The sequence below is a fragment of the Mytilus galloprovincialis genome, chromosome 2, assembly GCF_965363235.1.
Source record: "Mytilus galloprovincialis chromosome 2, xbMytGall1.hap1.1, whole genome shotgun sequence".
Taxonomy (NCBI): domain Eukaryota; kingdom Metazoa; phylum Mollusca; class Bivalvia; order Mytilida; family Mytilidae; genus Mytilus; species Mytilus galloprovincialis.
This window is the reverse complement of record NC_134839.1, coordinates 28,538,410-28,815,768: the sequence shown is the minus strand read 5'-3', so window position 1 is coordinate 28,815,768 and position 277,359 is coordinate 28,538,410. Positions and strand designations below refer to the sequence as shown.

At 32.0% G+C, this 277,359-nt stretch overlaps 4 protein-coding genes across 10 annotated transcripts; 1 reads left to right on the top strand and 3 right to left on the bottom strand.

Moving 5' to 3' along the window:
• Nucleotides 1–6,060: 6,060 nt before the first annotated feature.
• On the bottom strand, nucleotides 6,061–47,032 carry LOC143063315 (ETS translocation variant 1-like). 2 transcript variants are annotated; one of them, XM_076235383.1, is made up of 10 exons: nucleotides 46,905–47,030; nucleotides 40,923–41,038; nucleotides 37,984–38,095; nucleotides 37,486–37,533; nucleotides 34,494–34,562; nucleotides 22,189–22,471; nucleotides 19,943–20,163; nucleotides 19,016–19,120; nucleotides 9,862–10,061; nucleotides 6,061–9,248 (listed from the first exon to the last, which is right to left on the bottom strand). In XM_076235383.1, the coding sequence occupies exons 2-10, from the start codon at nucleotides 40,983–40,985 to the stop codon at nucleotides 8,802–8,804; spliced, it is 1,548 nt and encodes a 515-aa protein (XP_076091498.1). In that variant the 5' UTR covers nucleotides 40,986–41,038; nucleotides 46,905–47,030; the 3' UTR covers nucleotides 6,061–8,801. The 2 variants fall into 2 exon arrangements, with proteins under 2 accessions (XP_076091498.1, XP_076091499.1); XM_076235384.1 differs by lacking the exon at nucleotides 19,016–19,120 and having other exon boundaries at nucleotides 46,905–47,032.
• Nucleotides 47,033–81,508: 34,476 nt separating this feature from the next.
• LOC143063313 (diacylglycerol kinase beta-like) lies at nucleotides 81,509–237,439 on the bottom strand. Of its 5 annotated transcripts, none has more exons than XM_076235377.1 (27): nucleotides 237,346–237,439; nucleotides 206,724–206,907; nucleotides 202,610–202,702; nucleotides 201,136–201,191; nucleotides 197,402–197,759; nucleotides 191,891–192,049; nucleotides 175,992–176,186; nucleotides 171,597–171,646; nucleotides 167,733–167,807; nucleotides 162,610–162,729; nucleotides 161,389–161,506; nucleotides 158,523–158,626; nucleotides 156,593–156,709; nucleotides 154,117–154,215; nucleotides 142,843–142,920; nucleotides 140,940–141,025; nucleotides 135,931–136,005; nucleotides 134,110–134,195; nucleotides 132,965–133,054; nucleotides 132,174–132,340; nucleotides 122,439–122,503; nucleotides 121,519–121,609; nucleotides 119,056–119,269; nucleotides 91,133–91,253; nucleotides 90,208–90,268; nucleotides 88,738–88,835; nucleotides 81,509–87,020 (listed from the first exon to the last, which is right to left on the bottom strand). In XM_076235377.1, exons 3-26 carry the CDS (start codon nucleotides 202,671–202,673, stop codon nucleotides 88,746–88,748), a joined length of 2,739 nt encoding a protein of 912 aa, XP_076091492.1. In that variant the 5' UTR covers nucleotides 202,674–202,702; nucleotides 206,724–206,907; nucleotides 237,346–237,439; the 3' UTR covers nucleotides 81,509–87,020; nucleotides 88,738–88,745. The 5 variants fall into 5 exon arrangements, with proteins under 5 accessions (XP_076091492.1, XP_076091490.1, XP_076091494.1 ...); XM_076235375.1 differs by lacking the exon at nucleotides 237,346–237,439 and adding an exon at nucleotides 237,133–237,280; XM_076235379.1 differs by lacking the exon at nucleotides 237,346–237,439 and adding an exon at nucleotides 237,133–237,280 and having other exon boundaries at nucleotides 158,538–158,626.
• On the top strand, nucleotides 209,508–223,488 carry LOC143063314 (uncharacterized). 2 transcript variants are annotated; one of them, XM_076235381.1, is made up of 4 exons: nucleotides 209,508–209,601; nucleotides 218,572–218,985; nucleotides 219,692–219,901; nucleotides 221,147–223,488. In XM_076235381.1, the coding sequence occupies exons 2-4, from the start codon at nucleotides 218,572–218,574 to the stop codon at nucleotides 221,390–221,392; spliced, it is 870 nt and encodes a 289-aa protein (XP_076091496.1). In that variant the 5' UTR covers nucleotides 209,508–209,601; the 3' UTR covers nucleotides 221,393–223,488. The 2 variants fall into 2 exon arrangements, with proteins under 2 accessions (XP_076091496.1, XP_076091497.1); XM_076235382.1 differs by lacking the exon at nucleotides 209,508–209,601 and adding an exon at nucleotides 209,993–210,071.
• A 23,787-nt stretch (nucleotides 237,440–261,226) lies between the features above and the next one.
• On the bottom strand, nucleotides 261,227–272,368 carry LOC143063312 (sodium- and chloride-dependent glycine transporter 1-like). Its single transcript, XM_076235374.1, has 13 exons — nucleotides 272,048–272,368; nucleotides 269,471–269,684; nucleotides 268,728–268,859; nucleotides 268,120–268,299; nucleotides 267,456–267,543; nucleotides 266,870–267,002; nucleotides 266,027–266,390; nucleotides 265,511–265,623; nucleotides 264,835–264,972; nucleotides 264,079–264,178; nucleotides 263,323–263,423; nucleotides 262,661–262,822; nucleotides 261,227–262,355 (listed from the first exon to the last, which is right to left on the bottom strand). Exons 1-13 carry the CDS (start codon nucleotides 272,165–272,167, stop codon nucleotides 262,137–262,139), a joined length of 2,064 nt encoding a protein of 687 aa, XP_076091489.1. The 5' UTR covers nucleotides 272,168–272,368; the 3' UTR covers nucleotides 261,227–262,136.
• Between the last annotated feature and the right edge of the window lie 4,991 nt (nucleotides 272,369–277,359).

The following is a 277,359-nucleotide window of genomic DNA, read 5'->3' as shown; positions in this document are numbered from 1 at the left end:
AACCAAGATGGCCGCCACGGCTAAAATAGAACGAAGGGGTAAAATGCAGTTTTTGGCTTATAACTCAAAAACCAAAGCATTTAGAGCAAATCTGACATGGGGTAAAATTGTTAATCAGGTCAAGATCTATCTGCCCTGAAATTTACAGACCAATCGGACAACCCTTTGTTGGGTTGCTGCCCCTGAATTGGTAATTTTAAGGACATTTTGCTGTTTTTGAATATTATCTTGAATATTATTATAGATAGAGATAAACTGTAAACAGCAATAATGTTCAGCAAAGTAAGACCTGAAAAGAAGTCAACATGACCAAAATGGTCAATTGACCCCCTAAGGAGTTATTGCCCTTTATATAGTCATTTTTTAACAATTTTCACAAAATTTGTAAAATTTTACTAACATTTTCCACTGTAACTACTGGGCCAAGTTCATTATAGATAGAGATAATTGTAAGAAGCAAGAATGTTCAGTAAAGTAAGATCTACAAACACATCATCATCACCAAACCACAATTTTGTCTTGAATCCATCTGACAGTGTGTCCTTTGTTTAATATTCACATAGACCAAGGTGAGCGACACAGGCTCTTTAGAGCCTCTAGTTTCTGATGTTAGACAGTTAGAGGTCAACACTGAATCAGAGATGTCTACATAAGATACAAAATATAAAAAAAAGTCATCAACATGTAACAATATACCACACTATACTTACCTAGTTTATCAGTTTTTAGTTCCCAATTTTTTTTGAAACGGTATACATTCAAATTAAAAAGATTAACCACACCAAATCAACTGCTGCAGCTTTACCTAAGGAAACAACTATTTCTGATAGGGATAAGGTGTGCACTGAAAAGTAATTATTTGCTAAAACAGTTAATAAAAAAATCTGTACAAAAACAGCACTAATAAGATTGTTACACTAACAGTTCTGTCGAAATCAGTACAGAATTTATAGAATTAGTAACTGTACAGTTGCTGTTTCATTAAGAAATAATTGATGCAAGTTATACTTTATTGTAGTTTTAACATGGGTAGGAATTAAATCAATTATTTCTATTCTGATTAGGACAATTAAGGTAATTTCTTTGTCCGATGTGTATAAGTGTAGATCGTTTGTATAGGCTCTTCCATGAACCTCCCTTTTTTGATTGTAAAGAATCAAATGACTGACACTGTGATTTTTCAGAGGGAGGAGTTTGAACAGCCAACATGAACGGTTGTCATTTCTAGGTCAAATATGTCAATTTCGGAATGCAACACATTACAGTCATAATAAATGAATTAGTAACAACATGTGCATCATTTATGAGTTTGGAAGTGTTTTAAGTTAATGAAATATATTACAAATGTAAATGCATACCAATTTGATAAAATTCATTATTCTGCAGTAGTCAATATATGCATGTGCAAACAAATTTTATTGGATTTAGAACATGGGTTTGTTCACAAAGTGAAAGAAGCACGTCATATTAGAATACAGTACTGAATAAATAGAAAGTATAAAATTATAAGTTTTTAGTCTTGCCAACCGTACTGATATGTAAGAGGGCAGAAATGTCTAAAAAAATCAGATTTGATTCCAAAGTTTAAAGAGACTTTAACCACCAGATTTAAGACATTTATTTTCATGCCCATCACGTCATGTCATGTCAGAAACTGACTACCATTCTAAGGCACCCCCAGTATTGGGTGATATTCTAGTTGCTCATTCTTTAGTTTTCTATGTACTGGTTTGATGAGGTTTGTTTTGCCTCCTACATTTATTCTCCCTCTCTTTTAAAAAGTTTTGGATGAGGTAGTTAACCAGGAAGTTGTGGACTATAAATAGCAGATAATTATTATCACCAATTTCACTGTTACTGTAACTTTGAGATGAAGAACAGCAATTAATTAAGTAAAGTCCTTTTAAGTTTTTTATGTAAGAGAACCATTTTCCCAATTGAGATAATAAGTACCATAAATGGTTTGTATAACTGATCCTTACTAAGTATTGATTGTTTTTATAATTAGTATAAATCATAATGAGATTTATATATAGCATTTGTGATGCCACTGAATTCTAAAAGCATACCAGAATCAATATGTATAACCCTTTGGTGACATATGACAAACTTTAAGTAGGTTATATGCACTCATCTAGTTCAAAGACATGATCTACAAGACCATTACAAACAGTTCTGAAAACATTCTCTTGAAACAAAATACTTGGCCAATTGTGAAATTATAATTCAGGAATTGTTACATAGGGGCACTGCTTCATTGTAATTATTTTGACATTGAGGGTATGGGTAATACTACAGCTTTAGGAAAGTTGCACATAATTGGTTAGATCTGAAGTTTATCATGTGATGCCTTAACTTTTCATCTTCTTTAAACTACTTGATTACTTTTTATCAATCTGTCTGAAATAAAGTATGGAAGATCCTGTAATTCCTATCATGATTATGAAAGGTCAGAGAGAAAAGTCAAAAACAAATATGTCCAGATGGTGACAAATACTGTCTTTGTTATCCATCCTGCAACCCTCTATGGGGCCATAGATACCTTTGTATCCTTTTGTCCAGTTTTGTAAGCGGCCTCATGTTTACAAGTCAGCAATGTCTCTGAAGTAACAACTATAGATCACTGTACAGCATTGAGAAAAGCCCATACCACATAGCAACAACAATTCTAATGCAATTTGGATGTAACAATTTTTTTCATTGGCTAAAAGTTGCCGTCAAATCCACAGTTGACCAGGCGTAACTAAGGAGGGACCCGCCATCTTAAATTGATGAATCAACAAATGTTCGATTACTAACTATATAATCGAAAATAAAACAACACCTACCTCGAATTCGCCATTTTAATGTAATTTTATCCGAATTTGAAGCGTACAGGTAACGTAATAACCTCCAGTTTGTAAGTTTTCATTTGTATGACGTCACGTTTAGCCATGACGTCTTTGTGCCAAAATCATTCATGAAGTTTCGCGGATTTTTTTTTTTATTTGACAAATTTAGACATTTTTTCAAGTTTTATCGGATTTTTTCTTTTTGTAATGCATTAGAATCGGAATAACAGTACTGTAGTTGAAGAGTTGCCACCGTCAATTTTGATTTGACGGTCGCAAATCTCTGTTTTACTGTCTCCGCTACGCGTCGCCAGTAAAACTGCATTTGCGACCATCAAATCTACAATTGACGGTGGCAACTCTTCAACTACAGTACTGTTATTCCTTAAATGTAAAACAATTCACACAGGACAACAAACAGCCTGATTTACATACAAAACAAAGTACTAAAAACATATATGAAATACAGTAGCAAACAACAACCACTGAATTAGAGGCATACAGAATGAAGCAGGATAAACATGTTTGTGTTTTATGTTTAACATTGAATTAGAGGCATACAGAATGGAGTAGGATAAACATGTTTGTGTTTTATGTTTAACATTGAATTAGAGGCATTATATACAGTAACAGAATGGAGTAGGATAAACATGTTTGTGTTTTATGTTTAACATTGAATTAGAGGCATTATATACAGTAACAGAATTGAGTAGGATAAACATGTTTGTGTTTTATGTTGTACATTGAATTAGAGGCATTATATACAGTAACAGAATGGAGTAGGATAAACATGTTTGTGTTTTATGTTTAACATTGAATTAGAGGCATTATATACAGTAACAGAATTGAGTAGGATAAACATGTTTGTGTTTTATGTTGTACATTGAATTAGAGGCATTATATACAGTAACAGAATGGAGTAGGATAAACATGTTTGTGTTTTATGTTGTACATTGAATTAGAGGCATTATATACAGTAACAGAATTGAGTAGGATAAACATGTTTGTGTTTTATGTTGTACATTGAATTAGAGGCATTATATACAGTAACAGAATGGAGTAGGATAAACATGTTTGTGTTTTATGTTTAACATTGAATTAGAGGCATTATATACAGTAACAGAATTGAGTAGGATAAACATGTTTGTGTTTTATGTTGTACATTGAATTAGAGGCATTATATACAGTAACAGAATGGAGTAGGATAAACATGTTTGTGTTTTATGTTTAACATTGAATTAGAGGCATTATATACAGTAACAGAATTGAGTAGGATAAACATGTTTGTGTTTTATGTTGTACATTGAATTAGAGGCATTATATACAGTAACAGAATGGAGTAGGATAAACATGTTTGTGTTTTATGTTGTACATTGAATTAGAGGCATTATATACAGTAACAGAATGGAGTAGGATAAACATGTTTGTGTTTTATGTTGTACATTGAATTAGAGGCATTATATACAGTAACAGAATTGAGTAGGATAAACATGTTTGTGTTTTATGTTGTACATTGAATTAGAGGCATTATATACAGTAACAGAATGGAGTAGGATAAACATGTTTGTGTTTTATGTTTAACATTGAATTAGAGGCATTATATACAGTAACAGAATTGAGTAGGATAAACATGTTTGTGTTTTATGTTGTACATTGAATTAGAGGCATTATATACAGTAACAGAATGGAGTAGGATAAACATGTTTGTGTTTTATGTTGTACATTGAATTAGAGGCATTATATACAGTAACAGAATGGAGTAGGATAAACATGTTTGTGTTTTATGTTGTACATTGAATTAGAGGCATTATATACAGTAACAGAATGGAGTAGGATAAACATGTTTGTGTTTTATGTTGTACATTGCACAGTAAGCACTTTCTCAACTACATTTTTGTTGTATGTTTTATCAAATATATATTTGAGGTTTTTTATCACAAAGGTCTTGGAAGAGTAACCACCAAAGTATTTTACAGGAGTTATACCCCTTAGAAAAAAGCAAATGACATTTTTACTGATATCATGCCTAGATTTCTTGTGAGATATTTATAAAAAGTTTAAAAGGACCCCAACATATTTTAAAAATTATTGCCCTTTTATTGACATTAAAAATAAGGAAATGTGATATAATTGCCAATGAGACAACTGTCCAGCTGAGTTAAAATGAAGTTGATGGAAACAGAAATAGGAAACTGTTCCTCCTTGGAAGACCTGGATGCTTCATACTATGTTGACAAATTAGTTTTTTGTGTTTTGGTCTGTTTTTCTTAAACTTTAAGCAATAGGTCAACTATATATCTTATATATGTCAGCCTTGCATGGTTCATCTGACCTTGACCTTACAATCATTCAATAACAATACAAATATACAAAACTCAAAATCCTTAACTTTGACCATTGAACCCTGAAAATGAGGTCAAGATCAGATGACAGCTGCCAGCTTAACATGTACACCTTACAATCATTCCATATACCAAATATAGTAGACCTATTGCATACAGTAGAAGAGAAACAGACCAAAACACAAAAACTTAACAATCACCACTGAACCATGAAAATGAGGTCAAGGTCAGATTACACCTGCAAGTTGGACATGTACACCTTACACTTCTTCCGTACACCAAATCTACTAGACCTATTGCTTATAGTATTTGAGATATGGACTTGACCACCAAAATGTAACCTTGTTCACTTATCCATAAAATGAGGTCAAGGTCAAGTGAAAACTGTCTGACGGGCATGTGGACCTTGCAAGATATACACATATTAAATATACTTGTCCTATTACTCATAATAAGAGAGAAATTAACATTACAAAAACTCAACTTTGTTTTCAAGAAGTCACTGAACCATGAAAATGAGGTCAAGGACAATGGGCATGTGACAGACGGAAACTTCATAACACGAGGCATCTATATACAAAGTATGAAGCATCCAGGTTTTCTAACCTTCTAAAATATAAAGCTTTTAAGTAGTAAACTAACTCAGCCCCCGGATCACTATCCCTATGTGGACCTTTCTGCAACAAAAGTTTTGTATTTTGTGATATTATTTCAACCAGAAAAAATATTACAGCTTGATGGTATAATGAGTGTATAATGTTTTGCCCTTCAGAACAGTTTTTTTTTTCACTGTACAGACAACTGACAATATTTCTTGTGTAAGGAAAATGAAGCTTTGAATGTATGCTTGCATTACCACATTTGGCTCTCAACAAAATAAAACAATATCATATGTATTTTTATTGTCATGGCAACATGATCACAATTTTTACATATAAATATACAACAATCTGACTAGAAATGGAATTATTAACAAATAAAATATCATTTCCTTAAAAATATAACATTTTGTAAATAATATATGAACAAAATTAGATCTTTTGTCACTAAATGTCATTATGTGTCCTAAGGATAAAGTAATTATTGATTAACAGTAAACTTTTAGTAAGTAACTACATGTATATGTATGGGCAAGTTTAGATCTGATCCTTTTGTCCTAAAATTATTTACACAAGAACAAAATTCACCTATTGAAACTGAAAAATTGTGTTTGAAAGTACTTGTTGATTGCAGACAGTTTTATGTCATCAAAATGATCAGATATGTACAATGGGATGAAAGCTGCAGGTACAGTACAATGCTTCCCTAGTATGGTTGTTGTCGATACATAATTTTCTTCTTTTCTTCTTTTTTTTTTTATATCTCCAAGTAATAGTTTTTGTTTTCGGAAAAAAATGCAAAAAAAAGAGGATTTCTTTTAAAGTTTAACAGGGTAATTTTTCCTAAGTGCTTGTAGGTACCTTTTAATAAATGAAGTATACAACAGTACAAGTAACAGAATAACCTTCAACTGTTGTTAACAAAGAGAAAAAGCACATCAAATTAAAAATAAGTTTATTTAATTCCTAAGTCTGAGACAAAACTTTTACAAAAAGGAAGATTTGAATGACACTTGAATCAAATTTTGTTAAATATTTGAATGAAATTAATAATTATAACATCACTGGTTTACTGTTCACTTTCAATACAACTTCAAAAGATCGGAATTATCTCCCTTGCTATGGTAATTTCACAGCTATCATTTTCAGTGATTTGTATTACAACTAGATAATCAAAAACTACCACTGATCAGGTAGCTATATAACTAAGTATTGTAGTTTTATGCTTACATTACAAACCACAAGAGTGTTTCAATAAAGTACACATTGCTAAAGCCTTGTTAAAACCTACATAACAATATTGTGGGTCTCTTTAGGGTGTAAGTGTGACGCAGGGTTGTCAATTTTTTGTAAGCATGACACGTGAAAGTCAAATTATTGTGCTGTGAAAACGGGGAAATGAAGTCTAGCAGGACACAGGAAATTACAAAAAATGAGAATTGCTTACACACATAGTGTAAGCATGATACAGGAATCTGACAAAAAAGTAAGCGGCAAACGGATCAGAACCCCCCCCCAATATTGGTAAGATCAAAGCTATTGATAAAAAAAAGCTTTATAAAATGATTCAATTTTTTTTTACATCATCAGATAACGGCAAAAATAAACAACAACACTTTAGTTTTGGCAATGAAACTTTTACAAAATGAAAACCAAAATATTTTGTACCAATAATGGGACTAATTTTGACTTTGAAACTATAAAACAACTACAGTAGTTCAGGACTTCAAAAATTAAATAACAAATACAGACTTTCAACAATGGTAAATGTAATCTAAGTATAGAATTATAGGAAATATTTCAAGATTTTATCTTTCAGGGTAAAAAGTATAAAATATCAGAAAGCAAACTAAATCTTATTGCATATAAAGATGACTAGCAAACATTTTTTTTATACTATATACTAACAATATGTTAAGTCAAGAAGGTTAACAGTACATTCAAATGCAGGAAACTTTCAAAAATAAAATGGTCAAATTAACATCTTAAATTAATATAATCATGATAATAAATGATCTAACATGGTGACAATGTCCTTATCATTAATAATGGTTTTGCAGGACATGTGTCCAGTAACTGTCAGTTTAACAAAGCAAAGAAAGCTGAAGCAAGACTACAGTTGCTGGAGGTTGTCAATTTAAAATTACAGTACACATTATTTACCGGAAAAACTGACAAAGCTCAGTTGGTGTTATAAATTTTCAAAGAATCATCAAAAATCATAGTATAAATCAACATACATGTACAAGTTCCAGGCCAATCACAATCATCCCTGGAGTACATGTAATATTTTTAAATGATTGTTACAGTTGCAAATTGTAATTTAGATCACCATCTACTCCAGTTGAAATATATTATATATTATTACATGGTATGACATTGTCATGGAACACTCCAATAAAAACAAACAGTTATGGCATTTTGCTTTGTAAAAGCTGAGGAACAATTGAGATTAATATTTTCTAACCTGACCAAGTTATAAATAAGATGTAAACTTTAATGTAGTCTTAATAATACACTTACTGAAAATTTTTGACCTCTAAGTTTTATATATGTCAGATTAAAACTACAGAGTGCCACTTACACCATTATAAACAGATCAGATTATATACTTTCAGTGTTCTACTTAGGGCATTTTTATTAACAACTTTGACACTGTCTTAAATGAACTTCTCTTAGTTCTCTATAAAGAAAAAACTGTTATGCTATAAACATAAGCAGCAAGATAGTATATGAAGTTTTCCTATCTCAGAATAGCTGTTGAATGTAAGATCATTTAAGGCGAGAACATGATTTCCATAACATATTCTTTTTTTAATTTGGTTCTAAGTATTGGTCCAAGTAGGTAACATGAAAACATAAAAGAATTGTTTTGGTCTATAAATTAATTTCAACTGAATAAATCATCTTGTTGACTTTGAACTAATTTATACAAAAGAACAGATAACTGTTGTCCAATCAGTTTCACAGAGACAAATAGTCTATATCCAGTATAATCTGAATTGTTAAGTTCCCTGTTTGAGCCAGTTTCAATACACACAATTTTCCATATAAGGTCCTGAGCTGTATACTCTTTGCATATCCTGCATGTAATGGTACCGCTGCTCCATATTTGATGGTGCCATATTGGACGTGGATGTAGGTGGGGGCATCATATGTACAGGTGTCATGTGACTTGGAGGCAAATGTCCTTGAGAAATGTGTCCTGAATGTAAACTGATAGACTGATTTTCAAACCCGTGGTTTGGTTCACGAAAATATTCGTCTCTTGAGCACTCAGTTTTCAGAATGGGTCGATGATTGTCCGGAAATGCCATTGAAAACAAAGCTTCAGGATCACAAACAAATTTATATACATAGCGTTCTCCTGCAACTTTTTGCATTATACCTTTTTCATAATAATATCTCAATGATCGACTTAATTTATCATAATTCATGGCTGGACGATTCTTCTGTATTCCCCATCTACGTGCAACCTGAAATGAACATTCAGTCTGAATTACAAAAATTGTAACTCTACAATGCAGATCTACTCATTGAATAACTGGTACATTTGGGACAACTATTTATAAAATATTCTGGATATCAGATTATTTATTCTGCTTCACATGAGCTCTGAGTTCTAAATAAGGGATGTTACTTTGTAACAGGTCGTTTTAAATAATTGATGGTTTCAAAGAGTTATTTCCCCTTAATAGCCTTAGTGGAGTTTCCCTTTACTTCTCTAAGTACAGAATATGTTTTTTACATGATATACAGCATGATTAGATTTTCACTGCTATTGTACTTATTGTCCTTATTAGTTTTCTGTGGAAATCCATAAATCATTGATAGTTCAACAAACCTACAGACAAAAGTATTTATTTATGCCTATGTTTCTAAAATATAATTTAAGCCATATTATTTAACTTTTGTTGTTTCAAGGCCTTTTATAACTGACTGCTGTATGGGCTTTGCTCATTGTTGAAGGCTTTGTGTTGACTTTAATAGTTGTTAATTTCAGAGTCATTTTGTCACTTGTGGAGAGTTGTCTCATTGGCAATCATACCACATCTTCTTATTTTAATAGGTATTGCCTAAATTCTTTACCTCTTCTGGTTCAATAAGTTTGAATTCTAGTCCTCGACCAGTCCATGCAATAAATGCAGAATTTGCTGGATCATCCAATAAGGCCACTAAGAACTGCCACAACTGTAATGACCCTCGTCTCTGATAGGTTGGATGTGGTCCATCTCTATGGTAACGATCAAAATAGAAGTCTCGATAAAAATCAGCTTTCATTTCAATACCTGTTAATATATATTGAAAATTACGATATTTAAAATTCAGTTTCTGGCTATATGAAACAAATAACAACACAATAAAAACTTTTTACATGCTTGTCAAACCCCAACAATAGGATGTCTGACAGATAAGTGATAACATGATACTAATCATCATTGTAAAACTGTCGACTAAACGTAAAATAATTCTGTAGTCGTAATGAAGAAAGGTGTGACAATAATTTTTTTTTACCATATTCAAAAAGCTAAAGTACATGTACATTTATCTGCAAACAGGAAGAATATGTCTGACAAATCGTTAAATGTTCACATATTAAAACTTATCACAGTCAATTCTCTACACAAATACTGTACTTGGACAATGAGTGACAAAAATGTTCATTTTATATAAAAAAAAAAATTAAAAAAGTTATGGACAAACAGGAAGTGTCTGACATATCTGAGGAACATACATGTTACTACTCATTACTGTCATACTGCTATCTGAGGAACATACATGTTACTACTCATTACTGTCATACTGCTTATCAATGGTGAGGTAATTCTGTTTATTTGTACTTGAGAAAAGTCAAACAAATGTAAGACAGAAATTGTTGAACAGACTTATGGTCAGATGGACAAGGTGAATACAATATGACCCTACTTAAAAGGGAAATATCAATAAATGTTTCCTTCGATTACCATTCAACAAGGAGTTTATTTTTTTTTGTGAAGAAAAATCATGACCACAAAGTTCAAGAATTTATAAAATGCATCTATACCACTCATATTTTAAAAGCTTTATTTTGTTACTTTTTTTAAAGCTACAAAATTAAAATTACAAATAATCAAAAAATATATAACAGTATCTTCAAACATAAATAAATATCCAAATGAACTTTCCCATTCAAAAATTAGCTATGCTTGTTATGTATATCTCTAGTTCGCTTTAAAATTAAAGGTTAGCTTTTCATCTAAACAATTATACACAAAACTTTTTTATTTCATTTCCAATATTTGAAACAAATTTTTTTTATCTATGTAATCAAATTTCTTTTCAATTGTTAAGATAGAATTGAAATAATTTTTGATTTGTAGATAACAATCTTTTCAAAATCAATCCTTCATAAAAAACACCACCAATAATATACCTGTATCACATTATCTTATTAAAGGTTAATGATAACATCACTTTTAACAGGCCCGTAGCCAGAAATTTCCAAAGGGGGGTTCGTTGGACTAACAAACTCGACTTTAACAGTCACAATTCGAACAGAACATCGACTTTAACAGTGCTTATTTGTTTTCAAGGGGGGGTTCGTCCGAACCCCCCGAACCCCCCCTGGCTACGGGTATGCTTTTAATATGGAGGATGTTTAAATCTCAAAGTCTTTTTTTTCCTTAATACAAATGTATTATGTAACACCATTTAGCTTTTTCCAAGGCGAAGCATCAAGATTTTTGGCTTTTTAAATAACACTTATTTTTCTTACTGTATAGTTTATTTATATATATTGAAAGTATATCTCCAATAAAATTTGGGGGAAATCTTTTTCATTCTTGTAATTTATAATTGTATTTTCATATATATAGTTTAATTAATACCTTTTTGCCCCATTCTTAGGATAAGCAAAATCTACACACATCATATTAACTCATCAAAATCCTCATTTTTTTCAAATAAAGGCAAATGGACCTTTCTTTATTTTTCCATATATATTTCTATTGAAAGCGATGTCACTGATCAAAATGTTGTTATTTCTAGAAATGATGAGTAAACATCTTCCATCTTGTGATATTATCGTAGAGATTGATTAGACATCAAAATGGTTTTCAGATTACAGTGTCCTATTCCACTGAACAAAGGGATTAAAATTCTACTCATTTTTACAATACAAATTTTGTAATGTAGGACAGACAATTCATTAACGCACTTTACACTGCTCATACAGTCTAATTTCAAAGCCCAAACATGGGATAAAACCAGAATGCGCTAATTACCCCTTATATCATTACAAAAGAGTCAATTAGCTAAATCTCCTATTAAGAGTCATATTTCTAAAATGTTCTACCAACCCTTGCCATGGACAGAACATCAAATGATGATTAAATTGTGTTGTTTCTATTTTCATTTGAATGGTTTCAAATGATTAGAACAGAGTAAACCATCAACTTGATACATCTAATCAAACACACCCTGAACCATCAATGGAAGCCTATGTGGTGTCGTATCACTTTTTATTGTCATACTGTATCTTTTAATCATTCGTTACAATCTTTACTTGGTCATTCTTTATGTTTTTGGCTTCTATAATGATCTTATATTTAATATCACGACAGTGGACATGAATAATAAAACAAAATGAAATTACCTTTTGAATCCTTACAAATATAAACATAATAAAATTGAGAAGATATATACAATTATCTTATGATAGTTAGTATCTTATCATTGTCAAAGTCATCATTCTAAATATCTCCTTTTATTTATAGTCTCTTAAGTACACGTGCTATGCAACATTCATCAAATTCAAGATAACTTTTTTTCTATACTTATTTTATATCAGATTCCAAGACATTTTTTGATAAAGATTTTTTGTAACATTTAGGGAGTTCTATATACATGGTAAAAACATAAATTCTAGACTGTGATTTAAAGCATGTTATACTGTATAGAGTATAGACACTGACTATTGTTGATGATTCTATTTTCAACTCTTGAGTCTTTTTGTTTTCAATGGACTTAAAGCAAACAACAATTAATCAATCCAATTTTTTGGTTAATTGTTTTGTTGGGCCTCTACACATCCAATTCACCTTACATTGTCCTTTAAGATTTAAAAATTATTAAAAAGTACTCTCTAAATATCTTAATGTATTCATATGAAGCTTTCTTTATCCTTATCCTACTATTACACTATAGTTAATTTCCATGTACATTTTCCAGCGCTTTTATTTCAAAACAACTGCTTCATTGAGCATTCAAAGCAAGATTTTCACCTCAAATAGACGAATTACCAACTAATATAATAAACGGAGAGAAAACTTTTGATTAACAACTAATAATTTTATTCAATTAAGTTGTGAATTGGATTAAGCTAATAGATCAACAATAATCCCTTATCAAACATACGTTTGATCAACAAACTAATTGACTCTCAATCATAGAACCAGCCCTCGGGACCTAAACTGTTTGCTCTTTGGCATTTTAAAATGCAATTTTCCACACTTTACGATGCTCAATTAATAAAGAGGTTGATCCCTAGTCCTAATGAAATAAGAAATATTGAATATGTTCTCCGTGGGGAGTTTGCTTGTTAAATGTGACAAATATAGTCGTCAATACTAGAATAAAGCATGTTGGAGTTGTGTTTGTCTTATTGTTGATAGAACAAATTATACCAACTACAAATTTGTATGTGCAATTGAAAAAGTTGAACATTTTTTTTGGATTACTGACGCAAAAGAAATTCATGCAATAAAAAAAATAGCATTAAATTAACATTTTCCAAAATTAATTTAAACCAAAAAATCTTCTTCTTGAAGGGGGGGTTATCTAGGGTCGCCACAAAAGCTCTGACTTAGATACTAAAAACTTCAATCTCTAGCTAGACTATTGAAGTCTTTATTTACTTTTTTTTGTTGTTGATAAAGGGGGGGGGGGGGGGTCAACTAAAGCCTACCAAATAATAGCATCTGGCTACAGGCTGCAATATAATCTCATTTTCCATTTGCGTTTTAATTTTCTACCCTTTATTATAATACCCCTTTTTTCAGGACTTACATAATGTACAGATTCTCAATTTGTTCTCGTTCAGAACATGCATGAAACATTTGCCACTGGACATTAAGCAACAATCTATCAATCATTCAATATATATATATATGAGTGATATAACAAGGAAGAACTTGATATAAACACTGATGACACATGAAATTTTAATTTGTGGTTTTTATAACCATTACGGCTTTTGTAATTTGAATAGTATAAAATACAATATATTCTTGATCACTTTCATATGAACAATTCAGATTTAACGTGGGAAAAAGACAAATTATCTTCTAATGTAAACATTAAATCTATGATTTAAAAAAAAAAAAAAATCATTGAGTATTTTGTATAATTATAGAAAATTTAGAAGCAAGCTAGAAGAAAAATTGCAACATAATAGATGTATTGTAATAACCTTTATTCTGTTTTCCTAGTAAATTCCAACCATTACGAAATCTAACGACCATTTTAGAAGAATAGAAATTCAAATTCCAGTGATTTAGAATATATGATTTTGTCAAAATTATACAAAATGATGGTAATTATTTTGTAAATAGTCGATCCTGAACAGAATTGTAGGCTAATTTAAGAAAATGAACAATGGTTAACTGTTTATGCGGTGAAAGCCCCGACTGCATTAATAAGACTATTAACTCAGATAATCAAAAATTAATTACACTAACTAACACGGCGTTATTACAACCAAGCACAATAGAACGAAAGTACAACGGAAGTCTCTTTGATCAAGGACGATGCTACAGATTGAATGGTGAAAATGGCTATCAACCTAGGATCTTATAATAATAAAAGATTCAATCTATTGTGAAAAAATTTAACATTATATAGGGATGATTTGGTCAAAATGAATAAAAATTCTGACAATCAAATGAATAGCAAGGTAGAATACACAAATTGTTAATTCAAATCCTGATGTTCAAAATGAATAACAGGGTAGATTTTACAGCAAATAATTATCAATTTAGAATTAACTGTAAAAAAAACAATTAAGTATTTTAGCAATTATAAAGCTGTAATACAGTGATAATATGTTTTTTTCCATGACTTACTTAAAGTAGAACCTGATTTACAAATCAATTTGCCAAACATTTTAAACTATTTAATATATATATTATTGGGGAAATTTAATTATATTTTTGCGTCAAAAGTTTAAATGCATTCTTTTTAAAAACTAGAAAAAGCCAGAGGTCTACACAAGGTTAAGAAAAAGATAATGCTTATATAAACTTTATCATTTTTATCTGTGTTTACACACTAACTTTGTAGACCTTACACTATAGAGTTCTGGTGGATAGTTGTCTCATTGTCACATTTCATTGTTTATATACTAAACTTAAGTTGTGTTACTTACATTTATATATTCGAATAAGTCTCACATAAAAATACAGTAAGGGCCTGAATTTTATACATGAGTGTATAGTAAATAATAAAAAAAAATTACATTAAGGTATCTTGCAATGTTTAATAATTCCATAACCGTTAAAAACAGCAATATAAGAGCTCTTTTAATGATATATGGTCTCTTCAAAATGAACCTTTCCAAAATGTTTCATAAACATTAACATTAACAAATGTCTAGGGTTTTTTTTAATTGGTATATGAGAATAGAAAAATAATCAGGATACAAAATCAAAATTTAAAAAGATATGTAAAAAAGTTTAGAAGTTTAAACATATGATTTAAAGCTGTTATTTGACCCAAACAATACTCAATTAGTAAAACTTCAGACAAAACCAGCTTTCGTTTTGTTGCTGTAACATAAATATTAAAGAAATATATTTTATGAGCCAAACCATATCCGGTGTAGACGGTACATGTTTGTAAAATTACTTTGCGACATGTTTTTGATGAATTGTAGTAGTAAAACTTAATATCAATTTGCCCATCATGATAATAATCCAACTACCACTAAGTGAATACAAAAATAATTATAAAGTTTGTACATCATTTTTCTGTGTGCTACCGATGACATTTTCATTATCAAAAGAAAAATTATCGCTAATTCTACGTCAATATGGGCTTTATTCAAACAAGAAAAGATAAAGTAACGACTAACAAAAATCAACTCCTGATCACCTATTGTAAAATTTCATGAATAATTCATGCTCTATTGATTTTTTGTAGAATATCTTTTGGTACAGAAATAAAAACTCATTTCCAAATTTTCTTTTTTTTTTTAAAGAAAACTTGCAATTTCTAGTATAAATGTTGTTTGCTCCCAAAAAATCCTAATTACAGAGATTTTTTTTAAATCAACTGTGTAAAAAAAAAGTATTCAAAACAGGTAATATTTAAATTTAGCTTAGCGCTGAAACTTCTTTTGAAATCTAATGAAGTATAGCAACTGTATTAAGAACCAATAAACCCCCTCCTTTATCATATCCACAAGCATATATATTAACATGTGTATACCGGTACTTCTTGATAAATTATAGGTCATTAAAACTTTAAACTGCTTGCCCTTCCAGAGCACCCGAGATCATCCTTAGTTTTCAGTGTGATAATCACCAATCTGACTCGATCTGAAGATTTCTGTGTAGTGCTTGAAATACTGTTTTTTTTACTTTGCCCATGTTGATGGCTTTATTTACGTTTTGGTTTTTAATTAATCTCTTGGTATCTTTCTCCCCCTTTTTGAAATTCCCACCTAATGACTTTTAACTTTTACAGAAATTTTGGGATTATTTGTTTTATAATTTCATCCTTCTCACCTTTTCTTCATATTTGTTAACTTCTGTCATCTTTATTTTTTTTACATTTTGAAATTGATAGAATAATTGGACCAAAGAAGTTTTTAAAGTCTGATAACTATTAACATATTACAACAATTGAACATCCAAATATATTTTCTTTACAAGAATCGTCTCATGTCTTTATCTGTCAAATCTTCTTAACCTTTTCACATAGGTAAAAAAGTCAGACAAAAACTGACCTTTCTCTATCAGATAATACCCATCCACTAACGAGATGTCAACCATTCCAGCACATCGATAGCTTCCCGAGATTTTTTCATCAAACAGGATTAAGGTCTCATTATTCTTAAAAGATCAACTCAAAATTCTTCCAGTGGTCAACTTAATTACAAATTGGATTTACGTACAGTGTTGCCGAAGAGTTTTTGATCCCAAACGTAAAAGGATGGTGTTAATTCTAATTGAATTTGATCAGCCGCAGCTTTTCACTTGGGAGTTAATTAGAGTTGATTTTTCTGGTAGGGATGCCTGTGATTAGGAAACTATTACTAGATAAAGTCTCCTGACTCTGTTTAAATAAGACACCAAACTGGATCTTGATTGTGTTTTATTTTATTCTTATTTAAATTAGCTAATCAAACTCCTTTTTTGTCACCAGAAACATTTGTTACTGATGCGAACAGCATACAAATTCACTATGATGTTATTTATTATGAGCCTTTGGGATATAGAAACTATTCAACAGCTGATTACAGTTTCAGATAGGAAACAATAAAAAATTTACAAGCATTTTTACAAAAGTCAAGAAAATTATGAATTAAAATGTCTATCATAATGATGTTATTTTCATTTTGGGGTACAGAAAAATGAAATTTCTGATAGTCCTTTTGATTCTGAAATGGTGAATTTGTCCAGAACACAATATAAAATTGGAATTTCCCTAGACTATCTGTTTGAATGAAAATGTATTACTTTTATTCCATTATTTCCATTTCAATCCCTGTTACCTCAATTATTTTTCTTATTTAATAAAATTGAGAATGGAAATGGGGAATGTGCCAAAGAGACAACAACCCGACCATAGAAAAAAAAACAACAGCAGAAGGTCACCAACAGGTCTTCAATGTAGCGAGAAATTCCCGCACCCAGAGGCGTCCTTCAGCTGGCCCCTAAACAAATATATACTAGTTCAGTGATAATGAACGCCATACTAATTTCCAAATTGTACACAAGAAACTAAAATTAAAATAATACAAGACTAACAAAGGCCAGAGGCTCCTGACTTGGGACAGGCGCAAAAATGCGGTGGGGTTAAACATGTTTATGAGATCTCAACCCTCCCCCTATACCTCTAGCCAATGTAGAAAAGTAAACGCATAACAATACGCACATTAAAATTCAGTTCAAGAGAAGTCCGAGTCTGATGTCAGAAGATGTAACCAAAGAAAATAAACAAAATGACAATAATACATAAATAACAACAGACTCCTAGCAGTTAACTGACATGCCAGCTCCAGACTTCAATTAAACTGACTGAAAGATTATGATTTCATCATATGAACATCAGGCACAATCCTTCCCGTTAGGGGTTTAGTATCATACCATCATAACATATATGAGAAGAAAATAACCCGTGTCATGCCAATAACTGGTTTTTGAATAAATGTGTTTAGTTCCGATGCAAAGACCCTATAAGTGAATCAATATTAACGCCAAAATATGCAATCTTTAATGACCTGACAACAGTATCGTAACTATATCCCTTCTTAATAAGTCTATTCAAAGGTTTTGTTAGTTTCTGAGGTGAATACTGACACCTTTGTGCTTTATAAAGAATATTTCCATAAAAAATTGGATGTGAAATACCTGAACGTATAAGAAGTCTGCATGTTGAGCTATATTTACGAATGATGTCCTTATACCGATGATAAAATTTAGTACATTTTTTGACTAGTTTGTGATATCGAAAACCCTGGTGTAATAATTTTTCAGTAATACATAAATTTCTCTCGTTAAAATCTAAAACATTATTACATACACGAGCGAATCGTACAAGTTGAGTTATATAAACACCGTAAGATGGTGACAAGGGAACGTCACCATCTAAAAATGGATAATTAACGATAGGAAATGAAAAATCTCTTTTATCATAAATTTTAGTATTCAGCAAGCATGACCTTCAAAAATGAAAAAAGGTCACTATCTCATCCCAAGTTTGATGAAGTTCGGTTCAGTCTTTATTTTTAAACTGGTCTCAACATTTCTTGATCTATGACCACTGACTTCGAAAATAAAAAAAAACATCAATTTATTATAATAGTGAATATGAATGATAAATAAATGATGTTGGCTAAAGGAGGTTTATTTTGATGTTGTTGACTTTGATGTAAGGGGGATATATAAGTAACCAACAGTAAGAAATTTTCTGATTCAGTAGAAAATCTGCATTATAATGTTCAGTTTTTTATATTTCTTTTCTTAAACAAAAATCAACAAACCTTCAAATCTCTCCCTGTGTTTTTCTCTAAACCTTTCTAAATATGACGAGTCAGCTGACTCGTGACAGAAAAATCTCATTGGATTGTCGTAGGGACAAGGAAAACCTACAATTTCATAAAAAGTTATAATACATATACATATATTGACAGACAATTCTATGGTTGACCTTTTCGTTTGTCTCCCTTTAACAGATTTTATTGTCTACTACAACTTGAACAATGTTTTGGTATTATATACATGTGTAGGTTTGGTTTTTGTAATGAGAAATAAAATAGATGAAATTCAAAATTTAAATTTATTCTATTACACCAATTTTTCAAAAAAATCAAAAAAAGTCAACTGTTGAATAGACATGACATCTATATCCTTATGCCACTACTAATTTATTGGATAGAGTGAGAGTAAGAAAATCTGAGGGAGCAACAAAAATAATTAGTCAAATTGATCATAAAAATTTGGCAAAAATGGAACATGTGAGTGCGCAAACAAGACCAAGCGGTCAGAATCACAGACAAACAGACAGACAAAAAGGAGAAACACCCTTTTTTTCTATGTTCCCCACAATGTGTTTCGCAGGGGACATTTAAATTAAAGGTACTGAATAAACAGGACATACAGATTCAAGTACAGACATTAAACTTAACACCTTTGTTTACCACATGGCTGGTCATGAAATTACCTCTAATTATAAGAAATCTTTTGAAACCTTGTATGACTAAAAATTGTTGTAAATTCATGCGCTGAACTGCAGATATTCATTTTATATCACTGACAAAATTGGCATAATTAGGATACAGCTTTGGGAAAGATTTTTTTTACAATATTTTTTTTTAACGAAAGTCTGTACAAAAATAAACTCCAAGTTACCAAGTTGTCAATCAAAAGAAAATTTTGCTGAGCAATCATCTCCTAAAGAATGAACCTACCGTTGTCAAATGTAAATTCCCTCGGCTCCTGTTTAATTGTGGGTGTTTGTGTAGAAGGCAACTGTGAATAGCCATGATTCCTAGAAATATCATAGCTTCTGTCGTACAACTCTTGCTTGAAGAAATGATGAGCGTAAGTTGTGGACATAAGACGACAATAGTTGGTCTGTGGGTCAGGTGAGAAATAACCCTTCTGTGGTGCTGAGCTGGGTCTTGGAACTCTGGAGAGAAAGAAAAAGTTATAATTAAAGTTCAAAAAAGAAAAATTGTTTTATATACTTGATGGCTAAGTAAGTAGTACTATAAAACAAGTGTAGTAAGTAGTACTATAAAACAAATGTAAAGAAAACCTTTATTTCAACCAAATCTTCATAATTGTACTTTTGTTGAAGTATTGTCTTCCCCTTTTCTAATCTGCTTTCCATGCACAATGACCTTAACCACTTTTTCGTTAGAAATTACTCCCTGTTATATTACAAGAAATTATAATTTTCTATCGGACCATCTAAGTGACCTTTAAGAACTCTAGAAAAAAAGATACTTGTTTTTTTTTTTTCACTCAAAGTAGCAAAAGATGATACAAAGGATTGTCTTATAAAAACATAACAATTATCTGTGTAAATAAAAAATATTGTAAAACCCTTTTCATAATCTAACTCTTTTTATAGAAATCTTATGCTCTGACATTAATGAACTAAGGCAAATGGATAAAATAATGATTTTATAGTTCTGGGAAACTGGTATTTATTGCAGCCAAATTTACATTTTATGACTCAATTGTTTAGAAAGTTCTAAAATATTGTTTCCTTTCAATTTATAAATGAGTCGCCTGACTCCTTTTATCAACATTCATCAAGGTATATTGTTTTCTATTAGTATAAACATTTTTAAGGTAAATTTTCTATTGCTAATCATGTTTTGATTTATATATTTTTAAAGACAATTGCTTCTCTTTAGGGAAAATCATTACAATCATAGAAGAAAGTGAAAATAGAGAAATATTCCCTACCACAAATTGTTTTATCAAATATTATTATAAAAATGCATGCAATATTTCACTAAGTTGTTTCCCACTTTTGTCCATTAACTTTTATTTTGTCACCAAAAGCTTGTAACCATTAAGTAAATACTAGGTCGTTAACTGTAAATACACATGCGAAATCCACATTCATTTCTCTCAGAAGCCAGGTATGTCAGTTTCACAATGAAATATGACATCCTCATAACAATGTGACATCAAATTTATTTCTGAAACTGACAACCTTTCATCCTCTTGTTGCCATGACAACAAAAAGCATAACTTGACAACGAAAATTATTAAAGGTAGATTGCATGTTAAGTTGAAAATAAGTTCCAATTTAAAGTCTTCAAACACAATGGATTTTGTATTGATCATAAATCAGTCAAGTTTCTTAAGTGTACAAGAGATAATACCATTTGCTTTGAATGCATTAACAGCCTCAGATAGTGACAATAATTATAACACAACACATATTAAGACATAACAAGATACCGTAGTTCAATCCTTTTTACACAAGTGATAACACATATTCAGACATAACAATATAGTTCTATTCTTATTTTTTTTCCAGAAAAATCTAACAAGAAGTCATATGTATCTAAATAGTATGTACATCCAGGGGAAGCTTGGGTTCACCTAAAACCAAACCCCCTTTCATTAGAAGAATTAAATGGCAAGGCTTCTCTGTCAACGTAATAATAACCAAATTTTGTCAAATCTCAAGCAAGAATAACAAAATGCAAATACACGGTGCACTATATACATAAATGTTTGTCTCAAATTCATGCAGTACGTTCAGTAAGCAATTGTTATCTTTTTTAGGTAGAAAAAAAATGAAAATTATGATAAGAGTATCCACTCAGCTCAAAAACATAACAGGTAATTATTTGTGAACTTTTTTACTGAACCAATCAGATATTTCATTTCAACCTTTTGATATAATTTATCAAATTAATCTTAACTTATCTCTTACCTTTCTGAAAGTTTAATTTTCATTTGATAATGAGTTGTCTTCCATTGCCAATAGTATTTTAATAGCAAGTGGATAAAACTTTTATAAAACATGGACAAAAATCTTATGAACTTTGAAAGAATAATTTTAAAAATATTAAATAATGTTTATTTTTCAATCATACCTGCTTGAGTTATGCCTGATTGTATGGGAGATAACTCTTGCTATTGCCAAGTGATATGGGAGGTAACTCTTGCAATTGTAAAAACATACCTTTCAGGTGATCTGTTCATGTAGGTACATGATGAATCTGTCCCATTAGAATATTGTGACACGTCTTTACTGCATGGTGACAGACTGGACGATTCCTTTCCCGATGATGATGAACACACAGACCCTGACGGAGAAGATGGCGTGTGGTCACTTCCTGTGAGATATCGTCTCTCTCCGTAGTCATACTTAGATGTACTGTTTACTTTCTGTAAGCTGTTAGGTATGGCAGGACCACAGCAGGTGCTTGTTTTAGGCTCAGTTTTAATCTTTAAGTATGGATTTACTGAAGAAAGAAAGAATAATTCAAAATAAGAAATTTTAAAAAATAAAGAAACATATACTGAGACTATTGTATAGATATAATATTGGTAGACATCATTTTCTCTTAATAATCAATTGTTATATTCAAATACATGTATTTCAAAGTATACAAAAAAGTCTCAATTACGGTATTTATACCTCATTCGGTATATTAAACATCTGTAAATATACTATGAGTGTGACATACAGTACATTACAAGTAGATACCTTTATTTTACCTGCATACTGCAGTCAATACAATAGTCTTTTGTTAGTTTGGTTGACTTTTAAAAAATTAAAATTCTGAGTGCTGAGACAGATTGTCTTTGGGTAAAGATAGCAAAGAACCAAAATGTTTCCTCAATGAATTTTAGAAAATTTCTGTAAATTCAAGTATTTGGGTTTAATTTGAATGACACTTGTGTTAATTATCCCTGGCGGAAAAGGCTTTTTCCTCTTTCTTATGTAAAATCATGGGGTTCCCTTGACCTATTGGTCTTGCAGGCGAACATTATTTGCCACACAACACGATTTGACTGCATATCCTTCAACTTTGCATTGATGCAGCAGAAATTTAAATCACTGCATTTCTTACAAACTGAAAGTAAATAACCATGTGCAATGTATTTCAATTTCTTCTGAAACTAAAGGGCTTTAAATTTCCAAATTTTATAAAGTCTTTTTCAAAGATGTAAATCAACGGTTGAACTGTTTTTAGTAATAAGTAAGGTACTTTTCATCTATACTTAAATGATGGAGCACCATATTCTGACAGCACAGATATTAAACTCTTTCTAATAGTCAAAGAAAAATAATTACTTTGTTTTTTAGACAGAAACTTGAATAAAAATTTTGTAAAAACAAAAAAATATGAAATACAAATTGAGAAGATGAACAAGACTGAAAATGAATTAAGATGCTGTCAACATCTTTTCTGACAAGACGATCATTAAATCTTAAATTTTAATAACATCTCATTTCTATCCCGTCAATAACGTGCTTGTCTAACATATACAAAAATGGCTGATCATTGACATAGTTAATTGGGATCTTACTGAAATTTTCTTGGATGTGCAGCGTAAATTATTCATAGAAAGACAAGATTGAGTGTCGCCGAGGTTAAAAGGCCCCAACATTCAGGAGTAATTGAGTCCTATGCACCACCTTAATTTGTTTTCATTCTCACAAAAAAATGGTTATTGAAAACGTTAGGGAATTGATTTTGTTACTATGGAGGTGTCCATTTCATCATTTTTAATAATTAAAGAGACATCTTTTGCGGTATAATAATCCGTTAAAATAACGGCAGTCCGTCTAGGCTATAACTTTTATAGAAATTCTGACAAATTGTCTGTTAGTTCAAAGAAATTTCAGACACTGTGAAAAACTGTGATTAACTCTAAATTATCTGTGAAGAATATGTGTACTGTTTTCTTTCCTTTTTTAATAGAATTTTTTTTCCTTTCATCATATTTATTGTCTAGAAAAATTGATTTAATATTAAATGATTATATCATAAATGGGTATTTGTTAAATGCAGGATAAAGTTATCTATTCGATGAAATAATTAAAGCCTGGAAAAGTGATAAATATTTTCTGGTATTGTATCATAATACCAAGTATAACTTTATTCTGATTTGGATTTTTATTTTATTTATTTTTGAAGAAAAATAAAGTAATGATTCATCTTTTACATCAATGAAATTGACTATTGTACACAAGAGTAGAATAAAGATGCCTTAATTTTTCTTTAGATTATGTAAGCAGGACTTAAAGATTCTATTTTCATAGTATTCAATTTATTTCAAATCCTCTATATATATTTTTTATTCAAATGCAGACCAATTTTATTCTGTAGTAGATTCAAAGAAAAATTCAAACAGTAAAATTATCTATAGACTATACCTTATGTACAATAGAAAAAAGTTTTGAAAAAACTTTGTAGAAATCGGTTTTGAAAAAAGCTGTTAAAAAATATAATACTTCTTTACTTCTGCAGTAAACAATATAAAATTTGTCATAAATAAGAAATTTCTACAAGAAATGAAGATAAAAATAAACAAAGACAGACATAATCTTATTTTCTAAGATAAAAGACACAATTCTACAAATTCTGTCATCGTGATTCCAATTAAAAGCAGCGTTGAATAGTAATTGTATAATATAGAATGGTTGATTAAGTAAGATCAATAGCTACACCTTTTTCTTGTTGATTCGTCAATGCAGTATAGCTATCGCTAGACCTTTAAATATGCTTATGACAAAAGTCAAATCTTAATCCCGTTAATCTTATCAAAGATTTGATCGTCAAAGTGTATCTTTATTGAGTTGTGAATTACACTATATCTTTATTGCTACGATCATTGTTCATTATTTTCCAGAATTTAGATAAAAAATCTATAAAGATCTTATTCACTGTATCTGTCACTACATAATGTGCATTGATTATAAATTCAATTGATGGCTCTCATTTTCAATATATCTTATTCATAAAAGAAAAGAAAAATGACTTGGTAGTTTATGAACAACATGCCACATAAGCATGTCTTAAGAAAGAAGCATTTTCAGGAGAGTCAGTAGGAGGGAGTGCCATCTTGAATTCGCTAAAAACAAATATTCTTTCCATATCTTGAAAATTTATTCATTAAATCCTGTGTCCAAATAAGAGAAAATCCAAACATTGCTGGAAAAACATAGGCCCAATCCCAACATTTTGAAAAAAGTAAATCTGCCACTCTTACAAAGGCTTTCCTATGCCATATCTAAATGGTTTGGTTGTTTGTAGAATTTAGTGTTAACGGCAGATATTTGATTGTTTATTTTAAGAATTTTATTTCTAACTTCCTAAATATTTGATTAAATGGTTTTGCCTTCAAATATACAGAGAATGTGTACTTTGTTGAATACTTAAAGATGGGGTATACATACACCCCCATATCCACAAAAAATCATCTAATACAAGAAATAATGAATCCACAGTAATTCTGATATTTTTTCCCCACTTTTAAAAACAATTATTTTCCAATGTTTAATTCTTTAAAAAAATAAGAAGATATGTACTATAACAGCCTACGAGACAACTTTATTCACCCAACACTAATGAATGAATATTCAACCAACTATAGGTCACTGAGTAGCCATCAACAATGATAAAACACATATATCGTAAACTACAAAAGGGCTCAACATGACAAAATGTGAAACAATTTAAATCCGAAAACCAACAGCCAAGTTCTTTATCAGCCATATCGTAGGTACTGTCCAACTCAAAGGCAAAACCAACAGCCAAGTTCTTTATCAGCCATATCGTAGGTACTGTCCAACTCAAAGGCAAAACCAACAGCCAAGTTCTTTATCAGCCATATCATAGGTACTATCCAACTCAAGGGCAAAACCAACAGCCAAGTTCTTTATCAGCCATATCGTAGGTACTGTCCAACTCAAAGGCAAAACCAACAGCCAAGTTCTTTATCAGCCATATCGTAGGTACTGTCCAACTCAAAGGCAAAACCAACAGCCAAGTTCTTTATCAGCCATATCGTAGGTACTGTCCAACTCAAAGGCAAAACCAACAGCCAAGTTCTTTATCAGCCATATCGTAGGTACTACCCAACTCAAGGGCAAACGTGGCCATTATTTGGGCTAAATCAAAAAGGCAAGTTAAGAAACTTCTTTGAATTTGAATTATATATAATCGTTAATTGGTTTCTAATGGGTTTTTTTTTACAGAAGTAGATTGTATTACAGGGTACTGTTGTGTCAAAAAAATAAAGGCACCTAGTGGTAAAAATTATTAAGCCTTTAAACTTAAAAGTGAGGTACCCTTCAAAATTATATTTGTTTACCTTTTTCAAGGGTACCTCACCTTTATATCTTAAGGCTTTATAATTTTCACCGCCATTTGCCTTTTATTTATGACACAACAGTTTTCATATCCCATGCAACCTACCTTAAATTTAAGTTACCCTTAAAATTGATGTTTCTCCTCATTGTATTTATAATAAGACGACATATTCCAAAAAGTTAATCAGGTCATAGGTTAAAAGGGCAGTGTATGAAGGTCACATTTCATATGACTCTACATATTTAAAAAAAATATTGGTTTGAACTCTTTGAATTAAAATAATCACAAAAAATACTACCGGTATCATACTAGGAGAAATTTTGCAATTGCTAAAAATAATGAAATAATCTATTTAATTTTCTTTGAATTTTAATTTTATTCAGAACCTGTTGACTTAATTTTCAATATGCCAAGATAGTCACCAACACAGGCACCATTTAATATTTCCTGTAAAACATGTCGACCATTTGAGACATTTACATAATTGAAAGAAGTTTTAGTTTTACCCACTGAGAAAAAGTCAATTTAAAATTAATTTAAGTTTCACTTAACAAAAGATTCGTCTTCAATAATTGGAAAATTTATTTGATAATTGTAATCCTATTCAATCGCTATTTTAACGCTGTGTCTTATCTGTTATGTAGATAGTATTCAGACTTATTATGATTGATCTGTAATAATACGACAATGATATTAAGAAATACCATGATAATTTTTATTCTACTGTAGGTGCATTTTATTCTATTTCTTTTTACTGTGAGCTACCTAGGGTTTGACTTAATGGAAAAATGACAATAAAAACAATAAGACGTTTGTTATGCCAGTCAAGACAATTATCATTAAACATAAAGCTGATCGTTATTAGTCAGTGTAGCAGAGATGCTTTACCTGCCAAATGAAAATAAAAATAAAATAGTGTAAGAAGAAATTATGGTCATGTTGATTTCTTAAGACATATGACAGGATAATATACCTTCTAATGTCTTCAAATTAAATGTAGCAAAAAGAAAACTAAATTAAAGATATTTTATCCAACTGGGGGTTGTTAACAATTCATGTGTTTTTGTCTTTGTCTTTGTAAATATATATATAGGCCACGCTGCGCGCGCAAACAGTAAATAATCTTCAGATCATTGAAGGACTACTGAAAACCTAAGGAAGAAGAAGAAGATGTAACTTAATAATTGACTCATAATATATAGTGAAAGAAATCACTTTGAAGGTTGTTTTATTGAAATCAAACATTCAGTTATTTTCAATTTTCTATAAAACCAGTTCTGTGAGTTATTTTTAAGTTGTGTCCTTTTCAGTTTTATGAAGCGAATCTGCTGGTTTGTTGTTTTTTTTTTTAAATAATTTCCAATTTTTTTGGGGTTTATTTTAAGAATGGTTTGATATTAAAATAATCACCATTGTTTATCTAAAAAAAATATTTCTGGAAATAACTTTAAACTCAATTACACCAAAAAGAACAAAAAATCAATTTCTGAAGTATATATGATCTCAAAATATCAAAACTTGAAGAGAACAATGAGTTAGATAATTTGTCAAAGTCTGTAATTCCATCAAATTGTCAGAGCAACGACTGCAGATTTTTATAATAACTGTCATACACCTGCCATCGGCTTCCAACTCAGCAGATAGTCTAAGTTCACAGTAATCTCCCCTGGGAAGACACTCTAATTGACGAATATCAGATTCTTGTAACATTTTGCCAAGGGCTTTGCTCCATCAGATGGTCTTATTCTTGTTTAGGCTTTTTATTTGTAGTCAACAATGTTTTGTATTGAATTATTTATTCGCTTGTTAGACAAGAAATCGGCCTAAGGAGAAATCAGTTGGTCAATTAAACTGGTACAAATAACATTCGGAAATAATTCATGTATGATGGCATTCTGTTTTGTAACAATTATAAGGAAATCACTTTTGAACTGTGCTTGAGCAGTTGGAATTGCATCTTATACTATCATGTATAAAAACTAGATACAATTGTTTTAGCTAATCACATGTTGTATATTTATGCCCAAAAAAAATCCTAAATTCACCCCTGGTCCCAGACAATTCTTTTATTTTTTTTATTTCTATACTTTTTTATATCATTTTGCTTCGAGTTTCTACAAAAAAAATAACAAAAAAATCTTTAAAAAAAGAATCAACACCCTTGCATCTCCAATTGTAAAAATAAAAGTTATATTCTTTATATTGGCATTACATTTCATAACATCATCAAATAAATCAAGAAATTTTGTACAAAATACCATCAACATACTCGGAATTAATTACAAATCATTTCTATATATGATCAAAGTAATAAAAGAATTGAAAAAAAATTAAATATATACGAATATGTATATAAGACATGCAAGAGGGCTAATATTCTATAAACTTTGACACAATCCTTAGATTAGTTCAGACATATGAAATTATACACCTTATATTGAAAGCATTTATGTTTTCTACGACTTCAAAAAGGCAAACCCTTAGTTCAAACAAATTATTTTGTCATCATGTCATTTACACTAAAATATGCATTTCAGCGGCAAAAATATCAGCTATTATTCAACCTCTTAATTAAGCTACAAGTTTACATAACTAATTAACGATGCATAGCCTTCAAAACAACGGAAGTTATAAAACCGGTCTACTTTGATATCCAAGCAATTTCTGCTTTGCAAGTGACTGGTTTTTTAAATTCTATATAGCATCTGATCAAAGACCACTATTAAGTGATAATATCATATTTATTTTTATTCAACCTTATGATATTGTGATCTTTAATAATTTTATTAACAGATTTTTATTTCACGACATCATTATGATCGTATAGATTCCTATAATAATTTCTGATATGAAATTAACATCTTCATTACGCCTTTCTGATAAAATGTAATTTTCGTGTTAACCACAGCCCATCATAATTAAACGGGCTAAATGCACAATTAAACGATATGACCTAAGCATGCAAACCTTACATTGATCAAGACGGGGTGAAAAAATTAGAAACAATTAAATTAGCCTTCATAAAGTAAATATTGATGTCTTTTAAAGTACTAGTTTTATGAACACCCTTTTTTGTCTTTATCATTATATGATTACAGACTTTGTTCAACTTCATTGAACTTTGTGTTGACAGAATTAAAAATAAAAAAGAAATTTAAAAAATAGACCTCAGTTTTAAACAACACACAAAATTTAAATATTCTGGGCTGAGTTAACATCTACCATTCATCACTTTTTGGAGGACAAATGGGCAAACCAAATATTTTTAGATCTAGGCCTCAAATTAAGAGACAAAACTTACATTTTGACCACTATGTTATTTTCAGTCATGTTGGTCATCTTAGTTGGCAGGCGGATTCATTTGACATATTTGCAACTAGATACTTCAATGATGCGTGCAAAGTTTAGTTTTATTTGGTCAAGTAGTTTAAGAGGTAAAGAATTTTATAATAGTTAACAGACAACAACCTAACTCTTGTGAGTGAAGCAGAAACCACTACCATTGCCATGACACTCAGACAGAGATAAAGAATATCCAACATACAAACAAGAACTTGCAAAGTGGTAAAGCAAATCAAAAACTTTCTTTCGTTTTAGTTTTCATACAATTTCACAATACATATTTATGAGTAAAGAAACTTAGAATTGCATGCCTGTTGTTCTACATTCTGACCTATATATTGAACATCTGTTTAAAAAAATACACACACCTGACTTCATTTCAAATAACAATCACTGTGGTCTGGTTAAATACCTATGTATGTTTTATAAAATGATATTGCATATGGTGTCTTAATTACATGATATTTTGGCTAAAACTGAATGGAAACCTGGTTTTACTGAGCATGTTTGCAACAAATTAGATACACTCAATTGGAAATTTCTAAAATTTATGAATGAAATATTTTCTCTCTAGTATTTTATGAGTATAACTACTTGTACAACGGAATCAACAAGAATACAAATGAATAAAAATTAAGACTAAACATCTATTAGACAGCAAACAAAGTAAAACACAAGATAACCAATATCTAAACATTACAGAAACTCATTTTCTTAGTGGTTGTTGCTCTGGTGTCATTAACATTTTTGGAATAATAATTTACCTGGGTTTCTTACATAGGCGGCAAGTACAGACTTAAATATTCATTGAATAAAATTGAGAATGAAAATAGGGAATGTTTCAAAGCGACAACAACCCGACCATAGAGCAGACAACAGTCAAAGGCCACCAAAGGGTATTGAAATACATATTTACCTACGGTAGGTCCTGAAATAAGATATTGACCATGATGGGAGATTTGTAATGCAACTAATAAATGAAATCTATCGCAGAGGGACAGAAATTTATTCTTGCAACAGACCACCTAGTGGCCATTAAAGAATTGTTGCAAGGGTTCTTATTCACTAGAAAGTAAATTAATGTTATTAAAACAACAACTCTTAAAACAATGGCCCTATTCTGCCCTGATGCTGGAAAGGCATCTAATGCAGAAATAATTTATACAGACAAATAACAAATATGCTATGTATACTTAGTCACCAAATTAAGGCTATAAAGTTCAAATTAAACATACTTTTTCTTCCATTTAAGTCTCATTAAATAAAGAAAATAGACTGTCATACCATTGTGCTCAGAGCAAACAATTTTGAATTTTCTATTTCATTCCTAAGAGGGGAGGTTACTCCATACATCAAAAGAAAGTGACATTTATTTCTATATCACTCAGCAAACAAATCAAGTTACACTAAAGTTATGTCGCAGGTATTTTAAAAACATTCTTCTTCAATGAAACTCAAACTTTACTTTATTTAATATTTACTCCATTCATTAAATAAAAGTTGAAATTATCAGTGAAAAGATAAAATCGTTAAAGAAATTCCACTAAGCCATCTTTATAACTGAGTATTTTTGTGTAGCTATGACCAGCGGCATTTGTGAGGACATCACACAACAATTAATTACACCCTTTGGAGATAGGCAGATGAAGTTGAGATAAGTCCGTTTTAGATTTCGCACTACACATGACAATTATCTTAGTTTGTGTCGTCATCCAATTAGTCAATGTTTGTCTGGCGAACAACATTAAAACTTCTGTTGTGTCCCTTTACCATTTAGAAAAGAAAAAAGAAAAACTTGCAATCTAACATTGTGATTAAATATGTGGTAGTTAGAATTCTAGTTCTTTTCAATCTGCTAACTGAAAATTTACAATTCTTAATTTCTAACTGTGATAAATCCTAATGTCTGCTTAAAGTTCTTACCTTATTAAAATTATATTTAATAATGAATAAGCCATATCTTACAAGTACTCACTAAACAGGTACTATTCATAGTACCAAATTATGAAATATTGAATGAAATAGACTCTATATATATATAACTTTAATTTTGAACTTTAATTTCAAATGATTTGAGAAATTGTGTATATATACATGTATAACGTGATTATGTTTAACCTTACTGATATTTTAAAAAGGTGACTTATAGGTCCAATGGGCCGGGTGTAACTTTGACTATAAACTTTGTAATTGTATTATATTTATGTTCACAAGTCACTATAATAAACAAATTACTTACTTACTACTTACTTATAAGTATTGCATTTTTTTAATTAAGAACTGTAACAATTATCAGGCGTTTAAAAGGCTATTTTAAATTTTTGCATTTATTTCTTCCTGTGTCCTGCGTCAGTGAGGGATCTTAAAAAAACATATATAAAATATTCTCAGCTGATTTTTTAATTATCTGGATCATCTTATGTTCAGAGGAGTTTAACAATAATTTGAAAAAAATAAGGGTCTTTCTAAAACCTCAACTGCCTTTCCTTATGATAATCTTTGACAATAAAGATTCATATTTAGGAGAGAAAAAACGTTTACACAGGGAAAAATGAAATTGCTCTGAAGAAAACTCTAATTTCTATAAAAAGCTATAGAGAAGGTCAAAAAGTTGGATAAATTCTTTATGGACAGTTACTAGATAAAGATGCAATATCACTTAAATAAATATTTTTTCTATCTTCAAATAGTAAGTTGTAACTTTATATGAACTATTGTAAACTTTTTCCACCCAGTGATATTAATTGTATCAACTAATGTGAATTTGTTGACTTAGATAGGAACCTTTTCACATCTCAGATATTACAAACTAATTATCGGTATAGTTTGTGGCGACACCTATCTGCATTTCCAAGTAGTCTAGGTGTCAACTGTCATCCAATTCAGTCCATTCCTATGGCATTGTCTTGTAACATATATATACACAATGTAAGTAATATAGAAATAAAATCTTCTTATGTGTATTTCCTGGGAACCAACCGTAATAAAAAAATGTATTTATACAATAAAGAATATTGAGTCCATATTTTGCTTGATTTCAGGCATTTATCATGCTATTATGCTATTGAATAAGATTAAAACTTAAGATATCAAAAGTGGGCACTTCATTTTTAAGAAATCATTATAAAATCCCACTGATTTTAAATATTTTCAAAGTTTAATAACAGGATAAAATGATTATTATTTCATTTTCAATTATCAATAAAATAATAAATCCCACACCATTGCAACAGATACCCTGCTCCAAACAGATAACTAAATTCAGCTAAACATATAACCTTCTGACTTAAAGGAATGACTTAAGTGACCCTCTTATTTAACCTATTTCAAATTTTTATAGCAGTGAAGGCTATAACTTCTGACATATCCTCAATTCAGAAGCTCAATGATAAAAAATTCAAATGATGTGACAATGATTATTTTAAGAAGTTAAAACATTGTAAAAAGAAATCTCAAATTGGATCCTTTTACCTGTAACAATGGGTATACAACTCTTACAGGGATAAAAAAAATGTCCAAATTAGCCTGTGTTTAAAGGTTTTAGTCACTATTTAAAATTATTTAGTCGATTGATTGGATATAAAGCTGAAGGGAGGACAAAGAAAGAGAAACCAGTTTAATATTCTGTTATCCATTTTGTTTTTTCCCTTAAGCTATGCATTTTATTTTTTACAAAGTAACCCTATATTTCTTAAACTTACATCTTTGAAACAATTATGGATAAATATTATGAAATTATTTTTATATCCAATACATTTTTCATACAGATAAATTTCAAATCTTCCAATACATTTAATTTGAAAAATCCAAAAATCTTTTTCCCGCCAATATTTCTTTAAAAATTTCACACCCTCATAAAAACAAGAACACAGATCAACCCAACTTCTTTATTCCAAAATATTGATGTAGTGTGCATAAATTTATCTGGACATGAAATAATATATAGTGAAATAAATTTGAATAATTTTCTTTGCAAGCATCAAACTTTATTTTTTTTTAAAGTTTGAAAGGGAAAATAAAATCATTTCAAAACTTAAATACTGTAATTTATGCAATTCATCATGGTCAACAGAATCAACAATTAACCATACTGTTCCATTAGTCCCTATTTATAGTTTACACAAAATATACACTTCTAATATCAAAAGTCAAATTTTCCCTTTAAAGTTTCCATATTTTTTGCAGGAATATATCTAAAATTTAATCTCTAAAGATTATATAAGTCAATTAAGATACCACAACTTCCAACAAATTTGTGATAAAACCAATACTATTAGTTGAGTTTGGGTAGATTTAAATGTATTTCACAATGTATGTGACAAGTTAATCCGTGTTAATAGATCTATATAACATAATTCACTGGGTGGAGTGTTAAATCTTCGTGTAAATCTGTTCAATTATACACTCTTGATAACAGGCCTAATGTCATACTTCAAACATAAACACATTGGTAAATTATCTCCCTATATCACTGTATTATTGAAGATGTAACCACCACTTCATTTTTATCAGTGAAAAATACCTTTATTGGAACAGGGAAGTCTTAGATTGGTTACCTGGTCCAATTTTTCATTTTTATCAGTTAAACTTTTCATGATAAATTTCTTGCAAATGCATTATTATACACATGTCAAGTTTCAATATATAAAAAAGAAATATGTTATGATTGCAAATGATATGTCCCCATTCAAATGCATTTGATTGTAAAAAAAAAATATGGGAGGTTCAAATCCTCCCTCCCGTGGATCCTCCTGGGCTACTGTCTCTGCTATAGTTTAAATAGAGATATTCAACATGTTAGATAGTATGATTGACTTACCATAGTTATTTCCCTTGATTCCATTATTGCATCCCGGAACATACTGTTCCCTCTCCTCTGTCTGACTCGCTAAAAATATACAAATAAAGATGATAAATTAAATGAATTCTTCAAACATTTTTTTTTTTTATTTATAATATATTTATTTTAAAACTAAATGTATTTGTGGAATATCCATTTTAATGTGATTCATAGGTAGCTATACATGTTTACTGTGAATTTCAATGTTCAATGTAGTAGACATTTTCAATAGAAAGATTGTATGTAGGATTTGACAATACAATGAAATCAAATATCCACAAAAAATGTTATTTGTTCTCAATGCAAGATAATAAATGAATCCACAATATGTTATTCTCAATTTTTTTTTTTTATAGAATTAGGTTTTTTTTATAAATACATAAAATATTCAAGATATAAAGTTGTTTTATACATTTAAAAATTATATTCTATGACTTTGCTTCGACCAAGCTGTCGTCTCAACAAAACTTTTTTTAGTTTTTTTTTTTTTTTTTGAAGATGGTTAAAATGCAAGTCAAGTAACAAGCTATGTGAATTTAGAAATAATTGGGTTTATTTATGATAGAAAGACAAATAAATGCAATTGTGTAAATCAGTCTTCACGACGAGTGGCAGCCCAGGCAGCCCAGGCCGGTAAAATTGCTCTCGGGCCTGTAAAAATCAGACCTACAGGCCAACAGAATCTAACTAAAAAATTTCAAAAATTGAGCTGCGGGCCTGTAGATTTAGCAGTTCAGCGTGAAGACTGGTAAATCCTACATTTAATTATAATATTAAAAATTCATGAGATAATTACTCCTCTCAAAATTTTCAATATTTAAAAATAAAATAAAAAATGTTTCTGGATTTAATGAAGATCTAATGAATTTTAAAATATGATGACATCATGAAATTTAAAAGATTCAAAATACTTAAAAGTGATAAAGAATAATGCTGTCTATGGGGATGTTAACATATCACAATCAATTGTTCACAATGTTTAAAGTGATTAAGACAGATAACAAAGAAATTGATCCATGTAGACAGACAGACAGACAGACCAACCCATTGCTATAGATCCCCAAACTTTACTTCAACAATAAAATGTCCTTTAACTAGTGCACACTAAATATATATGTATAACATTCCAAACAAATCTACATATCTTTTATTCTACGACATTAAGAAATTGTATGCAACATCATAAGCTTTTGTACATGTAATTTTTTGTATGTCTAAAGACCGAGTCAGGCTATGATGACACGAGTCAAAAGTAATCATACCGATAAACATAACATGTGTACCACCTCTTCTTTTGAAAAAGATCTGTACTACTAATCTCTTGTTAAACTTTCAATGATAAAAACCAATTCAAAGGATAGCAGTAATCCCAAGTCAAATCTATACGCAAACTTTTCTATTTAAATTCAACTAGTCATAAGAAAAGGGATTAAACAGCACGAGACAAATTTCTCTACTGCAAGGGAAGTCTTATACACTTCTTTTATTCAACTTTTCTTCTTACAGAAAATTGTCTCCATGTCAAGGTGTAGAAAATTAACACAATCTTTTTTAAAAACTTAGTTCAAAAAGTGAAAGTTGTAAATATATACATTATATATTTGTTCTTTATTTCTTTAATCTTTATACTTTTGAAATATGCTACATCATACATTATAAAAATTGACCAGACATTTGGGTAGCTGTTTATATACAGAACTGGACTATTGTTATTTCATTTGTAATTACTAGCCTTGGTATTGATCTATTTTCCATGATTTACATATTTGTGTCTTTTTTTTTTTTCTTTTTTTTTTTTGTTGCTGAACATTATATTTTTGTATATTTGCACGTATTTATGTCACAGGTTGCTGTTTTTATCTACCAGTTGATTTTTTTTTTAAATATAGTCTAATAATTAACTTTATTTAGACAAAATTTCCTTTTCTGGTTCTTATTTTGGTAATATTTCAATGGGACAATATTGGTGCTAGTAGATTCAATGGAAAACATGAATGTCACACTTTCGTCAAGTGTTTTTTCATTGTCGAGTGTGCCTCTGTGTAGGTTGGTCCCCTCCGTAATATACCCAGTATGCCTTCGGAATATACAAATATTAATATTGTCAAGAATTTCAATAACGGCCGGAAAACAGACTAGCCTCTGCAACTTCGGTCTTTGACACGTCTTCGCAGAGATTTGGCGCTAAAAATAAAATTGGTGTTTTCCAGTATTTCTAATTATTACCAAGACCGGACATTTATCCGGAAAATAATATGCCGACTTACTTTGAATAATATAGAACGCCAATTTTTTGTTAGAGTCAAATCTCGCTGACTATTTAAGCAAAGCTTTTTAAATAGATAAATGAAAGCTCCACTAACTGAAAACACAAATTTTCCTCCAAAACGAGACATCATGGTACTGTCTCAATCCAGGGACTTTCTATACTAACTTACGCTTTAGGAAAATTAACGGCATTGCTTTTGAAAGTTAATTGCTTCAAGATTTCGTATTTTATCAAAGAAATGAAATTGGATTTTGCCATTTTACTGTGTTGCTTTTAAATGTTCTTTTTTGTTTAAAGTGTATGTTAGAAACGACGAACCAAACTCATGACTGGCTAGTCCGACAGAGCTATACCGTCTGATTTCGATCATACAGAAATATTTAAAAAGATTTCCATTATCTGCTTGGACATCTTAATTTCAAATCAGCAACAATTTACAAATTAGCAATCGTTACCATACCACATTATCATGGCAAAAATGAAAATTGACAGAAAAAATACATATAATTCAGGTGCACCTCAGTTGCTATGTACTGTATTGTATTCGAGTCACTTCAATTGCTACTAATCTCTGGCTGATTTGATTACCATACATATTTGTATCTTTGTATCTTAAAAGGCCATATACAGTAATATGGGTGCGAAAAAAAAAATAACCAGTAGTCCATGCATTACCAAAAATGAATTAAAGTAGAGACATACCTTCTGTTAGCCACGTCTCTTGCATCTGGCTTAGGTCTTGGAAAAGCTCTGAAAAGTAAGAAATGTACCAGAGTTATATTCAATCGACTCAAAACATTAGAAGAGGAATGAGTTAAATTTAGAATCATTTACTATCACCATACATTATTAATAAAAACGCGTGTCATTGTTACGTTAATGCAATCAGAGAAAAGGAATATTTCCCATGAGCCATATTTCAGGCAATGTACAAGAATCAAAATCATATTAAAAAGTTTCTCGAAGATTTACTCCTATCGAAGATGAAGATCTACTGTAGTTACAGATATTTTTCATTTTTACCATCACTATTGCATGTCTCGCTCTTTCTCTTACATTGACTTTTATACCACATTCACCTTAAAACAAAGGGTAGCCCAAAAAATTAACAACTGTGTCTGAAATTTTATATATACCGGCAATGCTTTTGATTCGTTATGGGAAGTGAGTTTAACTTCATTAACAAACATAAGTATTTACCGTCTGAAACTTGAAGTAGTTCTGATCCCCGATTCCTTCTTTTTCTATTATCAATACTACGGTCTGCTAATTTGCCTTCTGTTGATTCTGGACTACGATCTTTCTTATCAATCTAAGGTAAAAACCAAAATCATAATATGGTACCACATGTTCTAATTTCAATGAAATAATATATAGTTAAAATAAACTCATCAAATATATCAGGGTTATAATTTGTGCATGGTTCGACTACTAAAGACTCACCAGTGACGTAGTTGAACAGTATCGAGGACCCCAAAATTACAAAAGGTTTTGACATATACTGATTAAGAAATCTAGTATTGGGAGTAAACATTCTTAGTTTTCAGAACAATTCAGATATGTCCTTACTAATGATATCTCATGTCAACACAAAAGTGCTGAGTATTGGGTTGGGGATACCCTCGGTGAGGAAACATCCACAAGCAGTGGCATCATCCAAGTGGTTGTAAAAATAAACTCATAAAATGTACCAGACTTGTAAATTTGTACACCTAGTAATACGCGCGTTTCTTTTACTAAAGACTCATAAGTGACGCTCGAATAAAAATGCGACATAACACACATCACAAATTTTGAAGATTTCCTTTTTTAAGAAGGTTTTCTCCAGAGTCATGCGTATTGAGAAGATATAAAAATTATCAGGAAATGATACTAGTGTAAAACTATATTTGTCTTTCGAGAAAAATAAAAAAAAAATAAAATAAAAGATTATATACAGAGCTCATCAACTCATATTCTGTTTTCTACGTTGTCCTTGATATGACAGAATACATGCTTACAATAGGAAATCCCATTTGTCAAACCACACCCAATCCGTGCAAACAGGGAGAGAACTGTCTGAAATGACATCTATGCACGTGCATAGAACCCCCTGTAATGAACAAGACCCACATTTTTTTAAATTTCTTTCTGTAATGGAATCAATAAAAATAGGGAGCTTGTCGGCTGTGATTAAGGAGGAGTTGCCGTAGCCGGATAGTGCAGAGGAACGAACCCATAACAATATATTGACAATATTTAAATCAAACAAAAATTAAAAGGCATATTTGAGGAATATTTTTGCCGAATTAACATAGAATACAATAAAACTTCACCAAAAACTTTATTTGGTAATCGATTACAAAATAACACAACATCCGTATTTCATATCTTTGCGGTGACAATATATCAATGTGCCTTGATTCTTATTTCAGTATTTACTTCAATTCTGATATAAAAATTCCACAAAATTCAGAAACCTATGTCTGGAAAAGAATAGGTAGATACTTTGAAACTATTTTTAGAACTAATGTTTTTTTCTGAAAGATATGCAAACTTTTAATGCAACATAAGAGAGAACTATTGCAATAACAATGTAACGTCACCTGGCCTCTTGAAGGCAAAAAAAACTGTTTAGAATGATCGGTTGTCTAATTGGAAATTACCTACGTCTTTTCTTACCCTTTTTCCTACTTTCAAAACAGTAAAAGTTATATGCGGGACAATCGCCCTTATTGTTTTATGAATATCAATTTGTGTCATAGCTGAATATATTCTTATCACAATTAGAGACAGATTATGGTGGAGACAGGGGGCCCGGTCTTGTCTTATGGATCTTCGTATAATATTAATGTATAGACTTTATCAAGTATCAACCTAAACAAAGGATTGCCAGCCCCCTTTTATTAAAACCTAGATCCACATCTGACCATCACGGTGATTTTCAATTACAGATAAATAAAATTCATTTTACATGATACCTAGTTTGCACTAAAGCTTCTTATCGACTAATAGACAATAACAATTCAAAAAGTATTATTGTAAAAAAAATGCTTTCCAAAACGACAATTAGATAAATACTGTGATTAATTATTTTTTTACCTTCCCGTTTCCACAATTGTATTATTGATTTTTTATACTTGCTAAACTAACACTCTTGAACCATATAAAGAACCATTCTGAAATAACACTTATGCACGTGCAGGGACCCCCTGTAATGCAAAAACTATTACACACACGACTGATAATAGCACTGAATAAAGATATTGTATCGAATCAATAATCGGAAAATTGCAAATGCTTTATGATATCACATTGGTAAAGGATTATTTAGTAACTTTTACATCCTTGGTTCAACCTGTATCTTAACACACCTATTCTAATAAATAACAAAATACTGAAAAAATAAACATATGGTATCTTTAAATTACAGTTACATTGTTTGAAATTTTCTCTACGAATCCAAAAATAATTTAAGAATAGTCCACTGCGATATTAGTTATTTTGCATTGCTTAAGTCCAGAAAAGTTCTACTCCTTTATAAAACAAATAATCATTCCAATAAAAAAGGACTTACCGTTTTGTAATGACTGTCTAACATCACGTAGATTAGAATAATCTTACCCTTCGTTAGTGCTCTGTGCCCGTAAATACATCAGGTACTTACCATTTACCAATATGTATATATTAGGAGACTTACCTATGGGTTGCTGCATGATTTATGCCCACATATAAACCATGAGAACTACTCTGTACCTATATCTTCACCTGGAGACTTACCCATTGGATGGTACCTTGTGCCTGTATGTGCACCTGGAGACTTACCCATTGGATGGTACCTTATGCCTGAATGTGCACCTGGATACCAAACCTGTTCCTAAATGTACACATAGAGACGTTCCTCCTATATGTTTTGTCTTGTACCTGTGTGTTCACCTGATGACTTGTCAATTGTTTCTTGACTTATACCCATGTGTAAACATTGGTTGTTGCCTTATAGCCGTATAACTGGATACTTTCCCAGTGGTTGGTGCTTCGTTCTCAACCCGTTCTCATGTGTGCACCTGGAAACTTACCGGTTAGTTGTTACCTTGTATCTGTGAGTACACCTTAAGACTTAAATCTCAACTGTTGTCTTAAGTTTACAAAAATCGACTCACCACTTTATTATTGTCTAGATAAGGAACTTCTTGATCTTGTTGTGTGCCAGTATCACTACTCATGGCCCGTCGATGAACTTTGAAGACACATTGGCAAATTCGTCTTCGTGTCAAATCTAAATGAATGAAAGAAAATAGAAAACAAGTAAATCCTTAAATCTCAGACGAATACACAGTGTATGTTTTTGTCACATGACATATTCATCAATTTGGCATCACTTCATAAATTAAAAAAGTTTTTCAAAAATGTTATAATTGTGAAATTTCAGTTACCCAAGAAAGAAAAAAAGGGTTTAAGTTATCCGGGGTGACACATGCAGGCAGTAAATGAAATGCAAAGAACATTTTGGAATGGACCATGCTTAACTTGGGATAGATGGCTTATTTGTTTATTTTGTTTTAGTCATTTTACGATTAAAAGTTTGTAACTTGTTGAAATACAAAAACAAATTGACTTTTCACGTGAGTTCTCGGAAAAAGTGAAAGACAAATTCCTCGTGTAGTGACAAAATATTTCCGTGATTAACCATTAAGCTAAACCATCTTGTATGTTTTAATAGTAGCACTGCAGCTGACACTGTAATCTGTTTCGCGGTATGGGGTTCCCGCCAAATTGCACGAGACTTCATCAATAGATCCAAATGTTAAACAATAATTACTCTATATTCGGTTAACTTTTCATAATCAATTTCAAAGAAGCCAGTCTGGATCACTGTTAGGGTTATGCGGGTTTTATGACTTTAGAGTTAATGAGAATCTGTACGTGTTTTAGGAAATATTTCCATTTTATTCCATTTCGTTTGCAGAAGTCTATTCCAATAGTTCTGCAATGGCACGTGATTATGTTCTCCGCAGTTCTTGTTGTTCAAAACTCTACCATTTTAAAATTCAAAACGTTTGGACCTTAGATTTTTATTTTTGTAAATAACTAATAATATAAGGCATAACAATCTGATTTGAAAATACCAATCACCACGAATCTAAAATCTTTATATTTTCTATTTTATACAAAATTTAAAGGAATAAATGTCAAAGATAGTAAAAATTGTTTGAGAAGACACGTGTATTTTGTCTTGCTGTATCGTGCTAATTGATTGAAGAGGTTGAGCCAACTTTACAACACAGTAAAGATGGTCCTATCGCTGACCAAAAATGTTTTTCAAAATCTTTGTATCTTTACCGCAAAGTTTGAGTTATTGACAGACTTCCCCTCCTTTTTTTCTTTTGAATATGCGTTATTCATTCAGTTATTCGTTAAAAAAAGAAGATAAATAATGCTGCCAGCTATCAATTTCACAATCTAAAATTTTAACTGGAACAGATTAATAGACAATTCAAAATAAACCTGTCAATGTAAAAATGTTTTGAGAATTATTTCAAAGATAACATGCTAATTTCTAAAACTACTTTACATTGATCTGTTGGTTGAAATAAATATATTTCGTTTTGAGATCTACTATGCCTATCTGTCAAAATACCTTAGCATAGACGAAAGTCTATGAAGATATATATTTTTGCAAAAATATAACAAATAAACCTCTTTTCTTCCGATATTAATTAATCCATTGTTTAAAATGACCCTGTATGACGCGTTCTTGCAGTTCCACATTTTATCGAACAAACTCTATTCTACTCGTCATCAAAATTATGTCTTATTTTATATCGATATTGTAAATTGATATCACCGACAAATTTGCCAAAAGCCATTATTTCTCAGATTTCTAACCGACTACTAACATGTCTTTTCAATGAATTATTCAAACGTCTATTACAGCCCTGTGCTGTCGTCCTTTTCTAACAATTGTGTCGCGTTTTAATTGAAGGGACAGGACGGTTAATGAAAATCAAATAATGTCATATTTTTATGAACAATTTCCTGACAAAAGATGAAACAAAGTATTACTGTTCAATTTGCACTAAATGATACTAAATTGTACAGACACCATGTTGCTTAATTTAAAATATGATTTAAAGTGCATTGACTGCTTGTACACCTTAAATGAATACAACATTTTGTTATATCCCAGGACCTACAAAGTATTATTGAAATCACTGATAAAAACACATTAAGACATAGTAAAGCAATGCTTTCCAAAGAAGTTCTGGAGCAATATTGACAAGAGAGTCAAGTTGTTACTTTAATTGTACTACAAAAATCAGAATAAATAACATTAAATACAAAAATACTAGTACCAAAATTTGTTGGCTCTGAGTAGCTCGATTGTTTTGTGAATAAACAATTTAAAATAAAATAACAAGTTTCATATAATGAAATCTTAGTCAGCTTTAAAAATTCAATATGGACCATTAAAGCATATACGCAAAAGAAAAAATTCAAAACGATATCAGTAAAACTCGTTTTCAATAAAATGATATATATATATATATATATATATATATATATATATAGATGTGTGGTCATGGAAATTATATTTAAATTCAATATAATACTTCCATGGTGTGGTTTACTTTATTCCGCATAATTGTGACAATGTTTCTATCCATGATGCAAATCCATTGTTTAATAAACGAGGTAAAAAGCATAACTTTATTTTTACATTTGAACTCTAGAATTCCGAATTTATAATATATTTCCTTTATGTTTCAAGTTGGCTAAAACAGCCCAACTTTTGAACAATTGTATCTTTCGTTCCGATATTTCTTGTGTCAATTAACCAATTGAGTGTGATAGGAAAGTAAGACAACTATTCATTTTTTTATATTGAAATGTAAAACATTTTTCATGTAGAAGTTCTCGCAATATGTTTGAAGCGATCAAAATGGCTTTCATCTGACGTATCTGATTATTGGCAGTAATGAATAGGTTTGTGAGTATTTTGGTGTTGTAATAATTGACTTCCAATACCCTAAATTGAGCGTTCATTGGCAAATTCACAGCATATTCACAGTCGCTTTATTAAGTGAAATAAATCCAGGACAATTGGTCTTCCTTCTAGTTGGGATAATAACATATCATTTTGTTTCTGGTGAATAATGTCTTTACCAATAATATCAGTATCATTTGGTTTGTAATTTAGTGAATAATGTCTACAACAATATTATCAGTATCATTTGTAAACAAAGAAAATCGTGGAGAAAATACTTTAAACAAACTCCTTTTGAAGGAAAATACACACAAAAGTAACAAAAAAAGAAACGTCTTTTAAAAAACACAAACTTAACAAAAAAAAAAAGAAACGTCTTTTAAAAAACACACAAACTTAACAAAAAAAGAAACGTCTTTTAAAAAACTATAAACCAGGTTCAATCCACAATATTCTACAAAGGAGAATGTCTATACCAAGTCAGGAATATGACAGTTGCTATCCATTCGTTTGATGGGTTTGAGCTTTTGATTTTGCGATTTGATTAAGGACTTTCTTCTTTAAATTTTACTCTAAGTTCAGTATTTTTTGTGATTTTACTTTTTACTGTGCATCTGCAAATCATACCCGTGGTACATACAGAAATAAAAAACAATTAAGATGTCTTCAAAATAGTAAGCCATACCAAACAGCCGTTTCACTATATATATGTTTTTATCTATCGTTTTCTCAATATGTCTTATCCAAATAAAATGCCGAATAAAAATTTGTCAAGAGTAAAGCTCACAGATGTTTAAATCACAAGTTTACCCTGAGATTAGTACTCCAAAAATAGAGACTTTTTTCGCTTGTTATCTTTAGATAAATTTTGTTTTCATGCTTGTTTTCTTAAATGGAATGCTTGACTTCTGTATTGGTTCTTAAAATGATGATTTCCTTTCTGACAAACAGTCTGTTTAAGTTGGATTTTATGTTTCTGACTTTTCTGCAGATACGATTTTTTCCTCCCGAACGATGCCTCTCATTGCTTGTTTTATTTGAAGCGATATTTTTTCTTCCAGTTAATGTTTGTCCCATTGGTTGGAGTCATTTGTTCCTGGATCGGACTTGAATCCTACCACTCTAGAGATAAATGATTATACTTTGTGATGAAACCGTTTGGTGTATTATACCTCGGGTGAATGTTTCTTTAATCTCCGATGGTTTCATCGCAGTTTGTTTTTTTTTATGTCTGAACTGGTTGGTGAGGGATTAAGGATTTTTCGTATGTCAAACCACGATTGTTTGATAATGTTTATTCGGTTATATCAAATCACAAATAACCAGGATATCTAGTAAATAAATGTAATGTCCCATTTTCATTATTTTGTGTGGTGTCAAAATTAATATAATATCACACTGAAGTAGAAGAAGCACCTTACCTCAGATTTTTTGGTGGTTATGATATTAATGAATTTTATTTCATCTGTTGAATGCACTTTAATCAATCATGATTTTAGATATATATTTAGGTAAAATTAAGATGAAATAAAAACCAAAAAATAAAGAATATAAAAAAATGAAAAATGAAAAACAAACACCTAACAACTAATAAGACAAATGGCAATTCGATGGTTTAACATTTTAACTATGCAAACACATTCAATTGAAATGTCAAGACATGGTTTCGTCATACCGCGAAATATGTACAATGAAAATAATATTTTCATTAGCAATGCTTACCCCAAACATTTGAAAGTCAAGGATATACTACCGATACATGCACAAAATCATAGTTTACCTTGAGTATGCTAAGATAAAGTATTAAGTTGAAGTTGACGATTTTGATTTGTAAAAATATGTTGCAGTTATTGTTCTCATGGACATGTTCGTTTATGCTCAAAATGTTATTGCCTTCCTTAAATCACTTTTGACAGAATAAGCAAGAAACCGTTCATTGCATTAGTGTATTCTTTTTATAACTTAAAACGGTAAAAAAGGTTTTTGTTCATATGCATAACACATAAAATAAATGAATCTAAAACAGGGAAAGAAATGAAGGACACAATGTAAAACAGAAGAAACCAGATTACAATCTTCTTCGTTGAATGAGATATTTAGAAACTTAAAACATAATGGTTTTGCGCGAACCTGGTGAAAATTATTCCAACAAACACGTGTTATGTGCATAAAAACCAGCATCATACCTTTACTTTAACAATTGATGGATAATTGACAAATTGATATGGTGTATTCCCAACTTAAAAATGTATCTGGTTTTTTTTTAAGTATTAAATATTTGTACACAATGTCACTTTCACAAAGTATGCCGATTCATTAATAAGTTTACTGTTTTCATTTTCCCTTTCTTTAAATTATAAATATTATTTCAGCTAGAAAACAGTTTATAACATTAAAAACATATTTTACAATTATTCTTAACATTTACTGAATATTTATTTTGAATATTAATTTTGAGTTATATTGAACATTCTATAATGGAAAATGATTTTGTGTATAGTTAATCATTGACGGAGAAATTTTATAAATAGGAAAGATCATAGATGTGAAGAATAATGAAATCCTATTTTCATAATGATTGTGATGAATGTTAATGACATTGAATTATATATCCTACTCCAGAAGGTACTAGCAATCAGTAAATTCACATTGAAGGATATGTTTCAGTTTATTTCACACATCTTTGATTATTTTAAAATAGAACCATGTTATACTCTACTATTTCATCTTCTGAATACACTTATAATTTTATTTTTTATCATTAATTACCTGTACAATATATACCAGTCACATAAACAATTGTGGCAACATAAAATATGTATTTCTAATGTTTAGAAAATCAGATTAAAAAATACAGATTTATTTAAAATAAAATAAAAGAAATACCTCAAATATACATTAAAAAAAAGTTAAAGAGATATTTTACGTGTCAATGAATTAATATCAATACTAATGTGAAATAAACAAGTAGTAACCATCAAGCTGTTCTAAAAAGTAAAAAAAAAATAGTAGTTATAATAATAATGACAATAATTATAATAATAAAAAAAAGATATTGATAATTATAATAATGATAAAAATAATACATTGAGAATAAAAAAAAAATCATTATTCTAATTATTATATCAATAAGATAATTTCTGAAAATGTTTCTTACCTTAGAATCTGTTTATTAGGTAATTGTGTCCGATTAATAATCCTCAGGATATCTGCAGTATAATCTTCTAGTAATGAAATACGTCAACTTATCAATAACTGATTCAAACTTTGAAAAACAAGGGCCTTACATCTCCATCTTAGAAGAGCTTCTTTTTGATTGGCTGTTTACATCTATGCACGTGGGGAAGATCCAGACGACAAATCTCTGGCAAGAAAATCTGGTATTGAAGAAAAATATGCTTAAATCACTAATTAAACATTATGGTTTAGAACAGATATGATCTACATGCTTCAGTTGAAGCAAGGTAGCAGTTTCTTGAATTTTGATCTTAATTTTAAAACGTATAAATAACTTCTGATATTTTACAAATGTTATCAAATGTTATCAAATCTCTTCATACCATTACTGTGAAGCAGTGTCCCATTATAACTGCATTTCTCTTTTTCAGTTGAATCGAAGCTTTTGTTTTTATTTTACTTAAACAGAATAGCCTGTCATTTTGATTGATTTTGTTCGTTTTTATATTTATTTAACTTTATTTTTGAACATTATTACAGTGTAATTGTCACGTTTCAAAATATCTGAATAGATAAATAAAATGTAAAATTTTGAAACTATTCCTCCCTTTTTGAATGCGTTTTACGCCTTTTTTGCAGAATTATATGAATTATAATACTAACAGACAATTGTCTTTTTATTTTACTCTGTTTTAAATTCGTATTGCCTTTTTAAACATATTTTTTTCTACAAAGAAAAGAGAATAAATAAAAAGGTATTAAAACCTCACAATAAATGCACACATTTTGCATTGTCTATTGTCAATATGAGAATGCATTCAATTTTACCGGACAACAGTTGCAAATACAATCATCATTTTCTGTAATGATAATCAATAAACAACAAAATGAAGCGTGACAAGTGGGATAATATAGTAATATTTAGAAGTTTGACAGATTTGTCTTAACCATTTAAAGGTAAGATGACCGGGTTTCTTCCAGAAAAACTACTTTTAATTATACTTTTTACTATGAATACAGACAATATTATCTGATAAGAGAATAAGAAAAAAAATGTAAAAAAGTATAATTTCAAAGTATATGAATAATAATGTTCTTAATGAACGTGTGTTGCATCAAATAAATCTTGCCAAAACCATGGAGGAGTGTTACTCAAACTGCCACGAGTCAGAATTATATTTTACGCCTTAATTCATTGAGGCTGCAATAAAAACAACACAATTTAAAATTGAATTATAAGATATTTAAAAAAAAATAGGAAAATCATCTACATATTTCTAAAGCTTTTTATTATAAATATTAATATACAATTTTACAACAACTCAGTTTGATTGAAGGTTTTACGTTCTTAAAGATCCTAACTGGGCAACACGATGGGTAGCAAATATGAAGCAGGATCTGATTACTCTAACGGAGCACATGAGATCACTCGTATTTAGGTTGGGTAATAACAAGACTTCAGTTTTTTTATTGAGTGTTATGTAGACTGTTATATGTATTTTCATTTTTTTTTTTAATTTTTAAGCCATGGCTATGTATGTCTTTCTTCAAATCCTGAGCTTCACAAGACAAAAATATCAAATCATACTATAAAATACTACGAAATGTTGATTATTTATTAAAAAACATGAATAATTTTACAAACTTTGCTAAGATAGGTATAATATCACGAGGCTGATCAATATTCGTTCATGCCACTGCTGGTGGAGATTTATTTCCCCGAGGGTATCACAAGCCCAGTAGTCAGTAATTTTGTGCTGACATGAATTATCATTGATATTGTTATATTTATAAATTAACTGTTTACAAAATTTTGAATTTTTTGAAATACTAAGGCTTTTCTACCTTAGGCATAGATTACCTTAGCTGTATTTGGCAACACTTTTAGGAATTTTGGATCTCAATGCTCTTCAACTTCGTACTTTATTTGGCTTTTTTTAACGTCTTTTGTAAACGAAACGCGCGTCTGGCGTATATATAAAAAATATAAAATTTAGTCCTGGTATCTATGATGAATTTATGAGTTTACTTTTAGCTTTCATTAAAAAATATATTAAAAATTCTATTCTTGAAAATAAGCATTAACATCACTCCGATCATGTAAAGTCTCTAATTTGGAAGTGTATTCTTTTAAGTTTACGATCATCATGCACTGATACTTATGTCATTATTTGACTTTCATTTGAGCACACGTAACATTGACGAAGACAAGTAAAAGTTACTTTGTAAATGATCGTCTGCTAATTTCAATACCATTTAATTTTATCTGTAACTTCAGTGATGTTGTAAGTTTGTATATACAACTGAATTTAAACTCGACAAAAACTTCAATCATGTCTTTTGATGTACGATTAGTTTTGCTGTCGGGTGCCCCAAGTTTTTCATTAATCCGCCCTGAAGTCGCTTTGGCACTCGACATCAACACAATCATTTATTAGCCATAACTACATTGAAACTTTTAAACAGTGGAATTTTTACGAAGAAAATTGTTTTCTTTTCGTGATTTTAGTTTCAAAGTAAACAAGAAAATTAAATGTGTACAATAGAGTCGATGTTAGTTTGATAATATCCTGATTTGCAGCTCTAAACTTTTGGACGATGAAAATCTGCAGTATAAAAATTAACGGTGATGTGGCATGATTAAGTTTGGACTTGAGGCTCGAGCTCATGTTAATCCCTATGCATTTTTGTGTATATTTAAGATGGAATTTACTAGATTTAAGGCTCCCAGTAAATACTATTGATTCTCATAAATCAATGCATTCCATGCTCCATCACACATTAATTTTGTTCTTTTTAGAAAAAAAAACAATAATAACAAAAACTGTTTGATTAGTACATCTAAAGAAGTCACATGGTCCTTCAAATTTAACAAAATAAAGACGAATATGTTTTCTATACTTGAATGAAATTAGCTTTACTGAAAAAAAACCTATTGTAATAGACTTTCTTTCAAAAAGAATCTTAAATCTAATCCAATTGATGAGTAATCACTGTTAACCAACTTATTTTCGCGGATACTTTATTTCGCGTTTAGCCTTTTCCAGCCCAATTCGCGGCGATTTAATTTCGCATGTACTTGAAGTGATTAGACGAAGAAAGATCCAAGTTTTAAATTTTCGCAAAGATTTTTATTCGCGACATTTTTCTTCTCGCTAAAATAAATCGCTCGCAAAAATTAGTTGGTTTACAGTAACTGCTATTGAAAAATTGTCCTCCCGTACTTTGCCGATAGAATCGTTCAGATAATCAGTATTTTATGTCAAGTAAAATATTTAGAAAGTATAAAGCAGTAATTCTCTTATCTTCTACTTTTTTTTAACTTAAGAAACCGCTCGGAGGTACACCTATTTATATCGTGTTCTAAGAAGTTTTTATATATGTCATTTGAACTTTCATTCTAGACAGCAACTGAAAGTATACTCTTCAGTCGGTACCACTTAATAATTTTGTATTGTTTTTCTGTCATCATTCCAGTTTGTTCAATGTACAGGGATATGCAATCACATCGCATTTAAATGATAAGAGAGGTTTGCAAGTAAGAATGTGTTGCTCTTCAAATCTGTGCCAATTGTTTTAGTCGTCTTTTTTTTTAAATCCTCTTGGTTTGTTTCCTTATATGAGATAATTGGTTGTATACTCAGAAACATTATTTACATTTGCTTTAGCTTAACTGAGAATATGTATGTGTGCCCATTATTGTAAGGTAAACACACTTGCAGACACTTTCTTTCGTTTTCTTCCTTTCTTAAGGAACAGTCATTTCATTGGCAATCACGTTTTTTTTTTATTTATATCATGAGTACAATTTTTCAGGAGTAAAACGTCTTAATTAATTACAAAGAATTTTTATCTAAATGCAATGACAGATACATAAACTAGTTACATAAAAATGTTTGAAAGTGTCAGATATCCTCTTACCTTTAGCCGAATATTTAAGGTATTTTTTTAATACAATATCCGAATAATTGCCAACGTCACTTCGACCCCATATATCACCGGTCAGAAAAAGTTACTGAGTTCAAACAATCAACTAGCTATTTTTATTTATAAAATATTATCTAAGCTCTAACATAAAATACAAACAATTTACTAACTTATTAGTTTTCTTTGATATGGAATTAGTTCAGGATTTAAGTTGTCATCCTAATTTAAACAAACAAGACAGTCTATCCGATAAAAGGTTCCTGAATTAACGTCCACTCTGCCTTATTTGTCCGTTGTATAGAAGGATGAGACACATACTTACATATGTCAATTACACGGTTTGAGGTAGGTATTTTGTACACCAAAAATTCACAATGTAAACAAAAGAATTTCACAAACATAACAAGATAGTCATACTAATTGACTTATTCTAATAATGATTTTTTAACATATTTAGTGGACACTTTGATTTTATGAATTAAAGTACCTTCTTATTTGCTATGAATGACATTGGCGAATTTAAAAAAAGTCTGTAACGAACAACGCATAACATAAATATATCGGAGTTAAAATTGACAGTTTGCGAAATTCAAACACAGACGTACTCAGTTAAAAAAAATCACAGTTCTGCTCATATTTTCTAGTGAGTAAAAAAGAAAATAACAAAATCATCGCTCTCCAAGGTAATTTTAAAAAGAAAAAAAAAACAAATGGCAAAAGGGCTAACAAATCAATCAAATGGGAAACAACAGTCATTTGACTGTTTGTGACAGTCATTTGACTGTTGGTGCAGTCATTTCCTTATGTAGAATAAGGTTGATTAAACCTGGTTTATTGCTAGTTGAATCTTTCACTTGTATGAAAGTCGCTATATTGATTTGATATTGTAAACGGTATCAATTTTACTACACCAATTTAAAACATGTAAATTTACCAAAATGCTTATTATAGGAGGAATTATTATTGGTGTCAATGAGACTCATATCCACCATCATTTGTGTTATTTGTATCAAAAATGTGGAAGAAACAATCCTATACGAAGTCTAAGATGTATTGAAAACCAAAATATCCGAAGGTGTGGCAAATATGACGTATGTCATGAATATGGTAATTGTTATCAAATAGTTCTTTTCTGTCTTTGTTGGCGGTTTTCTGTGTTGCACTTCAGTGTTCCTGTTGTTCCTTTGTTAAACTCTCATAGTTGATGGGTTTCCCTCGGTTTCGGTTTGTGATCGAGATTAATTTTCTTTCAATCAATTAATGACTTTTGAACAGCAGTATACAACCGTTTCGTACTTTATTTGGCTTTTTAAAATTGTTTGATCCGAGCGTCACTAATGAGTCTTTTATAGACGTAACGGGCGTATGGCGTAAATATAAAATGTCAATCATGGTATCTATGATGAGTTTTATTATCTATTTATCATTTATGCATTGAGTTACAGAACATAAGTACTTCGAATTGTTGAACCTTTTATAGACAGCATACACAGAAAATTAAGATATCCACGATATATCTTGACATCACAGGAGTGCTGATTACTTAGGTGGTGGTACCATTGGGTAAAATAACCTTCCAACAGCAGTGGCGTCGATTCCATAAACTCTTAAAATATGACAGGTTTATAATTCGCAACATTAGACGCGTGTTTCATCTAAAAACAAACTCACCAGTTGCGCCTTATTCAAAGCTATATCATTAAAACGCATGAGTGCTGACTACCTGGCTGTTTATACCCTGGGTACCACACGTCAACCATCAGTTGCATCGTCACAATGAATAAACAACTCTGGTTTGCGTTTAAAAAAAGAAGAAGTTGGAGAGCACAGACATTAATGTAATGGATATGTTCCGAATCCATTGCAGTCATCAGCGTTAACACATATCTTGTTGGTCATTATATCTGGAGTCATTATTGCAAGTAAAACCATTGGAGTAATACATCTTTAAAAAATTCAGATAGTTCATGTACTGCATTGTACTTAATGACCTCATGGACTTATTAAACTTTAGAAGAAATTTCAAGGTTTGTAAAAAACATTATTAAAGTAAAACAATAGAAATAATAAAATTAATACACAACTTTGGATTTGCAATTTTTAAAATGTTATCTGCAATGATAGATTCGTCATTCTTTTATTTAAAAAACCCAATTTTAAATAAGTTGAAAAATAGATACTTAATAATTTACATTCAGGGACGAGAATAACACAACTTAAGCTTAAGTATATACCAAACACTCGAATTGAGAATAAGATGTAGATTTTGTTTAATGATGTTTATTACAGTTTGATGACTTGTAGATTTCACTTAAATTAGATGTTCTTTGATGTAATGCAAACAATGGTATTACACACTTAAAACATGCACCAATTTATTTTTTGAAAGTTAAACTTGGCGAGTAAAAAGTCATGTTGCCAGTATACTAGCTATATGAATGTTTTTGTGCATAGACAAATCAGAACGCCATTTATGTTACTTTTCGCAAGGTTTTAGTTATAATATATAAAATATTTTCCGTATTTACTTTATACGCCCAAAATCATCACTTGGTGTCTTCAGTTTTATTGCCTCTAGTGTCTGAAATTAGGGAAATTGAACGAAAATGGTACATGACTTGCACGAAGTTGGTTTATATTATAAAACCTTCAATAAAACATACATACAAACATACACAAATTAAGGAAAGCTTACATACATTTTGCCGCTTCATTCTGAAATTAAAGAGAGTGATAAAAAGCAGACATTGAGTCAAAATCTACGGCTAGCGTTTAATGTACTGTTATAACTCATTTGTCGTTTTGTCTTTTCAGAACATATTTGTTTGTCTTTTCGTTCCCCTCGTGTATTTTCTATAAATGTTTTTCCCAATTTGATATCATTTGAATTGTTTACGAACAAAACAGCACTAAGAATAAGCAATACGAACAGAAGAAGTCAATTGCTCTGGATTAGTCACGGGATTAGTAAACAATTCATGTCATACAAGTGACAATTTGCCGTGTTACTTGTATAAATAAGTTAGCACATGTACGCCGTGTAACCGTAGTACATTACCAAATATATATATATATATATGTGTGTATCATAGATATATAAACAAGTTATATATATATTTATATACTACGGTTACACGGTAAACATGTGCTAACTTATCTATACAAGTATACCATAGATATATATATACGTTTTAATATGCTGTTCAAACTATTGGTAAGCAGCTCATGCTCCACTAGTGTTGCTTTTTAATCCTCATTATAAAATATTATGCTAAGTTATGGTATGGAAAAGGTGGTCATAAATTTCAATATTATATAATTTTTGGCGTATTTTCTTTATTTTTAGAAATAATGACTAATCTGTAATTACTAGATAACTGTATTTTGGACATTTTGCACCCAATTATTTTCTGTTCTTTATAACCCATTTTCTATCCCCCCTAATCTCTTCACTTTAAACCTCATCCACACCTTTATAAGTGGTCATGTTAATTCTGATGACTGAAAAGGTTACGAGTATGTTATGATGAGGATATTGCTTACTTATCATCAAACTAAATATAGCATGTGATTGCTATTAAAGGATCATTGAATCTTATACTTCTGGTAAACAATGACTATTTATAAACCTATTTTCTATAGAAATGATTTTAAACGTTAGAAAAATAACAGTGTTGAATTTCTTGTACGCAATCTATATAAATAGCAAAATTCTACATGAATAATCATTTCATATTCTCAAATTATAAAGATTCAAGTTGATTGATCTTTGTTGATACATGAAACAAAATAAAATTTTCACTCGACGTAGATCGAATAATGAACAAAAATGAATTAGTTAATGTAAAACTTCCAATTGCAAAGATCTAACTCCATGAAATGATTTAGACTGTTTCAAATGACATCATAAATTAAACAGATAAAATTACAACACAATGTTAGAAATCAAAATCTAAATTTGTCATAACCTGACGTAAATGCAATTCGTTTTTTTGATTTTAAGTTTTTGATATGATATTCAATCAGTATTTATCTTAACCGTGTGTCATTTCAAAATTTAGAGTACAAATGTAGTTTCATTCATAACTTTCGCGTTTCAGTTTACTTTATTTTGACGTCAGTATTTGAATTTACGTATAACGACTTTAACGTTTTGGTTTTTACTGTTTGTCGATGATAATGCATTAAATACACCAATAATAACATTAAAACATTAACGACACCACAAGAGACAAACACATCTTAATTCAAAAATAAGTACTTTGAGATTTTAGGGATGACGCCAATAGATAAAAACAAAGAGAACACTTTCATTTCTGTATCTTGTAATTACCACATCATTCTAAATATATCATTATAATTAAGGTATGATGTCGATTTCTTTTATCAAGCTTAGATTAAAAAGTTGTTTGGACAAATTAATGAAACAAGTTATATAAACAAGCACATTAACATCTTAAGAAAGGTGAATTAAGATTAGAAGTTTGTTTTGATTGGTATCAATGTCCAGAGGAAAAGTGAAACTTTTATTTGATTCGTTAAGGTTGCTATATACAGTGGATGGTTGCTGGTAATTCAAAACATAAGCGTGACTGTTTTCGTTTCCTAGCTGACGAATTCGTCAGTAATATTTGAATATGAAAAAAGTTTTGAAAAGTCCCATTTACATATCTTTACTTATTAGTATATACATTTTCCTGGAATTGTTAATTGATTTGATTTACCAGTTGATATAAAATGAGGGGAGATGGGCGGTTTTTTAATAGTATCAATCATACATTCTACGGAATCGGACCATGTTCACGGTAGGTATAGTGTCCGGCTAGGATCGTGGTTTTTCGAGTGATTTGGTCCATTTTTTTCGAGTGTAGTTCCGACTTTGTCGAGTGATAAAACATGTGATAAGTTAAATTAACGGATATTTCGTAGTTATAACAGTTTTTAACATTACTACCCATCTTATATTGAATACTATATATGTCTTATTAACAAGGAAGCACATTTTCCTTGTATTTGATCAAAAACAATTAGTGCTTGTTATTGTGCGTGTTTTTTCGAGGCAACTGTGAAATCGTCCGGGTTTTTAGACAAATGTTTCGGTTTTTTTTACATGAAATTTGAATAAGAAAAAAAGGCATTCTAGACTTTAAAAAATTACTTTTTCAGTTTATAACTGTAATTAAGTGAAGGACAATATCATATATTCCCAATAAGTCATCAAAATGAATCATTTTTCAATTTAATGCAAAATTTCTGTTTGGAGAGCGTTATACTACTACTTTCCAGTATTTATTTAGACATAACTTAATCCTTAACAAAACGTTGTTCAGAAAATAATGCAGGGAACTCATATTCATTTTAACTTCATTTCATGCTACTTTTGATCTAACACTTAATAATCTTTCTTCTGGTGAACTCCGGAGATTTATAAAAGAAACCTATTTATAAAAAAAAACATAAAAAAACACACACACCTAATCCACCCTATTTTTGTTGCCATTGAACACAAAATTTGAATAAAATTCAGATAAAATCAACAATGAAATGAATAGTTCATTAGCCTAAATATGATCCTTTAGTAATGATAGACAATACAAAATGTGTATATTATATGCTATCACCAGCTAGATTGTCCAGTGCTTCGAACGACACCAGGAACAGCATGGTAATGTCTTGATTAGTATTCATAATTTCCACTTTTTAGACACTGTTCTTTTATTGAAAGGCAGTTCTAATGGTGTTTAGTTGCTGTATGATCAATTATTACAATTGCATAATCAGACTCCTCCTAACTATTGCAGCATTTTGCCATTTTCGGTTTCCATTTCTTAAACATTAAATTAAATAATACAACATACAAGACAAAAAGTTAATGAAATATCTAAGATGTATACTCTTTTAAAACCAAACACATATATCTCATCTTATACAATATATGTATGTACGACTCAATTCAAATTGTCTATGCTTATGTTCCGGACCATATAAATATTAGTATCATATGCGTATGGTCGCACCATATGATATATATAGGAAGATGTGGTATGAGTGCCAATAAGACAACTCTCCATCCAAATTACAATTTATAAAAGTAAACCATTATAGCTCAAGGTACGGCTTTCAACACGGGGCCTTGGCTCCCACCTAACAACAACCTATAAAAGCCATACAAAATAACTACTTTAACACCATTCAAACGAGAAAAATAACGGTCTAATCTATATAAACAACGAAAAACGAGAAACATCTACAGTAATATACTCATTTGGTTATTAACGAACCGTACCATATGAGTATTGAGACCATATAGGTAAACATTAGAAACAATTCATTAATACAATAAACTTATCTATAACAATGACGCAGTCAGGAGTCTACTTCGTCAAAATTATCTCCCCATTACGCCAGTTCATTTTCAAAATCGTAGAAATGGAAGCCATTGTAGGGATGACGCGCTACCAATATTGCTCTTGGAAACCGATAAATTTATCCACATTGCACCATTACGATCCTTATATGTCAGTTGTATTTTAAAAGACAAATGTATATACTAGCTAATGAGCATCAGTTAATAATCTTGTCTGCATTGATTCAACTTAAAACTATTGTCTGATCGGTTGTCAGGTGGAATTTTCGAAAATTCATAAACATTTAAAAAAATTCTTATTAAATATTTCGTGGAAGGGCAGACTAGATTTTTTTAGTGTATGAAGACTATAAATCCTAGTAATCACACACAAAAAATTAGAATTTTTCGAAGATATGCATTTTCATCATCCAACTTGAAAGACTGTCGTCAAGTACTTTCAGTAAAAAAATATCTATTCGAACACACCTTCTCTGTTTTTGTGACTCATTAGATAGGTATTTCACTTGACCCACATATTTCATCTTTTAGTACTGTGATTTTTTTGTGTTATAAAGTCAACCTGTAGCTTTAATATATAAAAATGATAGAATCTGAAGCGAGACGATGTATGAAATATTCTTATTTTGTACGATATCAAGACAAAATACTCAACTCAAACACGCCCTAACATAAAAAGGTGCACTCGATTTTCTCTTTTCGATACAATTGTTACCCATTTTTTGGATTTTTTTCTTCAGTCACATAATGGAAGGGCAGACACGAAAATTACTGAACTAATAGATTGATATGTTTTCCGTCCGTGGTAATTTTTTCATAAAAATCGGAGGTTATGCATTTTCTTCATCCAACTTGAAAGATACCCATGTCGTCGACTTGATATCTAATTGTTCTGCTTAACTATGTACTAGATAAATTGAAAACTTATGCAAATGGTGTTTTTAAAATATAACACCTCGTAATTGAGAAGAAAATTGCAATTTTGTTTGTTTCTATTAACTTTTTAAAATTTTGTCACTATAGTAAACAATACAGTAAACATTTATCGCCTTCTTTAACAAAGAGCTTCGATTCTTTTGTTCTATTTCAACCTGGTTCCCGACTGTCAGTTATATGAAATGTATTAATTTTATAGTTCAAAAGGCTACCTAAAACAGCACAAGTTACTGTACAAGTTGAAACCCATTGTCTTCCAATTAATTGTCTTAATCTGGGTGTATCTGATTTTTGTTCGTCTCAAGTATCAATTATTAGACTCTTAACCATATCGAGTTTTTTTAAGTTAGTAAAACAGTTGAACTCTTGTTTAACAGATAGATATAGGAAGATGTGGTATGGGTGCCAATGAGACAACTCTCCATCCAAATAACAATTTATAAAAGTAAACAGTAACATTTTTGGAAGTTATCTTCCAAATCGACATTTTGCTCTTCAGTAATAGTTATCCCATGAAGTCAAAATACTTATATGGTCCGGAACACTCACATCAGATTGTTGACATCACGGATATATACTGTACATGCAATTTATTAGATATGAGAAAAAGAATATATACAAATATGTATTTGTGCCTTGAAAGTAGTTAATTTGAACCTTTACTTTATAGTTCTTAAACGTAAACACATAAAAAATTTAGCTATAAGAAATGTGTATAGTCACTCGTTAAAAAAAGGACACACTCGAAAAATCCCGGACATGAAAAACTGAATTTGGTCTCAAAATGTCGTTTCTAATGCAATAACAATAGTTTTTGTAAAGTGTCTATATATCTACGGATATATAGATTCCATGTATGCATTTCCGTCGACATTTGCATTGATATGTGTAAGAAGATGGCTCTATTTGGTATTTTGGAATAAAAGCTTTTAAGGCTAAATTTAACCTTTTTAACGAAAAGAAATGTCAGAATGATACTATCTTTATATCTCAAATACTAACAAATCATGTATAACCTTGTATATCAAAGCCCGATCAAATCACTCGAAAAACAACGATTCTAACCGTGATGTTTGTGTGTCTTATTTATGATTGAATAATTGAAACTTAACGGTTGATTTATTATCATAGGCATTGAATCGAGACCGAAATGCAGTACTCACTTTTCAAGTCCGTATATCCGTCATTAATAAAAGCAACAGTAGTATACCACTGTTCAACAGTAATAATAATCTATAATATGGTTTTGTTTACAATGAATTTTGTACATTTGTTTACCATCTCCGAATTTTTTTATCTTCAAAATCTTTGCAAAATCGTCAATTTTTTTATCACATGTTCTCTACATTTTGTTTTGGAATACGATGAAATCTACGAAACATTTTTTGTGGTGATGGTCATATTTTTTTATCTAACCATTTTCGAGTTAGCCGTTCTATGGTTATTGGTTGAATATATATATGGACAATTTTGGACCATAATTTAAGTAAGCCTTATTCAATTCTTATTTTTTGCTAAAGTGGACATTAAGATTCTTTAAAGCAAGCTTTATTCACCAACAATTATATAACTGAAATGTTATCTAGTCGCTCTCACGACACTCTAGGATTTAAACAAAATTATTTGACCTTTATTGTACCAGTATCTAGTTATCAACAACTGCCCCATATAGTACAATTAAATGCAATACAATATTCTAAGAAATAATTGCGATCAAACTTATTCCAGAGACCGTCTCAATTTTTAAGTTAGATTTGCGCATCATTATGTTACCTGGGAATATAACCAGCCCAGTAGTCAACACTTATTTGTTAACAATAAATATTAATGATACATTCTTTTCTGTTTAAAATATTACAGTTATTCGAAGGACAAATGTTTTCTAGTTTCTGGCAAAGATGACCTAGCCGTGTTTGAAACAACGTTTCGGTATTTTTGGTATATTCAATGTTCATCATCTCCGTTTTAGATAAGACCTTCCAACTGTTTTTGATTGGAGCTCCATTGATGATTCTGGTTTAGACGAAATATGCATCTAGTGTACTTAATAATAAGTCTGGTATCTATGGCCATAAAGAAATATCACTCTTTAAATTGGAGAATGAGGAGTTCCGTCTTGATTTAAAGTTAAATTGAGCATTGGATTAATGTTGGATGCCTCTCTATGAAAAATAGGCGAATGATACCAAAGGGAAAATTTGAAACTATATATACATCTTTTGCTTACATATGCATTTGTTTGCGGGTGTTATTACGTACATATACATTTCTAGCGTTAAAATGCTTTTGTTTGAATGTGTGTTTTTACGTACATATAATACATATAAATTTCTTGCTTACATATGTTTTTGTTTGAGTGTGTGTTCTACGAATATCTATAATTCTTGCTTACAAATGCTTTTGTTTGAGGATGTGTTTCTGCGTATATATACATTTTTTTCTTACATATGCTATGCATATACCAGGATTATAATTTAGTACGCCAGACGCGCGTCTCGTCTACTTAAGACTCATCAGTGACGCTCATATCAAAATTTATAAAGCCAAACAAGTACAAAGATGAAGAGCATTGAGGATCCAAAATTCTTAAGTTTGAGTTGTTGTTTCTACGTATATATATATTTCTTATTTACTAATGCTTTTATTTGAATGTGTGTTTTTACGTATATTTACATTTCTTGCTTACATATGATTTTGTTTGAGTGTGTGTTTTTACGTATATATACATTTCTTGCTTACGTATGCCATTTTTAGTGTGTGTTTCTACGTATATATACATTTCTTGCTTACGTATGCTTTTTTTAGTGTGTGTCTTTTCGTTTATATACATTTCTTGCTTACATGTGGTTTGGTTATTTTATTTTAAACATATTTATTTATAGTGGATTGGGAAACAAGTTTTGCAACTTATATTAATCCCTTTCCACTTTGCGGGTGCGAGTGCTGCCTTGTAGCGGCATTAGCCTACTCTTTTTCGAAATCTACAAGGATGTCTTTAACGTGCAAGAGATATGGCTCTCCCTTAACACGGGTCAGTCATTTATCGTCCCCTTCCGACGGACTATCATCGTTTCCTCAAGACCATACTCGCAGATGGTGTCAAGGGAAAGCCGGAAACTGAGTTCCTGAAATTTTCATCCCAAACGGGAATCGAACCAGGAACCTTTGTGTTAGTAGTCCGAAGCACTAACCACTACACTGGTTTGGTTTGAGTTTGTGTTTCACGTATATATACATTTCTTTCTGACCAATGATATGATTTGTGTGTGTGTGTGTTCCTGATAAGACTAAATTAAGAATAGCAAGTCGAACGCACGAACTTATTTTCGTTTTACATATTTGTTTGCAGTCGTTTTAGGATCTGTTCTCTCATTTCTAGTAGATGTATTGTAAATGTTAGTACAAAAAAACTGATATTGATATTTGTTTTTTGTCCATAGATTTATTAGTTTTGAACAGCGGTATACTACTGTTGCCTTTATTGTTTATTTTGGTACATTGTCAAATACTTTTTGTGAAGATTTGCATGTAAGTGAGTATGTGTTCATACAGACCGATTTTTTTTTTACCAAAGTGTGTTGTATTTTATTGCTTAACAGACAGTTTTTGTTATATCATTCTGTAACAAAACTACAATATCGGTTTTTCAAACCCACGAAAAGATTGCCTAAACGGTTCTTCTACTTCCATTTTTTGTTTTTAATGCTCTTCAACTTTGTGTTTGATTTTGGCTTACCGCTATTTTAATAAAGGCGCCACTGACTAGTCTTAAGTGGACACGAAGCGCGTGTCTTGCGTATTAGATTATAAGCCTGGTATCTTTGATGATTTTTTTCTCATGTGCATGGAAGTTATTATTAAGTTATCAAAAACAGCACTACCAATAATTGTTTTGTAGTGAAAAAAACTTTTTATGGTTTATTATGACTTTTTTAGGTGTATAATTTGTATCATTATGTTCTATTGTATCCATACATGATCCCTGTTATATAGTTTGTATCATTATGTTCTATTGTATCCATACATGATCCCTGTTAATAAAAGATCAAGTGGACATTTGACTTTGTAGTTATACAGTTTACTAAAATAATCTAATTAAATACCAGTTGCTGAGATAACATTGTGTAATACAGGCATGTAACAAGATTAGAGGGATTACCAAAGGAAGGCAATCTAACCGAAATTGTTACAAATTCACATTTAATTATTATGTTGGCTCCACTCTCACCTCAGATATTGAATTCACAGTAAGAAATTCCAATTTGATTACAATATACGTATGCATTTTATTATTTCAATTCTTAAAACTGACATATTAACAAGAAAATAATTGATTCAAAAACTAGAGCGATGCTCTTAAAACAATCCATATTCTTACATACTTATTCATGGTACGAATATTACTTCTATTTGGCTATGTAATGGAATTCATTTTATTGACTAGACCTGGGACATACTTTTATTATTTGTATGCTGTTACGTCTGAAACGTAGTAGTAAAAGAAACGAGCTCTAAGTTAATCACATGCATAATAAGTGTCATATTCCTAAACTTGGTGCAGGCATTTTTACCATTTTTACAAAGCAAATGATTGGTGATGCGTGGGTGCATAGCTAGCTCAACCTACCACTTGTATGATAGCTAAGGCACCAAGAATGAGCTTAATTTTATTATTTATGCTTATTACTTCTTATATATGTATGAAGGTTATTGAATATCAAACCCGCTAGAGATTTTTCTGTTGTTTTGCAAAGCACGGTAATGTATGTAGATATATACGGGGCGCCGAATGGGACTAGTTTTGCACTTTTTGTAATGAAAATCATTTTTTGTAGACAAAATTCATTTTTTTTTAGACAAAATTCATTTTTATAGACAAAATTCAGTTTTGTAGACAAAATTCAGTTTTGTAGACAAAATTCATTTTTGTCATGACAAAAGTAAATTTTGTCAAAAAGGTATGCAAATATAAACTTATTTGCATACAAAATTGACTTTTGTTACCTGATATGGAAATGAAAACACAAAAGTCAATTGTGTGAGACAAAAATCAATTTTGTAAACCAAATTCAATTTTGTGAGACAAAATTACAACAAAATTCAATTTTGTGACAACTGAACTCATTTTTGTGGAACAAAATTCACTTTTGTCCGTACAAAATTGAATTTCGAGTACAAAACCACAAGAGTCCCGTTCGGCGCCCCGTAATATATGCATGGAGTTTTCGTATTAGTCTCCCAAAAAAAATATTTGACAAAATATTTGTCTAGCATTGACGTAATTAAATCGCATTCGTTCATAAATATTTAGTACATTAGGTGAAAGTAGGGATCTCAATGATTATTCGCGTACTCGATTGTCGCTCGGTACAAAAATGATACTCAGCTAATCGGTTTCGTGTTAGAATGATGTTGCTTTCTAAAGCATATCCGAACCGCTTCCCGGTAAATCATGGACACGGTGTCGTCTGATACGGCAGGTGTCCCCTCATCACCAGACATGACAAATATCACAAACATGACTCATTCAGATCATCGTCCTAGTGACAACAGCAATATTACACATATACAGCCATGTTCAGTTCTCCTTAGAGACATTTTGGTTTTTGATGACACAGTACAACACTGTCGCATTTCGAAATGTGAGACCAAAGGCTGCAAAACTTGTGCACTTTAAATTAAAGATGCTTAATTCACTAGCAATTTGACCAAGAAGTCATATTTTACCACAAGTTACGATGATCTCAATTGTAAATCGATAAATGTCGTCTACGGATTAGAGTGCAACCTTTGCGGATTGGTATACGTCGGTGAAACGAAAGGAAGGCTAAAAAAACGTAAGTGTGGTCATAGATCAGACATTAACCTCAATGCTAACGACATTCTATACCAGCATTTCAATCAGCCCGATCATTCCATCGTTTCCATGACAGTTCGCATTATCGAAAAGATATGCCATAGTTCTAACAATCCTAATCTTTCAACAACTCTCCGTAGACAAAAACAGGACTACTGGATGAGACAATTGGGAACTGCGACACCTTATGGTTGCAATGACAAAATTGATGGTATAGGTATTCTATCTAGTCCTTCGTGTAACTCGGTGAATGTGATGAATATTTTCAACTCGACTCCTCGACGTAGATGCAGTCATGGTCATCGTCATTATACATCACCTTCTCTGCATGATGTATATTAACGACTTGCTGTCATTTGTACAAAAACCGCTAGGTATTCATCACATTCGCACGAAACTTTATTCATTACCCCTTTCAAACCTTCATTCTCTATTCAATTTATGTTTGGAATCCACTGCAGATATTAACCCAAACAACATCGTTTTTGTATGTAAAACTCATTACATTAACTGCTTGATAAACGAATAAGGTATTGACAATTCACTTGGAAACTCAACATATACCCTCACGACATTTACCAAAGAGGAAATCCTGGATAATCATAGGTCTGTTCTGTGTTCCTTTGGAATTTCAACCAAAGATGAAGAACTGGATGTGCCATCACTGTATTGGATACCTAAACTACATAAGTGTCCTTACAAACAACGGTATATTGCTGGGTCTTCCTAGTGCTCCACGAAACCTCTTTCTAAATTATTAACATCTCTTGTATCAGCAATCAAAGACGGGCTTCAAAGTTATTGTGAAACTGCCTATTCTAGAGGGGGCGTGAATCAGATGTGGATACTTAAAAATTCCAAAGATCTTTTAGAGTACATACAATCTAACTCTCTTTCATCTTGTAACAGTATTAAAACATTTGAATTTTCTACTCTGTACACTAGTATTCCACATTCCAAACTAAAAGACAAATTGAAAGAGTTGGTCTTGCTTTGCTTCGTAAAAAAGAATGGCCAACGTAGATACAAGTATCTTGTCTTAGGGAGGGATAAATCCTACTTGGTAAAGGATCACTCTGATTCGAAGAAAAAATTCTCTGAAACTGACATTATCAAGATGCTTGATTTCTTGATTAACAACATATTTGTTACGTTCGGAGGACGTGTTTTTCAACAGACTGTCGGCATTCCAATGGGAACAAAATGTGCCCCACTACTTGCCGACTTGTTTCTTTATTATTATGAGGCTGACTTCATGCAGGAACTTCTTAGGAAGAAAGATAAGAAGTTAGCAATATCCTTTAACTCTACTTTTCGCTATATAGATGATGTTCTTTCACTAAATAATTCAAAATTTGGTGACTATGTGGAACGCATCTATCCCATCGAGCTAGAGATAAAGGATACTACAGATACAGTTAAGTCGGCCTCATATCTTGACTTACATCTAGAAATTGACAATGAGGGTCGGTTGAAAACAAACTTTACGACAAAAGGGATGATTTCAGCTTTCCAATTGTGAAATTTCCATTTCTAATTAGCAACATTCCAGCAGCACCTGCATACGGGGTATATATCTCCCAATTGATACGATATTCTCGTGCTTGTATTTCCTATCATGATTTTCTTGATAGTGGGTTGCTGCTCACAAGGAAGCTATTAAACCAAGAGTTCCAAATGGTGAAGTTGAAATCATCCCTTCGTTAATTTTACGGACGCCAACACGAGTTGGTTGACCGTTATGGAATAACCGTTTCACAAATGATATCGGATATGTTCATTACGTCGTAACTACAATCCCCTTCTCTTTCATAAATGTGACCTACCGAATTAGACTATTTACCGGATTTTTTATCACATAAGCAACACGACGGGTGCCGCATGTGGAGCAGGATCTGCTTACCCTTCCGGAGCACCTGAGATCACCCCTAGTTTTTTTGGTGGTTTCGTGTTGTTTATTCTTTAGTTTTCTATGTTGTGTCGTGTGTGCTGTTGTTTGTTTGTCTTTTTCATTTTTAGCCATGGCGTTGTCAGTTTGTTTTAGATTTATGAGTTTGACTGTCCCTTTGGTATCTTTCGTCCCCTTTCAAATATGAATCAAATTCATTACAAATTGAAGTAAGATTCAAATGTTTGCTTTTAACTGTCATAAAAATCCTCCAAACAGAGGAAGGCTATGAACAAGAGCACTATTCCAAATCATACACCTTTGCTAATCTTAGTGATTCCACCGACTCTGTACCGTCAGAGCATATATTTTCATTAGCAGACTGTTATTTCCCTAAGAAAAATTGAGAAATCATCCCGTCCAAAAAAAAGTTGACAAGACAATTTTTTTTTTTAAATTAGATCAAATTCTTTGCAGCCTGTGTCAACCCTAAGAAAACGATTAAAGACATAAGTAAATTCTAATCAACACCCCTTTGTTGGTTTTAAATGTGTGGTCTTTTTTACAGTTCCCAAATACTGGTGTTTGAGTAAACATTTCTCTATAGATATTGATTAATTATTTGATTAGATTATTGCCAGTTTGTATAATTAGTACATGTAGTATATGAGCTATTATTTATGGAATAAAATTTCTTGGACTTTTATCTAGATGACTTATACCAGATTCCATCCCTTAAAACTGTTAATGGAACACTTCGCCTAGGTTCATCATATTTTCATCACAATGGAATTATTCTTTCAATACACTGCAAAGAGTCCGGATGTTAGCAAAAGTTTTTTTTTTAAATAACACCCAAAATCCTAATTCTTGTCTACCCCGTTTATGTTTGTCCATACTTAAGTTCACATACTTTGTGTAAAAAAGTTGGGTTTTTTTTCGTCATACATAAATGCTCGTATACAAAAATGAAAACTATTTCCCAAATTGTGATTAGGAATCCAGAGCAGTGCTCCGATTCCCTTATGTTAAAATGGCTATATCAAAAAGCTTAAAAAAAAAGTCATTTTGAGTTATATGTGGTCTCTCACACTTGTGTTATAAAAAGAGTTGATTTTAAGCCCCAGAAAATATTTATTTATTTGTATATACATATACTATTTATTTATTCTATCTTTCGTTTATTCTTCGTTCTTTCATGTTCTTGGATGAAATGTGTTTTTATTCAATCATGATTATATTTCAGGTCAATCAATACTCAAATATAAAATGTTCTGATGAATTTAGATTTCTTATACGTGGACTTGGTAGTATTTTAATGTTTTAGGTGAAAAGTAAAAACAGGAAGACCTATGTAAAGTTAAAGTCAAATAGAATACGAAAAAAAAACGACTAATAAAATCAACTAATAGTAGAAACAAGAGAATACCAAAGATACAACTTGACAGCGAAAATTTAAAGGAACAATACATGAGAGTCTGAGTAGAGTTTGTATAATGATGGATAAAAAAACAAAGGAATAATGAGGGTGCTAGAACTCAAAGAAGATAACGTTAAACTAAAATTGCATAACTAAATTAACATAAAGATGGAAACACAATCCCACAGACCCCACAAAGGCCTTATATAAAGACGTGACAATCAATAAAGGTGCTAAAATATATAAAGAAATAGATAATGAGGGGCAAATATCCGAAAATGGTCTAAGGTAAAGGAAACGAAAATGAATTTTCTTCTGAGTTCAATATTTTTATGATTTTACTTTTACACAACCCCCATCGACCACACTAAGACCCTCATATACGGACGTGACAAACAAAATAATAGTCCATAAGACATTTAATTATTTTGTTGCCAATTATTTACTATTATTGAAAGGCAAGATGTTACTTCCCATAAATCATGCCCTGATACATATATCATTGGTTGACTGTACCTTTTAATGTGGATATTGTCCGTTTATTATTTCCCGTCACGTTCCTCAGTGACACCATGCTTTTGATCGATCCTGATGTGTACAACTGTTTTATTATTGTTGAAAATTTAGCTATTTGTCATTTACCTCTTCAATTTTCAGACAATGTTTATAATTTTTTTTAATATGTGAGTATAGTTAGAAAATGTATATTCCTTTGCATTTATTCCCTAACAGGTCTTTGAAGCTATAATAAAATGCATGACATCTCTTTCCTGTGTGATATATATGTACTCTAAATTTATGTATGACACATTGTTGTTTCAATTTATGATTCTTTAATGAATTTTGCACATTGAAATTTGCAATTGAATGGATTTGTTAAAAAAAATAACAAAGAAAGGCATTTCAAATGAGTACTCTAACAACGAGTACGTGTCAATTAATGTAAAGTTGTAAAAACCTTCATTAAAACTGTATCAATTAAATTTGTATTATAGTTCATATCCTTTAATGCACAGTTTTACAAATTATTTATAAGTAGCAGTATTCAATCTAGAAAAAAGGTCTTTAGTTACTTAATTGATTGATAGTTAAACTATATGTAAGCAAATTGTAAAAAAGTTTAAAAGACCGAATGACTTGTAGATTTTAGTGGGCCTTGTAACATCATCTAAGTTTGGATGTTACTGAACAGACAGTGATTTGTTCAGGAGTCTGTGTTAGTACTGTTTTACATATTGTTAAATAATCATCAGTTTTTAAATCAGAGTTACCGAACAATTTACATCGTGCTTGGCACGCGAAAAGTTTCCTGCGTAATACTAATGTAAACATTGTAATCTATAATGTCTTAATACTAATCTGTATGTAGTTAGAAGGAGTGGGTGCCGTTTCTACGGTAATGGACGTTTCTTAATTTACCACAAATAGGATAACTAAAAACGAATTGACGTTTAAAACTTAAAAATTACTGAGGTGTTCTCTCCATCTGTGTAAAAATTGTCAAGTCCCAGTGTCTATCCTTTCATGTCCTTCAATTAATTATATAGTCTACATTACCTTTACTCCTGCGAGTTGTTTTTAGTTGTCAGGCTTTAAAGGAAATCTAGCCTTACAATTCATTTAGAAGTTGACATGGTAAAAGTTAATTTGTGCACTAATTTGGGTATATGAAAATGCATTTTGCAGCCCAAAACACCTTCGTAAATAAATGATATATCACATTGTGCAGTATACACGAAAATTGACAAAAATAGTTTAATTAATTACAGTTTTTGAATAATTGGGGTTTTTTTTCTCTCCAAGCATAGTACGTCATGATATTGCTACACATTATTGAATCATTCATTGACCCTTCAAGTCATTCACAAATTCAAAAATCAATGCTGATCCCAAGCATTACTACAGAGACAGTTATTGTCGAAATGCATATCTCCTGCAGTAAAACTGAGTCTTCTTTAATCATCCCTTCGTAAATTTTACGGACGCCATCACGAGTTGGTTGACCGTTATGGATTTTTTTTTTATCACATAAGCAACACGACGGGTGCAACATGTGGAGCAGGATCTGCTTACCCTTCCGGAGCACCTGACATCACACCTAGTTTTTTGGTGGGATTCGTGTTGTTTATTCTTTAGTTTTCTATGTTGTGTCATGTGTGCTGTTGTTTGTTTGTCTTTTTCATTTTTAGCCATGGCGTTGTCAGTTTGTTTTAGATTTATGAGTTTGACTGTCCCTCTGGTATCTTTCGTCCCTCTTTTAAAGGTTGATATATCAGCTGGATGGCTGTTAGTCCTCGAATGTTCAAAACAAAACTGGAAAGATACTAAAAGGACATTCAAACTCGTAAGTCAAACACATATTGATAACGCAATGGAAAAAGAAAAAACGACCAGAGACAAACGACAGTCTGCATATCACAACTAAAACCACAAAAAGATACTGAGCTACAAAAACCTCACAGCAAACCGGGGATAATATCAGGTGCTCCGGAGATATATCCTGATCCACATGTGATACCTTGCGTATCCTCCTTTAATAAAAAAAAAATAAATACTGTGACAAGTCAGATTTGGTGATTTCATATTAGAGGAAAAGAAGACGACATTGTGGTTACGACAATTGGTTCATATCCGTAGTCATCTGCGAACACATATACAATTTCGATCAACATAGAATTGTTGTCAGCGTCCGTAAAATTTTCAGAGATGACTTCAGTTCAACCATTTGTAACTTTTACATTGCATTCAAATACAGATGTTGTTCTGTCAAAATTTGTTGATAAAAATTGTCTGACATCATATAAAATTAAGGATTGTATATTTATCATATATATCTCTGATAACTTACTTTTGGTTCTTTTAGGTTTTATCAGCTCTTCATTATGTTTTTAATTTCCAAAATTTTTGTCATCGAGAGCATCACCGAAGAGACATTTATTATCGAGATACACATCTGGTCAAGACAATGTGATCCCGTTAATGTAATCGCTTGCAGTGGGTCTATAATTCTACTGGAGAACTGTGGCCTGCACTTCGTACGAAATTTGTTTTATTGAATTTTTGTTTTAAAAAATATATTACAATCTAAAAAGAATCAACGAATGTATATCCTCGTGCATAAACGCTGATTGCTTTTCGTTTTTCTTTTTTTTTAAGTTTGGATTTGGATTTTCAAATATTTTGGCCTCGAGCATAATTTAAAAAACTGATCGTCGAAATGCACATTTGGTACGGTTTTCTTCCAGGTATTTACCTCTGCTGGTACATTGTTAAGTCGATGATATCACCAGCCTTTTAGCAAGTTATTCGACACTTGCATGGCTATACGGTTATTGTGTTATTGAAATTTGCTGTTGGAAATTTGGAAATCATTAAAAGGTAAGGAAAAGGTAAATTAACAAAAAAATGTCGAATTCTACGGGAAATTATCAAGGGAAAGTCTCTTATCAAATAGCAGAATCAAAAGCTCCAACACATCTATAGAATGTAAAAAATGTCATATTCTTAACTTGATACATGCTTGTCGTTATGACGAAATTGGTGGTTTAAACATGGTTTTATAGCTAGTTTGACCTCTCACGTTTATGACAGTACCAAAAATTCCAACATATTGCATACGATATGTGAGCAAAACAAAGAGAAGTTTTGTAACGTATCACCTTGTGGATTGGTTTGTTTTTTTTGTTTGCGTTTGTCTTTATATCTTCTCTTAGTTTTTCAAGTCTTCAACGTCTGTATAATGTTTTAGATAATCAAATATCTGGCCTCGAATAACCCTGAATAGACATTAACTGAGTAAATGCGCACCTAGTACTTCCAAAAACCTTGAGAAAAAAAATAACAAAACAACCGAACTCCAAGGTAAATTAAAAAAGGAGAAGTCCATAAAATCTGACAAAATCAAACGACATCCATATCATTAGGCAATATACGTATAGGTGTCATACCACCAATTACTCCCTCAAATTTAGAACGTAGGCCTACTCGGACAAAAAAAAGCGCATTTGATGTCATTGTTCACCTAAACTAACTAACAAATTTGCAGAAAAGAAAGTTTTGTTGAAAGAGAAATATATTAAGACCATTTTGAGCCAAAATTTACCTGTCTATGAGTTTGCATTCAAAATTGAGGATTAATGCGCTCCATAGTATACTAATTTAAGATTTCCAGAAAACCAGGGGTTATTTTTAGTGGTACCTCCTTTCGGAAGCTCTCTGCTTTCTTATATGATTATGAATGTATGTTGAAAATTGGCATGCAGAAAGGTGACACCTGTACAATTCAGGATATACCTAGTTTCTATGAAGTTAAACTTAAGGTAAAATATTTAGAAAGCTGTGAAAATTGCAATATTTGGTTGAACAGATAGGGACTTTTAATTGGTGGTATGACACCTATAGTGTCTTGAAATATGAAATTTATTTGTATGAGGCTTAGAAACGGGAAAATGCGAGGTTCTACCGAGCATTTTCCCGTTTCGTGCCGAATATAAATTAATTTTATATTTCAAGACACTATACGTATATTGTTTTTATACTGAAATCGATAAAAAAAATAAAAAAATAATAAAAATATGAAACAAATATTATTAAAAAAAAGTGTTAGGAATTTCCCCCTTGGGGTACCATTTTGGGGTATTTCCCTATGAGCGTAGTCTAGGCGGTAAACATTGACAATTTAAGGAATTAGAAAGGGAAAATGAATTTAATTAATAACATTTGATAAACATGGTATATAAATTACCAATTTGAAGACATAAAAGGTTTAAATTCATAAAAGTTTGACCATTGTTACTACACGTTGTCATGGTTGTGACGTGACGTTGTAAGTAGGCGGGGCTTATAGGTGAGTTGAGGTCATTGACATATAAAGCTAACGTTTATACGTATAGCTTTATCTGTACAGTAAAATAGCTTATTGCAGTAGATAACAGATATTATTGTATGCTATAAAGAAGGAGATGTGGGGTACCATCACAGAGACAGAGATTCAATCACCCTTCAACTATATAATCTAGAGGTCGTCACAAAGTCTATTACAGTAGACAGGGTTCTATATAATAGGTCTTTGTAAAGGTCTAGCAATGAATCTCTCAAAGTCTAGAAAAGTTTGAATTTTAAGGCGAGACTTTTGAAGATCAGCAATAGATTGCTAAAGTACATAAACATCGTCGTAAAATACAAGATGATGTTGAAGGAAATACCGCTCTTTCCTTTATATGGTTTGGATGAAGAGACGGGTTAGCTATTTATAAAGATACTGTTTGCATTAGGTAAATTACTGTCAAAACTATAAAAAAAAATTCAAAAAAAATTCAAAACAGCAATCAGAAAAAGAAAAAAACTAACGAGGATACCAGGGTTAAAATTTGTACGCCAGGCACACTCTTCGTCTACAAACCCTCATCAGGGACGCTCATATCAAAAAGTTAAAAAGCCATACAAAGAACAAAGTCCCAAATTTTCGAAAGGTTTTGCCAATTATAGAAAGTTTATAGTTTGTCATAATACTTAGTTCTTTAACTTTTTAACATAACGTTCTACTAGTATACCAATTTGATATCCATGATGAAATATTAGTTGTGATAATTATCATAAAATATTAAATTTTTTCACCATCAGGAAATATAACTTTCCTGGAAAAATTGAAATTTTTTATGTATCATTTATTCCTCACTTGGAACATTAACAAATCAACAAAACTATGCAGGGAAGCGATATTAATATTTTTTAAGAATATCACTGAAATCATGGCTTAACGTCTCGTGTTTACACTATTTACCGCTACTTATCATCATATTGGCAAGGTATAACAGTGTTTTGCTAGGACAAGCCATTCGAGATAAAAAAAAAAAATACCGTACCCTATGTACCCTTGTATGACTATGTGACCGTTAGAATTATTCTTTAGAAACATAATCAGTTGTTGATTTGGCTGTTTGGGGTTTTAGTTTGTTGTCTTATCTTCGATTACAAATATAGAAACAATCTGTCGCGTGTTTACCATTGAATCTTAACATGCAAGGTATTCATGGAAGAGTTTTATCACCTTAATCCGCAATTATGCACATTTCATTTCGTCATTTGACACGCACTGTCTTTTTGTTAAATTTAAAATGCCTCAAATCCAAATATTGTACTACGATTAAATGAAACTGATTGACCTCGTGTTGTTAATTTGCAGGATTAGGATAGTAATAAGATTTACGCACATTAATTCTTTTATTGACCGCAAATGAAATAAAGATTTTTTGGTGTATATAATTTGAAGAAAAAATATTCATTACTAGAAAATTACTGTTATGTTCTCTAAATATTTCGTGCGAAATCTGATCCTTTTCTTCTTTTACTCAAGTAAAAGCATGCCTTAGAACAACCTTAGAATGTCGAGCAGTAAATGCGTATTGCCGCTGAATATTTTATCGTGTGTGTAGAACAAAAATAATGAAGGAAGTTCAACAAAATGTGTGTTGTCTGTTAAGTTATCTAGATTATTCGTATCATTTTCCAAATCATAAAAAGGCGTCATTTTTCATATAATTTTCCTTTTTGGGGCATTATCAATATCAAAATACAGACATAGACATTAAATTCTAAGGTCGTTTAAATATCATAGTACTATAAAGGTTTTTATTTCACATTGGAGCTTCTGTCACCGGGGAAACAAGGTGACTTGTCGGGTGTGTAACAAGAGCCTGACTGAATGGCCTCTTGTTACTGAAACTGTGTGATGCACCTGATCACACAACGAACGATTGCTCTGAATAGCAATGAGAACTATGAATACTGGTGAAACCTAACTTTTGAGACTCTGGAACTAGCGATGAATAAACCAATAATTCAGCATGGAATACTAATACTTTTATTACAGGTGGACTGTGTTCAGTGTAAAGTCCTGAGTCCAAATCTTGCTTATTGAAATTATAAGCAAGTATTTATACACAATTGAAATGACAAGAATAGACATAACAAATAACAATTAATTTGAGTGATATTGTTCACTGACAAAGATTAAACTATTTTTAGAACTTGAAGAATAGATATTAAATGATAATCTGATTATGACAATTAAGAACATACATTATGAATAAGGTAAAATGTCACTAATTAGGTAACAGATTGAAACATGTCACTCAATGTCCAAACTAAGAATTAAAAAGCATGTTGATTTTAAGTCCTGGATACGAAATGTAAATAGAAACGAAATTATCAAATAAAATGAATTATAAAACACAGAGAATCAAAGTCTAAAATATCACAATTGAGAATTGTGTATTAAAGTCCAAAATAATAAACGAAGCTGCTGTTTCCACTGTCACACTAGCATCAGTGGTTAAAGTACAGTATTTATATGTTTTTCTTATTGAAAAATGGTCACAAGTAAACAATTGTTTTGCTCCATCTAAATTCTGAATATACAGTTATAAAAACTCTTCAAGGATACCAGCGAAACTTTACACAGAAACAATGACGATTAAAACACTCTTAGTTATTAAAACAAAAGAAGACGTGGAATGATTGCTAATGAAACAACTCTCCACAAGAGACAAAAATGACACAGAAATTAACAACTATAGGTCAACGTACGGCCTGTTAAGTCATGATCACTTCAGCATAATAAACGATCAATTTGAAAAGTAGGATTTTTTTCGAAAATTATCGCAGACTTATAATTTATGAACGGCAGACTGATTTTGTCTTCATAGTTTCACCAATGGTACTCTAAGCAATTGGAATTCCAAATAAACACGATGATTAAAAGAGCATTACAAACCAAACAATCTGAAAAATTGTGCCGAAAACGACTAAGATTACATATGCTTCGGTGAAGAAAAAAATATTTTCTTTTCTCACAAAATTGTCACATTCTATCAACAGTTAAGGTAGCAATACACAGTTAGGAGTTTAGTTTCGCATTTTGGCCCCGGTGGATTTTTCAAATAGGAAAGTTATTGTGTAATAAAATTCATTTTTAGACAGATGAGTGCTAATTTAGCCTTCAAAGATGGTTTATAAGTGCATCAAGATGATTTTTTACATGTTTTATGGGCTGTTTTCTGTTTGACAATCCGTATTTTCATAGCTAGACCGGCCATCGGTCCAGAAATTAATGTACTGTTTACAAACACTCTTTTTCTACACGAAGTTTTTGACGCAATTTTACAAAAAAATGAGACGAAAGACATATGATTTTCATTGGATTTGCTGAATGATATATGTACACAGTTTCAGAAAAGGTATTACTTCAAGCGATTGAAATTCTACTTTTAGCCAAATTTTGGGGAAATATGTGACATCTTTCCCCCCCCCCCTTTTTGCAATATTTTATAACAAATAAATGCAGATTGTTGCCATAGATACACCAAAGAGAAATTATATTTTACCATTTTATATACTGGATATAAAATCTATGGAAGATTCTGATTACATACATATGCCCATATATGACACAAACAGTAAGCTTGATATTGCAAGAAAGCAATGAAAAGGGGATGGTAAAATTCATAAGGGCAAACTTTAGTATTTTTTCCGAACTGTTTATTGCTACCTAACTCTCAGAAAATGATGTGAACACAAAAGGACAAGCTACTGGACCAGTAATAACTCCGGGAAACGAATGAGCTAGTGATACCCCGAAGGACGGAACGTCTACAGACGGAAAAAAGGAAAATCACTGTTTGAATTGAAACAGGTATTTTCAATGGGAAACGTAACAGTTGAATACCGTCCTTAAGCCGGAGTAACAAATTCAAGATATTACTGCCGTCCTTGATAGTACTATTCCAGATAAAAATTGCACGACTAAAATCAGAAATTGTCCAGGAAGCGTCTAAATTCAACAGTTTCGATCCGAATTTGTCCCAATTATCCCGTATTCAATCCGATTATCACTTGAGTTGTTTCTTTTGCATATCAAAAAAATGACCAAAAATGTCCCGACAATGTCCTTATTCTGCCGAATGCGATCCGACAGAGATCAAATATAATATGACAACAGTAGTATGACACCATTTAAAGGTAATAAATCGATTGAGAGAAAACAAATCCGGTTTCAAAAATAAATCCAGGAAACGACTTCAACTACAAGAAGAATACAAAGGAACAAGAGGAACAATAAAGTGCAACAAACGCCAACATACATAAAAGTACACTTTTTAATAACAACTGCCATATTCCTGACTGGGTACAGGACAAGAGAAAATTGTTGGTTGACCCTGGTTTTAATGCTAGACAAACCTCTTGCTTATATGACAATATTAAAAACTATAACAACACATGCACACACGAGAGTTTTCATCACAGAGAAATTCAAAAACAAATAATATAATAGTCGACACAACATGCAAACCGTAGAATAACAACGAAAATATTCCATCAACGACAGACATCACAAACAGTGACGTACTTGTGTAAAGACAGTGACCAGACAGTTAACCAATGATTACGGAAGATATCCGTTAGAAAACAGTTTAATGTGATAGTCCCGTCCTTAAAAAAAAGAATCGCCATATTCATGAATGACTAGGTAATTACGGAAAGCGATCCCATCTGAGTTTGCTGTACTGATTTGCAAACCGCTTGTCGGAACTCCGTCGTATCGTGTTCTGTAATTGTAGGGACTCTGAAACAAAAGTGGTTTGAATTCGGCAATATCTTGTAGATATCTGGATTCTATCGGTAAAAAAACAGCAATGACAAATTTCTCCAAATCATGCGCGTTCCCTATGACACCGTTAAAAAAAACCAGAACATTGTTACGATTTTGATCCGATACATACGAATATTTTGCAATATAGTGTAGATTGTAATCCGAAATCTGTTTCCCCGAATGTGACATGGACGCACCTTATTGCCGGGGTCCTTATCCGACCTCTCCGGACAATTCCCGATTTGTTACGAACATGTGCGACTGCGTTCAGACATTCCAGATCAATGACTTTTTCACTTTTCTTGTCATAGCGCTGTCCGATCACAAACTGGAACCATAATCAGCACTGTGTGAACATTGTATTAACGAAGTCGCAAGTTAAAATAAAATAGATAGTTTATACTTAATGTAAAAATCTGAATTTAGAGCAAAATTCAAAGCAGAAAGTCTTTAATAAAATTTGTAAGGGTTCCGCGGAACCCAGTGTCTTGCCTATTTTTGCTGTAAATCACAGGCTCAACAACAATGAGGAAAAAAATCAATAAAAATATTCCTCTTGTTACTATTTTATGATTGTAAGAAAATCTAAGTCCATTTGAAAGTAAATTACAGAAAAAAACAGAGTAATCTTTTTACAAACTTTACTTCTGGATACAATCTTATGATCATAAATAAGGTTATTTCCAAGTTTGGTACAAACCCAGGATAGTTTAAGAAAGTTATTTAAATTTTAAAAACTTTAACCACAGAGTGAATGTAATGGTTCCCTGCAGAAAAAACTAAGTCCATTTATAAGTAAAATACGGAAAAAATTGAATTTTATTTTTACAAAATTTTCTTCTGGATACTATCTTATGATCATAAACAAGCTTCTGTCCAAGTTTGGTACAAACCCAGGATAGTTAAAGAAAGTTATTAAAATTCTAAAAACTTTAACCACAGAGTGAATGTAATGTTTCCCCGCAGAAAAAACTAAGTCCATTTATAAGTAAAATACGGAAAAAATGGAATTTTATTTTTACAAAATTTACTTCTGGATATTATCTTATGATCATAAACAAGCTTCTGTCCAAGTTTGGTACAAACCCAGGATAGTTTGAGAAAGTTATTAAAATTCTAAAAACTTTAACCACAGAGTGAATGTTTTGTTTCCCCGCAGAAAAAACTAAGTCCATTTATAGTAAAATACGGAAAAAATGGAATTTTATTTTTACAAAATTTACTTCTGGATACTATCTTATGATCATAAACAAGCTTCTGTCAAAGTTTGGTAGAAATCCAGTATAGTTTAAGAAAGTTATTAAAATTTCAAAAACTTTAACCACAGAGTGAATATTTGTTGACGCCGCCGACGACGCCGACGACGACGGAATGTAGGATCGCTTAGTCTCGCTTTTTCGACTAAAGTCGAAGGCTCGACAAAAATGGCAAAATCAAAAGCTTTAACACATCAAACGAATGAACAACAACTGTCATATTCCTGACTTAGTACAGTCATTTTCTTAAGTAGAAAATGATTGATCAAAATTTGTTGACAGCTAGCTAAACATCTCCCTTTTATGGCAGTCGCATACAATTCCAGTATATTGACAACGATGTGTGAACATAGCAAACAGACATTAAAGGTGAAAATGTAGTGTTAATTTATTCTGAATGCCAAATTATGTATTACTTCTTCCGAATTATTCACTGTTCATTAAAATGTGAACCTATTCAAATTAAAATTCATTTGTTAAAAATAATATTTGGATCAGCATTTAATAATGGAGTTCGTATAATTAGTACCTGCAGTCCATCGAGTAATCAGACTTCTGATAGTACTCGTTGGCATATAAATAAGCGTTATTCTTTATATAGCATGACCCGACTATAATCTTTTACGACAACAACCAACATATCTATAATCTACGCAGGAATATTTCTAGATATTGTATTTTTAACAGTCATGAAAGTAATATAAATTAGTTTGGTCTCATTTAGTTCTTGATCAAATCAACAAAGCAGTAAACGCTGTTGTATTGAGAAAAGCTATAGCAAGAAACCGGTCACAAGGACAGATTTGGAAGATATCAAGAGGCTATATAAATATGCAAAAAACACTCTGGTATTGAAAATATAATAACGGAAGACAAAAATATAAAACAGAAAATCTACAGATCTATCAACACGAACACCATCAAAAATCGGATTGAAAGTGACATGAGAATTTATATCCGGGAATAAGTTATAAACGAGGAAACCAGAACGAGATCACGACAATGGAAAATGGAACATATACGTGATGATCTGTGGCATTATTTTCCGTAGTAGCCAACCAAATAATGGTGGCAAGAGTAAAACATTAATATAAAGGCAACAGTAGTATACATGTACCTCTGTTTAATTGTCATAAATCGATTGAGAGAAAACAAATTCGCATCACAAACACACATCAACTATAAAAAGAATACAATGGAACAACAGAAACACACTCAGGACTGCTACAAAAACAAACGCCAACATTCATGAAAACGGACTTTTTGATAACAACCACCTTATTCTTGACTTGTTTAACCTGGTTTTGTGGTTTCAAATTGAGCACACTTAACTTCGCGTTGAGACACCTTCTCTACTTTGGAAAAAAAACTGAAGCCATGAATTCATATAACATAAATACATTTTATAAGTGTCTGTTCGATCTAAGGAGATAAATAGCTCCATCAAAAAATATGCATGTCTACATGTATCTTGATAGGCGGATTCATTCCTTAGAATATAAATGCAAATATTAAGAACGTGTCACACCTTGAGATACATGTGTTAATACAAATTTAAAAAAAATATATTTAGGTCGTTTTCTCGTTTATGTCTTTTTATTCATTTGCATTATATTATTTTGTAAGATTGCGTTGATTTGAATATCTACGAAAGTTGGACTGTTAAAAGTGACAGTAAGCAACCATCAACAGATAGTGTCTCGTTTTTAAACACAATTTAGTTTATTCAAAAACAAAAACCAGGGAAGAGGGTAACTCACACTGATATGTTGTCCCAGGAAATACAATTCGGTAAAAATAGAGGTGAATTTTTATAATAATATAATTCTAAATTTTAAATATATGTTTATCAACACGATAGGATTTGTAGATTCGTTTTTTTCGTTCCCTCAGTTTTAGTTTGTTACCCCGATTTTGTTTTTTGTCCATGGATTTATGAGTTTTGAACATCGGTATACTACTGTTGCCTTTATTTATCTTCCATTTTTAGAGATCAAAATGCATTTACTGAAAGTCCTACTGGATATGTCAGCATGTTAGGGGTGTTCAAGACTTAGGGAGTGTATGTATGTACCTTTAAAATATACTCAATTGGCCGCATATGTTTCATTCTACAGCATAAAGTTGTCACATGCATATTTCTTCAAAACATTCAGATTGGCAGTCAAGTTGTGCATTTTTTCAGCCTTGAATTTCATGTGTGTGCCTTCAAAATACAAATTTGACGAGAATGCTTGTAATCTTAATTTTCTGAACAAAACTGAAGGTTGAAATTTTTGAACAATACAAAGCCATACATGAATCAAAATTGGAAAAGCACTGAGTGAGTAAAAATTGCTTCAATTTCAAATTTTGAACTTAATATTATTATATATAGGCAATATTTAAAAGTGGGTTACATCCCGTTGTCCATAATAAGTAGCATAGATGATTCATACGCAAAGCACTACTTTCTGCTACTTGATTTACATTTAACCAGAGGCCGATTTAGGGGGAGGGCAAGGGGCCCCAGCCCCCCCCCCCCCCTTTTTTGGAAAAAAATGGTTGATAATATAGGGAATACCTGGAGCATGACTGGAGCGGACCCCTTCTTGGATCTGTCACTGTTAAAATGGTTTTCTGGGCAAAAATTAAACGACTCCTTCTCGTCATTTTATGAATTAAATAGCAGGGTATATTCTTTTAATTCATTGATCAAACTATGCATGGATAGGATCTGAAGAATGACTTAATTTTCTTTGTCCATAATTTGTTTTACCCGATTTATTTCCCTTGACTGGGCGGAGTTTAACCAGTTCGCTCATAATAAACCAGTCCATCTATAGATAGGTGTTTTAGGAGTATATATTGTAAGTTTTATTACTTCATATGGGCATAAATAGGAGCCAAATCATGGTGATCTCACTAGGCTAAGATTCGTTTACATATTAACATTGACAGAGAAGACAAGACGGATGTACTATGTTAGGAATATAACAGTTATCAAATTGTTTGTTTCTATGTTTGTTAAATTGGTACTTCTTTTTGTTGAACTTCAGTGTTTCTGTTCTTCCAATGCTATCCTCTTATAGTTAAGGCTTTCCCTCTGTTTCAGTTTGTAACACAGAATTGTTTTCACTCACTTTTGAACAGCGATGTACTACTGTTGTCTTTATTCATATATCTATCCAGCTAGTGACTATTAGGATTCTATTTACCTTTTCGATTTTCCACAAGAATGACCCAAATTTAAAATTATATTTCTCTTTTGCATTTCTTACCACAAGAATGAACAAAAATAAAAATTGAGAAAACATTTTTATTATCATTTTAACAAAGAATATATTGTTAACATACAGAATGAAATAACATTATTTTCTATCACAAAAAAAAATGTTCTATATGGTATAGACAAGAACATTATATAAGTTACACACACGTAAATATATAAAATTGGTTGTACCATAATACACTTATACAGGATAAGTCACAAACATGGAAAACACAATATGTAAGTTCTGTCAGGATAATCGGAGCTCAATGGGATAAAATCTCTAAACAACAGGATCAAATATTTGCTGTTTGTTTACAATTCACTGAGCTATATGGTTAACTGTGTTAAAGTCAGGATTATCAGAGCTAAATGCTCAATGGGATAAAATTATAAAAAACAAGGATCAAATATGTTTTGTTTGTATAGATTCATTGAGCTATATGGTTAAATGTGTTAAATTCATATGTAAAATAAGAGAATTATTTTAGTTTGTAAATATTAACTGAGATATATTGCTCAATGTATTATTAATATATTCAAATTATCTAGGCAAACTTCCAGTCTTTTTGTAAAAAATCTAATGAGCTTTATTGCTCAAATGTTGAGAAATTACATATTTGAATAGGAACTGAAAATAAAACAAGTCTAGGCTGTTTTGTGATGCAAGTTTTTAAAATATAATAATTTAGTATACATTGTAATTTGTACAAGTTATGAGTATCTTATTAATCTTTCAATTCTAATAGAAGAAGCAGTAGAGTTTTTTTTCAGCCTAATAATGTCATACTTGCAAAACTACATTCAAGACTTTAACATAATATTCATACGAGTTTTTAATGACATTATAAGATGTTTTTATGAACTTTAAATCTAGTATAATAGAAAAAATTCTGAAATTTAATTTCATGATATGTAAAAGAACTTCCAGAATGGTTAAAATGCCCCATTTATTGATCAATTATTTATCTCCAAAATATATAAATGCCACCAAAATGAAAAAAAAAACATGATGGTGGGTTATTTTCTGTTGTGAAAGTTAGTCTTATGTTGTGAAATTAGTCTTTGGGTATGTTATGAATGAACAATTTAATGCTGTTAAAGTACAATTTGATGTTGTTAAAGTTCAATTTTGTTGTTGAAAAATATGAAATAATGATCTCATTGGTAAGGAGATGTGTCCCATACATTTCAATGTAGATTGAGGATTTACATAGTGACTGTGATCAGAAGTAGGAAGTTTCTCAATTGACATAAGTTATCTTTGGATTTCCAGATTCAACTTTTTTGCAATGCATACAATTGATAGCATAATATATTGTAAATTCAGAAATTATTGCAAGGTTTTTATAAATGCAAATAATGCAGCTTGATGAGTATGGTATTATTGCATTTTTAAATCTAATACATATATTTGTATACAGATTTTCCTCAAATCACATTAGTTATCTTATCTTTTTGTCCATTTTTTTAAATTGCAATAATAAATAAACACAATAGTTTTCTGAATTTACAGTAATAGAAAGCATCTATACATGTATACACATCAAAAATGTTGTCTTTAAGTGAAAATCTAAAATGTTCTCTAATTCAGTACAACTAACATATTAAGTATACAATATTTATTGTATTTGGGATCTTGTAAAACATTGCATTTATATTTCCAATCAAGGTAAAAGGTTAAAAGTAGCTAATAACTGTAGAACTCAAAAATACATTAAAAATAAAGTTTTTTTCTGACAAGAGGAAAGTTACAGAGGTCTGGGATTACGCACATAGTATAAAAGTGTTGAGCAATAATGACGTTTAATTTAACCACCATAATATTTAATTATACACTCCAGATATAAGTCACAATGTAATTCTTAATATTCTACATTCACTCCCATTTCAATACATGAAAAAATACACATAAGCTACACAATCTCTTTAAAATGAGCATGTGAACAAAATCTGAAAGAAACGTTTTATTGGCATGAGGAAATCATTTTTCATAATTCTATGGTGGTAAGAGTGTGAATAGCTGGAAACTAAATTGAATAGATTTCTTTCTCATTATACTGATATATAGAATTGTGGTTAATATGTCAATGAGACAGCAAGCCAACATCATAAATTATGTTCCCCAATTTTGAATATTTTTTGTCAACTGTATAAACCCGTTAACCTTTGAACACTGCTCCAGTACTGACTGTAAATAAAACAGGACTTTGATCAAGCAGTTTGCACTGTATCATGTTAGAACACACATTAAAGCACTGACAGGCTTAAACATATTCTCTATTTATAGTCCAATTGTTATTTTCCTTCAACATATTGGTTCCATATACTTAAATACAGCAAACTACAAGAGCATTCATGTGATACATTTTCAATAAATTATATTTTAGATGTAACAGTTCTTCTGATTGGCTAAAAGATGTTTTCTATCAGCTCAAAGACATATTTTTGTCATCTTACCAAATATTATGTCATTAACGTTTTTTTCCTTAAAACTTGAATTTAAAATTAAATAATAAGGAATCACTGTTATATTTTTTCGGTCTTTTTGTTTTATGTGTACCACGTTTTTGATTTTATTCATTCATAGACAAAACAAAATATTACAGTCATGCAATAATAATCTGAACTTTATGTGTCCGTCATAACCTGAGATACAGAAATTAAATATTTTTTTATTCATCAAAATATTCTTTTTAGTATGACGTCCATTATCACTTTACTATTATGCATATTTTAGGGGCCAGCTGAAGGACACCTACGGGTGCGGGAATCCTCGCTACATTGAAGACCCATTGGTTGCCTTCGGCTGTTGTTTGCTCTATGGTCGGGTGGTTGTCGCTTTGACATATTCACCATTTCCTTTCTCAATTTTATTTCAGTTGCTTAACACATCACCATTATCTATTTTGTATAATGTGACATATTTTATTGCACAATATGATTAAACTTATTTATATATAGTACAGTCAAAGTCCTGGTTACAAATAAAATCCTACGGAACACTAAGTCAACATTATTTTAAATTTGAATACATTTAAAATAAATACCTTTGACCAATCAAAACAATTCTATCTTGCCAAACCCCTTTTCCCATGATTCTCAAATTTTACTCAAAAGTTTTTTTGGTTTTTTTTTAGCACAATTGGGAAAACATTTCCACATTAAAGTGTGGTCTTACTTTCATTAATCCCCCCCCCGCAGCAAGTTCCAAGGTACACTAGTTTAATTGAAAATTATAACTTAATTATTAACCGAACTTTCCAAGTCAAATTTTTTGTATGTTTTGTTTCAGCTAAATGTTTTAACAGTAAGGCAGTAGAATGACTATTTTAACACATTGACAAAATTAAATCTAAACAATTTATTTATTTATAATACTCAAAACAAATAAAACTCAAATATTAACAAATATGCATCTATAAGTTTATTTTCAGTTCTAGACTCTTAACTTTCATGTGTTTTAAGTCATAACAAAATGAGACTTTTCTTAAGGATTTACCCACCCTTTTTGATATAAATAGTGCATTTTCTGCCATAAATATTTTTGAAACACCACTTTTATTAAATGTAAAATTAAATTTAGTTCATATATCTAACATTTCACTCAAATTAACTTAAACTTTATAAATTTAATACAAGATCTGTGCTGTATTGACCTCAACCAAGAATGCTTAAACCAGAACAACCAAAAGCTAAGAATGTTCAATATATTGAAACCAATGCAGAAGACATATGACAAAAGGCATAAACAATTGGTTTAATCCATCTAAAGTTGCAGAGCAAGTTATCATTTTAGTTTCTTCATATAATTTATAAAAGAATAGAATTTACAAGGGTATGTTGTACCAAAGCTCTGACTTTTGTGTTGATGATAGCATTAGCAGTTCATATACAACAGTACTGGACCAGTGCTAGAACTTTATAAAACATGGTTTAAGATAAATATCCACAAAGTTAAATCACTGACCTGGTTGTTTTGATATCTGATTAACGAATTATTATATCTAAAAAAAAACAAGATATAAAAAATGTTGATCTTAATGTAAAAAGTGAGAAGTTCTATATAACTTGTATTAATATTCTATAAAAGCGCACAAAGGAAGCCATTTTATTGAACAATATATATATATATAAATAATTACATATAATAGCAAATCTCATCTCACTGGACATCATTAAAAAAAAATATCCAATTTATTATACATTAATTTAAGGCCATGAAAAATAAAGCTTCAATTTTCATTCATTTTTTAAAGAATATTTGGTGAAAGTTTTAGAATGCAAGTTTTTCCCTCTCGTAATTCTCAATACATAAGTGTTACGTAAGCTTCTAATAATAACCTAATAAAAGACAATATCTGCCTTAAAAGAAGGAACAAATCCAAAGTTGTAGTTTTAATCCTAAAATACCTTATGTCAAAAATTGTGATTTCTCCAGAAACTAGTTGTGATGTCACATTTAGAATGATATTGCTTCCTCAAGGCAACCTTTAGAACGGGTTCTATAAGTCAGTTTGGAAGAAAGCTTCGGAATTTTCCAATAAAAATTGATATCATTCTCTATGCTCTTGCTCATGTTTGGTGTAAGGATATCATCCAATAGAATGCTTAACCATGTGAAAATGAGGCTGGAACATGACGGGAAATATTTTGTTCTTAATTATTTAGATTTATGTAAAAATCAGGAAGTGGATATACAATGAAGGTATGTTTGATAATAAAAAAACAAAATTCCTTTTTGCAAATATTATTAAAGTATCTTTGGTTTCAATAGTGATGATAAAGGTAGAAATAGCAGCATCCATGAATATTCGAAAATACAATGTAATATCTACAAAAAGTATTATTGGCCTGACAGTTTCCATGGAGATAGGGTCACCTCATTTATTATAATGATGCCTTTATGTAAATCAGGTTAAACAGAAAAACTGGTAGACAAAAATAAATTATTTCTTGAATAATCTATCAGACTTTCTTATACAGTGTATAACCAAGAGAATTTTCTCCTACTAACTGAAAAATATAAACCAGTTGAGTGAATTATAGTGTTTATTACTTTTATTCTGAGTATTGTTCTCATAATAATCAACACTAAATCTTTAATGGATTTAATCAAAAATATAACATATTTGCATGAAGCTCTTGCAAAATATACGAAGACTGACTATGAAGGATGAAAAAAGTAAAAAAAAATCTGGTGATGATGAATAGATTCTTATAAAGCCAGGACATTCCAAATATAAAGTTATATCAAAGAAAAGAATTGTCGTTCTACTCTGAAAAAATGGAGAAGAAAGGATAGAACGCGGATTTTATAATTTAATCACCCGTTTGACCTCTTACATAAGACTTTTAGTAAAATCTTCCTTTTTTTTTCACAAAGATTATATGATTATGTTGTGAGTAGAATGAAGTCTCCCTTTTGTCCTCTTTGGCCTGATGCAGGGATGCTGACCAGCAGCTGGTTCCCATGACGACAGCATACTCAATGTCTATATATGATGCTGCCCTTTGGTTATGTATTGTATTCAGAAGATGAACACCTATAAATAGAATGCAAATACAAATAGATTTAATACCTAAAAATAGATTAAACACTTATAAATAGATTACACACCTACAAATAAATAAACAACTATAAATAGAATACACATATAAATAGATTTAACACCTAAAAATAGATTAAACACTTATAAATAGATTAAACACTTATAAATAGATTAAACACTTATAAATAGATTACACCTGTTTTTTGTTATGTACCTTAATATGAATTTGTTATGAATTAATCCCCAAATGCAATGTTGGAATTTTTAACTTGCATTATAATCATTATATTTTTTTCCAGACCACTAGCAAGTATCTAGATAAAGACCAGCAATATTTGTCAAGTTCATCATGTGACTTTCAAGTGAGTGCTATTCAATGTTATACTTCAATTTGCTTTGATTTATCGTCTCATTTTATAGAGGTTATATTAAACAAAACTTAGTCTGTTAAATGACCCAAAGATCTAGGAAACATTCTATAAAGTAAAATCACAAAAATAATGAACTCTGAGGAAAATTCAAAAATGTGGAGTCCCTAGGAACCTTGGAATATTGGAAATTGTGTAACAAGTTATAAGCCATATTTTCCCAGTAACACCTTTTTTTTTAAATGAGCACAGAAATAAAGAAATAGCCATATTTGTTGTGTTACATAAAGCAGACATTATTCTGGGTATAATTATAAGTACTGTAAATAGATCATGACCTAACTGCTTATGCCTTATACATTGTTATATATCAAAACAGAAAGGGGAAATTTTAACTAATCTTATTGAAGATAAGTGTTTTTCCATGTTTGAGGTTTTTATTTTCCAAAAGAGGTACAATACAGGCTTTTTTGTATCCTATATGCTGATGATTCCTTATAAAATTTCTCCAATAGTAATTAAATGCTGGACAAGACGTTTTTATAGTATTATCCTGTCAATAAAAACTCAATGTATTAAAGATAAAGCAACAAGCAATTAAGCATACAAACACAATAAACTGAACATACCTCAAGCTAGTGTTGTCAAAATTTTACATTGATTGATGTTTTAATGCCAATTTTAAGCACCTATTTTAGGCTATCTTTATTGGGAGGAAGCCGGATTGCCCTGGTAAAACCCTGAACATCAATAGGACAACTGACAATCCTAGTCAGTTAAGATTGGAGTTGAGTGCACCTGCACAAGCAGGGTTCGAACTCATAAACCTAAGTGTTGACTCGATAGTGAAGTAGAATCACTAAGAACCCCAAAATTTTACAGAAACATCACATTTTAGACATGTGGAAATAAGGTGTTTTATGTTAATTAATTTTCAATTTTGTTATAAAAATGTACAATGACTGTCTTTTGAAGAGCTAAATTTGTGGTTTTATGTCTTTTATTGAGTTTTGAAAGATTGATATTCACTGAAGCCAACAACTTAAATTAATATCAGCTTTTCAAAGTCAATTAACCACACATTTACCGAAACAAAAGACAATAATTGTTTTATTCCATATTCCAAAGGAAAAAATCTATTGGATGACAATTATTTTTTCAAAACATTTGTAGATCAAACATGTTACTATTATTACACAGGTAAATGACCAATGTTCACCCGGCATTTGACATTAACCCAGTGAGTATCACATATCTTCAGGTGAATATGCAGTTTTATTCAAAATTGCCTTTACATTGAAAACCCTTCTAAAATAATCCCAATATGGAATACACATACATACCGTAGGTATCACTTCTTGAACATCTTGAATAGAGAAGTTTTTTTACTGGAAGGTGGTCCCATTAACATTGGAACCTGGTTTTTATGAGTTATATTTATCTGCAAAAAAAACCCCAACATATATTTAAATGTAACCCAATAGTCCAATACAACAACGAGATCTCAACTTCTAAATATGTTCATTTCCACTTGGAGATTTGTAAATTTTATATAATCAATTAAAAAACTTGACACGATTATAAATACAGAGATATCGACTCTTCTTATTATAATTTGGTTATGCCATTGTTCCACTATACACATACAATTGAATAGGAAATTTTTGGCATGGGGTTTATTTTTTGGCTTATTTTATGAAAGTATCTACTTTAGTATAATTTCTCAAGCTTAGAGTATAAGCATCAAAAACGAAAAAAACATAAAAATAAAAAGCGGCCGTAGGTTTGGCCAACAAAAATAGAACCACTTAAAATGTTTAAATAAATAAAAATTCTGTCCTTCATTGAAGACATCACAAATATTCCTGAGCTAGTTTTAAGAGGCTTCTTCAGTACTTTTAAGTGCATTATGTTATGAAATCTGGAGTGTTCTGGGAAAAAATAGTTTCTTTTGTAATTGAAACCAAGCTTCAATAACATTAGTTGTTCTATATCCTACTATTGTAAACGATAAAGTACATTGTAATTTTAGTTTTATTTATAGTTTTTCTGTATTGAGTAGGATATAATATAATAATCTGATTTATTGTGTACTATTATGAAGTTTTTGTATTACAATGTTTTCACTTGACTGATTGTTTGTTAAGTGTGCTTGCCTATGTCAATTAACTTTTTTTTTAATTTTGAATGTTTAATAATTAATTCATTAACAAATACAACACATTTCTGAAAGGGACATAAGCTACCTTAGATATGAGATGTACAAGAAATTTAAATATTATCTTTAACTGTTTATATCAATACTACTGTTTATATCAGGTAGGCAGTCTTTAGAGGTCACCTCAATGGTTAATTAGATGGTGTCTTATTATAGATTATCATTGATCATCTCAACAAGATTAACTTTTTTTGCTTGACGACATTGTTAATTTCATTGAAAACGGGCAAGTGCGCCCTTAGTATTTAGCGATAAATTTTCATATCACTCTACTGTGCTGAGAAAAGAAATTATCAGGCAGTAAGATCAAAGGAAAATTACTTAAAATGTTGAAACAAAAATGCACACAAAATGCTGATACATATTATCAATGCATTAAAAATTATTCATTTTTTTCTTCTTTTATAATTTAGATGTATGTTTTTTTTAGTATGTTATAAATCAAATATGAGAATTTTAGTCAAATCAGTGAATATGAATTTGACAGCTCTTCCCCTTTAACAGTTGAAAATACAAGAAATTTATCAACAATATTCAAACATCCCTTAAAGTTAATTAACATTTGTGCCACTCAATATTTATCAATACTACTCACTGTACAAGGTGGTTGTAACCAGGGTTCACCATCTATCTGCATTGGGAATCTTTTTCTCGTTCTAAAAAAATATTAACAATATTACAATAAAGATAAATTACATAAAAACATTTTTTTTTTTTTTCAAACATCAATTTTACTTCAAAATTATAATACTAGAAAACAAGAATGTGTCCCTAGTACAAGGATGCCCCATCCATACTATCATTTTCTATGTTCAGTAGACCATGAAACTGGGATAAAAACTCTAATTTGGCATTAAAATTAGAAAGATCATATCATAGGAAACAAGTGTACTAATTTTCAAGTTGATTGGACTTCAACTTCATCAAAAACTACCAGTCTACCTCGACCAAAAACTTAAACCTGAAGCGGGTCAGACTGATGAAAGAACAACGGCCAGACCGATGGATGGATGAACCAATGTACGCACAGACCAGAAAACATAATGTCCATAAATGGGGCATAAAAATAATTCATTCCCAGTAGCAAAGTGTTAAGATTAATTTAAAGAATATATCCTAATCTCAAAGATTTAATGTTAAGTCATCTTAAGTACTAGTACCTTTGTTTTAATAAAAGTTGTGCTGGTTTCACATATAAACATTGTAAAACTGACCAAATCTTTTTTAAGACGACAACTTTGATTATTATCGGCATAGATATTGTTACCTCATAGCAAGATGGTTACATAAAGGAAGACATTTGTAAGACAAAGGTAAACTTTGACCCCTATCAGTGTCAATAGCAGTCTTACCTCATAGCAACATGGTAACATTGAAGAAGACATTTTAAGACAATTGTTAACTTTGACCAACATCAGTATCAATAGCAGTCTTACCTCATAGCAACATGGTAACATTGAAGAAGACATTTTAAGACAATTGTTAACTTTGACCCCTATCAGTATTATTGGCAATCCTACCTTATAACAACATGGTTACACTGAGCAAGACGTTTTCCAGATGACCGTAGACCAGCATACACTTGACCCATGTGCATGCTATTCTCCAATCCTACAACCTCTATCATTCTGTCCCCTACATCTGTAAAGAAATAAATCGAAACAATTTAAACCTTGTTTCCCTTCATTTGTAAAGATGATAATGAAATAAAATGTAAACCTTATGTTAACAAGTTTAAGAATGCTAGAATGATTTAACACTGCAAGTAGACTATTTCAACAGTTCAGTTAACGTTGTAAAGCTTTTTTTTAAATAAAAGAGATGTGTATATGTCAATGAGACAGCCACCCAATGACCAAAAACATAAGGCATAGGGATGCACCCATTTAGGCTTAAACTCTTTACATGGATGCACTCATTTAGGCTTAAACCCATCACAGGGATGCACCCATTTAGGCTTAAACCCATCACAGGGATGCACCCATTTAGGCTTTAACCCATCACAAGTATATCACCAGTGTGTCAAGCTCTGGACTGTCCAAATCTTAGAAGTTGTGAATACATTTAACAGATTCTTAGAGATTTTCCATTTCCATAATAGAACACAAATTGTCAAGACATCCATTGATTCCTGACTTAGGAGACATTTAAACAATTGTCATCCATTGGGGGGATTTAATTCCTGTACTTTTTTTTCAGTTTCAATGTGCTTAAGTGTCAATGGCTTTGATAATTATTTTTTTTATTAACTACTTTCTTCAACTTTAATATTGCTTTATAAAACCTTAAGTCATTTGCAAGGAGTTGGCAATTTATCAGAATTTGTCTCTTGTTTTATCATAATATTTTCAAACAATTAAAATATCTTAATATTGAAATCCTTTACTTGTATTCCATGACGTTTTTTCCAAGGTGCATTAAATTCATAATCATTTTACACTCACTCAAGCTTGTACCTTTTCCTATGTAAAATCTATAATATCGATATTAAGAACAATGCCCTTCTTCTGAAGTTTAAGATCAATGGTGTTTAGATCAGTTTTCCCCTCATCTTTTTATTCAAATGTTGAAATTGATTACAAAAAAAGAAAATATTATCATATCGTTCACAGGAAGTCTTAAGCTCATCAGCTTTAATCGTGAATTTTAAATTAATATAATTATTCGTCTTTTGGATTTTTGTCTTAACCGAAATGATCAAACATAAATTTGAATATGAAAAGAATAATAAGTTCAAAAACAGGAAACATGGAACAATATGATTTGTTCTGCAAAAGTGAGAGAAAAGACAGTATCCATTGAAATGTAGCAATCTTTTAACAACCCTAACAGTCACTTTGATCAAAACATACATTTATTGTTTCCAAAATTTCACAAAAATTAACATTCAAATGTTTGTGATAGATCAAGGAACAAAATAGTTAAGGGAGCTACCATTTGATTTTTATGGGGGGGCTAGATGAAAAATTTTGTCCTGCTTTTTTTTTAGTTGTAATCCCTGTCCTGCCTTTTTATTTTTTACTCTATTTGGTCCTGCCTTTTTTTTTACTAGTTTATCCTGACTTTTTTTTACACAAATTGTCATCCTGCCTTTTTTTTTTACCAAGTTGCTCATCCTGCCTTTTTTTTTACTCAAAACTCCTGTCCTGCCTATTTTTTTCAAATTTCATCCTAGCCCCCCCATAAAAATCAAATGGTAGCTCCCTAAACTGAACGATAAGATTTGAAATTTTGATTATTAGCATAGACCTATAGGAAATTTTATTCATTTTACAATAATATCTTTATGCAAATACAATATCATTATCTTTATATTTTAATGTACTTTTTCACTTCATAATATCTATTTTATACATCCACTGGTACTGGTCCCCCCCCCAAAAAAAAAGCCAATTTATAGTGAACTTTCTAATATGCCACTATATTTAGTTAAGAATTGAGTGCATCTTTTTGTAAATTTATTGGGGTGTAAAAGCATGTATCGAAGTACATTTTGTTTCCACGTTTCATTCTTCAGAACCCTATAAAATTATTAAAAGAAGCATTCAATATTTGTAATTAAATTTTTTTGCTAGGATAATGAAAACAAGATTTCTATCAAGTTTTTCTTTTATTTACCTGTGCACTTTATTGGGGAAGCTGGTGTCATTATGAATGTTACATAGGGTACATAATACATTTCATTTTGAAAGGCATAATAATTTCTGAATGATGCGAGATTGCTGTTAGCTAATCAAAATAATGCAGTAAGGTATATATAATGACACATACATGTTATGTAATTATATACAAGAACATATTGTGGACAATTTATATTCACAATACTACAGAAAATAACACAGAACAAAAGTTACAAATAAATAGATCATTGCTAATATATGGAAATGAGTTGCATATTCAGGGATGGGAGTAAAGGTGAATGCCCCTTATTTATAGGAAAAGTATCATTTTTAGCATACAATTGTCCAAAAGAATGTTCATCATGCTCAACTCAGATGTACAACTCCATTTTCTCCAGGAATTTTTCACCAGAAAATTTGAGATCATCCACTGTTTAACTTTTGGTTGCCAGACTTAGTTTTTAGCTCACCTGGCCCAAAGGGCCAAGTGAGCTTTTCTCATCACTTGGCGTCCGGCGTCCGGCGTCGTCCGGCTTCGTCCGGCTTCGTCCGTCGTCGTCCTGCGTTAACTTTTACAAAAATCTTCTCCTCTGAAACTACTGGGCCAAATTTAACCAAACTTGGCCACAATCATCATTGGGGTATCTAGTTTAAACTAGAGGCTCTAAAGAGCCTGTGTCGCTCACCTTGGTCTATGTGCATATTAAACAAAGGACACAAATGGATTCATGACAAAATTGTATTTTGGTGATGGTGATGTGTTTGAAGTTCTTACTTTACTGAACTTTCTTGCTTCTTACAATTAAATCTATAATGAACTTTGCCCATTAGTAACAGAGAAAAATATTTGGTAAAAATTTACATAAATTTACCAAATTAATGAAAATTGTTAAAAATTGACTATAAAGGGCAATAACTCCTTAAGGGGTCAATTGACCATTTAGGTCATGTTGACTTATTTGTAGATCTTACTTTGATGAACATTATCGCTGTTTACAGTTTATCGCTATCTATAATAGTATTCAAGATAATAACCAAAAACAGCAAAATTTCTTTAAAAATTACCAATTGGAGGGCAGCAACCCAACAACCGGTTGTCCAATTCATTTGAATATTTCAGGGCAGATATATATTGACTTGATTAACAATTTAACTCCTTGTCAGATTTCCTCTAAATGATTTGGTTTCCGAGTTATAAGCAAAAAACTACACTTTACCCCTGTTCTATTTTTAGCCGTGGTGGCCATCTTGGTTGGATGGCCAGGTCATCGGACACATTTTTCAAACAAGGTACCTCAAAGATGATTGTGGCCAAGTTTGAATTAATTTGGCCCAGTAGTTTCAGAGGAGAAGATTTTTGTAAAAGATAACTAAGATTTACGAAAAATGGTTAAAAATTTACTATAAAGGGCAATAACTCCTAAAGGGGTCAACTGACCATTTCGGTCATGTTGACTTATTTGTAAATCTTACTTTGATGAACATTATTGCTCTTTACAGTTTATCTCTATCTATAATAATATTCAAGATAATAACCAAAAACAGCAAAATTTCCTCAAAATTACCAATTCAGGGTCAGCAACCCAATAACGGATTGACCGATTCATCTGAAAATTTCAGGGCAGATAGATCTTGACCTGATAAACATTTTTACCCCATGTCAGATTTCCTCTAAATGCTTTAGTTTTTGAGTTATAAGCCAAAAACTGCATTTTACCCCTATGTTCTATTTTTAGCCGTGGTGGCCATCTTGGTTAGTTGGCCGGGTCACCGGACACATTTTTTAAACTAGATACCCCAATGATGATTGTGGCCAAGTTTGGTTTAATTTGGCCCAGTAGTTTCAGAGGAGAAGATTTTTCTAAAAGATAACTAAGATTTACGAAAAATGGTTAAAAATTGACTATAAAGGGCAATAACTCCTAAAGGGGTCAACTGACCATTTGGGTCAGGTTGACTTATTTGTAAATCTTACTTTGCTGAACATTATTGCTGTTTACAGTTTATCTCTATCTATAATAATATTCAAGATAATAACCAAAAACAGTAAAATTTCCTTAAAATTACCAATTCAGGGGCAGCAACCCAACAACGGGTCGTCCGATTCATCTGAAAATTTCAGGGCAGATAGATCTTGACCTGATGAACAATTTTACCCCATGTCAGATTTGCTCTAAATGCTTTGGTTTTTGAGTTATAAGCCAAAAACTGCATTTTACCCCTATGTTCTATTTTTAGCCATGGCGACCATCTTGGTTGGTTGACCGGGTCACCAGACACATTTTTTAAACTAGATACCCCAATGATGATTGTGGCCAAGTTTGGTTAAATTTGGCCAAGTAGTTTCAGAGGAGAAGATTTTTGTAAAAGTTAACGACGCCAGACGACGGACGACAGACGACGGACGACGGACGCCGGACGCCAAGTGCTGAGAAAAGCTCACTTGGCCCTTTGGGCCAGGTGAGCTAAAAATGTGTCCGGTGACCCGGCCAACCAACCAAGATGGCCGCCATGGCTAAAAATAGAACATAGGGGTAAAATGCAGTTTTTGGCTTATAACTCAAAAACCAAAGCATTTAGAGCAAATCTGACATGGGGTAATATTGTTCAACAGGTCAAGATCTATCTGCCCTGAAATTTTCAGATGAATCGGACATTTCGTTGTTGGGTTGCTGCCCCTGAAATGGTAATTTTAAGGAAATTTTGCTGTTTTTGGTTATTATCTTGAATATTATTATAGATAGAGATAAACTGTAAACAGCAATAATGTTCAGCAAAGTAAGATCTACAAATAAGTCAACATGACCAAAATGGTCAGTTGACCACTTTAGGAGTTATTGCCCTTTATAGTCAATTTTTAACCATTTTTCGTAAATCTTAGTAATCTTTTAGAAAAATCTTCTCCTCTGAAACTACAGGGCCAAATTTAACCAAACTTGGCCATAATCATCATTGGGGTATCTAGTTTAAAAAATGTGTCCGGTGCGCTGCCCAACCAACCAAGATGGCCGCCATGGCTAAAAATAGAACATAGGGGTAAAATGCAGTTTTTGGCTTATAACTCAAAAACCAAAGCATTTAGAGCAAATCTGACAACGGGTAAAATTGTTCATCAGGTCAAGATCTATCTGCCCTGAAATTTTCAGATGAATCGGACATTCCGATGTTGGGTTGCTGCCCCTGAAATGGTAATTTTAAGGAAATTTTGCTCTTTTTGGTTATTATCTTGAATATTATTATAGATAGAGATAAACTGTAAACAGCAATAATGTTCAGCAAAGTAAGATCTACAAATAAGTCAACATGACCAAAATGGTCAGTTGACCACTTTAGGAGTTATTGCCCTTTATAGTCAATTTTTAACCATTTTTCGTAAATCTTAGTAATCTTTTAGAAAAATCTTCTCCTCTGAAACTACTGGGCCAAATTTAACCAAACTTGGCCATAATCATCATTGGGGTATCTAGTTAAAAAAATGTGTCCAGTAACTCGGCCAACAAACCAAGATGGCCGCCATGGCTAAAAATAGAACATGGGGGTAAAATGCAGTTTTTGGCTTATAACTCAAAAACCAAAGCATTAAGAGCAAATCTGACAGGAAGTAAAATTGTTGATCAGGTCACGATCTATCTGCCCTGGAATTTTCAGATGAATCGGATAATCGGTTGTTAGGTTGCTGCCCCTGAATTGGTAATTTTGAGGAAATTTTGCTGTTTTTTTGTTATTATCTTGAATATTATTATAGATAGAGATAAACTGTAAACAGCAATAATGTACAGCAAAGTAAGAACTAAAAATAAGTCAGTATGACCAAAATAGTCAATTGACCCCCTAAGGAGTTATTGCCCTTCATAGTCAATTTTTAACAATTTTCTTAAAATTTGAAGATTTTCAATAATATTTTCCACAGAAAGTACTGTTATAGATAGAGATAATTGTAAGCAGCAAGAATGTTTAGTAAAGTAAGATCTACAAACACATCACCATCACCAAAACACAATTTTGTCATGAATCCATCTGTGTCCATTGTTTAATATTCACATAGACCAAGGTGAGCGACACAGGCTCTTTAGAGCCTCTAGTTTATGTAGTGTTTTTAGACATATTGTTTGTCAACTGGTGAGTTTTGAATGTCTGTTTCATATGTCTCTATTAAATTTTACTCCTTATCCTTAAATACTGGACAGTTTTAAAATGGTAACAACATCTTACATAGTCTACCAATTCCTTGAAATATTCACTCATTCAATAGAGAACAGCAGGTACACCAATTAGCTTTTATTTCTAAACAGGTAAATTTATGGATGTCACTTTCATTATAGTGATAATGACACCAATGTCAATCTGACAAATAGTTTATAACATCATTTGATCACACAATTCTGGACAAAGACATTTTTGCGTCAATTAATTGTTAGTTTCCATGGAAATGATGAATTTATTAAGAAACCGTGTTAAATTTTCTTGACAAATTGTGTTTAAGACATGATTAGGTATCAGAGATAGAAGATGTTTTGCTTCCGTTATAACCCAAACTAAATCTTCCTTATGGTTATAAAACTGTACAGGTAAAATGATGGACTCTAATGATCCAAGTTATAAATTACTCTCTGAGAGCTAGAGTGAGATTTCAGCAGGTAGTTAACCTTCATCAGAATAGAAAGCTAAACAGTAACATGTAAAGGGAGGTTACCCTAATGATCACAGTTAATTACTCTCTGAGAGCTAGAGTGAGATTTCAACAGGTAGTTAACCTTCATCAGAATAGAAAGCTAAACAGTAACATGTAAAGGGAGGTTACCCTAATGATCACAGTTAATTACTCTCTGAGAGCTAGAGTGAGATTTCAGCAGGTAGTTAACCTTCATCAGAATAGAAAGCTAAACAGTAACATGTAAAGGGAGGTTACCCTAATGATCACAGTTAATTACTCTCTGAGAGTTAGAGTGAGATTTCAGCAGGTAGTTAACCTTCATCAGAATAGAAAGCTAAACAGTAACATGTAAAGGGAGGTTACTCTAATGATCACAGTTAATTACTCTCTGAGAGTTAGAGTGAGATTTCACCAGGTAGTTAACCTTCATCAGAATGGAAAGCTAAACAGTAACATGTAAAGGGAGGTTACCCTAATGATCACAGTTAATTACTCTCTGAGAGTTAGAGTGAGATTTCAGCAGGTAGTTAACTTTCATCAGAATAGAAAGCTAAACAGTAACATGTAAAGGGAGGTTACCCTAATGATCACAGTTAATTACTCTCTGAGAGTTAGAGAGAGATTTCACCAGGTAGTTAACTTTCATCAGAATAGAAAGCTAAACAGTAACATGTAAAGGGAGGTTACTCTAATGATCACAGTTAATTACTCTCTGAGAGTTAGAGAGAGATTTCACCAGGTAGTTAACTTTCATCAGAATAGAAAGCTAAACAGTAACATGTAAAGGGAGGTTACCCTAATGATCACAGTTAATTACTCTCTGAGAGCTAGAGTGAGATTTCAACAGGTAGTTAACCTTCATCAGAATAGAAAGCTAAACAGTAACATGTAAAGGGAGGTTACTCTCATGATCACAGTTAATTACTCTCTGAGAGTTAGAGTGAGATTTCAACAGGTAGTTAACCTTCATCAGAATAGAAAGCTAAACAGTAACATGTAAAGGGAGGTTACTCTAATGATCACAGTTAATTACTTTCTGAGAGTTAGAGTGAGATTTCACCAGGTAGTTAACCTTCATCAGAATAGAAAGCTAAACAGTAACATGTAAAGGGAGGTTACTCTCATGATCACAGTTAATTACTCTCTGAGAGTTAGAGTGAGATTTCAGCTGGTAGTTAACCTTCATCAGAATGGAAAGCTAAACAGTAACATGTAAAGGGAGGTTACTCTAATGATCACAGTTAATTACTCTCTGAGAGTTAGAGTGAGATTTCAGCTGGTAGTTAACCTTCATCAGAATAGAAAGCTAAACAGTAACATGTAAAGGGAGGTTACTCTAATGATCACAGTTAATTACTCTCTGACAGTTAGAGTGAGATTTCAACAGGTAGTTAACCTTCATCAGAATAGAAAGCTAAACAGTAACATGTAAAGGGAGGTTACTCTAATGATCACAGTTAATTACTCTCTGAGAGTTAGAGTGAGATTTCAGCTGGTAGTTAACCTTCATCAGAATGGAAAGCTAAACAGTAACATGTAAAGGGAGGTTACTCTAATGATCACAGTTAATTACTCTCTGACAGTTAGAGTGAGATTTCAGCTGGTAGTTAACTTTCATCAGAATGGAAAGCTAAACAGTAACATGTAAAGGGAGGTTACCCTAATCATCACAGTTAATTACTTTCTGAGAGTTAGAGTGAGATTTCAGCAGGTAGTTAACCTTCATCAGAATAGAAAGCTAAACAGTAACATGTAAAGGGGGGTTACTCTAATGATCACAGTTAATTACTCTCTGAGAGTTAGAGTGAGATTTCAGCAGGTAGTTAACCTTCATCAGAATAGAAAGCTAAACAGTAACATGAAAAGGGGGGTTACTCTAATGATCACAGTTAATTACTCTCTGAGAGTTAGAGTGAGATTTCACCAGGTAGTTAACCTTCATCAGAATAGAAAGCTAAACAGTAACATGTAAAGGGAGGTTACTCTAATCATCACAGTTAATTACTCTCTGAGAGCTAGAGTGAGATTTCACCAGGTAGTTAACCTTCATCAGAATAGAAAGCTAAACAGTAACATGTAAAGGGGGGTTACTCTAATGATCACAGTTAATTACTCTCTGAGAGTTAGAGTGAGATTTCACCAGGTAGTTAACTTTCATCAGAATAGAAAGCTAAACAGTAACATGTAAAGGGAGGTTACTCTCATGATCACAGTTAATTACTCTCTGAGAGCTAGAGTGAGATTTCACCAGGTAGTTAACCTTCATCAGAATGGAAAGCTAAACAGTAACATGTAAAGGGAGGTTACTCTAATGATCACAGTTAATTACTTTCTGAGAGTTAGAGTGAGATTTCAACAGGTAGTTAACCTTCATCAGAATAGAAAGCTAAACAGTAACATGTAAAGGGAGGTTACTCTAATGATCACAGTTAATTACTCTCTGAGAGCTAGAGTGAGATTTCAACAGGTAGTTAACCTTCATCAGAATAGAAAGCTAAACAGTAACATGTAAAGGGAGGTTACCCTAATGATCACAGTTAATTACTCTCTGAGAGTTAGAGTGAGATTTCACCAGGTAGTTAACCTTCATCAGAATAGAAAGCTAAACAGTAACATGTAAAGGGAGGTTACTCTAATGATCACAGTTAATTACTTTCTGAGAGTTAGAGTGAGATTTCAACAGGTAGTTAACCTTCATCAGAATAGAAAGCTAAACAGTAACATGTAAAGGGAGGTTACTCTAATGATCACAGTTAATTACTCTCTGAGAGCTAGAGTGAGATTTCAACAGGTAGTTAACCTTCATCAGAATAGAAAGCTAAACAGTAACATGTAAAGGGAGGTTACCCTAATGATCACAGTTAATTACTCTCTGAGAGTTAGAGTGAGATTTCACCAGGTAGTTAACCTTCATCAGAATAGAAAGCTAAACAGTAACATGTAAAGGGAGGTTACTCTAATGATCACAGTTAATTACTCTCTGAGAGTTAGAGTGAGATTTCAGCAGGTAGTTAACCTTCATCAGAATAGAAAGCTAAACAGTAACATGTAAAGGGAGGTTACTCTCATGATCACAGTTAATTACTTTCTGAGAGTTAGAGAGAGATTTCACCAGGTAGTTAACCTTCATCAGAATAGAAAGCTAAACAGTAACATGTAAAGGGAGGTTACTCTAATGATCACAGTTAATTACTCTCTGAGAGTTAGAGAGAGATTTCACCAGGTAGTTAACCTTCATCAGAATGGAAAGCTAAACAGTAACATGTAAAGGGAGGTTACCCTAATGATCACAGTTAATTACTCTCTGAGAGTTAGAGTGAGATTTCAGCAGGTAGTTAACCTTCATCAGAATAGAAAGCTAAACAGTAACATGTAAAGGGAGGTTACTCTAATGATCACAGTTAATTACTCTCTGAGAGTTAGAGTGAGATTTCAGCAGGTAGTTAACCTTCATCAGAATAGAAAGCTAAACAGTAACATGTAAAGGGAGGTTACTCTCATGATCACAGTTAATTACTTTCTGAGAGTTAGAGAGAGATTTCACCAGGTAGTTAACCTTCATCAGAATGGAAAGCTAAACAGTAACATGTAAAGGGAGGTTACCCTAATGATCACAGTTAATTACTCTCTGAGAGTTAGAGAGAGATTTCACCAGGTAGTTAACCTTCATCAGAATAGAAAGCTAAACAGTAACATGTAAAGGGAGGTTACTCTAATGATCACAGTTAATTACTTTCTGAGAGTTAGAGAGAGATTTCAGCTGGTAGTTAACCTTCATCAGAATGGAAAGCTAAACAGTAACATGTAAAGGGAGGTTACTCTAATGATCACAGTTAATTACTCTCTGAGAGCTAGAGTGAGATTTCACCAGGTAGTTAACCTTCATCAGAATGGAAAGCTAAACAGTAACATGTAAAGGGGGGTTACTCTAATGATCACAGTTAATTACTCTCTGAGAGTTAGAGTGAGATTTCAGCAGGTAGTTAACCTTCATCAGAATAGAAAGCTAAACAGTAACATGTAAAGGGAGGTTACCCTAATGATCACAGTTAATTACTCTCTGAGAGTTAGAGTGAGATTTCAGCAGGTAGTTAACCTTCATCAGAATAGAAAGCTAAACAGTAACATGTAAAGGGAGGTTACTCTCATGATCACAGTTAATTACTTTCTGAGAGTTAGAGTGAGATTTCAGCAGGTAGTTAACCTTCATCAGAATGGAAAGCTAAACAGTAACATGTAAAGGGAGGTTACTCTCATGGTCACAGTTAATTACTCTCTGAGAGTTAGAGTGAGATTTCAGCTGGTAGTTAACCTTCATCAGAATGGAAAGCTAAACAGTAACATGTAAAGGGAGGTTACCCTAATGATCACAGTTAATTACTCTCTGAGAGGTAGAGTGAGATTTCAGCTGGTAGTTAACCTTCATCAGAATAGAAAGCTAAACAGTAACATGTAAAGGGAGGTTACCCTAATCATCACAGTTAATTACTCTCTGAGAGTTAGAGTGAGATTTCAGCTGGTAGTTAACCTTCATCAGAATAGAAAGCTAAACAGTAACATGTAAAGGGAGGTTACTCTAATGATCACAGTTAATTACTTTCTGAGAGCTAGAGTGAGATTTCACCAGGTAGTTAACCTTCATCAGAATAGAAAGCTAAACAGTAACATGTAAAGGGAGGTTACCCTAATGATCACAGTTAATTACTCTCTGAGAGTTAGAGTGAGATTTCACCAGGTAGTTAACCTTCATCAGAATGGAAAGCTAAACAGTAACATGTAAAGGGAGGTTACTCTCATGATCACAGTTAATTACTCTCTGAGAGTTAGAGTGAGATTTCACCAGGAAGTTAACCTTCATCAGAATAGAAAGCTAAACAGTAACATGTAAAGGGAGGTTACTCTAATGATCACAGTTAATTACTCTCTGAGAGTTAGAGAGAGATTTCAGCAGGTAGTTAACTTTCATCAGAATAGAAAGCTAAACAGTAACATGTAAAGGGAGGTTACCCTAATGATCACAGTTAATTACTCTCTGAGAGTTAGAGTGAGATTTCAGCAGGTAGTTAACCTTCATCAGAATGGAAAGCTAAACAGTAACATGTAAAGGGAGGTTACCCTAATGATCACAGTTAATTACTCTCTGAGAGTTAGAGTGAGATTTCACCAGGTAGTTAACTTTCATCAGAATAGAAAGCTAAACAGTAACATGTAAAGGAGGGTTACTCTAATGATCACAGTTAATTACTCTCTGAGAGCTAGAGTGAGATTTCAACAGGTAGTTAACCTTCATCAGAATAGAAAGCTAAACAGTTACATGTAAAGGGAGGTTACTCTAATGATCACAGTTAATTACTCTCTGAGAGTTAGAGTGAGATTTCAGCAGGTAGTTAACCTTCATCAGAATAGAAAGCTAAACAGTTACATGTAAAGGGAGGTTACTCTAATGATCACAGTTAATTACTCTCTGAGAGTTAGAGTGAGATTTCAGCAGGTAGTTAACCTTCATCAGAATAGAAAGCTAAACAGTAACATGTAAAGGGAGGTTACCCTAATGATCACAGTTAATTACTCTCTGACAGTTAGAGTGAGATTTCAGCAGGTAGTTAACCTTCATCAGAATAGAAAGCTAAACAGTTACATGTAAAGGGAGGTTACTCTAATGATCACAGTTAATTACTCTCTGACAGTTAGAGTGAGATTTCAGCAGGTAGTTAACCTTCATCAGAATAGAAAGCTAAACAGTTACATGTAAAGGGAGGTTACTCTAATGATCACAGTTAATTACTCTCTGAGAGTTAGAGTGAGATTTCAGCAGGTAGTTAACCTTCATCAGAATAGAAAGCTAAACAGTTACATGTAAAGGGAGGTTACTCTAATGATCACAGTTAATTACTCTCTGACAGTTAGAGTGAGATTTCAGCAGGTAGTTAACCTTCATCAGAATAGAAAGCTAAACAGTAACATGTAAAGGGAGGTTACCCTAATGATCACAGTTAATTACTCTCTGAGAGTTAGAGTGAGATGTTAGCAGGTAGTTAACCTTCATCAGAATGGAAAGCTAAACAGTTACATGTAAAGGGAGGTTACCCTAATCATCACAGTTAATTACTCTCTGAGAGTTAGAGTGAGATTTCAGCAGGTAGTTAACCTTCATCAGAATGGAAAGCTAAACAGTAACATGTAAAGGGAGGTTACCCTAATGATCACAGTTAATTACTCTCTTAGAGTTAGAGTGAGATTTCAGCAGGTAGTTAACCTTCATCAGAATAGAAAGCTAAACAGTTACATGTAAAGGGAGGTTAGGCCACAGTTTTTTAATTTGTTGGTTTACGGATTTTCTCCATGGAAAAGTCGGGTCGGTCGGTCCGGAAAAAAATTTAAAAAATACCTTTCAAGACAGAAAACTGATATGCAAAATAAATATATATTTCACCTTTCTAATAATATGTTTGTTATCCTATTTTGTCATCATTTCTTAAATTTTAGTTTAATGAAATATTATTGCTCAGTTGTAATAAAAATTGCATGACATTGCCTAATAATTTCCCGTAAAAAAGGGGGTGCACGGACAAAGACGTAATTAAATTTCATAAAGGAAGACAAATTCACATAGCTCTTAATCAATTCCAGAAAACTTGGTGAATAATGATCTTCAAGAACGAAAACTGATAAAGAAATAAATGTTAAAGCGTGGTAAGAAAATAATTTTCAACACACGCGTCAAAAACGTAATAGACTCGTCCACTGGAAAAAACGAGAATATCGGGTTAATCTGTTGTCACGCATTCCAGTTTTTATCCAAATGGACGAATTTTTTTTTATTATCTATGAAACAAGAAAATTTTAAATGATCTGTTAATATTCAGTACTTTAACTTGATGTCCTGAACTTCCACCTGTCCACATTTGGACAAGTCTATTTCTATGAGAAGATTCATCTTACGGACTGTTGACAAATAAGAGAAACGAACTCATTGTGTAATTGGTTTTAAACACGGTTTTCGTTCCACAAAAATATTTGTCCAAACGACATGTCAAGGTCATTAATAATTGATTTATCTATTTTTAGAAACGTAAACTGGAAGTTTAATTTTTTCACAACTGAAAGTGTTATCAATTCTGTTAGTGATTAATGCATTTCATTTTATAAAAAAAGGCTAATTTATTTATTTTTCAGGGATAATGCATTTGTTAGGGTCGGCGGGAATGAAAAAGCATGAAAAGTCAATTTTATTTTTATTCTGGAAATAGGCAAAATAAGGTCGGCGGATCCGTAAACCAACAAATTAAAAAATCCTGGCCTTACTCTAATGATCACAGTTAATTACTCTCTGAGAGTTAGAGTGAGATTTCAGCTGGTAGTTAACTTTCATCAGAATAGAAAGCTAAACAGTTACATGTAAAGGGAGGTTACTCTAATGATCACAGTTAATTACTCTCTGAGAGTTAGAGTGAGATTTCAGTAGGTAGTTAACCTTCATCAGAATGGAAAGCTAAACAGTAACATGTAAAGGGAGGTTACCCTAATGATCACAGTTAATTACTCTCTGAGAGTTAGAGTGAGATTTCAGCTGGTAGTTAACCTTCATCAGAATGGAAAGCTAAACAGTAACATGTAAAGGGGGGTTACTCTAATGATCACAGTTAATTACTCTCTGAGAGTTAGAGTGAGATTTCAGCTGGTAGTTAACCTTCATCAGAATAGAAAGCTAAACAGTAACATGTAAAGGGAGGTTACTCTAATGATCACAGTTAATTACTCTCTGAGAGTTAGAGTGAGATTTCACCAGGTAGTTAACCTTCATCAGAATGGAAAGCTAAACAGTAACATGTAAAGGGAGGTTACTCTCATGATCACAGTTAATTACTCTCTGAGAGTTAGAGTGAGATTTCAACAGGTAGTTAACCTTCATCAGAATAGAAAGCTAAACAGTAACATGTAAAGGGAGGTTACTCTAATCATCACAGTTAATTACTCTCTGAGAGTAAGAGAGAGATTTCAGCTGGTAGTTAACCTTCATCAGAATGGAAAGCTAAACAGTAACATGTAAAGGGAGGTTACTCTAATGATCACAGTTAATTACTCTCTGAGAGTAAGAGAGAGATTTCAGCTGGTAGTTAACCTTCATCAGAATGGAAAGCTAAACAGTAACATGTAAAGGGAGGTTACTCTAATGATCACAGTTAATTACTCTCTGAGAGTTAGAGTGAGATGTTAGCAGGTAGTTAACCTTCATCAGAATGGAAGGCTAAACAGTAACATGTAAAGGGGGGTTACTCTAATGATCACAGTTAATTACTCTCTGAGAGTTAGAGTGAGATTTCAGCAGGTAGTTAACCTTCATCAGAATAGAAAGCTAAACAGTAACATGTAAAGGGAGGTTACTCTAATGATCACAGTTAATTACTCTCTGAGAGTTAGAGTGAGATTTCAGCAGGTAGTTAACCTTCATCAGAATAGAAAGCTAAACAGTAACATGTAAAGGGAGGTTACTCTAATGATCACAGTTAATTACTCTCTGAGAGTTAGAGTGAGATTTCAGCAGGTAGTTAACCTTCATCAGAATAGAAAGCTAAACAGTAACATGTAAAGGGAGGTTACTCTAATGATCACAGTTAATTACTCTCTGAGAGTTAGAGAGAGATTTCAGCAGGTAGTTAACTTTCATCAGAATAGAAAGCTAAACAGTAACATGTAAAGGGAGGTTATTCTAATGATCAAAGTTAATTACTCTCTGAGAGTTAGAGTGAGATTTCAGCTGGTAGTTAACCTTCATCAGAATAGAAAGCTAAACAGTAACATGTAAAGGGAGGTTACTCTAATGATCACAGTTAATTACTTTCTGAGAGCTAGAGTGAGATTTCACCAGGTAGTTAACCTTCATCAGAATGGAAAGCTAAACAGTAACATGTAAAGGGAGGTTACTCTAATGATCACAGTTAATTACTCTCTGAGAGCTAGAGTGAGATTTCACCAGGTAGTTAACCTTCATCAGAATAGAAAGCTAAACAGTAACATGTAAAGGGAGGTTACTCTAATGATCACAGTTAATTACTCTCTGAGAGCTAGAGTGAGATTTCACCAGGTAGTTAACCTTCATCAGAATAGAAAGCTAAACAGTAACATGTAAAGGGAGGTTACTCTCATGATCACAGTTAATTACTCTCTGAGAGTTAGAGAGAGATTTCACCAGGTAGTTAACCTTCATCAGAATAGAAAGCTAAACAGTAACATGTAAAGGGAGGTTACTCTAATGATCACAGTTAATTACTCTCTGAGAGTTAGAGTGAGATTTCACCAGGTAGTTAACCTTCATCAGAATAGAAAGCTAAACAGTAACATGTAAAGGGAGGTTACTCTCATGATCACAGTTAATTACTCTCTGAGAGCTAGAGTGAGATTTCAACAGGTAGTTAACCTTCATCAGAATAGAAAGCTAAACAGTAACATGTAAAGGGAGGTTACTCTAATGATCACAGTTAATTACTCTCTGAGAGTTAGAGTGAGATTTCACCAGGTAGTTAACCTTCATCAGAATAGAAAGCTAAACAGTAACATGTAAAGGGAGGTTACTCTAATGATCACAGTTAATTACTCTCTGAGAGCTAGAGTGAGATTTCAACAGGTAGTTAACCTTCATCAGAATAGAAAGCTAAACAGTAACATGTAAAGGGGGGTTACTCTAATGATCACAGTTAATTACTCTCTGAGAGCTAGAGTGAGATTTCAACAGGTAGTTAACCTTCATCAGAATAGAAAGCTAAACAGTAACATGTAAAGGGAGGTTACCCTAATGATCACAGTTAATTACTCTCTGAGAGTTAGAGTGAGATTTCACCAGGTAGTTAACCTTCATCAGAATAGAAAGCTAAACAGTAACATGTAAAGGGGGGTTACTCTCATGATCACAGTTAATTACTCTCTGAGAGCTAGAGTGAGATTTCACCAGGTAGTTAACCTTCATCAGAATAGAAAGCTAAACAGTAACATGTAAAGGGAGGTTACTCTAATGATCCAAGTTAATTACTCTCTGAGAGCTAGAGTGAGATTTCAGCTGGTAGTTAACCTTCATCAGAATAGAAAGCTAAACAGTAACATGTAAAGGGAGGTTACTCTAATGATCCAAGTTAATTACTCTCTGAGAGCTAGAGTGAGATTTCAGCTGGTAGTTAACCTTCATCAGAATAGAAAGCTAAACAGTAACATGTAAAGGGAGGTTACTCTAATGATCCAAGTTAATTACTCTCTGAGAGCTAGAGTGAGATTTCAGCTGGTAGTTAACCTTCATCAGAATAGAAAGCTAAACAGTAACATGTAAAGGGAGGTTACTCTAATGATCACAGTTAATTACTTTCTGAGAGTTAGAGTGAGATTTCAGCTGGTAGTTAACTTTCATCAGAATGGAAAGCTAAACAGTAACATGTAAAGGGAGGTTACCCTAATGATCACAGTTAATTACTTTCTGAGAGTTAGAGTGAGATTTCACCAGGTAGTTAACCTTCATCAGAATGGAAAGCTAAACAGTAACATGTAAAGGGAGGTTACTCTAATGATCACAGTTAATTACTCTCTGAGAGTTAGAGTGAGATTTCAGCTGGTAGTTAACCTTCATCAGAATGGAAAGCTAAACAGTAACATGTAAAGGGAGGTTACCCTAATGATCACAGTTAATTACTCTCTGAGAGTTAGAGTGAGATTTCAGCTGGTAGTTAACCTTCATCAGAATGGAAAGCTAAACAGTAACATGTAAAGGGAGGTTACCCTAATGATCACAGTTAATTACTCTCTGAGAGTTAGAGTGAGATTTCAGCAGGTAGTTAACCTTCATCAGAATGGAAAGCTAAACAGTAACATGTAAAGGGAGGTTACCCTAATGATCACAGTTAATTACTCTCTGAGAGTTAGAGTGAGATTTCAGCAGGTAGTTAACCTTCATCAGAATAGAAAGCTAAACAGTAACATGTAAAGGGAGGTTACTCTAATGATCACAGTTAATTACTTTCTGAGAGCTAGAGTGAGATTTCAGTAGGTAGTTAACCTTCATCAGAATGGAAAGCTAAACAGTAACATGTAAAGGGGGGTTACTCTAATGATCACAGTTAATTACTTTCTGAGAGTTAGAGTGAGATTTCAGCTGGTAGTTAACCTTCATCAGAATGGAAAGCTAAACAGTAACATGTAAAGGGAGGTTACTCTCATGATCACAGTTAATTACTCTCTGAGAGTTAGAGTGAGATTTCAGCAGGTAGTTAACTTTCATCAGAATAGAAAGCTAAACAGTAACATGTAAAGGGAGGTTACTCTAATGATCACAGTTAATTACTCTCTGAGAGTTAGAGTGAGATTTCACCAGGTAGTTAACCTTCATCAGAATAGAAAGCTAAACAGTAACATGTAAAGGGAGGTTACTCTAATGATCACAGTTAATTACTCTCTGAGAGTTAGAGTGAGATTTCAGCAGGTAGTTAACCTTCATCAGAATGGAAGGCTAAACAGTAACATGTAAAGGGAGGTTACTCTCATGATCACAGTTAATTACTCTCTGAGAGCTAGAGTGAGATTTCAACAGGTAGTTAACCTTCATCAGAATGGAAAGCTAAACAGTAACATGTAAAGGGAGGTTACTCTAATGATCACAGTTAATTACTCTCTGAGAGTTAGAGTGAGATTTCAGCTGGTAGTTAACCTTCATCAGAATGGAAAGCTAAACAGTAACATGTAAAGGGAGGTTACTCTAATGATCACAGTTAATTACTTTCTGAGAGCTAGAGTGAGATTTCACCAGGTAGTTAACCTTCATCAGAATGGAAAGCTAAACAGTAACATGTAAAGGGAGGTTACTCTAATGATCACAGTTAATTACTTTCTGAGAGCTAGAGTGAGATTTCACCAGGTAGTTAACCTTCATCAGAATGGAAAGCTAAACAGTAACATGTAAAGGGAGGTTACTCTCATGATCACAGTTAATTACTCTCTGAGAGTTAGAGTGAGATGTTAGCAGGTAGTTAACCTTCATCAGAATAGAAAGCTAAACAGTAACATGTAAAGGGAGGTTACTCTCATGATCACAGTTAATTACTCTCTGAGAGCTAGAGTGAGATTTCAGTAGGTAGTTAACCTTCATCAGAATGGAAAGCTAAACAGTAACATGTAAAGGGAGGTTACTCTAATGATCACAGTTAATTACTCTCTGAGAGTTAGAGTGAGATTTCACCAGGTAGTTAACCTTCATCAGAATGGAAAGCTAAACAGTAACATGTAAAGGGAGGTTACCCTAATGATCACAGTTAATTACTCTCTGAGAGCTAGAGTGAGATTTCAACAGGTAGTTAACCTTCATCAGAATAGAAAGCTAAACAGTAACATGTAAAGGGAGGTTACTCTAATGATCACAGTTAATTACTCTCTGAGAGTTAGAGTGAGATTTCAGCAGGTAGTTAACCTTCATCAGAATGGAAAGCTAAACAGTAACATGTAAAGGGAGGTTACCCTAATGATCACAGTTAATTACTCTCTGAGAGTTAGAGTGAGATTTCAACAGGTAGTTAACCTTCATCAGAATAGAAAGCTAAACAGTAACATGTAAAGGGAGGTTACTCTAATGATCACAGTTAATTACTCTCTGACAGTTAGAGTGAGATTTCAACAGGTAGTTAACCTTCATCAGAATAGAAAGCTAAACAGTAACATGTAAAGGGAGGTTACTCTCATGATCACAGTTAATTACTCTCTGAGAGTTAGAGTGAGATTTCACCAGGTAGTTAACCTTCATCAGAATAGAAAGCTAAACAGTAACATGTAAAGGGGGGTTACTCTAATGATCACAGTTAATTACTCTCTGAGAGTTAGAGTGAGATTTCAGCTGGTAGTTAACCTTCATCAGAATAGAAAGCTAAACAGTAACATGTAAAGGGAGGTTACCCTAATGATCACAGTTAATTACTCTCTGAGAGTTAGAGTGAGATTTCACCAGGTAGTTAACCTTCATCAGAATAGAAAGCTAAACAGTAACATGTAAAGGGGGGTTACTCTAATGATCACAGTTAATTACTCTCTGAGAGTTAGAGTGAGATTTCAGCTGGTAGTTAACCTTCATCAGAATGGAAAGCTAAACAGTAACATGTAAAGGGAGGTTACTCTAATGATCACAGTTAATTACTCTCTGAGAGTTAGAGTGAGATTTCAACAGGTAGTTAACCTTCATCAGAATGGAAAGCTAAACAGTAACATGTAAAGGGAGGTTACTCTAATGATCACAGTTAATTACTTTCTGAGAGCTAGAGTGAGATTTCAACAGGTAGTTAACCTTCATCAGAATAGAAAGCTAAACAGTAACATGTAAAGGGAGGTTACTCTAATGATCACAGTTAATTACTCTCTGAGAGTTAGAGTGAGATTTCAGCTGGTAGTTAACCTTCATCAGAATAGAAAGCTAAACAGTAACATGTAAAGGGAGGTTACCCTAATGATCACAGTTAATTACTCTCTGAGAGTTAGAGTGAGATTTCACCAGGTAGTTAACCTTCATCAGAATAGAAAGCTAAACAGTAACATGTAAAGGGGGGTTACTCTAATGATCACAGTTAATTACTCTCTGAGAGTTAGAGTGAGATTTCAGCTGGTAGTTAACCTTCATCAGAATGGAAAGCTAAACAGTAACATGTAAAGGGGGGTTACTCTAATGATCACAGTTAATTACTCTCTGAGAGCTAGAGTGAGATTTCAACAGGTAGTTAACCTTCATCAGAATAGAAAGCTAAACAGTAACATGTAAAGGGAGGTTACTCTAATGATCACAGTTAATTACTTTCTGAGAGTTAGAGTGAGATTTCAGCAGGTAGTTAACCTTCATCAGAATAGAAAGCTAAACAGTAACATGTAAAGGGAGGTTACCCTAATGATCACAGTTAATTACTCTCTGACAGTTAGAGTGAGATTTCAGCTGGTAGTTAACCTTCATCAGAATGGAAAGCTAAACAGTAACATGTAAAGGGAGGTTACCCTAATGATCACAGTTAATTACTCTCTGAGAGTTAGAGTGAGATTTCAACAGGTAGTTAACCTTCATCAGAATGGAAAGCTAAACAGTAACATGTAAAGGGAGGTTACCCTAATGATCACAGTTAATTACTCTCTGACAGTTAGAGTGAGATTTCAGCTGGTAGTTAACCTTCATCAGAATGGAAAGCTAAACAGTAACATGTAAAGGGAGGTTACCCTAATGATCACAGTTAATTACTCTCTGACAGTTAGAGTGAGATTTCAGCTGGTAGTTAACCTTCATCAGAATGGAAAGCTAAACAGTAACATGTAAAGGGAGGTTACCCTAATGATCACAGTTAATTACTCTCTGAGAGTAAGAGAGAGATTTCAGCAGGTAGTTAACCTTCATCAGAATAGAAAGCTAAACAGTAACATGTAAAGGGAGGTTACTCTAATGATCACAGTTAATTACTTTCTGAGAGTTAGAGTGAGATTTCAGCAGGTAGTTAACCTTCATCAGAATAGAAAGCTAAACAGTAACATGTAAAGGGAGGTTACCCTAATGAGCACAGTTAATTACTCTCTGACAGTTAGAGTGAGATTTCAGCTGGTAGTTAACCTTCATCAGAATGGAAAGCTAAACAGTAACATGTAAAGGGAGGTTACCCTAATCATCACAGTTAATTACTTTCTGAGAGTTAGAGTGAGATTTCAGCTGGTAGTTAACTTTCATCAGAATAGAAAGCTAAACAGTAACATGTAAAGGGAGGTTACTCTAATGATCACAGTTAATTACTCTCTGAGAGTTAGAGTGAGATTTCACCAGGTAGTTAACCTTCATCAGAATAGAAAGCTAAACAGTAACATGTAAAGGGAGGTTACTCTAATGATCACAGTTAATTACTCTCTGAGAGTTAGAGTGAGATTTCAACAGGTAGTTAACCTTCATCAGAATAGAAAGCTAAACAGTAACATGTAAAGGGAGGTTACTCTCATGATCACAGTTAATTACTCTCTGAGAGCTAGAGTGAGATTTCAACAGGTAGTTAACCTTCATCAGAATAGAAAGCTAAACAGTAACATGTAAAGGGGGGTTACTCTAATGATCACAGTTAATTACTCTCTGAGAGTTAGAGTGAGATTTCAACAGGTAGTTAACCTTCATCAGAATAGAAAGCTAAACAGTAACATGTAAAGGGAGGTTACTCTCATGATCACAGTTAATTACTCTCTGAGAGCTAGAGTGAGATTTCAACAGGTAGTTAACCTTCATCAGAATAGAAAGCTAAACAGTAACATGTAAAGGGGGGTTACTCTAATGATCACAGTTAATTACTCTCTGAGAGTTAGAGTGAGATTTCACCAGGTAGTTAACCTTCATCAGAATAGAAAGCTAAACAGTAACATGTAAAGGGAGGTTACCCTAATGATCACAGTTAATTACTCTCTGACAGTTAGAGTGAGATTTCACCAGGTAGTTAACCTTCATCAGAATAGAAAGCTAAACAGTAACATGTAAAGGGAGGTTACTTGGAAAAGTTGATCAGATATTTTCACCAAGCATTCTCAAAACAAAACATTCTCCATAATACCTTTAACAATAAATAAACTGAGAGTTTTACCTATAGACAAAGGTATACAGCATAAGAAACATTCTCCATACTGTGTTTACAAATAAACAAACAAAGAAATTCAGGTAACAATACACTATGAACAACAATTTATTTTAAAATAAAATATTTAAAGTTCAACATTTAGTTTTTTAACTATAGGCAAAAGCCTAAAGCATAACAAAGGTTCTGAAACTTTACAATTAAACACCTTTGTTTTTAGTATTCACAAAAAAAACTGAATACAAGTAAATCCCCTCCCAATTTCTGCTTCAATGATAATTAATAACATCTCTTTTACTCATAACTGATTTTGAAAATATTTCAGATTTAAAACAATTAAAGCAGTATATCTCAAGTTATTTTATTTCTCTACGAATTGTGCATTACAAGTCAGCTTACTTATTTTATATATCCTTTATTATATTTTTCCTAAATACAAAATATGTTTTTAACTTTTAAATTTCACTTATGCAGGTTTTTTTTTTAAATATGAAGACATGTTATTGCAATTAAATCTTTTTATGTCTGATATAAATTCCATTCAGCTATCAGTTAACTTTGGGGAATTTAATTAAACAAAGGAAAAGACAAAAGAATAGGTTTAATTGAAGGTTCTTGACAAAAAGTTTGTTTTATACGGACTTAAATCTTATTTAAATCATATTAATTGACAGAGAGAAAAACAACACTTTGACATGTGTATGACTTGTTATTGTCATTGTCAACTTGATCTCGTTATAGAAATATTGGTAAGAAAGGATGTGGAAGTTCAGAAAAACTTTATCAATTATATAGCAGAAATTCTGACCAATGCAACAAAACGATCGCAATTATAACATCTACAAAATAATTATGTCAGATATTACTGGTCAGCTATGCCTACATGTGTATGTCACACATTCACAGATTTGACGCCAGATTAGCTATGGATACAATCCAGCATCAATCGTGGCAATCTGTATATTTATATAATTTTGATTTCATTCAGCTTGAACAATCCTGAAAAAAGGTGGACTATTTTCCTTTAATCTGTTGTGTTTGAACATCAAAAGACTTTACAAACTTAAACAATACCAATTTTTAAAATGAGTTAACTGCTATATACTTGGTGAAATAATTCATCCATTATATTTTACTCTTATTTTACCATCCTATCAATTAATTCACAAATTTTGTTACAAATTTCATCCTTCCGTTTGTTAACCGTGGAACGTTTCTTTGAAGAATATCTTAATTTTTCAATAATTGACATTACAACCAAAATAATAGGATCAAATTTCATTAAAACATGATCTTTCTGAATAAAGTTTGGGGAATTTTTGCTTCATTAGAAATTTTAACATGCTCTCTTGTGCTTGCTATGCATCCAAGTCATACCACAGTTGTAATTTCAAAGACAGTATAGAACAATTAAAAACAGAAAAGGAATTAATTATAGAGACACAAGTCAGTAATATGGCGTATTAATTACACTGAAATAATAAACCATTACACAATCATTTGAAAGCATACAAGATATTAGCGCAAATATTATTTGGTGCTTTCATACAGATTTTTTGTTATTTATTTTCTTTAAATAAATGGGGAATGTGTCCATGGGACACAGATGATTCCCCCCCCCCCCCCCCCCTTTGCACATCATATAAAGTTATAAAGGACATAACTGAAGAACGGTAAAAGTGAAGCTATCCAAATTTGTACTTGATCTGAGTTATGTGGTAACGGTAAAAGTGAAGCTATCCAAATTTGTACTTGATCTGAGTTATGTGGTAACGGTAAAAGTGAAGCTATCCAAATTTGTACTTGATCTGAGTTATGTGGTAACGGTAAAAGTGAAGCTATCCAAATTTGTACTTGATCTGAGTGATGTGGTAACGGTAAAAGTGAAGCTATCCAAATTTGTACTTGATCTGAGTGATGTGGTAACGGCAAAAGTGAAGCTATCCAAATTTGTACTTGATCTGAGTGATGTGGTAACGGTAAAAGTGAAGCTATCCAAATTTGTACTTGATCTGAGTGATGTGGTAACGGTAAAAGTGAAGCTATCCAAATTTGTACTTGATCTGAGTGATGTGGTAACGGTAAAAGTGAAGCTATCCAAATTTGTACTTGATCTGAGTGATGTGGTAACAATAAAAGTGAAGCTATCCAAATTTGTACTTGATCTGAGTGATGTGGTAATGGTAAAAGTGAAGCTATCCAAATTTGTACTTGATCTGAGTGATGTGGTAACGGTAAAAGTGAAGCTATCCAAATTTGTACTTGATCTGAGTGATGTGGTAACGGTAAAAGTGAAGCTATCCAAATTTGTACTTGATCTGAGTTTTATGTGGTAACGGTAAAAGTGAAGCTATCCAAATTTGTACTTGATCTGAGTTTTATGTGGTAACGGTAAAAGTGAAGCTATCCAAATTTTGTACTTGATCTGAGTTATGTGGTAACGGTAAAAGTGAAGCTATCCAAATTTGTACTTGATCTGAGTTATGTGGTAACGGTAAAAGTGAAGCTATCCAAATTTTGTACTTGATCTGAGTTATGTGGTAACGGTAAAAGTGAAGCTATCCAAATTTGTACTTGATCTGAGTTATGTGGTAACGGTAAAAGTGAAGCTATCCAAAGAGGTAGGGCCAATATGCCGAGGATTTTTTTCACAGAAGGGCCAATTTCAAAAAGTGCCAACAGAGTAAAATTTCCTATAAAAACCAAAAATAAAAATGCTTTTTGATCAATATCTCGATTTACATACATGTATAGTATGATATGTGTGATCAATAGTTAATTTAACACTAAAAAAGGATGAAAGTCCAATATCCGGATTTTCGGATGTTTTTCTGTGGAAAAAACAGGGAATCCCCCAAGAAGGACATTTCAAACCAAAGAAAAGTTATGCTTTTTATGACTGTTGTTATTCATACTACTTTTTACTTCAAAAATGAAATTGGTTTAGTGTGTCCTTATTACATAAAAAACAACTTTTTAAAGAAAAAATTGTAACATCGATAAATTGTACCAATATAGCTTCTAAATAAGAGTAATAATGATAAGAATCGCCGTAGCTCCACCAGTAGAGCACAGAACTACTAATAAATGACGGTTTTGAAGAAGGGGTTCGAACCTCGCTCAGAACTTTTGCATTTTTTTGTGTTGTTATATTAAATTTTAAAGTTTCTATCATATGTTTTCGGTTGTTTGCTTGATTCATAGAGTCATTTTGGTTCATTTTGACTATTCAGTTAGTGTACTAGTAAATAATTTTACGTGTATCAAAGAAAAAACAATGTATCGCTTATTGTGTGCAATCCTATGACTGTCCATACTCTTGAATTACTTTCTATTCATGTGTTTACGTTATTACATATATCCAAGGGACAACTGCCGTCAAACTGATGTAGGTGCCTGTACATAACCAATAACACGAGAATTAATTCTATAGAAATTAAGCCTACATGTTGTAATATACACATAACTTAAAATAAGGCCATTGTATACAATTTTCATAACAACAAAACACATTTCGTCGAAACCTTTTTTGAACATGGTATTATATGTAACAAATGCAGTTAACAACAATTTTGTCGCCAAATCACAAACTAAAGATACTAGTACTGAAATTTTTACCACCGTCTATACACGGGTACATAACTCATCAGAAAAATAAAACAACATAACAGAACAAATCAATTACACTACAAATCGTGATTGTAGGTAAAACATCAAGAAGCTGTTGCATCTGTATCACAACGAAGGGCCGATTTGTTAAAATTACAGAAAAGGCAATACAACATGAAGTAGTAACACAGGGTGATCTATGACCAACTGATGTAAGATGTTCTCCGGTTAAAATATATACATGTACATGTATTTTCTTGTCTAATCTTATAGACGATAAAGCCTTAAAAGACCAGGACAAATACTGTGTAACAGATATACATATTCAGAATGAGAAAATCACGATTTGAATTAGTTCGATATTACTTGGCTCCTTGAGAAGTTACATGGTATGGCACCTTGCATAAAGGATGTTAATAATAAAATAAAATCAATATTAAAAAATCAATAGTCATGGCCTTGTTTTTGTAGGAATACCTGTTCAAGGTATGAAAATAAATGATGTGACGTATTTTTATGTACTATAAATAGCATCTATCGGGCTATTTAAAACATGATTTACCTATCTTATCGAATGAAACAAATTGCCGACAAATTGTCCCTACCTCTTTGTACTTGATCTGAGTTATGTGGTAACGGTAAAAGTGAAGCTATCCAAATTTGTACTTGATCTGAGTTATGTGGTAACGGTAAAAGTGAAGCTATCCAAATTTGTACTTGATCTGAGTTATGTGGTAACGGTAAAAGTGAAGCTATCCAAATTTGTACTTGATCTGAGTGATGTGGTAACGGTAAAAGTGAAGCTATCCAAATTTGTACTTGATCTGAGTTATGTGGTAACGGTAAAAGTGAAGCTATCCAAATTTGTACTTGATATGAGTTATGTGGTAACGGTAAAAGTGAAGCTATCCAAATTTGTACTTGATCTGAGTTATGTGGTAACAGTAAAAGTGAAGCTATCCAAATTTGTAATTGATCTGAGTTATGTAGTAATAACCAATTGTCTATAAGTCTCATAACATTTGGTTGAGGCAATGTAAGTAAGAGAATGGAAAAAATAATTCAACATTTTTTTCCAATTTTAAAGAGCATAACTCTAAGACGATTAAAGTGATAGCCCAAAAATTCAATCTTGATCTGTATTTTGTGGTTATAAGGATTGTGTATAAGTTTCATACCATTTGGTTGAGGTAAACTAAAGTTAGAGAAGGAAAACGAAATTTTTGCAATTTGTCCAATTGTAAAGGGGCATAACTCTAGAAAGGTTTAAATGACACCACCAAAATTCAAACTTGAACTGTATTTTGTAGTTGTAAGCATAGTTTATAAGTTTCATACCATTTGGTTGAGGCAAACTAAAGTTACAGAAGGGAAACGAAAAAATTTGCAATTTGTCCAACTGCAAAGGGGCATAACTCTAGAAAGGTTAGAGTGACACCACCAAAATTCAAACTTGATCTGTATTTTGTAGTTATAAGCATAGTGTATCAGTTTCATACTATTTGGTAGAGGCAAACTAAAGTTAGAGAACGGAAACCAACTTTTGGACGTAGAGATGTACAGATGACATACAGACGGACAAGGGTAAAACTTTATACACCCTCCCCTATGGCCGAGGCATAACAATGTAAAGTAGTTATGTGTCCATAGTGATTTTCTGTATTTACCTTCATCAGGAAAAGCCATCATTTAAAGGCAATAGCTCCTACAAGGAAACCTCAAAGGAGACTTCTATCCTTGACTTAAAAGTAAGTTACGGTAAACTTGAAATCTTTTGCAAAGTTTTTTTTTACTTATTTAAGCCACAATGAATGGTTCGTAAGAAGCAATACTATTAAAATGAAGGTTAAACGCTGTTTATGTGCAAATCAAACTGAAACACAAAAATAATATGCCAAAAATATCCATATTTACCTTGGTGCAAAAAAATGACATTTTCGTTTAAATTTATCCTAGAAACGAACCTTGAACTGCAATAGCTAGTTCTGCAGAAGACATGCTACTTGTAGAAAATTCTTTGTCTTTGTCTTTTTTGGCATTCTTTTGAGCTTTGCGTCGTTTTTTCTGACTGGGGTTGTCTCCCCAAAGATTTGTTCCTCCATATATACTAGGGATATTAAGTACAGCTATGCCCTCTAAGCGTGGACCATTGGCAAGGTCTAATGATACACCATCACACTGCAAAACAATGAAATCAATGACAGAAACATATACATGTATATAACAGTGGTTCATTTATTTTTGTGGGTACCAATTTTTCGTTTTTGGACAAAAAATGGTATTTTTATGGATATTCATTTTCGAGGTTTTGCCAAAGTCTGCAAACAAGCTTATTGAAATTTTTACTTTGTAAAACTTTTCAGTTTATGTTCTACCTTTACCCATGAAAATAAGTATTCCTCACATGAATCCACAGAAACTGAAAGTTGTTTGAATTTTGACTTGAATCTTTGCCATTTCACAACACATTTTATTGCCACTTATTAAAAAGCAACAGCAAGGGAAGTGTAACAGATTCCTAAAATGTACCATTCAAGGAGGAAGCATGAAATAGAGCGAGAATTTGTCTCTGAAATTTAAAAAAAAAAGACATCTATCAACCTGAATAGATCCCAATATCAATAATATAGTTTGCATGGCATAATAGCTGTTATTATTATAGTTTTTGAGATACAGTGGTTTCATTAATATCATTGAATACCAATTTTAGTGGTTTTCTTGGCAACAGGAGAACCATGCTTGAAATACTTAACGAATTACAAATGTTCTATCTGGTTGTATGCAGACTTCGGCAGAACCATGTTATCATGTAATTTATGAAAAGGCAAGTTTTCCACAATCCACAAAAACTAGTACCAACGAAAATAAATGAATCCACAGTACAAGCAAAAGTTTGAAAAATAAGTAAAAAAAAAAATTAATAAAGAGTAAGTTATCCTATAAAGAATCCAATTGTTTTGATTTTCTTGGCATTTCTTGTAGATCTTGTATTGCTGATTATTTTTGTTGTATACAGTTTTATTATATTTTATTTAGATAATAGATTATCACACTGGATAAGAGTCTTCACACACCCAAAAGATACTTAACTTACATCTTGGTAACAAATATCTGATAGCCTAAGGTTTTATTTCTAAACATTAATGAAAAGATCTAAAAATATTTATTTTCAGGAAATGCAAAACAATAGAAGCCCAATAGCAAGCAAATATACACGACAAAATTTAATCAAAGTGCTTGTTTCAGAGCACAGAGAGCTAAAGGTTGTTTCACATTTTTAAGGCAATGTTTTGCATTGAGTTATCTTCCTTTGTCCATAATTGTAGGTAGAGCAGATAGATTCATTTGTCAATCACTACTATAAATATAGATAGCAAGCCTGTGATGGTGTCCAATCTTAACCCAAAAGTATTAATCTAATATTGATGTCTGACTGACTAATTGTTTCTGAATGTCAATGTCTAAAGGATAAACCAATAGACAGATTCATAAACATTTTGATTTGAATTCAAAGGGCTACAAAAAACTTTTTCCTTTCAGACCCTAATACTGCAGGTCTCAGGTATACATAATAGAGGACTAAACCAAATCTTTCATCATAACATATCTTCATTCTCACTGATTTGAAATACCCCCCCCCCCCCCACACACACACAATTATAATTTTGAGTGTGTATTTTTACATAAAAGTAAAGTGTGTTTCTTTGTCAGGTGAGCTATGATTTCTTTATTACTTATTGTAAGAAACAAACTATTTTTTGCTGTATATCATATTTCTTTTGTAAAAAAATCAGGCCATTAGTTTTCCCAATATATCAATTTTGGGTCTTTTACAGCTGACTATGTGGTATGGGTTCTACTCATTGTTGAAGGTCTTATAGTGACCTGTAGTTGTAAACTTCTATGTCATTTGGTCTCTTGTATAGAGTTGTCTCATTGGCAATCATACCACATTTTCTGATCATTATATCTAAACAGTTTTTTAATCATCTATTTTGTTATCTGTCCGATGATCAGAATGGATGGCAATAACTGAACTAAATTTATATTACATTATAACATTCTTACAAAATTTGTCATAGGGAAGTAAACAAAGTAAATAGGGATTTACAAACAAACAGACTTAACTATTCCTTGTACACACTTAAAACTATATCAGGGAAACAAAACGATCACACTTGAATAATGAAATAATCTAAATGGTCAATCTCCCATACATTTATTTCCCAAAGTTCAAGATGGATTGTACTACTATACAGCACATAGTTTTATTTAATACAGAAGGAAACTGCAAGAAATTTGGCATTAAGCAAACTTTGTTGACAGACAAACAGACAGTCTGACTAGATGTCAACAGTTTACCCTGTTTTATTTAAGCTGAAAATGATTCAGAATTTGAAAAGAACAATAAATAATATTTAACTTACCATTATGTCAATATTTTCATGTAAAGCTTTACAAGTTGCAGATAAAGTTTCGGACGTTCCAAATTCAAAATACCACAGTTTATTTTTCATCCTGAAATTAAAAAAAGAAAACATTCAATTTGACAAAATTTGCACTCTGAATTAAAGTAAATTTTTGTTTACCAACATTAAGTCTGTTTTTGCAATGAAAACAACTAGGTCAAAGAAGGGTGACATTTATTCATATATTCCCCAATTAATTCTACGATTTCATAATTTTCTTTTTTTAAGGTTTCAAACTAAAAATTTCAAAGTTTTCTGTTTCTTTTTTCTTCTAATAAAATTGAGAATGGAAACAGTGAGAGTGTCAAAAAGACAACAACCTTTGTGACCCTTATTTCATTCCACAATTTTTTTTTTTTTTTTCAAATGTAACAGTAATCAACTTGATAATATGAATATAAAGGAGATATGGGTTTTATGCCAATGAAGCAGCAAACCAACAAGTAATAAGACAAAAGAAGAAAATCAACATAAAAGGTCAAGATTCAAGGTTAGTTGTTTTAGTTTCAGTTTTGACTTTAGTAGTTTACTGAGTTGAACCTTCGTCAGTTTCTTGAGAAACTATTATCCAGTTATCACCAAACAAATAATTCTATGTAATTTAAAGTCATACTATCATGTCTATGTACTAAATGCAACAACCAATTGATTTAGAATGATGGTATACATGTAGTATTGCATGGAATTCCTTCTAATTCTAACAAAATTCAACCTTACTTCAATAAACTCTTTTGATTTTTATATTTATCTTGTTTAATTTTGTATGATTTAATTGACATTTTTATACTGCAGATCTTACTATTTCTTTTTTTAAACAAATGAATACAAACTGATAAAACCAACATTTGTTCTATTTATTTTATTACTTGTAAAATTACCTGCTGTTGAATTTTTCAGGATGTTTTTCTCTCATTACATGGAATCGATGACATATGGAAGCATCCTGAAATATATACAAAGGGAGATAATCTATATATTTGCTGCAAATTAAAGTTTGTACTACTTCAAAATTATATCCAACCTGAAAAAGGTCAATAGTTCACAAAATTAGCAAATGAAAAAAAAAGAGAGGTGGTTCTGAAATCCAGCTTAACCTGTGATCAATTGGATACTCACATCAATAAAGGATCTCAACTTCAATTCTGCCAAATATCTTGGCAAAAGTTTGGTTAATCATATATCAAAGATCTCTTTAACTACTATGGATTCGTTATTATTCATTGGATAACAATTTTCGTGGACTTTATGGTACAGGTAATTAAACCACAAAATTATACAGTCGATTCCACTTAATTGCATACCGCTTAATAGCATAATTCGGTTAATTGCATAGTTTTCTCCTGCACAAAACCATTTCCCATTCATCTAATGTTAAATTGTCCGGTTATATGCATAGCTCTACAAGTGGCCTTTCGGTTTATTGCATAAAAAATTATTGCCGTCTAGATATGCTTAGTTAAAACTGACGAGATTTTTGACCGGAAACGGTCATTTGGTAAGTATATTTTTCTTGAATGCATCCTTATTTTCGTTATTATTTCATATTTACTTTTGTGTTATTGAAATAAAGTTGTAAAACAGTTTCTTTCGTGTTTATATTATGGAATTTGATTTAAAAATAAACCTCGATGTCTACACAGGTAAAGTTCCCCATGTTCTATTTTAAGCCTCGAGGTCATAAAAATGTCATAAAACAGATAATTGTTGTAAAAACACTGACCATTCTACTTCAAAGGGTGTTAATAATTGATTGGATTTAAACAATTGTCCATAGATTACATTTGGGGTTAATTTTTAAAACAAAAACTCCTGCTAATTATCGATCATAACCCATGTGAACTCTATTGGGCTTGGGGTGATCTGTATTAATGTTTATATATTATAGGGCATTTACATATGGTTAAAGAATTTTATACATCAATCATTTGTTTTTAATATTTTATGAAAAGAGCATTTACTTTTAATTATTATATTTTCTCACTTTCAACACTTGTGTCCAGCAATTAACCCGTACAGGGCCCCACCTTTGCATATACGAAACTAACAAGTTGTTACTTCAGTGCCCAACTGCATATCAACAGCAATTCATTACACATCTATTGTTAAAATAATTATAAACTGTGAAGTATTGTTTAAAAGTTTATTTTAATCAAAGCCTAACAATGTACATTGTACATATGGGTCATAGAAACAAATCTATTTTTAGAACAGTTTATTTTCGTATCCCAGGTAAAGGAAAGTCTGAATGCAAATAAACTAAAACTAAATGTGTTTATAATCTTTATTTAAGAAACAAAATAAAATAACACATATGACACTAGAGTAGACATAAAATTTTTATTAGAATAAATCAACATTCAGTATATTGTATGTGGATTACAGACGTTCATCTTTCTTCAGGGATTTCTTTTACTGATCTGTTCTATCGATGTTATTTGACTCTGTCATTTGTGCTTTCGGATATAAGCATACTCCGCTTTATTGCATAATTTTGTCTGACAAATAGGCTATGCAAATAACCGGAATCTACTGTATATTCAATAAATTACAAATTTCATAGATTTGAATGCAGACTTTGTTTTCCTTAACCCACAAAAATTGGTACACACGAAAATAAAGGAAATAAAATAAATCTATCATGTTATCTGTAGTTAGTTCATACCTAAATACTAAATCTGAGCATAATACACAATAGAAATACAGAAAGAAGAGAAAACTATAATATTAATGAAACCCAAAACTAACATACAAGATCTATCTTCTCATTTCACATAACTTCTCATTAGTCTCAAGGATGGCTGACAAAGTTTGAAAAAAACAGCCATTTAATAAAAATTATGGGCACTAATAAGGTCAAAAGTACAGGGACAGGTAGAACAATATTTAAGGAATAACTGTACTGTACTTTAAGAGTTGCCACCGTCAATTGGCAATTTCATGGTCGTAAAAGCAGTTTTACTGGCAACACGTACAGGAGATTGACGGTGGCAACTCTTTAACTACATTACTGTTATACCCATTCTAATGCATTACAAAAAGAAATAATATGTTAGTTTGAAAAAATGTATAAATTTGAAATAAAATAAATTCCGCCAAACTTCATGGATGATTTTGGCGCATAGATGTCATTGCTAAACATGACGTCATACAATGAAAATTTACAAACTGAAGGTAATTTTGTTACTTCTACGATTCAAATTTAGATAAAATCACATCAAAATGGGGATTATTAGGTCGAGGTTGTTTTATTTTCGATAATATTGTAGTAATTGACATTTGTTGATCCAATGAATTAAAAATGGCGGGTCCCTCCTTAGTTACAACTGGTCAACTGTGGATTTCACGGTAACTTGTAGCCAATGAAAAAGATTGTTACATAAAAAAATGCATTAGAATCAGTGTTTCTCTCCAACTACAATGTATATATATAAAAATAAGAACATATGGAATGATTGCCACAGAGACAACTCTCCACCAGAGACCAAACATGTAAATATATATATATATATATATAAAAATAAGAAGATATGGTATGATTGCAACAGAGACAACTATCCACCAGAGACCAACATGTATATATATATATATATATATATATATATATAAAAATAAGAAGATATGGTATTATTGCAACAGAGACAACTATCCACCAGAGATCAACATGTATATGTTCTTATCACACAACCAGAACTGAAATTTAATATTTGAAAGCCAGAAAAAAATACCATTTTGCCTGTTTTATTTCCTCAATGTTCTAATTTTAGTAGCTGTGTCCATGTTGATTGACAGAAATGACGAGAGTATATTTGAAACTAGATACCCTTATTAAAGAGGATTTCAATCAAGTTTGGTTTCAATTGGTATGGTGGTTTCAGAGGAAACAAATTGTTAAGTTTCCAGAAGGATGACAATGACCACAACAGATAGATCATGTGATCTCATAAAAATGTTGAGTAAATTCATTAACTTTAATGTATTATCCCTTTGATTTTAACAATTATTCCTTAAATTTCACTCAACTGACAAACTTTACAAGTAAGCATAAACATAAAAGGTAAAAGGTCCTTATGGTAGCAATATTCTCATTTTTAAACCATACACAGTTTCATACTTTCAAACACTGGTTTTGTTCAACAGAAGAAAAAAACTTGCACTACAATTTTTTGCAGCAGATTGAAAAGTGGTTTACCATTCTCTCAAACTTTGTCACCACCAATTACCGGTTTCAAAACTGTTTTAACTAATACAAATAGGGTACGTGATTAATTTGTACTCCCTTTGTAGAACCTCATTATGTATACTCGTTTCTCTTTAAGATTTCTTAAACTAATATAGGAAACCTATTCATTTAAACAATACCGCTACTTTTCTTTATAGAAATTTTGTCACTTATCATTATTACTAGGTGACATATATATAAGCCAGTTAGAGTTTTCATTATCATTTCTAGCACTTTCTAGCTTTAAGTTAAAGTCAGTAGGAGTTTTGGCGACGTAAATTGTCTATTGTACAATAAAACCTCTGCAGATTTTACAAAAGGGAGAACAATTAATAATAAACATAAAGGTAAGCATTCTTTTCCATCAACGTTAAACATACACTTAAACTTAAAACTAAATATATGCATCCATGTTCACTCTCATTAAAGAAAATAAATAGAGAATATGTCTATGTGCCACAGATACATTCTGTATAAGTTATATAACCTATGGTTGAGGCACACTAAAGTTAGACAACGTTAACGAAAAATACAGCAATTTTTGGTTTAAAAAGGAGTACATGTATAACTTATGAGCCTCAAAAGTGACACCAACCAATTTCCTACTTGATATTTGTTTTGTGGTAATAAGCATTGTGTATAAGTTTGATAACATTTGGTTGAGGTTAGAGAACAGAAACCAATTTTGTGGATGTACTGACAGACAGGATGGGACGGGAGGGACAAGGGTAACACTTAATGCACCCTTCACTACCGGGTGAAACATACAATTGTTTGACATCAGTATTAGTGATTTCTATTCAAAATTTAGTTAATGTCTAGTTTACTCAGATTACAATATAATATCTGTAATTTAATTTATGCTATAATATCTGTAATTTATTTATGCTATGTATACTTTAACAATAACTCAGTATGCAGTGTCAGAATGGAGAAAATTATCAATGAACAGAATTCTTTTCAAAGGAGAAATTAAAGGAATATCTGTATGTGTTGGGGATCAGGGTATTCATTTAAAAGTTTCAATTGCACTGACATTTTTTTTAATTGCAGTTCCTTTTTTTTGTCTTTAATTTCTGTGTTGATAGGCTAGTGATACAGTAGTTAAGAATACTTAGACCACTTGGCCACCGAGCCCACTTTAATTTGTTGAAGATTTTAAACAATATGTGCATTAAAAATAGGAATTTACATTTAAATAAATATATATAAAAAAGAAGATGTGGTATGATTGCCAATGAGACAACTCTCCATAAGAGACCAAAATAACACAAAAATTAACAACTATAGGTCACAGTATAGCCTTCAACAATGAGCAAAGCCAATACCCCATAGTCAGCTATAAAAGTCCCTTAAATGACAATGTGAAATTAATTCAAAGGAGAAAACTAACGACCTAATTTATGTATATAATTTATTATAGTTTTGAGTGAAAATTATTATATATTTTACAGAATTGAGAGGTACCAGTGAAAATGTCCACAGATAAAAGTCTATCAATTCATTTTTATGAGTACCTGTGTAAGAAGATTGGTTCTAAGGAGGATGTTAGAGTAAGGAGATTGACTTACCTTATAAGTGACATTGGTTATATTGAGATGTCAAAGATAAGTAGTGGAAGTAAAGGTGAAGGACTAGACTTAAAAGGCAGTGACTTTGATATAATGTTAATTGATCCAGAATTTACAGTTTATGAATCAGAAAGAGATGCTGTTTTCCCATTCTATCGGATTCCTCTAGTTATGGATACAGAGGATACACATCCATGTTTCACACAATTACGTCTTCCAGATGACTATATTTTCCATTCAAAATTAGCAAAAATGATACTACAACAGACATGTATGATGAATAAGCTCTCAAATGAACTTTATCTATCTTATTTACAATCTTTTTCAAATAGCAGTCCTTCTTTCAGTAAAATTCATGGACCATGTTTCTCAGATCAGGAAGATCTATATGATTTAGCATTTTGCCTTAAATGTGATAAATGGGTAAGTCAAGCCCAACCATGGGTCAGTAGACCACGCACAACATGGCCTACACCAGAACTTATTACTAAAATAGCAAACTGTGGTGTGTTATTTGTACCGATTGGCTGCAAGGGGTCCAAAAATGAAAATCTCGAATGGAGAATGTCTTTTTCTGTTGCTGAAAAAGTTCTAATATTTTCTTTCAGTCATACACAGCTGTTAGTCTATGCCTTGTTAAAAATTCTTCTCAAAGAAATTGTAGACAAGCACCAGGATTTGAAAGGTTTATTGTGTTCCTATTTTCTAAAGACTTTAATGTTTTGGATATCAGAAGAATCAGACCCATCAATATGGAGACCAGACAACATCATACTATGCTTCATGGCTTGTTTAAAGAGACTTTTGTATTGTGTAGAATATGAAACATTATTACATTATTTCATTCCTGACAATAATTTGTTTTATTTACGATTTAATAGAAACAACAAACTTAAAATGACCAATATCCTAAAGGATTCATATGAACAAGGAATTCACTGTTTCTTACATTCAGAACCTCTGTATCATTGTAGTAGTCTACCCATAGTAAATAACGTCTCAAAGATAAACGCATATTCAATGTGTGATTATCCTAAAATTTCAAACAAAAATGGTCATGTAACCTTGTTTAAAAACTTGCTTTATCATTCAAGAACAGAATTATCGAGACGCATCTTTACACTATTTCTTTCACATATATATCAGAAAAAAATAGAGACTTTACAACTACCAAATTCAAACAACAAACACCAATATCATAAATACAAACAGGACCTAAATCATCTATTGATAGGAACACAATCAGATGCAGTATCTGGATGGCTGATGCTGGCCTCCTTTTTTTATGTTCATAAAAATAACTTAACATCATTATGTATACTAGAACTTGTTTCAAGAATGAAAAGTACAGCAGAATGCAATGGTGTAAATCCAAACGAGGAATCTGTGCTGAATAAATTAAAACAAAAAAGACCTCGCACAGTATTAAAAATACAAAAATTTCATGAAGCTTACTTTCTATGCAAGTCCTTATATGGGACAATATCCCTAATGCGCCTTGAAATGAGGAACTCAAAAGTCACGTGTAAACAAAAAATCTCTGTGTAGTGATATTTGACACATTTCTATGATAAACAAATGACTGAGCTGAACCATTTGTGTTAATTTAGAAAGTAAGGGAACACAGAATAAATGTGTAAAATCTATGGAGCCATTAAATGTGTTCAAAGTATTAAATTTTTAAAGAACTTATTGTGTCAAAAATGGGATTTTTTACCATGAGGAGCCACATCGCAAAAGGATACTCCGGGTTTGCTAATTTACGGAAAAATGAATCACACTTCGTACCCCGATAATTTAACCACATATGTAAAAATGTCTCAGTTTCGAAACAAGCCATCATTCATATGCAAGTTTATGATATGGGCTGAGCAACAGAAGAAAACGTTACCATTACCGCCTATGTAGAAACAATTGTGCATATTGCCCCATATATTCCACAAGAACTACAAATGGATGTTACAGACCATCCTATAATGATAAATCCTGTAGTGTTTGGAGTATTTCTGACATTCCTGTGTTACTACCATCAAGGTGACATTACATCATGTAGAATATATCTCCATATGTTACATCAGACAATTGTTGATTATTTTTAAACATAAAATTTTACATGAAAATATTTCATTTTATTTCCTAATCTGTCTTGGTATTGCATATCAGATGATGGGTGATACAATAAATGCAAAACTTCTTTTTCATTATGCTTCTCAGTGTGATATATATAACCTAACCAGTGCAGCAAAAAGATTATCTTCCCTTAGTTAACGATATTACTGGTAAATCAAATCAGAGTAGTTACAAACTTAACTTCATATTCGGATAGAAATACATAAGACTATTGGTTTTTTTAAGAAATACTAAAAAAAAACCAAACAAACTTCATAGATATACATATAGAGTAAAAACATCTTTATAATAATGATTTCATAATGATATTTTGTCATTGTAAAAATATTTTGTATATATTCTTTTATAAATGGATTTACTTAAAAGATGTTGTACCATTCTTAGTGTAATATGAAACAAGATAATTTCTCCTGTGTAACTTTTTTTCTATTTCAAAAGCATCAAGGCCAAGATAATAATGCCAAAAATAAACAACTGTAATGTCAAGTACTGCAAGTGATTCATGAATGACAGATTGATTAATTAGTGTTTAACCCCACTTTCAACAATATTGAGCTATTTTGTGACAATCAGATTTTATTGTTGGAGAAAGCTACAGTCCCCAAAGAAAACCATGATCTTCAGTAGAAAAACTGACAAGTCTAGTCAATTAAGTTTGGAGTTAAGTGAACCCACATAAGCATGATTTGAACTCACAACCTCAATGTGACAGAGCTGTTATCTTGACTGACAACCCCATACATAAAACCCACTTAAAAATAGAGTGGCAAAGAAGTGGTATTACACATCATCTAATAACACAAAATTCCTACACACACTAAACAAAATCTCAGCAAAGATCTTTTTTTTTAAGATCTATATCACAAAGTAACAGTGACTATATACTTCACAAGATGAATCCTTTAAAGTACAAATAAAGGAACTTTGTGGTATATATAAGCAAGGCAATAATCTAACATCAAAATTCAACACAGAGTTCTTTCTTATGTCTACAAGATTCAATACAATGTTTGTACTATCTCTCTGACAAAGAGAATACCATCTTCAATGGAGAATAATCTAACAAACTGGTTCTTTAATAAACTATCAGAAAAACGTGGTATAATTGACCTGGAGACAGCAACAAAACATAACACAAAAAAAAACCCATCAAAAACATGCAAAGAAAATGTGACATTCGTAATTATCACATGTATCAGTTATATCACATTTACTGACACTGTGTATTAAAGTCTCATCAGTTGAGAATGGTATGATTTTTAAGATCATATGGAATATGTCATCACTTAGCATTTTCCCTTGAATCAAATGAGATCAAACTTGGCAGATATGTTCTTAAGAACCTTGAAATGAAAGTTTGTACTTCTTATTCTTGTCCATGAAAAAGTAGAGGGGACTGTTTAAGTCGCCTAAAACTAATATCTAACCTTCATCTTTAGAAGTCATTCAAGTAATGAAAAAGCAGAACTAACTATTCAAGGACTAAATAGGTATTGAAATTAAAAAAAAATAAGAATATATAAATGGTTAATTGGTGGTAATATCTGTTTTCAATATATTTACCTGTAATTATACTAGGGGTTGGGCATAGCCTGCACCCCATACATGGGCAAAATAAATGTCTTGTCATGACAATTCAGAATATGAATGGTTGTCATGACAATTCAGAATATGAATGGTTCACATTGGGTTACTTTGTTTTTCGTGTATTTGTTAACTATGAAAAAGATGTGGTATGATTAATGCCATAGAGACAACTCTCAATCCAAGTCACATTGTAAAAAAAGATTAACAATTATAGGTCAAAGTATGGCCTTTAACACAGAGTTTAAATGGAACAACAAACTAAAAAGTGCCCCAAAGTGACAAGTGTAAAACAATTTAAACAGGAACACCAATGGTCTAATGTAAAAAAAATAAAGGGGGAATGTGTCAATGAGACACAGATGATGCCCCACTTGCATATAACATTATAAAGGGACATAACTCAAGAACTGTAATAGTGATGCTACCAAAATGTGTACTTGATCTGAGTTTTGTGGTAATAAGCATTGTTTATAAGTTCATAACTTTTTGTTGAGGCAAACTATAGTTAGAAAAAGGAAACAAATATTTAAGCAATTTTTCCATTTGTAAAGGGGCATAACTATAGAACGGTAAAAGTGATGCCACAAAAATTCAATTGTTATCTGTGTTTTGTGGTAATTAGCATTGTGCATTAGTTTCATAAAATTTGGTTTAAGCAAATTAAAGTTACAGAACAGAAACAAATTTTGGTACACACGTACAGATGGACAAGGGTAAAAAACGAAACCAAAAACACCCATACTCCACACTAACAAACAACATGTACTGATTTCGTGTCATGGAATGATAACGAAAAAAAAACGTGACAAAAATGTTCAACTTGGATGTCATGTGTAAAATGATGAAAGTGTTCAGGAAACAGGAAGTTGTTGAGGGATGGATCTGAAAACGCATCACACAGTATAGCAGACTTATATAAACCCTGAAACCCAATTTCATAAATCCTTGCAAGGTAGTTCCTGAGAAAAATGCAATGACAATATTCATGGGACGGACAGAGGGACGGACAGAGGGACGGGCGGATGGATGGAGGGATGGATTGGATGGACAGATGAATAGACAAAGGAGAAATAATTATTGATAATGTTATAAGGTATAGGACTTACAACTCCAATGGAGAAATAATTATTGATAATGTTATAAGGTATAGGATCCCCTTCCTCCTCTTCGCCTTCCTCTGGTTTACTGAAATCAATCTTCCATCTATCCATCATTATTGGTAAGCTATGTGATACACGGAATAAAATCTTGTTCAAACTCTCTCCTTCATAACCTAAAAAAAGAACCTAATTATTAATAAACTTGGGATGCACAGAATTTTTTTAGCCGTGTTTGATAGAAATCGACCATATGCAAGTGCACAAATACATGGACACTAAAAAGACATTGATTGATATATGAACATTCAAATATAATTTAATTTTGGATGTAACACGTCTTCTGATTGGCTGACGTTATTTTGTTATCAGCCCATAGACATAATTTAGTCATGTGACCGTGACGTCATCAACGTTTTTGCACGGTTTTCTACGGTTTAAAATGGAATTTAGAATTAAATTATAAGAAATGACTGTAATATTTTTTTCTGTCTATTCGAAATAACATAAAAAAATTGGTGCACACTGTTAAATAACCCGCAACCCGCTACACGTGTTATTCAGTGTGCACCAAATTTTTTATGTTATTTCTTCAGACAGAAAAATATTACAGTCATTCCTTAAACAAAATAAAAGAATTTTGGTCTGTTTTGTGGTGGCAAAAACAACACAATTTTCAAACAGAAAAAAATAGTTTAACAGATGTATTGTTATTCATAACTCATTTAGCACAATTTTCAGCTATGTGTTAATTTAGTCAAAATGTATCAGAAATGAGCTATTTAATTGTAACTACTTACCACCACCCCAACGTAAACACCTGGCTAAATCATTTCCTGTCCCTAAGGGTAATACGGCTACTGCAGGTCTCTCTGTGTAATTCATCTTATCTGTAATATATATTCATATGTAAAAGTTTATAAAGTTCACAATTTAGTATTGTATGAATATTGGATCAGGATTTAAAGATCCAGGGCCCCTTTTCTTATAATCAAAATAGAATGTGATTTGTACTGAACATTCATTGTTTACTATAGCAGTATTTTTCCTCAGAGACATATTTGTGAAAAAGTTTTTTTTTTTCTTCTCTGAACAAAATGAAGCTTTAACACATTCAGGTTTTATACTCCTATATTAAGTATAAGAACATAAACATTATGAAAGAAGTTTTTAAATGGTTTATTGCTTGAAATAATACCAAGTAAAAAAATGTATATCAACAAAGACACAGCTCTAGAAAAAAATACAAGTAAAGGTATGTTTTCTATCACCTAAAGTATTAAAACATTTTCTATTTATTTTCTCATTCATTTTTTCAACACATATATTTGCCAGAGCACTTGCAATCTAACCCTGCTGCATGTATATTTGCCTGATTTCAGACATTCTAACCTGCTCAAAATTTGTTGCCAGTCTAAATTCTGAAATTTTCTCTCTATTTCTCACCACTGGTCATGGATAGCATGTATATAATGTTATGATCAATTCACTATATTTTGTGTTGTATCAAAAAGTTAATGATAAGCCTTGGAAGATTTAGATATCTAGTTAGTAACATAGGGTTTTTATTTCATTTTATGCAATTTTTACCCCAAAATTGAGTCAAATCTTTAGCTGTCTGTCTTGAAATAGATTAATACTTGGCTAGACCTTGGGGTTAATAAAGGTCTTATATGGTGTGTATAATTTTTCATTAATTACAAATTTATGTTGATCTTCAGATGTCTATTTTTAAGTCCTGTACGTTGATGTTATCCAACTGTCTATGTTGAAATTATTTACAACTTGTCCAGACACTAATCTTGCCATACTGTAAATTCACAAATTTTTGCATGCATTTATCTTTTAAATTATTTAAATTATTAGAATTATAACCCTGTCACATATTTTCCCAATTTTAAAAACATGGCAATAATTTCTGAATTTACAGTACTATAAATATTACCCATGGCATCTATGAGCCATCCCACAGTACCGTCTCCACCACAGGCTAATATTCTGGCTCCTGGCACGTCATGAAAAAATTGTAAACTGGAAAATCAAATATAACATAAGATCAAGTTTAAAATTTTGAAAGTATTAATTACAATGATATCATAATATAAGTTCCTGTCTGAAAGTGGTGACAATCAATTGTTGATGTACTGTATACCTACTTTCAAATATATGGTTACAATTGCAACACAATAAGTTTTAACTAATTCAATGCAAATCATAATACCCGGTAATCTCTGAATATGCTGAAGAGGAGTAAGACAACTTCATAATGTAATGTCCTTTTTATGATTCTGAGATTACTATGTTCCATGCCAAACATTATCAGTCATGGACTGCCATTTTTGTCGAGCCTTCGACTTTAGTCGAAAAAGCGAGACTTAGTGATCCTACATTCCGTCGTCGTCGGCGTTGTCCACAAATATTCACTCTGTGGTTAAAGTTTTTGAAATTTTAATAACTTTCTTAAAATATCCTCGGTTGGTACCAAACTTGGACAGAAGCTTGTTTATGATCATAAGATAGTATACAGAAGTAAATTTTGTAAAAATAAAATTCCTTTTTTTCCGTGTTTTACTTACAAATGGACTTAGTTTTTCTACCGGAAAATATTACATTCACTCTGTGGTTAAGGTTTTTAGAATTTTAATAACTTTCTTAAACTATCCTCGGTTGGTACCAAACTTGGACAGAAGCTTATTTATGTTCATAAGATAGTATCCAGAAGTAAATTTTGTAAAACAAATAAATCCATTTTTCCGAATTTAACTTTTTAATGGACTTAGATTTTCTGCCAGGAAACAACACATTCACTCTGTGGTTTAACTTTTTAAAATTTTAATAACTTTCTTATACTATTTTGGATTTGTACCAAACTTGGACAGAAGCTTGTTTATGATCAAAAGCTAGTATCAGGAAGGAAATTTTGTAAATGACTAAATCTATATTTTCATATTTTACTTTTAAATGGACTTAGATTTGCTGCCAGGAAACAACACATTCACTCTGTGGTTAAACTTTTTAAAATTTTAATAACTTTTTATACTATTTTGGATTTGTTCTTAACTTGGACAGACAGAAGCTTGTTTATGATCAAAAGCTAGTATCTAGAAGGAAATTTTGTTTTCTTCCAGTTAACATTACATTCAGTCTGCAGTTAAAGTTTTTAAACATTTATTAGATTCATAAACTATCCTGGATTTTTACAAAACTTGGACAGAAGCTTCTTACAATCAAAAGATAGTATCAACAGGAATATTTCATTGATTTATTTCCTCATTTTTGTTGAGCCTGCGATTAACAGAAAGAGTAGGCGAGACATTGGGTTCCGCGGAACCCTTACGAATTTTTTTTCTATCTGATGGTGCTGTGTTGGCCCCGGTTTAGAGACAGTTTCAAGCACAATGTGTGGGGTCATAGCTAAGAATTGTAATATAAATATTCATTATCTGAATTCAAATCATTCAAATTCATTAAATATCACTTCAGGAGACTTTATGTTGTTGAAGGTTGTGTAGTGACTTATAATTGTTGCTAACATCTACTTCATTTGTAAAGTTGTCTCATCAGCAATTATGCAACATCTATTTATTTTATATTTACAATTGCAATTTCTAATAACCATATGGCTTTAGAGGAAAAGCCTTTTGAAATGTTTTCCAGATGGATGACAAGAGGACAATGAAAACAGTGTCAGGAAAATAGCTTACATTTGGCAATTCATTTGTGGATGATAAGCTAAATAATATTACAGACTAAACAATCAAATTACCCCTGCATTGGTCCTCCTTTTAACATATCATACACCTGTCGTGGATTCAACAGATACTGAAATTTTCTCAATAACCTACAAAATACAATAAAATTATTAACACTTCGTCAGGGCCTTCCCATAAATGTTGGTTAAAGTGAGATGATAGGAATCAATTGGAAGGCATTGGTACTTAGTTTATAGTTTGAAATTATATGCATTGTGCACTGTCCTTCATAAAGTCTTTTCCCTACATTAATTCTCGGGGTACAAGTATGAAACAGACTGACATTTGTCAATTTAACATACAGGTTGTAACTAAATAAACCATTAAGAATACATATTAAGGTTGAAAGTCAAATTTTGTTATAAATTATTCTTTTCATAAACTTGTAATTTTAACTAACTGCTGTAAAAATTAATTCAATTCAATTCAAAGTTTTATTGCCATATAAATTTTACAGTTTGCGACACATAACAACAACAATAAAGGGCTAAGCTTTAGCGCATGATACGCCCGTTGCTCTTTTAACTTGTCTTTTATGCTTTAAATAAATTCATAAGATCAAGAAGAAATATATATACAAATCAAAAGGGATGTTACATTAATATATTCACCAAAGTTTCACAAGAGTGCACACGCTGAAATGTCTCGCCTTCTATACTAATCATTGATATTATGTTGATAGTCCTAAGTATAAAGCTAAGCTTTATTACAACTGTCACATAAACTTAACATTAACCAAGATAACTAAACAAAGACCAATGAACCTTGAATACAGCTAACAATGCATCTATACAACATATATAGTTGACCCATTACTGATAGTTTAAGAAAAATAGACCAAAACACAAAAACTTAACACTGTGCAATGAACCGTGAAAATGAGGTCACGGTCAAATAAAACCTGCGAGACTGACATAGAGATCATAAAATATTTCCATACACCAAATATAGTTGACCTATGGCATATAGTATTAGATAAAAAGACAAAAACTCAAAAACTTAACTTTGACCACTGAACCATGAAAATGAGGTCAAGGTCACATGACATCTGCCCGCTAGACATATATAGCTTACAATCATTCCATACAACAAATATAGTAGACCTATTGCATATAGTATGAGAAAAACAGACCAAAACACAAAAATTTAACTATAACCACTGAACCATGAAAATGAGGTCAAGGTCAGATGACACCTGCCAGTTGGACATGTACACCTTACAGTCCTTCCATAGACTGAATATGCTAGCCCTATTGCTTATAGTATCTGAGATATAGACTTGACCACCAAAACTTAACCTTGTTCACTGATCCATGAAATGAGGTCGAGGTAAAGTGAAAACTGTCCGACAGACATGAGGACCTTGCAAGGTACGCACATATCAAATATAGTTATCCTATTACTTATAATAAGAGAGAATTCAACATTACAAAAAAAAAGAACTTTTTTTCAAGTAGTCACTGAACCATGAAAATGAGGTCAAGGTTATTGGACATGTGACTGACGGAAACTTCGTAACATGAAGCATCTATATACAAAGTATGAAGCATCCAGGTCTTCCACCGTCTAAAATATAAAGCTTTTAAGAAGTGAGCTAACACCGCCGCCGCCGCCGGATCACTATCCCTAAATCGAGCTTTCTGCAACAAAAGTTGCAGGCTCGACAATAAAATCCCCCTTTTTTAAGTATAAAAATTCATTACTTAAGAAAACGTAAAATCTAAAATTTATAAAAATGGAAAGGGAGCTTATGTCAATAGATATAAACAATTTATCAAAGTTGCATAAAATTTTGTGAAAGTGTTATTGTCCCAAAATTGGAAAATCCCCCCTTTTTTAAGCATAAAAATTCATAACACGGAAATGTAAAATCTGAAATTTATAAAAATTGAAAGGGAGCTTACATCAATAGATATAAACAATTCACCAAAGTTTCATGGACATTGGTGAAAGCCTTTTTGAGTTATTGTCCTAAGTGTTGAAAATCCCCCTTTTTTTTATGAATAAAGCCCCATAAATCCAAAACTTAAAATCTGAAATTTATAAAAATTGAAAGGGAGCTTACATCAATAGATATAAACAATTCACCAAATTTTCATGGACATTGGTGAAAGCCTTTTTGAGTTATTGTCCGAAGTGTTGAAAATCCCCCTTTTTTTATGAATAAAGCCCCATAAATCCAAAACTTAAAATCTGAAATTTATAAAAATTGAAAGAGAGCTTACATCAATAGATATAAACAATTCACCAAAGTTTCATGGACATTGGTGAAAGCCTTTTGGAGTTATTGTCCGAAGTGTTGAAAATCCCCCCTTTTTTATGAATAAAGCCCCATAAATCCAAAACTTAAAATCTGAAATTAAAAAAAAAACGAAAGGGAGCTTACGTCAATAGATATAAACAATTCACTTAAGTTTCATGGAAATTGGTGAAAGTGTTTTTGAGTTATTGTCCGAAGTGTGGACGACGGACGGACGGACAGACGGACGGACAATGGTATACCATAATACGTCCCGTCTAAAAGACGACGGGCGTATAAAATCAAATAAAGACAATAACTAAGTAACTCAATATATATATACAAATTTAGGTAAATATTAAAGGGTCCCCTGTCCTCAGTTCCATTGACTTTTTTATAAAGGATCCTAGTTTATTCACTTGTGTTGGTGTTGATGGGTTAAGTATATACAGTGAAACCTGTCCAAACCCAACATTCACAGGACTTTGCTTTTTCTTCGGTTTTCACAGGTGTTGTAGAGGTAAAAGGAAGTAAACACCAAAATAATTTTGGCATTTACTGACAAGGGACAGTTGGTGACACAACAGACGAAAATTATTTTCATGTTGATTTAGATGTAAATGTTAAAACATAAGTAGACGAAGACAGATGTATTGTTACACTTTTTTTATAAATCTAATATTAACACCACTCCGTCAACGACGCTTCTCATTGTAAAAATGTATTAATTATTCAATGATGTCCGACGAGGAGCGATTGTGCTTTTTATGCCCCACCTACGATAGTAGAGGGGCATTATGTTTTCTGGTCTGTGCGTCCGTTCGTTCGTCCGTTCATCCGTCTGTCCCGCTTCAGGTTAAAGTTTTTGGTCAAGGTAGTTTTTGATGAAGTTGAAGTCCAATTGACTTCAAACTTGGTACACATGTTCCCTATGATATGATCTTTCTAATTTTAATGCCAAATTAGAGATTTTTTTCCGAATTTCACGGTCCACTGAACATAGAAAATGATAGTGCGAGTGGGGCATTCGTGTACTGAGGACACATTCTTGTTGTAATTATATTTTTATCCGTTAATTAATTCATTGACCAGTTCAAATTCCAAGTCACTGTCAAATGACAATTCCATAGTTGAATTGAGATCGTCATTTTCGATTATCTGTACACACAAGTTCTCGGACTAAACTGGCCACCCGCTGATTAAAACTTTGTAACAAGATGAGAGCAAAACAACTGCAGGGGTCCAGTTTATTCTCGGACTTTATCATTACTTAATAGCTAACGGAAGTTTGCAGGAACATCTGAATTATATAAATATGGCCTCTAAAAAGAATCCGCATCCTGTAAACATAATTCGAAAGTCATTGACTTTGTTGTGTTGCACAACTTCTTTATCCAGTGAAAGGCTTTAAACCTATTATTTAATTAAACAGTTTAGCTACTGAATGGCAGTTATGAATTTGTGACTGTAAATATTTGAGTAACGTGCATTAAATTGATGTATGGAAAAGTACATCCTTTCTTGTCCTTTTCGGCGATGGGGGCAGCTGACCAGTTTAACGTTTCTTCATAAAAAAAAATCATTTGACCACTGAATTAATGGACACAAACATGCTAATTAGTTTGTAACATCAACTCACTAGTAAACTTAACCTCAACTACCCTCAGAGATACTCTGTCATCCTGTGTTTGTTTTGATTGCTATCGATCCATTTTGACAGGTAATTTTTAAACACATATTTACTTCAAAAAGCATTTGGAATTCGGTATTGACAGGGTTCGTTTTTTTCAGGTTAGATTAACGTTAATTGATAGAGAAATTTTGTGGGAATTTGAAAATTGTTCGGTTTAAACTGAAATTCGGTTTTATCAGGGTTTCGGTTTACTCAGGTTTCACTGTATATAACTTTTTCATTGTCAGTGAGATTAGCATATGAATTGCTTTCTCTGTTAATGCAATTAAAATATGTTAATCTAATATTTGAATTGTGAGAACAATTTATTAAGAAATGTTTCTCATCATCTTCTACTTTGCATTTTTTGCAAAGTCTCTCTTTAATGATAAAAACAAGTAGAAAAATTAACTTTTGTGACTTAAAATAAATAATAATGATTTTGTAAAGCTTGACCTTGGTGAAACCATGCAATGCAGTGTATGCATACATGTATGAGAGGACTGCATGGGAGTTTTTCTTATTCCGTCCATTCATCAAAAACTTTCGGAATGGCTTGAGCAATTCTAATAAAATTGAGAATGGAAATGGGGAATGTGCCAAAGAGACAACCCGACCATAGAGCAGACAACAGCAGAAGGTCACCAACAGATCTTCAATGCAACGAGAATTCTCGCACCCAGAGGCGTCCTTCAACTGGCCCCTAAACAAATATATACTGGTTCAGTGATAATGAACACCATACTAAACTCCAAATTGTACACAAGAAACTAAAAGTTAAAATGAATGTTCATAATCCTGATTTTGGTTCCTAATGATCCATGCATATGATGACCTCTCATAGATGTCTGTTTTCACATCTCCTTTCTTTAACACAAAGATGCTTGTGTTTATAGGAGAGAATGAATTTATCTAATTTGTGATTAAGATTCCAAACTAGTTGATTGAAAGGGGGACAATTTAATTTGTAATTATATTAAAGGGGAACAACACACCATGTATTTTGTTGGATAATCATTTGTAAAAGAACACGACCTTGTTATCTGAATGTTTTAGGGCACCATTAAAGATTAGTTAATATTTCAAGAACAATCTAAAGGGGGATAACTTACTTAGCACCTTGTTTTCCGCCACTTTTTGGATTTAGAAAGATGAGCAATGGATGTGTGCCTGGTAATGGAGTGATTTGAAATGAACCCTGTAAAATAAAATAATAACAAGTCAAACTGCGAGCTACTGCTCACTGATGATACCCCCGCCGCAAGTGGATAATATTAATAGTGTAAAAATATGCAAGTGTTCGGTAAACAGGAAGTTGTCGAGCGATGAATCTGAAAACGCATCACACAGTAAAGCTGACTTATATAAATCCTGAAACCAAATTTCAGAAATCCTTGTATTGTAGTTCCTGAGAAAAATGTGACGAAAATTTACAACTTGGCTATCATGTGTAAAATCATACAAGTGTTCGGTAAACAGGAAGTTGTCGAGTGATGAATATTAATAGTGTAAAAATATGCAAGTGTTCGGTAAACAGGAAGTTGTCGAGCGATGAATCTGAAAACGCATCACACAGTAAAGCTGACTTATATAAATCCTGAAACCAAATTTCAGAAATCCTTGTATTGTAGTTCCTGAGAAAAATGTGACGAAAATTTACAACTTGGCTATCATGTGTAAAATCATACAAGTGTTCGGTAAACAGGAAGTTGTCGAGTGATGAATCTGAAAACGCATCACACGGTAAAGCTGACTTATATAAATCCTGAAACCAAATTTCAGAAATCCTTGTATTGTAGTTCCTGAGAAAAATGTGACGAAAATTTACAACTTGGCTATCATGTGTAAAATCATACAAGTGTTCGGTAAACAGGAAGTTGTCGAGTGATGAATCTGAAAACGCATCACACGGTAAAGCTGACTTATATAAATCCTGAAACCAAATTTCAGAAATCCTTGTATTGTAGTTCCTGAGAAAAATGTGACGAAAATTTTCAATTTGGCTATCATGTGTAAAATCATACAAGTGTTCGGTAAACAGGAAGTTGTCAAGTGATGAATCTGAAAACGCATCACACGGTATGGCTGACATATATAAATGTTGATACCAAATTACAGAAAGGGTGGATGTGTAGTTCCTGAGAAAAATGTGACGAAAGTTTTGTGGGACAGACTGACTGACTGACGGACGGACTGACGGACGGACGGACGGACGGACGGACGGACTGACAGACAGAGGTAAAACAGTATACCCCCCCTTTTTTAAAGCGGGGGTATAATTATCAATACACATTCTCTCATACAAATATAGTATATAAGAGCCTTGTTTATTGGTTGTTATACAACTATTGTATGCTAGAGCCTTGTTCATTGGTTGTTAGACAACTATGGAGATATGAGTCTTGATTATTGGTTATACTATTTTAACTATTGTATATATATTGTAAGAGCTTTGTCTATTTATTGTAAGGTCAGTCCCAAGTTAGGAACCTCTTCACTGGTTAAGAATCTTCCATCAATGTTTAGTCATTAGTGTTGATGTACAGTCATTATATTTAGATTAAAAGCTTCAATTTTGTATTGATACTTGGCTACCGTTTCATGATCTCTTTTTGCTGGGTGACTATCTCCATAATGTCTACTGTACACGATATCTCCTTTTATTCATATGTTTTGGAGGAATGGAACTAAGGTATATGCAAAATACCAAACTATTTTCAGTTGTTTTCATTAAGAATGGAAATATGATTAAGTCACACAAGTCTGGAAGAAAGGTAACTGATTGAACAATGTCAGAGGAGCAGACAAAATTTGTATATAAAATAGGTACTAAATTATCTCTGCCCCTCTCCCTTGCACTATAATTTCATAGTGATTTTGGCATATCTAAAAGTGTATAAAAATATAGTACCTTTTAAAAGCTTTATCTTAAATTGGTAATAATTATTTTACTAGACTGCACAAACTTGACCATTTTTATTGTACTTAAAGAAATGTTAACAATAAAATACTTACAGGGCCTTCAAATGTAGTTGAGTCTGTTCTTTGTAAACCTTTTTTGTTCCCTTTGACTTCTGAATTTCTCTGTCTTTCCTGTAACAGACAAAGGCCGGTTACTTCTACCAAGCACAATCACTAATGAAACAACTTCAATATACAGTTACACCAAACTCAAATTCAATCAAGCAGTTTCATCTAAAGAGTACAGATCTAATACATAAAAGTTTTCTGTATAGCTTTTGATAACATTTACTTGCAATGATTAATTGCAAAGAATAAATTGGATTTACAAATGAATGGTTTCTGCACTGTTTTGTATATTTCACCTTTAATCTTTTTCGTGATAATTTTTCATATTTTGCTACTTACTCAAGCGGCATACATGTGCTGTCGTCAATTTAAACATCAATGGCATCATAGGCACGATAGCATTAATCAGGTTATCAATTGTGAACCTCTAGGATGTGTCTCAACCACATCTGATCTCAGGTATGTCACCCTTCGGTGTTATTCAAAAGTGGGCACTACATTTTTAGGTTACAAAAAGTTATTACATTCATTCCTTATAATTCGATTTAATTTGAAATTCCATTTATAATGGGTTAATCAGGAAAAAAATTTTGACGGAGCTACAGTGACATCTATGACATGATAAACTAAAAACTTCCAGCCAATCAGAAGATGTGTTGCATCCAAGATTAAATTATTTTTTCACCTTAAAAATAACATCGCAATAATTCCTGAATTTACCGTAATATTGGTAAATGTAGGATAATTCAATCAAATAAAGTTTTCAACTGAGCAACGAACTGATAATGCCTGAAGTAGCGCTTACTAAAATTTTAATAAAACTGACAAGTCACAAGAAAAAACTGATCAGCACTTAAATAGTTTTAGCTGTAAAAATATTACATGTTATTATTTGATTAATTAAATTATAAAACATTTTTCTAAAATACAGAAGCTGTAAATTTAAGATTTGATTCATTATATTTAAATGTATGTGACCATTCAATTATTCATTAATAGCTACTAGACGGTAAAAGTTTTTAATAAATAATATGATGTCAATTTTTGACCCTTCATGTATTATAAAATAAGCGAGTTAAAAATTCAAAATTTGAACCAAGTTATGGTGATCCAAATGTTACTGAGCTGGGTTGCACCACATAAGAAGGTTATAACAGAGAAATCAACAAAGGATGCTGGGATAGATGTGATCCCAAGGTTAAATATAGCTAGGTCATACAGAACAAACTGTCATAATAATATATTTACCTCAAATAGATTAAAATTAAATCATTACAAATAGGACTTCATAAGTTTCTAGCCATGGGTTGGGCATTTATATTCATATTTAACCTCTCCTCAATGCTCAAGGTAAAATAATTGAATGTAAATGCCCAACCCATGGTTAAGGCAGCAACCATTTGATTTTCTGAGGGGGGGGGGGGGGGGCTATGTTTTTTTTTGGAAAAAAAAGTTTGTTTCCAGTTTTTGGAGAAAAAAATAATTTGTTTTTGATTCTGAGAAAAAAAAATTATTTATTTCACCCTCAGCTGCCACTATATGTAATGCTAAAATTGAAAGAAAAAAATTGTTTTCGACTTGTCGTGAAAAAAATAGATCGTTTTTCGCTGCAGGCGAAAAAAAAAATTTGTCCAGAAAAAAAACCGTAGCCCCCCCCAGAAAATCAAATGGTTGCTGCCTAAATGAAAACTAATCTACGACTGCCATGAATTATTTCTTAATCAAACTCACTTCAGGTAAATGTAGGTCAAGGCACATCACATATTTTTAAAATACTTTTACTGTATTTGAAGACTGCAGTAGTGAAATATTGATGATGTGTAATCATTGTTATCCAAATCATGGGCCTATAAAAATTTATTCAGTAATGGGTCTACCCGTACTGACAGAGATTCAAATTATGATGAACATACAAACAATAGATGACTCCACAGTAATGAGAATGAAGACAATGATTTTTGCACTCATACTTTTGTTATAGTTAATGACACACACCAACACATTTCAGTTTTCATTGATTTTACGTGGCACAGTTAAAGCTGAAGGAAGTTGTTTTAGATTTTGAAAAGTTTTCTCCAACTAGGAGAATTTAAGAAATATTTTTTTCCCCAGTGATTATAATTATAACAGCAAAGTATCATAAAATAGAAGGTGATCCCTAATCTAAATATCCCTTCCACTGAGCATTCCTGAAACCACAAACTCCATGGGTTCAAACAGGTGTATGTGTGGCATAAAACTTCTTGAGTGGAAGTTAAATAACTAATCTTTTTAAACTCTTCATACCATAAACATATATACAGCAATAGGCTTATTAAAATTATGGCTATATTCCTATTCCATGATCTTAGTATTAAAACAAAGCAGTTTTCACTTGCACTTATTTATCAAACTTCTGGGTAAAAAACTGACAGACAAGACTTTATTTTCTTAAGGCTAAACACACACAAAAACATCATGCATTGAATATGGTAGTCGTCTGACAAGGGAGATTACTGTGACTAACAAATCCAATCTGAAAATTCCATGCTTGAAAGAAAATACAAATATATAATTTTGGCTTAAGCTTTGGTATACTTGTTCTATAACTGAAGTGACAATGGAGTTAAATTAACATAAACTGTCCTATTTAAAGCACAGTTCAAATTAATTAGTTTAAAGTCTTCATTGACTATGTGTGAAAAATTCTTGTGCTGCAAAACCTACATAAACAGGGATTGGTGCATGTTTGTGAGAACCATAGATTTACCTTGGCTTACAAAAAACATAAGCTGAAAAACAGGATAAAAGAAAAGAATTAATTTTTCAAATTTAGATTTGAAAGAATGGAAATTCTTTCACTTTAATCTGTTTGTTAAGATTGTTATATTCTACAGGATAAAGCAAAAAAAGAAAAAAAGACCATATGAAGACCACAAATTCTCAAACAGTGGTGGTCCTTAGGTTTTGACCACCAAAATTGCAAAAGACCAAAGGACTGGCACAATTTCAGTATTTTCCAATAGAAATGATAGTGAAATCCAGCATGTTTCCCTCAAGGATCACCAAGGGAAAAAAGATTTCAAGAACTCTGAGACCAGTTTTCAAAATCTCACAACCTTTCAAAATTTTGAATCAAAAATGCAAAATTATTTCCATTTAGACCAGAAGATACTATTTGCTCATGATTTGTTGATATAGTAAACTGTCAATTGTGAAATTTGTTTTTACTTTCTGATCACATTTACCTCAGTTATGTTAGGGCACATCTAAGACATACCTGCCAAGTTCTAAAACCTTCAAAAGGGAAGTTCTCATCCTTGAGCCAGGACAGCTGAGAGGGAGATTTCCAGTGAACAACATTTTTGTTGTTTGCTGGGGAGACTCCAACTCAAAATGGGAGGGTTGGCAGGTATGATTTAAGATGGTATATAATTGCCTGTAATTTTGTTATCATAAACTTCATTTGAACTTTTGTGGATAGTTGTCTCATCATACGAATCATACCTCCTTATTTTTAATCTTACATTTTCCACCTGAGATCACTCTTGGTTTTGGTGGGGTTCATGTTGTACAGTTTTTAGTTTTCTATGTAGTTTTTTACAGACTTACTTGACTTTCATCATATTTAGTGTTTTTCGTGCCAAAAATAAATACCTCATTACTGATACTGATTTTTATTTCTATAAACTGTAAACCAACTAATTATCATGCAAGATTTAGTTTCTTGACTTTTTGCAAATAAAAAATCAATGTAAACTTTGATATCTCGAATATCTATCCTTATTTAACAGCATCAAGTTGTTTGAAATGCCATATAACGGACTAGAAGGGGCTAAACCTGAAATAAACTTAAAAGTATCTGTGAAAAATAATAAAATTGAGAATGGAAAAGGGGAATGTGTCAAAGAGACAATATCCCCACTAAACAGCAGAAAGCCTACAACGGGCCTTCAACACAGCAAGAATATACCTCTAACATGTGCTTAAACTTGCCCCTTAAAAAAAGTTGGTTTACAGTAAGTGATACTTGTCCATTCAAAAGACCATAAAATTCGTAAGGGTTCCACAGAACCCGGTGTCTCGCCTACTTTTTCTGTTAATCGCAGACTCAACAAAAATGAGGAAAAACATCAATAAAAATTTCCCTCACGATACTGTCTTTTGATTGAAAGAAGCTTCCAAGTTTGGTAAAAAAATCCAGGATAGTTTATGAATCTAATAAATGTTTTATAAACTTTAACTGCAGACTGTATGTAATGTTAACTGGAAGAAAAACTAAGTCCATTTATAAGTAAAATACGGAAAAAGTGAATTTTTTTTTTACAAAATTTACTTCTGAATAATATCTTATGATCAGAAATAAGCTTTTGTCTAACTTTGGTAGAAATCCAGGATAGTTTAAGAACATTATAAAAATTTTAAAAACTTAAACCACAGAGTAAATGTTTTGTTTCTGGCAAAAAAACTAAGTCCATTTATAAGTAAAATACGGAAAAGTGGAAATTTATTTTAACAAAATTTTCTTCTTGATACTATCTTATGATCATAAACAAGCTTCTGTCCAAGTTTGGTACAAATCAAGGATAGTTTATGAAAGTTATTAAAATTTTAAAAACTTTAACCACAGAGTGAATGTAATGTTTCCTCGCAGAAAAACTAAGTCCATTTATAAGTAAAATACAGAAAAAATGGAATTTTATTTTTACAAAATTTACTTCTGGATACTTTCTTATGATCATAAACAAGCTTCTGTCCAAGTTTGGTAGAAATTCAGTATAGTTTAAGAAAGTTATTAAAATTTCAAAAACTTTAACCACAGAGTGAATATTTGTGGACGCCGCCGCCGACGACGACGACGGAATGTAAAATCGCTTAGTCTCGCTTTTTCGACTAAAGTCGAAGGCTCAACAAAAATGTATGTTGGATAAATCCGAGTTTCCTTCCCTGACTTAGCATCTCAGCTGGTTCTGTTTTAACCATACCACTTTAAGGGGGGCATTATACAAATTATACAAAATTAAGAATCTTAATTCCTAAGTCAATGAAAAACTGTGCCATTTATCACAAATGCTAGATATAAGAAGATGTGGTATGAGTGCTCATGAGACAACTATCCATCCAACTCACAATTTTTAAAAGTTAACCATTATAGGTCAAGGTACAGTCTACACTGCTCTCCCTCAAAATTAAGTCAAATACAAAAACCTTTAGTGAGCAAGATTAAATACCCCCATGCCCCCATATAATACAGTCAAAGCTTACAGTCACATAGTTGGCATCCAGAAAACAATGTTTTGCACAAACAAAATCTTTTTTAGTAACTTTAACCTTGACCTCTGACCTCTTATCAAGAGTGATCTTACCCTCATTGTGTGTAATAATACATTTAAATAAGGTTGCAATCCCATATGAAGTATTTGATTAAACATCTACATACCACAGTTTTGCACAAATTTCTTTCTTTTTTTAGTAACTACAATCTTGAACTTTGACCTTCAAATCAATTAAGTGTGACCAAACATTTATCATGTGAGATTGCAATCCCATATAAAATATTTGACTAAACATCTTCAAACGACTTTATTTTTTACAGATTTTGTTTCCATTTTTGTACTTTGAACTTGTGTCTTATAAATTAGCAAACATTGAATAAATTTCTCAATATATAGCATTACAATAATCATGGTCATCTGGAATGAATACTATACATAATAATAAACAATGGTAGAAATAATCTAAACTGAAAAAGGACTAGCAAATAAAAAGCTTCTACATTCCTCCCCCAAAATGTCTCACCTGAAAACGTTCTTTATCTGCAACAGTGTCAATAAAATATATATAATATGGTGTGTGTTTTTCATTTAGACTATCCTGTTATACAAGAGTGCACACACTGAAATGTCTCGCCTTCTTTACTAATCATTGATATTATGTTGATAGTCCTAAGTATAAAGCGTTATTACAACTGTCACATAAACTTAACATTAAACAAGATAGTTAAACAAAGACCAATGAACCATGAAAATGAGGTCAAGGTCAAATGAACCATGCCAGGCAGACATGTACAGCTAACAATGCTTCCATACAACAAATATAGTTGACCTATTACTTATAGTTTAAGAAAAATAGACCAAAACACAAAAACTTAACACTGTCCAATGAACCGTGCAATTGAGGTCATGGTCAAATAAAACCTGCGGGACTGACATATAGATCATAATATATTTCCATACACCAAATATAGTTGACCTTTGGCATATAATATTAGATAAAAAGATCAAAACTTAAAAACTTAACTTTGACCACTGAACCATGAAAATGAGGTCAAGGTCACATGACATCTGCCCGCTAGACATGTACACCTTACAATCATTCCATACAACAAATATAGTAGACCTATTGCATAAAGTATGAGAAAAACAGACCAAAACACAAAAACTTAACTATAACCACTGAACCATGAAAATGAGGTCAAGGTCAGATGACACCTGTCAGTTGGACATGTACACCTTCCAGTCCTTCCATACACCAAATATACTAGCCCTATTGCTTATAGTATCTGAGATATGGACTTGACCACCAAAACTTAACCTTGTTCACTGATCCATGAAATGAGGTCGAGGTCAAGTGAAATCTGTCTGACGGGCATGAGGACCTTGCAAGGTACGCACATACCAAATATAGTTATCCTATTACTTATAATAAGAGAGAATTCAACGTTACAAAAATTCTGAACTTTTTTTTCAAGTGGTCACTGAACCATGAAAATGAGGTCAAGGACATTGGACATGTGACTGACGGAAACTTCGTAACATGAGGCATCTATATATAAAATATGAAGCATCCAGGTCTTCCACCTTCTAAAATATATAGCTTTTAAGAAGTGAGCTAACACCGCCGCCGCCGCCGCCGCCGCCGCCGTAGCCGCCGCCGCCGGATCACTATCCCTATGTCAAGCTTTCTGCAACAAAAGTTGCAGGCTCGACAAAAACCTGAATAAGGAAAATAAATAAGAATGTGTCCATAGTACACCACTCATACTTCATTTGCTATGTTAAGTGGATTGAAAAATTGGGTCAAAACTCTAATTTGGCACTAAAATAACATGTGTACTAATTTTTAAACTGATTGGACTTCAACATCATCAAAACCTATCTTGACCAAAAACTTTAACTGGTAGCGGATCAGAAAGACGAACAGACTCACAGACCGAAAAAACATAATGCCCCACCTAGGGGCCTAAAAAACTGATTCTGCCACTAATGCTGCTTGAAGAAAAACTTATAGGTGTCATTCAATCAAGTATGAGTTCTGGTACATTTGATCTGATTCAAATTAATAACAAGTCAGGTAAACTAGTGTTTTATTTCATTTTTTTTCTATTAACAAAATTCTTATGTCAATAATTAGTTTTGGGAATAATGTGTACAAAAACAAGTTTGTTTTTTGGGATTTCTTAAAGAGACAAGAACAAGGCACATAAAACAAGAGTGCACACACTGAAATGTCTCACTTCTTTACTAATAATTGATATTATGTTGATAGTCCTAAATATAAAGCTTTATTACGACTGTCACATAAACTTAACATAAACCAAGAAAACTAAATATTGACCTTTGAACCATGAAAATGAGGTCAAGGTCAGAGAAACCATGCTAGGCAGGCATGTACAGCTAACAATTCATCCATACAACAAATATAGAACTTTGACCTATTGCTTATAGTTCAATAAAAACAGAACAAAACACAGAAAATTAACACTGAGCCATAAACTGTGAAAATGAGGTCAAGGTTAAATGAAATGTGACTGACATAAAGATCATAAAATATTTCCAAACACCAAATATAATTGACCTATTGAATATATTATCAGAAAAAAAGACCAAAATTCAAAAACTTAACTTAGACCACTGAACCACGAAAATGAGGTCAAGGTCAGATGACACCTACCAGCTAGACATGTACACCTTACAATCATTCCATACACCAAATATAGTAGACCTATTGCATACAGTATGAGAAAAACAGACCAAAACACAAAAACTTAACTATAACCACTGAACCATGAAAATGAGGTCAAGGTCAAATAACACCTGCCAGTTGGACATGTACACCTTACAGTGCTTCCATACACGGAATATACTAGACATATTGCTTATAGTATCTGAGATATGGACTTGACCACCAAAACTTAACCTTGTTCACTGATCCATTAAATGAGGTCGAGGTCAAGTGAAAACTGTCTGACAGGCATGAGGACCTTGCAAGCTACACATACTAAGTATAGTTATCTAATTACTTATAATAAGAGAGAATTTAACATTACAAAAAATCTTAACTTTTTTTTCAAGTAGTCACTGAACCATAAAAATGAGGTCAAGGTCATTGGACATATGACTGACGGAAACTCCGTAACATGAGTCATCCATATACAAAGTATGAAGCATCCAGGTCTTCCACCTTCTAAAATATAAAGCTTTTAAGAAGTAAGCTAATGCGGACGCCACAGCCGTAGGAGCACTATCCCTATGTCGAGTATTCTGCGACAAAAGTCGCAGGCTCGACAAAAATTGTTACACAGCTGATAAATATTTGACAGAAACCTAACAATAGATGTTTAACCTTAAGCAGTATTTGTGGGAACAATTCAATTCTAAATGCATTGCATAAATAAATGAAGATACAATTCCCCACTTGAAAATTACGGAAAATTCAGGGTGCGGTAATTGTAAATTTAGCAATATTTCATTTAAAAAGGAACATTACTCTAGAACAATAGAATAGACATTCATCAAATTCAAACTTGTTGGGCTGTAATAAGAATTTTGTATAAGTTTAATCACATTTGGTTGAGGGAAACTAAGATAAAGAACAGAAACTAATTTTGAGACTTCCTAAGAGATGATATTGTACAAATAGACAAGGACAAAACTTAATGCCCCCTCAGTTGCGGCAAGGCATAAAAAGAATCAAAATCATATTCAGATTTTGATGAACATATTTTGAATAATTCAGAATTATATTTAATAGAACACATAAATTATGTGACATAATACTGCGCAATACAGTATCCCCTCAAACATTTGGCAGGTCCAATATTATTAAGGTTGAAATCGAAAAGCCATCATAAAAATCCTGAATGAAGGTATGGATGGATGCAATGAAGTAGAAAGTGAAATAGCATACACATGTAGTTTTCTTTTTTTTTAATAGTAAATCTATGAAAAGTGTAAATCTGATTGTATATATATTTTAGCAGTATATAATTGATGGAGCAGGTCTTTTGATTGTATATATATTTTAGCGGTATATAATTGATGGAGCAGGTCTTTTCAGGTGAGACAAGTAAACAAAACCATGCAGCAGCTACAAAGCATGTATAAAAGACTTACCCAGTACCCCTGTAAACAAACAAACAAAATCAATCATGCATGACACACAACAAAACATGCAGTAACAATATGCATAAATATTTGTTAAGCTGCAGACTGTTACAATCATGTGATACTAGTCATTGTCTATCTTCCTTCCTACCCCCTACATTAAACATACCGTTAGTTTCTTAATTTGTAATTATAAATTTGGCTGGCACATCAAGAAGTTCAAATAGATATTCAAAGATATTTTCTAATGTCATAATAAATGTACAAATTAGGGACTTTTTAATAAGTTTAAGAAAGAAGTTTGAGATAGTCTCTGATGAAACAATTTAAAAGATAAATTTCTAGTTTTAAAACTGACATTACAAAATAACAATGACAGATTTTCATGTTGATCTTGGAAGTTTCATGACAGCAAAAAAAGATGATGGCCAGCACAATTTTGTTTTCACTTCTTTAGGATGCCAAACAAGTCGAGTTTTCTTTTTCTTTTCTAAAACATTTGATTCATGCTTTAAATTTCTTGTTATCATATTTGGAAAAAAAAACATCATTTAAAATGTCATCTAGAAAAAGACGCTTTTGACAAATTCCAATTAAGAAAAAAAAAAACACTTTTATAACTTAAAAATATTTAGAATGAAATATTAAAAATAGATTTGTCTTCAAAAGATGAGCAAGAAGATATCAATTACTCCAAAACCCTTATATCCAAAATGATACAGAAAATAAAAGTTATGTAACAAACTATCACCATGATTATAACAGCTGACTGCAGGACTAATTTGGTTTCCTGTCACTTGGAGTGTCTATTAGAACGACAACAGACAGAATATATTGTACAGCATAACTGCTTCTAGTAATGTTCCAAACTTAAAAAACTTGACACATACTGTGAATTCATTGTTATTCATCAGATATCTTTTTACCGGGTACAAGTGAACCACAAATTAAAACGTTGTGCATATTACATTTTTTTAGACTTGTACACAGTCTTTGGCAAATCCATAGAATAAAAAAAAAATCAGAAAAAATTGAATTGATACACAATTTAGGAAAATAGGTATCTTAGAAAAATATTAAATCCACAATATGTTATGTATGCAGTGCTTGAACTTCTATTCCAATTTTCCATTAAATATTTGCCCCATGATTTGGTAAGATATCCAAGTATCAGGAAACCTACCAATATGTACTAATTACTCCTATATTGGGTGGATTTGTTGGTTTACAAGCTTTAAATCAAGGGGAATGAGCTTGGTAGGTGATGTGTCTAACAAATGCATTGCTCTACACCAGGATTATCTTAAATTTTTGTGTCAATATTTCAGGGATATTTTCCTCTTCCAATATATACAGGATGTGATTTATTTATCTACATGTTCTCAATAAAATTAATCCTTCTTTACAATGATATTACTTATACATGTATTGATATGCTAAGCCAAAACAACATGTGCTTTCAGAATTTTTAACCTATTATCGAGGTTTAAAGCACTTTGTGAAATATTTGAAATATTTTTTTTTTAGCTAAACATACGAAGTGCAAAACCATTTTTTTCCCCAACCTATATATCCTTATTTTAGACAGAAACCTGAACATAATATTTTTGTAAAATTTACAAGTATCAAAGCAAGATATATGTCCAATAAATCTACTTTTGGTTGAGACAGAAATATACTAAAATACTAATACATGTAATTCCATGTTTAGTATGTAAATAATCATTAAATAGGGTTACCTATAAATCATTTGATTAATAAAATAATCTTAAAGACAGATTTATTCAGGGTAAAATAGACAGATAATTTTACAGTACAACAAACACCCAGTTAATCTAGACAACAAATACAGACCAAGATACCAGTACAGAGTTATGTCCCTTTGACTACCTACCAGAACAGCTGGACAGACACAGGTTGGAGGTAATGTATGTTCACGGAATTCTCCTAGATCACATTCTGGTTTGACAAGTGGGGCACATTTGTTGTGTAGCTGTAAAACATCAAAATACACTTATCAAGTATGTTAAAATGACTATACATTTGTTGTGTAGCTGTAAAACATCAACATACACTAATTGACTATACATGTGTTGTGTAGCTGTAAAACATCAACATACACTTATCAAGTATGTTTATATGACTATACATGTGTTGTGTAGCTGTAAAACATCAAAATACACTTATTACGTATGTTTATATGACTATACATGTGTTGTGTAGCTGTAAAACATTAAAATACATGTATCAAGTATGTTTATATGACTATACGTGAGTTGTGTAGCTGTAGAACATCAACATACACTTATCAAGTATGTTTATTATAAGTTATCTACGTTCCTATCCTTTGCATTAAAAATTGTAAAACAGACTTGTATGCTGATGATACTACTCTTCATAAATCAGGGAAAAGTATAGAATATTTACATGATGATGTTCAAGAAGATTTATGCAGAGCTGAAGAATGGTGCAAAATGAATAATATGTTCATCAATACCAAAAAAAAACAAAATGTTTGGTTACTGGAACAAGTCAGAAGTTATCAACCCAATCTTTTCAACCAAATTTAGTTATAAATTCAGAAACCCACTACAAAATTCATTATGTGAGAAATTATTAGGTGTTAAAATTGACAGCACACTTAGCTGGAAAAAACAAATTGATCAAATTTGTGCTAGCATTTCATCAAGAACATACCTTCTTTCTAAATTAAAGAAATTTTTAGATATTAATGCCAGGAAAGCATATTATAATGGGTATATTCTGCCTCTCATCAATTACTGCTGTATTGTTTGGGGAGAATGTAAAAATGAAAGGATAGTAAGAATATTAAAACTTCAAAGCAGCAAGATTAATTCTTGATGCAGACCAATTATCCCCATCAGCCCCCTTATTTAAAAAACTTAGATGGATGACAGTAGAAAACAGAATCAAATACCACAAATATCTATTGCTATTTAAATGTATGAGAAAAGAAGCACCACAGAACCTATTTCAAAAGTTTCAACTCATATCTGTTAATAATCCTTATGCTTTAAGGGGTGTTACTCAAGTTAATTGGATAGTTCCAAAGTCAAAAACTGAACTGTTCAAAAAATCTTTTGCTTATTCTGGATCAGTTTTATGGAACAGACTACCATATGAAATGCGTAAAGTGAAAAACACTTACTCTTTTAAACAAATTATAAAACAGTCCCAATATTCAGTCTGAAACTATTACTCTTTTTTTTGAGAATGTATGATTTTAATGATTTTAATGATTTGTATATATATATATCTATTTGCTACATGCAATCTGTAACTGTTTTATATGTTTTAATCATGGTACATGTAAATTGAACTATTATATCTATACAATTGTGTTTATATGTTGTATGTTTTTTTTCTTCTTATTATTTTTTTTTTCACTTGCATTGTATATGAGGGCCTCAGGGAAGAAAAGTAATTGTAACTAACTGTGTGTACCCTCTTTAAATAAAGAGTTTATTATTTTCATTGTAATTATTATATTATTATTATTTTGAAATTGTCATTTTTCAGTGTAGATAATGGATCTTAATTCTACACTAAATAAAACCTTTTCTATTTTTCTATACTCAGAACATATTGTAAAGACACGACTCTACTATTGAAGACTTGACCTACAGGTCTTATTTTTTTATTGGTGTTATTTCCCTCTTTGCCATATATCTTACATGGTACAAGTTTATCCATTTGCACAATTGTGGTGCTATTGTGTGACATTAAATTTTTCAGGTTTTCTGTTTGTTTTTTAGTAATCAAGCTTGTTTTAGCGCTTGACACTTATATGTTTAAGAATCCAGTTACTTTGAAGTATCTGTATTTTAAGTACGGATACTGTTTATAGCAGTTTTTATTACAAGAGGCTGTCAGAGCAACAGCATTTATTTGTGTCCTGGCATTTTTCAATATCACAAGAACCATAACTCCTGAACAGTGAAAGCAAAAATCGTCAATATCAAACTTGACCTCCATTTTGTTATTCATTACAGTAACAACATATTAAAATTTGAAAAGCTTTAGTTGAACTGTTCATGAGTTAAAGCATGGAAATGACTGGAAAGACCATTTTTCAAACTTTCAAGAACCATAACTCCTAAACGGTAAAAGTCAAAATTGTCATTATTGTACTTGACCTCCATTTTGTTGTCAGTAACAACATATTTAAGTTTTAAAACCTTTGGTTGAACAGTTCATGAGCAAATGCATGGACAACATTTGGCTCCCGTCTGGTCACACACCCACCTGACCAACCGCTGTACATACCCTAATCAATAACCAACATTTTTCTCGAAAATCCTGTGAAAAATTGTAATTCTGGTATTAACACCATCTACAAATATACTTACTGTCACGTGACACCAGCGACAATGTAGTCCTGTCACACCATTTAAAGTCTTTACGGATTTCTTACATTTATCACATTTTCCTGGACAATTTCCTTCCACCCAGTGATGGTTCATCACCTGTTAATTATCAAAAAAGTATATCATATCATTATACATCTATAGAAAACTTGGAACATTATATACATCTGTATGATGTACAATACTAAGTCATGCAATAACAAACTAAACAATTTGTTTTAAATTTTTCTTTAAAAAATAACTCTGTGTTAACAATCTATAACTTTTTTTGATATGAAACAGTTTATTTTTTTTTAAATATTCACTGTGTTTAAATGACTGTAAATGTCCTCATATGTTCATTCATATATTTTACTACAAGTTCACAATATCTGTGTCCATGGATTGATGAAAATCTATGAATTTAATTACTGAAACATATATTAGTTAGCGCTTCATTATAAATCCACTCAATAATAAAAACAGTTTTTATTTCTTGGCACATTTTTCATATGGCATGACAAAATTTTTTCATGAACAAGAAAATGTTGCTTGGAATCGGTCCACAGATGTTGAACTGAATCTTACTTTTACCGCAGAGATTTATGAATATATGAACGTGAATTCAAAGCCTATTAAAAAGGTAAGGCTAATTATACATGTTGATCTGATTGAACAAATGCAGCAATCCTTAAAGTGTTGATGTTATAACCACCTTCACAACAAATTATATTGTTATCCTTAAATTAAAAGTTTTTTTGCTGTATAAAAAAACACTCAATTCTCGATGTAAACTTTCCAATAACACAATTTATACACGACTTATTACCACAATCCATGCTCCTAAAACGATACTGCACACGAGTAAACAAATATTCTTCTAAAATATTATTCCAACTACTTGGAACAAGGCAACACATATTCTTCTAAACATTAAACAAACTACATCTATTCTATTTATTAGGAGGAGGTGATGTACAACATAGAAATGTAGTACAACACTCCCAAAGATTTTTGTGATATTTAATGAATGGGAATTAGGGTGGGTTGGAGTGGAAAAAGGCAGGCACTTTAGATTTATGTGAATGAAATAGGACTTGTGGGGATGGAAGTTTTTCTTTAAATTTTATGTGATATTTAATGAATAAAACAAGACAAAGAAAAGGAAAACTTTGAAAAGTTATGGCCTCAAAATTCTGAACATTTTGTAGCTAATATAAGTGAATACTGCTTAAAATATAATTTTAAGTGGGAAAATATGAGTGGTTGCCATGGTAACGTACACTCTTTTTTTTGGGTTGTTAAGCGTAGTAAAAACTTTCAAAAATCAGCTAAATCACCACAATTCAGTGCCTGATTATGAATAGAATCTTGCATTTTTCATTAATGTTCATATGTATCAAATTTGGCTGACATGCAATCTTCACTTAAATGAAGCTTAAACCAAGTTGTATCAATGTTACATATAAACATTAATAAAAAATGCATGATTCTATACATAATCAGGCTCTGAATTGTGGTGATTTAACTGATTTTTGATAGATTTACTACGCTTAACAATAAAAAAAATAGAGTGTTCGTTACCATGGCAACCACTCATATTTTCCCACTCAAAATTATTTTTTGAGCATTATTCATTTACTGCTTCTACTAGGCCAATTACAGATAAAATCTGGAACCCTCATATATCACATGTATATGGCAGCTTGGTTCTTATAAAGAGCTGTACTTAAATATTGATTCCTTAAATTTCTCCATCTATGAAATATTTAATTAACATTTTGTGGTCAGGCGGTCTAAAGAATTTCAATTCATAAATAAGTTCATGATATAATGAAATGTGGCTTCATTAATATTAACTGTTATACCTACACACAGACATAAGTTCCCATCACAAAAATCTATGGTCGCATTGTGTATTTAAGTGTTTTACCTGCGGTCTGTTTACCTGTGATGTTTTTTTAGATTTGACATACGTAGTTATACAACAGGCTGGAGCTCTCTGAACACATCTTTCGTGTACTGTGTATTTACAAACTGCAATGAGAAAACACACAAAAAATCATTAAAAACAATGTAAAAGTGACTTTTGTGGTTTGTTGGATCATTTTTTGTTTTGAAGCTTGAATTTCTAAAGTGTATCACTTAATTTGACATGTAAATCATAGGACTAATTTTTTATATTAGGTACCAATTTTTTGTGGTTTTTATAAATAATACACCTTATCAATAATCTTTAATAAAAATGGGAGACTACTGTCAGATGAATTTAATAGGTGCAAACAAAATAGAGTGTGTGAAATTCTAGAAATATTTAGGATTAGTTCTTACTAATACTGGAAAATTTAATGCAGCTAGAAAAAACCTATATGATAAAGGACTAAAGGCTTCTTTTAAATTTTACAAAAACATTAAGTCATGTTCTCCATCTATTAAGACTATCATATATTTGATCACACCATCAAACCAATAGCTTTATATGGCTGTGAAATATGGGGTATGTTAAATTTGACTCCAAAAAGAAGAGCCATGCATCTTTTTGAAATCTTCAAAGATTGTGAACCTGATAAATTAAATCTTAAATTTTGCAAGTATGTTCTTGGTGTCTCCAAAAACAGCACAAAAATTGGAGTTATATCAGAGCTAGGTAGATTTCCTTTAATATATAAACATAGTAATTCAAATGTTTATGTATTAGCACCACCTTGAAAACTTGCCCACTGATCTCTTAAGTGATGCTTATATTGAAAGCTCCTCTGACAAAGCTGTTGCTAATCAATCATGGTATGCAAACATAAAGTTTTTTAGTGAAAAACTTGGTTTAAATTTAGCACTTTGTAAAAAACTCAGTAAAAATAAATTCAAAATTTTACTTAGAAAATGTATCAAAACTGATTTTTTAACATATTGGAGCCATCAAAAAGACTTAATAAAAAAAAGATGATCACAGTAAATTGAGCAACTACTTTAAATTTAAACATAATTTCCTTTTTTAAGATTACTTTAATATTAAGAACAGAGATAAGAGAGTTATACTAACTAGATTTAGAATAAGCAATCATTGTCTCCGCATAGAGAGAGGCCGTTACGAACGAAAAATTGATGAACATGGAAAAAATATTACACTGCCAAGATCAGAGAGAACATGCCAGTTTTGTTCAATGAACTCGGTTGAAGACGAAGAACATTTTTTATTTAAATGTACCCTTTATAATAAAGAGAGAAAAACCTTTCTAGATGAACTCTTTACAAAATACCCATATTTATCCCAAATATCCGATAGTAATCTGCTTATTTGGTTCATGTCATACGATAGCCTTCATTTTAACTCTAAATTATGTGAATTACTATCCTTATTTTACACATTGAGAAACTAAATATTTGCTTAACTGAAACTTATAAAAAACTTATTTATAGTCTTCACCAGTTCATTGTCACATTATACTTGAATTGGTTTATTTTCTTTTCTGGGCAGTAAGAGTTATCCTTCGTTCCATATATACAATGTAGGCAACTGACTCTCCTCATAAAATAAAAAAAAAATACATTTATATCTGTATTTTTATTGTATTTCATTTTTCATTTACATGTTGTACTGTTAAATCAATCATCCTTATTCAGAACGAGAGTTGTATGTGTGAGTGTATGTGAGTGGGAGAGAAAGGCTTTTTATTTTTACTTTATGTGATTACATGCTTGTTATGAGCCCTATGATTAGGAAATAAAATATCTTTATCTTATCTTTATCTTTAATCCCGGCTGACTCAAGAACCTGTGCCGCTTGAACTATTGACGTCAATCTACAATCACTTTTCCATTGTGGAGCGAGATATTTTGTATTATGACGTCAAAATTTTACGGAACCTGTGTGTTATCCAGTAATGGCAGACAAATAGCGATAAGGTGTATTCACAAAATGAGAGTTCAGAACTATTTGTAAATTATGCATTGTATCAAAGAACAGTATTGATTAGATACTAAAGACTATATCTCAATTAGTCGTTAATCGTTTAGGTATAGAGGTAACCATGTAAAGGTAACCATATAAAGGTAAGTTTATAAATCTAGTAGGTATATTATGAAATCAAGTTACACATTGAGGTACCAGTTCATTCAGTGTCTTTTTCAAGGTCAAATGAATGTTCATATCCAAATGTGTTGTGTAATTTACATTTTGTGTAACTTACATGTACACCACTGTCCACACACTTTGTTTGCCTATACACTCATTAATGTATAGCGCTGTGTTATATTTACAGTGTGTAACTTACATGTATATTTACATTTTAAGGAACTGACTTGCACATTGATATTTTGTGTAACTTAAATAACCCTTTTTTGCATATGTTGTGTGTGACTTACATTTTGTGTAACTTACATGTACATTTACATTTTTTTGTAACTTACATACACAGCACAAACCTTGTTTTCCTACACTCATTAACATATTGTGTAGTGTGTGATTTACTTGTTGTGTAACTTACATGTACAGCACAACCCTTGTTTTCCTACACTCATTTACATATTGTGTAGTGTGTGATTTGCTGGTTGTATAATTTACATGTACATTTACTTGTTGTGTAACTTACATGTACAGCACAACCCTTGTTTTCCTACACTCATTTACATATTGTGTAGTGTGTGATTTGCTGGTTGTATAATTTACATGTACATTTACTTGTTGTGTAACTTACATGTACAGCACAACCCTTGTTTTCCTACACCCATTAACATATTGTGTAGTGTGTGATTTACTGGTTGTATAATTTACATGTACATTTACTTGTTGTGTAACTTACATGTACAGCACAACCCTTGTTTTCCTACACCCATTAACATATTAAGACACAAATTACAGTAAGCTGGTCTCCCAAAGTGTTTTAATCTCCAGACATGTGTTCCATCATCTTGTACATTCTGTTATTTTAAATAGAAAAAAAAAACATTTAAAACTGTCATGTCATCAATAATAACTATACATTCTATGATTTGTAATGGTTGTACCTTCAGAGTCTTTTTCAATTAGTTGTATTCTATTGTCATGTTTAAGAAATGACTAATATTAATTTTGCCTGACTGTCTGTTGTTCAAGATTCACAGTAATATAGGCTTGTAATAAAGGAGTAGGTCCCTTATTTGGCCCCAAAATTTAGCAGTTTTACAAAATTGTTAAAATGTAAACTTCTAGTTATCTATTGGAAAGAAGAATGGTTCTGCTACATAAATATGTGCTGTTTTTGACAATACAATGCACATATATCGTGTACTAGCAACATAAAGTCATGCTAAATTACTGAAATCTTCACAATTTTGGAATTTTAGTTAAATTTTTGACGGTTTTTGTCTTAAATGAAAGTGGCCGCATTTGTGTTCATTCATAATATTGAATTGTAAGTTGTATTTGATAATAATACATAACATATATAAGGGTTGAGGATGAACAAGGATGCGGCCACTTTCATTTTTGACAAAAACGATCTGAAAATTGACATTTTTTGGCATATTTGATAGATTTTTCATATTTAAGCTAGAATCGGAGCCTTTTAATGACAAAATAATTTAAAATCTTTCACATACAATAATTGAATCAATTGAAATAGACACTTAAGTGTTAAAAAAAGTGTTCAAAATCTTTTGTCAGATGAACCTGAAATTTGAGGCCAAACTTGGCCCTTACCGGACCGACTCCTTTATGAATCTACAGTTAATATATTATACAGTGCCTTTATTTAAAACACACATAGATTGATTTTTGTTCCGAAACAACTCATGCTCCAAACTTATCTATCACGATATATAATACAACCCTTTACAAGTCAAACATTATTGTCTTGTCTTTAAAAACATAAATGCAGATATGGTATGGGCTTTGCTCATTGTTGAAGGCCATAGTGACCTATAGTTGTTAATTTCTATGTCATTTTGGTCTCTTTCGGAGAGTTGTCTTATTGACAATCATACCACATCTTCTTTTTTATAAGAATTCTGAATTGACAATGACATATTTGAATATATCGTACTGTATCTAATCCTAGTAAGACTAGTAAAGGTATGGTTGTCATCCCTCCTCTCTTCCATTCCTCCAACGATACTGTACCATCAGAATCATAATCTATCTCTATCATCATATCTTGTAAAATCTAAAAATAGAAAAACAATCTATCTTGTAAATCTATCAATAGAAAATAATTAATCTTTATCATCATAATCTTGTAAAATCTAAAAATAGAAATTGACAGACAGATCCACTCATCAGACATTTTAACTGGATTTCAGTTAGATATTGACTGCCAGATTTGAGTCAACTGACAATAATTAAACACCATATGGTGTCCTTTAGTTGTTTATAATATTTATGTTTCTGACTCTGGTGAGAGTTGTCTCATTGCCTATCATACCACATCTTCCTATTTTTATATTTACATATTGTGGATTATTTTTATTATTCTTTTTCTTGGATTTTGTAGGTACAGGTAAACCACAAATAAAAAGTTTAACAAGTGACAAATTTTCATTAAGCTTGTATGCAGACTTTTACAAAACCATGAAATTAAGTATCCTCGGATATACAATCTTTTCTCATCCACCAAAATTGGTACCCAAAAAATAATTAAACCACAATATATCTGATTTAAATAAGAATAACTGCTTTTAGACTCTTTAATGATTAAATTCTGGTTTTTTGAATACCTGATATTAAACCTGGTTTACACAAGTGCAGATAGGTTAACAACAAACCTATGATTAAAAAACCTATTTAATCATAAAAATAGACATGTTACAAACTTCAATGATTACTAGAACACATCCGCGAAATCGCGGGCATATACAGCTTGTGAACTGTTGTAGGATGATTTTTTGTAAAAGATATTATGTATGGAGAATTTCATAAGGGAGCTACCATTTGATTTTTATGGGGGGGCTAGGATGAAAAATTTTGTCCTGCATTTTTTTTTAGTTGTAATCTCTATCCTACCTTTTTATTTTTCACTCTATTCGGTCCTGCCTTTTTTTTTATTAGTTTATCCTGACTTTTTTTACCTAAATAGTCATCCTGCCTTTTTTTTTTGCAAAGTGTCTCATCCTGCCTTTTTTTTTACTCAAAACTCCTGTCCTGCCTATTTTTTTCAAATTTCATCCTAGCCCCCCCATAAAAATCAAATGGTTTCCCTAAAAGGTATCAAAAGCCCTCTCCTTTTTTCCAAAGTCTGATATTTGTTTCCTTAGATCTGTTAAATTCAATTATTTTCGTGTTTCTGGTCTCAGACCACAATTATTCTTCTCCTTTGCTACAATGCATCTTTTGGTAAAAGTCAAATTAGATTAAAAATTTGCACCGCTTCAAACATGAAATAAATGTAACTGCTTATATATAGATCATTATTAGTCTTATAAAATATGCTTCTATGACAATCCATCAGTGCCTTTTCTGTTGAGAGCCTTATTAACCTGCCAATGATAGGATATGAATCTTGTATAAATGACTAAGACCGACTAAGGTTAATATGAGGGGTGGTTGGAGGGGTCCTGATCCTGAAATTCTGGGCTTAAAAACATGAAATTCCAAGATGCAGAATTTAAAGAAATTCATATCCCGAAATCCCCAATTCCCAAGCTTAAAACCACCCGATCCTGACATCCTGAAAAAGGTCCTGCCTCCCACTAATCTCTACCCTACTTTCATTTTTGCCAAATCACTACTTTGACTTTCAACAATAATTTTTTATGCCCCATTTATGGGCATTATGTTTTCTAGTCTGTGCATCTGTGCGTGCGTTTGTTTGTTCCTTCGCTCGTCCGTCCGTCTGTCCCGCTTCAAGTTAAACTTTTGGTTAAGGTAGTTTTTGATGAAGATGAAGTCCAATCAACTCGAAAATGGGTAAATATAGTGCCGATGTGGCATCAGTGTGCTATGGACACATTCTTGTTTCCACATGTTTTACTTATTTTAATATATATGCAACTGGTATGATCCCTTAAATAGTAAACATTTCAAACAAAACAGTAGACAGAATACAGAGAGTCTCTATATATTAAAGTAGTATAATCGTAGTTTACATGTAGATAAATGCACAAAATAATTGTCCACACTAAGGAGGTGTTATAGTTGTGGTTCTTGCGGTCTAAACACCATGATATGGAGAACGCTCTGATTGGCTTATTTATTTTTGATTTTTGTTATCTATCATACGATTGGTTGTACTTGTGCATGTTTCAAACAGGAAGTCTTATCTATGACTAAAAGTCAGTCTGATGAAAGAATCAATTACTGGACTCCTTTTTTGGCGTTTTTCTCCAAAAATATCTCAATCTGAATTATCATAAGAATGAATGACAAATGCGACTATGCATGTAGCCTATAGAACACAGACGCATGATGATTAATTTATCGTGGAAGGAAGAGAAGTGACACACAAAATGAGGTCTTCTCGTTTAATAGTAAAGATAAGACAACTCATACATTTGTATTATCAATACGAATAAATTGTGCACATAAAATTTTGACAACTCCCAAACAACTATCAATAAGTACATAAAACTTTTCATATATTTAAAATTTTCTAGTTTATATTAAACTCGTAAATTTAAAAGATGAAAAAAATGATGATACAGTAAAATTTCATCAAAAATAATATCAAATTTTTATTTTAATTTGAATGTGATTATATTGTTATCTAACATATCATCACTTTAATATAAAATATTGATGGCCTGAAACTAAATAAACTCCACAGTGATGTGTCAGTCACCTGTTTAATGTTGGGCTAGTGTTATGGGGCTTTGCTACTAACATGAGGATAAACAAGGTTACATCTACAATTCACATGGATGCCTCTCTCACTATCATTTTCTATGTTCAGTGGACCATGAAATTGGGGTTAAAACTCTAAATAGGCAATAAAAATTAGAAAGATCATATCATAGGAAACTAAGTTTCAAGTTGATTGGACTTCAACTTCATTGAAAACTACTTGACCAAAAACTTTAACCTGAAGCTTGATAAACAGACAGAGGAAGGCTGAGTGAACAGACAAAAGAATACACAGACTGAAAACTATTAAACGGAACAAAAATTTATGTTTTCCCACAACTAGTATTTGAAAGATCACTTTCATGGTATAGGTGATTTGCATATCATGTCAAAAAAGTTGCTTCTGTCAGAAAAAGTCAACACAATTTTGAAAACAAATAAATGCACAGTTTGACTATCTTTGCAATATAACTAGAATGTTTAACACATGGGGTTGTTCAAAAAAGTCTTTCATTCTTTATAATTATAAATGAAGCTGCATTTTAATTTATATCAATCTTAATAGCTGCTTCAAGAAGTGCATGTTTAATCAAAATGTACAACTGGTTATTTGTATTTTTGTCTCATTGCTACGCCTTTAATTAGAGCAGAACAATTATCTGTGCCATAAACAAACAGATAATGTTACAAAATAGTATGTCATTTTAGTTCAAACCAAAGTGTATGTTAAACCTCATAAAATAACAGTAAAGAACTTGTTAAAATATACACTGTATACAACTCCACTAGATTTTAATCATTTATTAGAATATGATGCTGTTGCTTGTGGTAAAATATTCTGCAAAAAGGGCCATTACGTGGTAAAATCCTGATTAATTTAAGCCCCCATGAATTATTTTTAATCAATCAATCGAGCAAACAAGCAATTATATGTTCACCTCATTTATCTATAAGTTAAGAGACAGTAGCACAGAATAAAACAGTTCATGAAAAAACACATTTGAAGAATAGGAACTTTAGAATCGGTTAAAATAAAATAGGAGGTCTTTTTTGACTCATCTAACACGAGATAGCATAGGTTTATTCTTTAGTCTGTATGTATAGTCAGGGGAAGATTTTAAAAGGGGGTTCCCAACCCAGAAGAAAGGGGGGTTTTCAACTATATGTCCCCATTAGAAAACTAGAGGCTCTCAAGAGCCTGTATCGCTCACCTGACTCTAGTTGGGTTTTTGAAATCATATAAAAAAAGATAAAATTTGGCCATTATGTGGTAAAATCCTGATAAATTTAAGCCCCCATGAATTATTTTTAATCAATCAATCGAGCAAACAAGCAATTATATGTTCACCTCATTTATCTATAAGTTAAGAGACAGTCGCACAGAATAAAACAGTTCATGAAAAAACACATTTGAAGAATAGAAACTTTAGATTAGGTTAAAATAAAATAGGAGGTCTTTTTTGACTCATCTAACACGAGATAGCATAGGTTTATTCTTTAGTCTGTATTCTCATAGGGTCCTTTCTTAAACCAAGTCCCCCAGCTGTCGGCCACTCTTGGATGATGGATCAGCTACAAAGTAACAACACTTGGTCAGCATCTCCTTAGGAACATTCATGCTATGTTTGGTTTCATTTTATTCATTCCATTCAGTAGTTCTCTAGAAGAGGACATTTGAATGTATTTCTCATAGGGTCCTTTCTTAAACCAAGTCCCCCAGCTGTCGGCCAGCTTGGATGATGGATCGGCTACAAAGTAACAACACTTGGTCAGCATCTCCTTAGGAACATTCATGCTATGTTTGGTTTCATTCCATTCATTCCATTCAGTAGTTCTCTTGAAGAGGACATTTGAATGTATTTCTCATAGGGTCCTTTCTTAAACCAAGTCCCCCAGCTGTCGGCCACTCTTGGATGATGGATCAGCTACAAGGTAACAACACTTGGTCAGCATCTCCTTAGGAACATTCATGCTATGTTTGGTTTCATTTTATTCAGTAGTTCTCTAGAAGAGGACATTTGAATGTATTTCTCATAGGGTCCTTTCTTAAACCAAGTCCCCCAGCTGTCGGCCAGCTTGGATGATGGATCGGCTACAAAGTAACAACACTTTGGCAGCACCTCATAAGGAGCATTCATGCTATGTTTGGTTTCATTCCATTCAGTGGTTCTCTAGAAGAAGTTCAAAATGTAAAAAGTTAACGCCAGCGGATGAGGACGACGGACGCTAAGTGATGAGAAAAGCTCACTTGGCCAAAGGCCAGATGAGCTAAAAAAGGGGTCTCAATCCCTGGAACCCTCTCCCTGGATCCACCACTGATAGTTGTCTCTTAGCAATCATACCATATGTTTGTATTTGAATATTTATCCTTTCTATGTGAAGTATACTTACAGGTTTAAGTTCAGAAACATCCCAGCCTAAATATTCTGCCACTGACATCATCTGGTTTACAATACAATCCAGTTCCTATAAAAATAAAATCACAAACATGTTTAATATCATAAAGACATAATCACAAACATGTTTAAAATCATATGGACATAATCAATAACATGTTTAATATCATATGGACATAATCACTAACATGTTTAATGTCATAGAAATCATCACAAACATGTTTAAAATCATATGGACATAATCACTAACATGTTTAATATCATATGGACATAATCACAAACATGTTTAATATCATATGGACATAAATCACAAACATGTTTAATATCTGTAGTTGAATTATCAAAATAATAAGCACTAATTCAAGTTCTCCATTTACCAAAATTACAGTATGTATAAGGCCATACATTGGGCAGTGGTGGTTGTGTGGTCCAAGATGTCAAACTACTGGTACTACCCTGTCAACACTGAGATTGAGAGTTTGTAAAATACTTTCTAAATTAAATTGGTGTTTGGTCTGATACAAATTTAAGCTAGCTTTCTGTGACAAAAATTTTATATTCTAAGCAAAAATTGCAAATTGGTTTAAACTCAGTAAACCTTTAATCAAATTCTAAAGCTTCTAAATTTAAAGTTATGAAATTTCTACTTTTACCTTGATTACTGCACCTTAATTTGTATAATTCCTATAATTAAGCCTTATCAATTTTCCAGCAAAATTGATTCAATGAAGGCAGCACTCGGACCCCCGCAAAGTGGAAAGGGATTACTGTTGCAAAACTTGTTTCCCAATCCACTGTAAATAAATATGTTTAAACTAAACTAATGATATTCAATTTCAATGTTATTCAGCCTTTTTGAAGTTTTTCATATCATCAATTCAAATGTATACCTGTGTTACAATTTAATTATTATTCATAAATTCAATACAATTTGTACATATAATATCTTCCCTAAATTCAGTACTTTTTTTCGTTTTTATGTTTAATTTTGAACAGTATTTACCAGAAGGTAAAACCACTTGTCATATTTTTATTAAAATTCAGTGCTGTAAAATTAGTCATATCTTTGAAATGATTACATACATGTAATACCTTATGGGTTTTTTACTGCTTGATTGGAGATAATAGTAATGATATTGGCTTTCATTAAAAGTTAGATGATACTCATTGGAGCAATCAAACATCATGTCAACACCATCACAAAACAAACAAAAAACAAATTGTTCACAAACCCCTATATAAAACCTAGAGATTGAACAATATCAAACACATTTAATATTTACAAGCATACTGAAATAATACATTTTAAAAAGCACAATTAAATTTACTTTTGATTATTTTTTTTTTCCTAGTAGAACTTAGTAAAAAGTGAATTGAACCAAAATAAACCAGATGCTTCACAGGGTGCAGCTTTATACGACTGCAGAGGTTGAACCCTGTACAGTTTGGGCAAGTATGGACACAACATTCAAGCTGGATTCAGCTCTAAATTTGGATTGTGATTAAATAGTTGACACAGCATAGGTTTCTGACAAAGAATGAATGTGGTCTAATGAACTTAATTTTTTTATTTTTTTTTTTTTTTTTGCCTTTGAGCAATTCACTATGCTGTTGAATATTAATCTTCTCAAAAAAATGTTTGAAGAAATTATCTTTTTATTTATGAAATCTGAAATGAGAAAAATTGCCCCCAACCCCCTCCCCCCCCCCCATTTTTTTTTCACATCCCCCTCTCCCTTATTCCAAAACTTATCTCAATTCAAGTTTCTAATGGAGTTTGCAACAATAAGTACTCATTTAAATACATCATAAAATATTAAAATGTAAAAAAAAATGCTTTGTTATCACTGAATGGTAAAGATTGTTTTAATTTATCAGTTGGTAGTAAAAGTGAATATACATTGTATATTTGTAAAACAATGATTTAAGTTAATTCAACTACTATTCTGGACAAAGAAAGATAACTCCAATTGAAAATTTCTTGATATTGCTCAATATTGTGCAATTAGATATTTCTTGCTATTGCACAATACTGTGCAATTGAAAATACTTGCTATTGCACAATACTGTGCAATTGAAAATTTCTTGCTATTGCACAATACTGTGCAATTGAAGATTTCTTGCTATTGCTGAATACTGTGCAATTGAAAATTTCTTGCTATTGCACAATACTTAATATAATAATTTTGGATCCTGATTTGGACCAACTTGAAAACTGGGCCATAATCAAAATCAAGTAAATGTTTAGATTCAGCATATCAAAGAAGCCTAAGAATTCATTTTTTGTTAAAATCAAACTTAATTTTGGACCCTTTGGACCTTAATGTAGACCAATTTGAAAACTGGACTAAAAATTAAGAATCTACATACACAGTTAGATTCAGCATATCAAAGAACCTCAATTATTCAATTTTGATGAAATCAAACAAAGTCTAATATTGTACCCTTTGGGCCTCTTATTCCTAAACTGTTGGGAACAAAACTCCCAAAATCAGTTCAAACCTTCCTTTTATGGTCATAAACCTTGTGTTTAAATTTCATTGATTTCTATTTACTTATACTAAAGTTATTGTGTGAAAACCAAAAATAAAGCTTATTTTGGCCCTTTTTGGCCCCTAATTCCTAAACTCCTAAACTGTTGGGACCAAAACTCCCAAAATCAATCCCAACCTTCCTTTTGTGGTCATAAACCTTGTGTCAAAATTTCATAGATTTCTATTTACTGAAACTAAAATTATAGTGCGAAAACCAAGAAAATGCTTATTTGGGCCCTTTTTGGCATCTAATTCCTGAACTGTTGGGACCAAAACTCCCAAAATCAATCCCAACCTTCCTTTTATGGTCATAAACCTTGTGTTAAAATTTCATAGATTTCAATTTACTTATTCTTAAGTTATAGTGCGAAAACCAAATGTCTTCGGACGAGGAGGAGGATGCAGATGACGACACCAACGTGATACCAATATACGACCAAAAAATTTTCAATTTTTGCGGTTGTATAAAAACTATAATATTATCTGTGAGTCATGGTATAACCATAACTTTAAAAGTTAGTCAGCTCTGAATTGCCAATTTGACAGTTGTAAATGGAGTTCTACTTGTGACACATAGGTAAGCCAGTAAAATAGATAAAGGCAGAACATTAAAGATTCAAAATATATATTAAGGCATTCAACAATGGACCAACACCCATTTCATGTCAGACCATCAATTATTTGTTTTATCTATCCACTACTTAGGGACTAATTGAAGCAGTCAGTACAGTAAAGGTAGCTTTATTCCTTAAGTTAATAGTTGTGATTAAATAATACAAACAAAAGTTCTGATGAAGAGAACAGTATGTTGCCATCGAAATTTTGTTTGGTTATTAGCTGGATTGCTGTCTCATTGTTGTATAGACCAACTCTTTTCATTCATGCTCAACATAACAAGTTTAAATTGAAACAAATGAAACTGCAAGCTACTGCTCACTGATGATAGCCCTGGCACAAGCAGATAATTTTAATAGTGTTAAAATATATATATATATATATATATATGTGTTCACTTAACAGGAAGTTGTTGAGTGATGAATCTAAAAACACATCACACAATATAGCTGACTTATATAAACCCAGAAACTAAATTTCAGAAATCCTTGTATTGTTGTTCCTGAGAAAGATGCGACGAAAAATATTCATGGGATGGAAGGATAGACTGATGGACTGATGGACAGACAGACAGAGGTAAAACACTATACCCCCACTTTTTTAAAGCAGGGGTAAACTAAAGATCATTGTGCTCAATGTGAACATATCTCTTCGTTTGCATCCCAATTTTCAGAGCGTAACATGTATGAATGTAATCTCTAAATACTTACACTGCTGTCAAGGAGACCGTTACCATCGGTGTCATATAACCTGAACATAACTGAAATAAACCATTGTAATACATGTATAAGTCAAATTCTAATAAAGGTTGAAAACTGAAAGCTATAAATTAGTCTGATTATCAATTTCATATCAGTAAAAAAGAATGTGTCCATAGTACAAGGATGCCATTCCACTATCAATTTCTATTTTCAGTGGACAATGAAATTGGGGTAAAATCTCTAACTTGGCATAAAGGTAAGAAAGATCATGTCATAGGGAACATGTTTTAAGTTTCAAGTTGATTGGACTTCAACTTTATCAAAAACTACCTTGAACAAAAACTTAAACCTGAAACCGTTCAGATGGAAGGATGGTGGGGCACAAAAACTGAAATATTCTCAGCAATAAAATATAATCTTAAATCAAAGTTCTGTGAACATATTGTGGAGGAAAACCACAATTGAAGTGGAAAAATTTTCCATCCCTTTTTACATACTTTCTACACATTTAAAGACATAATTCATAAATTTTTAATTGATTTATATATCTCTGAAATTATTAATGCTATATACACCTAAAAAAGATGTGGTATGATTGCCAATGAGACAACTCCACAAGAGACCAAAATGACAAAGCAATTAACAACTATAGGTCCCCAAACAGCCTTCAACAATGAGCAAAGCCCATACTGCATAGTCAGCTATAAAAGGTTGTACACCTTTCTGTTTCTATTAATTCAAACTTGGGTTACTGTTAGACCCTGTTCACACTAGCATTTTTTTTTAACGATCTAATTTGAATCGATCTAAATAAAACCAGTTAGCGTTCACATTATCTTTAATCATATCGATCTCTATCGGTCTAATATGAACCACTGCGTTCACACTACAATTAAAAACGCAATCGATCTAACCTTTTTGCCCGTAAAACTGTAAACACTGTGTATAAATAGAACTGATTTACCAAATTTGTGTGCTGATACACTGATACACACACTTGGAAAAAACAAGAGTGCACATGCTGAAATGTCTCGCCTTCTATACTAATCATTGATATTATGTTGATAGTCCTAAGTAAAAAGCTAAGCTTTATAACAACTGTACCATAAACTTAACATTAACCAAGATAACTAAACAAAGACCAATGAACCTTGAAAATGTGGTCAAGGTCAGATGAACCATGCCAGGCAGACATGTACAGCTAACAATGCTTCTATACAACATATATAGTTGACCTATTACTTATAGTTTAAGAAAAATAGACCAAAACACAAAAACTTAACACTGTGCAATGAACCGTGAAAATGAGGTCACGGTCAAATAAAACCTTAGCGACTGACATAAAGATCATTAAATATTTCCATACACCAAATATAGTTGACCTATGGCATATAGTATTAGATAAAAAGACCAAAACTCAAAAACTTAACTTTGACCACTGAACCATGAAAATGAGGTCAAGGTCACATGACATCTGCCCGCTAGACATGTACCCCTTACAATCATTCCATACAACAAATATAGTAGACCTATTGCATATAGTATGAGAACAACAGACCAAAACACAAAAATTCAACTATAACCACTGAACCATGAAAATGAGGTCAAGGTCAGATGACACCTGCCAGTTGGACATGTACACCTTACAGTCCTTCCATACACCGAATATACTAGCCCTATTGCTTATAGTATATGAGATATGGACTTGACCACCAAAACTTAACCTTGTTCACTGATCCATGAAATGAGGTCGAGGTCAAGTGAAAACTGTCTGACAGACATGATGACCTTGCAAGGTACGCACATATCAAATATAGTTATCCTATTACTTATAATAAGAGAGAATTCAACATTACAAAAAATTTGAACTTTTTTTTCAAGTGGTCACTGAACCATGAAAATGAGGTCAAGGACATTGGACATGTGACTGACGGAAACTTCGTAACATGAGGCATCTATATACAAAGTATGAAGCATCCAGGTCTTCCACCTTCTAAAATATAAAGCTTTTAAGAAGTTAGCTAACGCCGCCGCCGTAGCCGCCGCCGTAGCCGCCGCCGGATCACTATCCCTATGTCGAGCTTTCTGCAACAAAAGTTGCAGGCTCGACAAAAATTGGATAAAGTTATTGTTTCTCTTGAATCACAATTTAAAATTTTGATACTGGCTTTTTCTTTAATTTTGAAAAAAATGACTGTAGCAACGAAGTTACAACACGACGCCGGAAATACTGCGGTTCCCGCAAAGAAAACAAATCAACATAGAAGACACAGATTTCGCAAATCTATGCTATGGCGAAGACAACATGTTTACAGTTTGTTTTAAAGGTCTTTTAACAGAGAAATAACGAACCTCTGATATAGTTTTGCCGCTATACATGCGCATACGTTATTTTTGATTCAATCGTACTAGTTTAAACAGATCTCTGCGTTCACATCTAAAGTAAGATCGGTTTACTTTAGATCGATTCAAACTAAACTACCTCTTTCGGTGTTTTAGTTTAGACCGATTGAAGATCGATTCAATGCGTTCACATTAGCCCTTTAACCGATCTAAAGTGAACCGGTCTAGTTTAAATCGATAAAAATGTCCTAGTGTGAACGGGGTCTAAATTCATAAATTAATGCGAGGTTTTTATTATTGCGAAAAATGCTACAGGTTGTGAATGCAATAATTTAAACTCGCATTTTGAAATATTTTTTTTGAATCAAACAGGATTTTCCTCAAAATCATAAAAATTACAATCGCTTTTAAGTCTAAAATGACAAAATCGCAATAATAAATGCACACAATAATTTCTGAATTTACAGTAATTGTAACTTGGTATTTAATTTGTAACTCATCCCATTCTTCTTTTTTGTTTACTGAAAACCAAATTAAATCCCTTAAAGAACCTAGCTTTCATGGCATATTTTATTTACATCTGGCCAAGAATAAATGAAAGAACTGCAAGTGATAATAGCATAAACTGACCACTCTATAAATAAACATATGATATAAATATATTTCATTATCAATAATATACCCACTGAATAACCTTTAATGTCTATTTATTGATATATAATTACATTCATAATGACCAGTGGTCAAATTAATGACCATGATATAAAGAGGTGAAAATAGGGAATTAATAAGGAAAACCAATTACGATTGAATGACATAAACAATCAGCATAATGTTCTCTTAAAGTTGGCTACAGTCAAAATGTACTTACTGACCCTTAAATTTAAATCTTTCTTTGACCTCTGACCCTTAAATCTAAATCTTTCTGTATAACCCTGAATGGTATCCATCACATTTTTTTCTTTTACTAATTGTGTACAACAGGAAAAAGGGGCTCTAATGATGTACAATGAAAAAAAGATCTTTTTCTTTATATATAGTGTAAACTTAACACTATAACTTTAGGATGATGAGCAGCAATAAAAGATGTGTTCTGTTTTTTTAGCATCAGTGACGTCTTTTGCTGTACATGAACTGATGTTGTGTTATGGATGTATTATAACCCTATTTCATTTGTTTTTCTATTAATTGTATCTAAAAGGAAAGTATAACAAATTTGTGAGGGTTCCGTTGAACCCAGTGTCTCGCCTACTCTTTCTGTTAATCGCAAGAACAAAAATGAGGAAATAAATCAATAAAATATTTCTGTAGATACAATCTTTTGATTGAAAAAAGCTTCTGTCCAAGTTTGGTAAAAATCCAGGATAGTTTATGAATTTAATAAATGTTTAAAAACTTTAACTGCAGACTGAATGTAATGTTAACTGGAAGAAAACCAAATTTCCTTCTAGATACTAGCTTTTGATCATAAACAAGCTTCTGTCCAAGTTTGGTACAAATCCAAAATAGTATAAGAAAGTTATTAAAATTATTTAAGAAAAAATTACCTCTGGATACTACTTATGATCATAAACAAGCTTCTGTCCAAGTTTGGTACCAACCCAGGATAGTTTAGAAAGTTATCAAAACTTCAAAAACTTTAACCACAGAGTGAATATTTGTGGACGCCCCCGCCGCCGATGATGACATCAACAAGGACAGAATGTAGGATCGCTTAGTCTCACTTTTTAGACTAAAGTCGAAGGCTCAACAAAATTGAAAAACAAAAATATCAGTTTTGCTTGCTCACTGTTGAAGGCCATACAGTGACCAAATGCTGTTAATTTCTGTGTCATTTGATCTCTTGTGGAGAGTTGTCTCATTGGCAATCATACAAAATCCTCATTTTTATACTAGACAAAACATGTTCTTTTGCCCATCCATATCAAAATTGTATGTGTTGTGAACCAAAAAAAAAACATCTGCCAAAATAGAACAAATTCCAAGTCTTAACGAGGGTTGGTTTAAACAGCTTCTAACAAATTGGTACCCCACAAATAATAATGAATCAATAATACTTACATTCAAGTTTGTCCTCTGGTCTACCGGCCTCTAACAAAGACAGATAACATACTAGATCTTTAAGAAACATGTGTCCATTTTTTATATCATTACTACTGGACCGATTTCTCACTGATTTGAGCTCCACCGGGGCAGTTTTCAGTAAGGAGGAGTTTGACTGTCTAACCCACGGGTCCAATGAATCTATTGAATGGCCTGTAACATAAATAAATATACATAACACAGGAGGCTAAAAGAAAAGTGGTCACTTATTACATGAAAGAAAGAAAAGTATAACCTATTCAACTTTAAAAATTATGAACTTTCGTTCACATATATGACTATTTACAAACAAAAAATAATTTCAGCAAGTTGTGTTTATGAAAGATTTCAGTAGAATCACACATAATTTGTATATAAATATATATCCTTTCAAATAAATAATTTTTCTGAGATAAGTTTCGGATATGGATCGGGAAAAAACCATGTGCAAATTTTATTTCAAAGTTAAATATGCCTTATTCTTTATGTGCCTGTCCCTAGTCAGGAGCCTGTTGTTCAGTGGTTGTTATTGGTTCACGTCTGTCATATTTATTTTTCGGAAATTGTTTAGTTATAAAATAGGCATTAGTTTTCTCATTTCATATAATTCATATCTGGGTCATTTATAGCTAAGTATACAGTATTGGTTTCTCTCATTGTTGAAAGTCATAAAAAGGCTGCCCAAAGTTTTAATTGCTTACATCCACTGCATTTAAACTAGGCAGACAAAGCCATCTGTCTGCATGTAACATTTAACAATATATATAGTTCAAGAGTTACAAAGACTTAGAGAATAGAATTATACTGCAGGTTTTCTTGCTTCTTTTAAGACACATTGTTGCCTTGGGCTGTTTTTCTGCTTTTTGGTCGGGTTGTTCTCTCTTTAATAACACATTCCCCATTTCCATTCTCAATTTAATTATGACACACGAAGTATATATTAAATACATCATTATGACAATTATAACATTATAATGATAACATATTATTACATTACTATATAAATAATATTAATTAGTTCTCTAGCAAATAATAGTCTTTATTCTATTCTAGAAATAATCCTATAATTTATCCTTCACAATGTTATACCGTGATTATAGACAGTTATTCCAGGAAGCTCTCATGTCTAATTTTTTAATATTTCATCATGCCTATGCATTTTTTCATATTTTAATTCTAGACTTTGTAGTTATCTATAAGAAAGATTAGGCATTGATAAGCGTCTGAGGCCAATTTTATTATGATCTCATTAAAATTTTACCATATATAGATATAAGAAGATGTGGTACGAGTGCCAATGAGACGACTCTCCATCCAAGTCTCAATTTATAAAAGTTATTCCATTAATTTCCTCCTTTTGTAGATCAAGATTTTGTTTGAGCCATCATGGCATCCAGTTATCTACCTTGGGTATTGACATTTGTTGTGCTGAATATTAAACGCCCACAAATATTAGATCGATGGCCAACAAACACAAAACTGGTACCTCACACATAAAAGCTTACTGGTACCCCATAAAAAGAAGACTGATATCAAAACTGGTATGAGACAAAAAATGGTACCCATAATATAAGTTTTATAAGTCCCAACCAAAGAAAATGAATGAATCCACAGTAACACAAGCGGGACAAGGTGTCCTATGGACACATATGGTTGTTAATACACAAGGGGGACAAGGTGTCCTATAGACACATATGGTTGTTAATACACAAGGGGGACAAGGTGTCCTATGGACACATATGGTTGTTTATACACAAGGGGGACAAGGTGTCCTATGGACACATATGGTTGTTAATACACAAGGGGGACAAGGTGTCCTATGGACACATATGGTTGTTTATACACAAGGGGGACAAGGTGTCCTATGGACACATATGGTTGTTAATACACAAGGGGGACAAGGTGTCCTATGGACACATATGGTTGTTTATACACAAGGGGGACAAGGTGTCCTATGGGAACATATGGTTGTTTATACACAAGGGGGACAAGGTGTCCTATGGGAACATATGGTTGTTAATACACAAGGGGGACAAGGTGTCCTATGGACACATATGGTTGTTTATACACAAGGGGGACAAGGTGTCCTATGGACACATATGGTTGTTAATACACAAGGGGGACAAGGTGTCCTATGGACACATATGGTTGTTTATACACAAGGGGGACAAGTTGTCCTATGGACACATATGGTTGTAACAACCATAACAACCATATTTGTCCATAGGACACCTTGTCCCCTTGTGTATAAACAATTTGTTTATACACAAGGGGACAAGGTGTCCTATGGACACATATGGTTGTTTATACACAAGGGGGACAAGGTGTCCTATGGGAACATATGGTTATTATTACACAAGCAGGACAAGGTGTCCTATGGACACATATGGTTGTTAATAGATGTGTTAAGATTCTTGAATCAAATTTCCATCAAATTATCATAATTCAATTAAAATTCAATGTTAAGTCATTTTTTTATGGTCATAGCTAATTATTAAAAGCATTAAAGCCATTGCAACAAAGTATATCAAAAAGACCCCAAAACAAACTACATGTACCTACCATAGAATTGACTTCTTGGTATTAAATCCTTAAATCCTTCAGAAGCTACAGCCATCTTGTCCAATATATAACTTCAATTAATCTTTGATAATTTGTTCTTACAGGTAAATAACAAAATTTACCATAATTTATGTACTAAGAAATATCTTCTATTGTCCAGCTTTAATCAGAAATTTTAACTGTTTCTTGGAACGGTTTTTCTCTTATTCAATAAGATATCCACTAAAGAGTTATTTAACACTTCAATCTATTTCCAAGATTTAATCAATTTTCTAAAATGTTGTTGTTTTCAAACCTCAGCTAAACAAAATAATTCCTAATCTACGCTCAATATCACCTTAACAGGAATATATTGTCTCCATAAATATTCAGTTTTACAACATTGTGTCAAATCATGACAAAAACCAGATGTTTGTGATAATTGTACCCACCCACGACTATTACTTTAAGTGCACTGTAAAAAACTAGTCTTCTGAATATCTAATTCTAATGAATATCTCTTGCTTTTATAGCAGTATATTGAAATGCAGAAAAAAAATTCCACACAGTACAAATCGACTTGAGAATGGCCAGAAAATGGATTTTTCCCACCCACATGTCTGTGGGGAAAACCTTTAATCAAACCTAATAAGTTGAAGTTCTCAATTTTAACTTGATATGCTAATGCACTATTCATAGAACATTATACTATTAATGCGATAAAAAAAACACACAACATTAGCATATTTACCAGTACGAATAGGAGGTATACACTAATAGAAATCTTCACCTCAAGGGGCCATATTTGTTACTAAATTCCTAACTAACACTGGTACATCCAAAACATCATTTCTCTCAAGGTTAAATACGTTAATAGAGGACAAACATTTTATCAATTGACCCAGTACCTAGTGATTGAATACAATCATTGAATGGTTGCAAGAAAACTTTCAAATATTTCTGGGAATTCTTTTCATATTCTTTTTAAGATAATGCATATATATGATCTATAATGTTTTGTCAAGGTTTGTCTGATGTTCCAACCATAGTAATAAATCTTTCCATGGGACTATCATGCAATAATGATGGGTATTTCTAATTTGTACTACTGGTATGCTGGACATATGAGAACATGATTTTATTTTTAATTTTTTTGTGTTTTAAAGCCACTTTTAAACAGTCTGCTTTTGGGCTATTTAGTGGCGGCCAGTTTTTTATTTGTGGAGGAAGCCAGAGTGCCCAGAAAACCACCAACCTTCTATAGGAAAGCTGACTAACATAGTCAATTAAGATTGGAGTCAAGTGCACATGCACAAGCAGGATTCGAACTCACAACCTCAGTGTTGACGGGCTAAAAATTACCATAGTAACTTCTTAGACCACTCTGCCACCAAGCCCCCATTGAAAACATGAATTTGTAGTTACATTGTCATAGATCAAATTTATTCTTGAATGTTCACTTGTTTGTGTTAATATGTCTTTTGATTGAGTTAACTTAAGCCATTTCAATTTATATTTTATAGTGTGTCTTTCTATGTTGTGACTTGTTTCCAGTAAAGGTGAAGGTTGGTACCTTTCAAAATGTTTAAACCCGCTGCATTGTTAATGTTTAAAACCTCTGCCTTTTTTTGCATCTGTCCTCAGTCAGAAATTCTTCTGTTCAGTGGGTGTAGTTTGTTGGTGTGGTTCATAAGCGTTTCTGTTTTTCTATATAGATTACACCGTTGTTTTTCCTGTTTGAATGGTTTTATACTAGTCATTTTTGGGGCCCTTTATAGCTTGCTGCATGGTGTGAGCCAAGGCTCTGTGTTGAAGACTACCTTGACCTAGTCTTGTATTATTATAATTTAGTTTCTTGTGTACAATTTGGAAGTTAGTATGGCGTTCATTATCACTGAACTAGTATATATTTGTTAAGGGGCAAGCTGAAGGACGCCTCTGGGTGCGGGAATTTCTCGCTACATTGAAGACCTGTTGGTGACCTTCTGCTGTTGTTTTTTCTATGGTCGGGTTGTTATCTCTTGACACATTATCCATTTCCATTCTCAATTTTACTATAATGGTTTACTTTTATGACTTGGATGGAGAGTTGTCTCATTGCCACTCATATCACATATTCTTATATCTTTTTGATGTTGATGGCAGTTCTTCAATAAGTTTTGATTTATTCAGCTCTTCCAAGACTCTAGGTGAGGCAAAGTTCACATACTGTAGTTACATTATAATTCAAGGGACACTAAATTAAATGGATTTAGTGGACAAAGGTAAACCACATATTTCATAAAGGTAAACCACTTATTTCAATGTATAGGCAGTACAAATATTCTATTGGCTAGTAGTGTACCCCTGAAATTATATATACCAAGACCAAGAAATGTCTCGCCTTCTTTATTAATCATTGATATTATTCTGATAGTCCTAAAGATAAAGCTTTATTACAACTGTCACATATATTTAACCAAGAAAACTAAACATTGACCAATGAACCATGAAAATGGGGTCAAGGTCAGATGAACCATGCCAGGCAGGCATGTACAGCTAACAATTCTTTCATACAACAAATATAGTTGACCTATTGCATATAGTTTAAGAAAAACAGACCAAAACACAAAAACTTAACACTGAGCAAAGCACTGTGAAAATGAGGTCAAGGTCAATCAAACCTGTACGACTGACATATAGATCATAAAATATTTCCATACACCAAAAATAGTTGACCTATTGCAATTAGTATTAGAAAAAAGACCAAAACTCAAAACTTAATTTTGACCACTGAACCATGAAAATGAGGTCAAGGTCAGATGACACCTGCAAGCTAAACATGCACACCTTTCAATCATTCCATACACAAAATATAGTAGGCCTATTGCATACAGTATAAGAAAAAAGAGCAAAACACAAAAATTAACTTTAACCACTGAACCATGAAAATGAGGTCAAGGTCAGATGACACCTGCCAGTTGGAAATGTACACCTTACAGTCCTTCCATACACCGAATATACTAGACCTATTGCTTATAGTATCTGAGATATGGACTTGACCACCAAAACTTAACCTTGCTCACTGATCCATGAAAAGAGGTCGAGGTCAAGTGAAAACTGTCTGACGGGCATGAGGACCTTGCAAGGTATGCACATACCAAATAAAGTTATCTTATTACTTATAATAAGAGAGAATTTAACATTACAAAAAATCTTAACTTTTTTTTCAAGTAGTCACTGAACCATGAAAATGAGGTCAATGACATTGGACATGTGACTGACGGAAACTTCTTAACGTGAGGCATCTATATACAAAGTATGAGCAATCCAGGTCTTCCACCTTCTAAGATATAAAGCTTTTAAGAAGTTAGCTAACGCTGCTGGGGCCGCCGCCAGATCCCTATGTCGAGCTTTCTGCACTAAAAGTTGCAGGCTCTACAAAAATGCCAGTTTTCCTCAATCAAAGAAAATTAGCAACCACAAAAATAAATAAATCCACATTATCGCTATTTTGTGACTTTTTCCTTTGATCTTTTTTTGTGATATATTTTATATCATGTTACACGCTTGAGATGGAAAATTATCGCTGGAAACTAAGCAGGCACGTGGCGTTGCTAACGACATAGAATTGACAACGTCGTCATAGGTAAAATAGCAATAAACAGATTATCATTGGTCATCTCAACTCGATTGCCTTTCTCGCTTTCACCGTCCTGGCTCAAGCGAGAAAATCAATCTCGTTGAGATGATCAATGATAATCTATAAGCATTGCAGAGACACCTGTTTGTAATTGAAGACTATATGATGACCTTTAGATGCATCTTGGAAGTTTTATATGTGGCTTGGTTACTGTCTTGTTCATTTAAATACGGTACCATATATTCATTTATTCAGAAAGAAAAGCAGCAAGCACAAAATCAAAATCTATGGACTGGTTTGACAGGAAGGGAATTGAACCCATGACCTCCTGCACTAAAAGTACTTACTGGTATATATAGGAGTACATGTCACATGTCCTAGACCATAATTAGTATAAGTTGACTTACATGCAGATCATTATTACCTATTTATCACAACTGTCACAGAATTATAGCAAACCAATACAATAGGAATAAATCATTGTAAGTCATATAAATGTACTACTAAAAAATATTTAATTTCTTAAAGTACACAGAAAAAATCCATCCATATGTATTGGTATAATTTCTATCTGAATTTTTCATTAATACTTGCAATAGTTAGAGTTTCTTACAATTTAATAAATTCATAATGTAAAAATATTTCCTGGAAGTATGTTTGTATAATTATGGAAATTAAGGAATTAATTGCAATAATCACAATCATGTAGTAATTACTTCATTATGCACATTTTTTGTCCAGCTGCACGTAGATTGTAAACTCTTGTAAAACATTTTGGTATTGATTCTAAACAATTAAAATATCAACAAACCTTAAAAAAGTGTTGACTTAGTCAATAGACTTATAAAACATATAAAGAAAAACCATTCAAATAAGGAACAATTAGGGAGAAATCTAATTGTATAAATTATACTACGGATTGCTACTGACATTTATTTAAGGAATGACTGTAATATTTTTTCTGTCTATGATCATGAAGAAATAACATAAAAAATGTGGTGCACACTGAATAACGCGCGTAGTGGGTTATTTAACAGTGTGCACCACATTTTTTATGTTATTTCAAATAGACAGAAAAATATTACAATCATTTCTTATAATTTAATTCTAAATTCCATTTTAAACAATAGAAAACCATGAAAAAATATTGATTACGTCACGGTCACATGACTAAATTATGTCTATGGGCTCATAACAAAATAACATCAGCCAATCAGAAGACTTGTTACATCCAAAATTAAATTATTCTGGACTATTATAAATAAATGGGGAATGTGTCCATGGGACAATAAAGCAATAATACAACAGCTATATTAATCATCGATTGTCCCTGATTAATTTCACCTAAATAAACAAAATCTGTCAGGAATAGCCATATAGCTATAGGTACTCGCTATTATTTGATGGTCTTTATACCAATTTATCCATTACAATAACAGGAAAACTGACATTAAGAATAAATAAACATGGAGTCAGTGGTTATATGAGGCATGATATTAATGATGCCATAGGTACTGATTATAGGGCTTCTTTTTACTTAAGTAATTCCTTAACAGGATTCACAGTGCCAATCAAACCTTCAATTTTAAATTAAAACTTAGATAAATAAGATAAATAAAGATAAATAGGCGTTATGGGGCAAAATATTTCACCTTGTATCGTATGGAAAAACACTGAGGAGTCAGAACATTTGACACTAATTCCAAAACCTCACCTAAGAACATCCTTAAATCATACCATTTATTTAAGGAATGACTGTAATATTTTTTCTGTCTATGAAGAAATAACATAAAAAATTTGGTGCACACTGAATAACGCGTGTAGCGGGTTATTTAACAGTGTGCACCACATTTTTTATGTTATTTAAAATAGACAGAAAAATATTACAATCATTTCTTATAATTTAATTCTAAATTCCATTTTAAACCGTAGAAAACCATGAGAAAATGTTGATTACGTCACGGTCACATGACTAAATTATGTCTATGGGCTCATAACAAAAAAAACTTCAGCCAATCAGAAGACGTGTTACATCCAAAATTAAATTATTCTGGACTATTATAAATAAATGGGGAATGTGTCCATGGGACACGGATGTTGCCAAATCTTCAGAAGAGACCGAATGACACAGAAATTAATAACTATGGATCAGCGTACAGCAATAAACAATAAGCAAAGCCAATTCTGCAGAGTCAGCTTTAATGTTTAGCCCTCCACTTTATGTTCTGACCAGTGAACTTAGTGAAATACGTCTCATATCATTTATTGGATTACACAGACTAAATACAGAAGAATTTCTGGAGCCTCACATTCAGCACAGCCTTAGAAAATAAATACAATAAAGCAATAATACAACAGCTATATTAATCATCGATTGTCCCTGATTAATTTCACCTAAATAAACAAAATCTGTCAGGAATAGCCATATAGCTATATGTACTCGCTATTATTTGATGGTCTTTATATCAATTTATCCATTACAATAATAGGAAAACTGACATTAAGAATAAATTAACATGGAGTCAGTGGTTATATGAGGCATGATATTAATGATGCCATAGGTACTGATTATAGGGCTTCTTTTTACTTAAGTAATTCCTTAACAGGATTCGTAGTGCCAATCAAACCTTCATTTTCAAATTAAAACTTAGATAAATAAGATAAATAAAGATAAATAGGCGTTATGGGGCAAAATATTTCACCTTGTATCGTATGGCAAAACACTGAGGAGTCAGAACATTTGACACTAATTCCAAAACCTCACCTAAGAACATCCTTAAATCATACCAGTTTAAAGACGGAAAATGGTTGTGCCAAACCTGTAGGGATATACCAACAACCAATGACAAAACAACAAAATGGCATCTAGAGATGAACAACAAAAGACATGAAGGATTCCTTACAATATGATGAATTCTACTCAATGACAAATGAATAAAAGAAACAGAGATCAATTTGGTTAGAATCTAACAAGATCAAAATGGCACTACTTGCATTGGCGGATCCAGGGGGGTTCCGGGGGTTGGAACACCCCTTTTTTTGGACGATCAATACATTTGAATGGGAGCATATAGTTGGAGCCCCCCCCCCCCCCCTTTACTCTGGGTTGGGACCTCCCCCCTTTTTAAAATGGCTGGATCAGCCCCTGACTTGAAGGTCAACGTTAAGGTAACATAAAGCAGAAACTACTTTATAAAGTTGTCAATACATTCAACAGAAATCACCAAAGAAAGTTTAACAAAAGAACTGAATTCCTATGTCCCAGGCCCCTTGTTGCACATATTTTTCATAAATTCAATTTTAAATATTTCAATGGGGGATAATTTATTTTTAACAAGAATGTGTTCATAGTACACAGATGCCCCACTAGCACTATCATTTTCTATGTTCAGTGGACCGTGAAATTGGGGTCACAACTTAAATTTGGTCAAAACTATAATTTGGCATTTAGAAAGATCATATCATGGGGAACATGTGTACAAAGTTTCAAGTTGATTGGACTTCAACTTCATCAAAAACTACCTTGACCAAAAACTTTAACCTGAAGTGAACGGACACACGGAGAGACGAACGGACGGATGGAGGCACAGACCAGAAAACATAATGCCCCTCTACTATCGTAGGTGGGGCATAAAAAGTTGATCAGCCAATATTATAGAACATGCCTGAGATATTGCTGATAATGACCTATAGTATAAGTTTTATAACTAGAGGCTCTAAAGAGCCTGTGTCGCTCACCTTGGTCTATGTGAATATTAAACAAAGGAAGCAGATTGAAAATTGACTACAAAGGTCAATAACTCCTACAGGGGTCAATTGACCATTTCGTTCATGTTGACTTATTTGTAGATCTTACTTTGCTGAACATTATTGCTGTTTACAGTTTACCTATATCTATAATAATATTCAATATAAAACAGCAAAATTTCCTTAAAATTACCAATTCAGGGGCCGCAACCCAAAAACAGGTTGTCCAATTCATCTGAAAATTTCAGGGCAGATAGATCTTGACCTGATTAACAATTTTACTTCATGTCAGATTTTCTCTAAATTATTTGGTTTTTGAGTTATAAGCCAAAAACTGTATTTTACCCCTATGTTCTATTTTTAGCCGTGGCGGCCATCTTGGTTTGATGGCCAGGTCACCGGACACATTTTTTAAACAAGAAACCCCAAAGATGATTGTGGCCAAGTTTGGATCAATTTGGCACAGCAGTTTCAGAGAAGAAGATTTTAGTAAAAGATATATAAAATTTACGAAAAATGGTTAAAAATTGACTTTAAAGGGCAATAACTCCTAAAGAGGTCAACTGACCATTTTGGTCATGTTGACTTATTTGTAAATCTGACCTTGCTGAACATTATTGCTGTTTACAGTTTACCTATATCTATAATAATATTCAATATAATAACCAAAAACAGCAAAATTTCCTTAAAATTACCAATTCAGGGGCCGCAACCCAAAAACAGGTTGTCCAATTCATCTGAAAATTTCAGGACAGATAGATCTTCACCTGATTAACAATTTTACCCAATGTCAGATTTCCTCTAAATGCTTTGGTTTTTGAGTTATAAGCCAAAAACTGCATTTTACCCCTATGTTCTATTTATAGCCATGGCGGTCATCTTGGTTAGTTGGCGGGGTCACCGGACACAATTTTTAAACTAGATACCCCAATGATGATTGTGGCCAAGTTTCAAATAATTTGGCCCAGCAGTTTCAGAGGAGAAGATTTTTCTAAAAGATTACTAAGATTTACAAAAAATGGTTAAAAATTGACTATAAAGGGCAATAACTCCTAAAGTGGTCAACTGATCATTTTGGTCATGTTGACTTATTCGTAGATCTTACTTTGCTGAACATTATTGCTTTTTACAGTTTATCTCTATCTGAAATAATATTCAAGATAATAACCAAAAACAACAAAATTTCCTTAAAATTACCAATTCAGGGGCAGCAACCTAACAACGGAATGTCAGATTCATCTGAAAATTTCAGGGCAGATAGATCTTAACCTGATTAACAATATTACCCCATGTCAGATTTGCCCTAAATGCTTTGGTTTTTGAGTTATAAGCCAAAAACTGCATTTTACCCCTATGTTCTATTTATAGCCATGGCGGCCATCTTGGTTAGTTGGCGGGGTCACCGGACACAATTTTTAAACTAGATACCCCAATGATGATTGTGGCCAAGTTTGGTTAAATTTGGCCCAGTAGTTTCAGAGGAGAAGATTTTTGTAAAAGTTAACGCAGGACGACGACGGACGACGACGACGACGACGACGGACGACGACGGACGCCGGACGCCAAGTGATGAGAAAAGCTCACTTGGCCCTTCGGGCCAGGTGAGCTAAAAATCTGGCAAAAATTATACCTGTGAAAGCACTAATAAGACTTACATCCCAGCTCCTTTGTTCTAACTGAGCCGGATCACCCCAGTTTGAGTTTCTTTGTTATGCATGCTTTCCTTTGTTCTGGAACATTTTGGCGGGAATGTCAAATCCACTATAAAACTTATAACTAAATATACAATTATACGGAAAAGACTATCTATTAAAATTCAAGTAGAAAAAATCCAGTGAATATGCTGGGATTCGAACTCAAGACCTTTAGCATATCAAGCCACGACACAACCACTACACCAGGATGACTGGATATGTACTATTAGTAATTTAACCTACTTAAAGGTCGCAAGAAATTTTTATAAGTGGGGCAAGTTGGCAGACCTTTATTCAGTGGGGTTTAAATCCTTTTTGTTAATTGTGAGTTGTCAGTGATTGTTCAGTTTGATATTACACTTTTTCAAAAGTGGGGCGAGTCGATAAACAAGAGTGGGGCGATTTTTTTCAGAAAGTGGTGATTTTTTTCATAAAGTGGCGATTTTTTTCATAAAGTGGCGATGTAGGTTGGGCCGATTGGCCAGTGGGGCGAGTTGACATTTTATGATATCTACTCATCGTGTTCGGGGGTCAAAAAGGGAAAAATCATATAGTAATGTATAAAGTATATTATAATGGTTGTGTGGCATTCTAAACTAGATTTTATAAACTGTAAATGATTTTTCGTCTAATCTAAAACAGCTGGGATATAAAATAGTTATCCCACTCGGACTTGGTGTGTCAGTGTTAGATCACCCTCTGGCCTCCAGCCATCGGGGTGATCTTACACTGACACACCGCATCATCGTGGGATAACTATCAATGGACAGACATTATTTCCATGTCCATTGTAATATTTAAATATTAGGTGGCATTTATAATTAACTTATAAAACTAGACCAAAGAACTTAAAATACTAACTAATCATTTTTATTAAAAGTTCCTCTCTAGACCCTCAAATTGATTACAAGCATTAGTAGCAATTAATATGAAATATGTTCACTATAATTTGCTGACCATAATACATCCCAGAATAAAGAATTCAATCAATATTAAATAAAGTAATTCCATTTAAAGCATGCTATAAACTGTACTATATGATTCAGACTCTATCAACACGGTAAATCACTGAAAATGTGGAATAAATATTTCTGTAGGAGTGTAACTGAATCAACTGGCCTGACAATATCAATCGATAGAAAAATTCTAAATTCAAACAAAACCACAGCTTTTACACTCATACTTAATCATATAATTGTTGGGTCCATTGGTTTCTACAGGTGGGAAGAGAGATCATTTGTAACATCTGTAAGTCAGGTGATAATCTAGTTCTTGACATCATCTGCATGTCATGTATAACGCTGGTCTTTGAAGTTCTAATAGTGGGAGGGGAGGATTAATTAACTTTTTACGGGAACTAAAACATCATGATTCCCTGGATCTCAGGGATTGCCTACACCAATAGATTAACCCTTAATCTTGTGCTTCCTTGTGTTCAGGACATTTATAAGAATTTCCAGGTACTAAATCCTTTAGTCCCAAAAAATCTCAATGAGGCCAGATAATGGACTCAATAAGGATCTTTTGGGAGCTAAGTTTATCAAATATGTATCACTGTGTCTGCATATAATATATGAATCATGTGATACTCTGATCCCTGGAATCGTTCAGGTAAGCGGTAAAGTCACCCGTCTTACTAGAAAAAGTCATGTGATATTCAGGTACCTAGGATCTGCCAGGTGGAAGGATAAGTCACCTAACTTTATAGAATATATCATGTGATACTCTGATCTCTGAGATTTGCCAGGTGAAAGGATAAGTCACCTAACTTCATAGAATATATCATGTGATACTCTGATCTCTAAGATTTGCCAGGTGAGCACAAATGGTGAGAAGATAAGTCACCTTTCTTCTTATAATATATCACGAAAGCCATTTTTACCAGAGGGAGATAACTTTTACATTTGGAACAAATTACAAATAGATTTTACAGAACACCTAAAAATCTATCTCACAGTTTGGTATTCATTTTCATATAAAAATAAATATCTAATGCTTTGCTAAAAATTTGACAATAAAGGTGACAATAAAACGGAAAAAGACTTCTAATTCACACTTACACAAATAAATATCTAATTATAGGCTCTAACAATGAAACAAAAATAGTTTGTAGGTCCCAAACAGCTTCTAATTTGGTCTTTACGCCTTCATGTAAATGCATAATTAAGGAGATCTATCATTACAAGTGTGAAAGATATAACTAAAAATATATAGTTCTGCTTTTAGCTCATACAAAGACCAAAACAAAACAACTCCTAAATTGGAAGTCACACTTCTATAAATAAATGTCTTAATTCCACTTGTCTTGCTAACACTCTTGACTATGTGTCGATCACAAATAAACTAATACCATTATCACAGCCTAACCTATTCCTATGCCCTAAAGAAAGCTCAGAAATCAATTGTTAATTCAGTAGTAAACATGTCAAAATTATGATTAAATATGTTATAAACGGACAATATAATGTCTTGTTACTTTATTAAGTATCCTACTCTAGATCTTATTAACCTCTAGTGTATCTACCTCCCGATCTCTACGATGATCTCTACGATGATCTCTACGACTTCTGCCGTATGTTGGAATACTGGATTTATCGGAAATCAATGACAAAAGCATTCATTTTCTTACTCCAAGTAAAACAAAGGAATTAGGCTCTATGATCTACACCATTTTTGTCGTATTATGTGTTACTATTTATAGATTTGCTGTTGCAGCTTGTCATTTGTTTAACATGTTGGTCAGTTCAATAATTGAATATGGAATGACAATAAATTGGTAACACAGATTAAACAACTCTTTATATCAAAGCTGTATTAACATTTGATTGCTGGTAAATAATCAACTTCCATATAAACACACTTTTGGACAAAAAATGGTGAAACTATTAAAACCAAGTCAATTAAAACAAATATATACAAATATGACAGTAGAAAACCTGGGCTTATTCTATTCTGTTTATTTTTCCATCAACACACAATTAACATTGTCCTTTTTTTACCTAGAATTTAACTTACATTTATACAAAATATCAAGCAACTAAACCCATTTCCCTGGTAAAGAAACATGACATAAATATATTTTCCAACATGAATATATTGTCTTTCATTGTATGATAGGACTACAACTTTTACCGTTTTAATTTGAAAAAAACAAAAAGGATTTCAAATCTATCTTAAGCTATGGGACCCTGCATATTTTTGAAAGGTGTTAAGTATCTTATATTTATGAATCTTGTTTGTATCGAGCATCTAACATGGCTTCAGACTTAGTCAGGTTTATCACATTATATTGACCACAAGTGTCTTTTCTGCACTAAATGTCCAGAATATATAAAATAATTATCAATAAGTTAAAAGTTCATTTTAACAGGTTTGAAAAATAATTGTTGGGTTTTCTATTGCATCTTTACAAAATGATAAACAATAAACAGATACTAGAAGTTCACAATTTACCAACTTATAAGCGAGTAGCTACAGATTTTACTCCCAAACTACACCAGCCAATTTACCATCAGTAGAAATTTGCAAAAAGCATCTGATATATATAGAAGGGTTATAAGTCTTGGATTTCTGACATGAAATGTAGGCTAATTTATAAGCAGATTAACTTTTACTCCAGCATCAAGGTAATGGTCTTAAATAATAAGTATCAGTATCAGGGGCGGATCCAGCCATTTTCAAAATGGGGTTCCAAACTGAGGAGAAAAAGGGGGGAGGGGGATAAATATAATTAAGGCTATCTTAAAATCACAAAAACACTAACAGAGACCTGACTAAGAAAATGCACATTACAAATACCTAGATTATCCAACTCCCTTCCTTTCTTCAAGCCTTAAGGTGGACATAATATGTTTGACAAGACTGTAACATAATTTGGACCACTTACCATTATGTATAGTATTAACACTGTGATTGAATGACTTACCATTATGTATAGTATTAACAGTGTGATTGAATGACTTACCATTATGTATAATATTAACACTGTGATTAAATGACTTACCATTATGTATAGTACTAACAGTGTGATTGAATGACTTACCATTATGTATAGTATTAACAGTGATTGAATGACTTACCATTATGTATAGTATTAACACTGTGATTGAATGACTTACCATTATGTATAATATTAACACTGTGATTAAATGACTTACCATTATGTATAGTACTAACAGTGTGATTGAATGACTTACCATTATGTATAGTATTAACACTGTGTTTGAATGACTTACCATTATGTATAATATTAACACTGTGATTAAATGACTTACCATTATGTATAGTATTAACACTGTGATTTGACTTTTTTGACGATGATCTAGAATGAGTGGATACATCAGGTGTACTATCGTCTCCAGCTGCTAACGATTTCTCTACGGCAGGATTGGCAGTCACAGAAACAGCAGGATGTGTGGACGCTGATGTTGACCCTTCAGATAAGAAAATATTTCGATAAAATTTTAAATATTGTGTCATATATGCTTTTTCTAACTGAGTTACCAGATAAGGTTTGCCCTTTATGCTGATATTTTAACCCTATCTAATACAAAGGTTAAATATTAAGCATAAATGGACAACCAGTGGTAAAATCTTTATAAATTCAAACCTCCATGTATTATTTCTTAAATTTTTAACTATTTCAAGAAAATATGTATTTTGTATATATGAATTCAAATATCATCCTAAGCTTGTAAAAAAAGAAGGGTGTAGCAATTACTTTCTATTTCAGGCGTGCATTTTATTTCAGATTAAATTTAGAACATAAATGTCAGGTTCCAAGGTCTTCCCATAACAAATCATGATAATAGAAGCACAATCTGTCAAATTAATCTTACATAATGTCTATTCTTACTCCCACATCTACTTAATATTTAATGCCTGACATTTATAATATTCTGTCATCATAAAATAGAATTAAAATTAATTAGGTGAGATGGTCCAGAGCGGGGTTGTTGCGTAACCACTACCCTATAAAGTCTGTGCTAAATTATCTGTCAGATTGACACAAACAGACCACAGCGCCAACATTGCTACAAATCAAGATCCTGAAGGCTATAATAATCGGGTGATAATATCAAAATATTAAAAAAAATTGTTTTCCTAATATTCATATTTCATAAGTAGTTATAGTTTTTGAAGTATTTTAATCCCCTGGCATTCAAAAGAATAGCCCACAAAGTTTTCATACTTCCTACATGTCAACATTTTGATTAAAAATGTGAAAATATGATATTTTTTTTTTAATCAAGTGACATATTATTTTGTTAAGTTTAGCTGCTGTCTATATTTCCCCGAATTCATCTTATTCCAGTATTTCAAATTATTGAACAAAAATACTTCAAAAAAAATACATGTATCATACCAAAATGTAGCAAAATGTGATGTCTGATAAAATTGTGGGAATTTTTAGTTATATCAAATGGAATGTCCAGTGACATTATTATTCTACCAGTAGTTTTAAAATTCTCCCTTTCGAGTATTCAGCATGTTTGATAACTATGATTGTTTAGTTAACACATTAGTACAATATATCATAAAGGCATGTATTATTAAGGTTTAAACTGAAGCGTTAAAACGTCCTATTTTTTAGCTTTTCTGTTGATATGGTCTTAGATTTTTTATTTGAACCCATTTTAGTACATCAATAGTTCAATAGCATTTATAGGGTTATTTAAGCTTCTGTTTACCTATGGTGAGATCAATTACATAATTTAAAGTTTAAAAAAAAGTCCTAATTTCAATCTTTTTCTGTTTATAAGATATTCCACAATTTCTTACTTTACACTATTTTTGTACATCAATAATTCAATAGAATTAGGATAACCTCAGTTGAAATTGTGTGTATTTTGCAGCAATTTGAAGGCAGACAGGAATTCATTTGGTCAACAACATATCATACCTTCTTGTACCTACCAATTAGAATTAGAATTAGTCCTAACATCAAAGTAAGTTTCAACATACACATAATGTATTAACACTCATCCTTTTGGATGATTTGACCAGATAGAAATGGCTGTCCTCGTTTCATTTTAGCAACACAAGAGCATCTTTAACATCTACAGACTATACAACACATATCTACAGAGATACCTTGGCCAATGAAAAATGTCATGCAACTTGAAAACAAAGAAGACATGCATTTTACATTCCTGTTTTTAAAGAGACAGTTAGATAGATAAACAGATTGGTACTATTCATATTATGAATGAAAGGAGGTGTGATTGATGATATAAGATTGTTGGGTGTTAAACACCCCTTTCAGTACTATTGACAATTTTGTGGTAGTCAATTTTAAATGGTGGAGGAAGCCTGATTGCTCTAAACCATTTTCTACTTAAGGAAATGCTTGTACCAAGTCAGGTAAATGACAGTTGTTACCCATTCTTTTGATGTGTTTTAGCTTTTGATTTTGCAATTTGATTATGGGCTTTAATTTTGAATTTACCCGCAAGTTTGGTAATTTTGTTATTTTACTTTTCAGCAAAAAAAACTGTCAATTTAGATTGAAGTTGAAAATACCTGCCATAGGTGAGATTGAAACTGCAACAACCCTAGTGTTAAAAAGTAAGATACAATGTGGAACTACTAAGACCACTAGAACTCCAAGGACCTTAGGGAGTCTGGGGTATATGTCAATGAAACAGCAACCAAACAATACAAATAACCAAAAGACATCTAGAAGTCAGCATTAAATCCTCAATAGCTGATAGTTGTCCACACAATTTACGATCTCTAAATAACCAAAAGACATCTAGAAGTCAGCATTAAATCCTCAATAGCTGATAGTTGTCCACACAATTTACCAATCTCTAAATCACCAAAAACAAATAACAAATAACATGCATATTGTCCCATACTGTATAACCAGAAATTATTGTGCATTTATTATTGCAATATTTCAAAATTGGACAAGAATGCGAGTTCAATTATTACAATTTAAGAAAAATTTACATAAAGACCTGGTTTAGTTATCAAAATGCAAGTTTTTATTATTGCGATACTCAACAAGTCACATTATTCGTATATTAAAATCTAAACCTCCAAATAAATTATGACAAGAATTTGCAGTGCTTTAAAAAGCCCTTAAAATTTGAGGACAGACCGCAGTAAATGTCCTGCATATAAGAAATATTTAAGAACATTTACAAAACAAAACACACAGTTAACCAGCAAAATCTTGACTATACTTATACTGGGTATATAGAACCCCTAAAAGGCCTCAAATATGAGGGTGTACTAAAAAAATGTGTAACCATATATTATATGAAAACTAATCTTATCTTAACGTTGATTTTTATTGACGTAAAAATATATTAAAATAAACTAATATTTAATCTAGATAAATAAAACCAAACCAGGAAAAGGAAAGCTTTATCTAACTACTGCAGATTGTAATTTTATCTCCCATGTCACCCCAGAAACATGAATGTACTTTGAACCCTTAAGTTGTGTTAATTTTTATGACAATGATTTTTTTCTATGATACTGACACTGGAGAATAAAAACTAATGACAATATCAACATAAAATAATTAGAAAAAATAATAAGAGTGGACACAAAACAATGTTAAGCCTGCTGATACCAATTACTTTTAATGACAATCAATTCTCAGGTGAAGATTCCATGAAACCAGTCATGCTCAGGTGCAAATGCTCAGGTACATGTATTGAATTGCCATACCAAGAACATATCACGTTTAATTTCTGAGAAGTAATCTAAAAACTTAAAATAGACCCATGAAAAACAAGTTGATGTCAAGGTAATTGTTAAGACAGATAAATTGTGGATTCATTATTACTAAAGGGGTACTTATTCAGGGGCAGATCCAGCCATTTGAATAAGGGGGGTTCCCAACCCAGAGTAAAGGGGGGTTCCAACTATATGCTCCTATTCAAATGCATTGATCGGCCAAAAAAAGGGGGGTTCCAACCCCAGACCCCCCCCCCCACCCCCTGGATCCACCAATGTTATTTTTGTGTATTATGAAGGCATAGGTGCAAAAGCATGAATTTCAGTGTTAAAAAACAAATTTCCTAAAGACTTGCAAAAAGAATTAAGTACCCACAAAAATAGATTTTTTTCCTCATGACTACAAATGAAAATAAACATACAGGTAAAATCCTGAAAACAACTCCTCAACAAAATATTGTGGGTCTGCCATGTATAGCTACTGCAGACTGAATCCAGGAAATTATTCTGATCACTGGGGCGTTAAAATGATATTAAGGCCATATAACATAGGTAATTCAAATGTAGAACTATTGATGTTTTGATGATTGATGTTTAACACCACTTTTAGCACTAGTGTGCTATTTTGTGGCAGTCAGTATTTATTAGTGAAGGGAGTAAGTGTGCCAAGAGAGAACCAGCCACCTTTGATAGAAAAACTGACAATCCTAGTCAATTAAAATCAGAGTCAAAATCAACTGCAAAATGCCAGATTTGAATTCACAACATCTGTGTTGACAGGCAAAGGATACAGTAGTTAAATTACTTAGATCACTCAGCCACCTAGGCCCATTAGAGCCAGCTCAGTTACCAAAAACTTTATCATTCAAAGTAACCCAGGTGGCTGAGAGTACTCATATTGTGCTGAAAACAACCTGAGTACTGAAGCAGAAAAATAAGATCATGGCCATATGTCATAAGTCAGATGAACACAAAGTCCCACACAAACAATCAACTGTTATTCACATGCCAAATACTGTTAATTATTGAGAGGTTTTCATTAATGCAAATAATGGGACATGGTGAGTATCCCAATAATAAATTTGATTCTGAACTCCATAATCGATGCATGTATGTATGTGTATGCAATTTTTATGCCCCACCTACGATAGTAGAGGGGCATTATGTTTTCTGGTCTGTGCCTCCATTCGTTCGTCCGTTCGTTCGTTTGTCGTTCGTTCGTTCGTCCGACTTCAGGTTAAAGTTTTTGGTCAAGGTAGTTTTTGATGAAGTTGAAGTCCAATCCACTTGAAACTTAGTACACATGTTCCCCATGATATGATCTTTCTAATTTTAATGCCAAATTATAGTTTTGACCCCAATTTCATGGTCAACTGAACACAGAAAATGAAAGTGCGAAGTTCAGGTTAAAGTTTTTGGTCAAGGTAGTTTTTGATGAAGTTAAAGTCACAACTACTTGAAACTTAGTACACATGTTCCCTATGATATGATCTTTCTAATTTTAATTCCAACTTAAAGTTTTGACCCCAATTTCACGGTCCACTGAACATGGAAAATTATAGTGCGAGTGGGGCATCCATGTACTATGGACACATTCTTGTTTCTTATAAAATGACAATAATCAATCTCTTTTTTGTCCATTCTTAAAAAATTGCAATAAAGTCCATGAAATTCCTGAATTTATGGTAGTGTTGACTTATCATGTATAGCTGTTGAGGAACAGACCTAATCCTGAAAACTTAACCTGACCACTGAAGCATGAAAATTAGGTCAGGTGACAATGACAGTATAACAAGAACAACAACTATATCAGTTTTTGTAAACTTATGTGAAACTTGGAATAAGATATTGAGGTATTTTGCAAGCTTTAAACAGCACTGCAATTTCCAAAGTAATATTAAATGTAAGATACTACAAAAAGAAACCAGAGCCATAAAACAGATCGGAAAAATATTAGAATTGAGAACAGAAACAAGACATGCATATAACAGCAAGATTTACATTTAAATTTGTAAAAAAACAAAAGAATAGATTCCATTCTGCACTGACATATAACTGATACAACAAAACACATGCAGCCATCAAAGGGGTACCTGCTCGACTACGTTTCCCAGACTCCCCGCTGTCATGACGACTATGACCTTTCTCACCATGGAGACCTAGTCCTTGGAGTTTTTCTGTCAAACCATGAATTTTTTCTACAAAGCCTTGGTGTTTTTCGCCTTTGTCAATATGTATATCTGCACCAAGGTGCGTTATGGGAGCACAGACTGTCTGTGTTGCCGTGACAGCAGCCACATCTCTGACATGGTGATAATCCTTACCAGTTGTTGTTGGTGGTCCAATTGGCTTTTTCATTAATGATAAAAACAAATGTTTACATAATTCCTCTGGTATCTCTGCCTCCATATAGCTGTCCATAAACTTTCTAAATCCATCATATACCATGGGCTGAAAATACATGAAAATAAATTGTATTCTTTATAAAACTATGTTGGGGGTTGGTTTCTGGATTTCCAGGTCAAATCCAAGCTTCCTCTGGTTGATGGGGATTAAACATCATGTTCTATACATTCAAGCAATTTTACATTGGACTTTTTTACAGGGTAAAACCATTGACTTTTCTTACATTTATCAATAACTACATACCTCCAGTGGATAAAAGAAAATACTTTAAGGAAAATTTATCTAAAAATTAGAATTTTCAAAATGTTAAGGTTTTATCCGAAAAAAACTTTTACAAAAGGTGTTGAAATTGAAACAAGAACTGCTTTCCCTGCTGAGGACATCAGTTCACCCTGGTATGAAGGTAGTTGTGCTTTTTAATCTGTAGGAGTCTTTGTTTGTGTTTTGTTTGTTTTCCTATTATTCTGGAGGAGGGTGGTGGGAGGGGATATGTTGTTGTTTTACTTTTATTCAACTTATGTTTTTTTTATTGTTCCCCTTGAGTAACATCTCCCTCTTTTTTTTGACAAACAACAAAGAAAGCTTAAGAACAAAAATTAAAAAAAGAATGTTTTAATTAAGTTTTCTCATTTGTGTGAACCATATATATAATATTCCTCAAATTATCAAAAAAATATCATAATAACCTATATAGATAAGAGCTATAGTTACACAGCTAATAAAGCTGCTTTATTAGATAGGAAGCAATAATACATGGTCAATGCCTCTTTATATGGCATGGTTTAAAACAAATCTAGAATATAGGGTTATTGCATGAATATTGGGGAATATTGTCCCGAGTAGAATTTTATATTGCACGAGCTTGCGAGTGCAATATATGTTCTACAAGGGACAATATTCCCAAATATTCATGCAATAACCCTTTTATTGTATAGCAATATAATATTTAAAAGTAAAAATTGGTTTAAACTAAGATTTTGTCGTTGATGACGTCATGAATTTTGAAGATTTATTGCACTAGTGCAATATTAGAATTTATTGCACGCTAACTTTTGGTTACGTTCTGTGGGAAATATTATATTGCTATACAATAATATCATATACTGCTGTTCCTTTAATTTTTTCAAGTTCAAGTGTCAGTTTACAATAGTATATTAGACAGACAAAAAAGATATTGCCATATATTCAATCATATCTTTATTTTGTGACTCAGATAGAACTACACAAGAAAATAAGCTTTGAAGAATATAATATTTGTTTTACAAATTAATAACTGGTTTACAATATGTTTGTTTTATATCAGCATAGATAATATTATTTGTTAATAAATATTTTTTATATCATGTAATGTATAGTATGGGGTCAGAAATATTATACTTTAAATATTGATCAGTTATTTTACTTCTTGATAAATAAAGGATATTAAATATGATACTGTATTTGATACTTGATTAATACAGATAAATAGTGTATATTTAGGACAATAAAATTTAATAGAAGATTTATGAATTAAAATTTAACTGATTCTTAAGTTGTATATATATATGTGAATAATAGATGATAGATGTACGTCAATTGGTTTGTTTATAGTATTGATATGGTATTTGTCATGTATTAGGTAATATTTTTATAAACTAATGTCACTGAATGACAGACAAAGGCTGTAAAATCCAAGCATCAATAGCGAATCATTATACAGATTTATTTTTTTAGTAAATAAAACCTCAGCAATTCTTGAAACAGAGCAGTTTATCTCAAAAACTGTACAATATTTAGGGAGTTTGTGAAAAATGCTCTATTTTCTCTCATATGTGCTATGTATCCTTTTGGAAAGTACTGGTCACACTTTGTAACAGATGGATGAACAAATGGACAGAAGGACGAACCAACGAACAGACGAAAGAAGGGACGCACGGACCAGAAAACATAATGTCACTGTACCATCATAGAAGATATAAACAAAAACAAAATAGCAAAAACAAATGTCTAAACACTGTCAAGGTCTCAATTGTCACAAATCTCAGAAATAAGTAGAATATAAACTTTTTTTTTTGTTTCATTGGCACTCATACCACAATTTTCATAAAAATTCTAGCACAAAAGATGTTTCTCAAAAAACATTAACATAATGGTTTTGGCCTTATATTATTTGCTGATAATTATAAATTAATGATTATATCGTTAATGATCCCTTCAGTCTGTTGAGTAGTATATTGTTTGATTAAACACTTATTGACTCAGTTTCAATTATATATTTTGTATCACATAATACAAGTTTTTATGAACTAAAGTTAATGGCCTCAAGTCAATATCAATTTCCCTAAAAACTAACGCTGACCTCTACCAAATATTCTATATGTAAAATGTTGAGCAAGATGTATATAAATAGGCTCTAGGAATCAAGCTTTCAGGACAAGAAACATTATCATTTATTATCAGCTGTGGCACATAAGGCTTTCACATTATCACTGTAAAAATGATTTTCTTTTCTTTAATTCAGAAAAGAATATCAATCCAAAATGTTTCTTGTATGGTTTTCTGTATATCCCCTGATAACATTTATCTGTTCAATTTAATTATACTAGATCCTAGCTGGGTTTTGTATATTTTTATACAAATACTACTTGATTTTCACATTATTTCACCAATACAAAAACACAAAAGTATACAAAATAAAATAAACATTAATTTTGTAACTGCTAGTAGTCCTTTGTTAATTTATGTATTATTGTCATTTTGTTTAGTTTCTTTTGTTACCTATTCTGGCATCGGACTCAGTCTTTTCTTAAACTGAGTTTTACTGTGTGTATTGTTGTGTGTTTGTTTTTCTACATTGGCTAGATGTGTAGGGGAGGGTTGAGATCTTTAAAAAACATGTTTAACCTCGCCACATTTTTGCGCCAGTCCCAAGTCAGGAACCTCTGTCCTTTGTTAGCCTTGTTTGATTTTTAATTTCAGTTTCTTGTGTATAATTTCCGAGTTTAGTATGACGTCCATTATCACTAGTATACATATTTGTTTAAGGGCCAGCTGAAGGACTCCTACGGATGCAGGAGTTTCTCGCTGCACTCCTCATGCAAAGTTGACCTTTAATAGATTTTAGTTGTTATTTTTAGGTCCTATTTGGACATATCAACTGTTTTGGTTCACATAAAACCTTTGCTTTCAAAAATTCAGCTTTGAGCCTTCAATAAGCAGGTAAATCCAGAAGAGTTCTGGATGCATGGAATTTATGTTTTTAATAGGTTTTTTTTTTTTTTTTTTGTGTTGTTGGAATGCTTTGTCACTGAATTTGCCTTTAAACCACCTTATAAAATTAGTAAGATAAGTGAAAAACATATTTTAGCATATTTGAGACATTATAACATCAAAACAGATACCATTAATGGTGATAAAATAATTAACTAACAAAGATACCTACCTCATCACAGGAGATGTGTAAATCCTCCAGAACATCTTTTAACTTCTTAGATGAATCTGTAATATAAAAATTCATTATAATATACAACATCAAAGATTTTTATTTATGTTCAATTATTTTCATAGATGCCAATTTTCATAAATTGACACTGAATTATATATGAGATTAATGTACTCCTTTGAACACTAATTTGGTGACCATTTTATTTCCAAGAGTTGAAAAATATCAAGAACATATAATGTAAACATTTTATCTTTGGCTTATACAAATACATACAGAAATTTGGAAATTGTGAAAAATAAATCACAGGGAAGTAGGCAAGAGAGTACAAAGAGTGCATTTGTTTCTAACCCGAAATTTTGTCATCGATGACTATCGTTTAGTAAACGTTGAGCTGCTAGAAACAAATACATCGTTTAATAAACTTTATCGACCCTGCGTAGTCAGACAGAAATAGATAACACTCACGCACTGTAAACAAACAGGTAAAAGTCCGGGAAATAAATAACCAGGACTTTGCGAAAACAACACGTGCTCGTAATTATTTAAACGACAGATGCAGAAACAAATATATCGTTTACACGTCTCAACGATAAACGATCAACGACTACGCGACTATTTTGCGCGTACATCGTTTACGTGAACGATGTCAACGTTGACTAAAAAATGTAAGAAACAAATGGATTAAACGACTACGCGCGTAGTCGTTTACATCGTTTAGGTTAGAAACAAATGCGCTCAAAGCCAATCATACAGTATCAGTGAAAGTATGTTGGTTTACAGAACAGAAAACATGTTGGTTTATCCACAGTAGGCAACTTTCAAAATGTTTGAATTACGGTTATTGAACATATAATTATTTCTGTGTTTTAACCCTTGTTTGAAACACCTTTAATCAGCCCTGCACAAGTCCCACAGTTGAGAAAGGTAATAATTTATAAATATTTTAGATGGATATTTACACCTCAAAATGATAGGAAAGACTGAAATAAGTGTTTTTTTCCACAGTAATTGAACAATTTGACTTAAGCAGGAAAAAGTAACATTGGCCATTGAACCATGAGAATCAGGTCAACTGACACCAGTTAAATAGGCATTCAGGTATCAGAAGCCTGTAGTCTATCATAGTTGTTTCTTTCATAAATTGTTTTGTTATAATAATAAATAAGTAACTAGTTTTCTCAATTGAATTGTTTCACATATATTCATGTTGGGATCTTTTAAAGAATGGGTTTTCTTAGTTGTTGAAGGCCATACATTTGTCTATAATTGCTTACATCCACTTCATTTGAACTTTGATGGAAAGTTGTCTCATACCATGTCTCCTTATTTTGATGTATGTACACCTTACACTGATTCTATTTACAAGATAAGGCTAAATTATAACTTATAGTAATTGATTTAAGCAAGAAAGCTTTTAACTATATTCACTGCTCCCAAAGAGATCAAGGTCATTTTATGCTTTTATACTTACAAGATATATATTCCTGGAGTTGATGGAACTCGGTAGGACTTAACTTTTGCCACTGAAATGTCATTCTCTCATCATTTTACTGTACAAACAAACCTGAAAACAAATAAAATTATATCAATGGTTATCACATATAAACAATTCTAAACATACTGAAAAATCTTCAATAAATTTTAGACAAAACTAATTGTTTCCATGCAAATGCTTTTCCTCGGACTATTGGTGTACATACATTGTACTCTATTCTTCTAATACAAAAAATGTTGGCAAAAAGACGTATGTTGTCAAAAATCGGGATAGCTTTTAGTATTTACTTATGGTTGAGTTGTTTCTCACTGGCGTATACTTCTCTCCATGCACAAAGTTCCCATCTGATCATTTACAATTCAATTGTTTTAGGTTTTTTTCCATTTAATTGTTTAACAATAAACCTATTATGTTTCTGATTACATAGTAAATTACTGAATGAGATTTGTAATATGACACTGCCAAGTACTTTCTCTATGGGTTTACAGGTGGAAATTGAATCCAGTCTTTACAAGGCAAAAAATGTAGGAAGTTTTGTGGTATTGTTTTGTAGGGTGATCTTGAAGTACAAATTCAGTGTTTGTCTTTCCTGGCTTGCAGAATCAACTCAAGATGACTCAAAGCAAAACAGGTATTTGGGTATCAGTATCTTGGACATTGTTTATTTCAGACCATTTTAGTCTTAAGGACATTGTATACTTCTAAATACATTAAATATTGACTGGTGTTTGTTTTATGCTGCAACTGTCCGAAGTAAGAAACCTGCTGTTCAGTGGTTGTCGTTTATTGATGTGGTTCATAGTGTTTCTTGTTTTGCGTTATTTTAATAAATAAGACCATTGGGTTTGATGTTTGAATTGTTTTATACTAATCATTGTGGGGCCATTTATAGCTTGCTGTTTGGTGTGAGTCAAGGCTTCATGTTGAAGGCCATATACTATAACCTATAATTATGTACTGTTTACACATCATGACTTGGATGTTGAGTTGTCTCATTGGTACTCATACCACTTTTTTTTCTACATCATGCAAATTAAATTAGGATATTGAATCATTATACAGCACGCCATATAAATATGACTGAAATGAGATGTTGGGTATATATCATCAGACAGCAACCTAGGTACCATACACAAAAATCATAACAAATCTTTAAGTCATTGTACATACTTCAACAATAAACAAGTTGCTACACCATATATCATGATTTAAATAATTCCAAATGTCAAAACTTGTGCTGCTAACAACACTAATTGCCTATAAATGACATGTTTATTACCCTAATTAAAATTGATAAGTTGATATGCTTCTATATACATATGTGTATAATACCAGAAATCCATCTTCCATGAAGACCCTCATAACATGGGGAAAGTTAAATTTTAAAGTTTGAAACAACATTAAGTAGTTTTGGCAGGTGTGAGATCCTCCTCCCCCTCATAAGGACTTGGAACATTGCCAAAATCCAATCTGTTTCTAATATGCACTGCTTTGATGCCTTAATGTCGAACAGGAGTTTTATTGACAATGTAATGCTTTAACTTTAAACAGAGGAGCTCTATGAAAACACAGGTTAAATTAAGTGAAAAAACAAAAGTCATAAGTTTGTAATCATACAGAAATCTGTAGAAAAAACATTTCTGACTTCACTTAGCACATGACTGAAGATAACATGTAGATATAAAACTTGCCAGATTTACATTAGATATTGTATTTTACAAGGAGATTGTTACTAGTAGTAATTTTCTCTTATGAACTGTTTAATATTGTGTTGTCCTTTCTATACTATCTTAGATTACTATAAAGTATGTGGTGTAAGCTCATTGTTGAAGGCTGTACATACAGTGACCTTTAAATGTATTGTATTTATCCTTGTCCATTGGTCTATGGTGGATAGCTATATATATATATATATATATAGTTGTCACATGGGTAATCACTCCACTTATAAATCTCCTTATTTTTAACCCAAAAAGTAGATAATTTTAGAGAAATCAGCCCAAGCCAATCAGGGTAAAAATTACAAATCATGAAGATTTGGTATGAATGCCATTGAAACAACTCTCTACCAGAGACCAAAGGATGTAGAAAATAACAACTATAATTAGTCATTGTACAGCATTCAACAATGAGCAAAACCCACAACGAAAAGTAAACTATAAAAGGCCACAAAGCCTAAAAATAGCCATCCTTACCTGAATCATACAGCACTATATAAATCAAACTGGTTTATAAAGACATGATTTATCAGCCTGATACTTAGAAGTAATGATTAAAGCAAGGTTATTGAAGTTCATCATAGGTTACCTTAAACCTATTACCATCATCACAAGAAATGAAAATAATCCATTAGTATATGTACAGCATGGCTTGGGTTACAATTGATACTGTAATACTATCAATAATCTTCATTAAATGTCTTATGCATCAATGATTACACGATATTTCCAATGATCATCTAATATTCCACTTTTTGATTGGTTACATCAAAATTACATCATGTTTTCATGGTTGACTGACTGTGTATTGCTCCTTTCTGCATGAATGATTACAGTTTATTGATCCAGTACAAGGGGTCAACATAATGAAGTTCTGCCTGAGCTTATCAAAAACAAGATTTGAGAATAGCAACAAATATTGATTCTTAACAGAGAAATCTTGGTCAAACAGCATTCATCTCAAACATTTTATGTACTGTCATTTCCTCATTTGCAAGCAAACTTTTTGACATCTTGAATTGCTGATGGTTTACCCCTATGTCGTAAAATTAAATAGTTCTGTGGCTGCAGTTTGATTGGCTTGGTACCAAAATGTGTTACAAAATGCAACCACTTGCATGTACAAATGTATATATAGAGAGAGATTATGCCAGAGTTTCACACGATTCTGACATTTCCTGTACTTGTGCGGGTCATACATTTTAAATGTCATCATTACGAAGCAGGTTTCACATTTGATACCAATACTTGTAAGTACAAAAGTGTTATAAATCTGATAATACACTCATGTTGATGTTATATATTATTACAACAATTGAAAATGTAAAGTGCTTTCAACACTACCGGGTATATCAAAGGCATTTAAAAAAAAATCATAGTTTTCTGAATTGCATTTAAGTGTTTGAAATACATTTATGTTCCCTTTCACTCTTGATGGGCAAAATGATTTGTATAAATTCAGAAAATATTCAACTAATAAAAAGGCCTGTTGTCACTATCAAAGTTCTCTTTGACCAAAAAACCTTGGTAGAATAGAATGTCATCATAACTTTCTTGAAACTTTGATTAGCCAATCACAGTGTGTTTTTTGAATGATGCAATTTTTGTTTACACAACAAAAGCACATGGCAAAATTGGCAAGAAAAGTAGTAACAGTAAAGGAAATAGAAGTTCCTAGGGGAGAAATGAAATGAATGATTCATTTATTGAGTTTATTTGAGTTTATTTTGATTCATGGTTAGACAATTTGTTGATCCTAAAATAATTCCTGAATTTGACCAGGTCCTTACTGTGAAGTTCTTGAATTGAGTGTGGAAGATACTTCTCTGTCTTCGTTGCAACCAGTTTCTTCCCCGAGTTTATTTGTTGAAAGTTTTCATGACCAAGTTTATTTGTTCAAAGTTTTCTTTGAGAAAGTTTTTGATGGAAAACTATGATAGTGATTGTGAATGCAAGATAATTTGCAATGTAATATAAAATGAAACAGGCACAGAATAAGATCCCCAAACAATGTAATATAAAATGAAACAAGCACAGAATAAGATCCCCAAACAATGTAATATAAAATGAAACAGGCACAGAATAAGATCCCCAAACAATGTAATATAAAATGAAACAGGCACAGAATAAGATCCCAAACAATGTAATATAAAATGAAACAGGCACAGAATAAGATCCCAAAACAATGTAATATAAAATGATACAGGCACAGAATAAGATCCCCAACAAAAACATTGACAAACTTTTTAAACATAGATGAAAACCCTACCCAATAAAACACTCAAAATCAAATGAGCACAAAAAACATATTTTAACAAATTTAATCCATCATAAAATGTTGCAATCTTTCGATATCTTTTGCTATACCTTACCTTGAATTTCTAATCCTAATATTCCTCTAAAACGACAGCGAATTTCATTTACTTTTTGACACCACTGTTTTGTTTTTGTTGTATTTCTTCAGCTATAATATTTCTGTTTTAATCTGTCACTACTATTAGCTACATTTGTTCTTGGTTCTCACTTAGCAGAAGGGGCAATCATGTTTATAATATCCTGAAAATAGAAGAATATTGAACATTTAGCACTATATATAAACAATATGAATGCACAAGATTTTATCTTTATAAGTACAAACTGCAAAAATCTTAGTTTTCTTTGTATGAGCAATCATAAACTTGTCTGCCCTAAATTTAAGATGATTGACTGTGTGGTTGTTGATGTGAAATTGTCAAAGTAGAACTGACACAAAAATGGGCATAACCTACTTAAATATAAGAGATTGATTATGTGGTTGCATGGAATAATGAAACTAGCATACTATTTTTTTTAATTTTAGTTCAGTTGTATGTTTTGGAGTTAAGTTTGATGTCCATTTTCACTGAATTAGTCCACATTTTGTTTAGCCTTTAGGGGCCAACTGAAGCACACCTCTTGAAGTAGGTTTTCTCACTGTGTTGAAGACCCAATGGTAGCCTTCAGCTGTTTTCTGCCCTTTGGTCAGATTGTTGTCTCTTTGACACATTCCCCATTTCCATTCTCAATTTCATTACTTACAATGATAGAAAAGGGACAAAACCTTCCAATAATTTACAAAAAAAATAGATCAAAGCACTTCATTCACAGTTAAATATACAACATTAATTTTTTTAAATGATTATTTTCAACAACAAAAATTTGAAAACCCCTCTTTACATGTATTTCAGGTACTGGTGTCCTCATACCAGTAGCTAGTTAATTTTGTATGTAAACAAGGATTAGCTAAATCTATACTTGTATTTAACACAGCTTTACGCCTACAACAAAAATATTTATATTTCACTTCATTCATCATAAAAAAAATCAAGGGCATACTTAAAATCTCATGTTACATACAGTGATATTTGGTAGATAAAACTTATTGTATTAGGTAAGACTCAAATCAAATACATGTAACAAATGTACAGGGAAATAAAATGGTAATAAAATAAAATAAGGAAGTCCAATTGACATTTATCAACAGTCTTTACATGAAATTTGTTTTTTTCAAATTCAATGCGGTTTAATATACAACAATAAATTTCAAATTAATTGTGTGCAACAGATGCAAAATAAAGTTAGTAAGCCAGTACAGATATGTCAACCAAATTTCTGATTTCCCCCTTAACAGGTTTATGTTTGTTTGTCACATGAAATATGTGATGCACTTTTCTTAGAAGAAAGTACTCGATCAGAGCTTCCTGAATGTTGGTATCAAGCTTCTAGTATGCTAGCTTCACTCTGTGATGAATTTTATGGCTCATCAACTTCCTGTTGACGGAATACTTACATTATCTTACACCAAATGTCACCACAACATTAACTTTAAAAGAATAAAATTTCTAAGATTGTACAAATCACAAAATATTGTTAAAAATGCAAAAGTCTTAAAACACAATGGGTGCCACATGTGGAGCAGGATCTGCTTATCCTTCCGGAGCACCTGGGATCACCCCTAGTTTTTTGGTTGGGTTCGTGTTGTTTATTCTTTAGTTTTCTATGTTGAGTCATGTGTGCTGTTGTTTGTTTGTCGTTTTCATTTTTACCCATGGTGTTGTCAGTTTGTTTTAGATTTATGAGTTTGACTGTCCCTTTGGTATCTTTCGTCCCTCTTTTACAACATATTTCTATAGTTTGATTTTGTGTTCTGCTGTTGCACCACTGTCCAAGGTTAGGGGTTAGTTGTCATGTAATTATGTGGTTGTTGTTTGTTGCATTATATCATTTTGTCTTTTGTACATGAATCAATTCATTGTTTTCTTTTTAGAAATTTTTAACATTGATAATTTCACTGTTTTCATTATAGCTTGCTATGCTTTAGGGGTTTTGCTAATTGTTGAAGGCCTTAAGGTGACCCATATTTGCTTATCTTCTAAGTCATTTGGTATCTGATAGAGAGTTGTCTCATAGGCAATAATGCCACATCTTCTAATTTTCAAAAACACTGAATGGAAATGAATATTTTCTTACACAATTTACGATTAGTTTGGTTGATTTACAACAATCATCCTCTTGTAACTTTGTCCCAAGGACATTTCCTATTTCATATAAATTCATTAAATTACAAGTGGTTGTTAAAACCATTAAGATAGTCTCTTGGATACTTATGAAGTTATTAGGAGGATCTTTACCTTAAAAATATTCATATTTAACATATAAATTTGATTTTACCCTATTTAATTCAATCTTGGATAGTAAACTGTGTTTTTTCTTTTTAATTTTTTTACAAGCAATGGGGTTTTTACAAGCATTAAAATGTGTTGCAGTTTTCTCATAGACTGGTTGTAAGTCATCTATTATTATGGTTATGATAATCAAAAGACAATGTTCTTTGGGTTTTTACATCAGAGGCCCCTGAGGGGCCTCGGGTGTATTGCCATCGCCGACTTTTCATAGATCTTCAAAGATCAAAGGAATACATATATAATTCGTGTTGGGAAATTAACCATTATGAACCCGCGGACCTATATAGTGCAGAATAATATTCCTTATCGCTTCTTTTAAATTCATGTTTTCATAGGAAACTCAGTTTTTTTAATTTTTCTTAATGCAAATTTATAATATGAAAATGTTTTGTCGATAGAAATATTAGTATATAAAATCAAACGATCTTCAATATCAATTACGTGTCGAAAAATTGTTGTTGCGGATGAATACCACGAGTGCGCAAGAGGACAAGAGCGAGCGTGTAGAAAATCAAGAGGAAATCAATTCGCAGTTACACACAGAAAAGTAATTATATTTCAATTATTTGATTTGAAGTAACCTTTTTAAACCGTTTATAGCATATTTGTCTATAATATTAACGTAGCAAAACCCGTAAAATTTAATCTGTCATAATATTAAAAGAAATTATCAGGTCGCGTCCCCCGCAGCCATTTTGAAAATATCAGCAGATTGGGAAGGAGAAACAAAAATCTGCAAGGCCTTTAAAGATAAGGTTACTTTTTTAGTATTTTTTATAACAACAATTTGTTTTTATAAAGATCTCAGCAATTTTTGGAGTTAAATTTCTTTTCTTCGTAAATAACAAGTAGACTGATCACTTGGACACACACACGGAACTATTTTCTGTTTTTTAAGATACTGTTTCGGATTTTCGCTCCTTCTCCGACTTAGTTTGTTGCATTAGTATATGTGAATATGATTATGTCCCTTGACTGGAAAATACGCGGAATTTGTTTTGTAATGACTTTGACTATGTAAGTAATTCTAATATATAATTATTGGTTGTATTTATTGTTTATATAACATTCAGAGAATCTTCGACTTCTTCTTCCAAAAGTCTTACCTTTACACTGAAACGTCAGAATTTGGGTAAATCATTTACTGAATTACTATAGATATATTATTGGGAGGATCATTACAGTTTTGGAGATATAAATATAGATTAACTGTCCTGTTTTTTTAAGTCTTCCTTAGTTTGTAGTATTGTATTATTTCGACCATACATGACATGTGTTGCCAAAATTATATGATAATTTGATGACATACTTAAGTGCTAATCATACTCTACAGCATTATTTATTTTAAATGTGTAACCATATCCATGTCAAATTTTAGTAACTTATATTAGACATTTGTTCACACATACATGCATGTGAGAACTTGAATTGAGCAAATATGATGATAGTTATATCTATGAGCAATACAATCAGTTAAATTTATCTATGAGCACCCATGAGATCTAACAATTGAGCAATACAATCAGTTAAATTTATCTATGAGCACCCATGAGATCTAAAAATTGAGCAAATATGATCAGTTATATGTTGAGTAAAATTTGAGCTAGATCTACTTAATTGAGTTAGATATAAATTAATATTGAGACTAATCTAGATGGTTTTTTGAGCACATATGAGCCTTTTTATACTATTGAGAGCAATATTGGGATACTGCATGAGCAAACTAAGCAAATCTTTATTGAGACAAACCTATGAGCGCTATATAATATATGCACAGAGATATTGAATATCTATTTTAAATTTGAGCCTTTTCAGTTTAAGAGCATTAATAATGAGCAACTATCATCACTTTGCTTTATGAATTTTTTGTTTATTAAGATTATGTATAGATGAGAAGTTCTATATTATATATAGTTATAAGTATTAGTCGTGCAGATTGTTGTACATTGATCAAATGATATGTTGAAATTTATATATATCACTAAATACACATAGGCATATATTGATTAATAGTGTGTTTATTATCAAAGTAAATTAACTACATGTATAGCTATACATTTGTTAAACATCGAGAACAATAAAACATACAATACATACATAAACACAAACTACATAGCTACAGGCTCTTGGAGAAAAATGCAACAACAGAATGAATGAAATAATTCCAAACTTAACATCAGTGTTATGTGGGAGTTTCCACCAGGGGTCTGATATATTTTCTCCAAACTCTCGGGGTAAACAGTGTCTTGCTAACTCACTAGTTTTTCTTACTTTATCAAAATTAGGAGACGTCAAACAGTGGTCAAGTGACATTTTAGATAAGGTTCTATTAAGTGGTGATAATCTTTATAACTCAATTAAAAACAAAGGTTTAACACACAACCATTTGCTACCTACAGATCTACCAAAGTATTTCTTTTATCAGAAAAAATATTTTTCTTTAACATTGAAAGAGACATATTCTGGGTACGTAGACAATTTTGTTGATTCTTATCCTTTTCTATCATTAGAAACATGTGTACAACTGCTAGTAAATTTTTTACACTATAGTCATGGGAGAAGTCGTTACAAAGCTAGTGTAGATATGATCTTAGTGGTGTTAGATTATGGAATTGCACTGAAAAAAATAGATGAGAGGGTTTATGTTTTTGACTCCCATAGCAGAAGCAATTATGGTTTGTGCAATGAAAATGGTAGTTCGGTAATGGTTGAATTAGATGGAGATGTTTACAGCATATGTAGTTTTCTAAGGTCTTTAATTCGTTCCCTTACAAGTGCAGATCTTGAAGAAATAGAATTTAATTGTCAGTTTTTAGCAGTGACTGAAATACAGCGTTACTATTTTTTTTCAAAAAAAGAACAAATTTATATATTGGATAATCATGATAACAAAAGTACAGCATGTACAAGTCTAGGTAGTTATGAAGATTCAAAAATCGATAAAACGTATAAAAAACAGGGAAGGAAAAGAAAGTTGGAAAGTAACACAGAAGCATTAAAGAAGTGTAAAATTGATAGTTTTGGTAATGCACATGACAAGAATATAGACAATCAATCTGTAAAGCAAACATCATGTGATATCATAACAACTTTTAAGAAAGCTGTTAGTTGTGGTCCTGAATATGTATGTTGTTGTTGTATCCAGACATGGTTTAGGCATAATGTTTGTCGTGATAGCCCAGCTATTTTGAAAAATATTGATGAGTCTCTATTAACTTATAATGCTGAGTCGCAAGGTAAACGGTGGCTGTGTTATTGTTGTTATGACAGTTTAAAACAAAAGAAAGTTCCAAGTTTATCACTTGCAAATGGGTTACATTTCCCTGAAAGACCCCAAGACCTTGAACTAACATCATTAGAAGAGCGCTTAGTTGCACCTCGAATTCCATTCATGGTCATATATGAAAAAGCAAGGGGAGGCCAATATGCTGTAAAAGGTAATGTTGTAAATGTGCCAGTTGATGTGAACAAAACTATTAGAGTTCTTCCACGTATGTTAAATGATTGTGAAACTATACCTGTGAAGCTGAAAAGAAAGCAAAGTTATAAGCACCATGTTTTATACCAAAATATAAGACCAAACAAGGTTCTAAATGCTGCCAGATATTTAGTATCTAATAGTACATTATTTAAAAATGAGGGTATAACAGTTGATGAATCGTGGCTAGAAAATTACCAAACGGCACTAGTAAATAACCAGGATGACGAAATTGACAATAGAAATACTAGTACAGAACTAGAGAGTGAGAATAGCAGTGTAGTTCAAGATAAAAATCTTAATCATGGCTTATTAAACAGTAGTTTTTCTGAAAATGGGAAACTGAATGGTAGTTCCACTATTAGTAAACCCTTATATCAAACAGATGATGAATTCTCAGAAGTAGATATGCATGACAAAGTAGATGGTAACCTTGATACTGTAATGCACCCTGCTGATTTTAGGGAATTTAATCAGATATTAAATTTGGCCCCTGGTGAAGGCAACGTACCATTAAGCTTGTATGAAGATAAAGATGCGGAGTATTTAGCCTTTCCTTCTGTTTATGCTGGAACATCGAGAGATTACAGTAAATTCAAAGTTCCAATTTATTATAGCCAGGTTGTTAAATGGGAATTAAGGAATATTGATAGAAGAGTGGCCACTAATGTTCCTCTCATATTTTTTAAGATGAAAAAGGTTCAGATAAAGTTAATGAGAGATAAAGTTTCTATGGCAGTTAGAAAATTCAAGTCAAAAGGAAAGAAGCTAACTGCTGGTGAAGTTGTAGAACCAGGTGGTATAGATAAACTTGTTAAGCTTGATGAAGGTTATAGAGTTTTAAAATCTGTCCGTTCCTCACCACCATATTGGGAGCAAGCTAAAAAGGATATATTTGGTATGATAAGGCAGCTTGGGCTTCCAACTCTTTTCTTATCATTTTCTGCAGCAGAGACAAAATGGGTTCCTCTCCTTCAAACATTGTCTAAACTCTCTGATAATAAGGAATTGTCAGATGAAGAGGTAAATAATTTATCATGGCAAGATAAATGTAGGTTAATTAAGAGTGATCCTGTGACATGTGTCAGGTATTTTGATCATAAAGTGCAAAAATTTATAAACATGGTTTTGAAGCATCCATCTCATCCTGTTGGAGAAATTAAGGATTTCTTTTATCGTGTTGAATTCCAGCATCGGGGTTCACCTCATATTCATATGCTTCTATGGATTGCCAATGCACCTACTTTTTCACCAGAGTACAGTGAAAGCAATGAGATTACTGATTTTATTGATAAATATATATCTTGTCAGAAAGGTGGCGCTAATCCTGATCTAATAAATTACCAATCACACCGGCATGCTAAGACTTGTAGAAAGAAGGGAAAAGCTATATGTAGATTTGGGTACCCATTACCACCAATGCCAAAGACTATGATTTTGACTCCTTTGTGTGCAACTGATAGAAGTAAGCAGGCAAAGCTTAATTTGGTTAAAATCAATGAGGCTTTGAATAATGCAAAACAAGGAGATGAAAGTACATTTGAAGAATTCCTATCCAAATTGGAGTTGAATTTCGATACATATATACTTGCTGTACGCAGTGGATTGGCAACTACAAAAGTTTTTCTTAAGAGAAGTTTAGCTGAAATACGTATTAATTCTTACAATAAGGTCTTATTGGAAAGCTGGGAAGCTAACATGGACATCCAATTTATTATAGATGCATTTTCCTGTGTGAGTTACATTGTTTCGTATATATCTAAAGGTCAAAGGGGTATGTCAAATTTGCTATCTGATGCAAGTCGAGAAGCCAAGGACAGAGCAAGTGGTGTCCGGGACCAGGTGCGATCAGTCTGTAATAAATTTCTTACTCATGTGGAAATAGGTGCCCAAGAGGCAGTTTATCTACTGCTCCAAATACCCCTACGTAAGAGTTCAAGGGCAGTGAAATTTATCAATACATCACCTCCAGAAGAGAGGACAGTTCTATTGAAACCAAATGATGTTCTTGAAAAGATGGCAAAAAACAGTACAGATATTGAAACTGACAATATATTGAAACAGTACACAAGAAGACCAAAAGTCCTTGAAAATGTCTGCCTTGCAGACTATGTAGCTTGGTTTGAAATAAGAAATTACAAGAAAAAATGTAATGTAGATCAAGACTTCAATTTAGACAGTGAAAATCCAGAAAATGACGATTCTGTAGAAATGTCCGACTTACAGGAAGATAGAACAATAACAACAGATCCTAATGATACTAGTAATAGATTTGAACAAATTGATAGTAACACATCCGATACTGAATCAACTCATATTACCCTCACTTATCAGCTACCTAAAGAAATAGAGTTGAAAAATGGGCTAAAATTGGTAAAAAGGAAATTTGAGAAGGTAATAAGATATGTTAGGTTTAATGTAGACATTGATAGGGAAAATCATTTTAGAGAAAAACTTATGCTATTTTTACCATGGCGAAATGAAAATATTGATTTAATGGCTACATTTTCTACATATGAGGAACATTACACAAATGTCCAATCTCATATAAGCACAAAACAGGCACTGTATGAGAGAGTTGCTCCATTAAATAATATTGACGAAAATGTTTCCCTTGATGATGATGATGCTATAGACAGCAGCACTGATGATATAGATCAAACTGAAATAAGTGCAAAATATGGGTGTTTTAATCCAGATGATAAATCACTGCATCAATCGTATGACTTGGGAATAGATTTGGGCATAAGAAAGTCAGTAGTAGGTGTTAATGTTGTTTCAGAGGCATTATTACCTGAAAGCAAATATAGAGAAACGATCAGATCCTTAAACAAGGAACAAAAGTGTATATTTTACCATATTCTACATTGGTTTAAGGTCAATACAGATGAGCCATTGTATGCATTTCTATCAGGTGGGGCTGGTGTTGGAAAATCTGTAACAACCAGGGCTATGTACCAAGCATTATATAGGTTTTTTTCCCATCAAATTGACAGTTGTCCAGATGACGTAAGAATTTTAATGTGTGCTCCAACTGGAAAGGCTGCCCATAACATAGGTGGCAATACACTTCACTCAGCCTTCCATATACCGGCGAATCAGAGCTTGTCATATAAACCCCTAGATATGCAACAGCTTAATACTCTAAGGAGTAAATATGCTGCCTTATCAGTTGTTTTCATAGATGAAATATCGATGGTAGGAAATCGAATGTTTAACTACATCAATATGAGACTACAGGAGGTAAAAGGTAATTTAAGGCCATTTGGAGGTGTTAGTATAATTGCCATAGGTGATCTATATCAGTTGAAGCCAGTAATGGATGGTTGGATTTTCTTAGATATTAAAGCAGGTTATGGACCATTGGGATCAAATCTATGGATCGATCACTTCCTTATGTATGAACTACAAACTATAATGCGTCAGAAAGATGACAAGATTTTCGCTGAATTTTTGAACAGATTGAGGGAAGGTTATCACACTAATGATGATCTTAGGATGATTAAAGAAAGGGCTGTAAATAACAAGGACCCTAGGAGACCATTAGCAGATGAATCTTTGCCACATTTGTTTACAACCAGGAGAGAAGTATTTGCATACAATGAAAAGATCTATTGTGAAACAAACAATGCTAAGTGTATGGTTAAAGCTGTTGATTCAGTTTGTGGAGATATGACAATTGAGATATCTCAAAAAATATTGCATAGAATTCCAAATGATAGTTCAAAAACAATGGGGATAGAAAGCACCTTATTTCTTGCTGAAAACATACCTGCAGAGGTTTGCGTGAATATTGACGTTGAAGATGGGTTAACAAATGGAGCTTCATGTTTAGTGAGAAAATTTGATTACAGAGTAGAAGGTTCAGAAAGATGCAGTATAGTCTGGGTTGAGTTCAATGATGAAAATATTGGTAAGAAATGCAGAAATCAATTCAGACATCTATATCTACCTCATATATCAAAAGATTGGACACCTATTTTAGAAGTAACCAGGAAATTTTCTATCCAGTACTTCAAATCTTATCAGATTGTAAGAAGACAGTTCCCTTTGCATTTAGCAGCAGCTAAAACTATCCACAAATCTCAGGGTGCAACAATGCCTGCAGGTGCTGTAATAGACTTTGGTACTAGAAAAACTGATCATATACATTATGTTGGTTTAAGTAGAGTTCAAAATATGTCTAAAGTCATCATTTTGAATTTAAATGAGGAAAAAATATCAACATCAATTGATGTACAGATAGAAATGGAAAGACTACGAAGCATACATTTGCCATTGTCCATCCCAAATTTAAGTCAGGATGATAGAGAAAATTTTACTGTAGCTTACCACAATACTAGGTCATTACATATGCATATGGATGACTTACAACATGAATATGATATGAAAAATGTTGATGTACTTGTATTGTCTGAAACGAGATTAACAAAAAATGATGCATATGACAAGTTCAGCTTGAATGGGTTTACAACTGTTCGGTATGACTATATGACGTCTGATAACAGTAGACCACATTATGGTATGATACTGTTTAAGAAATCATATTTACCAAGTAATGAATGCTCTTACCGATTGTTACTTGGTATTGAAGTTGTCACATTAATATTAGAGGGAAAGATATACTGCTATTTTATATATTGTTCTCCGACCATATCTACAAAAGAGAGGCTGGTTGCCCTTTTCACTCAACTTTACCAGGAAGCAGGATTAGACAGCAAGGTATTCATTATGGGCGACTTCAATGTAGATAATCTGAAACAGTCATTTTTATCAGATTTTGGCAAACAGCTAGGATTTTCTCAACTAATGACGAGCTTTACTACCGACTATGGTACATTATTAGACCACATATATACCAACATAGATATATGTAGCAGTGATATAACATATGGAACTCTTGAAAGCTACTATTCAGATCACAAGCCAATTTTTTTCAAACTAAATCTGAATTCCATCCTAAACAATGGTGAATGACTCTGCACATGATAACGATTATCTACATCCTGTTCTAAGGATGCTACCCATCAACAATTACTTGCTGTGAAACGTCACCTTTGTGTCATTTTTGTGATAAATGTAACAATTAAGAGTAAATTGAAATATATCAAAAAAAGATAATTTTCTAATAAACATATAATAAAATCCAAACCATAGTAACAAACTGGATTTTAGTGTCTACATTAATGCTTGAAAATAGAAATTTCCTGTATTTGAACTGTTAAACAGCTAATTGTAACAGGACATAGTCACATTCCCAGGATTAAAATATATCAGTACTCCATAATTAATCTGTATAAAAAAATAATTTCTCTAATCTGGAAATATGAACATTGATGAGAAGTTATAAAAATCCACCTGTTCTATATATTTGCTAGAATTCTAATGTAAAAATATGTGTGGTTCATCCACACATTTGCCAAACATATTCTCAGTAGACTGTGTTATTCACAGTGCTAAGAATTGCAACAATGTAAAAAAATGTAAGTATACACAAATTTACATGTTACAACAGAACCCGGGTCTCTGTACAGTAGCAAAATAAACAGTTGCTTATAATAAATATACATATATATATATAAATATATATTGGGAATGACTAGTAATGGCCTGAACTAAGGTCCCTCTTCGCCATATAAAAAGATCTCTGCCACTGAGACCATTATATCCAATATAATGACAAGAAAATTAGTAATTTTAATGTTAGAACTAATGCCCATATTAAATAATAAAATACATGTATGCAAATTTGTCAAACACTACTGATAACTGCACAAGCTTCTGAAAATGTTTCATCAAAATACCAAATGTGCGACTGCAGAATGAATATAATATATTGAATAATATATCAAAAGGTCATTTTTAGAATGTATTCATACCAAAAGTGTAAATATATTAAATGATACATGTTAAAGTGAGCGCTGTACATGTGCATCTCTTAACAAAGAATATCAGAAGTACAGCAATTGAACAAAATTTAAATAAATAATGTTCTACATGTATCTTATACCAAGCAATAAAGAGTCCTTTTCATTTCAGATGAACACATTGGAAAAGCTGTCGGATAGGTCTGCACCATTCACGTCGCCCATCAAAGTTAAGATAGTAGCCAGGAGTCAGCAGATGACCTCAAAAGCTGGCAACACATATATGACAATGTCAATGGCTGACAGTACAGGAATAAAGAAGGCTGTCCTGTATGATGTGTCATTAGCAGATAAAATGGAGGAAGGGAAATCAATCCTCTTAAGGAATTACACTGTCAGTAATGGCAGTGTAATGGTAAACACCAAATCTAAAGTGTCAAATACCAGTGAGGTGATGGTAGACAGAGAAAGAGAAAGGCAGGCCAGAGAAATAATATACCCACCTACATCACCGTTTGTGAACATAAAAGAAGCCCTTGTAATGCCAGTTGGTAGCATGCTATCAACAAAAGGACTAATTGTGGAGGTATGTTGTGAGTTTCTATCTTAACATAATCTGATACTTCAATCATCAAAAATATATGTGTTTATTTAGGCGTACTTGCACGTTGTTGTACTCTATGTACATCCTGTGCAGACAATAACTGTAGTATAATCTAATGAGTCAATGGATTGCATGTTTTCCATACCATAAAAGCAACTCGAGGGTAATTCTTGGCGCTATGGTTTCAACAGTTTAGGAATATAGGACCAAAAACAAGATTTTTTTCAGATTCTCTGCAATAATCAGTGTACAGAAATATATGAAAGTATTGGTCCTTGATGAAGGTTCAATTTCATATAAAGAAATCAGTATTAATCATTAAATTTGGGGTTTATAACCTAAACTCTGTAAATTGTTTCGAAAAATGATATATATATATCAGTTTTTGGAAATGCTTAATCTAACTGAATTTTATTGTTTAACCCCCATATCAAATTGCTCAATAGTATAGTCCAAAGTTTCAAAATATTGCCAAATAAAATAATCACAAGATGTAACAAAATGAATCTTGCTGCCATTGACGATTGCCAAATAAAATAATCACAAGATGTAACAAAATAAATCTTGCTGCCATTAACGATTGCCAAATAAAATAATCACAAGATGTAACAAAATGATCCTTAAATACATGTATATATATATTGTTATATACATGTTTTTTTCTGAATAAATCAATATATTATTACAGGAAGCAATGGTGAAAGTTGTTATGGGTGATGTCCCTATTAAAGAAATAACAATAGAAGAAGATGGTAAAAAGATGATTGTCAGCTTGTGGCGGCAACACAGCGCCAATGAAGAAGTTGCCATTGGGAAGTTTGTCCAAATAGAAAACATTGCCATCAAAAAGTTTAATGGCAGTAATGTTGGAAATACTACTGCCAGAACAAAGATAATAGTAAGTTACAAAAATACATTGTACAGACCATGATATTTGCTGGTTATACGTTGTAAGCTATTAAAATGTCAACAGATATGAAAAGTGTGAGTTCACTGAACTAAGGATAGGCGATAATCATATAAAATACATCTATATATATTATTGAAAACATCTATAGTGTAAACTCTCATTATGGGACAATATAAAGCTGACTATTGGGAATGGGCTATGCTAATTATAGAAGGCTGTTTGGTAACCAATAGTTGTTAATTTCTGTGTCATATTAGTCTCTAATGGAGAATTGTCTCATTGGCAATCATACCACATCTGAATTCCCGTATTAACTGTACACACATTGGTGGCCAATGGGTGTTGATTGCTTTCTAATCGGGTTGTTGTTGTCCAAAACCACTCCCGATTTCCATTTGGAATATAATTAACAAATAAAATAAATAAAAAAATTGGCAGGATGATTATAATTGTTGAAAATGGCTTGATTTTTCTGTTAAAGTATACCAACATCTACTATTATTTTTGCAATTATGATATTTAAAAATTTATAAAACATTGAGATGCGGACACATTTTTAAGACCACCACTGATTACATGAGATAAAAGATGACGAATATGTAGACAAAAATAATAAATTATATCTCACAATTACAATACTACATGTACTAATGTGCCTGTCTATATTAAGATGGTGTGAAAGGTAGTTTAAATAATAAGACAAAAGGAATGGTTTTCAATTCAATAAGTATATTTATTGTATAGCAATATAATATTTCCCACAGAAAATAACCAAAAGTTAGCGTGCAATAAATTCCAATATTGCACTAGTGCAATAAATCTATAAAAAAACATGACATCATCAATGTCAAAACCTCATTTAAACCAATTTTTACTTGAAATATCATATTGCTATACAATAAAAGGGTTATTGCATGAATATTGGGGAATATTGTCCCTCGTAGAAAATAAAATTTTACTATTACTTTCAAATATTATATTGCTATACAATAAAAGGGTTATTGCATGAATATTGGGGAATATTGTCCCTCGTAGAACATATATTGCACTCGCAAACTCGTGCAATATAGGATTCTACTCGGGACAATATTCCCCAATATTCATGCAATAACCCTATAGTATTATAACAAATAACTATAATACCATTATACAAAATGTGCCATATCAATAAAATTTAAGCAGTGCAAAATGTTCTATGTATATTAAAACTAATGAATTTAATGCAATTTACAGATAGACGTATCTCCACCAGAAAAAACCCATATGTGTGAGGTGATAGGGTATGAAAAAGAAGAGGAATGCTTGGTCCTAAATTGCTTAGAAGCAGAAAATGTTATAGACATTAAAGTGGCAAGGGCAATTCTTGAGATTTGCTTTGGGGAAGATGCCACACCTGAGGATGTTCTTGACAGAACAATGCCAATAATGGTCAACATAACAGAAGTGTCTGGGGTTGCAACAGACATTGTACAAATATAATTCCATCAACGTGATCAAGACATTTTATGAAATTTTACAGTGAAGTCCAAGTTTTGTTATTACAATAATTATCTCCATATGTACCATTTACAATGCTGAATTTTATAGTATATGGTATATTAATGACAATTGTTTTGAAATAGTGCTGCTGATAAGTTATAGTATTAAGGTCAAAGAATGTTAATTATGCAACACAAATTGTTTCAGTTCCCAATAAAACAACCACAATGATGACATTTCTCATCTCCCAACTTTACAAGATAATGAAGAATGTTCAAATCATTACCTGGGACAATTCTGGCTTCCAGAGAGCTTTGTAATAGTATTTTTGGTATATTTCAATGCAATATATATATAAAATGTAAAATTTCTCTTTTATGAATATTTGTGATAGTTGTGGAAGAAAAACATAATAGCTGCTAATCAAATGATAAGTTGTCTGTGATAACATTATAAATATCTGTGATACTATAAATAATCGTAAATGTAGGGCCATTTTTGTGCAATTAAAATTTTATACAAATAAAAAAAATACAAACTAATATAGGCAATGTAAGGATCAAACATTTTGAAGTATAAGTATAAGAAAACAGATATTCATTACTAATAACTGAGTTACTAATATGCATGTTCAAAAATAACAGTGCAAAATTATACCTATATATAAGTGCATGAAAAAAAAAAGGCTGCTATGAATTATGTTCAATTGGATGTCTGTATTAATTATATGAATTGGAAGACAAAATAGGAAAAAATATAAATAGCTACATGAGGGGTATAGGCGTACAATATATATATATATATCATTATTTCAATAAAATAAATTAAAATTGTTTCCTAATTACTTGCAAGTCCATGATTATTGACACTTGTTGCCAGGTTGAGTGCAGCTTTATTGTTATATTGTTATATTGTAATATAGAAATATACAGATACATTCCAATTGCAAACAGTTGAACCCGGTATGGAAGCAACCTAATATTATATAGCCATGATAGATGATAAGATATAACATTTTATATGGATGTCATACATGATTAGTTCCAAAAATGAAATAAGACTTATATGGTTAGAAAATGGTTGTTTACATAACAATGCCAATATTTATTGTAACAGATTAAAAAGCTATATAGATATATGTGTAATGATGTGAAAAGAACAAATAGAATCCAGTTTAAAGAAATATTGTTTAATGCATAAATGGTGCAATGAACTATTAATCCAATGATTATGTGCCATCAATTACTATTGTTAAATAGTTCAGAGGTTGAGTTATGGTAAATATAGAAATAAAGAAATCCGTAGTCCTAATGTATATATTTTAGTAGTAGTAGTGATATATATTTAATGTTAAAGACTTAATTAAAAACTGTATGACATGAAATGTGCTGTTTGTAAATATAAACATGTTTGATAAGTTTATGTCTAATGATATGTTCATCCATATTATATTATTTATTATAACAGAAAAAAAGTATTGTTGTCTGCTCTATGATCAGGTTGTTGTTGCTATGACATAATCCCAATTTCTATTCTGAATTTTTTATTGACATATGGTATTAAGAAAAAAAAAGATTAGATAATAAATATATTGTTAAAAGCAAATATAATAAAATGACATCTTAGCTTACTGTTAGGATATGTTATGTTATCTCTTAATAATATTTTATAGATTTTTGAACTAAAACTGTATGCAATGGACTTTTGTTTGAATATATATATATGTAGACAAGATTGTAAATGCATTAATAGTGCTGTTCAAATTCCCAATGCATCTATACTAGTCACTACAATGTTAATGCCCTTTTTGCTAAGCCAATAGAGGCAGTCAATGTTGCAGTTGTCTGTCTGTTTGTAAGTCTCTGTTCATCTCGAAATTGATTTCCGTTCTATAATATTAATATGGCTCAACTGAATGTTATTAAATAATTATCAGCCAAAAAACCAAGATAAATTTAAAATTTGGTTTGTGTCCCTCTAATAATAATAGATTAATTTCCATTTATATGTGGAAATATATTTATAATTTTTATAACATTTCAAACCCTTATTTGCCGCAGACAAATGTAAATTAAAACACTACATATTCTAAAGTGCTCATTCCCACCAAAAAAATAATCAAACACAAATTTGGATAGTTGTTTTTTAACTATTCTAGAGACGTGTCCCATAGTAACATAATATGCAAGAAACACCACTGATACATTCCCAAATTATATACTGTTTTATATATATAGTTTAGAGATATGTCCTATACTATAGAGATATGTACAACTACATGTGTATGCTATGCAATGTAATTAACTTTTTGTAGTTTGATAAATGATTATCTTTTATGAATACTGTATATATGTTAGTCCAATGTATATATTTTTTGTTTGGCATTTTTTACTATTTATAATAGGAATAGATAGTCTATTAAACTGTATTAAATGGAAAAAGCATGAATTCAATTGATAATAAGATAATGAATCAAAATGTTTATATGTACCAGTTATGACATTTTTTAAAGTTATCTCATGGTCAATCCGTAGTTTGATTGTTACACATGTGATCCTTATAATCCATTTTTGAATATTAAGAGATTATTTAAATGCTTAATCGGCATATAGATAAATGATTCTAAAACATAACAGATATGTTAAATAAATAATAAAAATGGTTAAATGTAAAATAAAATAAAAATATTTTGGTATATGTTGGTATGTTAAGGAATATCAAATAGAAATTTACCAGTATTATAGGAAAAGATAGGTTCACGAGGGTTTAGAATGGCCCTTAATTGGTCGAGTAATCCCAAATAAATAGAAATGTTAGTGATATTCTATTAAGACTAAAAATATACTATTTTGGCACTTACAATTGAATATCTTGAAGCTTTGACCCCATATTTATACATTATTTGTATTTTCGATCAATTTTGTCTGAAATTTATATGTTTTTTGCATAATTAATCATGGCTGCCATACAATTCCTTAAAGTTTTCATTTTGATGAATACCACATCAAATTATAATCTATTGGTTACAGAACATTTTGAATTGTAGGTGGTGCCCAAATTTTTCTAAAGCTTCCATGTCTGATAATTGTACCAAATCAATATATTTGATAAAATGGGACTAATTGGAGAATAAACTGTACTATTATGAAAGAACTGATTTATTGAGCGATAATATCTGAAATCAACCAATATACGAACCAAATTGTGAACTATATGGAGTTAAATATTATAGAACGCTCTAGACTATAAATGAACAGTGTCCTCTCAATAAGTGATTTCACAATAACACATGTTAGAAAATAACACATTCACAGTACATTGTTAAAGATGAATTTATTCCAAGACTGACCAATGTTAATGATGTAATGAGATTATATATATACTGTTATATATTGTTTTATATTGTTACATATATAAATGAAAATTGAAGCCAAATTGTTGTCATTATTTAAAATAGAGACATGAAAAGGGAGTTATGATTGGTAATCAGACACAGAAACAAAATGATGAAAAAGAAATAAAGCTTACCATACAACATCTTTACTATCAGAACAAACTATACTAAAATCAGCTATAAATAGCCTATAGATATGAAATCAATATTTATAGAAAACTAAAAGCCACATCAATGTTCTAACAGAAAATCAAAAGATATATACATCAAAGAATTACAAGCCCTGTTTTACAGGCCTCTAATAAGAACGAGTGCATTGATATTGCAGTTGTGATCTAGCAGTTTTCATTTGACCACGTAAAATTTTATGGATAATTCACAAAAATTACTATCTACCTATAAGACGGTATCTTAATTATGATAGCAAATTGTTTAATGTGTACTATATAGTAAGGTGAACATCTGTCCAGCAGGTATTAGATAAACACCTGTCATTTATCAATAATCCAACATAACATGAGGTCCTCTGATGTTCAGTACTTCAGTACTTTGATTTTTCTTCATAATCGTGGAACATTGTCTGTTTTTTTTTTGGTTTTTTTTGGTTATCAAAAACATATATCATTGAATTGAATCGTGTATTCCCTAAAAATCATTCTTTCCAAGATAGTCATTAATTCCATAGTCCTTACATTAAATACTGTAAGACCTGAATTACAGGAAAAATAATGGACTCATCAAGAGGTCTCTAAAAAGGTCATGTTGACCCTCAAATGAGATATGAATAAATCCTGCTTTGAATTTGACCGACAACCTGAACCAACTTTTAAAATGCTTTCTGAAAACATTCTTCAGGAAAACACATCAGGCATCTAATCAGATGCACTATTTCATCTCTGAGGTTAAGTCTATGAGGTTATGTCATAATCCCTTAATGATGTATGTTCACTAAAGAAGCAGCAAATATTTAAGACTTTGGTATGACTGAGTATCCACAACCTCCTGAGCGCAGATAATATAAAAAAAAAGATGTGGTATGATTGCCAATGAGACAACTCTCCACAAGTGACCAAAATAACACAGAAATTAACAATTATAGGTCACCGTACAGCCTTCAACAATGAGCAAAGCCCATACCCCATAGTCAGCTATAAAAGGCCCAAAAGGACAATGTAAAAGCACACTACAAGAAGACCATCAAGGTGTTAGCATTATTGTCGTTGTACTACTGGTGCTTAGAGCAGTACATCACCTCAAGTACATTAGCAAAAAAAAATGTATTTGGTAACTGTTGTCAGTTTCGTATTTTATTTTTGCTTGGATTTCTGTATTTGTCATATATACCTGAATCAAAGGTATTTATGAAAGTCCAGAAAGGATCATCTACATTTTCATTGCTTATCTGGCCTTTTTCATCTCTCCTTCTGTTCATAGCAAAATAAGAGTAAAAAAAGAAAAACGTGTTAAAATCTAATTTATGTCTTCTCTTTATTTAAAAAAAAAAGAAGATGTTTAATGATTGCCAATAAGACAGGTATTCAACAGAAACCAAATGACGTAGATTTAACTTTTTTTATATTCATTTTTTTAAATTTTCAACTGCCCTCCTGTGAAATCATAAACATGTGTAAAATTTGATATTCAGTTTTACAAAAACGGGGAATTTGACTTGTCATACATCGAAAATGATTAAAATTGTATAGTTGTCATAATGTTATATATAAATATCACTCCTCTAAAGCAAACATTATCTCTACATTTTTACATATTTTTAGTAAAACACCCCAAAGGTAGTTTTGTCAGTCACAGATGTCAATGATAGAATTAATCAATACTGTTACCATGGAAACCAATATATCTGGAAATAATGGATGTATTTTTCTTATTTTTAGTAGTTAATTATCAAATTTGGATAATGAAATTCATTGGATTAGTTATATTTAGTTGAGATGAGATGTCAATATGGAGAATGATTTTTGTGATGTTACTCTGACAAGCTGGGAATTGTGACGCCACTGATACAAGCTTACATTGTATTAGATAAGGCCACATTATAAAGCATTGTTAACCAAATAATCAACCTAAATATAGCAAATCAAATACTATTTGTGTGTAATGTAGCTAGCTTGGGAAGATGACCTGGCTACATATTTACAGCAATCAAATTCTACTACATGTATATATATCAATAAATCAGTCAACTCAATACCACTAAAACATCTTGTTATTCAAGACAATTTAAGACGTTTGAATTCCCTGGACATGTTTCTGATTTTTTCATTGTTCCTCTCAATTTGTTTTAATTACTGCAATCATTGGTGTCAATGTTACATTCTTATTCAGTGAGTGTGTGTCATCAAGGGGTTGAGGAGGCATTGTTCTTTCAAGTTTTTTTTTACAGTTTTTCATAGTTATTGACACATACCCTCATAAATTTCATTTATTGTAAATGGAAAAGTTGTTCTATCATTATAACAAGACCTTAAAATTAATGTTCACGAATTTGACCAAAATTTTCATTTCTTTTTTATTTATAGAAAAGAGAATGAAAATTTGGAATGTATAAAAGAGACAAAACCTGACCAAAGAGTAGAAAACATCTCAAGACGAGTTGACCAATGAGTCTTCAACGCAGAAAGAAAATCCTGCACCTGGAAGCATGCTTCAGCTCATCTAAAACACAACACACATAAACTGTATATTGACACAGGGAGATGTCTTGCCTTTTTGTGATTTCGGTAGAACACATAAATTTATAATTCAAATATAATGAATGGAATAGCAATACTTAAACATGTAAACTATGTAAATCAATGTAACATAACCAAATAACATCCTGTTACAACTTTCTTCTTTGGCCAAAAAAAAAATGTTTTATTTTTTTTTTTTTTGTGGAATGCCTATCTAATGCCCTTTAAATTCAAGTTTTTCTTCAGAAATATTTGTTCAAATATAAAATCTAACCAGGTGCTCCACAGGGCACAGCTTTATACGACCACAAAGGTCGAACTCTGAACATTTGGGGCAAGTATGGACACAACATTCATGCTTGATACAGCTCTGATCATGTGATCAAATTCTTGACATAAGTTTCTGACACAAAACAAATGTCAAGATCTTACAAATCTATTATGCAATATTGTGCAACTAATATTACTTCTTCAAATTTGGAAAAAAATTGAAAACTACCACCTAATTCCAAAAACACCCCCCAAAGTCATTACTAACCATCACTTAATGGTATGGAAACTTGTGGTATAATTTCAGAGAGATTCATCCACTTTAACACAAGTTATTGTTTGAAAACAACAAAAATGCTTATTTTGGACCCCCTTTTTGGCCCCTAATTCCTTAACAATAGGGACCATAACCCCCAAAATCAATCCCAACCTTCCTTTAATGGTATTGAACCTTCTGATTAAAAATTTATAGAGATCCATTCACTAAACCTTCTGATTAAAAATTTATAGAGATCCATTCACTAAATCTAAAGTTATTGTCTGGAAAACCTAGTTTTCCCCTTTTTTTGCCCCTAATTTCACCTTTTTAGCCCCTCATTCCAACATATTTTGAGCCATAACCCCAAAAGTCTTTGCTAACCATCACTCCATGGTATGGAAAAAAAGTGTAGTATAATTTCAGAGAGATTCATACACTCAAACACAAGTTATTGTTTGAAAACTACAAAATTGCTTATTTCAGGCCCCCAGTTAGGTCCCTAATACCTCAACTATTGGGACCATAACCCCCAATATCAATCTCAACCTTCCTGTAGTGGTATTAAACCTTCTGGTAAAAATATATAGAGATCCATTCACTAAATCTAAAGTTATTTTCCAGAAACTAATGTGTCTTCGGACGACGCAGACGATGACCAGGACACCAACAACATGATACCATTATACGATGCAAAATACCCTGCATTTATCAAACTTTTTAATAACATATAGTCAAATTAGTGAAAGACCCCCTCCAGAATTATTGCTGAAAGGCCCCTCCAGAAAACTATTTTTCTGCATTGACCATAATATTTAGTATAAATTAGATATACCCAACCAGGCTAACATGTTATAGGTGCATCTACATTGTAATACATATAACCAAAACATAATGGGCAATATCACATGTTACAAGATAGTGTTTCAAATTCCCTGTTTTCATTTATATTATTTTTATATTTAAAAGTCCTCTATGATCAAATAGAAACTGTGACCTTCATTCAAATATTATGTGCTATAAAAAATTGTAATATCATATTTTTTGCATGTTGTGTGTGTAAATAATTGTAGTAGCTATATGTTATATCTCCAATTTATTGGTTGATTAATGACTGCTGAACACCCAGCAGCAAATCTTAAATGCATAATCAGAATATGAAATCTGCTTGATTTTAGACCAACACATTGAGACTACATGTTTTACTCTAAACATGACAAAGAATGTCTACAAGGTAAACTGTCTATATGTACATGACATACTGTCAACATGATTGTCAGCTGTGCATGACCTAGACTGTTGACATGACTCAGATTGTCAACATAGCACAGTTTATGCGACACAGATTGTCTACATGACACATACAGTCAAAATGACACGGTCATAATGACTTAGATTGTCAACATGGCAGACTATTTGACACAGATTGTCTACATGACAGATTGTCTACATGACAGATGGTGTACATGACAGATTGTCTACATGACAGATGGTGTACATGACAGGTTGTCTACATGACACATATAGTCAAAATGACCAAGATTGTCAACATGGCAGTCTATTTGACACAGATTATCTACATGACACAGAATGTCTACATGACACATATGGTCTTCATGACACATATTGTATACATGACACAGATAGTCTACATGACACAGTATGTGACACAGAATGTCTTCATGACACAGTATGTGACACAGAATGTCTTCATGACACAGTATGTGACACAAATTGTCTACATGACATATATTGTCTATTTGACACAGATAGTCTACAAGACACAGTCTGTGACACAGATTGTCTACATGGCACATATAGTCAAAATGACACACAGTCATACAACTTATCGCTAATCCCGGATGACTCGGCCACTTGAACTCTTTGACGCATACAACAATCACTTTTCCATTGTGGCGTCAAAATTTTACGGGAACCTGTGTGATATACAACAGCGGCGGACAAATAGCGATAAGGTGTATTATGACTCAGATTGTCAACATGGTACAGTCTGCATGACACAGTCTGTGACACAGAATGTCTACATGACACAAAATGTCTACATGACACAGATTGTTTACATGACACAGAATGTCTACATGACACAGATTGTCTACATGACATGTATTGTCTACATGACACACTGTCCATACATGACACATATTGTCTAAAATGACACAGACAATCAACATAACACAGCTTCCTACATGACACAACTGCAACTCTAAAATTCTAGTCAGGAACAGGTCTGGCATGTTTATTTACATATTTTGTCCAGTAGGCTTCTCAAAAGATTCTGTTAATCTACAACAACTCTGACAATCAAATGTAAGATAAATGAAGAATGTGTACCCATGGACACAAATGATGCCCTTGCTTGCATACAACATTATAAAGGGACATAACTCAAGAATAATAAACATGACACTTCATAAATTTGTATTTGATCTGAGTTTTGTGGTAATAAGTATTGGTTTCATAATGCTTGGTTGGGGCAAACTTAAGTTATGATCAGAACAGAACCTAAAGATTTTGGATTTTTATAGATTTATAAAGGGGCATAACTCGATAATGGTTAAAGTGACACTACCCAAATTCAGCTTGATCTGTGTTTTGTGGTAATAAGCATTGAGTACAAGTTTGATAACATTTGGTTGAGGCAAATTTAAGTTAGAGTATGGAAACTAAAACTTTTGCAACTTTTCCAATTTATAAAGGGGCATACAGTTTGTACATGTAACTGTAGAACGTTTAAAGTGACACCATCAAAATTCAAATTTGATCCGTGCTTTGTTGGTAATAAGCATTGCATATAAGTTTGGTTATATTTGGTTGAGGCAAAATTCAGTTTAGAGATCAGAAATTAAAATTTTTGTAAGTTTTCCATTTGTTAAGGGGTATAACTCTAGAACAGTTAAGAGTGACGCTACCAAAATTCATACTAGGTCTGTATTTTGAGATAATAAGCATTGTGTATAAGTTTCTTAACATTTGATTGAGGCAAACTTAAGTAAGAGAACGGAAACTTAAAATTTTGCAATTATTCCATTTATAAAGAGGCATAGCTGGAGAACATTTAAAGTGACGCCACCAAAATTCAAACTTGATCTATGTTTTGTGGTAATAAGCATTGGGAAAAAGTTTGATAACATTTGGTTGAGACAAACTGAAGTTAGAGAACGGATACCAATTTTGATACTTATGTACAGACAGACAAGGGTAAAACTTAATACCCCCTCTGCCACAGCAGGGGAATAAAAAATACAGAATGCACATCAAGGTAAGGTTAAAAAGAGGGAGTGAATGAGAAGAGCCATTACATTAACTTGATCCTAATATTGCAAAATAAGTAAAAATATGAAATCTTTTGTAAATTTTATAGGTTATGAGTATGAAGGATAAAGGTTATTCACTCCAGTGCAAAAAGTTATTTGTGACAACAATTTTAACACCTACATTCCTATATTATTTTAAATGCAATAGTACACAGTTTTTGGTAAAATTCAGTCTTAGACAAAAAGATTGATTGATTGATAGATTGTTGATATTTGCACAATTAGATATATCGTGGCAACAAGTTACTATTGGTTAAGAAAGCCAAAGTCAGTATAGAAGAACCACCAAATCTTGACAATGCTAGAGAATAAGATTGGAGTCAAACTTAGTACATGTATAGGTTGACAGGTTAGAGATACTTTTGAGTTAGATAACTACTAATATAATGGGATCCTGGGTAAACTGATTCCCAAAATGATTGGAGTCAAACTAAGTAAAGGTTGATTGGTTAGAGATACTTTTGAGTTAGATAACTACTAATATAATGGGACCCTCGGTAAACTGATTCCCAAAATGATTGAAGTCAAACTAAGTATAGGTTGATTGGTTAGAGATACTTTTGAGTTAGATAACTACTAATATAATGGGATCCTGGGTAAACTGATTCCCAAAATGATTGGAGTCAAACTTAGTATAGGTTGACAGGTTAGAGATACTTTGAGTTAGATAACTATTAATATAATGGGACCCTCGGTAAACTGAATCCCAAAAAGGAAGTTTAATCACATTTACATTATAATATTTGAATAATAAAATTGAGAATGGAAACAGGGAATGTGTCAAATGTGTCAAAGAGACCACAAACAGACCAAAGAAGAAAATAGTCCAAGGTCATCAGTGTGTTGTCAACACAGGAGAAAATTCTGCACTTTGAGGCAAATTTCAGCTGGCCCAACAAGAATATGTACTAGTTCAGAAACATTATGGTTAATGAAAATTTTATTTTGAATAAGGCTTTTTCTCATAGATTACAGAAAGACAAAGACCTCAAAACAAGGCACTTTGACAGTTGTTCCATCCATGCAAGAAGAATTTGATAGAGGGACATATTCCCTACAAAACAAATTCTGTAAAGTACTGTTTTAATTTTTGGTAGAAATTGTTAATTTCTGTATTAACCAAACAAGTTCCCCAGGTTTTTTTCTTTTTGCATTTTATCCAAATCTGATTTTAATCTAACTGGTAATTTCTTTACAGATCAGTTGTCATGTTAGGGGATATTTTGAGATTTTATCTTAACCATGTAATGGGGGAGGGGGGATTTAACCCCTCACGAAACATTTCACAATATACAGTATGCAAGAGCAAGTCTTATTGTCATATTGGACACAGACATTATTGTCTGGATCTTTATAATATTTATATCATCATGTACTAACCTTCTTTATTGTTTTTTGACTCCTGAAATCAAATTTTGGTCAAGTTTATAACTTCTGTCCATATGAAAAAGAGAAATCCCACTTAGACTGTTGCAAAAACCTTATGCAAAATTGTATTCTTTATTAAAAAAACCTATAAATTGAAAACTTGAAAAAAAAATCCCCATTTTAAATTAAAAATAAATTTTTATAGGTGACTTACCTGCATGTACTTTAATTCAACATTCATGTGTTATAAATTGTCATTACTCTACACTTATATGTTAATATGTACATATATCTCTACCTGTTTAAACATTGGCCATCAGTCCATCCAATAACCTATGGCTATAACAGTTAAAATGTAAAACTTAAATGAGGGTTAATAAAATGTTACGTAACATATTCAATTTATAATCAATTTTAGATAACCTCATCAGGTGTCAATTTTTTTTTCTATTATTTTAGATAAAATAGGTTTTATTGAGTACAATAGCTACTTGACCATTTATAATAAGGGAAGCGATTTGATTTTTTCGACACTGATGTGATAACATTATTACAATAAACACTCAAGCATTAGGAAAAACAAAAATGCAAAATATTTGCTAAAATAGACTGTAACAGTTGTTCTGAATTTAGGAATATAAAAACATGAAGAAGTGGCATGGCATCTTCGCTAGCCAAGGGTTAGGATCCACTCCCCTCCTCTCTAGCCAAGGGTTAGGACCCACTCCCCTCCTCTGTAGCAAAGATGGTGGTATGATTGCCAATGAGTGTTTGACAAAAAAAACTGTAAAGATGCATCAATGTTCAAAAGTTCAGGATAAATAAAATTGGTAAGCTATTTGTTTTAGTCGCTTACATATTTGTCAGAAGAAATGGCAACTTTTGGCATTTTCAAAATAAGAGATATTTTTCTTCCTTTACTTTCCTTTTTACTCAAATTCCTGAGTGTATGGAATTCTAAATGTAAATGTAAAACAGTACTGCTTTGAAGAAGAAAAAAATGTCCTTCATGGTTTACAGTGAGTTATACAATTGTTTGGGTATGATTTTTGTCCTTATTTATCTTAATAGATATTTTAAACATTAACTGAATATTTTTAGAATAGACTGAATATATACTTTGTAAATACAAGATTTTTTCTTTATCTACAAATGAAATGTGTCAATCTCATCTTACTTTCATAATTGGCATCTAGAAACTGACAAAGAGCATAGTGGGGGTAGGTTTAATCTTTGCCTTATGACAACAGTGATGCTTTTAAGTTTTCCCATTGTGAATGTTCCATTTGAATGTTCGACCAACACCTGCATATAGATATAGATATCTCTGTTTATACCATAATCCAGGTCTTGTGTTTCCTCTCATTATTTACTTTGCTTCTAATCCAGGAGTTTACAATTAGAAGACTTTTTTAAAAGAAATCTTCAGATGACAACCATGCTCAGGACTATGACAACAGCTTTAAGACTAAGCTGGACAAGAACTGGGGATTGATGCAAAATGAAAGCAAAAGCTCCAATCGATCTTTTGGTCAAGGTGATTTATAAGACCATATGTCAAAGTTTAATGACGAATCTCACTGAAATTCAAGAGTCACCCCTTACTTTTTAAATATCAATTATATAAAAAAATACAATTAGATATATGTTCTAAATTTACTTTAAGTAAATGAATTCCATTTCAAGTTTGTTTGTTTTTATTTTATTTTAAATAAAAGGTTTCCACTGGTTCATTTATCCTTAATACGTGTCATTTGAATTTCTTTTGAGTCTTATGTTCATTAAGAATTTAGAGGAAAAGGCTTAGAGGAAACGGAGAGTTTAAATAGCTTTTAATTCATTCAAGTCTAAGAAAACATTTACTGAATTTATATGAAAAATTTATACAATCATTTATTCAATGTACATTGTATCATATTACATGAAGATATATTTGTATGATCGTACACAGTAAACAAACATCAGAAGTACATTTTGTAAATGTAAATTTTGACAGGTAATAGTTAAATAGTTTTGAAGCACCTAAAGTTATTTTTTTCTTCAGACCAATTCACAAATATAATGGCTCTGAAAAAAAATGAGAATTAAGTTTTTCCCTCAACTGATGACAGTGTTAATAAAATGTTGACACAGATATATGTCTCACCTATTTGTTATTTTTATAGGGTGTGATGCAAAATTTGAAATTAAAAAAAGGGTATACTTCAACATGTAAACTCAACATAACATTTAAAGTCAATGACAATGAACCATGACTAATGGGGTTGGAATTGAGAAATGCCATTCTAAATACAAATATAAAAAAGAAGATGTGGTATGATTGCCAATGAGACAACTTTCCAAAAGACCAAAATCACACAGACATTAACAACTATAGGTCACTGTACGGCCTTCAACAATGAGCAAAGCCCATACCGCATAATCAGCTATAAAAGGCCCTGATAAGACAAAGTAAAACAATTCAAAAGTCTGCATACCAAAAACTAAAGCACAAACTATAACAATTTACATACGAACTATACAAAACAATCTTAAGGTTAATCATGACTTCAGGGTGCCTATATCTCCATGGATATAATTCTTCATAGATTCATGTTCTAGGATTAAATTATACATGCCAAATGAGACCTGCATATTCTAATACAGCTGCATACCAAATATCCTTGACTTACCATTAATGGTTCATCTTATATTGTAATCACAAACTTTAAAATGTGAATGTTTCAAAAGTTTTAAAGTCAATAGACCTGAAGGCGAAGAGTCAAATGATGGTCATGGAAATGAGATTATCAACACTTAACAACTGTACAAGAATATGCATACCAAATATCATTGAACTACATGTACCACTAGTGGTTCCACTTAAACTGACCTTATGACAAACTCATAAATTGTTGACCTTCAGATGGCGGAAACGACATACTTCAGTCTTTATTCTAACATCTTTTGTAAGTATGGTAAAGCTTGGCCAGACTTTGTTATATTAGATGTAATTCATTTCAGTTGTATTGAAATATTGTAACTTATTTCATTACATTTACAAAACAGTACATGTAGGCAGAGACATGTATACACATATGTATATGTGTCTCTGATGTAGGTTATTTCTCAATCTTTTTACTTCTTTTTTCCATTCTTTGTTAATGTAAAATGTACAAAAATGTATAAGTTATTACCTATATGGTTACATGACATTTTATGATAACCATTACTAATATATATGATTAATTTATATGATTAGTAAATATATGTTTTTATCTTTGCAATAATCTTTAATATCAAAATATTAAAAAAAATAAAACTTAGTTATATAGTCATGATAACCTTCTATCAAAATAACACTTACTCAAACTTCCTCACTGTCACATGAACAAAAATGTATAAGCTCAGAATATATAGGGTTTGTTCAAAAAAATAGTGCTTGAATTCCAAGGGATGTGCTAAAAAATTGAGGGTGGAAAAGTGTTTAAAGATTCCTGCTACATTCATTTCAAGAAATTTAAATTGGGAGAAAATAAAGTGGAATACACATCGACTTTTTAGATGCTCCTTATGTATACAACATGTTTCAGTGATGCTAATCATCAAAATTATATATGTAGATCAGTATGATTATATCATGTATGTTGTCAAGTTTTAATCAAATAAAATATTTTATGAGACTTTATTCAAATAAAGATTATAACCATCCTGTTAACTGTTTACTGAATACACAAGTACACATATGAATACAAATGTGCATCTACAAGGATGCAAGTATATACTCAACAAGCCCCCTCTTCTCAGTTCTACTACATGTTTATATAAAGACAACTTTCTTAAGAAAAAACTAGAAAAAAACATGGATTTTCAAAGTGCCATGACATAATAAATGAGAATGTTTACATAAAAAAATTCTTTCATAATCAAAATGTTATTCCTTTTACCTCGGACCTGAGAATTACTACACTATCCCAGCTAAGAATAAATAATAAACAAATATTTATTTATTGCAAACACACAACAACAAATTTAAGAAACATACATATTTGTGTAAGCTGGAAGTAATTTTTCTTAAGTTTCTGTTAGTCAGTTTAATATTCGCCAGATGTTTCTTATTTATCCCTCAACTACACCCCCGCAAAACAGTAAGCAACTGGTTATCTTACTGTAATTTATATTGTTGTACTAATTAACGTTTTGCAATCAAATAATAATAATTCTACTATTAACTTTTCATCACCTTGTAATGTTCGTTATCGCGATAAATTTACGGACATTTATTTCGTTGGAGATGATTTATTATCGTCATGGTACGTGGCTTCATATGTAAACAATCTTTGTTTAACAAGGTCACTCAGCCATAAAGTATTACACAAAACCACGATGCAATACACATAATCAGTCTGCCTTCTTGCGGAATTCATAGCTAAATTTCAATCACTTACCTTAATCATATAAATTAACACCTCATCATTAAATATTACAGTTTGTATTATATAAATTCCATTTTGTTGACACTGAACTTGTTGCATTCTATCACCCGGTACTTTTCGCATGAAGATGTTACGCGCGCGCATCTAGTCAACCTCCCACGCACTTGTTGTGTGAATGAGAATTGATTACTTGAGGCTCATAACGAGTGATCATATAGCACTTACCTGTAATGACAAACTGCAGCGATGTCAGGAGATTATTGGGATAATATCATGCATGAATATTTTAAGACTACTTAAACATCTATTCCTTCCGGCAGATTTACGCGTCTTCACCGGGATTAAACATTTTTCAGTTTGCCGGGGAAAAAAAACCAAGTGTGGACACAGAGTAATGTTTCGACGGAGCAATAGTTTAATCTAAGATGGTATTTTAACGCCATTTTTAGAAAAGAACATACCATAGGCTATTATATCATGGCTATTATAATATGGATCATGGTTATTATATATCTATGGATCATGATGGCTATTATATCTATGGATATACATGTACATACGGCGACCATGGCAGTTAAAGCATTACTAAAATGAATGCAAAGAAAGCTGCTGGTATAAACAGACTTTGTTCAAAATGTTTACATCATTTGAAACAGGTTTAATTCAGTACGGCAAAGCCTTTGCGAAAAGGGTAGAAGTTTATCGCAACAAGGTGGTAACTCATGATAATAAAAATTCTTCGGAAAATTTCAATTCCATAGGTATAAGAGGGGCTCGTATACTATCAGTTTTCTACTATTTTTTAAATGCCATTAAAATACAATCTGTTGATTTTATTGAAAATATCTGCTCGATCCATTTTTTTCTTACAGCTTAGAAGGTTTTTTCTCAGGTTTTAGCTGTCATTCTTTGACTCTTTCAGCCTGATCAAAGAGTCCAAATAACACTCCACATCTGATCGAAAATGTATAAACCAGCATTGTTTCAATTCTGATAAAATTAAGATATGCAAACACAGTTACGAGTACCCCGTTAAAGTCTAATTATCATAATACTAAGTGCAAATTATTGAATTATTATGGAGTCCTATGGATAATATTCCTAAAATGAAAGTGCTACGTGAATGTTTGCACATGTAAATGGAAAGTTCACAAGAGGAAACACTGGAGTTAGTTCATTTGTTTTATAGTTTTTTTCTCATCCAATCCTAACTTTAAATTTGTATGTGCAAGTCGTTGTTGAAGCAGGGTATATTTCAAACGGATAGATGGATGGACGGATGAATAGCTGACTGTTTAATATTCAGTGGCTAATCAGGACTAGAACATGATATCGTGATACGAGTATATAAAGGCAGTGGCTATTCGTCCGGCTAGCCGGACAAATAGTCAAAAATGTCTATTCATCCGGCAAGCCGGACAAACAATCGCATTCTCTCTGGTTTTCTCTATGACATCTTTGACTATAAATCACGATCTAAAAATCCATTGCATACGCGCGTGTGTTATCCGACACCTCATCCGGGACACTTTCCGCGTCACATGACACTTTTATTGATAAAGAAGATTTGCGCATCCGCAGGCGGATGGCCGGACGAATAGAGATTTTTAACTATTCGTCCGGCTAGCCGGACGAATAGACACTCCGTATTTTTAAAGTCTTTCATTTGACCCAGCAGACTAAAGACACGAAGCCACGACTTCAAGTACTCAAAGCGAACAAACTACCACGAGAGCACCGATGTGGTTCAATGGCCGGTAAAATGTGGTCAACCAAATTACCGAGTTGACGAGAAGAAAAACAGCAGAAAACAGAACGTTTGAATGTTTTATAAGACATGCCATCAAAGCATAGAGTCTTAATTAACGTAGGATACATGTACAGTTCATACGAAACATATTTTTTGGAATATTCATCAGGTACGCTCAGAGCTGAAGGATTCGGAAAGACAAAAATGTCCTGTACCAAGTCAGGAAAATGGCTATTGTTATATTATATAGTACGTTTCTGTGTGTGTTACATTTTAATGTTGTGTTTCTGTTGTGTCGTAGTTCTCCTCTCATATTTGATGTGTTTACCTCAGTTTTAGTATGACGCAACGTCAGATATTGCTACCATATAGTGTAACAGAAAAATGACGTTAAACTGAAAACGTGCACTATCTAATGTTTCCTGCTTTCCTTGTTGGGTAAATGCAAAGTATAACACACAAGTAGAAAAGCCGGGAGATTCCAATCCAAATGATTTTAAAGTTTACATAAGATATTAAATTTTACTGCTAGTAATTATGTGGTTTTGTTGGGGAATATTGCTGCATTATATATTCAACCCGAGAATGATTTTATTCGAGCAGTGGTACAAGAGACAATACAATGGCTTATATTTATGATACTGAAGTTTTCTCACTTTTTGATCGTCTTATAGATGTGTACTGTTGTAATATGTTCCTCATTTCGTTTTGTTGAAAGTGGGGAATTTACATCAAGGGGAGGAAGAAACCCGCGAATGCCGTTCCTAGCATATTACGCTTGTGGCGACGTCAAATAATGTTAACGGATAACCTTGAAAGACATTTCCATTAATCTGTATTTTTAATAGATAACCCTGTAATCTTTGTACAATTTGGTTTACCAACTTCAACTTTTAAAGTACTTTTTATTGGTATAGTAATCAAAGCCGAAAAATAATCTTCACAAAATCAAATCTCTGTTTTTTGGCCGTAAAAGTTTTGTGAAGGCATGAAAGTTTAAGTCGGACATTTCCGTAAGACATTGCAAACCTATTGTTTTGAATTGAATATGTATCTCAAATTCATTTTTTAATTCGAACTTTTGGAGCTTACACTTAGTACAAAACGATAGTGCTTACAATTTAATAAATAATCTGTCAAAATTTTATTTTTAACTGAAATGTTTCAAGTTTCCAAACTAAATTTCTCCAGGGACATTTCCGTACACCATATTCTTTTCAAAATTTCTATGAGAATTTAAAATGGTGACAGCCATGTAAACCAATACTGAAATATATCACGTCATAGAACGTTCATACAAAATTTCGAAGAGTTACTTGAACATTTCGCGAATTGTTCGAGTTTTATGATTCGAGGTTGTTACATGGGACAACGCTAGGTCAACGTTTTTTTCTGATAATTTGTGTCTTCCGAAGCCTATGAATATTATATTTTTATTCTTTCTCTATCATGATGTGAAAATTTGAGATACAATCTTTATTTTCATATATAATTTGAAATATTTATTTCAGCATTTCTCAGAAAATTTACCCGTCAAATATTTACTTAGTGCTATTTTTCTTGGTAGTAGCAATATCTAACGTTGCGTCTTTGTAACCCGGATTTGTTTTTTTCTCAATTGATTTATTAATTTCGAACAGCGGTATACTACTGTTGCCTTTATTTAACGACTGAATAGCACCAACTCACCATGCGCACCTTTCAGGGACGTAACTACATTCAGGCAAATGAGGCAAATGCCTCATGTTAGAAATTTTAAAAAATCAAACAAATGAAACAAAACATTGTCTTCATATCAAATTGTTTTCACAGAAAGTGTCTAGCAAGAAGCAAGTTCTCTTCACTCTGGTGTCGCCCCTGCATGTTTTTCGTGATCCATTAGCCTAGTACGTTCTCCTATTTATTTGTATTGTAGTCCTGTAATATTATGTTTTCATTTTAATGTTATATATTTAACATTGCCATTAAAGTGCGAGGTTTGGCATGCCACAAACCAGGTTCAACCCACCATTTTTCCTTTAAAAATGTCCTGTACCAAGTCAGGAATATGGCCATTGTTATATTATAGTTCGTTTCTGTGTGCGTTACATTTTTACGTTGGGTTTCCGTTGTGTCGTTTGTTTTCTCTTATTTTTTAGTGTGAATTCACATTATACTATAAGACGTGTCACGGTACTTATCTATCCCAAACTCATGTATTTAGTTTTGATGTTATATTTGTTATTCTCATAGGATTTTATCTAATGCTTAGTCCGTTTCTCTGTGTGTGTGTGTGTGTGTGTGTGTGTGTGTGTGTGTGTGTGTTACATTTTAATGTTGTGTCGTTGTTCGCCTCTTATATTTAATGCGTTTCCTTCAGTTTTAATTTGTTACCCCCATTTTGTTTTTTTTGTCCATGGATTTATAAGTTTTGAACAGCGGTATACCACTGTTGCCTTTATTTCTATTTTTCTTTTAGTTTTTAATTTGCCATTCTCCACTAGAGACTAAAGACCAAAATGACGTACGTAGAACTTAACAGCTTTTAAATAAGATAAGAATCGCATTTATCTTTGTCATCGTCTTTGTATGCCATTCAAAATCTCGTCATTGTTAGTCAATCACGGTCCCTCCATTCACGTTAACATCTCGTCACAAGGTCTCATTGACGTTCATTCAGTCAGAATAGCGATCGTGTCTAGTAATGTCTTTCCATGTCTTTTTAATTAAGTCAGAATCCTTTGTTTCAATCTGATTAAAATACAGCTCCTGTGTCAAAGCGTTGCTTACAAGGACACATAACAAAGCTGTAATTAATCAGATTGTCTGTCTATCTTCTTTTTATATTTAGCCAGAAACATGTCAATGTCATTAATTCTGTCTTTTAGAATCATTCAGAATACTAGTAATGTTAAAATGTGTCATGAACTCCATGGCTTTACAAATATAACAGAATAAAGTCAGTATAAAAAAAGGTGACTTGATATGATTGCCAATGAGACAATTATCCGTCAGAGTTCAAGTTACGTTGATATAAGCAACGGATGCCACGGATATAATAATCAGTTTTGCTCTATAACATATACTAGTACATGAAAATTTGGACCAGTTGAGACAAGACTTAAAAACAACAGATATATGCAGAAGAATAAAGTTTAAGTCATCCCCCTCTAAGTTTTTACGAGTACCATCATGATTCGGATGATTTTAATAGCGTATACCTCTGTCCAGTATTGCTTGTCAAGTCTACTAAGTTTTCTGAGTTTTGTTTGGTATACGGTTGTTTTTTCATCATGGTATTGTCTGTTTAGTTTTTGAATGCCCCATGGTATCGTCTTACTCTACTATTCGGAATTTACGAAATATTTCGTACACCTAAACATGTGTAGCAACAATTATTGGGTTATAGGGGTATTAGCTGTCAAATTAATGTTCACCGATTTGACTCAAATTCTCATATTTGATTTATAACCTGGTAAAACGTATATCAAAATTATAAAAAAAGTTTAAAATAAACAATGTACAATGCATGGATTCGATAATAGTATCAGCATTTCGTGTGTATTTTAGTCTAAAGGCCTTCTAATCAACCATCGATGAGACCTCGCCGAAGACTGTCGACGGTCAAGTAACCGAATATATAAATAGATATACCGAATTCGTCGATTTTCATTTAAGATCTCATGTAGAAATACTTCCTTCCCACATTGAAGACACTACAGATTATCTTCGTAAAATGGAATCCATGAACCCTCTTCCTACGGAAACTCTCCTTGTCACTTTAGATGTCACCTCATTGTATACCAACATATCTCATGATGACGGCATACAATATTGTAGGGAAATATTGGACTCGCCCAAACCTTTGTCTTGGTTCCGTTTCATTGATGATGTTGACATGAAATGGATTGAATCCCAACAAAAACTGGATTATTTCATCAAACATGCAAATAACGCCCACCATTCAATTAAATTTACGTATGAAATTTCCGACTCTAAAATATCTTTCTTATAGACACAACCACATCTATGAAGGACGGTGTCATATCAACATACCTCTACTGTAAACCCACAGATAAGGCAGCAACCATTTGATTTTCTGGGGGGGGGGGGGGGGGGGGGCTATGGTTTTTTTTGGAAAAAAAGTGTTTCCAGTTTTTGGAGAAAAAAATAATTTGTTTTTGATTCTGAGAAAAAAAAATTGTTTGTTTCACCCTCAGATGCCACTATATGTAATGCTAAAATTGAAAGAAAAAAATTGTTTTTGACTTGTCACGAAAAAAATTTGTCCAGAAAAAAAAACCATAGCCCCCAGAAAATCAAATGGTTGCTGCCTAAACATCAATACCTTTCTCCCCAAAGCTGTCACCCTAAACACTGTACAATAAGTAGCCCGTACAGTCAAGCTCTCAGAGTAAAGCGGATTTGCTCCTCTGAGGAGGCTGTCACGAAACGGTTACAGGAACTTCGCAGATTTTTGAAAAAAACGAGGCTATAAGAAATTGGACATAGATAAGGGGTTTGCGAGCGCTAACAATAACAGCCGCAATGACCTCTTACAGTACAAACGAAAGAGGCGCAGCAAAATAGTCCCGTTTTTTTCTAACATACAATCCAGTCTTTACTTACCTATCACGTTTGATCCGTGCCAATTGGCAAACTATTGACAAACACCCTAAATTATCCAAGATCTTTCCCAGCAAGTCTGAAAGACTTATTTGTTGGAGCTGACGTCTCCCCAAATAAAAGCTGTTCAATTGCAGGATGGTGCAAGTCATGTGGTAACAGAGATTGTCTGACTTGTCAACAAATACTAAATACTCAAACATTTACTTGCCACTCGACTGGGTCTGTGTACACTATATTTTGCAATGTAACTTGCAAAACCCGAATGTTGTATACCTCCTTTAGTGTCGATGTGGTATGCAGTATGTTGGCGAGACAGAGCTGCCATTTAACAAACGCATGAATGGTCATCGAAGTGACTACATTTGCAAGCCCGACCTACCCGTAAGTCGTCATCTGAGATCACCTGGGCACGCACAACCTTACCATCATAATCATAGACCACAACGAGGGTTGGTCGAAGGTCGACAGAGTCGCTCGTGAAAGATTTTAGATAAGAAAGTTAAGGACAGTTTCCCAAGAGGGCATAAATGAAAAAACATAGAATGAGTCACTCATTTTCCTGTCATCACTTGTTTCCAGTAACTCCGGCTTCCGTACTGGCTTTACAGTTCGAAGATTTTTTTAAATACCAGTTTAAATTACAGGGCTCCATTCATTTGGGATGGATGTATAAGTACTGTACGTAGCCACGTTCAATTATTTTACCTTATTAGATAAAACTTACTTTTGTAATCATTATTAAACTGCTATTCGTTTTGGAGGCTTAAATATGTAGTTTCTGTTGCCCTACCGTTGTCAAATTTGAAATATTATACCAACTTGGATCGGTTAGGGCATTTTTGATTTTTTTGTTTGAGGACTGCCCTCCATGCAGTTATACCATCTAAACTGTCTCAACCTTTGGAAATTTAGAGTTGTGCCAGTTCACATCGTAAATAACTATTTTTATTTGGCATATCTTTGTAATCTTTGCGCCGTGTTTGGAAATTTTAAAATTGTACTAGCGTCTGTGGTGTTCGCTTAAATTGTATAAATTTCAAGATTTTGATAATTTCTCAGTTTGAATATATTGACATGATTCATTTGACATCGTGCTTTTATTGAAGAAGGATATCTGTTATCCGAAATATCTAATATTTCTTCATTTTATAGTTATCTAATGGTGATGTTGTACCCTTTTTGACTTGTTATAAATAGATAGACATGATACATTTATCGCAAAATAGTGCAATTGGATTTTTCTAGGTCTGTTTGATTTAGGTTAGACATGTATGTTAATCATTGTTTTTACCTGTATAAGAATGAGTTTTTGTGAAATCAGTGAATTAAATGGTCTACCCTTGTTTTATTTTTAATTTTGGCATTCTTTTCCTTAATGAGTGAACACGCCTACTTCATACGTAACCCATCTCGAGCTAAGGGGTTAAATGGAAGGTAACATAAATACGGATTTGATAAGGTCGAATTATTCAATTGCAAGCTAATAATTCATCAGCGATGTCTCTTAACTTATTTTGACAAAGTTAACCAACCTGGCTGTTACTTATTATTATCAATTTTCACGTTTTCACTTTCATTTATTGAACGCAACAACCTTCCACAAGGCAACATATACTCAGTTATATCGTATCAACTAACATGATTATACTCTATTAAAGGGGCATTAGCTACGAGATGTTTCTTGTTTATTATAAAAGCCATCACCTTAAAAGTTTTGATATCACCATCAATACAACGTTGATCGGTACGTATACGTATAATTATAAGTTAACTGTCAATTGAAGACGATTAAGGATATCCTTCATTCATCGTTCTTTTAACGTTTCATAAAATGTTGACGCATTTAGGAAATGTATGGTTGATCGGTATGGACAAATGGCATAAAAAAAATCAACGATATCCCCCGATCATCTTAATTTCAATCCCGTACTTGACTTTTCATCGACGATAAGGATAAAAAAAATATAATAAAAAAAAATAGTTTTCAATCACAGAAAACCACGGATATTCTCCATTCATCTTAGTAGAAATCTCGTTCTTGTTTTTTCATCGAATTTTGACGAAGAATTGTTCATTTGTGGAACCAGGATTTTGTTCCTAATAAAATTGACAATAGAAATGGAGAATGTGTCAAAGACACAACAACCTGACCAAAGAACAGAAAAAAGCCGAATACAATGAGTCCTTAATACAGCGAGAAAACACCGCACCCGGAGGCGTGCTTCAGTTGGCCCCTAAACAAAAATGTGTACTAGTTCAGTGATCATGGATGTCATACTAAACAATAAATATTTCAAAATGTATAAAAGAAACTAGAATTAAAAGTCCTACAGAAGTAGATATTTATTTCCCATTACAAGACTAACAAATGCCAGATGCTCCTGACTTGGGATAGGCGCAAACATGCGGCTAGGTTATGGGTTAAACATGTTTTTTGAGATCTCAACCCTCCCCCTATAACTCTAGCCAATGTAGCAACAACAACCAACAGTAATACGCACAATAAAACTTAGTTTAAAAGAAGTCCGTGTCCGATGTCATAATAGGTAACAAAAGAAACAATGATACATAAATTATCAAAGGACTATACTAGCAGTTACTAACATGCCAGCCTGGGACCTTTATAAACTGATTGAAAGGATATATTCTTATCATATGATATCAAGCACAATCCCTCCCGTTAGGTGTTATTTTCATACCATCATTAAATATATGAGAGGAACATAACCCATAACCCATATCATGCCAACAACTGGTTTTAGAATATGTTTTTTTAACTTCTGATGCAAAGAACTATAAATGAATCAACACTAAAGCCAAAATATGCCATCTTTAATGACCTGGCAACAGTTTCGTAACTATATCCCTTCTTTCATGCGTCTGTTTAAAGGTTTTGTTGGCGTTGAGGTGAATGCCGACATTTTTGTGCTCTGTAAAGAATATCACCATAAAAGATTGGATGTGAAATACCTGAACGTATAAGATGTCTGCATGTTGATGTATATTTACGAATGATTTCCTTGTACCTAAGATAAAATTTAGTAAATGTTTTGATTAGTTTGTGATATGGAAAACCCTGATATAATAATTTTTCAGCAAAACATAGATTTCTTTTGCTAAAATCTAATACATTGTTACATACACGAGCGAATCATACAAGTTGAGATATATAAACACCATAAGAATGTGACAAGGGAAAGCCATGTACTATGAAAATAAAAGGGAAACAAACTGACTTTTCATTGCACGAGAAGGGGTATGTTCTAAAAATGTATAATTAACAATTAATAGGAAATGAAAAATTTCTTCATCATATATTTTGCTATGAAACTTTCCGTTAATGATACAGATATCAATAGATATCCAGGAAAGGTCAGTGTTCATTTTTAGCTCATCTATTAGCTTTATTCAAAGTCAGTTCAAAAGGATAAATCTCTTTGGTGTTCATACTGAAGTCGTCATAATTGAGAGCCAATATATCATCCAAATATCTAAAAGTATTATTAAGTTTTTGTATCAAATGATGTTTCGATGGGTCTTTACTGATTTTAGTCAGAAGTTGTAACTCATAACAATACAGAAACAGGTCAGCAATAAGTCCCACTAACTTGACGATATACGGAATCTCCAAAACGAACAATTGACATAGTTCTATCTATTGTTTGTTGTTACTAAAACATGACCTTAAAGAGTTTTAACATTTGCATTTTGAAAACTTAAATATATGCTCTCTGTTTCATTACGTAAAGTTTAAGTTAATCGTCTGTGTCCTTTTTTTTAATTGACTTATTCCTCTTTGTATTAAATACATGCGACAGGAACTAGTAGTCATAAACCGTTCAATAGGTCCTTGTTCACAAATATAGTCCCTAGTGTTGACAGTGGGTTACTTGCCATTAATTTTTATACCCCTTCCAAATTTATTTCTCCATGTTTAATGCCTCAAATTGCAAGAAGGGGGTGAAATTACACTGTAAAAAAAATGGGTCCAGAATTTTAAAGGAAAGTAGTGATTTGGTCCAGCTGAAAAATGTTTAAAATTAGCACTTCGGAAGCTGTCAAAAGATTTCAAGACGCCCTTAAAATAAAATTGTCCATATTTTGAGTTAGAGCCGATGAACTTTTCTATAATTTTGATATAATTTGTCCCAAAAGTAGTACAACACACCGTAAAAGTTTCTTTGAGAAAGCGCAGGTGGGATTTTTTTATTTGCATTCATGTTCTAAAAGAAATGCACTACGAAATAATTGTGGTCTCGGACCAATAGTCATAAATCGTTAAAGGGAAAACAAATCCTGGTCACAATCCAAAAACCGACAGAAACATCAACTATAAGAGGTAAAACAATGGAACAACAGAAAAACTGAAATGCAACAAACACCAACATACATATTTACCAGTGAAGTAAAGTGTAGAGCAGATAGCAGTTTGTCTTTCAACAGGCCACAAATGGACCCCTCAGATAGTTAGCAAGGTGTTTTCTTATTGTGCATATAGCCAACCTGTTTTAGTTGACTAATTAATTCAAACTTCAGAAGAAAAAATCAATTTCATGAAGTCCATGACATCTAATACGAACATGTTCAATTACCTCTCTAAACACATACGATCTTTTAAATAATTTTATTTTCCAAGAGTTAGACATCATACTGAGCCTAAGTTAAATAATCAATCATCACTTATGATATATTCTTTATTTCTAACAGAAACAACCTCATTTTTCAATGCTGATGATTCGTGTTATCAGATAGGTAAAGTCGGATGCTTGGGTAGTAAAATAGCAGTCATCCCAATAATTGCGATTGCTTTATAAAAACAGATTATTTTTTTCTTGATTTTTTTTTAACTTACCTATATAAAACTAAGTATGAGTTTGTTACAATCGACACAGGCCATTGAATTACCCTTACAGTGTTTTCCATTCGGCATTTAAGCCGGGTGTGCCGACCACCTTCTTTTGAAAGCCGACCACCTTTCGATTTTAGGAGGTGGTCGGCTTTTTTTTTCAAATTTCGGATTTTTTTTCGGTTCCGTACCGTTAAAATTTGAATACTAATCGCGCCTCGCTGATTTGTTTTCATTGACAAAGAGGTTTGTGGTGGTGTTGGATGGTGACGGACGTCTTTTTATATTGTGCTTCAATTTGAAGAATTACTTGTACTGTTGGCGTTTATTTGTATCAGGAACATATCATAACATTGCATAATAACACTGGCGTGATAAATTTTACCTTTTAAAAAGTATTCCTACGAATTTTAGACAGAAAAACATTTTACATGTGACCCGCCAAAATCAAAAAGCGAGAAAACATGGCGGCCCTTGGCTGATAAAGAAGTTTTTGCAGTCCACACACCACTTTTAGATTTTAATAAATAATCTATTCCAAAGTAAATATAATACTTGACATTTTAATAGAAAATTCTTAAATCCAGAAATTTTTATTGTGAAGAAATACTAAAGCTTCGGAAATTGTGATCCTGCATCAGTGTATGACCCTTTCCATCAAGAAACATTTTATCACTTGCATATAGCTGTATTTTAGCTTCATCATCACCAAATATACTTTTATCTGTGTGTGTTTGTGCTTACGCTTGACATTTATTCTTGCTGTCTGCATTTGTGTTTTCCATATATATATACTTTTATACCTGTGTTATCAATTGCTAATGACGGATAAAAAGCTTCTTAAATATTTGAAAAAAAGCTTTGAGCCACCCAACGGCGAACAAATACTCACCCCAGTGGTTCTCACAGATAGTAAGGGGAAATATCTACAAGCACAGTGTAGCTTACCCATTGAAAACAGCATCAGATGGTGGGATAAATCTGGCCGTAACTCAAAACAAGGTCTAAAGTGGTTACGTGATAATTTGGAAACAGAAATTGCACTAATAGGCAATATTTCACTCTATATTTGGGTTGGCACTTGCGACCTCACTGAATACAATCATCCTTATATAAAGCTGAGACAAGAACCTGAAGAAATTGTTCAATCTGTGATAAATAATTTTCAGAAAATTGCTGAAATTCTCAAGAATTACCCAGCTTGTAAATTAACTTTTTTTGAAATATCACCCTACTCAATATATGAATGGAATTCTCGTCGTTCACATCCGGACATTAAACAATTTATTGATCAGGACATCACTCTTGTTAAACATATCCTTCAGATTAATGATCACATCAGATATATAAACAACACTTTGGAAACAAGAACTCCAGGATTTTCAATTGATTTATTTCACCCTGTCAATACCTCAAAAAAAGAATCAAGCCGGAAGGCAGTTGATCAATATAATTTCAGTCTTTACAAAGACGGGATCCACCCAGATATCAATCTAGCTCGAGTTTGGCTCAGGAAAATAGCGCATAAAGTCAAGAACGACTGTTGGTAGGCTGTTGACTAGCGGTCAGGGTGGGACCTTCCACAGGTACCGTTGACACAGTATAGCTAGGCTAGGGTGGGACCTTCCACAGTGTCTAGTTATCTGTGTTGCAACAGTCCTGCCATACAGGGTTCTTTGGTATTATAAAACTGGGCATACAACATAACGAACAACAATAATGGATCTAGTAAGAAAATCTTTGAGAAAAACCAAAAGTGACAGTAAAATTTCGTGTACAAATCAATATGAGAATAACTACACACTAAATATTGAGAAATCATTAAAGAAAAAATTAGAATCAACCAAAAGAACAGAAATTGAATATGAAAATACAAAGGGTGGTATAACGTCCAAATTAGATGCAGTTTCTTTTGAACTCTTTATACATGCCTGTGAAAAATTCTACGGGGAATCCAATCTACATGAATTTACCAAAACAACTGCTACTGATAGACAGAGCAACAATGTTCAGTATACTTTCCATATAAAGACAAAAGATTCAGACCCGTTCAATTATACCATTAATGCATACCTTACAAAATGCTCATTATTGATTAATGGGAGAAATACACAACATTTCATAAACAATGATGTGATACATATTCATAAGATTATGTCAAACACAACAATTCAAGGAGCAAAAGTGAATGTTGAACTTTTGAACAAAAATTTAGCCTCAAAATTAGAGTCAGCATTAGAGTCCATTGATCATTCTAAATCATCTTTAGAACCAACATCAGCCATATCCAACCCCCATAAAGCTGTTGAAAAGTGTCACAAATGCAATAGAATTTGCAAATCTAGAGCTGTACTATGTCAATTTGGCCATTGGGTGCATTATTCGTGCGACAAACTTTCGGAAAAAGATATACAAACCATTGAGAAAGATGAACAAAACTACATCTGTAAAAAATGTTCCAATTTATCACTTAAATCACCATCCAGATGTATAACTTTACCAAATAGTTCAGAAATTTTCAGAAATAAAAGCATACTATCAACTGGAACCTCCACTTTAGCAAAAACTCTACTACTAGAAGAAATACAATGTAATGGTTGTGATGTCACTTTGGATAAAATAGAAAATAAATGTGTCAACTGTGATATGACATTTCATAATCAATGTTTAGATAAAACAACCGACCAATGTTTCTCATGTATTGGAATTGAGGACCAAGATACCGTCATAAACTCAGTAAATTTTCATCAAACTGTAGTGAAACAAACATCTCCCAATCTTCAAAATTTGGACATCAACAATTCTGGTCCTACACCAAATTTGATAACATCTGTAAGCTCTGCCAAAAACACGGCCAATTTAGATAAACAGTCAGATCATAACACTGTCAACACTCAAAATGAAATACAAACATCAAGTAAGATGAAAGAATTAAGAACTCTAGAACTAAAATTGAAAAAGAAAGAGGAGCAATTAAAAATAAAGGAAGCAATGCTCAACGAAGATATGAAAGAAAAAACAAAGATTATGGATAGATTACATAAAGCTGAAATAAGAAACATTGAGCTCGAAAATACAATCAAAACTTTACAGACTAGAATTGAGCAAATACCTATAAATTCAGTAGTTAACAACTCTAATCCAACAAATTCTCAATCTAAAATTAAAGAGGAGGAAGATGAACTGATTATTGGCATGAGAAAAAGGGTCACAAAATTTGTACTTAATAAAATCGACAAAGAATTGAACAAATTAGAATCAAACAATGATCATTCAGAACACAATACTGAAACGAGTTCTAATCCTCAATACAATTATGAAAGACAAAACTACTCTGATAATTATTGGAATTACAACAATGGCTATTCAGGACAGTATAGAGATACTCAACCTTATTATAACTATCATCATAATTGGCAACAAGGACACAATGAAGACTCTTCGTCGTACCAAAATACAGAGATTACTCACAACATCTGTACAGACAATCTTATTGAGATACAACCTACAAATGTTCACACGTCTACAATAAACTCAAAACCTGTGAATACTCAGCACACAACGTATTGTGACAAAAACAAGCTGCCAAAGTTCAATTGTAACTTAGAGAAAGTGAATAGAAATTCTCAGAATAGTGAAAAGCATACAAACCAATCGCAAACTCAAAATTCTGAACATTATTTTTCTACCATTGGACAGCCACTATATTTTCATCCAACTCCTCAACAAACTCATTTTTTACAACTGGCCAGCCTCAACCCCAGCAGATACAAAGAACCGAACTTGTAAATAATGAGAAAGATGTAAATACTTGTACATACGAGACTCTGAATATTTTAGATTTTAATTGTAAAAATATCTTAACCTGTGGCCCGTTTTTTAAAGAAACAGAAAGTGATGTTGACATTTTTCTTTTACAAGAACATTGGTTATTTGATTGCCAGTTACCTCTACTAAATGAAATCAATGATAAATTTACTGGAGTTGGCAAAGCTGTTGATACATTGGACCCAATTCCCCCTATTCAAATGCCTAGGGGCTATGGTGGCACTGCTATTTTATGGAAAAAAGAATTAGACACTCTTATAACACCTTTAACCATAGGAAATGAGAGGATACAAGGAATTGAAATATCTGGTGAACCCAATCTTATCATACTTTCTGTATATTTGCCTTGTAAAGGTACTTCTGACCATATAGATGAATTTCAAGACTGCATAGCTCTTCTAAATGAAATAGTCTGCACTTACAAACTTACTCATCAAATTATTATAGGTGGTGATCTTAATGAAGATATCATAAATGGTCCATCCTCACAAAGAAAGGCCTCCTTTACTGAATTTATGGAAGATCATTCTTTAGAAACAAAATTTACTGGCAGCACATTTATACACTCTAATGGCCATGATACCACAGCTATTGACTATTTTCTATACCAGAATTCATATAAACATTCTGTTCTTGAAATCAAGAAACTAGACATAGGTGCTAATGTCTCAGACCATTATCCAATTAAAATGGTCCTTCAACATCGCCGTTATTTAATTCAGCAAAAATCACTGAATGATTTTTTAAAACCAAAAATTAACTGGGATAGAATTGATAAGGAAAAGTATGAAAACAACATCAACTCCAAACTCTCAAATAAGAACTCAGAAATCAAATCTGTTGAAGACATAACCAATGCATTTACTCAACTCAATGAAATCATTAAACAGTCTACTCAAGCTCTGATCCCAACTAGAAAAATTGGCAGGAAAAGACCAAAACTGCAAGTTATGAATGAAGAAATTAAAGTCGCTCTCAAAAACAAAAAGATTGCATTTTTTAAATGGAAAATTAATGGTAGACCGAAAGAGACTGATAATTTATATTTGAAAAATAAAAAACAAACGACACATGCTTTAAGAAAAGAATGTAGACTGGAAGTTGCTAAAAGAAGGCTATGTGAACGTCAAAAATTGGTTGATGCTAGAACAGCGGATCGTAAAATGTTCCACAAGATCATTAAAAATCAAAGAGGAAAATTATCAAAGTTTATTGACCAGTTAAATGTCGATGATGAGATATTTTATAATGAAGATATAATAGAGGGCTGGAGTACACATTTCCATCAACTGGCAAAGAAAATACCAAATCCAAATTACGACAATGAATATCTTGAGTTGATTGAAAATGAAGCTAAAATTATAATAGACATTTGCAAACAGCGTTTCAAACATTGCCCAATAACAAACAAAGAAATGGAAAAAGCAATATCTGATTTAAATAGAAATAAAGCAGTTGACTACTTTGGCATTAATGCAGAAAACATCATACATGGTGGAAAACAACTTCAACAATATTTACAATTACTTTTTGATAAATCATTTGAATTTGGCTGCATATCTGACATTCTCAAAATTGGAATATTGTTCCCAGTATATAAGAATAAGGGTGATATTAAAAGTGCTAAAAACTACCGTGGTATTACCGTAACTCCAACATACTCCAAGCTTATAGAGAAAATAATCAAGATAAGGGAAAATCCAGTTATCCTGAAAAATCAGAATCCACTCCAAAGAGGATTTACAGAAAACACCACCCCTCTATTATGTGAACTTATGATCGAAGAGTTTGAACGTGAGAGCAAAGATTTAAAACTTCCAACATATATAGCTCTTTTAGATGGTAAATCTGCATTTGATGTAGTTGTTCATTCAAATTTAATACGGAGATTATATCAAGCCGGTATTTCAGACCAATCTATAATATTAATAGATAGCTTATATAAAAATGCAACTTCATGCGTAAAATGGAGAAACAACACTTCACAGATCTTTGAGATAGAACAGGGTGTACGACAGGGTGGAGCCATTAGCGCTGATTTATATAAACTGTATGTTAATCCGCTATTGAATATTCTAAGTGGAACAGGACTGGGTGGACATATAGGTGACATTGGATGCTGTGCCCCAACTTGTGCTGATGATGTAGCCATAATTTCAAACAACCCTATGGAACTTCAAATGTTGATAGACATTGCTGCCAACTTCAGTAAGAGAGAGGGCTACACGTTGCAACCAACAAAAAGTGTAGTCATACCAATTAGTACCTCTACTAAATCTATTGAAATCGATGAAAACTATTGGAACATCAATAAAAATCCGATGCCTGTTGTAGAACATTCCACACACATTGGAATACAAAAATGTCAAAAAAATTCTGCAAAACTTACTGCTGAGGAGAACATGAAAAAAGCAAGACGATCACTCTATAGTCTTATGGGTACAGGTCTACATGGAAAGAATGGTTTGGATCCTGGAACAGCTATAACGATCCTATATACTTATGTCATGCCTATTTTAACCTATGGCCTTGAAATCTTACTTCCATCTGGCCGTATTTTGGATACTATACATCAATTCCATAAGAAAATGATAAAACAAATACTGTCATTAGCCAAAAATACAGCTGATCCTGCGGTATACATTTTAAGTGGATCTCTACCTATGGAGGCTGAACTACATCTCAAAGCATTATCTCTATACGGAAATATTACAAGAGCAGATAGATCTACCATTGAATGGAGACTAGCAGAAAGACAACTACATTTAAAGACAAACCAAAGTAATAGCTGGTTCATCCAAATCAAGAAAATATGTTTGAAATATGACATTTTGGACTGTCAGGATTTTTTAAATAACCCTTTAGGAAAATTACAATGGAAAAGTTTAATCACCAAAAAAATACATACCTATTGGAATGACAAAATTAATAAAGAATCAGAGAAATACTCCAGCTTAAAATACATATCTGGTGAATATATGGCAAAAAGAATACATCCAATTCTTACAACAAATACATCAAATTGTAGAGACATAATCAAATTACCCATTAGGACCAGATTTGCAACTGGCAATTACATCTTACAGACAAATAGAGCAAAATTTAATCAAAATGATGTATCTGCCGTCTGCAGAGTTTGCGGTAAAGAGGATGAAACTATTTCACATTTTCTGATTTCATGTACACCTTTAGAAGCTGAAAGAATGTCTCTCTTGAAATCTCTCCGAGAACAATATATCAAAGTGCTAGAACTACTAAACATTAATATGCATGATATAGATGTAGACTTCATCCATGTTATTATCAATCCATATCATCTAGTAAATTATTGTGGTACCTCTCTAACCAGTGAACTTTGTGCTTTTATTAACATCCATATAGAGCCTGCTTGTAGAACATTAATATATAAGCTTCATTTACATAGATACAAACTTTTAAATTTAGATCAGAAAAGATCTAGAAAAAATAATTTAAGATCATAGCCCTATTTAATGAAAAAAAAAAGTTGTGTGTGGACTGCAAATCCCATATTTTCTATTAAGGACTCATTTTTAGATTTTATAGATGAGAACGTGTGTGATTTGTGTGTAAAGATATACCGACATTTGTAAATAGTGTACATCGTTATATATATTCTATTGGTGATTGGATATTGTAATTCACTACTGTATGACATTCTATTGGTGAAGGGATATATTGACTTCATACTGAAGGTGTGCCTATATTGGCAGAAAATATACAGATACAGAATACAGATGGCGTCCAATCGTCAAATTTCAATGTTTTCATTTATCAATCGGGGTACAAGACAGGCAGATGACGATGATGATAAAGAAAATACTAGACCAAATAAGTTAAATAAAATTGATAGTAATGTTGAAGTTGTGGAAATTGAACAAAAATCAACCAAACAACGGAAAAGACACGCAAGTGAAGACAAATATGAGCAAGACTTCAAATGGCTTATAGTCACAGAGGAAGGATACTACTGTTCTATGGGCCAAAAATACGGCACAAAAGCAAGAAACATGACATAAAATTGTAAATGAAAGAAGAGAGAAAAGAGATAAATTGTTGAAAAAAATCAAATCAAAGAATATTTGACAATTAATATGACTACGTCTATTTATGTCTATTCACCTCCATTAAATGTGAATATTATACTAATCTTTATTTTTGTGACCCCCACGTGCACCCACAGTAAATTAAAAAAAAAGAGGTGGACATTTAAAAAAAAACCACCCGGTTGCAAGTGATTTTTTTAAAACACCCACCTTCCCTTAGTGAAAAAAGGAAAACACTGCCTTAAATGAATTATTACAGTATTGAAACAAACAAATTTCAAAAATTTTGATTGAGTTATACCTCTTTGGTCTTTGGTGGAGAGTTGTTTCATTGGCAATCATATCGCATCTTCTTTTTTTGTTAGAAAACGAATGAATTAAAACCACGAGAGTAAAGATAATAACGATAATAACTCACAGGATGACATATAGCATGACCCTCTCCCATATGAATTTATTTCTATCTGTATCCATCTATATAATGAGTTAATTTATGTGTCATTTTGATCTCTTGTGGCGACTTGCCTCATTGGCAATAATACCACATCTTCCTTTTTATAAGCCTTTTTCAACTGATTTTTATAGTTTGTTTATATGTTGTACTGTTACACCAATGTTACAGTTTAGGGGAGGGTTGGGCTCCTTCTAACATGTATAACCCCGCCACATTCTGTATGTGCATGTCCCAAGTCAGGAGTCTGTTATTCAGTGGTTGTTGTTTGTTGCTGTTGATCATTTGTGTTGTTTGTTTATTGTTTTGTACAGTTCTTTTATTGTTCTGTTGCGCCACCCTCCCAGGTTAGCGGAGGGTTGGGCGCCCATTGACCTGGCAAATCCGCAACATTCTGTATGTGTCTGTCCCAAGTCAGGAGCCGTTTGTTACTGTATTACATATTTGTTTTTCGTTGATTCGTCTGGCCATTTAATAGTTTTCGCGTATAACATTTGTCAATTTGTGGCCTCTTATAGCTGACTATGTGGTATTGCCTTTGCTCATTGTTGAAGGCCGTACGGTGACCTATGGTTGTTTATTTCTGTGTCATTTTGGTCTCTTTTGAAAAGTTGCCTTTTTATTTAAGTAATTTTTCAGGATGGACAATGTGCACACCTGCCTTCATATTTAATTTGACTCCAAATCAAATGCATATTTAGAAAAGGCCGTGTGGTGTATACGAAAATCACAAAACAACATTGACCCAAAAGACACAATTTAAAACTCCAAATACTTAAGTGGGAAACATACGCGCATTTAAAAGTCTAACTTTAGATAGGTTTTATCGGCTTTATACACAAAGATAACCAGTAAAATATTGCACTTTTCAGGGGGATTATTACGTCCCAATAATTAAAATTTAGCCCACATTCACACAAAAAGTTAATTGATTTCGGCAAGTGTACCGACTGAATCTCTTCTCGTCAGTGCAAATCCGACAGTCGTGTTTTAGGAAAATGTTTGTAAAAACAGCATACATAGCAAATTATGTAATAAGAGTCTAACAGTTGAAATGCATTTATTTGAAGATATTTTTTTTGTGTTGTCGATATTAAATCAATTCGGATTAAGTACCTTTTTTTGTTTGTTTTACTTTAATTGTCTGGCTTGTTCGTTCCATCTAGGAGGGTGATATAGCCGAACGTTTGGTTATTATGGACTTCCGGCTTCCCCCTTTTTGAATTTACCTTCATGGGAGTTCGGTATATAAGGTAATACTTTTTTTAGATGAGATTCTATCTCTGTCATAATTTGATGTGATTATCATTTAATTTGGATGAAATCCTACTAATATATGAATGCTGATATTTTTATCTTCATAATTATTGGGCTCATTGCAAGCATATTATCATCAAGTAAAAGCTACAGACAATACAATATATGAGTATAATCATTAGTAATGCATATAACAAACATAGCTGTCATTGCCATTTAGTTTGGACACAATGTCCTCATAACGTATATCATACACTCCTACATAGAGCAGCCATAACTGTCTTCATATAATATTATAGTTACACTTTGAATTATGTGCAATAGCTATTTGACCGACTTGCCAGCGTTTGCTTCATGCACATTTTCCCAGAAATTTTGTGTCTTACATTGCCAAGAGCATCAACTTCCCCGACATTCTATATTTTATGTTTTAACACATATGTATGTTTGTTGTGCAAGTCTAGGTGGCAATCCTACTTTTCCTATTATTAGATTAAAATGATTTTTTATCATACTTCGATGCATTATGCAAATATCATAACAACCAGCCAATCAATTATCCTCGTTATAATTTGCATATCTGATGTTTGTTCAATTTCAATATTTAAAGACCTAAGAACACCATCCGGCATCCGGCTTACAACACAATAAACTACGGGATGTTCTATCTTTGTGTTGGACTAATAACTTTAAGAACCATACAAAATGTGAGTGATATAAAGTAACGTGCCGATCGTTGTCGAATTTTAACACTAGAGCACTCTTCAATGAATATTCTTTCAAAGTTAGACCGGATCAGACAAATTAACGATCAATTGTCCGAAACATGACAAAAAGACCAATTGTCCTAAACATGACATAACTGACCAATTAAAGATAGATGAGAAATAAAGAGCTCGTGACCGGGCGCATTACACATCCGTCGCTTTTTCAACGAATAACGTTCAACTACTCCTTAGGGAGCTAAATTTTGGTTGTGAAAAATATCTTCATATTGTTAAAAAATTTGAAGATAGACGGAGTCTAACAAGATTTCGCATATCTGCTCACCATTTACTTATAGAGAGAGGTAGATGTAGTAATACTCCCCGACACGATAGAATATGTAAGAGATGTTGTAGTAATGAGGTCGAAGATGAAACACATTTTCTTTTCAACTGTGATAGTTTATCGGGCCAAAGGAAAGACATGATAACAATGATAAATAATTGCTGCAAGAATTTTAAAAATCTTGACCCTAACCAAAAACTGATATGGTTAATGAATTATGAAGATGAGAATTTATTATCAGAATTATGCATGTTCATTAAGAAATATGAAAAGTTTTAATGGGATTTATCTCCCTCTACTACTTGTAATTTGAACTTTATATTTTCTCTATAGTGAGTTCTAGAGCACCGTCCCTTGATGAATATTGTCCAGTAGCAATGTCAACCCTTGCTGCTGTGCATTAATCACGAGGAGAATCACTATTGGAGTAATCTCATGTATCTGTAGCTAGTTCTGAAGGATCTCCCCTTGATGACCTTTGCATTGTTGTGATGTAAAAGTCCCTCACTGCTGTGCACTGGTCATGAAAAGAACTACTGCAGAATGAGATACTATATTCCTGGTTCTATTTTTACTTTTTGTTTCCGTATTAATAAACTTTATATCATATTCTTTTAATATTAAATCGACCTCATTGCACTCAATGCCTCTTACCTTAATTATATCCTACATTGCTCATATTATCAATTTATTATTTGTGTATTACTTATAATATTGTGTATTTCACTAATGTTTATATAATCATTGTATGATGTGTTTTTATCTTGCCCGACAAGGGCCCATGATTGGTTTAATAAAATAATGTCTAATGATAGGTATTTCACTTGACCCATATACTTCATCGTTTAGTACTGTGATTTTTTTTTATGTTATAAAGTCAACCTGTAGCTTTGATATATAAAAATGATAGAATCTGAAGCGAGACGATGCATAAAATATTCTTGCTTTGTACGATATCAAGACAAAATATTCAACTCAAACACGCCCTAACATAAAAAGGTGCACGATTTTCTCTTTTCGATACAATTGTTACCCATTTTTTAGAAAAAAAATTTGAGTCATATAATGGAAGGGCAGACACGAAAATTACTGAACTAATAGATTGTTTGTTTTCCGTCCGTGGTAATTTTTTGAAAAAAGTCGGAGGTTATGCATTTTCTACATCCAACTTGAAAGATACCCATGTCGTCGACTTGATATCTAGTTGTTCTGCTTAACTATGTACTAAATAAATTGAAAACTTATGCAAATGGTGTTTTTAAAATAATACACTTCGTAATTGAGAAGAAAATTGTAATTTTGTTTGTTTCTATTAACTTTTAAAATTTTGTCACTATAGTAAACATTACAGTAAGCATTTATCGCCTTCTCTAACAAAGAGCTTCGATTCTTTTGTTCTATTTCAACCGGGTTTCCGACTGTAATGTCATATCACAAATATAATAAAGGTAGCATTGTTTAATCGATGTAAACTAGTCATGAAGACTGTTAAAAGCATTTTTTAGTTAATGTCCGAAAACTTGAAAGTTCCCATTTTAATTGTTTAAATCCCATAACTCTGACACGTATAATAAAAAAATTATAAAATCAAAAGGGAGCTTATTCAACAATGCACATACTAATTCTTTAACAGAAAGCACTGCTGCAACTTCGTTGTCTGCTTTATCACTGAAATTCAATTAGGGGTTTCCCATATACACAGCAGCAGTTGTACATGACGGCGAGGAATCGTGTATGAATATTTTATTCACAACTTCTTTTATATGTTCTCTTTGGTATATAGGTCTTAATGTTTTTACGAATTTCTCTCGGAAATTTGGGTTAGGTCTTTCCTGCTACAAATCAAGAAAACGCTCTAGAGTGAGAATGAAACTGAGCCGTCACTGCAAGCACACCAACAAAGTGTAGTTTATCAATAATCTATGATCATAGCTTTTATACTTACCTTTCCGATATTTAAATCTGTCACAGATTTTATTTACAGAGTGAAGTGTGATTGTCAATGAGACACTCCACCAGAGCCAAAATGATGTAAATGTCTGCAACTGTAGGTCACAGTTTGTTTGACCTCCAACGATGATCATAACCCACACCGCATAGCATATATAGTTCACATTTATTTTAGAAATCTTCTAGCAGACATGGTCTCGGTAATTTGTTGCAACTTTGAAATGGAGACATGTTTGCAAGATAAACAGTGATACGTTTCGAGTAATGTTCGTTGATTCAAATAATAGATAGCAATTAAAACAAACATTTTCAAAATAATTTATTTAAATCAACAAAAACAATTGCACCGCAATTCACTAGGTATCAAGTAAAACAATCTTTCGGTAAAGTTGAGCATCATTATAACAAATACTTCTAGTATGAATATTGTATGAGATGTTCAATAGCTACAGATAAAATCAATATTTTCTGTATTGTCTCGTTCGATATATTTTAACAACCTATTGCATTTTTCGTGTAAAGTGACAAATTAAACAAAAGCAAAAACATAACTCACTGAAGGTCATTCAAATTGTAATGCACTATTAGTTTTTTTCTGAATCATTGTTGAAAAGGGACAATATACGTATACAATTTTGAAATAATTAAACATGTTTTAATTTTGTCGGCTTCAAACATTTACAAAAAGAATGTTGAATACTGATTTAACAATTCCATGTATTGATTACTGTTTCCTAATACACTTTTGTGATTCTAATATGGCTGAAATAATAATTAAATAGTTTTTTATCAATCCTATTTGACCTGAATTTGACCACTTATGCCCCTTTAATATTAAATGATATTTGTATTTTCTATTTAAAGAAAGGGAGCGAGGAAGAGAGAAGAAAGAGAGAAAGAGTGCTAGTTATTGATTTACAATCTAGTGAATGCAGCACAACAAAGAGATCAGGAAAGACAAATAACAGATATGTTCGCACAGTTAGTCCTCTCATGAGGCAAGAACGTATAAATCCTTGCGCGAGGTGACGATATCATTGAATATGTAATTCGTATTGTCTTTTGGTGGAACATGCTTTCATCTTTGGATGCACTTTTGCATTCAGTGTCTTCTTGCAGGAACTGCTCATTCCTTTTACCCCTTTTCTTTGACAGCTTTCTGTCCATTTGATTGATATTTCGATGAGATAATGCGTCAAGTAGACGTCGACTTCAAACGTTTGATTCACCTGAAGATCTAGATTTTATAAGATTCAAAGTCGATGACTGTGGAGAAAATTCTGTACTAGACGTTGTATTTGACATCTGGCTACCCATTAATCTTGTAAAGGCTGGATTAAAATGATTTTTAATTTCTGCTTCCATTTCTGCATATCGTTTTTCTTTAACAGGTCCAAATGATGGCAATGGTTTCATATTTTCTCTCAATACCTGAAATAAATAAAAATAAAAATATTGAAACTAGATATAGATATATGAGAAATATAGCATGTATTATATGTCTCTGGTCAGACAAAGCATAAACAATGATTTGATTTATTTGATAAGTTTCATGCAATTTGACGAAAATAAACATATAATATTATATAATTACATTTTTACCCGATTTAACACTTTTTAATATTGGATTTATCACCAAACGGCATATGTTTACTTTTATAACATCAATAGATATATGAGGTTATCAGTATAATATTTGCATATATAACAAGTCAAGTAACACGACTTAAAATTACCTCAAATCCTCCAACGGTACAGTACTTATACAGGAACCAGGCAGGAATAGCTACAATAGGAAACATTGAAATCAACCATGCGAGACTGTTTGCCCAGGCAGGATACCTCTTGTCATCCATTGTTGGTTCTTTGTACATGGCGATATTCAGGATAATTGTGAGCTGGAAAAAACAAAATAATTTAAATTTAATAAATTTGATAAACTGCGTTATCTTTGTTATCACGAAATTGGAAAACCCCAGCATTTTGTTTCTAAGAATTATCACACAGATCAATAAATGATGAATATTTTTAGTGAAAAATAAAGTAATCAATATACAGTTAATCTTGGACGAATTAAAATATGATCTGGATGGTATGTACATTTAATTGATAAATAAAATTGTTTCCTGGAGAATTGTTATTGTAATCTATCCTTTCATCATTCAAATGAATAACATTGATTTGAAATGAAATATTGATATGACATGAAATATTTTATTTCAAATGAGTGTTATGATCTCGATGGTAAAAATAATTCCTGGAACATTAGAAATGTAATCTACCCTTTCATCATTCAAATGAAAAACGTTGAATGGAAACGACACGAATATTTAATTTAAAATGTCGACTTGTGATACAAGTTAATAAAACAGCAACCTAACAGCACATTTATACTTACAGCAATAATGAAGGGTGACAAAAACTTCCAACAGATTATCCAATATTTTCCTGGTCTTGAACCAATCATCATTTGTACATTTTCAGAATATTTATCCATACCTATAAATAGATAAAACATATCTTTGTATGACTCTTTTGAAAGGTTGAATAATATATATCAGATTTAAGGCTGAGTGGAGAAATAAAAGCTAAAAACATTTTTAATGTACGAAAATAAGTTGTTTTGCACTTGAGTTGACTTTTTAAATTTGGCATGCACATTGTTTTTAATTTCTTCTTTCGTGTAATGTCTCTGTTGTAAGCTAAACTTGGGGAACACCTGATTACAATCCTTGGTTTGCTGGGGTTCGTGTTACCTGATTACAATCCTTGGTTTGCTGATCTTTGCTGGGGTTCGTGTTACCTGATTACAATCCTTGGTTTGCTGGGGAACACCTGATTTCAATCCTTGGTTTGCTTGGGTTCGTGTTGAGCAATCTGTAGCTTTTCATGTTGTGTTTCGTGGACTATTGTTATTGCCTGTCCGTCCATTTTATTGTCATATATATACGATCATATACGGTAATGTCAGTTTTTCTTAAACTTTTTTTAAATTTGGATGCACTCTTTTAATATGTTCCCCTTTATATAAATCTTTAATACCTTGATATGATATGTAGCTCTGATGTTAGTAAATGGCCGAATTGAAGTTTTGTGCAATCCTCCAAATTTACCAACTTAAAAAAAGGAAAACACGAATAATTTGGAAACTTACCATAAATCCAACTAATTCCAACAAGTTCCAGTAACCCAACAACAAGCAGTGGGAATCCACCAACACTAAAGTCGACAATGTTCAGCAGGTAAATACCACCCTGTAATTAAACATATACATGATCTAAAGTCGACAATGTTCATCAGGTAAATACCACCCTGTAATTAAACATATACATGATCTAAAGTCGACAATGTTCAGCAGGTAAATACCACCCTGTAATTAAACATATACATGATCTAAAGTCGACAATGTTCAGCAGGTAAATACCACCCTGTAATTAAACATATACATGATCTAAAGTCGACAATGTTCAGCAGGTAAATACCACCCTGTAATTAAACATATACATGATACAACTTAATTTTGTTTAAATACCATTATACCAATACTAATCTTAGATCGGACGACCGATTTTCGGAGAGTAATAAGCTTTAGGCAAGGCAATGGTTCCTTACTGTCTATTTAGTGCTTGGAGGGGTCGATATATGAAGCATGTCAAAACAATCTTTTTGTACCCAATTATCCACATTGCTATCATTTTAATGTGACACTGTCACAGAAACATCTTTATGATTATCTTCTCGTCCAACCTACTTGGTAGTAACAAAACCGTATCTATTTATTTATTCTATCTTTTTCTGAATATCCATTCAATTTGCTACTGGACATAAGACAATTTTAGCCTTGCTTGAATGTCATTAAGCTCTAAAATTCAAGATGTAAAATCTGCCATGATTTTCATAATATACTTACATTACAGACCATCGGTAAACCAAGGAGGAAAGCACTTCCAAGCATGACAGCTCTAAATATAATGTTGTTTTTTCTGATTCTCAGAAATTGAGGAAACTCGTCACCAATTGCACATAAAAATGTCTCTACGTAGGAAAACTGAAAAAACATGAAAGTCAAGTTTAGTGCAGTCAAATTCTGAAATTAATTACCTTTTAAATGGTATAAGTACACAAACATTAACGGAAGTGTATGTATGCAAATCAAACCAGCTTATATCATGTAGCAGATGTGAAACATATTTTGCATCAATTGTTGTTTGTATATACATCTGGTGCTTTTTGTTGTTTATGCATCTGTTGTTTTTATAACTCCTACTACAAGTGTACCAATTTTTCCGGTCACCAAATAAAGAGACTAATTGATGCAAATATGTATAATGTCAGATGTTCCTTCGTTCATCAACTTTTGATTGGCCTCGCTACTTAAACATGCATATTGGTTTTTAAAAACATATATTCTCACGTTCATCTCTTTGCTTGTTCTTGCGTTTCTATTTATTATGATTGACAGTTGTACCATCTCGTTCTGCTCATACAAAAACATATCTGTCTAATATTTTAACCATTGAAACGAATAACTATAATTCTAAAGATGAAAGTGAATGTTTTATACGATAACAAAGTTGAAGTCTCACCTCAGAACCAAATCCCAAAGTAGCCATCATGATGAAGAAGAACACAGACCACATAGGGGCGATTGGCATACGTGATAAAGCTTCCGGGTAAACAACAAAGGCAAGACCTGGACCTACAAAATAAACATTAACAGGTAAACAACAACAATTTCTGAAGAGTAAACAACAGTTGGTTTTCCAATAAGAAGGTGAGGCATGTCTGTTTCTCATAAATAATAAGGACTTTGAACTTCTTAATCTTCTTTTGACGTAGATGGTAAATAAACGGAAACTTCGAAAACCATGATTACAACTTGACATATGTCAAATCGATTCTGTCTGTAATATCTAGGTAGGTCTATTGATTTATCTTACGTAATGAAAAGTTATTGCATGAATACTGAAGAAATGACAAATCAATATTCTATGTCGAAAAATAGATATAATTATTTCCATGCATATTCTCAATAGAAAACCGAGATAAAAAGAAAAAAAAAACTTAAATGATTTGTTTTACGCCTTAAAAATCTGACTTACCGCCATCTGCAACCTTACTGACGTCAACGCCTTTCTCCGTTGCCATGAATCCAAGAACAGAGAAAATGACTAGACCGGCAAACACACTGGTACCACAGTTCACAAAACATACAATGAGCGAATCCCTAAAACAGTTATTGTTGAACTTGTTGTAGCTAGACATAGCAATCAGACCACCAGTGCATGCACTCAGAGAGTAGAAAATCTGTGTTGCTGCGTCACTCCACACGTGCGGATCCAGCAGACGTTCGAAGTTTGGTTTCAGGTAATACTCAATTCCGACTGATGCTCCTGGTAAAGTTACTCCTCGGATGAACAGTACTGTCAACATGACATATGGGAAGGTTGCAGTAAAGTAGACGACCTAAAATAGAAATATGTTGCTTTCAGATAGGTTCAAACATGGGTAATACATCTAAGGTTCCAATGTTAGTAGACTGAACTAAATGCATATACTACTAGTATCTCAAAGTTTTCTACAATGACTTTGCAAGTTTTAGTCTGTCTCATGTCTTTTTCTGTTCTTTGAATAATAATAATTTAACAATAAAAGACCTGAAATATCCACTCTGTACTTGACATATCTTCCTTCAAACGTTTAAACAAAAATGAGAATTCATTTGAAAAGTAAGGTCATACATAACCCTTTATTTATTAGGAAATGTGTTAAATCTCCTTTGAAAATCGCTAATTATAAGGCTAGAAATATTTTTCTCAAGGTTAACGCTCTCTCTTAATCATGAGGTAAAGTACACCTTCAGTTGCTGGATGATTGCTATTTACTAGAAAACTCCTTATATTTACCCGGCATACAGAAATATACAGCTGAATACTGGTACTTACCTTTCCAAGAGTTTTGATTCCTTTAAGTAGCACAAGGAAAACTACTACCCAGGCTATGAACAAAGTCAGGGCCAAATGCCATTGGATAGTACCGAAGTCGTCTATAGAATCTGTCTGTTGTAAAACATGATACCTAAAATAACGAATGACTTATAAAATTTCTGTGAGTCATAACTAATTCTGTTCCTTCAAAGAAAAAAATAAATGGTTAAATGCATGTTTCGTCTCCTGCAAAACTCGGTCTTTGTATACTTTTTTATCTCACTTTTTGAAAGTTATTTTGTTTTATTTTTTTTTTATCAGATTTTTAGAAATTTTCTTTGATCATACAAAGAATCCAAAACTAAAATCTTTTCTCAATAATTAAGTATACAAAGCCAATTGCAACTGCACTTTACGATAATTCAACCGTTAAGAATATGCTTTCATCAGGAACTCTACTGTTCTGCAATAAAACATGTTATTAAAGCAACAGACAAAGCAGATTCTTTCGATTCTTATCGTAGAAGCTCATCACTTATTGCCATTGACGACCGGTTAGAAGGAGACGAATATCATCATCTTATATATTGTTCTTTCGTCTCACCTATAGAATTCCTCACTTGGAGTCCGGGTAGTGTTGGTGTGCAGAGACATGGCTGCGGGTACACCCGTTGTTGTATTACTAAACGTGTCTGTAACAAAAGGAAACAGAAACTGGTCAGAATCATTTTCATAATAATTATAAAATGTCCCTTTAGTGATATGTGACAGTTTAGAAATGGATCCAGATTTTGTTTTTCGTTCATAAAGATAAATTTTTGATAATGGATGTATTTATATGTTTGTTATATATATATATACTCACACTATCTTATTTATTGAATTTTTAAAAATCTTTTATCATATTGCAGCCCCTAGATCCATCTCAAATATGTTAGTAATTTTCACACACACACAAACACATACACATGGGACATTTGTAAATATCACTCTTAAATATAGAAATAAATAATGCAATATAAAAGCTCACTTTTTTCATATGGAAGGTCTCATTATGAGGGAACCCTTGCATTTAGCTTATTCCTTTTACTTTATATATATTTTTTCACATGCAGATATTTTGATTGATTTTAATATTCACCCTAGGGAAGCGAAAAGCATTATAATATAACCGGTGGTTTTGGAAAACAACACATGCAAAAAGGGTTGATTCCTCGGAATGAGACCGTCTATATTTAAGACCCACACGCATGAAATTGAGAACTTACTATTGGCTACTGTTTTAGCGTTTGCGTCACGACAGTTTATCGTGTTCCAGTCGTTCCCACAGGAGGCCCATGGCAGCTCTGTTGTAAATGATGCGTATAAGAAATACAGCACATGTGATATCACAACGTTGTAATACAATCCTATTAACCAGGACACGATCACCATAGCATAGCCAAGACCTGGAAAATAATTATTAACATGTAAACAACATACAACCAGGACACTATTAACATTTAAACAGCATTCAACCAGGACACTATCAGCATGGCATAACCAAGACCGGAAAAATCATTATTAACATGAAGACACAAAAACGGCAATCAACTGCAACGTTTTTTTTTTAAATGAATAGGTCAAATTGAAAAATGGTATCAGAAAAATAACAATAAGATAATATTTTTTTATTTAACCAATTTACTCATTTGAGTGAGGTTCCCGCAATCGTTGCAATTAGTCTAGGAACAGGCCAGAGTAACACTCTTCTTTAAATATCTTTCAGCTAAGAAAATCCTTCAGTTTTCGGATCAAAATAAAAAAAAATACGTATAAATGATCAATTTATGTTTGACACTGAAAACAAAACCACAAAAATAATGTGACGGCTTACCTTTCAGCAGTGGATTCATCCTCCACATGCTCAATGGACCGAGACTAGCAAACTGTCCGATTCCAACTTCCATATAAAATAAAGGCAAACCAACTGCTGCTAACATCAGAGTGTATGGTAACAGAAAAGCACCTACAATGGAATGGAACAAATTATAATTTTATAATGTATTCTGTATAATGAAATTAAAAAGATATAGGACATGCCTTTAAGAAAACAAAACGAAACGAAAAGATTATTTTGAAGGGCATATTTGTAACTAAATTTCAACGGTTTGGCCGACAGAGTAAGTTTCATCCTAAACTAGGAACATATAAACTATAAATAATTAACATGAAACCTCTTTGGACTATCTAATCCAAATAAGGAAGTCCGTATTGAAGTGTTTCATAAGTATTTTTGTACACATGTTAAATCTGTAAATACTTGTACGTATTTATCAAGGAATACGAAATATGATATGATTCTTTTCAATGTAATATCGAGGAAGACGGACATATATCATGTATAAATCTGAAAGAAACTGAAACCAAAAAGAAGCTGAATTGATATATTTTGAACAACTAAAATGCAACATATTTATTCTTTGCTCCTTTCTTTTACAAGGTGTGTAAGATGCTTCGTTTTGTTTAAAAAAAATTTAAGTGTCTGTAGAATTTCACAAGGAAAGAAAGGGGGCGGGGATGGGTGGGAGTTCAGCAACATCATTTGTTTATTTGTTTGAATTATATATAAACATGTACCTCCGCCATTCTTGTAACAAAGATACGGAAATCTCCACACATTCCCTAATCCGACTGCATACCCAACCATAGTCAGGATAAATTCCATCTGTCCACCCCATGCTGCTCGGGGCTTCTCGTTTAAGTCCGTTGAGATGTCATTACTTCCGGATTCATCACTTTCTTGGCTGTTTGTTTCATACTGACTATCACCACTTGCTCCGTTTATTTCTTTCTGCATTCCAGAAGTAAACAAAACACATGTATGTTAAATGATTGATAAGGTTTGAGAACTGCATTTAATCAAATTGAAAATAGAAACAGGGACTGTGTTGAAGAGACAACAACCCGACAACAGAGCAGAAAACTGCACAAGGACACCAATGGGTCAGGACAGCGAGAAAATCCCGCACTCGGAAGTGGGCCCCAACTTGCCTCTAAAAAAATGTATACTAGTTTAGCGAAAATGGACGTCACAATGCACACTAAACTCTGCAACATATAAATGAATACATTAAAAAAAAAATTACAAGACTAATAGAGGTCCTGACTTAGGACATGCGCAAAAATGCGGTGGGATTTAGTCTGTTCTAATAAATAACAATACAATAAATCTCACGTCTTGGACTCCCCCCCCCCCCCCCCCAGGCCGATGTGGTCGTACACCACACTGACACAATGTGTCGAGTGTTACAGATCTTAAAGGCAATATTTATTAAGGAAGTTTTTAAGCGGGAGGAGACATTGTCATTCTATGTTGACTTTGTGGTTTATAATCTTAATCGCAGTATAATGAAGTATTTCCGTTTATACCGGTTTTCTTCAGCATACTTGTAATAAATATTTGATAATTTTTTTATTTTAACATTTAGTGTTAATCATAAGATCCTTGAAACGTTAGCTCCTTGTACACCTTAACATTTAACGTTAGCTCCTTGTACACCTTAACATTTAACGTATAGCTTCTTGTACACCTTAACATTTAAATTTTGAATGGTTTAAAATCACAAACTGAAAAAAGAAGATGGTTTTGAATTAGATACTTTTGATATTCCACAAAACTAAACTCTCGTGAATGTATTTACCACAACTTTATTCAACAAAGAACTTCACCAGGTGAACCTTGTGTGTTTTTTAAATCGATGAACCGATATTCAACTATTGATACCAAGGTCAAAAGTGTAAATGTTTCACAACGTTGCTATTAATAGTATAATAATACTATTTTCGATTGTTAACATTAAAAAAAAAAAAAAAAAAAAAAAAGAAAGAAAAAGGACAAACATCCGTAAACCTATGTTGAAATAAAATATTTGACAATTAGCAAGGCGGATATTATAATGTTGTCACGCATAAAAGAGAAAAGCGATTTAAATGTTTTTGTGAATGCTGTATTGTTTATTTTTGTTATTTTGTAACAATGCTATTTTACACTACTTAACACTGATAAAGGGTATAATATATTCGAGTTAATATTTTTAAGGATTGGTTTAAACGATAAGCTTCTGAAAGGCTCTATAAAAATCATCGTAACACTTTAATATGTTGCTTATCATGAGACGTTTAATTGGTATGAAAATATTTCAACATATTTTTTTTCTCATATAACCAGTTAGTTATATACAATTATGTTGCATGCTAGATTTCTTGTGCATATTTGATGCCGCAGAGGTTATTATCGATTCACATATCAATGTGTGACAGCGGAATTCTGCCAATCTGGATTGTTGCTATGGAAACAAACTACTAAGATTCTAAAAACGTCTGCTGCATGGAAATTCGATTTGTAAATGTTGTGTTTGGCCTTTAATCAAAGATGTTAATCTATAGATGGTTCCCCGCCAACACACGAGTTGTGTAGCAATCTTAATAAAAGCAAAAAGCAAATAAATAGCATATGTTTTATATTATTGTTTGCTCCCCAAAAATGGCGTGGGAAATAACAACTCTTTTCATACCGAAACCAATCTTAATCAAGAGCTATTTGAATTATCTTAGCCCGTATCTCAGGGAAATGCAAAGGATCATAGTTAACTTAAAAATATATCTTGACTTCAATGACCTTCTATCTCTATTTTCCTATTGAATAATTGTAACAATGAAACCAATATGAAGGTCATTTTTCTATACCATATGTCGTATACAGATGAGGAAGATGATCTCACAAAATGATAATTATTCATACGCGGAAAATCTCCACATTCATGAATAATTGTTATGGGCTTCCTATGATTGACTTAATGTTATCCAGAAAAGCATGTTGGACTCATTGTCAAATTGTGTTATTTTAATTTTATAAGGCAAAGATAAAAAGAGAATGAATATTTAAATTCAAATGAAAGTTTAAATATTCACGGAGTACTGGGTTGAATCTAACTAAAAGAACGCGGAAACAACCGCCAAAACTTTAAACGTTATACACGGAACTAAGATATTTTTTTAAACACTTAAACCTTATAATATTTAATATTGTTTCACAATTTGATCCACCCAACAATAAAAATAAGAAATGTGGTCTATGTAGTAAATATAAACATTTTTCAACATGCTAATATTTGCGGCCTTTAAAAATGAAGCCCTAATTTAAATATTACTTACAACTTCTACAACTTGGACCTCTGGAAATAAATAAGGATTTTCTCCACCATCTACTACTCCATTATCCAAACATGTCCCTTTCTCGTACCCATTCTCAAATGACTTAGGCATGTTTTTCATCAGTAATTAATAAATATATATATACAAGAAAATATATTAAACACGGCTAACTTTTATTTGACTTCGCATCAATTCTTAACAAATGTATGTGTGATTGTTAAACCCTCGAGCTTTAACCTTGCGCTAACAACTTCTTTCTGAATTCACATGTGGAAGCTGTATAGTATACATTCCAGCCGGCGTGCGTCATGGAAGATTTCTCAATATTTCCACGAAGTTATATGAATGAAAGAACCACGTGGGTTTTATTCAAATATATGAGTTCACAAGGTCATTTGCTTGATCAATAATAACAAGATGTTTCTTAACTTGATAAACTTATAAAAGTATTGAAATATTCTTCGTATTAGCGTCTAAAGTATAAAATAAAATCTATATTTATTGTTTTCTATCCAAAATTTTGCATTGATTTTAATTGTTTTAATTGTTTATCACTCTAATGGTTTATGACTACACGTACATATATACTAGTCAACTAAAGAAACGATACACTAAGTTTGAACATAAATTTATCATAAAATATAATAAATAGAAAAAAACTGTTGAATTATCCAATGAATAAACATTCATTTACAAAGCAAATGCATATGACTAAAAGAATCTGACCAAATTTGGTAAGTTAGAAAATACCGCCGTTATTAAACTCGATCAGTGGTCAAATTTATTTTGCGGTAAATGTTGATAAAAGTCGTCATTTAATTTCGAAGATGTTAAGTAAGTATAGATATAGTAAAAAATATAGAGAGAGAACTCAACGTCTATGTCATCACTGCTTATCACATGGATCAAATTCTATTGAAGATGAGACCCATTTTACAGTAAATTGTCCATTATATAATGAACAGAGGAAATTATTATTTGATAAAGTTATCACTTTTTGTACTAATTTTAAAGAACTACCTAATGATAAGAAATATTTCTGGCTGTTCACAAATGAGCATTTACCTACTCTCATGTGCCTAGGAAATTACATTATTAAAGGTTTAGAAATAAGATCCAGATGTATGAAATAATATAATATTTTATTGTTATAACATTTAATATAATAGTTATATAAAACACATGTTGTGTTAGGCTCTGATCCTGTCCATAACGTTATAGTATGGTATTAGTTTTCTGTTTTGCTTTTTCCAATCATATTGTGTTGTAAAATGATGCCCTTTATGGGTTCTTCATAAGATTAATAAAATTCTTATCTTATTCAATTATCTGCAAATGCATTCAAAATTTTAAGCAGACCATGATTTCAGTTTCCAGTTCTTATAACAATTTTTGATTTTTGGGTAAAAATACAATTTTTGATTTTTTTCTTCTTTTCCTTAAATCAATAGTTTTGACGAGAATTAACACTCTGTAAAAATTAGACCACTTGGGCAATTATTTACCTTGTAAGAGTGTATCTAATTTCATTATGTATGGAAAATACATTGCCTTGTGTCGTTTCGTTTCTTTTGTTGACTAGTTTATATTTCGTACTTTATACATACAGAGACATTTTTTTACTTTTTGGTCAGTCACGATAAAAAACAAATTGTTTGAATTATATTTTGACGAACAATATATTAATTTGGTTTAAACATATAGTCATGACTGAAAACAAATTATTTTTTAATAACATGCAGGAACAAGAACATGTTTTAAATCAATGTTTATATTCTTTTTTTTCCTTTAAGCCAACCCAACCCCCTCCTAAAAAACAGAAAAGAAAGAAAGAAATATGTCGTTGTATGCTATACCAGCGTTAAAACAATCTCTAACATGAGATTTGATCAAGGGACCAACAGCTAGAGCTCGTATTGTTCTTTTTCTTAACACATATCCTCAATAAAAACTTATCTTATTAAAAGTAAATTGACTTTTACATCCGGGATGGATTATATTGGTTTAAATTTAATGTTTACTTAATTTGCGTTTCATGAATGGTGGAGGTTTCACGCTTTTTGAATGTTACGGGTGTTTAAAAATTGGAATGTGTGATTTAGGGGATAGAGAAAAAGAGCGATCTAAGAAAAAGAAGGAAAAAATGGAATGTGGTAAAATTTACTGAATAAAGGGGTTAGGTAAATCGGCATACCCCGTAACATCCTCTGAATTGCATTTGAATTTCATACTGTTCTTTATTTAAAGATGGCACAGTTGGTCATGTATTATGGCAGAGATATTATTTGCATATAGTATATGTATCTGATAATGCGCCCTAAACTATAACTTGGGCCAGTGACAATTCAAGTATCTTTCAGCTTTTCTCATCAAGTTTACGACGGTGTGCAAAATTTAAACTGCTACGTCTTTAAAATCATGAATATTCATGAATGGTTTATTGTCGAAAGATTGTATAATTTAATTTTCTACATAAAATGCAATATTAACATTATTTTATATTACATGTTATCTCAGGTTAAAATATTGAACATAGGCCAGCACCAAACAATATTTACACGTGCAAGTACCAAACAATTATTTACAGAGACGTGCTTCTCATAACATCATACAAGCATCGTTGTAAATTGTTTAGTTGGTATGACATTAGACATTAGACATTATTTTATTAAACCAATAATGGGCCCTTGTCGGGCAAGATACAAAAACATCATACAATGATTATATAAACATTAGTGAAATACACAATATTATAAGTAATACACAAATAATAAATTGATAATATGAGCAATGTAGGATATAATTAAGGTAAGAGGCATTGAGTGCAATGAGGTCGATTTAATATTAAAAGAATATGATATAAAGTTTATAAATACAGAAACAAAAAGTAAAAATAGAACCAGGAATATAGTATCTCATTCTGCAGTAGTTCTCCTCATGACCAATGCACAGCAGTGAGGGACTTTTACATCACAACAATGCAAAGGTCATCAAGGGGAGATCCTTCAGAACTAGCTACAGATACACGAGATTACTCCAATAGTGATTCTCCTCATGATTAATGCACAGCAGCAAGGGTTGACATTGTTACTGGGCAATATTCATCAAGGGACGGTGCTCTAGAACTCACTATAGAGAAAATATAAAGTTCAAATTACAAGTAGTAGAGGGAGATAAATCCCATTAAAACTTTTCATATTTCTTAATGAACATGCATAATTCTGATAATAAATTCTCATCTTCATAATTCATTAACCATATCAGTTTTTGGTTAGGGTCAAGATTTTTAAAATTCTTGCAGCAATTATTTATCATTGTTATCATGTCTTTCCTTTGGTCCGATAAACTATCACAGTTGAAAAGAAAATGTGTTTCATCTTCGACCTCATTACTACAACATCTCTTACATATTCTATTGTGTCGTGGAGTATTACTACATCTACCTCTCTCTGTAAGTAAATGGTGAGCAGATATGCGAAATCTTGTTAGACTCCGTCTATCTTCAAATTTTTTAACAATATTAAGATATTTTTCACAACCAAAATTTGATTTAAATGTAACATATGTGCATAGTTTTCCTTCTGAGTGAGTTTTGAGATTTTGTTCCCAATCTTTCAACATGGCATTTCTTAGTTTTCTGTTGTCAATTGGTTTAGCAGTGTCTGAGGATATTTGATAATTATTAATCAGTGAAAGAAGTTTTTCAGATGACATATACCACGACGGTTTCTTTGACTCATACAATTTTTTTGATTCTATAAATGCATTATATAACAATGGAAAGTTAGTGTCTGATTTTCTAGTCTGTAATAGTATTTAGTCATTGCTTTAATCATGTTAAAATATATTGGTAGTCTTCCCAACTCAGTTAATACTGCAAAATTGGTGCTTTTTTTTGGAGCTCCAAGAATAAATTTACAGAATTTAGTATGAAGTTTTTCAACAGGTAATTTAGAGTAAATATGGTCAAATGAAAAAATTCCATTTCTATATTTAAATGACATTGGATTGAAGGCACCCCATATCTCACAGCTGTATAATTGGATGGGTTTGATGGTATGATCAAAAACATGCATGCTTGTTTTGACTGAAGGATGCAAGGATAAAAAATCTTTAGATAACTTAAAATAGGCTTTTAGTGCCTTTTTATACAATTCGTCCTGGGCTACTGTAAAGGAGCCAGATGCACAAAAATGTATACCCAAATATTTATATGAATTAACACACTCTAGTTTTATACCATTTAGCATAAAATCATATTTGTTAATCAATCTACCTGCCTGCCTTGTTGAATATAAGAACCTTTGTTTTGTTTGTATTTACACTAAAGCACCAATCATTGCAGTAATTTTGCAAAATGTCCAATTTTTTTTGCAAACCTTTCGGAGATGTTGACAGTAAAACAATATCGTCAGCATACATAAGGCAGTGTAAATCTTGATCATTTATTGAAACTGGATCTTCAGAGTGTTTTAAATAGTTTGTCAAATTATTAATAAAGATCTTGAAGAGGTTTGGACTAAGATTGTCTCCTTGTTTCACCCCAGGTGCGTTGAAAAGGAATTTGTTAAGTTTTGATTTACTTTTACACATGATTTACTTACTTCATACATGCTTTTAATGATGTTGTAAAAAGAAGATCCCACCCCAATATCTAGTAGTTTCAATTTGATTCCAGTGTGAATAACAGTATCAAAGGCCTTTTTAAAGTCAACAAAGCAGGCATATAGTCTACCACCAGGGTTATTACAGGGTATGTATACCCACATCCACTTGTCTCAGAAAAAATATTCCATTAAGTATTTTTTCAGAGATAAGCGCCAGTGCTTATACATGTATTCAATATATATGGGACTTAAATCGGCAATGCATGACGTCATTATTATATAAGAATAATAAAAAGAATATATATATATATATATTGTGACACAATTTACCTTTAATTTTGTATTACGTCTACACTTGAATACATAAAAGGAAAAATTAAATCAAAATTTCAAATCATAATAAAAATAAGAACGAATAAGGTCTTTCTCGCAGCCTGTTCTGTGTACTTATGCCACTCTAAAATCGAAAATTCAACAAAAGATTATTAATTTCTACCAATAACAAATTATTTTTTTATCTTTATCAAACACAGGGGCGGATGCAGAAATTTTCGAAAGGGGGGTGCTAACCCAGGGCAAAGGGGGGGGGGTGCAGGGGGGTGCAAAACATATGTCCCGATACAAATGCATTGATCGGCAAAAATAAAGGGGGGTGCGCACCCCCGGAACCCCCCCCCCCCCCCCCCCCCCTGGATCCGCCACTGA

What these genes read in the sequence shown, in the direction of transcription:
- LOC143063315 (XM_076235383.1), bottom strand. Translation starts at nt 40,985, where the DNA reads ATGAGTAGTGATACTGGCACACAACAAGATCAAGAAGTTCCTTATCTA. An exon ending in ATCTAGACAATAATAAAGTG is followed by an intron (nt 38,096 to 40,922) that starts GTGAGTCGATTT and finishes TTTTTACCTTAG; the next exon opens with ATTGATAAGAAAGATCGTAG. An exon ending in AATCAAGGGAAATAACTATG is followed by an intron (nt 22,472 to 34,493) that starts GTAAGTCAATCA and finishes TTCTTTCTTCAG; the next exon opens with TAAATCCATACTTAAAGATT.
- LOC143063313 (XM_076235377.1), bottom strand. Translation starts at nt 202,673, where the DNA reads ATGACATTTCAGTGGCAAAAGTTAAGTCCTACCGAGTTCCATCAACTC. An exon ending in GTGTCTGTCCAGCTGTTCTG is followed by an intron (nt 142,921 to 154,116) that starts GTAGGTAGTCAA and finishes TGTCTGTTACAG; the next exon opens with GAAAGACAGAGAAATTCAGA. An exon ending in ATTATTTCTCCATTGGAGTT is followed by an intron (nt 122,504 to 132,173) that starts GTAAGTCCTATA and finishes TATATATTTCAG; the next exon opens with GATGCTTCCATATGTCATCG.
- LOC143063314 (XM_076235381.1), top strand. Translation starts at nt 218,572, where the DNA reads ATGAACACATTGGAAAAGCTGTCGGATAGGTCTGCACCATTCACGTCG. An exon ending in CAAAAGGACTAATTGTGGAG is followed by an intron (nt 218,986 to 219,691) that starts GTATGTTGTGAG and finishes ATATTATTACAG; the next exon opens with GAAGCAATGGTGAAAGTTGT. An exon ending in CTGCCAGAACAAAGATAATA is followed by an intron (nt 219,902 to 221,146) that starts GTAAGTTACAAA and finishes TGCAATTTACAG; the next exon opens with ATAGACGTATCTCCACCAGA.
- LOC143063312 (XM_076235374.1), bottom strand. Translation starts at nt 272,167, where the DNA reads ATGAAAAACATGCCTAAGTCATTTGAGAATGGGTACGAGAAAGGGACA. An exon ending in GATGAATCCACTGCTGAAAG is followed by an intron (nt 268,300 to 268,727) that starts GTAAGCCGTCAC and finishes ATTATTTTCCAG; the next exon opens with GTCTTGGCTATGCTATGGTG. An exon ending in CCAAGTGAGGAATTCTATAG is followed by an intron (nt 267,003 to 267,455) that starts GTGAGACGAAAG and finishes TCGTTATTTTAG; the next exon opens with GTATCATGTTTTACAACAGA.